This window comes from Canis lupus, chromosome 16 (genome assembly GCF_048164855.1).
Source record: "Canis lupus baileyi chromosome 16, mCanLup2.hap1, whole genome shotgun sequence".
Lineage (NCBI taxonomy): Eukaryota > Metazoa > Chordata > Mammalia > Carnivora > Canidae > Canis > Canis lupus.
This window is the reverse complement of record NC_132853.1, coordinates 8460714-8734989: the sequence shown is the minus strand read 5'-3', so window position 1 is coordinate 8734989 and position 274276 is coordinate 8460714. Positions and strand designations below refer to the sequence as shown.

Sequence of the window (274276 nt, the reverse complement as noted above, 5' to 3'; positions counted from 1 at the left end):
ATGGATTGTTCTTTTTGAGGAAAAAAGCGCACAGATGTTTCTTTTTGCTAAAGCAGTAACACACGTACATACCAAAAGGAAAGGAATCTGCCCATGTTACCAGCTAGAACACATGTGAGCAGGCATGAGAGGGGTGCCTGGCTTGCTTGTACCATATTTTGTTCTAAATATGAGCAGATTCCAGCGCCATCTGCCGAGTTCATACAGAGCTTTGACCCCAACACTGAAAGCCATAACCTGTTTATATGAAGAAGCATTGACCTGGTAAAAGTCTTGAAGGAAGGGGAAGTTTCCTAGAGCTTTCCCAGGCCAGCCTATGCTTCAGATGTTCTCTTTGCAATGAAGCTGCCAGAGAGACACTGCCTTCTTGAGATGTCCAAAAGAATGGGTGGTTCCCACCTGGGTTCTAGTACCACTCAGGCCCTCCCCTCCTACCCCCACCAGGGTTAAAGGAGCTGAGGACAAAGAGGATTTAGTGAAAGGGAAAGAAAGGATAAGACCATGCCATTCAAGGTGTGGTCCAGCACCATGGGGGCTGGTTAAAAACACAGAGCCTCAGGCCCTGCCCCAGACCAACCGAAGAAGATGCTCTGGGGGTGGGGTCCAATAGTCTGATTGTTAACAAGCCTGTGGGGGACTCTGCTATGAGCTCAAGTCTGAGAACCCCTGTTCCAGGAAATGAGCCTACTTTCAGTGCCCAGTCTGGGGAGGTGTGATGAGAGGCAGCGAAAATGAACATGTCCATACAGCCAGTGATTCCAGACTAAATACCGTGGTCGTCACATTCAAGCTGTTCTCGCTCATGAGAAGCACCATTATTTCCTGAACCATTAAGAAAGAAAAGCATGCTGCCAATTAAACCATGGCACAGGCCTTAATGAGAATCCTGTGTGACACATGAGTCGGTCACACCAGCCTTTCATGGCTCTGAAACATCTTTCATCTATTCTAAGGGGGCTGGCAATCTCTGCTGCCTGGAGTTTCATTGTTTAGTGGGGGACAGACGATCCCTGGTAACAGAACAGAACACTGCTTCACTGACTCACAGGTCTCTTCCCTCCTTTGGTCTCATAAGACACTTGTTTGTTGCTTTTTGAGAACATCCAGAATTGAGGACGTAGGATCTGTAACAACAGCTCGTGTCATTGCTGCCCATCTTTTCTAAGACATTTAAATGGCACATGGACCGGCCCCCAGGGGACTGCAGTGTGCATTGTCGTGTGCAGTGATGACAGTATGAACAGGTTGGAGCACGTAGAAATGGCAAGTACGTCATGATACCAGCTGGCTGACAGCACCCATCAGAGATGTGGAAATGGGTAGGTGGGGGGAATGATGAAATTATGGTAACAGTAGATCACCTTGTGAGAAGGCTGTTTGGATTTTTAACTGTTTGAATCCTCCTGATTGCCCCAGATGCAAGAAAGTCCCTGTTGGCACCAGGGGTCTAATCCGTTGCCAACCTCCGCATTCAGGAGAGAGAGCGAGCCGGCCTTGAGTTCAGAGCCTCGGGCAGGCAGGAGTCTCTGCTTAGTGACATTGTTCTCTCCATGGCATGTTTAGTGATCCCTTCCATTCGTGACAAATGGTGCTTTTTTCCCATTCACAGGAAGGCATAAAGTTTCCATTTTAAACAAATGTATTTAGGCAGAAAAGTGGGACCATTAAAGAAAAATATTAAATACCAGCACAGGTGGAGTGTGGCTGTAGCAGAATGTTGGGGGGTATGCACAGCCAGGGCCTGAATTCTGGCCCCCTGCCCACAGTGTCACTGTTCCTTGGTAAAACTCTGTTCCTGTCATAAGGTGAAGGCTGGTCGTGACCATGAGAAGGGGAAGCTGGGAGTGATTATAGATGAAAAAAGATTGGCCATGAGTGGATCATTCACTGTGGCTGGGCATCGCAGCCACATTGTGGGTGATGCATAGATACCATTCTGCTCCCTATGTTTTATGTATTATTTTTCAATATGTTATATACATTTTAAAGTTTTTTTCCCTAAATAAAAGCGGAAGGAAAAACACAAGGGCTGGGCCAGCGAGCCTTGAGCCTTTTCCGTCTCTGGCATTCATGCTCTTCAGTCCTAAGTGCTGAAAGGAAATGTACCAAGGTCTAGAAAGGTGAGCAGGGCTGGAAGGGTGAATGCTTGGTGATTTAAGAGATAGACCTGAGGGAGACTGGCTTTGTGTGTCAACCAGTAAAATCCAGAGAACATGTTGATCCAAAGTCGGCGAAAGTAGAGACTGGAGGTGGGTAGGGACCAGTTCCAGCGTGGCAAATCACGAGGGGAGCTCGGAGCCATGCTGCCCCTGGGAGCAAGGCATTGGGCCCCAGAATTGTCCTTTGGTGCCTCTCACAGAGGGGAACGTGGCCACCACTGGGTACAGCACCCAAATGCTATTTGGCTGTCTGATGTGACCTCTAGGCCAGATCGAGGCATCGTATGTGACTTAATCATTAGCTGGCCAGCTCAGCATCTGCTCTGTGCCAGGCACTGCATCCCAAGGGGGTACATGGCGCTTCCCCTCAGCATCTAGACAAGGAATCAGGACAGGATCTCACACAGCGGTACGCCAGGGGGCTGCATGTCAGACTGACCAGGTCATCGGGCCCTGTGGGCGAAGCCTCCTCTGCAGAGGCAGCGGCCCCGTCCCCGCCCTGCTGAGGTGTGTCACCTGAGAAGTGCTCTTGGCCCAAGCCTGGAAAGCTCTGTGTGGCAGGTGCTTCAGCAGCACCATGCTTACCTGTACTTCCTGCCGGCCAGGCCACGGCTGGTGAGTGCGGCTGTCGTTAGGAAGAGGCAGAGTGTGATGAGGACGTCTGTTCAGGGTTGTCCAGATTTTTTTTCCTGAACTAAATTGGGAAGTGGCCTTTTGGTATCGAGTGATATTTTTCTACTTCACACCCCTGACGAGAGCTGCCGGCACAAAACGATGAACTTTCGGTGTTAATGTGCAGACTTGCCGTTGCGTCCAGGCTGTCAGAGTGTGGGCCTGATGCTAAATCGAGAGCCTCGTCGGGTCACCCTAGGTGGGAAGAGAAGGATTCTCACAAGATCTGGAACCTGGAGAGCTTGACGGGAGGCATCGTCAGGCCATCGAGTCCCTGGGAGAGAGGACAAAGTAGGGTGCCTCCCAGCTGCTGCATCTCCGCTGGCACGATCTCTGTGGAGGGTGATCTTGGTGAACTTTAATTGTCCTGCGTTTGACAGGAAAGGGTAGGCCAATTGCACAGCACCTGCTCAGAGCTTGTTCAAGCCTGCGCGATAATGTGCATCCAGGATAAGTCCTTGTAGTCCATCTGTGTCTGCTGGGGGAATAATTAGGCTTCACTTTCTAGGACAGGCGGGCTTCCTTCCCCCATCTCCGCCATCCTTCACCCGCTCTCATCCCCACCCCAGCTCCTCCAGTTAGTGGGAAAGAACCTCAAAAAAATCACTTTCAAGTTGAATTTTAAATTGCAGGTTGGCTGCTCCCTGTCATTATCTCCCTAGTGCTTGAGGAGATAAACCACAAGGTTCACGAGCATATCCAGGTAAAGCACCACCTCGGCAGCTTTAAGATGATAAGTTACTCAAGAACAGCTCCATCCTGTCTCTGTGCTGATTGAGTTTGAAATTTGCACTGGAGATTGGCTGTCCTCCGGGACCACACGAGCTCTGGCTTGGTGCTGGCTGAGCAGGCGGTCCTGCCAGCAGCGGGCATCGTTGGCACCGTGTTTGCCCAAGCCCCACAGAGACAAACAGTCACTTGTCTCTCCGGAGGGAAGGGAGGAATGAGGGAGGAGGGGGGACAGTGAGAGGGGCCAGCCGTGAGCTGGGGAGCCAGCCTGGGACGCCAGCGAGCCTTGTCAGCCTCTGCGCTGTGGGGCAGGTTGTTACTTAACTGTGCTGCTCCACTTCTCTGATTCCCAGCTCTCATCTCCCTCATCAGCTGGCTTTCTTAATTACTATAGGAGTACATGCGTTCCTTTTATAGAAAATTAGATAATGTGGATGAGCAAAGGAAAAAAAATATCCCTAATTCCCACTAGCAGAAGATCATTACCAGAGCACTTTGCCGCCTTTCTTCCCAGACTCTCCTATGGACATGTTTGTGTGTGTCTTTTTTTTTTTTTTTTTTTTTTGCCAAAACTGTGAGCACACTTTGTACTGTTTTCAAACCTGCTTTTTTTTTTTTTTTTTCCATTTAGCAAAGGCTAAGTTGCTATAGCACAGATGCCCCAAAACACAGTGATGTAAAGAAGGCAGACACTTACTTCTCTTACGCTGCAGAGCTCGGGAGGGGCTGGTTCAGATCAGAGGGCTGCTCGGCTCCATGCAGTGTCTCAAGGATACTGTTCCTGCTCCCCTGCCACCACCTGACCTAGGACATGGTCTGCGTCGTGGAAGCTGGGCCGCGGGCGCCTTTCAGGTTCACTAAAAGGGAAGGACACACAGGAACATGTGCCTGGTGTTCTACGACCCAAACCGAGCACTGGCATATGTTAGGGCCACTTGACTTTTTAGAACTGAGCCGCGTGGCCGACCTGGCTGCCAGGGCCCCTGGGAAATGCATTCCCTAAGTGTGGACAGCTGCGGGTCCAGCAGAAGAGAACAGAGCCTGTTCCGACGGACCGCCAGCAGCCTCTGCAAGCTGGCCCAAACCTGCCCCCACCCACCACCAGAGTGGGCAGCAGTGACCTTGCCCTCGGGGCTTTGCTTTGTTTTGTGTTATGATCTCCCTCTGCTGTGTGGCCACTGTGGTGTAGACAATGAATCCCTCTCTGGGCTTCTTAAGATCTTTACATTGCAATAATTCTGCGTTCCCAGGAGGTTGCAAAGACTTGTGTAGGGAGGTCCCATGTTCCCTTTGCCAGCCGCCCCCTGCCCTCCAGTGTTCATATTTTACCACCGTAGTACAGCAGCCAAACCAAGAAGCTGGTTCATCTAGGCTTTACCAGCTCCGCACATGCTCTGTGTGTCTGTGCATAGCCTTGTGCACTACTACCACTTACACAGCTTTGTGGGACCACTGCCACAGCTAAGACAGCTCCCCACAAGGCCCCCTCATCCTATCTCTCCTCTCCCCCATCCCCATCCCCTGGCAGCCAGCCATCTGCTCCCCATCCCCACGACTGTCTTTTTCACCAGCACCCCACGCCCCGAATCACGCGCAGCGTGTCCTCTCGAGATTGGCTTTTCTCCCTCGGTAGAATTTCCTTGAGGTTCACCCGAGTCTTTACATGTATCAGCAACCCATTCCTCTTAGTTGCTGGGTAGTGTCCCATGCCGTGTATCACCACCCTTGAGCTGTTTATCCACGGGAGGACTTGTGGTAGTTTCCAGCTCGTAGCTCTGAGGAGTGAAGCTGCGGTGAGCACCCATGTGTGTGTTTGTGCAAGACCATCGGCTTCCGTTGCTGTGGGTGCCCAGGACTACAGTTGCTCTTTTTAGTTTTAGAAAGTTTTAAGTTTTAGTTTTAGTTTTAAGTCCTCTTTTTAGTTTTAAAGCAACTGCCAAGCCACTTTCCAGAGGGGCTGTATCCCTTTCCTTCCGGCCAGCAGTCTGCGCAGGATCCAGTTTCTCCACATCTTTACCAGCATTTGGTGTTGTCACTACTTCTTACTTGAACCATTTGAAAGGTGTGAGGCGCTATCTCAGGGTGGCTCATATCTGCATTTCTCTGACAGTTAATGCCGTTAATGATCTCACCACGTGCTGCTTTATTTGCCACGTGTAGCTGATCTCAGGTCAAAGGTTTGTGCGGCTCTTTTGCCCATTTTCCATTTAGATATTCTTTTAATGCTGCATGTGGAGAGCTGTTCATATATTCTAGGTGCAGAACCTTAGTCATGTGATGTGCTCGTATTGTCTCCTGGGCTGTAGCTTGCCTTTTATGCTCTTAATGGGGTCTTTCACAGAGTATATTCCATTTTCATGAGGTCCAGTTTGTCAGATTTATCCTTTATGGATCATGCCTTCCATGTCGAATCTAACCTGTTGGGTTTTAGGCGACCAGTGTTCTGCTGTTAGGAATGTTGCCTCCACTGCCGTCCCCACCGCCTCCTCCTCCTCCTCCTCCTCCTCCTCCTCCTCCTCCTTCTTCTTCTTCTTCTCTCTCTCTCTCTCTTTCTCTCTCTTTCTCTCTCTCCCTCCCCCGGCCCCCGCCCTCCATCTCTCGTCAGGAACCTTAGTTGCCTTCTGTTTCAGCCTGTGCACTGGTTGGACGGTCAGAGTGTCCAAGGCCTGGAGACCTGCCCTCACTCACCCAGCAGGTGAGCGACAGTGCGAGGACCAGAGCCAGACTCCCCTCCGTCTGCGTGTTTTCCCCTCCTCCAAAACTTCGTGGGATAGCACCTGGCCCACCATGTCATGATGAAATAGGTCCTGCTAGAGCACAGATTATACAAGACAGCATTGGCAGCAGTAGCCGTGTTTCTGTAGCTCAGCCAGGGGCCCAGGTAGCTCTGGTGAGGCACCTCTGCTAGGCATGGTCGGAGGCCCGGGGAGCTCTTCCGTCCCTGTCCTGGAAGGCAGGTATCTGCCAGAGGTCGGGTGAGTGGCTGCATGCCAAGTCCTGACACATAAGCAAGTGGGTGTGGGGTCTCTGGAGGAATACGGGGGGCGGGGGGGGCGCTTCCTGGAGGAGATCCCTCCCCACCCAGAGCTCCCGGCCTCGTGGATGTCAAGCCACCCAGAAACCCCACACTGATGGCTGTGCCTCGGGAAGGGGAAAGGGGGACACGGAAGTGTGTTGGATGTGGGAGCCGTTTGCACGGGCAGACGGCCTCCGACCCCCGTGCCCTCAGCGCCTGGCCCTCCAGGCAGCACTCGGCCTGCTCAAGGACTCCAGGGAAGGGTGCCCACGCCCAAGATGGGCGTCCTTACCCATCACCCGGGCCTCAGGCTTGTTGCCACCTTCCTTTGTGAGGGCCCCATCCTAAAACATGGAAGGGGCAGGGCCTTGGGCCCGAGAGGAACAAGCCTCCAGGGCAGAATCCTTTCCCTTCCGAGAGCACCAGCGTGTTCCCACCCCGCAGCCTCTGGCTTGTTCTTCTCAACCCATTCTTCCTCTAGAAAGCCACATGGAGCTTGCACACAGGCTCTCTCTCTTCCCAGTTACTAAACAGGTGCCCATCCACAAAGCACCCAACATAACTGCATTTCCTGGGTCCCTTGCCATCTCCATGGGGCTGTGGAATGTGAGCAGCAGTTGTGGGTCACTTTCAGAGCCAGAAAAAGGCCCGCATGTGCTCCCTCTTCCTTTTCTGAAGTGATATTGGAAACAGCACACAGCAGCAGGACACGATGGAAAGATCCTGAATCCCCGAGGCCCAGCCTGGAGAAGGGCTGCCCAGGTGCACCTCCCAGCCAGGAGCGTCTGCAGGGGCTTCTGTGGGAGAGAAGCAAACTTCCAAACCTTTCATTGTTAAAACACTGAAATTTAGGATTTTTTTTTTTTAATAGCTGGTAGTTTTATTTACCCCCAACATCATCTAAATATACTGGAAACAGGCCACAAATTTTAAAAATCAGATAAATGGCAGAGGTTACTATTTCTACTGCTACTGTATTTATTAGCTTGAGTGCAAATCATCTTTCACTTGGACTAGAAGAAGCCCACATAAAATGTCACCTCAGCCTGGCTGTCTCACTCCTCCAGGAAGAGTCACCCTCTTGGGCAGGCATTCCCTGACCCTTCGCTGTGGAGGTGTGCATGTGCCCATCCCCTCCTGCCCCCTCCCTCAGTTCTCAGAGCACCCCTGGCACTGGACGTGAGCGGCATATCTTGTCATCCGCACCCCCACACGAGTGTGTTGGCAGGGCCCGGCCTAGGTCTATCTCGGGCACTGCTCTGTCCCCTTGCCCAGCATGGGCACGCGGCAGTCTCTGCCAGACTCTGACAAGAGGATTCTGCTCTGCTCTGAAACAGGTGACCGTGGGGCCAGTCACTTGATCGCCCTGAGCCTGGATTCTTCGTCTGGGAATTGCGCCAGTGAATTTGGCTGTGCATAGGAGAAGTCCTACGAATGACCACGCCAGATGTTTATTGTGCACCTACTGGATGCCAGGGATACAGTTACAGGAGAGGGCCAGACGGCCTTATTAGCGAGTCCTTTGCAGGCATAAACACGAATGCTATGGGGAGGTAGTCATCTGCAGGGGGCTGTTCCCTCTCCTGTCATGCCTTTGTGACCCCCTCCCGTCTCTCCTTTTCTAAAGAAAAGACTCAAAGAAGAATCCAGAAGTTTGACAGCTGTGCCATGGGATGGCCTGCCCCCTGCAGACTCTGCAGAGCAGCCTCAGCTGTGCAGAGAGACCATCTCTGAAGCACAAGAGATTTAAGACACCATTTCGAGAGTGCAGGTGTTCTGAAGAGAATGTCAGAATCACAGGCCACCACCCCACTTCCCAATCCTATCTGCATTTCTGCGATCATGCGGCATCTCCCTCCCTTGATTAGAACCGGGTCCCTTTTTTGCCGTGGCCTTTTGATATTTGACTTTGCACTCACTGCCCCTAAAGCTAATAGGCGCTGGCCTTTCATTTCCAAAGGGTAGTTGGTCAAATTAATGATCGCCAAAAGGCCATACTTAATTTGCTGTCCTTCCTGTTTCTTTCCATTAGTTTGCAAACCAGCAAAGTTCAAGAAAACTTAGGAGCATGAAAGAGTAAGAATCTAATTAGGAGGCAGGCAGGTAGTTCTAAACTTTTCCAAAACTTAGAGGCCGCTGCCAACAGAAGGCTGTGAGACTGTGCTAGCAAGAGAAAAACGAGTTCACCGATGGCCGGGTCCTGGCCATGGATCTGACACACGGAGGCCTGGATGGCCTTTACGTGGGTGAGTGGGCGACACCATGGGACTTGTCCTTGGATCTCGTCAAGGGATCATCGGCTGGACCGTCCACACAGGCTCCAGGGTGCCTTGTTCAGTCTAGGGGAGCGGGGAAGGGCTGACAGCACCGGGGATCAAGAGCAGCCTTGCCACTGCCTCCTTTCTCAGAATATAAATACTGATGACCCAAAGCAAGTGGAATACAGTTTATCTAGTTTTCACTTGTCCGGAGTGAAGACGGTTCACTGGCATTGCCAGCTAGGCCACAGAATACTTTGACCCACACCTTGCTGTGGGTCCTCACGAGCCTTGGCCTGATGAGGACTCAGTCCCCCAAGGCCGCCAGGCTCACACCGGCGATGCCATCCTACCACAAGCCATGAGTGTGAGTGGCACCTGCCCCCGTGAGAGCACATGAGTACAGAATCCAGACACTATGGTGGGATCGCCCCTCTTGGGATAAAACAAAACCCTCACTGTGCCTTCAAGGAACTACCCTACCTCCCCACACCCACCCCTACCATCAGTCCGTGTGCTTCCATTAGATTAGCTCCATCAGTCCACCCTCTTTCCACCCCTGCTCCAGGGCAAGGAAATCCTGGCTAGTCTCAGTCCCAGACCCACCCGTCCCCACAAACACCCTTGCGGTGACTGGTTCAGGGATGGCATGCTATCTAACCTAACCGAAGACACACAGTTCCACCTTACTGGGGTGCTAGGAGGAAAGTTGCTGCAAATTTCCACCGAGCTCGAGCAGAGGGAGTTGAGATGGAGCTGGGTCCAGGAGCTGGAGCAGCCTCCTTCTGCCGGAATCCAGGTCACTCCTGTCTAGCTCCAGCCAGGGTGGAGAAGGGGAAGGTGCCTTTTCTTGCAATGGCTGTTGTCAGCGCTTAACATCCTGCCAAGGAGCAAAGAAAAAAATATTTAAAGGGCCCTGATCCATCTTCTGGATCAGGCAATGATGGATGAATTTGGAACTGAAAGGCAGTCAATTCGTAACTGGCAAGAGGAGGCGCCGTGTTAGGGGTCTCTGAGGTATTTACGGAGGATCTTGTATTCCTATCCTGGATTCGATCTTTGCCTGGAGGCCGTTTTTTAATTTGAGATTTTTATTTTATTTTATTTTATTTTATTTTTGCCATCTGGAGAGGCTGGGAATGAGAAACAGTTTTATTTTCAAACCCAGCAAGTTGTGGCTCTTTTACATTTCCGTTCAATTCACTTAAAATTTGAAAACTTTCCTTTTTAGCCCAACCTTCCCTCTCGTATTGAACTGTCAGCAGCCAGAGAAATGAAGCAGCTTCTTCCACCCTGTGCCTACGAGTCTCCTGAGGAGGATATCCTGAGTCCCCGGGGCAGATCCGGGTTTCTGCGCTATCCAGCGGCCCGGCACTCGGGCTTCCCAGCACCACACAGGACACAAGTGCAGTGCCGTGTCCTGCATGGGGTCCCAGAGCAGAAAACCAACATGGGCAGGAAAAGAGGAGAAATCCTATTAAAGTCAACATTGGGATCCCTGGGTGGCGCAGCGGTTTGGCGCCTGCCTTTGGCCCAGGGCGCGATCCTGGAGACCCGGGATCGAATCCCAAGTCGGGCTCCCTGCATGGAGCCTGCTTCTCCCTCTGCCTATGTCTCTGCCTCTCTCTCTCTCTGTGACTATCATAAATAAATAAAAATTTTTTAAAAAGTCAACATTAATTTCTTACTTTTGATAAATGTGGTCATTGCAAGATATTAACATCAGGGAGCTGGGTGAAGGGTAAATGGGTCTACTGTCTTTACAACTCTTCTGTAGATCTAAAACTATTTCCAAATAAAAAGGTCTGGGGGTGCCTGGGTGGCTCATTCTGTTAGGCGTTTGGCTCTTGGTTTTAGCTCAGGTCACGATCTGGAGGTTGTGAGATCAAGCCCCGCATCGGGCTCCACGCTCAGCATAGAGTCTGTTTCAGATTCTTTCCCCCTCTCCCTCTGCCCCTCCCCAACTCATGCTTGCTCGCTCTCTAAATAAATAATAAAATTGTTTTGAAAATAAATCAAAAGGTGTGTGTGTTAACTTACGGCTTAAAATCACAACTACCACGTACTTCGCTCACTGATGTCCAGTGTGGGCAGAACTTGGCGGGGAAGACTCAGCCCTCCTCAGCTCCACAAGGACCAGCTAGGGCTGCCCCTCCAGGGCTTGGAGGAGCTTTCTCCAAGATGGCTCACCTCCATGGCTGCAAATAGACACCAGCCACTGGCTGGGGGCTTTGGGCCTTGGCTCTTCCCCTTGGACCTCTCCATGACTGCTCAGACTTCTTCACAACATGGAGCTGGGTCCTGAGCATTAGCATCCTAAGAAAAACAGGTAGACCCCATATTATCTTTCCCACCGTAGCTTTGGACATTGTATAGCATCACTGTTAGCCAGTCACTGATGACCCAGAGTCAAGGGAGGGGATCCAGCCCCCACTCTGATTAAGAGAGGTGTCAGGAATGTATGACCTTGTTTGAAAACCAGGAGAGGGGCCACCTTTCTCCTTTTGTCCTCACACTGTGGGATATGGAACCTGCCATCTTGGACCATGAAGTGGTCTTGGGAATGGAGGCCACATGTGCAGAGCAAGATAGAACATACTTGGTGTCTGACGGCTCCACAGAGCTCCATGCCAGCCCCATCTGCCCACCGCCAGGCACAGATGAATGAGAGGAGGAAGTGGGTAGGTTAGGCCGCTGTTCCCTTGTCTCTGGCCCTCCCGGCCCAACCCCGTCCTGACGAACACACCGCTGTTCCTGGCTTTCCTGGCCCTTACCACACTGCACATGTTATATTTATCCCAGTGAGTCTTTGATCAGAGTCTGACTCTGTTACCCCAGGAGGTTTTAAGTACATAGTAGGTGTATGTTATGAACCTAAGCTTTTCTTTGGCTTGTTTCGTGGTCAACTGAGAGTTAAGATGATTAATGGAAAATCCCCCACCCCCCCCACCCCCCAGCCACCCGCTCCTGCTCTGGAGCTCAGAACCTTGCAGAGACAGCAAGACTCAAATATTGGGGTGCTGAGGGCAAGCTGGGTTGCTGATGACTTGAATGCGGTCGGGTAAGTTTCTGTTTTCTGTCTAGATAAAGGTTAGCGGTTTTACACTGCGTAGCATGAATAGCATCAGGACTTAAATGTCACCATTTACATGACTAATTCCATGTACTCTTCACACACTGTCATGTTACGTTTTGCCCCTTCCCGGGTGGCTCAACGCTCCCTGAATATATCCCGACTTCAGGATAGGCTAGAGTCCCCTATTTGCCTTCCCAAGAGCCGCACTCCCATTCTTCCTTCTCATGGAGCCCCCAGTTTGAGCCTAGGACAAAGACTGCCTGTCCCAGCTCCTTTATAACAGGGGTGGCCATTGAGATGTGACTCTAGCTACGTGCAACCACTGACAGGTGTTCCTGAGAAGGTGGTGAGAGGAAGGAGGTCGTTTCTGCCCCTTCCTCCTTCCTGCTGGCTGAAGTGTGGATGTGATGGCTGGCACTCAAGCAGCCGTCATGGACCATGAGGTAGAAGCCACAGGCTGGGGGATGGCAGAGCAGCAAGACAGAAGGAGCCGGGCTCTCTGGCAACTCTGACATCCACCCCTGTCTTTGATGAGAAAGACCGGCTACCTCGTTGGTCTGGCTCTTGTGTCACAGCTGAATTCGATCCTAATTTGATACGAGGATATCTGATGGAAGTTGGCTTTTTTAAGCAGTCCTCTGTATGAGCTTGTTTTCCTGTGTCTCTTTCTCACCTTCCCAAGGAGCTAATTGAGAGTTCCAGTTAATCAACTGTTGTTTGTTCTTGTATGTGCTGTGTGTCGCAGGCGCACAGAAGGCCCAGCCCGTGCTGAGAGCTCTCCTCCTCCTGTGTCACGTTGGCTGCCGTCCCCAAGATCATTAACGCCCCGAATCCATCAGCCTCTTTTGAGACCCGCACGATTTCCGTGTCTGCTGGTGTTTAACACTGCTAAAGGTTATTGAATCCATCTTTAGTCAGGAAAAGTGATTTAATGAGCGTGTTTCTGCTTCATGAAGGGAAAGTGGCTGCACGCAAGTGCTCTGAGCTGCAGTCAGCCCTGTGGCTGCCCATCTCCTCCTTGCCGATTTAATTTCTCAGTGAGCGTTGGGCAAATAGAGCAAGCTGCTTTCTCATGCGCTCCTCCCAGCCCCCCGCCCCCCGGCCCCTCATGCATTTTTCATCTCAGCTCCCCACTCCCTGTGCCCTGCGAACAGTATTGATCGGCTGATTAAGCCATCAAGTCACAGCAAACGCCCGGGCCCCCACCCGCCCTCCCCTGCACCGCCTGCCTCTCTTGCACGTTACAACAGGCAGAAGCTTCCACAGCCCACCCACCGACGACCTCTGCATCCCCTGCCCTTATTTTGTGGTGTGGGGATAATGAGCGGATGAACTTACCAGAAAACAGGTCCTCTGCACCTGTCATCTGAATAGAATACTTTGAGGCTTTATTTTTAAGCCAAGCCGCTACACGTCCCCTCTCACGAGGACCCCTGGGAAACTGAACTGCGTGTTGCGTGTCTGCTGCTGTGTAACAAACTGCCCTGGAACTTAGTGGCTGAAGGGAGAAACCTCGAACGTGGCACCGTTTCTGCAGGTCAGGGATTCAGGAGCGTCTTGGCTCAGGGCTTCTGCTCAGTCCCTGGAAATTCCTTCCCCTCAACGTGGCAGATGCGGTCAGTCCCGGAGGGTTTGCTTGGGGCCACGAGCTCTGTCCGGCTCACCCAGGCGCTGCCCTCGCCCTCGGCAGCAGGCGCCTCCGCTGCGCTCTCGCCTCTCCCATGTCCTGCTGGCGCGCAGCAGTCCTGCCCCGGGCGAGGGATCCCAGAGAACACGCAGGACCCCTCACGGTGCGCTTTGTGACCTGGTGTCACCGAGTGCGCCTCGTCCTCCTGGGCTCCTCGTCTCCCAGCCTGGCTGCTCGTTCCCGCCTCGAGCCCTCCCCGCCCTCACCTGCCCCGCCTGCAATGCCCCGGAGCAGAGTCCTGTGGTCCCCGTGGACTGGAGGGCAGGGGCCGTCACCCGTGCACCCGCAGCCCCTCATCCGGGCTGGCTCTGGTGGGTCCATAGTGACCGAGTGGGGGAGCTCTGAGCTCACCTCCTGCTGGACCTCCGGGGCCACCCTGTAAAATCCACCCGTGTGCCCATCTGCTCCGGGTGGAGGAGCAGGAGAGGGAAGCCGGCGCGGTGTGGAGGGACCTGGGCACCAGGACCAGGAGCTTCTTCCTGACTGTGCTCCTCAACTCCCTGGGGAGGCCTAGGGTCTGCTTCGATTCAGAATGGGACAGGGAGGCAGGATGGGTGGGCGGGTGTCCGTGGCTGCACACTCCGAGGGGGACAGGAGGACAGCACGGCACAGCTGCCCGCTTTGCTTCCCTCCCCGAGGTCCCACCCCAAGTCCTGCCAAGGAGGGAGCTCCTTTTCCTGGAAGGAGAGGCGCAGGGGGGTGGGGAGTGTGCACCTGCGCACGCGTACAGCGTTTCACCAGGCCAGCCCTGTGGTTCCGCGTGGCCCACGTTTTCCTAGAGAGAGACACACAGACACAGAAGAGCCTCACCACTGATTTGTCCATAATCAGTAGCTATTTCCCAGGTTCTCACAGGAGCCACCCCCTCCACCCCCCAAGGCGGTTCCCCTAAACCCACATCAGTGGCTGTGCATCACTGCATCTCTGTCTGCAGCTCACTGTCTCTCGAGCCACCCCTGCCGTCCAGTTCATGGTGGCATCACCATGATCATCACCAAGCAGGACCTTTCGTGGCCAGTTTCGGGGTAAATGGGAGGACATAGTGGAACTGACTTAAGCACCGACGCCACCGAGCATAGCTCTCACCAGGCATTTTGCAGCAGAGTGTTTCGACTTCCCGCCCGCGTCCTTTCCCACCATTACTAAATACCAAGAGATATTCTGGTCCGAGTTCCCACTCCAAGGCCTGATTCATGCGGTTGTAGGTGCTGGGGAGTATGAGACTTGTCACCCTGCCACCCGTGAACGTGGATGGGCGGGTGACGCCGGCAGGAGCACCGGGAACGAAGCTGGCATTTGAGCTCAGAACAACTTGGCTCCGCAAACATCACCGGTGCCCCAGCTTAAAGCCCTCGGAAGCCACCCATGTGACCAATGACGTCACCTCCCATTTAAACCACTTCTCTCCCTGGTCTTCTTTCCCTTACCTCCGTTTCTGTGTGTTTCTAACTGCCCTTACGGCACCCGGGCTGAGTCCCCCGCCTTTTTGAGGGCAGGTGCCCCTGAGCACCCCCGGCCCCAACAGAACGTTTTACCTGGTCTTTGGACAGCTCACCCCGTTTGGGGCCCCGGTATTTCATTTCCACCCAATTTTGAATCTATCTACCCTGACATCTGAGTTGGGACGGGCTTAGTCACAGTCGTGATACCGTAGTGATAGTAATAACGTAGTAATAGGCCACCCCAGAGGGCACTGTGGGCAGCCCCGCGGCAGGCTGGCTTCTCTGGAAGCAGGTGACAGCTGAGATGGGATGCGAGACGTTTATCATCCATCAACACTCAGGCTCAGAGAGGTTAAGTCCCTCGCCCAAGGTCACACAGCTCAGGTGCAGTCACGCAGCTTCCGGGCTGCAAGGTGCAAGTTTACAGCTACCACCGCGCTGCCTCACAAGCTGAATAGTGGGATTTTTAAAGATGAAATTGAGGTGAGTGGCCCTCCCCTATCCTAAGAGGCAGACACGGTGCTCCGTCTGATTTCCTGGCTCCCTCCTGGGAGAGTTTTCTAGTTTTCTTCTGGGATTCTGAGTAGCTGAGGTGATGGGCGGAGGCTCTGCAGGAGGGAGAAGGGAGAGGTCACATCAAACCTTGCCACCTTGACTCCCTGGCCCCCTGAGCTTAGTGAGCGGGGAGGAAATAGGTGTTGTGGGTTGCCTAGGAGCCTGAGCTCACCCACCTTGCTCGGGGGAGCCCAACCTGTGAGTCCTAGGTGAACCCTGACCCTTTCACCTGCTCTCCTCCTCTTCCCGCCTCCTGCACCCCACCACCCAGGACAGCCAGTCAGAGGCTGCCACCTGGCTTTGTGTTCTGGGGGAAATGGAGCAAAGGTTCTAAGCCAGGAGCATGTGTGTCTGGGGGCTACAGCTCCAGCCCAGGGTGCCAGTAGCCACAGCCTCCCAGCCGCCCCCCCCCCCCACCCCCGGCTTCAGCTTCTGCCATCCTCTGCTTCCCTGTCGATTCTGGGAGCTTCGGCTGGTGCTCCAGTTCCACCCTTTCCTGTAGAAGATGCCAGAGTCTGTTTAGGCTGTTGCCACCAGGAGCGCTCGCTCTCTGAAAGCAAGAGAGCTGTGACAGTGGCCAGCACCCCTAGGAAGACACTGGACATGTACACCTGCAATGTTTTGGGTTTTTGTTTTTTTTTTAGATTTTATTTATTTATTCATGAGAGACACAAAGAGAGAGGCAGAGACACAGGCAGAGGGAGAAGCAGGTTCCCAGTGGGGAGCCCGATGTGGGGCGCAGGACCCTGAGCCGAAGGCAGACACTCAACCGCTGAGCCACGCAGGCGTCCCACCTGCAATGTTTTATACAAATCAGCTGCTCAAGGTGGTGAGTTCCCTGTCTGGAGAGGCAAGCAAGTGCAAGCCAGAGGAGCAATACCTAGCTTTTGTGCAGGTTCAACAAACACGTCAGATAAAAGTTCGCTGATTGCTAACTGTTCTTGTTTTGTCATTGCTGCTGGCCACAGCTTGTGACAGTAATTTGGTGTCAGTTTAGGGCAAAACACTTGCCTGTTAGCCCAGCCCCATGTTTGGTTTTCCAGGCTGAAATGGAATGTCCTTCATGGGGAAAGAAAAGGGTGTGTTTGTCCTTGACAAAAATCAGCATCATTCTACCCAGGGACGTGGGATGATGCTCACAGGGATGGCTCCGTCCCGAGCCACCTCCAGAGGAGCCCGGCTTTTGAAATGTGTGGATGTTTTGGGTTTTTTTAAGAAGAGAAAGTGGGGGGAAATAGGAAGTGAAATACCAGATCTGTTTTGTCCACCGGATAATCAGTTGTCACAAGAGCTAGAATTTCTCATGAAGCTACTGTGAATGGTTTTCCCCTTTGAGGCCCGCGTGCTTAACAAAACTGCCTTCTCTTTCCCGGCCGTGCGGGGCAGGGGGGCTCCCTGAGGCCCGGGGCAGGGGGGGTGAGGGAAGAGAAGATCCAGAGACACGGGGCCCTGACCTCTCCCACCGCTGGGAAGCACCATCCATGGGGAGCGAGAGGCAGGTGGCAGGTGCCCCGAAGCTGTGCCGGGCCTTCCTCCCCATGCTCAGCTCTGGGCTGGGTGGGCGCCAGACACCCCACTCCGCCGACGCCAGCTTAGGGCCTGCCTGGTCCCCGGAGCCTGAACCTCGGGCTCCCAGGCTCCTTCCTGGCATGTCCTCCACCCCCACCCCAGTGCCCATAGACCTCCCTGAGTCTGAGTCCTTGAGGCCTGGAGCCCAGGGGAGTCATCTGGCTTCCCCTCTGCATCTTCAGGGGAGCCTTCCCCTTGTCCAGAGCCTCACCGTGCACCGACTGATGAGGAAGTGGCCCCGGGTCACAAGCTAAAAAGTAGAGAAGGTGGGGTTCCACCATAGAGACTGTGTGCCCCAAAGCTCTGCTGCTCCTGGCACGGGCCCTTTCCTCAGGATCATCCAGGCCAGGGGCGTCACCAGGCCCTCAGAGCGGAACAGACAGCAGGCTCCAGGGAATTCAGAAGAGGAGCCTCGTGGGATCCCTGGGTGGCTCAGCAGTTGAGAGCCTGCCTTCGGCCCAGGGTGTGATCCTGGAGTCACGGGATCGAGTCTCACATCGGGCTCCCTGCATGGAGCCTGCTTCTCCCTCTGCCTGTGTCTCTGCCTCTCTCTGTGTCTCTCATGAATAAATGAATAAAATCTTTAAAAAAGATAAATTCTTTAAAAAAAAAAAAAAAAGAAGAAGAAGAAGAGGAACCTGAGTGGCAAGGAGGGCTTCCCGGAGGCGACGGCATTTGAAATAAGCATGCAAGGACAGACAGGGTTTGAGCAAGGGAGCTGGGGGTGCAAGCATCTGTGGGAAGCCCGCAGGCTGGTCTGGGAGTGGCCACGGCTGAGTGCCTGGCACACCACCACCTCCCAGCAGGGGCCTAGGTGACCAGGACGGAGAGAAGGCCGGACAGCAAGGAGGCCCCGGGTCTGGTGTCTGGCACCCCTCAGAGTAGGGAAGCGGCACGAACTGGGTGCCTGGGCCCCGGGGTCCCTCCCAGCTCCAGGTCTCTGGGGCAGGCAACCCAGCCTCGTTGGCAAAGCTGTGAGATGTGGAGAGGGTCTGCAGCCTGCATCCCAGGGGTCCAGGGCCCAGAAGTTTCCCCGGGCCCGGGGTGAGAGGAGCGCCCGGACACTGGATAGGCTGTGACTAAGGGGAGAAAGGCTCACTTCTGTACTTAGAGAAGCTGCAGGGCGGGAATCTCGGATCCCTGAGTCACCACCATGCTTTCTCGTTTCTTCAGAGGCTCTGGGAGGGGAGCCATGGCCAGCCGGACAGACGGCAGCTCCTCCAGCCTTTCTGGGGCTCCTTCCCCTCCTTCCAGAAGAGCCTCGGCCCTGGGAGATGATGGGCTCCTCGGGCCTGACACAGCCTTTCTTCTGATAAAGTTTACAGCTAAAAATACCTTCAGTTTTACACACAGCCTCACCCTCCAGAGCTTCCTCGGACAGGCCTGTGGCTGCGCAGACTTTCCTGCCAACGCTGCTCTGCGCTGGGGAGGCCTTGACACCTTCCATCTGCCCCTCAGGCTCCCGCACATCCTTAGGTGGCCAAAGCCTGCTCACGGCTGTGAGGGGGACAGTGAGGTGGTGGCCAACATGAGCCCAGGGGGAGAGGTGAGTCGCCTGGCTCAGGGGCCGGGGAGCTGGGGACAGTGCTCTGGGCCCGGGCAGATGACCCACAGTTCACCTCCCCAGGGGGACGAGAACTCACAATGTTGAAGAATAGACAACAAGCAAAATACCCAAGATGGGATGTGCTGGTCACAGAGGGACTAGAGTGCTAAGAGCAGGCCCTGGGGCACCTGGGTGGCTCCGTCAGTTAAGTGTCCCACTCTTGGTTTCAGCTCAGATCATGATCTTGTGGGTCCTGGGATGGAGGCCCATGTCTGGCTCCATGCTCAACGGGAAGCCTGCTTGAAAGATCCTCTCCCTCTACCGCTTCTCCTTCTCTCTCTCTCTCTCTCTCTCTCTCTCTTTCTCTCTCTCTCCCTCCAATAAATTAATAAATCTAAAAAAAAAAAAAAATAGAGCAAGTCCTGATTCCTCCCCTCCCCACTGGGTGTTGTCGTCCTCACCCTTACCTGGCCCCACAGCGGGCACGGTTACTGCCTCCACTCTTGGGCGTGGCCGTGGCACTGGCTCGGGCAGGGGGATGTTAGTGGATCCCGGGCACCAGCCTGACATGTGCTTGCACAGCGGGGCTTGCCTTTTGAACTCAAGGTGACCCACCTTGGAAAGAGCTGCCCCAGAACGAACACAAACACAGGTAGATCAGACCTGGATCTACCCAGGGTCAGGTCCAGCCGGGGCAACTGGAAGCAGAGTCAGCAGCTGAGCCAGCTCCATCAGACCTTCTGGAACAGATCCCCTGCTGTGCCACATCCCACCTCTCTATCCGTCAGCTCAGGGGAGCTGCTTGGACACCCTATGTCTCACCTGTAATACGGGCCTAATCAGCAGCCCCCGAATTACTTAAGGTAATACCAGCTCCCAGACAAACCCCCAAAGATTCATAACATAACACAATAGAAATGTATTTCCCTGTACATTCGGGTTATCTACTGCTTCATTTTTTTCTTAAGCTACTTTGAAAACTATCTTAAAACAGCAACCATTCTATTTAATCTCACAATTTGGTGGGTGAGAGATTCAGGCAGAGCTTGGCTGCGTGATCTTGTGTTCCATGTGGCTTCGATTGAGATCACTCATGGCATCCTGCCGGTGGCTGAACTTTTCTGGAGGGTTCAAGACAGCTCTACTCGCCAGCCTGGTGCCTCGGCAGGTCTGCCTGGAAGGCTGGTCGCTGCTGGCCCTCTCCCTCTCAGGTAGTCTCTGGGCCTCTCCGTGTGCTCTCAGGGTCTCCCCTTGTAGTCGTATGGCCTCTCTCCATGGGCTCTCCAGCAAGGCGGACACTGCAGAAGATCGTTCAGAGTCCCAAGAGGTTGGAAGGTTAGTGGGCCCAGAAGTGGACAGTATCATTTCCACCGTATTCTATTGGTCGAAGCAGTGACGAGGCCAGTCATGTGAGAGGAGGGCATTTAAATCCCTCCTTTCAGGGGGAGAAGTTCATGGAATCTGTGACCATCTTTAATCTGCCACACTCAGGGGAAGTGCAATCAACGTCCCAGAGGGGCTCTGCTCCACACAGTAACTCAGACACCCAGGCTAAAAGGCACTCTGCCATTTTCTGCGTGTAGCTTCCAAGCTTGTCCTGGTGTCAGCATCCAGCTGGCAGATGCTGGCAAAGAGAAAGCAAGAGTTCCCACACGGTGGTCTGTGAGCCAGCCCTGGAAGTGGCATGGATCACTTCCACACACATTCCACGGGCAGAGCTCAGCATACGGCTTCACCAGACTGCAAGGCAGGCTGGGAAATGTGTCTGGCTATGTGCCAGGAGGAAAGAGAGACAGGCTCGGCCAGGTCACTCATTTCCCTCTTGAAGTACTCGAGGAGTAAATGGCTCAGTACATGGAAGGGGAGGCTGGCACACCGTCAACAGCCCTGCATAGCGCTCCTCCACTCTGCTGAACACAGCTGGACATGTTGGGGCATGCATCGCATCTACATCACTCCATGGTCTACTTGGACGTGTGGTACCTGCCAACACCCCAGCATCTTCAAAGGGAAGCATGTCCTCGCGCATGGACAGCCATGGGTGTCCATACTGCATATGTCACAGCTCCTGCCCTGGCCCCAGCTGAGGGCTGGTCCCTGGCCCATAGAGGGCCCTATGTAGGCAAGAAGCACTGCCTACATAGGCTGGACCAACCAGCCAGAGAGGAGCTGAAAAGATGTGGAGAGAAGGTCATGAGGTGGAGTGTGGGGTGGGAAGGGCCAGGAGCATGCTGGAGTGATGTTGGGACCAGACACGGTGAGAAAGCAGAAACCAAGAACTACAGAGGAAAGCTCTAGAGAAGAAGGTAAAGAAGTGGGCTGGTAGCAGGAGTTCTGACAAGATGCAAAATGAGAAGCAGAAACCAAAAGACAGCTGAGGCATGTTCATGGCAGCTCAAAGACATGAAGACTGTCTCTGAGAAGCTGTCTTCCATCCTGCCCTGGCATGAGCCCCAGAAGATGTCTTGGTCAGGGGTCAGCAAACTTTTTTTTTTTTTTTTCATCAGCAAACTTTCTGTAAAGAGCTGGATTGTCAGTATTTGTAGCTCTGGATGTCTGTCGAAATTGCTCAACTCTGCCAAAAGCAACCATAGGCGACACATAACAAATGAACGTGGCTGTGTACCAATAAAACTTTATGGACACTGAAATTTGTATTTCATAAAATTTTCACATGTCAAGAAATAGTCTTTATCTTTTGATTTCTTTTTATTAATGTAAAAGCATTCTTAGCTCATGGGCTGTACAAAACCAGGCATTGGGCCAAATTTACCCCATGGGTCATAGTTTTTGGATTCCTGCTCTTGGTTCATAAGAGCTGAGGGTGCCATTTTGTTTGGTCACCAACACTCAAATCCCCTTTCTGGGTTAGCGGACAGCTTCCCTTATGAGGCAGAGCCAACCTTCCACCGTCAAAGCCAAACACACAGAGGTGGCCCAGACCCAGTACATTGGCAGCATCCGCCCCGACCTCCACCAGAGACAAGTGGTGAGAAGCAGAGACCTTGCAGAATGGATCCCAGTGATGGGCAGTGACACCGCAAAGCAGGCACGATGGTGCCCAGTGGCAGCAGCAGCGAGGGTCACCCACAGCATCTCACCCCAGCGGCACTGGTGGCATTGTCACTGAACTGGTCCTGCTGGTTTCCATTCACCTGGGCTCTGAGCTATGTCCTCAGGCCCCATCCAGCAAGGCTGTGCGCCCCAGTGCCCTTCTGATGAATCCACGTTTACTTAAATCAACTAGAGGCTACTCCCTTCGCTGATGAACAAGAACCCCAGTGGTGGATAGAATTTCTCGTCATGAAAAAAAAAAAAAAAAAGGAATTTCTCGTCATGGTTTTCTCTGGTGAATTCCCAGGATGGTGAAATGTGCTGTAAAGTTCTTTTCTAACACGTTTTTTTAGAAGTTATCACCTAAAAAAAAAAAAAAAAAAAGAAGTTATCACCTAAACATTACATGGTCATTATTTCAAAAGGCAAGAGATAAAAAACGCCACAGAGAAGACATTAAAGTTCCTCATAATCACAACGCTCAGAAAGAAGCACAATTACTGTTTAGTGCAAACCCTGCAGATTGAGATCCAGATTTTCCTCTTCACTCACCTGCATCTTGTAAGCGTCATGAACTGCTCATAAGCATGTGTTTCTATCTCCTCATAAATAACTGCCTGATGTGCCATCGGATTCATGAAAATCTGGTGTGGCCACCAGTCCTCCACTAGTGGGCATGGGGCTGTTTCTGGGTTCCATTGCCAGAGATGATGCTTGGAAAGGATGATGCCATGGGCTGCCCTGCGCCCTTTCCCCACCAATCAGATGGTGACGTCCTAACCCCCAGGACCTCAGGATGTGCCTATTTGGAAATGGACCTTTAAGGAGGTAATTAAGGTAAAATGAAGTCGTTGGGATGGTGTCCTCATAAGGAGGAGACGGGGACACACACAACACAGTCTGATGAGAGACCATGTGAGGACATGGCAGGAAAGTGGCCGTCTGCAAGCCCAGGAGGGAGGCCTCAGAAGATGCCCACTCTGCTTCCACCTTGATCTCACACCGTGAGAACAGAAATTTCTGTTGTTAAAGCCACACAGACTGTGGTACTTTGTTATGGCAGCCCTAGGAAACAAATACACTGTCCTTTTAACTCCATCTTTGAGTGCATTTAAATTTTTTCCTGAGGCTAGAATCACAAAACAGGGATTACTAAATCAAAGCGTATACATGTTTCAAAGACTGTATTTCGAAATAATGATAGATTCACGGGAACCTGCCGAAAGAGTACAGAGCCTGTGTACTCTTCCCCCAGTGGTGACATCTTATGATTCTAGGGTACAGAATCCAAACCAGGAAATTGGCATCAATACGGAGCTGTTGTGTGGCCCACAGGCTCCATCCAGTCTGGTGGAGGGGAGGGTCCCCCAAAAGCTTTTCCATAGAACGATTCCTCACTCTTTTCGCTTTTGCATGCTATGGCAAATGTTATTTTCTGTTTCATTTCCTTTTCGTTTGTTCCTGGAAGAAGGAAACTGAGCGATTGGTCTTGTTTCTGCAATCTTGCCGAACTCACGAATCCAGGTAGTTCATTGTAGATGCTACTGGAATCTTAACATCTGTGATGATATCATCTATAACGAACAGCAGTTCCCTTCCCTTAGATCCTTAATGCTTCTTTCCTTGCTTATCTCATCAGTCAGGAACGCCAGGATGATGCGGAATGAAAACAATGATAGTGGGAAACCCTTGTTCACTTCCGGTCTTAGCTGGGGGCAGGGAGGCTCCGTAACCTGCTCCCCACTGCGTCGTCTGCCGCAGACTCTCAGTACATATATTTTATCAAGTGAAGGATGTTTCCCCTCCTCTAATTACTCAGAGTTGCCTTTTTCATGGATGGTACTGAGTTCCATCAAATAATTTTTCTGCTTCAGTAGAAATGATCCTACCAATTTCCGTCTGCATTCTATCACGACTGATTTTTGAATGTTAAGCCAACCTTGCATTCCTGAAATAAATCCCACTTGGTTGTAAGATTGTTCTGTTTGCCTTGCGAGTATTTTTGTCAAGTATTTTTATGTCTGTTTTCACGAGGACAGTTGATCCATCACATTCCTTTGTTGTAATGCCCTTACCGGGATTTACCGCGAGGTTATGACAGCCTCATAAAATGGCTTGGGAAGTAACTCTTCTTTCTGCATCCTCCAGGAGATCTTGTGTAAGATTAGGGGGCAGTTATTTCTTTTTAAAACATTAGGTAGAATTCGCCAGTGAAGCCATCTGAAAATATCTCTGTCAGATGGCTTTAATTTTCGATTCAATTTCTTTAATAGGTAAGTATGCTTTTTCTCACTGTGGTTTTGATAAGCTATGTTTTTAGAGTATTTTATTTCCTCTACATTTAATTTTCACATTTCTCGGCACACAGCCATTCCTAATATCTTCTCCAAGGCAGTGTAAATGTGAAACCTCCATATTAGTACCATACATTTCTGTGTGATTACCAGTATTACTCCGTAACACCTCGACCATAGCGCTCGACAACTTATATCTGCGTGCTGTGTGCATGTGTCTTTTCATCACCCACCCCCCTGACCCCCGAGCTGTCACCAGATGGAGCTCACTGACCAGAGAGACACATCACAGGCACTGCTGCCCCTGACACCCCTGAAGTGACCAAAGCAACCTGACTGCTACCGAGTGTCTCAGATCTCTTTGAAATGAAGCTTCCAGATGCCGTTTGCATTGAAATGCTGAAGGGTTCCCCAGGTCCACCCAGCCAGAGAAAGTCATTGATAGATTAGTTTGAATGAAGATTAATCAATAATTTATGCTGATGTTTTTCCTCATGCAGTAGGGAGACCCGTTTTGATGTGATTTGACAGGGTCAGGCACACCTTGGTTTAATTAAACCTGATACAGAAAATTAAAAGAAAAAAAAATGCCCACCAACCCTCTGGCGATTGGTTGTCCAAGATGGACTCAATCAACAATCGATGAAGTGGGATTGAGGAGCAGATGGGGATGTGGAAGGAAAGTCCAGATTCAGCAGATGCCTCTGCGTGGCTGCCCTGATGGAGCACAGCAAATGTAAATACACTTATTGGCATCTCCTCATAACGTGGCCTTTAGGAGGCAGGCTGTTTGCACGCGATGATGGATGGTTTTGCTGGCGGGAGTCTACGCCATGTCTGGAAGCCGGCACTGCAGAGGCCTCTCTTAGAGGACCCCGAATGCTGAGACTCACATCCCCAGAGCAGCCATGGAAAGAAACGAGTAGAAATTAATGGTCGTTGTCTTCCCGACAGACAGGAGACAGTCTCAGGATCTGGTGGAGAATCAGCATGAGGAGGAGACCCTTGGGGAGGACCCTCCACATTTTCTGCCTACACGCCCCACCCCCAGGCTTTCAGCAGGATCTCCCTTCTTTTTGTTATATTCTGTTAGAGAGATCCCGGCCAAATCTCATCCGAACACTTGGGATCTTTCTGAGCTAATGGAACTGCTCTTTCAGTTGTCATTCATAGCCTCCCTGTCCTCTGGACGTGGGTGTAAATCTTTGAGGAGTTAGACCCCAAGTAAACTCAAGTAACTGTCCAACTCAGAATGGTATCTCTGCCCCAGGCCACTGAAGCTTGTTGCTGAGTCAGGCTAGTCACCTAATGTTCCCTCCCAGAGGACAGCCTCTCACTCAGGGGGTCCTCAGTCCCACCCAACAAGTTTGCTGGATGTGGTCAGATAGGTCTCAGAGCCAGCTATAGGTCACAGATAAGTCCTAGGTGACAAATGAGTAGCACACAGACCTGTCTCCGCACCGCTGTGTCCACAGCAAACATTGCTAATCTATCCCTGCATGTTCTCCTGATGTTAGAAGTAGGAAGCCCAAAGCCCAGCCTTCCCTGCCCATGCAAAGTAGATGAAGTTCTAGTTCAAAACTGGACAGGGAGGGGCAAAAGGTGGAGAGAGAGAGAGAGAGAGAGAGAAGGGAGAGAGAGAGAGAAAAGGGAGAGAGAGAGAGAGAAAAGAAACTTCGGACTTCAGCCCAGAAGTCAAAAGGAAAGTTGGATAAGTCAAAAAGAAAGTTAGGAGCAGGGAGGTTTCCATTCAGGCTCACATCTGGGGCTCTAGAGGGAATCACCTCCCAGGCAGCCCTCCGCCACCCCAGAACCCCAGTCAGGGGAACTCAGCAGCAGAGTGAAGCTTTCCCTGACACCTACAGCTCCTCTGAGGCCTGAGTGGATGCAGAGATCCCCACACACCTGGAGGCAGCTAAGAGCCTGCGGGCCACTCTGGGAAGGGGACGAGGATGCTGCAGCAGATGCTGTGGGTCACATGGAGGACATGGGGGAGACACAGGGGGAAAGGAGGGCTGAGCCAACACCAGAGCATCCCAGGGCCCAGGCAGGGGGGACCCACCAGGATGTTACCAACAGTATCGTGCTTGGTCCTGAGGGCTCCTGGGCAGCCACCGCCCAGGCAGAGAGAGACTAAGATGAGGCCACCCTGTGCCTGCAGACCCCTCTCCCCTCAGCCGCCGCCACATCACCTGCACCACAGGCCACCACGCCGGGGAGGAATGGGGGGACGGGGACGGCCTGGGAGTGGGAAGGACCCTTTGCCCAAAGCAACTGTTACATAGTCGGATCCGATTGGGTCTATGACATTGGAGCTCCGGGTTCCCAGGCTCAAAGCAGGCAGAGGACAGGTTTCCTAGTTTCCTTACAGCAAGCAGGCAGGTCAGGGAGGAGGTTCCCCCACCTCCTAGGTGAGCCATTTGGCCTCGCACATGTCCCCAGAGCCCCAGGCTTCCACGCACTCTTCCTCCTCTCCCTGCCCAGCCCCGGACGTTTCTGTGGGGCAGCACCTGGGCAGCACCCGAGGCTGCTCCGGGCCTCCGCCAAGCACAGGCTCATTTATGCTCTCTGAAAGGACTGTCGCTGGAGGCTCCCCCATCCCCCAGCCCAGGGACGGACCGAGACCACTGCTCCCTGGCATGTCGACCCTGAGCTGCGAGACCCAAGGGCTAAACAGCTGGAGCAGCTTCCCCCTGGCTCATGTACCGCCAAGGCCCCCACAGCCGCCTGCCACCTGCCCCTCCCACCACTGGCTTCTTCACCTTTGCTTTTTTTTTTTTTAATTTTACATGGCAACGTACCCATGAGATTTACCATTTTAACGATTTTTAAGCATGCACTCCAGCAGCATTCAGTACCTTCACACTGTTGTGCAAGCTCCCTGCTGCCGTCTCCAGAGCCCTTCGTCGTCCCAAACTGGAACTCAGCCGCTGGCACCCACCACCCTCCTTTCTGTCCCTGGGAATTGGACTGTTCTGGGTAGTTCACATCCAAGGAGCCAGGCAGTGTTTGTCCTTGTGTGTCTGGCTCAGCACACTTCCCTACTTTGGGGACGCCTGGGTAGCTCAGGGGTTGAGCATCTGCCTTTGGCTCAGGGCGTGATCCCGGGGTCTTGGGATGGAGTTCCGCATCGGTCTCCCCACAGGGCGCCTGCTTCTCCCTCTGCCTGTGTCTCTGCTTCTCTCTGTGTGTCTCTCAGGAATAAATAAATATTTTTCAATCGCTGCTTTTGATGCTTTGGGATAAACACCCGAAAGTAGAATTGTTGGGTCCAGTGACAAGTCTCTGTCTATTTTGAGGAGCTGTCGTACTGCGTTCTGCAGCAGCTGCACCTTTTCCCTTCTCACCAGGCACAAGGGCTCCAATGTCTTCACATCCTTGCTAACTCTGGTTATTTTCCGTTTTGTTGTTGTTGTTGTTGTTGTTGTTGTTTTTAATAATAACTTTCCCAGTGGATGTGAGGTTCCTACTATTGCTCTTGATTCTGGAAGCCCTGATTCCTTTCATAGACCCTTCTGTGTCTTCCTGACATTAGCCAGAGTTGTGTTCTGTAAACTGACGGGTCCAGGAGGGAAGCCTGCACGTGCACAGAGCCGTGTGGACGGGGCGGGGGGTGCCGGGGGGGCCCGCTGTCCTGGCACAGGTAGCCCAGCTGTGTGCAGGGCCTGGGCTGGGGAGCGACCGACCGTGTGCTTGCGCGGAGGATGCTCGGCTCTAAAGGAACACAAGGCTGTTCGGAGGATTGGCTTTGTGCTAGGGAAACAACACAGGCCCTGGGGTTTCAAGGTGCTAATTTAGAACTGGTCTAGGGTGTAGGAAGTGAGACTTCTGGGTGATCCACCCATGAGACAATGTCCTGCCTGTACTTCCTTGTTATCAGAGCCCATCTCCCAAATTAGAGTCTAAAAATGCCCAAACATCTGCCTCCCCAGACTTCCCACAGGTAGGCATGGGCAGGTGGCCCAGTTCAGTCATTTGGGACCTGGGGTCTGTCAGAGGCCTCTGGGAAAGTTTTGAACCCTAACAAGAATAGCAGGGAGTTGCAGTTTTCTCTCCTTCCTCATGGACCTTATTGTCGGAAGATGTGACGTTTGGAGCTGTGGCCGCTATCTTGTCACCATGAGGCGAGATCATATCGTCATGCAGGGTAGTGGAAACATAGGACGATGTTAGGTCCTTGCCTGAGCTCCTGAGTCAACCTCAAGTTTCTGGTTATGTGAAAGCAATAAGCCCCTATCCCTAAAGCCACTTTTCACTGACTATTCTATTACTTGTGGCCCAGCGCATTCTATCTGATACCGAGAGGACCACTGAAACAAAGAGTCACATATACAAATGCAAAATTCCAGCTGGGCTGCCTCCAGTGAAGGAGCTGTACGTGGTGCATTTAATAGGAAGTGAAGGCCCAGTCAGAGAGGTCAGGACAGCCTCCCCAAGGAAGTGACACTAAACAGAGGCCCGGATGAAAGCCGGCAGATCTTGGGCACAGGGAGCAGCCCCTGGAAGCATGTTAGAGTCACTTGGGGAGCTTTTAACAGTTACAACATACCTCCCCATTCAAGTTAAATCTGAATTCCCAGAGCTTGGGGATCCAAGTGTGCAGCAGGCCTGAGAACCATGGACCACGGGTCCGGATGGCTGGCGTGCGGGGTGTGCACGAGGGAGAGGCCGAGCACAGCCAGGCAGCCTGGCACGAGGGAAGGTGAGCTCTGAGTCACAAGGACACTCGCTGACCTTCCCCCAGCCGGCCACTCCCTGGCACGGGACCCTGGCAAAGTCACTTCCTCCATCTGGATTTCACATTCTTGATCTGCTCACTGGGGACCACGACATCCCATCCAACCCAAGCCACCCGGAACCTGGGGACTTTGGGCTGCACCCGGGGCCAAGCAGGCAGTGGTTCCTGGAGGTTCCCTTTCAGGGTCCTGAGCCTCTGACCCTGGTGGGCTTTGGGCCCAGCTGTGCCCTGAAAGGCGGAGATCACAGCAGCCACCAGGTAGGACAGCCCTGTCCCTACTGTCCCTGGGGCTGTTCTGTCTCCTGCTGAAGTGGGTTGAACCGTGGCCCCTGAAGATGTGACCACCCAGAATCTTATTTGGAATGAGGGTCTTTGTAGATGCAATTAAGATTAAGATCTTGAGATTGGCTTGAATCGGGGCCGGCCCTAAATCCAAGGACACGCATCCTTATAAAAAGAGAAGAGGGACACTGAAACACAAAGAACAGAATGCCATGTGAGGACAGAGGCAGAGACCAGGGTAACCCGTCTGCACTGCAAGCGATGCTGCGGGTTGCCAGCAGCCACCAGAAGCCAGGAGAGTTGCAAGTGACGGATTCTCCCCCAGAGCCTCCAGGAGCAGCCCCTCTGCCAGCACCCTAGACTCCGGCCTCCCGAACTGAGCAAGAAGACATCTCTGTGGTCCCAAGCCGGGCAGTGTGTGGTCACTTGGCGTGGCAGCCTGGGGACACTCCTGCCACCCTCCCGAGCCTGCCAGACCCCCACCCCCACCCTCCGCCCTCCCTAGTGCTGGGCCCCAACAGAGCAAAGCAGAGCATCTTGGTCCAGGAGCTGGACCACGGCCCCCGGCGGCCCGCTTGCCTGGTGCTGGTGTGGAGGGGAAGCCTGTGCCACGGTGGCTGCAGCCACACCCACCCAAGGTGACCTTCTCATGACAAACCCGACACTGGCATCAATTATTCACGTGGAGCATCTTGGAATGTGCTCAAAACACCCGGGCCCAGGCGTTTTGTTGTCACCCCCTCCCTTGCCTTTAAAGACATTTGTCAAATCCATGCCTGGCAGAGCAACAGAGAGCAGGGTGCCCGGGAGGGGCGGGGGGCGCAGTGCTGGCGGCGGAGGCCCCACGCGGGCCTTGAAAGCTCACGTCTCCTCGCAGAGAGAGCTGTCCGCCGGCCGCCGGGGCCTTTGATTCCTCCCTGACAGGGTGCTGACGGATTGATCTGGCGCCCATACATAATTCATGAGCCCCCGAGCAGCCGTGCATTCTGAGCAGGCTGTTCCTGGGCCAGAGAGAGGACGATTCGGGAGTGGGGTGCGGGAAGCGGGGCCGCCGGCTGTGCTGCGGGTCCCTCTCCTGCTGCAGCCGCAGGAGGCACTTGGTCAGGAGGTGACGAGCTGCAGGGATGCTCCGGGGCTGGGGAGAGAGTCCTCTCGGATGTGACAACCACCTGTTCGTGGTCTGCCGTCCCAGGAGCTAGGGCTGCGGGGTGGGTGCCCACTCCTCCCCCCCTTCCAGGTGGTCTACAGGGCAGGGGGTGCAGCCCCCAGGGGCCCTCAGGACGCAGTCCTGCAGACATCACCAGCTGGGTGACCTTGGGCGGGTCCCTCGGCCTGCCGGAGCCAAGCCCTGTGCCCGTGGAAGCACAATGACAACACGCTGTAGGCAAAAGGCTCTGTCCCCTCACATTGGAGCATGTGGGGCTGTCACTGTTACAGGCGAATCTTCCAGCACACCATGCCCAGCTTCTGTTGCCTCCCTGGGGCTGGGGGCTGGCCCCACTTCCTGGAGAGTGGCCACGGGCGGGCCGTGAGGACCTGGATCGCACATGGACTGGAGATAGACCACGGCCCCACAGACCAGGAACACAGCCGCCAGCAGATGGAGGAAGGCTCTTCCAACGCAGTTTCTCAGAACCCCAGGGATATGGGCCCCGAAGGCAGCAGCAAACTGTCAGACCCAGAGAGGGCTCCCACAGGACTGTACCCGGACCTCCACACAGAGTCTGGCTCAGGACTCCAGGGGGCCAGGAGTCCTCCGGTCCTCTGGATCCTGACCCAGAGGAGGCCCGGGACCGCCGCAGACTATTTTCCAGTTGGAGCATGGCTTGAGGTGTTTTTGCAAAACAATTAGGTTGTTGTCGTTTTCCCAGTATTTCAGTTTGGTTGAGGACATTGATTTTTTTTACCCCTTCATACTATTTATTGTTGATAGATTTTTTTTTTTTGTCAAATTGCAAAAGTAATACTTCTATAAATGTTTATTCTCTTTTTTCTTGCTTTTCTGTATTTAATGTTTTTTTTAGCATGAAAAAAAAGCACTGTATATCTCATGCCAAAAGACGTGGAAGATAGAGAAGCAGTAAGAGATCATGATATCTCACAATCCAGGATGCCTGGGTGTCTCAGTGGTTGAGCATCTGCCTTCGGCTCAGAGCGTGATCCTGGAGTCCTGGGAACAAGTCCCACATTGGGCTCCCTGCAGAGAGCCTGCTTCTCCCTCTGCCTGTGTCTCTACCTCTCTCTCGGTCTCTCATGAATAAATAAATAAAATCTTTACCAAAAAAAAAGATCCCCCACAATCCCTCCCTCTGGTGATGATGGCCACAACTGAGCGTGTTAGTCTGTGCCTTCCTGGAACTGTGTCGACGTGAACACAGACACACCCCTTTTATTGTAATTTTTTTATTGTGGTAAAATATATATAACACAGAGTCTGCCTTTCTGACCATTTTTTAAGTGCCCAGTTCAGTGCCATGAAGTACATTCCACCACCACCATCTACCTCCAGAAGTTTCTCACGTTCCCAAAACTGAAACTCCGTCTCCATTAAATACCGATCCCCATCTCTCTCCCCATAGTCCCTGACAATCACCATCCCACTTTCCGTCTCTATGACTTTGACTACCCCAGTTTCCTCATACAGAATTCGTCCTCACGAGGCATAATGTCCTCCAGGTTCATCCGTGGTATAGCAGGTGTCAGATTCTTCTTCCTTTTCAAGGTTGAAAGAGACATCTTGTGTATGAATTAAAATTACACTGCATGGCACAGACTGCTGTGCACCCACTTCTTTTTTATACCACTTTATTATTTTATTTATTTTTAAAAATATTTTATTTATCCATTTGACAGCATGAAAGAGTACAAGCAGGGGGAGGAGTAGAGGGAGAAGGAGAAGCAGGCTCCCCACTGAGCTGGGAGTCCCACGTGGGGCTCCATCCAGGACCCTGAGGGATCATGGGCTGAGCTGAAGGCAGACACTCAACCAACTGAGCCACCCAGGCGCCCCTTCATACAACTTGAGATTAAAAACATTCTCACCTCAGAAACTGATACTTAGCTTCTTCCAACTGATACATACATTGCACCAGTTATAACCTCCAGAAGCAGCCTTGGATTGGGGTTGGGAGCAGGAGGCCTGGGGCCTCTGTCAGGGACAAGGAGGGGTCCCCAGTACCACCCCTGGGATCAGTGTTTCACTAGAAAGGCTAACAGGACTCAACATATAGCTGTAGCTCAGCAAAAGGATGTGAAGCAAAATCAGCAAAGGGAAGAGGCAATGGGACAAATCCCAGAGGAAGCCAGACATGAGCTTCCAAGAGTTCTCTCCCAATGGAGTCACACAGGACATGCTTCGCTCCCCTGCAGTGTGTTGTGACAACATGTGTAGAGTGATGTCTACCGGGGAAGCTCCTCCTCACAGGCTGGTCACATAGGTACCCTCTGCCTGACACATGCCAAACATCCAGACTCCTCAAAGGAAAGCAGGAGATCAGCAAACCTCGTGGTTTACACAAACAACTTAGGCACAGTGAGCCATTCTTATCAGTTAGGGAGCAGTGGAAGCTGTCCCAAAATCCAAGTTCCCCAGATGTCAGTCCAAGGCCTGCTTTGCAAGCAGGCCTTTCAAAGGAACGCTGCCTCAAGCCTCCTGTGCTAACTCTCTTCTGTATGTACACCATCGAGGCCAAGGATTTTATTTTTGTAAGATTTTATTTATTTATTCATGAGAGACACAGAGAGAGGCAAAGACACAGGCAGAGAGAGAAGCAGGCTCCCTGTGAGGAGCCGGATGCGGAACTCAATCCCAAAACTTCAGGATCACGCCCTGAGCTGAAGGCAGATGCTCAACCACTAAGCCACCCAGGCATCCCAAGGCCCAGGATTTTAAAAGCCGAAGATTAAAAACAAAAATGCAGAACATCTGGCCTCCGAGGGCCTCTCATTCACAGGCCCGCTCAGCTGGGACAGAACAGCTGCATGTTTAAGGCAGGCACGTAGGAGCTAGGATTGGTCATTGTTCTAATCTTGTAAAGTAGCTGTAAGTTTCAGAGTAGGAAGAAGTCTGAGGAAGATGCGCAAGACCTCTATACTGACAACTACAAAACGCTACTGGGGACAAGTTAACAAGGGTCTAAGCAAATAGAGGAATAGACCATCCATTTTCATGGATTGGAAAACGATAATACTGTAAATAGGTTCTTCTCCCCTGAGTAATATCTAACCTCAATGCAATCTCAATCAAAATCCCAGTGGGCTTATTTCTGGTGGAAAATGACAAGCTGATATAAAACATAAATGAAAAGGCAAAGGGCCAAGAAGATCATAAAAACAAAAGGCAAGGTTGGTGGACTCGTGCTACCAGTTATCAGACCCATGATAAAGCCACAGTAATTAGGACACCATAGGATTGGCACAAAGATAGACAAACTGAGCAACGGAGCAGAGAGTTGCCAGAAGCAGAAGCTCCTCCCCGTAACACAGTCAACGGGGCCAGCCTGGACAGAGAGAATGGAAAGGTCCTCTCAAAAACATGCCTCCTCACAAATTACAAAAAAAAAAAAAAAAAAAATCAGATGGATTGCATATCTACATGTGAAAGGCAAAGCAGTACAACATTTAGAGGAGACATCTTTGTGACCTCCAAAGAGGCAAAGGCGTCTTACACAGGGTGCCAAATGTATTCTCACACATGAAAGAAATTAATAAATTAATAGATGGGACTATTGTAAGGATGTCCACTCAACAGAGGTGCCTATGAAGAGAAGGAAAAGGTAATCCACAGAGTAGCACTTATTTGCAAAATAAGGACCTGTACTTAGAACACTCCTACAAACCAGTTAGAAAAAGACAGACATCTTGGGAGAAAAATAGGCCTGAACAGGTACTTCCCAGAGAGGCTAACCAGCTTCCCAAGTGGCCAAGAAGCATGTAACAAGAACTCAACATTGGCCATTAGGGAAATGTGAGGGCAAGCCACAGTGTCGTGCCACTACACTCACCCCACCCCTCAGAAGAGCCAAAATGAAAAAGATGGAGAATACTAAGAGTTGACAAGGATGTGGATCAACTCCAGCCATCACCCACTGCTGGTGGGATGGGGGTGAGAACATGACTGTGGAAGACTGTGTGCCAGTCTCTAACAGTGCTAACCATACACACACCCAATGGCCCAGCAACTCTGCTCCAACCAGAAATGCACAAGCACGCTCAGGAAGAGACGTGCACCAGCATATTCATACTATCCCTGTGTACACCCACCCAGAAACCCAACAACTTGAGGTTGGGTGAAGTGTGGAGTTCCTCGCCAGAGGAATACTATATAGCAATGCGAAGTGCCCATCTGCCACTGCGCATGGCAATGTGGGTGAGTCTCCCAAACACAATGGCGCACATTAGAAACCAGGCATAATGAACAGGTGCTGTATAATTCCACTTACGTGAAGTGCAAAGAGAGACGTGAGGGGCCTTCTGAGTGCTACAATCAAGGAAATGTTCAACTTTTAATGATTGTGGGCACAGCTCCTAGACTCCCAGGGAATCTGCACTTTAATATTTACCAAGGTCAAAATGACTTGGCAAAACCTCAATGCATGGGCTCTATTTCTGCCCTGAGCACACATTGTACATCTGTTTCGTTTAAAAAAATAACCAAAAAAAGGAGCATTCCACACATAAAGATAAGAAAAAGGAAAGAAACTTCCCTGGTCCCCATAAGATTAAAGTCATAGAGCCCTGCATGTCATAGAAACTTAAAGTCTGAAGCTTTCTGAAATGGCCAATGATTTGTAACTTTTTAATGTAAAAAATGTATATAACCCTGCACCAAATGTTCCTTCTCTGGAGCATCTTTTGTGAAGATTGTGTATCCCGGGCAGCTGTCCCAACTTGGGCTCGAATGAAACTCTCTCTCCTTCTTTCAAGGATTCTAAAAGGTTCTAAAACATTCATTCCATTTGCATTGACATGAGGTGCTGATTACATGGGTGTTCGGTTTGTGAAAATTCATACACTCATGGGCACTAATTCATACACTCATGGGCCCCTTTTTTATGTGTGATCTTCTTAAGAGTAAACAAAAATTTGGAGAAAGAAAAGATGGGGCATGGCCCTGGCTTACCATACCCCACCAGGGGCCTTCTTCCTCATGGGGCATTATGACCTCTAACCTCGGTGACCTCAAAGGCGCCTTCATCCTGTCCCGTGAGGCCTCCACTAGAGTGCATTTGTTCTCAACTTCAACCCAAAATCATGCCAATAAGCCAGTCAATACCATGTTGTCTGTGGATCCAAGTCGCATTCTTATTTGCTAAATTATAAAGGTTCTAGCAATTTAAGAAGTCTAAAATCTTCTGATGAGACCCAGCCCCAAGTTCCAGTTCCAAGACCAGGAGTTCAAGAAGTACCATGGGAAGGAATTGGGAGGCCCATGCACATGACTCCCATGGGGTCAATGCCCCAGCTCCCCTCCTGACCAGGGGCTGGCATGGTAGCCTCCACACCCAAAGCCAGGCAGCCTGATGCCACCACGGATGCATCAGAAGCAAAGGCCCCAGAGGCCAGCAGCCCTAACCCCAGCTCTGACTCTCACTGACAGCATGAGCCTCTCTGGGCTTCCATTCCCTCATCTGCAGTGCGGGACTGATAGCATTCTTTGATGGGGTTGTTGCAGAAACTAACTAGAATCACTTAGCACAGAGCCTGGCACAAGGCCAGCCCCTGGCAGGTAGTACCTGGCATCGTTAGTGTCATGATCATCATGGTTGTCTTTCCTACTTTTTTGTCCATTTCCACTTTAGATTTCACCACTATGGATGAGGACCATAGACTCTCCTTTCTTTCCTCAGACCCAGAAGGTAATACAAACTGTTAACCTACAAAATAAAACCACCAGGTACTTTACCATGAAAATGGGTTTATTCGAGAATAGCAGATAATTGCAATTTGGGACATGCAAGCTATGGCAGACCCCAGGCAAGTTCAACAAAGAAAAGAGAGGAATGTTATTTTGTGGAGAAGGAGGAGAATGTTGGGAGGGGCTGTCCTGAACAGAAGGCCACTGGAGAAAAGCAGGAAGGCAGTTCCTCACTGGCCGAGTCGCTAGGGTAGCAGATTCCTTGCAGGAGATGCAACGTCCATCCTCGCTGTTGGGTCTGTAGTTGTGATTCCCTCCTATTTCGGGTGCCTCTGCTGGGGTCTGTGAGTGGTGATTCTTCCTGTAAGTGACTCCGGGTGGCACAGTGCACGGAAGCTCCTCTTTCCAGCATCCTGACTCCATTTTCATGAGCTTTTCCTTTGTTAAATTTCACCAAAAAAGAGTAGAAAACCAATTTCTCAGATGAACAAATTTTAACCAACCTGGTCCACCTAGTAAACTGGGTACAACATGCCGTTTGCTCACTCACTCCTTTCCAGTACGTACCCCATCTACACTCACTATTGCTAGGGCCTGGGTTGCTCCCAGCACCCACCAGTGGGTCACTGAGAAGCACCTCTACAGACTGCATGGAGGAGAATTTATTTCTGCAGCTTTGAGATGCAGAAGCAGCTCAAGGTCATGGGAGCCAAAGGCCGCCAGAGCTTGCATTTCATTTGGCTTTTATGAAAGTGCTGCACTAGATTCCAACAGCTCTCCTATTCACATCCCAGGGGAGTTCTGTGATAATATAGACCAGCTCCAAAGGTGTTCTCTGAAAAGGTTTATTGCAAACTCCAGCATTCTCCCTGTTGTGGGCTCCGTCTAAGATCCAAAGTGCCTAAAGCATTGAGCACTGGGGCATCACTGCAAATGCCCAGTGCACACACCAGCCAGATCCTCACGGTGCCCCGGGTCCCTCTGTGATAACCCTGGACTCAGCTCTAGGACCAATGGGCCTGTAAGGCCCCAGTGAAGTCTGTGGACTTCTCAACTGCTGGGGCAGGAAGGCATCTAGCAACTCAGGACCAGCAGGGCATAGCCAACGAGGCGACGTGTAGCACTCAGGCTACTACTCTCCCACCCACACCCATGGCAGACATTGCTAATCGATCCCAGGACCCTTTCCCACTGAGCTCAAGCATGGCTGCTGAATCCTTAGCACAGGGCTCCCCACCACCAGACAGACTCATGGGAGCCAGCCAGTGGAATGTCTGCCATCCCCAGTTGGTGGGAAGGAACGCTGGTTCTGAGCTGCTCATTCCGTGACCCTGATGTTCCATGGCTGTGTCAGGTCCGTGTCAAAGGTGCAGTCGGAGCCCCTGCCCAGAAAGCACTCAGCCCGGTCCTCCCCAGGTAGGAAGCACTCAGGGCTCAGGGCGCAGTGTTGCTGTTCTCTCAGTCTGCTGAAGGGCAGCCTCGCACCATCCGTGCCACTGAGTCAGCCTACAGCAAAGATCCTAACCCCCACCTGCCCTCCCCGTCCCTCCCCGCCCCCTACATGTCAGGTGCGTGCAGAGGAACGGTCCATCCGCAGGTGCCAACTGGGAGCTTGGGAAGCTGCTCAGACCTGGCTCCCTGTGAAGGGCTGGCTATTCTAGAGATGTAAGATCGCCCACCGCCCCCCATACTCAGTGGGGCCGAGAGAAATCCGTGAAGGCTTCCTGGAGGAGAGGAGGGACATAGCCAGGGGATGGGGGACCATGGTCAGAGGACGATGACAGCGTCATTTCAGTGCTTCTCCCACGGAGGTGATGGCAAATCACAGCAGGAAGTGGCATCGAGGGAGGGGAGAGGAAACACTGGCCATTTCATGGGAACAGATCTGCTCCTTGGCCATGGCAGCAGGTGATGCCACAAGGGGGCACCGCCAGGGCCCCTTCCTCACTCACACTTAATGGCCAGGGTGGAGTTCCCCCTCACCCCCTGTCTCTCCTTCTTTCTTGTCTCCATCCCTGCTGCTGTCCCTCCTCATCTCATTCTGCTCACCCACAGACGTGGGAGATGGGCTGCAGAGACACCTGCTTGGCCAGCTCCGCGCTCACGGTCCCCACTCAGCCCAGGCCCTGCTCAGCCTGCCCCATCCACCTGCAGGCAGTGGCTGGCTCCCTCCCACTGGGTGTCAGCCTGGTGCCCCCCACCCTGCTGCCCCCCAAACTAGGAAGCAGGGGAGCCTGAGCTGGCTTCCCAGTGCCCTCTGCCTGAAAGCATTTGGAAGCTGCCTCTGGGTCAGCGCCAGAAGCTCATGCCCAGACTGGCAGGTTGACCAGGGTCGCCGCTCCTGCAGGAAGGTCCCGGAAAATTCTAGCCCTCCCACAGCCTCAAGTGCTGGCAATCCCAAGAGGCCCCCACCTCCTCTCCCACCCCACCCCCCCGCTGGCCTGCTCCCTGATGCTCTGGGCTTGTCGGCCTCACTGGCCAGGGCCCCAGGAATGCCAGAGTGGCCCTGGGGGGAGGGACACAGCGACCTTGCCCAAGGCCCTCAGCCTCATGGGCCTCCGCTCCATCCGTGCTGAAGGGCGGTCTCGCACCATCCGTGCTGCTGAGTCAGTCTACCGAAAAGATCCTAACCCCGGCCTGCCCTTCCCGGCCCTCCCCGCCCCCTGCCTGTCAGGTGCGCGCAGAGGAACGTCTGGTCCATCTGCAGGTGCCGACCGGGAGCTTGGGAAGCTGCTCAGGCCCGGCTCCCTGTGAAGGGCTGGCTATTCTAGAGATGTAAAGACGGAACCGTGTTCGTTCTGTCTGCCAGTCCAAGGGCAAAAAAAATTATGTATATTTTCCAAGGAACCGGGTTGGTAGGAGCCTGGCCATGCCTGCCCCTCCCCAAGCCGCAAACTGTAGTCCCTCAGCCTTGCTGTTGGGGCGACGAGGGCTGGAGGCTGATGAATTTGCCCAACACGCAGCCAGCTCCTGGGAATGAAAATAGGAACAGCAGCGGTGTGACTAAGGAACAGAGCACTGGCCACGGGCTGGGCGCCGTGCTCAAGGCTGCCGTGCAGAGCCCTCAGCGCACCCCTCTGGGGGGATTAGCGCCAATTATCACCCACCCTTTCTGGAGGAGAACTCAGAGAGGGTGAGAGACTTGTCCAAGGTCACACACCGGAGAGTAGAGGGGCTGGGACTCGGCACCTCATCCGGAGGGCACAGTGGCTTTTGCTCCCCTGCCTCCCTCCAGCTCTGTCCTCACCCAAGCCATTACCTCAACGGGCACAGCAGCCCCTGCCTGAAAGTATCCTGCCACAAATGCCACTCCTGAAATTCCCGTTATCCCTCAATTCCTTGGGCTGGTGGCTTCTCATCAACACTGCCTCCTGCTGGTGAGAACCCTTTCTGTGCCTTCACCAGGCTGTGGCAAGGGGATCAGAGACCTTGCCCCAAGCCTGGAGAGGAGGCTGCTGCTTCTAGAATGTAGGTGATGGTGTTGGATCACCCCAGGGGGACACTCGCACAGTGCAAGGAAACTGTGGGCAGAGAGGAGGAGCCCAGACTCTTTGGGATCCATTTCGTGCCAGGCAGTTTCATGAACATCTCATTGTGCATGGTACGGATTACTGCCCCCACCTTACAGATGAGGAAACTGAGTCTCCGGCAATTGAGGGAGCCTGAGTTTGTGCTGCTGGTAAATGACCCAGCCGAGCAGCTCCTGAGGCCAGGCGAGGGGAGAGGAAGAGCACTGGGGAAGCCCCGGGCAGAGTCCCCAGGGCAGCATCGGCAGCCAGCACCGAGGGAGGACGTGCTGTCCCGCGAGGCGGCCAGTCCCCTCATTTCTCCCGAAGGCTGTGCTGGCTGTGGATGCGGGGTGGCCGGTGGGGGCAATGGCAGCTCCTCTCAGAATCACGGGGCCGAGTGGGGGCGCTGCCCCAGCTTGCCTGCAGCCCACAGCCCTCCAGGTCTCCGCACGGCCCCGCCAGCTCCAACGGCTGTGGGTCAGCCAGAGGAGAGCTGTCCTGCCCCCACCCGGGAGCAAGAGTGAGCGGTGCCCGGGCCTGTAGGACAAGAGACGGCAGGACAACTGGCCCCTTCCTGCTGAGCCCACCCTGTGCTGGGCTCTGAGCCTCAGGCTCCCTGTCCCGTGTCACCTCCTTGCCTCCTCCTACTGCCCTGTACAAGGAAGAGGTGACAACACTTGCCCAGAGATGAGATGTCCACTTACTCAAGGCCACCACTAAGCCAGTCAGTGGCAGAATGGAGATTCGAACCCAGGACTGGGCTAGAAAACCTCTAGACGACTGAATCCCTTGTCAGGAATCCTGACCATTCCAGGTAGCATTGGTTCTGGGCACCTGAGCCTTTGGACTCGTTCTTTCCTTTGAGCAAGGGCTCATGAGCACCTCTATGTGCCAGGCCTCACGCTGGCCCCCAGGGATGAAACGGTGACCGAGTGGGACAGCACTATCCTTCAGGGACTCCTCCAGGCTGGCAGGGCAGATGGTCCCAGGAACGAATGTGCCACCTCAAGCCGGGAGTCGATGAGAACCCAGGACACGGGCCTTGGGCCAGCCGGGGGCTGAGGAAAGGCCGGAAAGGAAGCCCGGGGTTGACGTCTGGTCACCAGGCATCAGAAGAGAGAGGTCAGCAGTCAGGGGGAAGAGGGGAGAGCCCTGGGGCAGAAGGAACCATGAGTGGTGACGGGGGCAGGACACGAGGAGTCGGGAGCCTCAGGCCAGGGCGGCCAGGGTGGCCAGGGGCAGAGGGAGACAGGCTGGGCCTGTCTCCGATCGGTCGAGAACAGTGAGGGTCCTGAGAGCAGTGGCAGGTGTTTGTCCGAGTGGGGGCGTGGGGACAATGTGGTAAGGGCATCGGCTGACAACTGAGTGGTCTGCTGGGGGGTTCCCTGCACAAAAGGCCCCCAAATGGTCCTCTGCCCACTTCCTGTGGACAGCTGTTGTCTCTGTGCCCAGGGGACACGTCTTCCGATGCCTTCCCTGCAGCTGCCCTGCTTGACTGTGGGCAGGACGCACGCCCTTCCGTGTCTCCTCCCTGCTGCCGCAGCTGCATCAGAGCAAAGCACCTGGACTTTGTGGCAGTTCCGCGGACACACTGAGGGGTTTTGCTTGCCCTTTGCTGAAGTCCGGTCTCTGGGTGCCCGCCCCCATGAGCTGTACATCTTCCCACACGGAGAAGGAGGGTACAGCCAGCAGCAAGCATGCCCCTCTGCACCCCCTCTGGCAGCTGACCCAGGCTCTATGAGCCCTGGGGCGCCATCCAGTGCCACCCAGCAGCTGTGGTGTGGGTGCTGTCCCCCTGAGAGCCCTGCCGAGAGGCACCACACACTCCCTGCCCACTGGGCACTTGGGTGTCACTCTGCAGTTATTAATGACATGTGTCAGGCACAGACTTCGGGGGTCAGGGTCCCGACAGAGAGACCTCCAGGCAAAGAAAGGCTCGCCCTACAGTGGCCAAGGGCTGAGACTGCTGCGGGTACTCCCTTCCCGCCCCGAGCACCTTGGGGAAAGACGCCTCCCGTCTGTTCAGCTCATTTCCTCCATCTCCTTGTTGCTTTCCGCCTCCTGTGACTAATTCAGAAGCCATCCAAGCTCCTTGGCTGCAGGATTCTAGATTCATCCTGGAGGCAGGACCCAACCCAGAAGGGCAGTCAAGAGGCCTCTCTTCCACCGAGGGAAAACAGAACATTCACCAAAACTCGTCGTTGAGCAGATTCATACTAAGCTAGTTTGGTGTTTTCAATTGGCCGGGGGCCTAGAATCCGACTGGCAGGGATGGAGCGGACAGATGGGATCCTATATGAAGCTACTGACTCATTCAACTTCGAAAGAGAAGAAAACCTTATTAGTCAATGTTTCAAAGGGCTGTGGCTTCACAGGAAGCTTCTCCGGCCCAGCCAGTTGGGGCGGCCTCCCCGGCTGGCACTGTCAGCTTTGCCTGGTCCTGGTGGGCACCTCCCCGCCGCCACCACCTCCTGTCTCACCCCGCCCCCCCGCCCCCAGCCGCTGCTTCCTCTCCCAGGGCACTGGTCTGCATGCCAGCCTCACGGCCGTGTCCCTGCTCTGAGCTCAGAGTGACCTGTTCTGGGTTGAAATGTCTGCCCCCCTCCCACCCCAGAATTCATATGTTGTCATTCTAACCCCACATACCCCAGAATGTCAGCATATTTGGACACAAGGTCTCGACAGAAGTAACTGAATTACAGTGGGGTCATTAGAGTGGGCCCAATTCAACATGTTGTCCTTCCGAAGAAAGACTTGCACACAGAGGTCCACACAACGAGAAGACAGTGTGAAGAGACGCAAGGAGAAGGGGCCCATGGGGCACCTGGGTGGTTCAGAGGTGAGCGTCTGCCTTCCGCTCAGGTCGTGATCCTGGAGCCCTGGGATCGAGCCCCACATCGGGCTTCCCGCAAGGAGGCTGCTTCTCCCTCTGCCTCTCTCTCTCTCTCTGTGTGTGTCTCCCACAAATAAATAAATAAAATCTTAAACAACAAAAAAAAAAACCCTACATTTAAAAAAATAAGTTAAAAAAAAGGAGAAGGGGCCCATCTGCAAACGCAGAAGATGGGCTGCAGTGGGTCCCCACCATCCTCAGAAGGGGCCAGCCCTGCCAGCACCTGGATCTCAAGCTCTTAGCTGTCAGAACTGAGAGGCGATAAATGTCTGTTGCTCAAGCCACTGGGTTTGTGGTACTTTGTCGCAGCAGCCCCAGCAAACTGTACGCGACCTTACCCCGAGGCTGTTGATGCCCTGGGCTCTGCCACCAGGGTGTTCCAGCAGGTGCCGGGACACTGCCTTCTGCCCAGCCCATCCCAGCCCGATGCTCACCAGGCCTCCGGCCCGCCCTGGTCCCCTCCGTGGTGCCCACTGCCATCCCCTGCTCCATGGATCGCCCTTCTGCGGAGCTGGACGGGTGGTCGGGGCTTGATTTTGTTCAGCACTGTCATCTTCTGAAAGCCCTGGCCAAGGGGCTGGCTGAGCCCGGGAGCACCCCGAGCTTCCCCTCGCCCAGCGTCAGCGCACTTGCTATGTCCTGGGCTCTGTGCACACCATCAGTGATGCCAGGATCAATGGGATGTGTTCCCTGCGGTTACAGAGCTTCCAATAATCCTCTGTATTTGTTTTCAAAGAGTGTGCTTTCAGGAGATCAGTAAGGAAACCATATCACAAGGCAGGTATCACTGCGTGCCGGTGTCCACGGCTCACTGTTGAGTGCCCGCTCCGAGCCACACGTGCCAACCATCCCGTGAGCCTTTCAAGGATCCTTTTAGGGCAGATCATATCACCCCATTTCAGAGATGAGGCGGAAGAGGCTCAGAGGGGGTGTGAGTTTGCAGAGGGTGACGGAGCTGCTAAGTGATCAAGCAGGATGCTGAAGCGGATCCCGAGACCACCACACATGCCGCTGTCTCCAGGCCCAGCCCACATGCTCTGGGGACCAGGAGGTACTCTGCCCAGGCTGGGTGACTCCCTGGGGTCTGGGGCTCTGGGGGTGCCTCTCCCAACCTTTCCCAGACCACACAGTGCTTCTGGGTTTGGCTTTGTTGAAAAAGTTGTGATTTTCCTGCCGCCGGGCACGCAGAACCGTGGCTTCATTTTATGGGGCAGGACGTGGTTTTATGTACTCTGACGGTTTCAAATTTGCTTTCATCTGAGGGTTGGGGGGCTGTGGATCCGTAGCCCTGCCCTTGCTCATACTCCACACTACTCCACACTTGTGCCTGTAGAGTCCCAAGTTCCCAGGGGAGCAGCTGGCTCCTTGCCTCTACAGGACAATGACAGTGAACCACTATGAAAGTAAGAGTCCTCAGGAAGGAGAGAGCTCTGCTTAGGGGGGCTTCCAGTCCAGGCAGGCAGAGGAGCTAGGAAGGTGGGGGCTGGTGAAGGCTTAAGGTAGGCAAGGGCAACCCTCTTCTGACTTCAGCAAAGCTTCTTTAGGGAGAAATGCATTCAGTTTTCCTTCCTATAAGAGAGGAAAAACCAAGGTCCATGGGTCCCAGTGAAAGGTTCTGGGCCAAGTGAGGGGAGGGGATCTCTGGGCCCCCCTTTTTCTCCCCCCACTCCCCCACCTGGCACTGGGAAGCCTCTGTGCCCCCACCTCGCCCAGCCCCTCCTCTCACTGGGTTCCCATTTCCCATCTTGCTCACTGATCCATTCAGGTCAGAGCAGAGGCCAAGCAGAGGGGTCACTGCTAACTATATGCTAATGACAGCAGGGACCAATCAATCTCCCCCTTAATCAGGCAATCAATGTGCACTGCAGGTGTGTCCGATCCTGGCCTGTGACTCAGGGGTGGGGGTGGGAGTGGGGGTGGAGTGGAAAGGAAGAGGAGGGAGGAGGAGAGAGGGGCAGTGCCCAGGCCCTGACCCCGACCCCGACAGACCCCGACCCAACCCGCCAGGTGGGGGCCCTGAGCTCCTCCAGTCCTCCTCTCCTCTCCAGCCCAGAAAGAGCCAGCAGCAAATTGAAATCACTGCTCAGGAAAAGAACCAAGAAGGAAGGAAAAAAGGGAAAAAAAGACAGCATCTTTTTAATCAAGGCTCAGAGCTACAGCCACTAATGAATTCAAGGTTCTCGGAACCCCAGGGCAAGTCTGGGTGGAGAGAAGCCAAAAGACTTCCTCCCTCCCATGCCTCCCGCCCGTGGCTCCCCATCTACAGAGGCGAGGGAGGGGGCGAGCTGGGAGGGAGGGTGTTTAAACCTTCTCCCTGGAGGACCTCAGGTCTCTAGTCCTGCTGCCTTTTAGAAATGGAAGGGCCAGCCAAGGTCACAGCCAGGACAGGGCCTTTTCACCAGAGCTCAGGCCCACTAGAGCTCCTTTCAGGCTCCCCCTCTGCCTCGGTGCAGGAGGGGCTGTTCTTATAAGAGATGCACATGGGCCATTTCCTGGTCCTTCCTCTGAACGGCCCTCCTGTGCCTCCCCTGGAATTATGGTTCTTTACCCCCTGGTTAGGCACTTCCTGTGTGCCAGCTTGAGATACAATAGAGCACTGAATTCTCATAACACCCTAATTGCTGTGATTATGCCCATTTTATAGATGAGAAAACTAAGGCTCCATCAAGATCACAGAACCTGCCAACATTTCAGCGAAGCTGGGAGTGGGAGACACAGCCTCTCTGCCTCCAAACTCTCTTCCAGGGTGCCCCACGGTGGTTCCTGCTTCCAGGTCCTGGTTAGGGCAGCCCCACCACCTCTCCGCTCCCAGGTGCTCTGATGCTGGCCCTATCTCTGCAATTCCTCAGCCCCCATCACTTGCTGCAGCATTTCCCCCCAGTTACAGGTCCAAAGGTGTTTGGATTCAGATCCTGTTTTCAGAGTGTGAAGGCACCAGGTTCTGGCAGTTGGGAATTAGCCCGTTTGTTCCTTACTGGCTGCATTGTTATGAGTAAGCTGTTGCCTGTCTCTGGGCTCAGCAGGTGATGTGTGGCATGACCCGGGTCCTCTCCCCTCACCCTCTGTAAGGCCTTTCCTGTGGCTCATATACCCTCTTCGACAGATGAGTCACCTGAGGCCCAGAGACAGCTAACTTGTTCAGGCCACCTGGCCAACATGGCACAGTGCTTGAGCACATGGCTTTGCCCCCACAGGCCCCACACCCTGCAAACCGTGACAACCCCCTCACCTCCCCTTCATTCTCTTTGCCACCTCCAGAGACATCTGATTGAGAAGCAGGATGAAAGGCTGGTCTGAGCAGGAACAGGGTAAATGATGCTGGTTAAGGAATTCATGGCCTGGGAAGCATATTCCCAGAGCAGCTCGTTTCAGAAGTTCTGCTGTTAAGAGCTCTGTGCAGTGGGAACAGTGGGCAAAAACCAAGGTTCAAGGCCATACCCATGAAGGAGGAAACATGAGCCTCATTGGCTTCCCCATCACGCCTGCCCTCCGCATGGCCCTCCGTCCCACCACATGCATGCGCGCAACCGTGGACAGCCTTGGCAGGGCCCCGGGCACCCAAGCTGGGCAAGATCTCAGCCCTGAAGCTCCAGGTTCTGGAGAAACCCCACCCACGGTGGCTTACATCAGGGGGTGTGGGCTAGGAAGCTGAGGGAGCCCCCGGGAGCTGAGGCCAGGAAACACCCCGGCCTAGAGGGTTGGCGGCAAAGCATTAGACCTGTCAAGATGACAGCTACTGGCCATATTTGAAGTAAAAGTAATAAAATACATTTGAGTCGAACTTAAACTCATTTCAAGTCACTGAAGGGCAATATCCAGTTCCTCCATTGCACTTCAAGGGCTCAGTGGCCACGGGTGAAGAACCAAGGCTGCGGCCGGGAGATTTGCCATCCACCCCAGCAGTCAGGTACAGGCACAGAACCTCAGAAGGTTCGATTGGACAGGTGTCTCTGGAGACATTGGGTTTTCCTTTCCGTAGGTTGAATCTTCCCGTTTCCTCCCTGGTACTCATATGTCAGAATCCCAGGAGAGCAACCACAGGGGGCTCAGTGCAGTCTGCAGATGGGCACTGGGTCGCTTGTGTGGGCAGCTGTGCCCAGGGCACCAAGGTTGTAGGCAGGAGTTTCCTCAGAGGGACATGTTTCCAGGGCCCAGAGCAAGGACAGTAAGAGCCAGAGAGAAGTGACACTGTATAGAAATGCCCCTCCAGGGTGGGAATGTGCCTCTCTGCTGGAGACTTCCTGTCGCCAGCCACCCTCAACTGTAGGGACTGTCATCACATTTTATAGATAAGACTGCTGAAGCTTGGGGAGTGGGGAGTCAAGTAACTTAGCTAGGATTGCACAGCCAGCAATTGACCAACTCTCAGGGTCAAGTTTCCTAAGATGATTATCTTGAGAACAAGGCTTTCTCTCCAAGACCAGCAGGCTGGCACCAGTGAGGGCCGCCCACCAGCTTCCCTCTCTCTACTTCCAGCTCCCCTTATTCCTTTATTGCCCCTTCAGGAGCAAAGGGCACCCACAGGGCTCTGTAAAAGTCACACCCAGATCACTGCTGGGGGTCACCATGAACTCTGGCCTGGAGACAGGCCTGCTTCCTGGGGTGTGCGAGGCTGAGTGAGAAAATGGACTGGCAACCATGGTTCTTTTGATCCCAGAATCATAGCTCCTTGCAGTATATATTCAGGGCAGATCGACTGCAATAGCAAGTAGCCCCCAAATCTGAGTGACTTGACACAATGAAAGTGTCTTTCTTGCTTGTGTCACAGTCCAATGGAGCTTATTGCAAAAGGGGACCAGGCTCCAAGGAGTCATCCAGGGCCCCAGGCTCCCTCCAACTTATGGCTGCACTGTCCCCCAGAGCAGGAGCCATCAGGCTTCCTCTATAAAGGGCTAAATAGTAAATATTTAAGCATTTCAGGCTATACATTGATCACACTCCATGCTGCCATCATGATAAGAATGCAGACATGCACAACAACGGAAACAAGTGGGCATGATCATGTTCCAATAAAACTTTATTTATAAAAATAGATGGAGAGCTAGATTTGGCCTGTGGGCCATAGCCTTCCCACCCTTGCCCTAAAGCCGTGGAGACCCTCACTGGACCCTCTGCATCTGATGAAGAGACCAGGAAAGAGAAAGCTATGGGGCATGATGCAGGAGGTTTTGGGGTGAGGCTGGGAAGTGGCATACCTTGCTCCCACCCATTGGCCAGAACTCAGTGGTATAGCCCCAAGATGAAGCTAGGAAACGTAGGTGTCCTGTGTCCAGGAGAAACACAGGCTAAAAGAAGATTTCAGCAGTTACCTGTTTCCCCACTCCTGCCCCTAGTCCATGATAGCATCACCCCCAGATAGGAGGCTTCCCTCATCAGTCTTTGGAAGTTTTAATAGCTAGAATGATTTTCCTGCATGCCCCTGAAACTGTTCAAGTGTGACCAAGAGGACTGAGAGGGCTGGAGAGAGGGGGCCATCTGAGTCCCCCGACCCCAGGGGAAGCCATCGGCCTCTGTCAGGTAGGATAAAACAATTACTGCAATCTGCTACCCTCGTGTTCAGAAGCTTGCGTCATGGTCAACTCATTCATTCATCAGTTATTATGAGGTATTGGGGGTGTTACCATTGGCAAGATCTGCTTGAACTCTGCCCTCATTCACCCAAAAACCTATGGGTTTTTTGTTTGTTTGTTTGTTTGTTTGTTTGTTTGTTTGTTTGTTAAGCTCTTTTATTACCCATGACATGAACTAGGAGCTGGGTTAAGGGCATCACATACTTCTTAGATTATCTCCCCCAGAGCTCCGGGAGGAAGTCTGTGGTAGATCATAAAGATGAAGCTAAGGTTTTGCCCTCTCCCTGCATCCACAGCTTTTGCCATGCAATTTGGCAGTTCTCCTCCTCTCTCGCCCTGGAATCTCCAAGAGGCTGCCTTTTGCCCAAAGGGATTTTAGTAACTGATGCAAACGGAGCTCCAAAATCTCTCATGTAAGGCGAGGTTGGGGGGCGGTGTTTCTGCACTCTCTCAGGCACTCTGCCATTGTACTCTGAACACACATAGACTAGCCTGACAGAGAATGAAAGCCACATAAGGCAGAGCCAAGTCTCCCAAGCCCCCAGAGCCCCAGACACAAGAGTGAACCCAGCCTAAGCCTGCAAAGCTGCAAGACCTATAGCCTACCAGCTGACTCCATGGGCGTGAGAAATAAGTGCTTATTGCTGTGTGCCACCAAGATTTGGGCGTTGTTTATCATGAAGAATCACTGCAGCAATAGATAACTGATACACTCTCATTCTCTCCATTTTGAAGATGGAAAACTGAGGGTAGGAGATATTATGTAATTTTCTCAACGTTTGACAGTTGGTAAGCGGCCGAGCCTGATTTGCCCCTGTATCTGTCTGCCCTTGCTGCTAGAGCACAAGCTCCATGAAACCCAAGGCTTTTGTTTAAAGGTTTAATAATGGAAAGGAGAAAAAATCAGTGGGAAATATCAGAAAGGGAGACAGAACATGAGAGACTCCTAACTCTGGGAAATGAACTAAGGGTGGGGAAAGGGGAGGTGGGCGGGAGGTGGGGGCACTGAGGGGGGCACTTGATGGGATGGGCACTGGGTGTTATTCTATATTTTGGCAAATTGAACACCAATAAAAATAAATTTACAAAAAAAGTATCAAAAAAATAAAAATAACAATGGGTGTTGAATTAAATAAATAAATAAATAAATAAATAAATAAATAAATAAATAAAATCTCTGCCAAAAAATAAAAATAAAAAAATAAAGATTTAATAATGGCTTGATCCCCTCAACTATAATGGTGTATGGCACACATTAGGTACCAAGATTTGTTCAGTGAGTGAACAAATTCTTCTTTTGAGTAGTAGTGACTGAGAGACCCTTCTTGTTCTCAGGAAACCCATGGAGGCACTGACTCTTCTATAGCAGGGAGGGGAGGAAGCCACCGAACCAGCAATCAAAATCCCTCCATCAACAGGAGCCTGAAATCAAGGTCAACACAGGGATATGCTACTACTCAATCATGCACTTTGTTCTCCAGAAGGCCCAGGGAAACAAGGACAGAATCAAAGTGTAAGGAGAGAAAGTTTCTTTAAAAAGCACAGGGCTTTTAACATGATGACAGCCCCTTTGGGAAAGATGTAGGAAAAAGGGTGTAGGGTGTAACTCAAGGGATAGGCTTGGAGCAGGAAGGTTGCTGCTTGGTACAGGCCAGGATGCAACAAGCTGAGGCCAAGGCAGTGCCCAGAGGGACATCTTGAGGGATGGTGGGGAAGAGAGCCTTGATCAGGCCCCTTTACAAGCATTCTACTCACACCTCTTCACCCCAACCTTGCAACTCCAGGATCTCCCCCAGAGAGCCCTTACCCTGCTCACCATCAGCTCTGAGAGCAGAGGAAGCAACATTTTCTCATTGGCTGGTATTTAACACACACACACACACACACACACACACACACACACACACAAATTGATTTTCACTTATCTTATTTCCCCCATTGTGCACCCACGCTCTAATAACCTTATGAGTTCATCATGTTCCTGCTCCTGTTCCTTGTCAGCATTAATATGTCTCTAATTGAAAATAAAAATGCAGGAGTGCATAGGCATGCATGTGCACCCATCACTACACAAACATACATGCACACACAGAAACCCATCCTTGTGGACTGGCTTGGCTCTCTGGACGGTATGATGTTATCCAATGGCCTGACAAAGCAAAGCAGCCACCAGATAAGGCATGTCTATGGTTCACTGTCTCTTGCAAACTCTAGAGATCCAGCCTCAAAAGCCCTTCTTTTCTCCCTTGGAGTCCACGCAATTTTCAGAATACACCAGCATCTTTCTGAAAGCATAGAAGCTAGTGTCACCTTTTGGTGGGGCCCCCAGAAGAGAAACAGGACTGAGTCCTTTCCTAATTCTTCTTTAAAAGTTTTCATCACAGGCTGACAATGTCAGCTTACATTGCATTTATGCCTGTCTGTTCCAGTACTCATTGTAATGCATGATGCATGGCATGCAGAGGGTGCTCAATAGATGTTTGTGGAAATGAATGTAATTTCTAAAGTGATGAGGATGTTCTTAGAAGCAGGGGGAGGGAGCTTGGGTGGCTCAACAGTTGAGTGCCTGCCTTCAGCTCAGGGTGTGATCCCACGGTCCCAGGATCGAGTCCCACATTGGGATCCCTGCAGGGAGTCTGCTTCTCCCTCCACCTGTGTCTCTGCCTCTGTGTGTGTGTATTGCTCATGGATAAATAGATAATAAATAGATAAAAATCTTAAAAAAAAAAAAGAAGCAGGGGGAAGGCTGCAGTGCTCTCTGCTCTACCCTGGTGAAAAACCTTGCCATCTCTGATTCTTCTAGCACTGATTCTTTCTGAGGTTCAGTTTCATCATAGAAGGCAGCAGAGTTTCAGTGTGTGTTTCAGTTATGGGCCATTGCTATGAATCAGATAGACTGGCAGTTAAGAGCTGGACTCTGAGGCCAGACAGACCTTTGCTTGAACCCTGGCTCTGGCGTATGTATGGCTTCAGGCGGGTTACTCAATCCCACTGAGCCTCCTATTATAAATGGTAATAATAATAGGACCTGCTTCAAAGATTTATTGTGTTCTCAGTGAGATAAAGCATGAAAAGGATCAACGCAGCCCTAGCATGGCATTAGGGCTTGTTCATGGCGGTGGTGCTGCTGCTGCTGTCGGTGCTCATGCAAAGTCCAGGCTTGGCTCTGCTGAACAAATATGAGAAAAAACAAAAGCCAGATCCCCTGAGGGCCCACAGTTGGGTGAGGAGGCAGAGAAAGCTTGTGGAAAACCAGAGAAGCATTTCTGCTAAACTTGGCTCTAAGTTTGGTAGGAGGTCAGAGGAGTGAGACAGGAGAGTGGGCTGAAGTGGTCAAGAGAGGCTTCCTGGAGGAGGAAGTACAGGATTGGGCCTTGAAGCATGTGAGGGGTGGATCAGATGATGAGGTGACGGGAAGGGGGGCAGCTAAAAGGCCTGGGGCTAAAAGGAATGGAATGTGTGCAATGCCTGCATAGAGCTGCTGGAGGAGAGGAAGGGGTATGAGCACAGATCACAGGTCTGGAGAATGTGGTTGGTCTGGCTTTCACCACAAACGTGGAGTCAGATGCACAGTGGATGTGGGAAAGGTGCCCGTGCTTCCCACTGGGGGAGTTATTGCCTGGTGACTGCAATAATGTGAGAACAAAAGTCTCTCCTTCCAGTGTTCTGGCAATGGTTGTGTCGGACCAGAAGCCTTTGTTTGGTGTCACTTCACACTCTCTGCCCCATGTCCACCGCTTCTTTTCTCCCCTGGCTCAGAATCCCTGAAAGAAGGTGGCCAGGATTCACTGCGTGCAGAGGGGAGACAGCTGGCATGGGCGGTTCAGCACCACGGAGAGCGCCCAGGCCGTCAAGCCGCGCCTTGATGCTCAAAGCCCAGTGATTTCCGTGTAACCATTAAAACACTCCTCTCCTCTGGGTACTGCTCTTCTGCTATGCCCACCCTCAGATCTCCATTCCGGCCTTTTTTTTTTTTTTTTTTTTTGGTATCTCATACTTCTTAAAGCCTAATTCTGTCTTCCAAGAGGTCAGCTGATCCATCTGCCTCACTCATCCCATAAGTATTTCCCAGTGTCCTGTCTGTGTAAGGCTCCATGCTGACAAAGTCTCGGCTTATCCGCCAATGGAAGTGCATGTCAGTAAGGGCCTCTCTGGTATCAACCAATGTGCATTTCCCTAAGAGCTCCTGTAGCCCCTGGGTGCCTTTACCAGAGGCACAACTCCAGAGAAGTGAATGTTGGACACCAATCAGAGGACAGTTGCACCGGCCCAGTGCCCCATGAGTTATCAGTTAATGCAAAAACAGCTGCTGTACAGTGTGCACTGTTTTACTGCACCAGCCACTAAGGTAGATGTTGATGCACACAGTTGCATAGAAACTGTATGTCCTCCCTGCAAAGTGGTACCCTGATCAACTACACTTGACAAATGTACCCAGAAAATTGGGGCTGCTCTCCCCATGCCACACACCTGACAAGCGGCAGAGCAGGACCAGACACGAGTTTCTGACTCCAAAGTTCTGCTCATTCCTCTCTTCCCTCTCTATTGGAGTTAACTTCAGATAGTCCTGTTGGGTTGAAATGCCATTCTTCTGGGTCAACAAATGGCTGAATAACAGAAATATCACCTTAATATTTTTCCATTGAGAACACCTCCTCCCCCCCCCCCCCCCCGCCAGCTGTCTGCTTCCTCCCAAAGATTCCAGGCCACTAGATTTGGCCAGCAGGAAACTTCCCTTCTGTGGGCAGCCTGGGTAGAGCTTTTCCTCCAGGGCAACTGTCTGCTCAGAGGTGGCCCCGCTGAAACAGCCAGACTGCATGACCCTTGCAGCAGCTAATGAACACAGGTCACAAAGAGAAAAGCAGCTTTGTGAAATAATCCTTGATCTGGGAGGCTGCCTGGCATGAGCATGCAGCTTCATCAGAACATTTCTGGAGGGGAATTAATCATGAAGCTCAGTGGCATCGCCAGAGGTGGGAAGGGGTGAGGAAGGTGGCAGGGTTTGGGGGTAGGGAGGATACTTCATGTCAGTAATCAACACTGGAAAGAATTCTGTGAATATCAATGGTCTAAACACAGTCTGGAGGCTGGGTGAGGACACCAGAAAGCAGGAAAGGCCAGGCTGAGGGAGAAATGCATGAATGAGAAATCACCTATCAGCCTTTGCAGCTGGAGAAAAGAAGGAGCATGACATTCATTCATTCATCTAGCCTTCTATTCAATCTGTTGTAGTCAGGTCTTCCATGTGCTGGTACCTGTGCTGTGGGCTGGAACTGGCACAGTAGTGACAGGACAGGTGTGGCCCCACCTTCATGGACTTGCAGAGACATTCAGAATCAGGGGTCCTGGACCTATTTCCCGAGTTCCCCCCATTTCCCCTGACCTCTACCATGTCAGATCATTGATACTTATTCAGACTTTGCCACATGCCAGGCACAGTGCTGTGCTCTCCATAAAACCTGACAGGATGTTGTGGAAGTGGACACTACTATTCTGATATTACAGATCTGCAAACAAGGCTCAGAGGGGATACAGAATTCACCCAAGGTGCCAGAGTCAATGGGTAGTGATCTGGGTTTCAAACCCAGACCAGTCTGAGTTCAGAGCTCGCCCTTTTAGCCACTTCTGTTTCTCTAAGAGAACACAACTTGTTAATGCTTTGTCCAGACTCTAATTTCCTCAGCCTTCACATTGCCCCATCCTCACCTCCCCAAGCTCACAGCCCTGATGCACGGTCCTCTCAGCCCTCCTTAATCTTTTGTGTCCTCTCACTTGCTGTGAGGCTGGAGGATAATTAAGCAAAGTGAAAAGATTTAAAGGAAAGCTGAAGGTCTCTGAAGACACCAAAAGGAAACCTCTGAAGGCTAAGGATGTGGGAATGTCTGCCCTGTCTGGACACAGGAAGAGCCTGATCCAGTCCTTGCTCCACACACCTGAAAGTCTCATCAAAAACACCCACATCGAAAGATAAAGACAACCAATAGCTGCTCATTTCCAATTATGATGGATTCTTTGCAGATGGGCTGTGGGTTGAATAGGATCCTCCAAAGTTCGTATCCATCTGGAACCTCAAAATGTAACCTTATTTGGCATAAGGTAGATGTAATTAGGCTAAGCATCTTGAGATGAGAGCATCTCAGACCAGAGTGTGCCCTAAATCCAGTGACAGTGTCTCAAGAGGGACACTGAGAAGAGGAGAAGGTGATGGAGGCTGGAGGCAGAGGCTGGAAGGTTGGCATTACCAGCAGCCATCAGAAGCTGGGAAAGTGGCATGGGATGGATTAGCTCTGAGTCTGTGATGGGAACCAGCCCTGCCAATGCCTTGATTTCAGACCACTGGTCTCCAGAACCGAGAGAGAATAAATTTCTGTTGTTTTAAAACCACTCAGTTTGTGGCAGTTTGTTATGGCAGCCTAAGGAAACTAAGACAATGTCTGAGGCTCCATCCTGATCTAAAGAGTCAAGGACAGTCTCCTTAAGGAAGTGACATTTGATCAGAGACCTGAAGGGTGTATAGGAGTCGGTGGCAGAGTACGTGCCAGGCAGAAAGACCAGCAGGTACAAAGCTCTGAGCCAGGAAGGAAGGCCTGAGGAAGGATCCAGAGGGCTGGTGCTCTGGGCACGGACGAGGTGATGCCGGATGTGTCTGGAGAAGTGCTCAAGGAAACCCCAGTGGAGTTGGGGCTTCTTGCTGAGAGAAGCAGGGTGCTGCTTCAGGCTGGGAGTCCCACAGACTTTAGCACCATGGGATCCGAGCCATGCTGGTCTCTGCCCTGCAGTACAGGAGGTGCTAGCTAAATATTAGTTCATGGGTTCTGGTGTGTGTGTGTGTGTGTGTGTGTGTGTGTGTGTGTGTGTTTGGGGAGTGCAGTTAGCCACCAGTGTGTCTGTAGTGTGCATGCTGCCTCTCAGGACAGTGTGTTGCACATGCTTCCAAGCCCTTCTCCCTGCAGAGAAGTGGGTGGTGATCTGGGTTTCAAACCCAGGCTTCATTTCTCTTTTCCAGACACATAGTCTGGAAGCCCCTTCCCATCCCTGCATGCATCCTGGGTCCTTTGTCCATGTTAGACAACCCCCCAGGTTCCTGTACACCCCCCCCTTCAAATTCCCATCCACCACACTCCTCATGTGAACAGGGGACTTTCTCTCCTTTGGTCATCCTCAGACTGAATTAAAATAGCATTGCCACGGAGCCGTGTCAGAAGTGCCCAAGGAATTCCAAGTCTCCAGTGACTTCATTAGCTCCAGTGCCTTGAGTCATCCGAGCCATGGTGCTTTCTTGTCCTGAGCCCCTCCCCACCGCAGAGGGGTCCTCATTAGCTGGGAAATATGAACCACTTAGTAGTTCCATTAACTTGGCGCTTGCAACATGTTCCATCTCTGCCTTTCTTCCCCCTCTGCCCCTTCACCTGTGGTTCTCTGCCTCTCCACTCATTAGCCAGAGGTGCCTCTGCGTGGTGATTTTCCTCCTCACTCTCCATGTCTCTTCACCTCCTACCCCCTGCACAGTATCAGGATGCCAGCCCAGCCCACCTGGCACCCCAAGTCTCTGGGAATTGCTGAAGTGGGCATCACGTGTGCTGTACACCTGTCTGTCTGCTGTGGCCACCACATGGCATCATGCACTGCTCCTCTTCTGCTGTCCCAGCTCCTGCTCATCTACTTCCCCTGCCCACAAACCTGCCTGGATGCCCCTCAGTGTTGCAGCGTACCCTGGGGAAGCAGCAGGGCTCCTGCCAAGGGGTGGGGGCACCCCTAGGGGCTTCCTGGTCTCCCATCCCCCAGGTTACAAGGTGCTCTCATTGTCCCCTGACCCCACAGCATCATGACTAGGGTGCAGCCTGCAACAGAGGCCACCTACTCACCCCCAGCAGCGCTGCCTCCCACCGCCCTCCCTCTCAGGCACCAAGGGGCACCATCCTTCATTCCCATCATGCCCTGATGCCCCCTTTCCCCAACATCATAGAAGCTTCTCTCTTCTCTCCTAATCCTGAAGCAAAGGCGGCTGGGCATGTGGGTGGGGAGACTCTTGTTATGCCGCCAGCACCCCTGGAAGGACTGCTGGTGTTCACTGAGTGCAGGGGTAGAATCCCGGACAAAGTTAAAGGTCAGAAGGGCAAAGGGTAATCCTGCTGCCTCTGGTCCTGGGGGTCTTCACCGTGGTCCCCACTGGATTGGATTGAACCAGTGGGGGTAAACTGGGTGTTGCCCTCATCCCAGGCCCTCTGCTAGGTGAAGAGAGAGGTTATAAGTAAGCAGGCCAGAGGACACCTGGGTGGCTCAGTGGTTGAGCATCTGCCTTCAGCTCAGGGCATGATCCCAGGGTCCTGGGATCAAGTCCCACATCAGGATCCCCGCATGGAGCCTGCTTCTCCCTCTGCCTGTGTCTCTGCCCCTCTCTGTGTCTCTCATGAATAAATAAATAAAATCTTAAATATATATATATATATATGTAAGTAGGCCAGGATAGGGAAGAGGGATGAATCTGGGGCTCCCGGCTGGAGAACCACTGAGTTCTGCCTCGCAAACCCTGAAGGAGCAGCCACTCGGCACCCCAAGGTGGGGAGAGCTCCCCAGGATGCTCGAGACAGACACACAAGGTCACCACACACCTGCCATGGAACCTGCACGCTGCGTCACTGTGAAGTTTAGCATGATGGAACAGTGGGTCTGGGTCAGAAAGGCCTGGGTTCACAACTTGTTTCTGCTGCTTACAGGCTTGTGATTCAGGCCTTTGGGACCTCAGTTTTGTCATCTGTAAAATGGAGGAGGTAATAATGGCACCTGCCCCACTGCGTTGTCGTAAAGAATGAAACAAGGTGACCCACATTCGGTGCCCACCATACAGTAAGTACCTTGCCAAGGCTCGCTTTGATTGCCGCCATCACAATGGTATATGTGGGAGGTGGAGGTAGACATGTGGAATGGATGTGGATGTTAAGGGGGTTAACTTCCTGACTGGCATTTGAGCTGAGCTCCCGAGGACCTGGAAGTTTCCTTCAGGTGAGAAGAAGCATTTGCATCCCAGGCGCATGGATTAGTTGGGGAGGGTGGGCAAGCCTGTGTGGCCAGGGCTGCGGAGGGACTGAAGTCTGAGGGACACCATTCACAAAGGACCCAGGTGAAGGGCGCCCTCTGGGGTTTTGCAAAAGCAGCCTTGCCTGGGCCGTGCTGGCTGGGCACAGGGAGACCAGCCCCCAACCCACGGAGAGCTGAAGCTGTGTGTGCAGGAAGGAGGTTGGCGAGCCGGGACTGGGAGCTTCCTGGGAGCAGGGGCCCCGGCATCCCTGTAGCCTCCTTGCCTCACCCTGCGAGAGTGGCTGTGCTTCCTGTGTGTTGCTTGTGTCCCTGTGGATCAGGGAAGCAACGAGCAAGCTTGCCCTCCCCTCACTCAGCCCTGGGCTCTGCGAGGCCAATTAAACTGCGTGCTAATCACCTACACAGGGGAGAGCAGAACCAGGGTCAATAGAAGCAAAAATATCTCTGTGCTCCATCGTGGACAGGGGAGCTGTCACCCCAAATCCAGCTCACACACTATTGCCTTCTAGGGTGGGTTTACTTTGCAGAAACACAGGCAGCTGAGCCTCACAGGGGCTAAGCGCCCAGCCTGCCGGCCAACAAATACAGACGGGGGCTCCACTGGACCGGATGTGGGGGGCACAGCCTCGCCTCATGGGGCTCACTTTCAGTTGGGAAGGAAGGCATCAAAAAGTCAGCCAGAAGGTTGACTAGGTTAGAAGGTGATTTGCTCCAAGGAGGGCTTGGGGGCAGGGGGGTCAGGAGTGTGGAGACTTGTAGTGTTGAGGTTCTAGCAAAGCCTCGAAGGGGGCAAGGGAGTGAGGTCCGGGTAAAGGCCGCAGACACAGGAGCAGAGGCTTTCCTGGCCTCATGTGTTGGTGCCTGAGGGCTGCCATAACCAAGTACCACACACGTGGGTTGGCTTGATACAACGGAAAATGATTCCCAGGCCAGGGGGCCAGAGACCCAAATCAAGGCGTGGGCAGGGTCAGTTCCCCCAAGAGGACCTAGAGGATAATCTTCCTGGTTTCTGGTGGCTCCAGACTCTGCAGCCTGTGGACACATCCCTCCGACCTCTTCCATGCCACATGACCCTACTGTGTGTTTCTGTGTCTTTGCTTCTTTGTATAAGCACACCAGTCACTGGGTTTAGGGCCCATCCTGACCCAGTGTGAGCTCTTCTGGGCTAATAACATCCGCAAAGACCCTATTTCCAAATAAAACCACATCCACGAGTTCTTGGGAGTTACGACTTAAACATCTATTTGGGGTGGAGGGGTGACAGTTAACCCACAGAACTTTGGTTTTCTTGAATGTGGCTTCAGCCCAAGACTGGGCTTAGGTAAGCAGGTCACCCTTCAGGTCATGAGTCCATGATGAGGGTAACAAAATCCCCATTCCCAGTGCCCTCTTCCTGGGCCAGGCTCTGTGCTAAGCTGCCCACATGGACTCATAGGGAGTGAAGCAGGGCGTGGGGGTCCCATTTATGCAGTGGCCCTGTTCTTGGACCTATAGAGTTCAGGGGACCCTGGCCTCTTTCCCTGATAACCCCATATCCTGTGAGACCCCTCAGTCAGGGAGAGCCTTGGTCCCAGGAGAGTCCCATGGGCCACAGTGCCAATCATGGAACTCACCTCCTCGGGCTCCTGTTACAGCCACCAGTTTGGATCCCAGGGCACATTTCAGCAAGGTGGGAGAAACAGCCACCCCTGTCACCTGGGCTTGGCAGTCCCAGATTGTGCTGCGAGGAAGCGGCCAGGAGAGCCACTGCCGACCGTGCATGTTATTTCACCAAATCCTCTCATTCACCCCAAGTTAAGCATCAAAGTTACCCCCACTCTGCAGAAGAGGCAGCCAAGGCATCGAGCAGTAGCACCACGCCCCCGTCACACAGCTGTATCGAAGGGACCCAGCTGGGGCCGCTTCCTGCCAGCGCCACCCCCCTAGCCTGGCGCACAGGAGGCAGGCAGTTCACAGAGGCTGTGATTACTATTATTATCAGCCCTGGTTCTCCTTTCTATCTGTATGTGTTTTGGCCTCCTGGCACCATGAGGACGGGGATCTGGATTATTTTTCCCTGACTCCCAGCGCCCAGAAACATTTAGTGCATTCTTAAACATTCTGGGCCCTCGGAAAGGTCTATTATTCCCTACCGTGATTCCACAGGGCAGCCTAGATGAGAGCTCCTTAAGAGCAGGGCCCTGATTCTAACCTCTTCAGTCTCCCAGGATGCCCAAGACGGTCCCGGGTCTGAAGAGCTCGAGCACATTGGCAGGAGTGCGCCTCAGAGCAAGAGACACCAAAGCAGGGGCTGCAGCACCCACTGTCAGGGTCTCTTTTATGAATGGGGCTCGTCTTTGCCCTGCCTGCCTCCCCTGGCAAAGCCAAATGAGCCCAAACCACTGGGCGGCATAGGGGTCCTCCATGTGGGAGGGAGATACCTAAGATGCTCCCTGAGTAACCCCCCACCCCAGGTCAGAGCCTTGAGCTAAGGCCCTCCTGGGTGCTGACCCCACCTCCTGACTATCCACCACTCCCTGCTTCCTGAACCCATCTCGCCCCTGAGCCTGGAATGCCCTCTCCCCAGTCCCTCTCTAGCTCCTGGATAACTCCAAGTCGGGGTTTGTGACTCTGTTCAGCACCCACTGGGGTAGCCAAAGTCCCAAAGGCCGACAACACCAAATGCTGGTGAGAAGGCGGATCAACCAGGACTTGCCTATGTTCTCGAGGGAGTGTAGGATGGAAAGCCACCTGGAGGACTGACTGGCCGTTTTCTATCCGATTCAGCATCCAGCTGCCCTGTGGCCCGTAATTCCACCCCTGGGTCTTTACCCAAGAGACATGAAAATGCATGTTCGCAAAAAGACTTGCTTGGGAATGTCCAGAGCAGCTTTATTTATGGTAGTGTAGATGGGAGCATGAAGCAAGGCCAAATGTCCACCAGCAAGTGAATGTTTAAGCAAACTGCGGCCCATCCTCCTCGTGGGATGCGGCCCTGCCATATAACAAGGAACAAGCCGCCTGGAGGGTTCCAGAGATGGGCTCAGCAAGTGTGCGTGGTTCGTTTAAATGAAATCCTAGAATAAGCAAAAGTGATCTATGTATTTAAAAGTCAGAGCAGCAGAGGAGGGTGATTTGGCTAGAAGAGTTTCCAGCACATTCTGGGTGGTGGTTACATGGGGGTGTAAAACATATCCAAGTGAATATGTGAGGTCTGGCTCTTAATTGCACCTTGAATACACGTCAATTACATATGTGTGTCTGCGTGTGCACACATGTGTATAGACATCCCCCAAACTCCCCCCGCCAGGATCCCCTCCCCATGTCCACCCACACTCACCCCAGCAAAGTCAGGAGCACCCCCCAGCCCTCAGGGTGCCTCTGTGGGTCCTTTACACCCAATGCCCCCCTGAGCCCAGCATCGCTCCTGATGCCTGTGGGGGATCCACCGATTTGCTGAGCAAATGAGGAGATGATCACTGTGTCTTTATTTACAGTTGTAGCTGCAGTCCAGACCCGGGTTTGCATCCACAAACCCTGCCTCTACCTCCTTTTACATCGATCTCCATTAAACCCGTATAGATCCATAAACTCAATTTCTAATGCGTCTGTATCACTAACTCCCTCTGAACCTCGTGAGCTCCTGGGACGGCGTAGGCATGGGTCCCCACAGGCTGACAGATCACCCGCCTCCCCCAGTGCCTGCCCACAAGCTCGTCTGCTCCCTCCCCCCCGAGACCCTCTGCCCCCGCCTTCCTTCTGGTCTGGCTCCCCTTCTCAGCGTGTTCTCTGCTTCTGTTCTGAGAGACCACAGAGGGCTCAGGGATTCCAAGGTCAGGCTCTCTCTCATCTGGACAGAGCTGGGTTTGGTGTCTGGCACTGCTCCACGACCTTGAGCAAGTCATTTCTTCTCTCCAGCCTTGGTTTACTCGTCTGTGAAATGGGATAATATTAACTTCATAGGAATGTCAGGGGGACCCAGTGAGGTTTTGAGTGCAAAGCACTTAGCTGGGTGCTTGAGAGGAACTGGGCAGCCAGGCAGCCCCTTGCATCCCCCAGGATTGTGCAAGTTGAATGGGACTCCAAGCCAAAGACCAAGTGATTCCAGTCCCACCCACCCCTCACCTGGGTGGCCTTCAGTGGCCTTCTTGGCTCAGAGGGTATTTTCAGCTCAGGGGTGCCTGGCTGGCTCAGTCAGAAGAGCATACAACTCTTTTTTTTTTTTTTAAGATTTTATTTATTCATTCATGAGAGACACAAAAAGAGAGAGAGAGACAGAGACCCAGGCAGAGGGAGAAGCAGGCTCCATGCAGGGAGCCCGACGTGGGAATTAATCCCCTGTCTTCAGGATCAGGCCCTTGGGCCAAAGGCAGCACTAAACCGCTGAGCCACCCAGGCTGCCCAGAGCATATGACTCTTGATCTCAGGACTGTGAGTTCAAGCCCCACGCTGGGTGCAGAAATTACTTAAAATAAATAAATAAAAATGTGGGACACCTGGGTGTCTCAGCGGGTGAGCGTCTGCCTTTGGCTCAGGACGTGATCCCGGGGTCCTGGGATCGAGTCCCACCGAGTCCCGGTGCCAGACACCGAAGCCGTTTATCCCTCTACCTGTATCTCTGCTTCTCTCTGTGCCTCTCTTTGTGTCTCTCATGAATAAATAAATAAAATCTCAAAAATAAATAAATAAGTAAATTTTAAATGGCATTTCAGCTCAGACCAAATAGCCCCAGGCTAATTTGAAAATGAGACTCTTGTGGGAATACCAAATGCCAGGGAGGAGCCGCAGGGTGGGCTGACGTCAGCCACAGAGGAGAGGGACGGGTGGGGAGATGTTAGTCAAGTCTAACATGTTTCCAGTTAGAAGATGAATATATTCTGGGGACTCCAGTGTAGGGCGTGGCGGCTATAGATAATGACACTGGGCTATGTACCTGGAAGTTACTGAGAGAGTGAGTCTTAAACCTCCTCACCAAGGCAAAGAAATGGTAGCTCTGCAATGTGATTGAGGCATTTGCGACTCTGTGGAGACCATTTGGCAACATAGAAATTTCTCAGGCCAACAGGCTGTAGACCCTAAACTTACACAATGTTACATGCTAACTGTATCTCAATAAAGCTGAAGGGGAAAAAAAAACATTTTAGTACAAAAAATTGAAAGGACATCATTTTTTTAAATCTTTTTTTTTTAAGATCTTATTTATTTATTCATGAGAGACAGAGAGAGAGAGAGGCAGAGACACAGGCAGAGGGAGAAGCAGGCTCCCTGCAGGGAGCCCGATGTGGGATCTGATCCCAGGAATCTAGGATCATGCCCTGGGCTGAAGGCAGACGCTTAACCACTGAGCCACCCAGGGATCCCAAAAGGACATCATTTTTAATGAAAGGCAATAATTCAAAATTTTAAAAAGCAGTTTACATGTTAAAAAAAAATAAGAAAGAAAGAAAAGCAGATTAGAAATTGCAGAAACCGCCCTGACTGTGGGGGAAAAGGAAGAAAGGAGAACTTTGCAAAAGCATATGGCCAAATGCCAAGTATGAAAATCCTGGCGGATGGATGCAAGCGGTCCACGTGGGACGTGGGGAGGCTCTTCTCTCTTTCCCAGTGGAGATGACAAGCCCTAGGCCACCATCTCTTTACCAGGCCCTCACCCCATGGCCTGGCCCTGGGCACACCCAGGTCTGTCACCTTGGACGGTGGAGGGACAGAGGCAAGATGGGCGTGATGCCCCCCACCCCCAGCCTGAGACCTGGGCTGTTGGCCAGGCTCCGCCCCTTCCTCTGAGCTGTGTGACCTTGAGTAGGTCACTAAACATCTCTGAAATGTTTGTCTGTTTATATCTCAAGTGCCTCTCAAGGGTCCGGCACAAAAGCGATGCTTTATGCAGACGTGGTATAGAATGAAGGACAGTTCTGGCTGGACTGTGTTCTGTGCTGACAGAGAGAATGGAGAAACTGAGGCACAGAGCTGCTTAGGGTTACTCCGGTCATAAGAGGAACACGGAGACACAATGGCAGATTTCATGCCACATGCTCCAGGCAGAATCCCCACTGGCATCTCTATTCTCTCTCCTGTGGACCCATCAAAGCCTTCTCTACATGCAGGTGTGTTTACCTGCCTAATAATCACCCAGAAAATACGTTTTCAAGAGAAATTAGGGGAATACAAAGAAGAGAGAAAATCACCCCAAATCCCAGCACCCCGCACCAACGTGGGGTGAGACGGCAGTGACCCCTCTGGGTGTTTCCAGGCATGTGTTCATACACACCCTTGTGGGTACATTTTCCATGAATAGGATCGAGTGCCACCTTAGCTTCAGGCCAGCACTATCCACACAACAAAAATTGTGCACATCTTTGTACAGCAATGAAACACACCTCCAGGGAAGCCCGGGTGGCTCAGCAGTTTAACATCGCCTTCAGCTCAGGGCCTGATCCTGGAGACCTGGGATCAAGTTCTGCATCGGGCTCCCTGCATGGAGCCTGCTTCTCCCTCTGCCTGTGTCTCTGCCTCTCTCTCTCTCTCTCTCTCTCTCTCTGTCGTGAATAAATGAATAAAATCTTTAAAAAAAAAACCACACCTCCACCATCCTTTTTCCTGGCTGTATAATAGTCCATGGTGCCGACAGATCCTCATTTAATCAGTGTCCAGTTGGGGTAGAGATCAGTCGGTGTTTCTGCAGATACAAATACGGGCAGCAGGTGACACCCTTCTTGGAAACCCCCTGGGTGACAGGTGCTGGCTACTCCCAGGACGGCCTCCTTCCACCATCTGGTGGCTCCAGGCTTAGGAAATCCTTCTCAAAGGGGAGCCCAAATCTGTCTTCCAAGAACCTTCCCCACTGGTACCAGTTCTGCACTTGGGGTGACACAGATTGTCCACCCCTCAGTCCTGGCCACCTGACCCCAAAGCCCACCAGCATTTTCCCAGCCCTTGGCACACTCAGCCATTTGAGGGAAGGCCACCTCCCCCACTTGCCCTGGGAAGCCCCCCAAGTAGGTATGAAGTTTGCATGTTTAGAGGTCAAGAGCCCCAGCTTTAGAGCCAGACAGACCTGGATTCAGATCCCAGCTCCCATCACCTGTCTGAGCCTCACTGTCCTCTTCTGTGAAGTGAGCTTAGTGACAGTACCGACCTCAGGCCACCTCAAGGATTTCCCAGTGCTGTCCGTATAAACCACTGAGGTAAGGACTAGATAAGTGCTAGATGCTGATACTCTGCGCAATGGGGAGTCCCTGTCTGTGAGGATCCTGGAGACAAGCTCAGCGGGGCTGTGGGGCCCCATCAAGACACCCCAGCGCTGCCCGCCCCCCCCCCCCGACCCCACCCCTGGCCATCAAATGCCCAGGACAAACTCATCTCTCGTGGAGGGGAGGACCCCGGCAGCTCAGGGAGGAGGGAGGGCTGCAGATGCGGAGCCAGATCAATACATTATTTAACAGCAAGAATGCAGATGAGGAAAAATTAATGAAGGGGCTCCCTCTGCCCTCGCCCTCCCCAGCCCCCACTCTTCCTTGACTTCGCAATTGCTGACAAATTCTCCAGAAAATATCAAAACAGCCTCCGGCTGGAACCTGCCACAGCGATGCACCGTTATCTATTATTGATGTAAACCTTGACAAGTTCTCTTTTTAAGGAAGGAGAGCAGGGGAGAGAGCTGCTAATCTGTGTTTAAAGGGATAGATTCTCGTATCCCCCTCCCCAGGGCTGCAGCCAGAGGAGCACCTGCAAACTCTAGCCCCCTCCATCCATCCCCTTCCCCTAGCCGTGCAGGGAAGGGAGGCATAAAGACCTGGAGAGCGAAGGTCTGGAGGGGCTGATGCCTCTCACCAACTTCACCCAGATGGTGCCTCAGTTTCCCTTTGTGCACATTTTCCAGGCCAGCAATTACTGGCACATCCTGGGAACAGCAGGGCAGGGCGAGGAGGACGATAGGAAGCCAGAGAGCCTGAGCCTCCGCCTCAGGCAGCGGAGGAGAGGCATGCCTAAGGCAGAGGACCGTCTGCAGCGAACCAACCAACATCTCACCACGCCAGGACCCTAAGATCCGTTCTGCAAAATGGAGTGAGTTCAAAGCTGGGGATTTTAAATTTTTAACGCTGGAAATACCTCAATCATCTAGAAATCACTTGATGAACAGCTTGAGTTATCCAGAATATTGATGGGAAGTTAGAAAATGTTCCGAGAGGAGTCATCTCAAGGTTGCAAAACCCCAGCATCGAAGTGCATGCACTTGACCCACAGGGAAGTCCTCGGGTCCCATTACTCGTGTTCGAGGAGGTTTCTCACCAGCATGAGCTGTTCTTTTCTCTTCTTCTGGCAGGTTTGACACGGTGATACTTGGAAAGGGTGAAGGGGAGGGTAAGTCTTCATCAACAGCACCACTGGGCAGCAGGCAGCCAGACTGGAAGGAGGGTGGATAGCGCGGGATGAGGAGAGGCAAGAAGTGAAAAGGAAGAGCCATCTGGGGCCGTTTAGTGTGGGAGCAAGTGCCCTCGTGGGGCTTCCCATTTGTCAAGAGGCAGACATAAGTCTAACTTGCTTAAATTTAAAACAGTTCTAAAGAGCGCTTCAGGGAAATGGCATCTCCGAGAAATGTGAGATCACACGCTCCTCACTGTGTTCACGGACGGTCACACTGGGCAACGGTCACACTGGGCAGAGATTGAGACTTGAAGCACGTAGCAGCCGGAGGTTACACAGTTGGATGTCTTCAGGGGAGCAGCCGGGCCCTATAAATGAGGGACACGGGAGGGGTGGGGTCAGAGGGGGTGGTGACTGGGACAAACCAGAGACCACCGGCTGAGTCTTGAAAAGGAAGGCGTCCCTGAGCGCCGGCCACCTAGCAGTGGAGGAATTGGGCCCACTTTTCAAAAGAAGACAAATTTTTAATTGAATTTTTAAGATGAGGTTTCCCAATTTGCAAACACGGACAACTAATTTCTAGTTTCTAAGACAGTGTGCAGGCCAGACAGCCTGTCCCTGGGCGGAGCCAGGCCTGAGAGCCTCCGTGGGGAGCCTCTCAGCTGGCTGAGAAAGCACAGGCCCGAGGAGGTTTGCTGACCATGTGGCCGGGGGCCCTGCTTAGTGGCCTTGAAACCCCTGGGTGTCTTTTCTAAATCAAGGGTCTGGGGCACATGATGATAATATCAACTTGGCCTTGCTTGTACTAAGTCCTGCACATGCTGTGGTGTGAGGCCCCCAGGAGAGCCCTGTGCTCTTCTGCTTCTGTCCGGGGTGAGATACGGGCTCAGAGGAGTCCAGCAACTCTGTAGGCTCACACAGCCTACTTTTTTTTTTTAAGATTTTATTTATTTATTCATGAGAGACACAGAGAGAGAGAGAGAGAGAGAGAGAGGCAGAGACACAGGCAGAAGGAGAAGCAGGCTCCATGCAGAGAGCCTGATGCGGGACTCCATCCTGGGACTCCAGGATCACACCCTGGGCTGAAGGCAGGAGCTCAACCACTGAGCCACCCAGAGGTCCCCAGAAGGTTCTTTAGAAAGCACTGACTCCGGGTTGAGGGCAGGCAGGTCACACTGAGGCTAGAGCAGCCCCCGCAGGAAGTCAATCCCTGAAGACCCCTAGGAGCAGCTCAGGAAAAGCTGAGTGGGGAGCTGGCACCCCCAGTCCTGCTGACTCCACACCCGAGGTCGGAATGATCGTTATCCCGGGCAAGGACTTTTAGCAACCGTGTTCCCCCTGTCAACCCTGAGGGGTCACTCCCCAGGAGAGGGGCTGGGAGCTGGAACCCAGTGTTCCCTGTCCCTGTACCCCTCCTGGGCTGAAGGCCTCATAAAGGTCTGGCTCCGTGGCCCCTGTCAGCTCCGAGAGCTCCGGGGGATGGGCAGGGGGCACACGGCTGCCCCTCAGCCCATGCATCAGTCAGTGGGGTACCATTCACTGCTTCCTTCCAGACATATTGATCAAGCCCCGCTCTGGGCCAGGGACCCAGCTGTAAGCCCGGCAGATGGGGCCCGGGGAGAACTGTTGGTTTGGCAGGAGATATAGGTATTCAGCACATAATCATTTAATTGCAGATATGAAAAAGTGCTTTGGGGACATGGAATATTTGAGAAATGAGAGGCCTCAGGTGGTACATTTTCTGGAGAACTTGAAAGAATACTCTAAGAAGGTGGGGGGGGGGGAAGGATAACTGACATCTCTCTGAAACGTACCACCGTCTTTCCCCTGTGGATACACCTGTCAGCGATGTGGCCCAACCTTTGACCTCTGATGTCTCTGGGCCATGAGGTGCTAACCCCATTCTTTTGTTTCAGTTTCTCACCAGTTTTTTGGTTCCACATCTCTTTCCCCTCCACCTGACCACTGGTACTCTTCTCTCGGGGGAAGAGGCCTGGCTCCTAGAGTGGCCCCAACCCCCTGCTCTGCTACACATCTGGGGCTGGTGCCCAGGAGGCTGGGCGAGGACCTCCAGACAAGTCCCTCCAGGCTCAAGTAGAGCAGGGGAGCCCAGGGTCCTGGAAACTAACCAGAGCTGCACTGTTCGAGACCCAAGCCCCAGGTCCCGCAGCTGACGGTGGGCCATGGCCCTAGGCACATCCAGCCCCATCTCTGAGCCCTGGGCTCTCCTCCTGGAAAGGGAGAGAATGGATCAGATACTGTCTGAGGCCCCTTGCTGCTCTGCCTTCCAGGCCCTTCCTTGATTTCTAAAAGGGGTCTCGGGCTTCTCACGCTGCCTTCCTGGACTGGGTTGCTGGCACTCTGGGCGCAGAGCGGATGCCCCACAGGAATACTGGCATGAACAGCCCGCGAGCTGCCGCAGGAAGCACAGGCCTCACTGACGTTCTCAAATGATGCTCGCGGTAGGGCTGGCACCGGCCCCGTGGCCGTGGCCCAAGGCTGCAGGCACCCCGTGGGGATGTGCCATCCTGCCACTCTGTGGGGAACTGCGGATGCTCTGTCCTTGTCCGGGGCCGGGGCAGAGCTGAGGCTGGCGGGGGACTCCCGGGGTGCCTTGGTTGAGTTCCTATGCGGTTTTCATACCCCTGGAGAGTGAGCTGAGTGCGGCGGCCTTTAAAGCTTGCACCGGGGAACCTAACAGCTCTGGGTTCAAGTCCTACTCTCTCACCTGCTAGCCAGCAGCCCCCGGCAGTGACATGACCTATAGACTCCGTTTTTTCATTTGCACGAAGGGGGCGCCCACCACCCAGGGTTATTGTGGGGCTACATGAGATCATCGCACCCACTAGTGTGTTTGGCGTGTATAAGTGCTCAGTAAATAAAGTCTGCCTATTGAAATGATTAAATTGACCAATCAGTCTCCTGGTTTCAAGGTCAGTGCTGAGAACTCACTGACAGCTTTGGGGAAGGCCCTCACCCTTGTGATGTGGGAAGGGTGGCCGTCCCAACGGTCTCCCAGGTCTCTCAGAAGCTCGCATTCTGTGACCTGTGCCAGCTGTTCCTCTCCTGTCCCTTCTCCTTCTGGTACTAGATTGTGGCTTTCTGGAAGGCAGGATAGCCCTGCCCATGCTGCCCAGCAAACAGTGGGTCCCCATCAGGACTGGCGGTCAGAAGTAGGTGGAGCTGCAGGTGGGGAGGTGAGCGTGACTTGGCTGGGACAGGAGAGATGGGCAAGGTCACCATGATGAAGGGGGCACCAGAAGAAAGGTCATCCTTGCCCCTAGGCCAGCGGTCATTCCTCTGAACAATTGGACCCAACTTTCAGATAAGCCAGAAAAGCTCCCTGGATTTAAGAGCTTATGGAGAGTTTAATTAAAGAACCTCATTGTTACTTTTGAAAAAAATTAAAAATCCCTCTGACTTCATTGATTCTCCTTTGAAAGATGTTTGCTCACTCAGGCCTAGAGGGAGGAAGGGGACTCACATAAGGACATGCTTGGGCAAGAGGCCCGGCTGCCTGGATCTGCAGTCTGGTGACCAAGCCCTGCCACTCAAGAGGGGTTCACCTCCTCGAAAGATGACTGTATTCAAAGAGGCCTGGAGATCTTACTGGCCAGTCCCCAGGGCCCAGCTGGCCAGCCTGCCTTCTCCTGCTGTCATTCTGTCTGTCCTCTCTCCCCAGGGGAAGCTGGGGTGGCCACAGTGACATAGCAAACAGTCTGGGCCCTGGGTGAGGAGCCCGGGACAGTGAGCCCTGTCTGCTGCTGGGAGTCTCCTGAGACCTCACAGATGGCCCAGCTGACCTCGGCATGGTGGGAGTGCTGGCCCAGTGAGGCTGGGCTCCCAGACAGCACCACTGCACCCCCAAGTTATAGAGGTATGGGGCAAGGCCGCTACTCCCAGCCCCCTGCCTGACTCTCCCCTTGGCACCCTTTCCACCACTGCCACCTGGGCTGCCCTGGGGCCCCAAGCTCTGGGGTTGGCCATTTGACTCCCTGTGCCTCTGGAGATGGAGCTATCTGTAAGATGAGGGCTTTCATGAAGTCATAGGGAGAGGCCATGGGGCACTTGGGGTGCCAGGGGGGACTTCGCATGTAAAAAGTGGCAACCCTTGGGTATGGGGGGACATTGGAAGATGTGGGGCATCTCTGGGACATCAGGAGCCAAGAAGCAGCCAGACTCTGAACAGGGAAGAATCTATGATCTGGAAACCAGGCCACAGGCCCCTAGCTCCTTCCCTCCCTGAGAAAAATGGCAGCTCATGAACCCCAAATGGACCCAGTGTCCTTTTTTTGGTCCAATCACCTGGGAGAGCAAGTTGAATCAGTCCTTCTTACCGCCTGCCTGGTCCCAATCAGCTGGGGACACAGGCGGAACCCTTGGCTGGGAACCCAACCCTGAGATGAGGGAAATGGGGTTCCCAGAGGCTTTCTTCAAACAGGAAGTCACTCCCAAGGAGTCCCTGACAAGTGGCATCTGTCTGTGGCTGGGGAGTCTGGAAGAATGGGGGAGGGGCATGGCTAGCCCAGTTCAGCACCTTGGACAAGGCATCCGGTTTCTGATTTGGTAAAAGGGCATCATAAACCACCTGCCCTGCAGCCCTGCCTTCCTTTTTTTCTTTTCTTTTCTTTTCTTTTTTTTTTTTTTTTGCATTCTTAAAATTTAAATTCAATTTGCCAACATATAGCAGAACACTCAGTGCTCATCCCATCAAGTGTCCTCAGTGCCTGTCACCCAATCACCCCATCCCTCCACCCACTTCCCCTTCTGCATCCTTTTGTTTCCCAGAGTTAGGAGTCTCTCATGGTTTGTCTCCCTCTCTAATTTCTACCCTGCCTTCCTCTCAGTGTTCCCCGCAGTGAGGCCAGCAAGGGGACACCACATGTCCAGAAGTGGGGCTCCCTCCCTTGGACTCCTTGCCAAGAGCAGGCTATCAGCTGTCTACCCGAGGCAAGGACTGAAGCAGGCCTTCACATACGAAGCTGTTCTAAATATGCAGGTTTAATTTTTATTCAAATATGGTGAGGCCGATGGATGGGAGGCAACTGCGCTGAAAATCTAGTTTGCTATGCTCCCAGATCCCAAGAGGAGGGAGCAGGCCATGGCATGCAGGGCCACACAGGGAAGCACCGGGGTTAGGCAGGAAGCAGAGAGGGTGAGGGAAAAGCATAGGCAGGATGCTTCCTGGTGGTTTCTGTGGGAAAGACAAGGCAAGGCAGGGTAAGCAGGTTTAGGATTGACTAGTTTAAATCATTTCAGTGGGCTACGGGGCACAGGAGGCTATGTGGCTGCCCCCAGTTATCTGGTACTTGGCCCTGGGGTGATGGGCGCAGGTAGATAGTGGCCCAGAGCACAAAAGCCAGATAAGGGAGTCTGAGGGCAGGGACTGGGACTAGGTTTGCATATGAAGGGCATGACTGTGGGCACATCCTTTATTGTCTCCAGGACTTGGCTAACCCCAGGAGGGGCAGTCCCTCTAGGGTCAGCCAGCCCCAAGTAGACAAAGTATCCACAATACATAAAATCAAAAGGCACAATTATATTTTATATCCACAATACAGAAAGTTGGAAGTCTGGACAGAGAAGCCACAGGGCCCAGCTCCAAGACAGCAACTGACCCCTCAGAGGGTCCCATTTGATCCCCTAAAGAAGGGCTGAGGTGCCCTGAGGAAGGATGCTGGCACAGAGCAAGTCAGCGCAGTGTCCATCCCCAAGGCCCACTCCCTCCACCTGACACACTCTCGTTCAGCTTTCAGTCCTGGCCTGTCTTCCCCACCAGAGTGGCCTGGTCTGGCAGTGCCCAGGCCAGTGAGGGGAGCAGAGGCTGGCAAGGGCAGCTGTCTGACATGCTTCATGTAACCCAGCTGGTGGCAACAGGGGCTCAGGAGTCAGACCTGGCTCTGAGACTGAGCTTCATAGCTGGGGCACCTGACATAAATTACCTAATCTCTTTAGACCAGTTTCCCCATTTGCCAAATGGGACTACTGAGAGCACCATCTTCTAGGGGTGTGCTTGGGTGAAGCGAGATGGGACTTGCAAAACTCTTAGCACATGGCTTAGAGGCTGCCCTCAGTAAGAACTAGGTAATAATAGGATCATTTATAGGCCCTTTATGATCTGCCCACTCACCCTCCAGCCTGGACTTTCCATGGCTTCTTCATGCTCTACACTGTCATTTGCCCCCAGACCTTTGCACATGCCGTTCCCTTTGCCCAGGATGCTTCCCTGCTCTGCTTCCCTGACTCCTTCCCTGGCTAACTCCCACTTTAGCTCGGATGTTCTCTCCACCAGGATGTCTTCTCTGCCCCCCACCCCTGGCCTGAAGAAGTGTCCCCTTCAGAGATACCCAGCACACTCTGTCCCCACCCCCAACAGGGTACTCATTGGCCACACTGGATTGTAACCGCCTGCTTTCCCAGTGAATCAGCTAGACTCAGAGGTCCTGCGTTTTTTTCGTTCCCTGTGGCGGCCGCTGCTGGGCTCCTAAAAACAACAGAAAATGTATCCTCTACAGTTCTGAAGCCCAATTGTCAGTCTCACTGGGTCAAAATCAAGGTGTCGGCTGTGCTCCCTCCTCCCTCTAAGGAAGATCTGCTCCCTGCTTCTTCTGGTGCTGGTGACCAGCAGCGGTCCTTGGCTTCTGGTGGACGTCACTCCAGCTTCTCATCCCCTTCTTTGTGCACCCCACATCCCCCTCTGCCTGTCTCATAAAGATACCCATGATGACATCTAGCGCCCACCTGGATGGCTCAGGGTGATCTCCTCATCGTTAAGATCCTTAACATAACCACATCTACAAAGACCCTTTTTCCAAATAAGATGTCATTCAGTCTTTAGCCATATAAGGTAATATTCACAGGCCCCAGGGATTGGGAAGTGGATACAGGTTCTCTCTCACTTTTCAAAAGTTCATGTTACGCCACTTCACTTTTACAAAAATGCCTGTGTTTGCACCTGGTTTCACTAAGTGAAAAAATTCAAAAAGGATTTTTGCTCTTACTAAAAAAAAAAAAAAAGCAAAAAGCAAAATAGCACCCAGCATATATTTTTTAGTGAGCCATTATAGAGGCAACGCACACTCAGCAGCGAGAGTGGCCCCACCGAGCCCCTTCTCCAGGACCTACACTCAGCAGCCCAGCATCAAGCTGCCGTAGCTTTGAACTGCGTCCGTGAGCATCTGTGCTTTATCTCAATTTATTTCATGTATCCATTGCCAAGATATACCTCAAGGTATCAGAAGAGCCTAAGAGATTGTTTTTTGGGTCTGGAAATGCCCACAAAATTTTCCATGTAAATTGATGGTAATTGTTTCTTTACCTTACACCATCGTGGCTTTCGAAAAGTTTCATAGGAACACACCACTTTGAGAGAGCAGAGGAAGCCCGTGTGTCTTTGCAGGGCCCCAGCTTCAGCTGACCACAGGACTCACAGGGCTCAACACATACCTATTGTCCGGCTGGGTTGAGGCCTTGAAGGGCAGGGTGGCAAAGACTTTCCCCTCAGCCAGGCTGGATGGTTCAGGACTCATGGCCTCATAAAACTGGAAAGAGCATTTCATTCAAACCCCACCCCCATTCTCCTCTTCTTTTGAAATGCAGACAGGGACAGGCCCAGGCTGACAAGCTCATTTGTGCCCACCCTACCAGAGAGCAGATTCACAATTTTGCCAGCCAGAGGCGACACAGGCCCTGTCCATCATCCCCCCATGGGTGCCACTGGGTCCCGGCAACAGAGAAGGGGTGAGGAGAGCCTTCCCTGGCCACTCGTACTGGCCTCCTCGCAGCTGCTGGTTTCCGAACCCCACTTTTGTGACTTCACTTTGGAATATTGATTGTATTCCCTGCTGGCCTTCCTTTTGTTACTCAGGTTTTTGTTCAGAAGAGTCCTCCCTGAGGCAGCCTAGGTCACCTTCACATCCCGCCAGCCCTGCCAGAGGGTCTCCTGGCTGCAGAGAAAGGCCGAGAAGAAAGGCAGGACCCTGGGGAGACCCCAGTCGATAGGGGTCTTTCTTCTGGCACAGCAGCAGCCCAGCGGTGGCCCTGGCTTCCAGGCAGAGGTGGGGAGGCGCTCCAATGCCTTGTGAGGCTGTGGCTCTGCAGGCCAAGAGGCAGAAAAAGAGCTGGCCCCTGCAGAGGACCAGAGCTGGGGCAGAGCTCACTGGGCCACAGGAGCTTCGGCCCTGGCCAGGTGGGAGGGGCAGAGCAAGAGCCAGGGTCTGAAGGCCCAGGGCCCTCGGGATAAAGTCAGGCTCCTGCTATGGCAGTTGGCTTCTGGGGCCTCAGGTTATGAGTTCTGGAACCAGGCAGGCCTGGGTGACCTTCTGGGGCAAGCTACTCCACCTCTGGCCTCAGTTACCATGTCTGTAGAATGGGGCTAATAACAGGGCTTTTCTATAGACTACAGGAGAAAGGACTCAAATGATAAGGTACTCAGCTCACTGCAAGATCTACTGTCCCTTGTTACTATGACAATAACATCACCAACTTTGCTGCTCCTCCACGCACACGCTGCACCCTGGCACTGAACTTCCCTCTGCCCCTGGAAACTCTCATGCCCTCCCACTCTTCTGGGCGTATGCACATGCTGTGGAATCCTCTCCCTGATCCCCTTACCCAGCTCAGTGTCACCTGCTCCAGGAAGCTCTCCTGGGTTGGGCGCTCAAGCTTCCTGCCCCACCATGTGGCCCCTGGAGCCGGTGCTTCCTGCAACCCAGCACTTCTCAAGGTGGATTGATTGGTTGTGGTTGGCTGTCTGTCTCTCCCACTGGGCCCTGAGCTCCCCACAGGTGGGAGCATCTGTCTTGTGCGCCCCTGTATCTCTGGCACCAGGTGCCCAAATGAATGACACTGTGGATCACAAATTAATAAGCTTGGCAAAGTGCAGAACAACATCCCAAGTGTCAGGACTGATTATGACCAAGTAAGGGCTGACAAAAGTCCCAGGCGCTTTGAGGTAGGGGGGTTGGAGAGGACAGCCTTGTGCTTGGGGTTTTCAGGGGAAGTTAAGATACTTCCTGAGAGAGTGGATTGTTTCCCACGAGGCTGCATCACCAGCAAACTGGGAGTCAGGTCCCAAGTCCCCCGCCTCTTCCCTCAAGGCTGATGGGCTCCCCTTTGATAAATAGTACAGAGGACTTTTGAGGGAATTCACTGTGATGCTCCAGTAGCATCATGACCCTAGCACAAGGTCTGGCATGGAGCAGGTGATCAATTTTTTAAAAGCAACAAATGTTAATTTTTTTAAAAGACACTGTAAATCAAAAGTATGTTTTACATCTTCTCCTTGAACTTCTTTAGCCGACGACCCCTAATATGCAGTTCATAATTTCTTCCCCCACAACATTATCTTCAAAATAATGCGTTCAATTTATAATTTATTGGGAGGTTTTTTCCCCCTGAAACAGACATCTTCAAGTTTTGATCTAAAGGATACAATCAACAAAATTAATATTTAAACCCAAAAAACTCCAGCTTTGGTGACTGATCTCAGGGATTTGAATTGACAGCAAGACTTTTAGACTTTCTAGGCTTTGCATGAGGCACTGCATTTTATATGAATCTCATGGGCCACGGAGGCCAGGAAAAGTGTCTCCCCCAACGCCCTCACCCCCCAGCCTGAGTGCTCAGCGAGGAAAGGTGCTGTTAGTTATTACTCAGGGATGACAGACATGAGCCAGGACAGTAGTGGGCAGATGGGGAGCTCTGGTCCCTCTCCTGAAGGCTCTCATCACTGAAGAGTCCAGCCTCCTCCCCATGGAGCCACACCAGCCTCAGAAACCTCTCATTGTGTCTTGATCCAGACCCACTAGGCGGAATGTTCCACTCTATCTACAGTTTTGTCCATTTTTTTTTAAAGCATATCCCCATAAAATGGCTGAGGACGGTGCCTGACCCGTGGTCATGCTCAGTAAATGTATGTTGAATGAATGAATGAATGAATGAATGAATGAGTCAAAGTTGACATGCAAGAGGAAGGCTTTTGCCAAGCGTGCCAAAAATGGCAAGTTTTGTTTTATTTATTTTTTATTTATTTATTTTTTTTATTTTTAGGCAAGTTTTGTTTTAAAGTCATCATTACCTCTGGGACACCAGGGTGGTTCAGCCAGTTGAGCATCCGACTCTTGGTTTTGGTTCAGGTTGTGATCTCAGGGTCATGAGATCGAGCCCACATTGGGCTCCATGCTCAGCACAGAGTCTGCTTCTCTCCCTCCTCCTCTGCCTCTTCTCTTGCCCTCTCGCTTTCTAAAATCAATCAATGAATCTTTTAAAAACTAAAAGATAGATAAAGTCATTGTTACCTCTAACACACAATGTATTTCATCTCTTTGGGTTTTCCTACATGTACCTTCAAATGTGTGTATGAAAACTGAGGTTAAAAAAATAAACAGCAACCAAACTGTCCTTCGGTAGATGCATGGATAAACAAACTGTGGTCTGTGGTCCTGTCAATGGAACGTGACTCTGAACTATGGAGCCATGAAAGTTGCACGTGTGTTACTAAGTGAAAGAAGCCAATCTGGGAAGAGTACTTACTATCTGATTCCAACCGTGTGACATTCTGGAAAGACAGCGCTATGCAGACGGTAAAAAAGATTCCTGGTTGCCAGGGGTTAGGGAAGAGGGAGGGATGAATTAGGGCAGTGAGGCTACTCTGGGTGATGTTATAAGGGTGGATTCATGTCACTACACATTTGTCCAGAGCCACGGAATGTACAGCAGCAAGAGTGACCCCTGATGTAAAGTATGGACTCTGGGTGATAATGACGTGTCACTGTAGGTTCGTCAATTGTAACAAATGTACCTACCACTCCAGAGCGGATGTCCACAGTGGGGCAGGCGAGTGTGTGTGTGTGACAGGGTATATGGAAAATCTCCAGACTTTCTGCTCAGTTTGGCTGTGAACCTAAAACCACTCTAAAACAAAACAATTAAATCTGGATTTTTTAAAAAAAACAGTTCTTACTCTTATTTTCTAGCCAAAATTGGAATAAGTGTAGGAACTCTTGCTCCATCTCAACAAACTACCTAAGTCCCCTCACATTTGGGGAAACGTGTGCTCCCCTGCCTGGGGTGCCCTGCAGCTGTCCCCTGTCCCTTTTTTAAAGTGCGGCTCCTTGTTCAAAATATGAAACATTATGGCTTCATCCCAGGTCCATGTGCTGGGTCCCCTCTCCCTTCACAGCACAGATATTGGTCTAAGTGTGATATGTTTGTTTACTTGTTCTTCTAACAGCTTTGTTGAGGAATAATTGACATACACATATTTAAAGTGTTCACTTTCGGGGCACCTGGGTGGCTCAGTTGTTGAGCGTCTGCCTTCAGCTCAGGTCATGATCCCAGGGTCCTGAGATCGAGTCCCATATCAGGCTCCCCGAGTGGAGCCTGCATCTCCCTCTGCCTGTGTCTCTGCCTCTCTCTGTGTGTCTCTCATGAATAAATAAATAAAATCTTTAAAAAAATAAATCAAGTGTTCAGTTTGATAGTTTCTATGCCTGTGAACCCATCGCTATCATCAAGATAGTGAACATACCTGTGATGGGCTGAATTGTGCTCTTCCAAAAATTCATAGGCTGGAGTCCTAACCCCCAAAACCTCAGAAATATGACCAGGTTCAGACACAGGGTCTTTAGAGAAGTGATTCAGTTAACATGAGGTCACTAGAGTGGATCCTAGTCCAACATGAGTGGTGTCTTCATAAAGAGAGGAGCCCAGGAAGTAGACTCATAAGGAGAGGAGCCCAGGACGTAGACTCGTACGTACGGAGGGATGACCGTGTGAAGACTCAGGGAGAAGGGGCCAGCTGTATACCCAGGAAAGGGGTCTCAGGAGGGACCTCTGTCTGTTGTTCAAGCCACCCAGTGGGTGGTGCCGTATTACAATGGTCCAGCAAACAAAGAGGATGCCTCTCATCCCCCCGAAGTTCCCTCTGCCCCTTTGTGGTCCCTCCCAGCCCCCAACATCCCCAGAGAACAACTGACCCGCTTTCTTTCCCAGACTTCTTTTCCTCAGCATCATTATGTTGTGTGTGTCAGTAGCTCAGTCCCTTTTTTTCCTAAGCGCTAATCCAGTGGATTGATCTGCCATAATTTTTAAATTAGTGATAGCCAAAACCTGGGGAAAAAATCCAGATGTCCATGAAGAGATGAATGGATATTTCCCTGTGACTAATTTCTTTTTCCTACTTGGAGCGGACACTGCATGAGAGCAGGCATTTTGTTTATGGCTATACCCACAGCATCCAGGAGCCCATGCCCGGCGCACAGTAGGCCTCAATAAATAGTGACTGCATTAATGATTTAAAGGCTCATTCCATGGAGAGGACGTGGCCTGACCCCTGCAAGCAGGGACACAGGTATGGGGTGCCTGGGTGGCTCAGTGGTTGAGCATCTGCCTTCAGGTCAGGTCATGATCCCGGGGTCCTGAGATCAAGTCCCACATCAGGCTCCCCGCATGGAGAGTATGGAGCTTGAGCCATTGCTGAGTCCCCAGCCACAACCTCATTCTCTAAATGGCAGGCCTATTGCCTCACATCCCCCCTGTCCACCATCATCCCCCACCCTGGGAGGATCTAGTTCTGGATCAGACACAGGATTTACCCCTCTGGGAAGCTTTCCTGGCTGTTCCTGCCTGGGAGAAATTCCCCTTCACTTATGCTTCTAACCCTGTGGTCCAGCTGGTTGGTTGCCCACTTGCTGACCTTCTTATTCATTCAACAAATAGTCACTGGGCACCTGTCATGGGCACTGCGTTGGACACTGGGGCAGACAGACACGGAACTCACAGTAGAGTGGGGAAGCAAAAATCAAACGAATACTATATCAATCCTTCACTTAGATCAGCTATCCTGTGCCAGGAAGGGCCAGGGTCCTGGTGGAGGAACTTAGTTACCTTTGAGGGCTGTCTTAGGGGTGCCCACCTGGTCAAGACAAGGGTTGAAAAGAGACCAAGCGCTGTGGGATGGAGTTGGGGGGCAGGTTTATGTGCATGTGCAGAGGCTTAGGAGAACAAAAGCGTGGCCCGTTGCCATGGTTACGGGAGGGTCTGTGTGGCCTGGGCTCAGCAAAGGAGCACCAGGGAGGCCCAGGGCAAAGATGGGGATTTTGTTCTAAGCCACATCTCTCTCAGTTTATGCTGCAGTCTCAGCCGCACCCGGAACTGAGCCTGTATCTCTTTCTGGCCAGGATTCACTTTTGTGTGTTGGGATCCTTGATTTCCTTCCACTGCCTATGCCCCCAATGCACCCAACACTATGTGGTCCATATTACGCAGATAATGGACATTTCTGGATTGATGGGTTGCTGATGCGGATTGATCAGCTCATTCTTATGCAGGGGAGGGGAGACTTCGTCAGGAAGGGCACTGCATCCTTTGGGGACAGTGGCATCTGAAGAAGTCCCCACAGAGAGAATGAGACTCTCCTTCAGAGCTGGGCTGGTGGAGAGTTGACTCACAGGCAAAGTGGTGTTCCTGGCTACACCACTCTATTCCCAGGGGAATTAGGGGTTATTAAAAATAATCCAATGTGCTGGTGTGTAAATTCACCCTCTTACTTATATACCTTGAGAACTGCTTAAAGTGTAGAATTTATTCCAATAACCTGGGTTTATCCTGCATTCAAAGGAGAGGGTTGGGAGCAGAGGCCAGAAAAGGATAAGGGAAAAAAAATGTATGTCTATATGATGCTCATTTTCCTTTTTGACATGGGAGTATCCCCTTCCTCTCTCACTTGTTCATAACACATCCTGTCCCACCAGACCCCAGTGTCCCATCCCCGCAATACCACACGGTCGCGTCGTTGCTGTGTTCTCTGAGAAATACCACAGCTCTGGGCCAGGGAAGGGATCAATGATGTCACAGGGGGACCGTGTGGGAAACCCCAGAGGGAAAGGTAGGGCTGCCAATCCAGACTTCATAGAAAACCTGGGAACACCAGAACTGGATGTGGGGGTGGGGGATGCCTGAGACTCGAGAAAGGAAGTCTTAGATTGAAAACAATGACAAGAACAAAAAAAGAATTCAGCACCCAATTGGGAAGAGGTAAATTGAACTTACCAGCTAAAAATATAAATAGGTTCAAGAAAGGTTTTCATAAAATATTTAAAACTAAAAGGGATCTCAGGAATTATGTAGTCTAGTGGTTTTAAACATTTGTTTGGTTAATTTTAGCAGCAAACGTCTTTTTTTCAGAATAAAATGCATAAGGCTTATTAAAAGTGCTTTGGCAGGAGTGGGGAGGAGGGCTTGACACCACGGGACCCCACGCCTGCTGCCCTGACCCCCAAGACCAAAAAGCACTGATATTCTTCTACTCCCTTCCACAATAGGGGAAGAAGCAGAGGTTGAGGGGGGTAATGGGAGTCCCTCATGGTGCAGGTGACATCGAACCCCCCAGCATGATGATAGCAGTACAGATGGGGTGACACCATGTGTGCACAGTGCCTCAGGCCTTCCAGGTGGCCACTGAGAGTTGCCCTGCCACTGAGTGGGGGCTCTGTGGCCAGACTGCCTGAAATGGGGTAAGGGAACCTCAACCTGGCTCCTGCAACTTGGACAGGTCAGCTTACCTCTTGGTCTCCTCCTCTGTCCAGTGGGTGTAATGACAGTACCTATGGTGGCAGGTGATGGTATGAAAGAAGGGCTCAGTGCATGTGGAGCAAACCACAGGACACCCAGCACCTGCTCAGGAGCTGAGAGACCTCATGGCGGTTGTCATTCTTCTCACCTTTTCCCTCTTGGCCTTCTCGAGGGGGCAGCTGTGAGGATTATGTAGGAAAGAATGCTTCGGAAGCACAAGCCGGGGTCCAGCCCAATGGAATACAGTTATTACCGTTAGTGTCACCATTGCTAATGCCATTACTAGAACTAAGCCTCCCTGGTGACCCACAAGCTCCCTGGTGACCCACGAGGTGTTGATTGCCATTTTACAGGTGTGGAAACTGAGGCACAGGGGGTTGAATGAGTTTCCTAAAGTCTCAAAGGTAGTGAGTGAAAGAAGCCAAGTGGTCCTTGGACTTCCTCCCCAGGGCTCAGCCTGCCACACCACGGTCTGAGGTGCGGGAACAAGTGGGCTCTGGAGAGTGAGACTAGAGATGGGCGGACCCGTCTGCTCCTGTCCCTGCGCCCTGTGTGGGGCGCGGGTGCTGTCCTGCGGGACTGTGCTGCCCTCTAGTGGCTCCGCACGAAGGCTGCTGGCCAGCAGCCAGGTGGTCGAGAGGGGCGCTCCACGCTGCCCATCTCCTCCTGGAGCTTCGGACTTGTCACCCAGCGCTGTAGGGGAAAGACCACACGAAGGCCCCTGCTCAGGACCAATGTCACTCACTGCCAGAGCAGCCTACAAGAGCTTACTAGATCCTGGGGAGAGGATGTGACTAGAAATCAGACTGGGTCAGGGAGCAACGTAGAACTCTTGTTTAGGTGCCTGTGCTCAGATGTGCAGGTGTGTGTGTGCACCATGTAGTGGCAGCACAAATAAGTGGGAAGGAAAACAGAAAGACAAAATTCCAACACCTACTGTGTCCCTTGTCACCTGCAAATCCAAGCAGCACTGGCATTTAGGGAAATACTGGAACTCCTTCCAGGTGTATATTTTGCAGCTGCCTGCATCAGCCTCACACGTTCTAAAAGCCAAGAGGCAGGTGGGAGTATAAATTGATACAACCACTTAGGGGGATGTTTGGAAGTAGCTACAGTAGCCGATAAGCACGTACCCTAAGCCCCAGCAATTTCCATTCCTCTGTGTGCACCCGGGAAGCCAGAGACACACACACTTGTGTCCACTGCAAGACAGGCACGAAGATGTTTGCTCACAATGGCTTTAGTGGTAAAAGCCCAAACCTGGAAACAACCCACCGGTCTGCCACAGCACAATGGAGGAGCAAGTTGTGGCCATCCTATGCCTTTCAGGTGGCGAGCTCATACAGCAGTGAAGAACTACGTGCAAAGCATAAGTGAATCTCACAGACACAATGTTGAGCTTTCCATTTCTATGAAGTTCAAAACCAGACTATATGTGAATCTTGGTGGTAGAGGTCAAAATAGTGGTTTTCCTGGGGGTGGGGGGAGGCGCCGGGGGGACAGGGAACAAGAGAAATAAGAAGAGACATAAGGGGGGAAAAAAGAAGAGACATAAGGGGACCTTGGGGGGGGGTGTTCACTGAAAATGCTCTAGATTACAGGATGGTTGGCTGTGTAGGTGTGCATATATGGACCATTTCATCGAGTGTGTATACTTAAGATTACTCTGCTTTATTGTTTGCCTGTTAAACCTTAAAAGCAATCTAGAAATAAAATGAAGCCAAGAGACAGAAAGGAACAAGAGGGATGGCAGGCTTGTTGGTCTCTAGTGGAGCAGCACAGAGTCGTGGTGACAGGGATTCTGAGGGCAGGTGGACCTGGGGATCGCCATGGGGCCTCACCCAAATCATCTCAAAGAGATGGTCCCAAGTGTCCTGACCTTTATTTGTTGTTTCCAAAACCCCAGAAGATTCTCTGAGATGTCTTCTTTTCTTGAAATATACTTAGCTGAGTTCCTAGTTCAGAGCTGTAGGATAGGATTGGGGTTTCTTTGCTTGCACCCCCATCTCTGTTCCCCCTTTTTTGCTTATCTGTGTTTCTACATTTCTTTCTACGGTGAAAGCATTCTAGATTTTTGTAATATGAAAAAGAGCAATAAAAGCTATTTTAATTACAGAAAAAAAGCTGTGAGTGCAGATTCTGGTTTGTGGATTTTGCAGAAAGGCACATTTGGTAGCAAAGGCAGACCCTAAGAGTATGACAGTCATGTGGGGAAGAGGTGGGGACTTCGAGCCTTTTGTCCAGAACTGCCCCTGTCTGCTTCATCTGTCTAAAAGGCAGCAGCCTTTTTTATTAATGCAAAGGTAAAACTATAGCATGACTTCATGAATCACTGGGTTTTGGCATTCTTCAAGTGCTTACTCAACCAAGTGACTTTCTCTCCTTGGCTTTATAACAAGTTAGAAGGCTCAGAGCATCTTCGGTGACAGTGGCTTCGATGGCCGTGGATTAGAGTCAGGATCTCTGTCTTCTGGTCCTAGCCCTTCCCTTGACCACATGGTACTCTGCAAATCACCTCCCTTATTTTGGCTTCCCTTTATCTGGTCTTTTTGCAAAGGCATTGAACTAGAGTATAAATATTTTCTCCCCGTTTCATGCAAGTGGTCACTATCATTATACTGATTTGACATTTAAGGGCACTGGTTTAAGAGCACTTAAATAATTGACCAAGACCATCCAACCCATAAGTGACAACATAAGGAGTCAGTGGCCATAACTGGTTCTCTGCCACCAAGCTGACACTCCCTCTGGTGTTGACTATAGAGGTTCTCTTATTCTGACTTTCTGGGTGTGGTAGATGGGGGAAAATTAATTTTTTCCCCTCTAGGAAATGAGAGATTATATAGTTTATTTTTCAGAGCAACAAAACTGAGGATAGAAAAGGTTTCAAGAAAGCTTCTCAGGTAAAGATTAAAGGAAATGTCAGCAAAACTAGGATTGGTTGATCTTTTTTAAGTATAAAGTATTGTCTTTTTTGTTAAAAAAAAAAAAAGCAGTCTATGTGATGAATCGATGTATATGCCTCTCAGGAGTTTGGTAAACTAGGGAAAGTGTGCCTTTGTTTCTCATTCTGACACCCCGGATTGTATGTAATATAGAGGTTAAATTTATCCAGGATTTATTGGCTACAGCCTGGCTACTAAGAAAGAATTAGTCTTTCTTAATTTAATTTTTTTTTTATTTATTTATGATAGGCACACAGTGAGAGAGAGAGAGAGGCAGAGACACAGGCAGAGGGAGAAGCAGGCTCCATGCACCGGGAGCCCGACGTGGGACTCGATCCCGGATCTCCAGGATCGCACCCCGGGCCAAAGGCAGGCGCTAAACCGCTGCGCCACCCAGGGATCCCGTCTTTCTTAATTTAAAGCATGGATTAGGGGATCCCTGGGTGGCTCAGTGGTTTGGCGCCTGCCTTTGGCCCAGGGAGCGATCCTGGAGTCCCGGGATCGAGTCCCGCATCGGGCTCCTGGCATGGAGCCTGCTTCTCCCTCCGCCTGTGTCTCTGCCTCTCTCTCTCTCTTTCTCTCTCTCTCGTCTATCATAAATAAATAAATCTTTAAAAAAAAATAAAAATAAAAATAAAACATGGATTAGTGAGGAGAGGAAGGGATCGTTAGAGCCAGAGGATGAACCTGCCAGGGAACGTGTGAATTGATACACTCTGTCTAGAGGACAATATGGCAACATGTATCAACATTTCACAAATGCACATTCCCTGACCCAGAAATGTCACTTCTGGCAAAGATATATACGCAAGAATGCTCACAATAACCAGGCTTGTAATGATGACAATTAGAAATAATGTAAACCCCAAGAAATGGAATTGGCCCAATAAAATATGGCACATCCACCCAGTGAAATACAGCGCAGCTTTCATAAACAAAGATGTGGGAACTGGTAACAGTGGTTGCTCCCAGGGAAGGTGGAAACCTACTTTTCACAGGTCTAAATATTTTAGTGATTTAAAAAAAAAAGTTTTATTTTGAGATCACCATAGACTCACATGCAATTGTAAGAAAAAATACAAAGGGATACTCGGTACCCTCCACCCAGTGGTAACATCTTGCAAAACTATATTGTTTTGCAACATCTCAACCACAATATTGACATTGACACAGTCAAGATACAGAACATTCCTGTTGCCACAACTATGAGTTATTCGTTCATTTGTTAATGCTGAGTGTAGAGAATATGGTGTATATTCTAGATACCATTTATCAGATATGTGGTTTGTGAATATTTGCTCATCAGTCTGTAGCTTATCTTTTCAATCTCTGAAAAGAGCCTTTAGAGCCAAGTATTTTTCTTCCTATTTCTTCCAAAAGTTATATACTTTCACGTTTCACATTTAAATCTGATCTACCGTGAGCTCATTTTTGTGTAAGATATGAGACTTACGGTGATGTTCATATTTTTGCCTGTGGATAACCAGTTGCTCCAGGACCTTTTGTTAAAGAAGCTACCTTTCCTTCACTGAATTCTTTCTGCGCTTTTTCTGACAGCGCGGATATTTTGTCAAATATCAGTTGGGCATACTTGCGGGGATCTGTCTCTAGGTTCTCTATTCATATGTATTATCTATCAAAGTTCAACTTTAAAACTGCATTGATTATATAATTCCATACTTATTAATATGGGGAAGTGTCCATAATACATGGAGTAGGAAAAAATCTACGCAGTAGAATCTAACTTTTTGCAAAACTTATTTAAAAGAATGTACATTTGTTGGGGCACCTGTGTGGCTGGGTCAATTGAGCACCTGGCTTCGGCTTGGGTCATGATCCTGAGGTCCTGGATCAAGCCCTGCATTTGGGCTCCCTGCTCAGGGGGGAGCCTGCTTCTCCCTCTCCTCCCCACTGGTGTTCTCTCTCGCTATCTCTGTCTCTCTCTGAAATAAATAAATAAAATCTTTTTTTAAAAAAATAAAGAATGGGGATCCCTGGGTGGCGCAGCGGTTTGGCGCCTGCCTTTGGCCCAGGGCGCGATCCTGGAGACCCGGGATCGAATCCCACGTCGGGCTCCCTGCATGGAGCCTGCTTCTCCCTCTGCCTGTGTCTCTGCCTCTCTCTCTCTCTCTCTCTGTGACTATCATAAATAAATAAAAATTAAAAAAAATAAAGAATGTACATTTGTGCATGTGCATGAGATCAATTCATAGGAAAGACCCTGAAATAGTGTTTTCTGAACTGTGTTCCTGGTCTTCCTCTGTAGGGCTTAGGGGGAGACTTAGTTAAACAAAGTTGAGTTTGGCACCTTTACCCTGCTGATGAACTACGATCTTTGGGAAGCAAAATGCAGCTCTCCCCAGGGACTTTTGACTATGGAATCCCCCCATCTTCCCCTGCAGGCTCCTGTTCAAAGTGTTTTCCTTTGGGAAACTGATCTGAAAGGCTCTCTGACAGAATATTAACAGTGGTTATCACAGAATTGTGGGATTTAGGGTGGTTTTCCTTTTTCCTTTTTCTTCTAACTTCCATTAGCTTAAAAAAAATTTTTTTGCAACAAATAGGTGTTGATTTTATAAATGAAAAAGGTAATAAAGATGTTTGGGGGGTGAGGGAGGACAACCAGGTGCCAGAGGACTAGAATGGAGAGGCAGATAGGAGCCAGAATCAGGAAAGAAACCCAGGCTGGCAACAGCCCATGGAGAGCGCTGCCAGTTCACCGACAGGAGGGAGGGAGAGGAGGATGAGGACCAGAATCCCCATGGGCCTCAACAGTGCTGCCTGATGATGGTGAATGTCGTCCTGCTTCACACTCCCAGTGTGTCCTTGGGAAGACCTTGCAGTGCAGACAGGGGAGGAGCAGAGGCTGCTGGGAAGAGCAGGTCCTGATGCCACCCACGTGGGGGTGGGGGGAGACAGAATGAAGGCATGTGGAAGGCTGAGGGCTGTTACATCTCTGAGACTTTGTAGAATACTATTTTGATTAAGTAAGCATGGAGAAGAGACTCCTGCTAATTATATCCACAGACAATTCTTTTTTCAATTTTTCATTTATTTATTTATACCCTGCCTTGTTCTGGGGAGGAAAAAAAAAACCCGATTAAGAATGGCTCACAGAGTTCATAAAATAAGACAAGATAGCAGAAAATTAAACGCAGATGGAAGAGAGGAGAGCGAGGATGGGTGCCAAGTAGAGCCAGCAACAGGCTTATTCTTGGCTCACTCCTCATTATCGAGATGAAAAAGATGGCCCGTGGAATTCCTTACATGAGCTGGGGAGCCCAGGGACCACCACTCGACCAGGCCCAAGCCTGTAAGATGTATCCATTGTGTGGATATGCACTTGATGTTGATACTTCAAACCTGCCTCTGTTTTTTTTTGTTCTGTTTTGTTTTTGTTTTTTTTTCTGCCTCTGGTTTTTATTGGTGACTCTCAGGTTGTAGAATCACTGTGAGGCCAGAGCTGAGATTTGGTACATAATCTGGCATTGAGGTACATATGGCTTGAAGACCAGGGTTCTCTCAGGAGGAGAGTTTGGAAAGGGATAAAGCCAATTCTCAAGGTGACTTTCCCTCACACCCATTAAAATGGCTGTTATAAAAAAAACAAAAAAACAAAAAACAGAAAATAACCAGTGTTGGCCAAGATGTGGAGACATTGGAAGCCCTGTGCACTGCAGATAGGAAAGCAAACCGGTCCAGCAGCTGTGGAAGACAGTGTGGTGGCTCCTCAGACAAGTGCCAATAGAATCACTGTATGACTCAGCAATTCCACTTCTGGGTTTACAGGTCTTTCTCAACTTATGATGGGGTCATGTCCTAATAAACACATCATAAGTTGAAAATATTGTAAGTTGAAAATGCATGTAATGCACCTAATCTACGAAACATGTGGCTTAGCTTGGCCCGTCTTAAACATGCTCTTTACATTTACAATAGCCTACAGTTGGGCAAAATCATCTAACATAGAGCCAATTTTATAATAAAATGTTGAATATTTCATGTAATTTATTGAAAAATGTATTGAAGATGAAAAGCAGGATGATTGTATGGGTGGTTATCCCCCATACATTGTAAGAATGGTTATCAGTGTTTTTAGCTGTTTACTCTCATGATTGTGGGGCCCAGAATCACTGTGAGAGTATCGTACTGCAGGTCACTAGCCCAGGAAGAGATCGAAATTCAAAATCAAAGCATGGTTTTCTACTGAATGAGCACTGCTTTCACCAAAAAACAAAACAAAACAAAAACAAAGGGGATCCCTGGGTGGCGCAGCGGTTTGACGCCTGCCTTTGGCCCAGGGCGCGATCCTGGAGACCCGGGATCGAGTCCCACGTCGGGCTCCCGGTGCATGGAGCCTGCTTCTCCCTCTGCCTATGTCTCTGCCTCTCTCTCTCTCTCTCTCTCTCCCTCTGTGACTATCATAAATAAATAAAAATTTAAAAAAATAAAAAAAAACAAAAACCAGTAAGTCAAACCATCATAAGTAAGGGACTATCCATATAGCCCCAAAGAATCAAAAACAGAGTCTTGGAGAGATATTTGTATAGCCATGTTCATAGCAGCACTATTCACAGTATCCAAAAAGTGGAAGTAACCAAGTCTCCATCAAAGAATGAAAGGATAAGCAAAATGGGAGATACACACAGGCACACACCCTAGAATGTTATCCAATCTTTAAAAAGAGGGAAATTAGAGCATCTGGGTGGCTCAGTCAGTTAAGCATCTGCCTTCAGCGCAGGTCATGATCTCAGGGTGCTGGGGTGGAGCCCCTTGTTGGGCTCCCTGCTTAGCAGGGAGTCTGCTTCTCCCTCTCCCTCTGACCCTCCCCCACTGCTCGTGCTCTCATTCTCTCTAGCCCTCTCTTTTTCTCAAATGAATAAATAAAAAATATTTTTTTAAAAAAAGGAGGGAGGGAAATTTCTGACACCTGCTCTAACGTGGATGAACCTTGAGGACATTTTGCTGAGTGAAATAAGCCAGACACAAAAGGGCAGGTATTATATGATTTTGTGGACATGAGGCGCCTGGGGAAGTCAAATTCATAGAGATGGAATGTAGACTGCTAGGTGCCAGGGGCTGGGGGGAAGATGAAAATAAAAGTTTCAGGTTTTTTTTTTTTTAAGATTTTATTTATTTGTTCATGAGAGACACACACACACACAGAGGCAGAGACACAGGCGGAGGGAGAAGCAGGCCCCATGCAGGGAGCCCCTGCGGCTTGATCCCGGGGCTCCAGGATCACACCCTGAGCTGAAGGTGGCGCTAAACCTCTGAGCCACCAGGGCTGCCCAAGTTTTCAGTTTTCAAAACTGAAAACAAAGTTTCAGTTTTGCAAAATGAAAGAGTTCTGGAGAAGGATGGCTGTGGTGGCTGCACAGCAGCGTGAATTTGCTTAGTGTCCCCTAACTGTATGCTTAACAGTGGTTAAGATGGTACATTTTTTTGTCCTGGTGTATTTTACCACAAGTTTAAAGTTGAAAAGATAGAGGAATAACTTGACTTCCAAAAGGAAGCTGTGTGCTGGGAAATGTGGGACCGTCTGCTGTCTGGGTACGAGACAGAGAGCATGGGGGCCCGAGAGGGCAGGTGGTCAGTAGACTCCCTAAAACAGGGGTATCCCAGGAGATAATTTTGTGCTAGCAAGTCCCCCTGCTGTTTTGGCCAGCTACAAAGAATCAAGATCTCCCAGAACCAAAGAACTCCTGCCCCAGAGAAACACCTTGCAGCCATAGTGATTGTTGGTTTACCCAGCAAGTATTCATTGAGCACCTGCCATGTGCCAGGCCATGTGCACAATGCAGATATACATGAGACATCTCCCTGTGGATCTGAGATGCGTGCCACAAAAGAAAACAAGAAATTATAAAGTTGAGATAGGGCCAAGAAATACACACCTGTACGATTCTCTTATATAACATTCCAGAAAAGGAACACCTTACCTGGATGGCTCAGTTGATTAAGCGTCTGACTCTTGGTTTTGGCTCAGGTCATTATACTAGGGTTGTGAGATCGAGCCCTGCCTGTATCTGGCTCTGCTCAGCTTAGAGTCTGCTTGTCCCTTTTCCTCTGCTTCTCTCTCTCATAAATAAAATCTTAAAAAAAAAAAAAATTCCAGAAAATGCAGAGGAATCTAGATCAAACGGAAGCAGAACTGTGGTTTCCTGGGGCTGATGGTGGATGAACAAACCCACTGCCAAGGACACGAGGAAACCTTTGGAAGTGATGGAAATATTCTATATCTTGATTGTTGGTGGTGATTTCATGGGTGTGTACATCTGTCAAAACTCATCACATTGTGTGCTTTACAGAGATATGGTTTACTGTGCATAAATTCATTTTGTTTGATAAGCTATTGTTTGGTCTGAGTGACCAGCTACAAGGTGGTGGATTTCTCAGAGGTCACATTTCGAGTAAAACCTGAGGGATGAGAAGGGCCATCTGGACAAGGATGGAAGTAGGAGAGGATGAGGGAAGAGTGTCCTCGGCAGAGGGAACAGAATGTGCTAAGGTCTGGTGACAGCAGGAGAGCCCATAACGTCAGGAAAGCCCAAGTGGCTGAGGACGCCCAGAAGGTCCCGTGCACACCTGGTGGTTTGGTGAAGGAGAGCAGACTGGAGATGAGAGCAGGTGGTTCTGCTTTGTCCCGAGGTTGATGGGGGGCATCTGGAGACTGACACCATCATGTTAGCACCAAGAAGACCTCTCTGGCCACAATATAGAGAAGAAATTGTGAGGAGGGCTGGCATGTAGGGCTCACCAGGGAGGGCACTATTGGAACAATGCAGGCTGGAGGTGATGGAGGCCTGGGTGAGGAACAGGAGAGTGGTGATGGGGTCGAGGGGAGGGGAAGGCCTTGGGGCATTCGTAATTGAGTGAATGGGCCTGAAAGAGAGCAAAGGCAAGGTGGATACCCAGACTTCTAAACTGGGCAAACTGTGGCTCGAAGTGGTATTTTCTTAGTGGAAAATCCTGGAGGGTTTGAAGCAGGGTTAGGGTCTGAAATGCCAGGTCCAAGTTTGGACATTCTCAATCTGAGCTGCCTACGAGACAGCCAAAGGGAGATGTCCACCAGCCACGGGGTACGGACCTTGGGAGATGCTGGGCTGAAGGCGCCAGGAGGCAGACAGGCAGACAGATAGGATTAGAACCGTGGTGGCTCCGGCCCACCAACTTCCCAAGGAGGCTCACAACCTCATCCTCCAGCCTCAGGGTCCTTTGGAGTGATCGTGCCAGCTCCCCCGAGAGGTGCTGTCCATGTCCCACCCCCTCATAACTTCGGTTTCCAGGCTCTCAGGCCAGCTGCCATGTTCGTAGGGCATCTTCCAGAAGGTCCTATGCTTCGAGAAACCCAAGCCATGTGGAGAAGCTCTGGAGAATGGGAGGCCACCTGGAAACAGAGAAGAAGTTACGGCAAAAAGAGAAGGGCCGAGGAGCACTGAGGCACCAACACATGCCTGAAAAAGCCAACTTGCTAGTGGATCCTCTAGCTCCATCCCAGCCGAGGCTGTGAGGACCAGACACTGGTTGCCCAGGAGAACTCTTCCTGGCCCACAAAAGCTGCACAGATTTAAGCCACTAAGTTTGAAGGTAGCTTGCTATTCAGTAATGTAGATCGTGTCAGTGGGCTCATTTCGGGAAGCAGGTGGATGGATGGAGGGTCCACACTTGGCCGGAGAATAATGCCCAAGGCAGCAGGGTAGCATTTTGAGGTACGAGCAGTCCACAACATTGCCTCTTCTTCATCCTTACTCCACTCTCTCCTTCCCAATGCCGGGAACCCAGCTAGCATAGCCCTCCTGGCCTCTCTACCCATGTAACCCTGGGAAGGAGCAGATGCTTGAGCTCCCTAGTGGGTTTGGAAGGAGAAAGTGGGTACATGTGACTATGCCCTTTCCTCCTTCTTCCTCAGGAAGCACAGGCTGTGCTCTGACCCCACACCAAGCTTTACAGAGGTGGTCCCGAAGCTCCCCCAACCTCCTCTCTCTGGAACTCTGTCTTGTAAACTCTGGCTGCTTTGGACTTCCTGAACTCATAGCTCTGTCTCCTTGACTCAGGGAGCCCACCATGCTCTGCCTAGGGTACCCCCTCCCTGCACTGCAGCCTGGAAACTATCTCCAGGCATTATTATGCTGGGGCATTTGTAAGACTCAGCTCATTTGTATCCAACCCTCAAGGAGCACTGTCCTTTCTTCCTTCCTTCACTGTTTAACCTTGATCACCTTATGAAGTAGGTACTCACCCCTATTTATTATTCCCATTTTACAGATGGCAGCATCAATATAAGGCAGGCACTAGTATTACCCCCATTTCATAGATGAGTAAACTGAGGCCCAGAGAGGTTGAGTGACTTGTACAAGGTTGCTTGGCAAACAGCAGGACCAGAACTTGGACCTGGTTCTTTCTTTCTCCAAAGATCCTAAATACTACATATACTCCATTACGTCTCCAAATGTGTGCCATATTCAAATAGAATTGTTCCAGATCTTTCTCCACTGCCCAGGTTATTGTGCTTCTGAGTCCTTATCTAGAATTATAGGAAATAAGATCCTGCCCTCCAGGAATACTAGCATGAATGCACACAAGATATACCAACCTTGATATTTATTGCAGTTTATAAGTTTTAAGCATTGGAAACAAACCTAAGTGCCCATCAAGAAGGAAATTATTAAATACATTTGATACATCCATATAATTGAATGTTGTACAACTAATGTTAAAAGTATCAGGTTAGGGACGCCTGGTGGCTCAGCGGTTGAGCGTGAGCATCTGCCTTCGGCCCAGGGCGTGATCCTGGAGTCCTGGGATCGAGTCCCACATCAGGCTCCCTGCATGGAGCCTGCTTCTCCCTCTGCCTGTGTCTCTGCCTCTCTCTCTCTCTCTGTGTCTCTCATGAATAAATAAATAAATAATCTTTAAATTTATTTTTTAAAGTAAAGTATCAGATTGAAGCAGGCACCTGGGTGGCTCAGTAGATTAGACGTCTGACTCTTGATTTCAGCTCAGGTCATGATCTCAGAGTTGTGAGATTGAGCCCCGCATCTGGTTCCATGCCAGATGTGGAGCCTACTTTTTTTTTTTTTTAAAGTATCTGATCGATTCATATGTATTGGCATGAAAGGTATTCAATATATCTATATGTATGTAATTTAATGAAAAATTCAAGTCACAGACTATATGGCACATATAGTAGGTTTACTGCTGGGGCAAATTCAGTTCAGTTTGGCTCATTCTGGCTCATGTCACAATCTTACATCCTACGCAGGTCCAGGGGCAGGTGCAACGCTGTGCTGCCGGCAGCCATTCAGGGACCCTGACTCCTTTCATTGTGAACATCACGACAGCAGAAAGAAAGAACAGAGGATCAGGTGTGGGAGATTTTTATGGGCCAGGCATGGCAGAGGTGATCATTATTTCCACCACCTTCCATTGTCTGGAGCTTGTACATGAGGCTACTCCTAGCTGCAAGGGGAGGCTGGGAGAGCTCGTGTAGCTGTGTGCCCCCAGCAGATGGGCTTGGGGAGCATTTAGCCAGCCTCTGTTATGCAAACTGATATGGACCACACATAAACCCATTCGTGTAAAAAACCAGAAGCATGTACACGGATGTATTTTTAAAAGGGAAAAGTCTGGAAGGATATACGTTAAAACTGTTGTATCTCTTGAGGGAAGGGAGACTTTTGCTTGTATTTTGTTATTTTTTTTAAACGATGTCACATTATGCCTGAGCCCACACCTGAGAGTTTCTGTGATTAACACTTAAAGACTTGTAAAATGATAGTACATTGCTTTTTTTAAATGACTTTAGGCCAGTTGACCACGAGGTGTTTGAGTGGTTAAGGCAACAGACTGCTAAATGGTTTTAGGCCAATTGAGTTTAGGAATTTAAATGTTCACTAGGGGGCAGGAGAGATGTGCCTGTGCCTGGACTGTTTGCTAATAGCTGTTTACTACATTTCTTGCACAATTTCCTCATTCAACAGGCCATCTGTAACATTTACCAAATTGTTTAAGGAAATGACAGCAGCCAGGCCTCACACTGGCAAGCTTCAGCTGTGGGCTCAACTATCTCATTTTAACCTGATTCTCAAGGCTGTGGTTACCTTATGTGTCCTTAGAGAAAACGCATCTGTTTCATACCAGCTTCTGAGCACTCAGAGCAAGGATCCTGTTAACTGGCCCGAATCCCCACTGGCAAGAGAAAAGGCCAAACGTACCACGAAGCCAATCTGTTGCCTGCTGTGCTGGGGTCAGTCTGGGAGAAGCCACATTTAGATTGTGGAGTGATGTTCAGACATCTGTCCCCGCCTTTTTGAAGATGTCTGTGGACATTTCCCCAGTTCCCTGAGCTCTGACACCAGATCAGGATTAAGCTATTTGCAGGCTTGGGGCATGAGGGAATGTGGGGCCCTGGTGCTCACATGAACAAATAATGAGAAAATCTCAATGAAAACAAAATCACTAATGCCTTTAGAGTTACTAAAATGTTTGTCTCCCCCATTTGCACTTTCCTAGTGCTCCAAATTGACATGAATACTCCCATAACCAGACAGCATGGTGGGCATCCTCTGCTAGAACGTTCATCATAGCCAGTCCCATGGGAGAGCTGGCTGGGACCTGAGAGTCCCCCTACTCCCAGCTCCCTTGAAGCTTCTAAAGACCAGAGCCCCGTCTTGTTCATCTTTGTTTTCCTCATGAGGCCCAGTGCACTGAGGACATACACACTACAGGGATGGAATGAGATGGGATGGCATGGGATGGGATGGCATGGATGGCATGGCATGGGATTGCATAGGACAGCATGGCATCAGGATGAAAAGGGATGGAATGGGATGACATGGCATAGGATGGGATGGCATTAATGGATGGGAAAGATGACATGACATAGGGTGGCCTGGCATGAATAGGAAGGATAGAATGGGATGGCATGGCATCAGATGGGAGGGGAAAAACAGTACGGCATGGGGTGGGATGGAAAGGAAGGGAACAAAGAGCACCATGTAAAATACTGTGGGGCATGTACAGATAAGCTGAGTTAGGGAGGTTGTAGCACAAGAGTGAAAACATGAGTTGGAGCAGGCTGACCACTTACTAGGAATGGATCTTCGTGTTACCCACTCAGCCAAGGGGGGGTTGATAGTCACCGTAGAGGACAGAGAACTTGACCCACAAAGGTAGACCCTAGCAGGTGTGTTTGTACTGTAGAACCTCACCAGCCTGCCCATCCTGATTGGACCCCAACTGGAGCCAGTTCTGGTCTGTGGGCTGAGGTGGGAGTGGAGGGGACAGGGAAGTGGGTGGATAAGTGACAGGGGCTGCTGCTCAGGGGCTGCCGCTCAGGGGCTGCTGAGGGTTGGCACTTCAGTCCTACCCCTGAGACACCCCTGTGCTTTTCAATAAATTCTTCTGTTTGCCAAGCCATTATTAAATCGGTATCTGTAACATGTGACCCAAGACTCTCCGATCTAGACGCCTGCCCACCCGGGATTGCTGTGAGGATGGAGGCGGTGCCTGAGCCCACACCTGCCACAGGCAGCCCTTGCTACCATCACTGCTACTGTCATGCACTCTGCCTCCTGCTTTGATCTGCAGGCAAACTGCAGTGAAGCGATCATCTCCATCCTCAGGGAACTGTTTGTAGCTGGGGAGTCCGGGCACACACCTGTGAACTCATTGCCGACTGTCCAAGCTGAGCCCTGGAGCCAGCAGCCCCACTTTCCCCATTTTCTGCCTTCATCTCCGTTTTCTGATTCCTCTTGTCCTAATAGCCTAAGATGGTCTGCAATCGCCCAGGCGAGAATGTGAACCTTTCGGAAAGGGCTCCGCCTCAGATAGGCTAACCCAGCAGCCTCCTGGCCACCTGCCTAGCCATCCCTCCCCCTGTGGAGCCCGAGAGCTCTGCAGCGGTCAACTAGCTTGTCCCTCCTGGAATGTTGGGAGAAGGCCATGCGAACACTCATGCGGAGGTTAGCCGATCTCCTTCTATCTGCTGGAGTTGGTGCCACAGCAGATGAGCCAGCTCTAGTCCCTGTGCTAATAATGTATTTCATTTTCTATGTCTTATGTTTTGACACCTTAAAAACCTGCTGGCCTGGGAGAGACTGTCTTCCCAGGGCTGGCCAGTTCTCAGAGATGGGAAAGGGGGCACGCCTTTTAGCGCCTCTGACGCCCCAACCCAGGATATCCCCTGCCCTAAATCATCCCAGGGCCAGGCAACTGGAGTACCCCCCAACCCCCACACCATTTCCCAGAGCCTGTTGAGATTATTCCCACTAGTCAACCCTAAACTGTTTGCTCTTCCCTGCTGTGCCTTTCCAGAAGAAAGCCCAGTAAAGTCTCTGGCCTAAGCTTTCCCCCTCCCTGTTGCTTCTGCCCCCCCCCCCCGACCCCCCAGACTACCCAGGTGCTCCACACATGGCCCTACCAGGGATGGGGTGCCCCTCCTCCTGGGAAACACAAATAATACATTGCCAACAGCATTGGCCTCCCCTTTTTGCCCCTCCCCAAGTCACCTCTGTGAATTAAAATCCCAATGGGTAGAGCTACCTGGGTGGCTCAGCGGTTGAGCATCTGTCTTTGGCCCAGGTCGTGATCCTGGGGTCCTGGGATCGAGTTCCACATCGGGCTCCCTGTAGAGAACCTGCTTCTCCCTCTGCCTGTGTCTCTGCCTCTCTCTGTGTCTCTCATGAATAAATAAATAAAATCTTTAAAAAATAAAATAAAATCCCATGGGTACAAATGAGCCGACCCCTGCCTGTGTGGACTCATGCTGTCCTGAAGGCAACAGACATTAAACAGATCCAAGACACTAGAGCACCCCAGAGAGGTTGCAGCGTATGGGAGAGAAATGGGATGCCGAGAGCCTCTCAGCCATCTGAGATGGCGAGATGGTCATCTGTGGGCTTTGGCCCATCAGTGTGCCTCCCCCCAGTGCCGCTTTGCGCATCCATCCTCCCCCTCACCCAGATGCTAGTCCTATAGCATCCAGTAAAAGCTTTCCTGCACTTGCTGCTGTTTACTGGCCTGGCTAATTTATATATTCTACTCCTCCCCTGTGGTAACTGGCCCAAGATAGGCTTGCGACCCAGACTAGGCTAATGAGCCTGCTGGTTGGTGCCCAATTGGGCCGTGTGTGGAGAGACACTACTGGGGAAGAGAGCCAACCCAGGGATGCAATGCTGTGGTTTCAGAGCCTCGAGGTGGCTGTGTTGGTCCTGGCTGTATCCCTGATTTGCTAGTTTTGATGTCCAACAAACTCCCTTTTGCTCCAAGCAAGCTGAGCAGGGTTTCCAACCCCGAAATCAAGCTTCCTGGCCAGTATAGGGAGCTGGCCCCTTTGGAGGACGGCAGGAAGGGTCCCCCGTAGAAGTGGCAGATCGAGAAGTGAAAGATGACTAGGAAGCAGCTGGGTGGAGAGGAGAGAGAGAACATGGCACATAGGACGGGCAGCATGAGGGAAGGGTCCCAGGTGGGAGAAACAGGGCTTCAGGAATTTATTTGCTTCGTTAGCCTGTGTGTGTTGTTATGGTTACGCACACTTTTGATGAATAACCCTTGTTAAGTAAGATCTATCCATAAAGTAATCTATTGTCTGAAAATTCCTTGCCATTTGATATATCATGAGTCATTAAATATATTTGGTTTTGCTCTCATGAACCTCTGACTGGGCCTATTTATTTATTCAGTCTAATTTTCTATTTTGCACCTAGGATTTTGGACCTAAAATCCTGGCCTGACTCAGCTCGGAAGCCTAGAAGGCTTGGAGCAGCTTTGGGAGTGTCAGGGAGGTGGGTGTAGGGCCAAGGGCCAGTTTTGCCTGGCGATGCAGCTGCCAAGGGAGCTGAGTGGTGCCACTCCGGCTCAGAGCAGCCATTCATCAGCTCAAAAAGAGAAATGAATTTGTCAATCTTTGGCTTCGCCTTTGACCCCCCAGAGGGCTGGAGCTGACAAGTCTAGAAATGTGGCTGCCATCAGTTGCAGAATCAGTAAACCCACCAGAGTATGCAGGGAGATGGAAATAGGAACCTCTTACAATGTCATCCACCTCTTCCTTCTCCCTGCACCTCTCCCAAATCCTGTTCCTATCACCAGATTATTTAATTTACCCATGTGGGGGTGTGTGTGTGTGGGGGGGTGGCGGTGGCAGGGAACAGGAGGGAAAACTAGCTGAGTTGGTTTTGTGTTATTTCTTTGCATTCCAGCTCCGGCCAGGACAGCGAGCAGGAGGAAGGAGATTTTTCCACATACGAACATCCTTTGTGAGGCTAAAATGTGTTACTATGATGTATACCTGCATTATATGAGTTAACTTTGACTCCCCAAGTTGGAATTCTTTGGAGGAAAGAATCAATCATGCATGTTTTCACAGGACACAGCACCCAACACAATGCCTAGCCCTAGGAGGAGTCCTGATTCTTGAATCAATGACTTTTACTTAACTAGTCACCATTCCAGAAACGGTCCACACCTGAGCTCCCCAGATGGGGCGAGGCATATAAAGTCCCCATCTGCAGATCAAATGAGTAGAGCAGGCAGGGGTCAGTTATCCTAATGGGTTGGGCCCAAGCCTTGGCATGAAAGAGGCTTTGGGGACACTGAGCCCTGGGTGGGGTCCGGCCCAGACCTGGCCAGGTGGCTCCTGCCCTCAGCGCGTGCTGAGTGTCAGATGGGGGAGAGCAGGGGAGGTCAGGTAAGTCCAGGAGTGGGAGCCCCTGGGATAGCAGGGAGCACGGAGTCTGCAGTGGGTCCAGCCTAGGCCTGGCCAGGTGAGGGGCCGGGACCCAGGTGATGGACCTGGCGGGGCCTGTGGGCCAGCACGGGGCTCTGAGTCCCGGATGGGGTCGATCATGGCTCCGGGCATGAAGGTTAGAGTTTTGGAAAGAGGCAGTGTGTCCCGCTTCGGGGGGCGGTGGTGGGGGTGGGGGGGGGGTGGGGGTGCCGAGCTCTGGACAAGGGAGGTCACTGGGCTCTGGGTTGGGGGTGTCAGTCCCTGGCCCGGGCTTGGAGGCTCCACCGCAGTAGGGAGAGCTGTGTCTCCGGCGGGAGGGTCGGGACAGGCTCCCAGCCACGAAGAAGGTGCCGAGACCTGGTTGGGGGCGTCATTCCCTGGCTGTGGCGGGGAGATTCTGGCGGGCGGAGGCCCCTGAGTCCTGCGCGATGGGCGCAGCGGGTGGGCGGGGAGCGCGGCGCCTCGGGTCCCGCGGGCACCGCGCGGTGGGTCTGCGGCCGCGGTGTGGAGCGGGTCCCGTGGGGGCGCGGGCGCGGGTGGGTCGGTCGCCCGGGCCTGGACGCTCCGGGCCGGCAGGGGGCGCTGCGTGCCACGCCGGGGCGGGCTCCGCGCGGCTCCGGGCCGGCAGGGGGCGCTGGGCTGGGGGCGGCGCGGCGGGCGCCCGGCAGGGGGCGCTCTGGGCGCGGCGGAGGCGGCCGGGGCGGGCGGCGGCGGCGGCGGCGGCGGTGGCGGCGGCGGCCGGGAGCTCGCGGGGCCGGGCCAGCGGCGGCGGCGGGGGCAGCGGAGGAGGCGGAGCGGCGGCGGCGGCGGCGGCGGCGGCGGCCCCGGGGGCGGGGGGCGGGGGGCGGGAGCGCCGCCGGCCGAGCGCACAGGCCGCGGCCCGCGGAGCCCGCCATGCCGGCGCGGGAGTGAGGCGCGGCGGGCCAGGGCCGAGGAGCGGCGGCGGGGCCCGGCCCCAGGAGCGGCGGCCTCGGCCTCCGGCGCAGCCCGGAAATGTCCGGCCGGCTGGAGAAAGCAGGTGAGCGCGGGCGGGCGGCGGCGGGCGGGGCGGGCCTGCGCGGCGGGGGAGCCTCCGCCCAGGCCTGGGGCCGCCGCCCGCCGCCCTCGGCGCTCCGGGCCGGGATGCGGGGCGGGTCCGCGCTGTCCCCGCCGCCGAGCCCCCCCCCCCCGCCGGGCCCGGGAGCCCGTGGCTCGCGCCGAGGACGAGCCGCCGCCTTTGTGTGCGCCCGGGACCCTTGCGGCCGGCGCGGGGCAGGAGCGAGCCGGGTGCGGGGCGGCCCAGGCGCGGGGCGCGGGCGGGCGGGCAGGCGGGCAGGGGCGCTGTCGGAGCCCGCGGGGCTGGGCGCCGCGACTGGGGCTCGGGGCTGGGGCCGGGGCCGGGGCTCGGGGCCGGGGCCTGCGGGCGTCCGGGCGGCGGCGGCGGCGGCGTAGGCGGACCGGGCGGGCCAGCCCCGGAGCCCGGCGGACGCGGGGCGCTGCAGGAAGGACGTCCTGCGACCTTGGCCGAGGGTCTCCGCGCCCCGGGCCGCCCGCGGCGCCTCCCCGGAGTGCTCAGGACGCCCTGGCGGCTCCGCGGGACGGAGGGCTTGGCCCCGGGGCCCCGGGAGCGCGGCGGCCCGGCCGGGAGCCCGGCTCCCTTCCTGGCGGGCAGGGCCGGGCTGCAGCGCCGCGTCTCGGGCACGTTTCTCGGGTCCGGTCGGGCACGCCCGGTGGCCGCGGGCTGCTTTGCTTCTCCGCCCACGTGCCAGCCCAGAAGCACCTCGGGTCAGTTCGGCAGCGTTGCTCAGGAGCTCGGTGAACGGTGCCTCAGAACGGTGGGCGCTCCAGGGGAAGCGGGATTGAAGGTGTGACGTTAATGGGATTTTCTCCGATTGCAAAGATGCGTTCATTGTCAAAAACGTGGAAGTGGCGGAAGAGTGAAAAGCGAGCCAAAAAGCACCTGTGAGCATCCCAGGAGCCGCCTCCTGAAGCTCAGGCCGCTCCGATGAGGTGAACCGTCGTTCCTGTTCTCTGTCCTTCAGCACGGAGGCCTAAGGCCAGCTCACTCCGGCGGAGGTTCTCCCAGCACAGACTGGCCTCCGGCACCGCCTTCTGCCGGGGGCTGCAGCAGATGCAGAAACCTCTAAGTGCCCGCTCCAGAGAAGCCTGCCCGAGGCAGGGAGAGCCGACCTAGCATAACACCCCACCCGCAGGCCACCTGAAACACAGGGCAGCGGGAGGTGGAGTCCAGGCTTGGGCACCCGGGAAAGGGGGGCTTCACTGGTGAGGCCGTTGGGGACGGGACACCCTTTGTGCTAGGCTCCGTGGAGAGGGTAAGACGGGGTGGGGGGTCGGGGGCAGAGTGGAAGGGGCTGAGCAGGGGGCTGTGGGGCACTCAAGAGGCAAAGCAGGAGAGTTCTGAGGTTGGCAAGAAGACCAGGGCTGGCACTTCATGTGGAGCCAGCAAGAACTCCATCCTTGTGGTATTAGGCCTTTGGCTGTGATTCACGCACAGTCGTCAGGGGAGATGAGGACACTCCTGGAATGACAGGTACATCTTCCTGGTGGTTTCTGCTGATCATTGTAGGTGGACTTCCCTTTGCACTTCGACGAGATTTCTGTTGGTGTTTTCTAAACCTCCTACTCTTATAAGCCACCAGCAGCGTTTCATTGAAAAGAAAGGTCCGTGGGGGAAGTGGGGACCCCGGTTAGCAAGCAAACAGTCTCTGGTAGTTACGGAGCCTGATTGTAGTAAGCAATCATTGTCCGCCTCTGGGGGAGATCTTTTTGAGACTGTCCCTCCCGCTGCTCTAGAGGGTACTGACTTACTCATTCAGCAGAGCCTGGCTGTGGGAGGGGTCCTGCGCATCGCCTTCCTCTGAGACCCTACCGTTTCTTGGGGATGCAGAAAGGCAAGCCTCAGTTCGTGCTGTCCCTGGTCGTCTCTGCTCCAGGCCCCATGTGGGATCAAGACAGTCTGGGTTCCAGAGGGTGGCAGAGGGTCAGCTTCTTGGATGGTTCGGGGCCTGTCCAGTGAGGCTTGGTGGAGGAGGGTTGACATTGAAGGACCCAGGAAGAAGGCTAGGGCGAAGGCTGATGGGTCAGGGAGCTCCCTGGGGTGAGCTTGTGGGTAGGCCTGGCAAAGAGAAGAGGTTCTTCCCAAGAGCTAAAAGGGACAAGGGAGGGTTCTTCCCAAGCTCTGGACAAGGGAGGACACTGGACTCTGGGTTGGGGATGTCAGTTTTGAAAGGCCACACTGGCAGGAGATGTGTAGCTGCTCCAAGGCCACTTTGGGGGAACCAGTGATCTTGGTTCTGGTCGTGCACACAGGCATGATGCGTCTCATTTTGTTCAGTGCTTCCTTCCAGCAAGCATGTCATGTGCGGACGGTTGATGCTCCCTGATGTTTCTGGAGCTTAAATGCCTCTTCTGCCTGTGAACAGAGGTAACTGGCTGGTGGCTCTGGGCTGGTTTCAGTCCATAGACATGTTGTGTTTGATCCATACACATTGTTGAAAAAAGAACTAGCGGCCAGTATTTAAAAATCAGGAAATCACTCACATATCTCAGCTTTCTGGTTCTCCTGAGTGAAGAGGTAGCTCTAAGGCCTTGTTTCGTTCGTACAAGGCAGCATGGACGGGGGCCCCACCACTCCTGCTGCCAGCCACTGCTCTGATTCCTGTTTCCCACTTGGGCTGTTGACATTTGAGTCTGTGGCCCCTTCCTTGGAGAAACCATTTGTGTTTGTTTGCTTTTCATCTGGACTTTGAAATCTTTGCCCCATTCCTTCATTGATTCATTCCTCGGTCCCTCCATTCGGCACTGATTTTGTGTAGGCTCCGTCAGGCTCCACACGAGGCTCTGGAGATGCAGCGCTAGACTCAGTAGACATCGCAGTGTATAGCCCAGGCACTGGCTCTGGCAGTGTGGGGAGCACGGGGGAGCTCAGGAAGGGTCACATCAGGCTTGTAGGGGTGGGTGTTGGGGAGCCAGTTCTGTGAGGATTTGAGATTTAGAGTGAGACTCGGGTGAGTTGAGTTAGCAGGGTGCAACAGAGGGATGGGAAAGAAGGTGGCTTCAGTTACGCCGTGTTCATCAGAGTCTCTCTTGCTCATTCGTGCCTTCATTCCTTCACCAGATAGTTGATCCAGCATCTCCTAGGGGCCTGGACCTCTTCTGGTCCTTGGAATACAACAGAGATCCCTGCCTCCTGGGCCTTACCTTCTCACCAGGAAAGATAATCAAAGTAGATACGTGATATGAAGATGTAAATTATGCAGGTGTTTGTTTTTTTAATTCTCTTTCCCTGGTCTGTGTTCCCAGCAGAGCAGTCCGTCTAGGAGTTTTATCACTCATCAACACCCTTGGCCAGCCCTGTAGGCTCCCTGTGACCCTGAGCTGTTCACTGGGGCTGACATGGTGGCAGGATGACTAGACCAGTGCACCGCCAGAGGACAAAATAACTTTGGCATCTCAGATTTAAGTGTACATTTTACAGATGTGTGAAGAGTCTTTGATTAGAAAGAAAATTGTACACCGACTGTATTCACAGTAACTTTCTGTCATTACATATTTTTAGAACAGAGGAAAGATGCAAGTACTGTCACATGAGGCTGTAGACTTTTGGCTTGGTAAAGAGTTCTTGTCGATCAGCAGTCACTGTATTTTTATCAATTTTAAAGCTTCTTTCAAATTTTACACTTCCTTTCCCCCCCACAATTAACAGTCTTTGTGGTCAAAATGAATCCAGTCAACAAATACAACATTTTTTATGGCACCTGGTAGTCCTTCATTCACTCACACCTGCAACACTCAATTGAGTCCCTCCTTGTTGGCAAACACCGTGACACCTCACAGTGGCAGAGTCCGCAGAAGGCTGGCCCTTCCAGGGTCACAGTCCAAAAGTAACATCAAAACAGTCTTGAACATCCCTGCAGTGTCCTGTGGTTTTGAGAATGCAGTGAGGGACCCAGTCATCTCACTCCGTTCTCAGGACTGGCCCTGGGCGGGGGACGGGGCGGGAGTAGTGGGTTATTTTGCACCTGAGGGCAACTAAGATCCTGGGAAGCTTGGTCACTTTTGTGGGGGCGGGGGGACTATAGCCCCATTGCGGTACAGTGGGGAACCGACCCCAGTGGTCCCCAGCCGCCTTTCTGCCTTCACAGAGCACTGCTTAGAGAGTCTCCATGGTGCTTGGGACATAGTAGCTTTCCATCTTAATTCCTGTTGATGTTTCGTTTCTTTTCTGATCTTACCAAAGGCAGGAGGGGGACCTCAGTTAAATTAAGGTAGGCCCAGGGCAGTCTTTAGGCTGCATATGAGACTAATGATACCAATAACATTAGCAGTCCTATCAGGAGAGAACTAGTATGAATGCGGGCTATGTTTCACAAAATTAGCCACAGCAACCCCAAAGGTTTCCTGGTCTCCTGAGCAGCTGTTGGCAGAGGTGGTTTGAATGGGATTCCTTGTAGCCGACAGACCTGATAGGAGGCCTATAAAGATGAGTCATGTATGAGCTTGCAGAAAAATCATTTCCCAAATTAGCCCGGATTGCAGAATGCCTTGAGCATGGGGCTGGGTCTTACCTCAGGCCAGCTGGATGTGTTCCCCGTTGCCATAATAAGATGACGCACTGGGACGAGCAGCGGGCCCAGTAGCATCGCCAGCTACCCCGCCCGTGGAGCAGCCGACTGGGTGACTGGGCGCCACGCTGCTGGGACAGGTGTTCCTCTGATCCGTCACCCACCTTGCCCTAAAGGCTCTTTTATGATTAAAAAAACAAAACCCATAGTTTGTGAGTTATTAAGGGATCTGTCATCGTAGTTTCTGGCTCTTTGTTTTAAGCCATTTGACTAAAAATTGGAGGCCTGTCATTGTGACCTTGGGGAGTCCTTTCCCTTTTCTGGGTCTCATTTTCTCCATCAGTGCTCTGAAGGGTCAGGATTCTGAAATTAGTGCTTTCCTGTTTTGTTTGAAAGCAGCAGGTCCTTTTCTATTTTTTTTTTTTAAAGATTTTATTTATTTATTAGAGAAAGAGAGAGAGAGGCAGAGACACAAGCAGAGGGAGAAGCAGGCTCCATGCGGGAGCCGGATGTGAGATCCTGGGTCTCCAGGATCACGCCCTGGGCTGAAGGCGGCGCTAAACTGCTAAGCCACCAGGGCGGCCCAGCAGGTCCTTTTCTAAACCTAAGGGGGCCATTAGATAATGGGTAATGGGAGCCACTTTGAGGACAGTGAATCTTTCGTGCTCAGCTGTGCCGCCAAGGATCCTTCTTGGGTCCTCCACCAAACAGTGTGAAAACCCACTTCCTAGCTGTGCTCAGCCTCCTCTACCAAAACCAGCTAGCTCTGGTCTCCGAGTGTCTTCTCTTCCTCCAGCAGATAATGAATCCCATGGGAAAGCCCCAAATAAACACTTGGGTAGAATGGTATTGTTTAGCTCATTCAGAAACCAGAGCCTTGCTTTCCTTCCTGAAAGTTAAAAATCAACAAATACAGTCTTGACTAGAGCATTAGCTTCTTGAGGGAGTGTGCCCGTCTGGTCCCCCCACGGGCTTGCCTTTGCTGCAACTAGAATGTAGAATGTTGCTTGAAGAATGAATGGATTTAGTTGATATAATCATAGAATGAATTTAGGTCTCTGATTCCAAGTCTCAGAATTATTATTATTTTTAAATATTTTCCTTTTAAGTAAACTCTACATCCACTGTGGGGCTTGAACTTACGACTCTGAGATCAAGACTCTCACACTCCACTGACTGAGCCAGCAAGGCTCCCCAAAATACCTTTAAATGGAGCTTCTGGGTTTTGAGTTGCCAGTTAGAATGTTTCTTGGTGACTTAGTAAGACCTATAATCTGATCAGGATCTGCAGATAGTTGGGGGTTTGTGTTAACCATGTACATTGATGGCTATTTTAGTTCAGTTTCCTGAGTGCTTTGGTGAGCTTTTTCCTCATCTCATAGTGAGGCTGAGATCAAAGTCCCAAAACACTCAATTGAGAAAGCTCTACAACACAATGAGAGACTGAGCCATACTCAACTCTGATACTGTGATGGTCAGGCAGCTGCCGACCGGTCTGTGCGGGTCTGTGGGACGCAGAGGGACAGAGTCCTCTCAGACAGTACTCGTGCGCATTAAACAGTTGTGACTCTGCCTTTCATTTACAGACCACTGGCATACGCCAGTTGTTCTGCTCAGCCTGCTGCCCACAACCAGGTCACGATGAGTCCCTGTACCTACTTATTTTTGTCAGTTGGCCTCTGAGTGTTATTTAGGACACGCTGCCTGCACCATCAGCTCTGTTTATGGTACATGCTCCCTGAGGGGGGTAGGAGAGCTGTGGACTGGTGGGGTTTTCCTGGCTCCCCCTTTCTTCTTTGTCAAAGGCCTTAGGCAGAATCTCTCATGTCATATCCTCCTCCTCTGTGGGCAGAGATGCAGTGGAGAGATTTACCTACTGGATTGAAAGTCTGCTATCTGATGGTCACTGTTCCTCTTCATCCCCACCTTTTTCTTCCAGGCTGTGGTTCTGAAGATTGATGATGGTTCTCTGAACCAGTCCCGACTGCAGTCCAGACTGTGTCTTTTTAAAATACTGTTACTGGCCCTCAACAGCTTTGACCCTCTGTTCTCATTAGTTCCTTAAAGGTGATCTTTCTCCTTGTTTTTCACTGGCTTGCTGGCACCACACAGTCATTTTACTGCAAATTAAGTTTTGTCATCAGCAAACTCTGCCCCACTTTTAAAGCATGGAAGAAATGGAGTTGTCAAGCACAGGGTGGCTTGTGGTGCTTCCCAGGGTGGGAGACAAGAGGGCGGAGTTCAGGCATTCGGTTTCTAGCTTTTCAAAAATTTGTGCCATCAGTGTGGACTTGACAGATGTGGCTCCCAGCCGCATGCCAAACTGTTGAGAATGGCAGCCCGCCCATGGCCTCCTTGAGCAGGCCTGTGATGCTGGCAGCCTTTGGGAGAAGGTAGATGTGGATGTAGAATGAAAAGAGAGACAGCGGAAGTCCAGTGCAATGGAATGGATCTGAACTGCCACTTAGTTGGCCCAAAACAAGCAAACAAAAAACCTCCAAAACTTCTGTTTGGAAACAATGGTTCTATTTATTTGCTGGTTATGGATAATCACATGTGCCTCTCCTTCACACAACTGCTTGTGAATAAATAGATGGATGATTGTGCATAGGTCATGGATCTGGCTACTCTTGGCTCCTCCTCTCAATAATAAGTGCAAATAATAACAGCAGCTAACTTTCATTGAGCACTTACCACTGGTACATTACCCGTACCAGTCTCTGTGCTGCATGCTTTACACACGTGGTCTCATTTAATCCTTACAGAGGAACTTCTCTTTCTGCAGAGGACAAAACTGAGACACAGAGCTTTTCTTTTGTGCCTAGGATCCTGAGATCCAGAATAGCTGAGATTTGCCCATGGTCGTGTGCTCAGTGGGGGCCAAATTGCAACCTCAGCCCATATGACTACTTCCCATTTATCTGTATTTTTGTTGGCTGTGATGACATGATTCTCTTGACTGTTGTGATTTGGGTAGATATGAGCCTCCACATTTCCAGGGACCCCGCTGCCACTGAGGCAGCCGCTAGTCACTAGCTGCTAGACACTAAAAGTGCCACTAGGTAATGCTGATGGGGATGTTGGAGGAGACATTGGACCTGGCTCTCCTGGTCGCTCCAGCTCATGAGGAGGGACCAGGAAGGCCTGCTTCATGCTGGGTGACCTGGGGCAAATGACTTAATCTTTCTGAGCTTCTGGCACCTCTGTTGTAACCCAGTGGAGTGGACAAAACCCATCTCAGGACCCTTTCTTAATGCTAATTCTTTGTGAGCCTAGTCTGCAGTATAAAGTGGGGGGGAGTTAGATGTATTGAGTTGTTTCGTTGGTTTTTAATGACACTGATACTGCGGGGCACTTAACTATCGTCACAGTAAAACTTACATAATCCTTTATAACTTTCAAAACACTTCTGTAGACATGAGGTGTTTTGCTGTTGTTTTGGGTTTTGTTCTTTAGTTATGATAAAATATTGGAGTCATATGGCATTTTTAATCTCTGTTGAAGAGGACAACAGCTCACAGTTGCTGGGTATTTCCTGTGTGCTAGGCACTGCTAGGAGCTTTACCTTTAGATAGTGGATGATTTGATTAGTTTTGTTCTTGTAAAGAGAGCAAAATGACAGGTATTGTGCACATTTGGCAGTTGAAAAAAGGGAGGGGACATGGTGAGAAGTGACTAGATGAGGTCACGCGCTGAGTGGGAGGCAGAGCGCTTCTCTTCCCCTCCTCCTCTGCTTGTGTTCCCCAGATCCAGAGTCTAGTGCTGGTCCTCTACAGAGCCACCAGGAGGCTGGCCTGAAGCCACCCTCAGTGTCTTTTCTTTGGCATCCCCTGGGGCTTTCCAGCCCCTCTGAGGGCCCTGAAGATGTGTCCATATCTCTCTACAGGGTTTTGAAGTAGCTTCTGGTTTCTCAGAGGTGACTAAAAAAGTGAATTTGCTAAAAATATTGTATGAGAATCTGCTTTGGATGTGAACAATGCAGAGAGGTCCTTACTTGAAATAGCTCCATCCGCCCACCTCCCCACCCACCTACCATCCGCCCATCTATGTGTTAGTGGCTGAGTACTCCCTGAGTGCCAGTTGTCTGCCAGGGCAGGGAAGGGTACTGAGAAGAAGATCAAAGGCATCTGTACCCTTAGGGAGTTGACAGTCTGGCCACCACCTGTGCTATGTGCAGGAGACTTTTGACTTAGGCTTTCATACTCTCAGTGTTCATCCATGTTGGAAGCAGCCTGAGCCCAGCCTGGAGGTCAGGAGACCCGCCTCATGGGCCCCAGCTCTGCATGCAAGCACCAGATCTGTGCACCTCTGAGCCCTCAGGCTCCCCATCTGCGAAATGAGAGGCTGGACTCAGGAACAGTGATGGAGGCATGGGCCTCCAAGTCCTACAGCTGTGGATTGGCATCCAGCTCTCCCATAGGATGGTTGTGGGATCTTGGATGAATTGCTTTGCCTGTGTAAGTCTCTGTTCTATTATCTGTAAAATGGACAAAATCATAACCAGGCCTACCTTATGGTCTTGAGGAAAGATTAAATGAGATGATGTACATAAAGCGTATTAGCAGAGTCTTGACACATTAAGTGCTCATAAACATTAGCTTTTGTTCTTCCCTAATATCCTCTTCTGCTCTAAAATGACAGTTTCTTAAAAAAAAATCATATGTAGGTGAAATTCAGACCTCTGTGCTCATGGAAGATGGGGAGCAGGCTATTGAGGTATTTCCTTCCAGCGTGTGTGTGTGTGTGTGTCTCTCTCTCTCTCTCTCTCTCTTTACATTTGAGAAAGCTGAATTCCAGGGAATAGATTTTTGTAACTAATAAACCTCCAAAAAGATCATTTATAGGGGGAATAGAAGGCATTTCATTTCAGCTACACATGGCCCTAGCACATGTGGGTAGGTTGATGATAGTCCTGATTATATTCTTTTTAAAGTCTATGTGGAAGGAATAGGCCCATCTTCATGGGTAGCAGCTTATCTCAGAGTCACACTGTATCTTTGCTTCCTCCCAAGTTTCTCCTTGCAGGGGTGACTCTCAGGACTCATTAAACCATCTTTGTTCAGCTCTGAAGGTGAAAGGACCCAGTATGGTGTTTTTGTCTTGTGACAGTTAAAATGCCACAAGCTGTTTGAGGTCCTCTTGTACAAGTCACTTACAAATCGTGTTGAACGCCATGAACAGGTGATTTCATACCCTGATTTTTCTTCCTTGATAATTTTTCACAATTAGGATAAATTGAGAAATCCTGACGTATTGTTCTGAGTCTCCCCTCACCTGCGTCCCCCTAGGCTCTTGTGACAGGTGAAAGGAAATGTGTACAGTGTCCTTGCAGGTTTGTCACTGCAGCTCACTCAGCACAGGGCTCTTTGCAGAGAGCCCAGAGACCAATCAACCCTTTTCACTTTCTTTAATCACTGGGTCCTGAAGCTACAGAACCTCTCACTTAATTAGCATAACCACACTAATTTGTGCTCCTGCCTCAGCTTGTCAAGAGTGCCTTACAAATATTAATTCACTGAGCTCATCAGAAAACCAAAGGCACAGATCAAAAGCATGCTTTCCTGCATGATCTATCCTTGTTTTTTCTGTTCACTGGGAGCTGTCTCTATTAATTACCCTAAATGTGCAGGGTTGTAGACTGCAGTTTTTATATTTGACCAAGATAGGAATTGGGCTAAGTACCTGGACCGCATTTCAGCCCTGTTTCCTAGCTCTGGCTTGGTAGGTGAGGAAATTGTGTGGACTAAAATCACCATGGGGGACATACCACTGGGACTGCTTGGAACTGAGGCATCTTTGAGCGATGGAGAGAACTGGCCTGAGTGTCTGGCACTGGCACTGCCAGAGGCCCGCTGTGCCCTGTGGGGCAAGCCACAATCCCTCCCTGGACCTTGGAACTAGAGTTAACAATTCCTGAATTTTTTGAGATCATTAAGTCCTACTAAGTATCTGGTGGAAGCACTGTAGACCCTGTCCCCAGGGAGAAAGATTCATTTTATGTGTTGTGGACATGGTTCTGCCCGCTCTAAATTCCTTCTACTGTAGGAGAAATAATAATTAGCAAACACTCCACATCTCGAAAAGTTTGAATGGAATCTCACGTATCCGAAATAATCAGGACTTAGTTTCTCCTAGTTCAGTCAGACCTGGGTTCAGATGTAATAATTACACATTCCTGGAGTTTTGTGAGGGTTCCACGAGATGATGCATGTAAGTCAGCATAATGTTTATGTGGATAAAAGGAGAAATTCTTTTGCAGGGCACCTGGGTAGCTCAGTGGTTGAGCATCTGCCTTTGGCCCCGGTCATGATTTTGGGGTCTTGGGATTGAGTCCCACATTGGGCTCCCCACAGGAAACCTGCTTCTCCCTCTGCCTGTGTCTCTGCCTCTCTCTGTGTCTCTCATGAATGAATAAATATTAAAAAACAAACAAACAAACCCTCTTTTGCCTTCTGCATGAACATTTTTTTTTTTTTAATTTACATGCAGTAAAACTGACCTTCTTTTGGGTGTACAATTCTCTGAATTTTACCTCATCTCTAGATCTGTGTAACCACCATGACAGCCTTGCTGTCTCTTTGGTTCCATCTTGCTGTCTTTTTGTGGTTAGACCCTTCCCCTACCCCTGACATCCAGCAGCCATTGATCTGTTCCCCATCCCTGTAGTTTCGCCTTTCCCAGAACATCACCGAGTATGTAACTTTGGAGATGGGCTTCTTTTACTCAACATAGTGGCTTTGAGATTCATGAAGTTGTTTTTATCAGTATTTTACTCTTTTTTATCGCCGAGTAGTATTCCATTGTATACACATAGTCCATGTTTATCTACTTAAAATTTGACCTTGGTTAACAACTAGATCTGTTTTCTGGAAATAGATAAAGATGGCATTTGATTAACAAAAATCAGGCAACCCAATTAAAAAACTTGAGTAGACATCTCCAAAGAAGACACGCAAATGGCTAATAAGAACATAAAAAGATGCTCAGCATCATCAATCATTAGGGAAATGTAGATCAAAACCACAAATACCACCTCATGCCCATTAACATGGCTGCTTTCAAAAGGGAAAAAAAAAAACAGGAAATAAAACAAGTATTGATGAGGATGTATAGAAACTAGAGCTGTTGGCACAGGCTGCCATCCTTCTACACGCACAGCTCTGGAGGCATACCTCTGACCCTGGCTCTAGGGCTTGCTGAGACCCCTTCTCCCTCAGTTCCAAGGTCCTTGGCACTCTAGTTTTTGCCCTTCATGTGGCATAGTGGCCACAGAGATGACATACAGAGATTGCCTGGGCAGGGAAAGGCCCAGAGACTTCATGGAGAAGAAGTTGGGACCCAGTTACCACCAAAAACCTGGTGAACCCATCCCAGCTGAGGGGACCAGTCATTGAGGAAAGAAGCAGATGGCTTCTTCTAGGTTGTTCCATCCATGGGAGCAGTTCCTCATTACCTAGAATAGAGTTGATATAGGACATCTCTGTGTATAACTCCAGATCCTCTCAGGCTCACCTGTCATTTAATCCAGCCATTGCTGCCCAGATCAGTTCTGCATAGGCACCAGCCAACTGCACATGGGTGTCACATGGCCCCTTTCCAGGGCTTCTCTTTAATGCTGCAGTGTGGGAGACTATAGAAATCTACTTGGCATGTACAACCGGGAAGTGCCAGGGACTTAAAACTTTTTGAGGCAAACTGACCGGTAAAGATGAGAACCAGTGGACAACTGCTTTTTCTTTCATCATCAGATCAACAGTCTGAAGACAGAGTAACTGAAACTTTGTCTTCAACTTCTCAGAAGGTCTGTGGGATTAAGAAAAGATTTTTTTTTTTTTGAGTGAAGCCCAATGGGGTGAGGGCCTTGAACTCAGGACCCTGAGATCAAGACCTGAGCTGGGATCAAGAGTCAGATGCTTGGGACACCTGCGTGGCTCAGCAGTTGGACGCCTGGATTTGGCTCAAGTCGTGATCCCGGGATCTGGGATCGAGTCCTGCATTGGGCTCCTGTGGGAGGTCTGCTTCTCCCTCTGCTATGTCTCTGCCTCTCTCTCTCTCTGTCTCTCTCATGAATAAATAAATAAATCTTAAAAAAAAAAAAAAGATGCTTAACCGACTGAGCCCCCTGGGCACCCCAGTCTCAGATCTTTGATCATGCCTCCTTGTGCTTGCCCGTGCCTCATTCCTGCCCTCTGAGGTCACACTCTTCCACTCCTCAGTAGTGTTTGCACATTAAAAAAAGAAATTGGAACCATTGTGCACTATTGGTGGGAATGTAAAATGGTACAGTTGCTATGGAAAACAGTATGGCAGTTCCTCAAAAAAATTAAAAACAGAATTACCATAAGATATAGCAGTTCTTCAGAGTATGTAACCAAAAGAAATAAAAGCAAGATCTCAAAAAAATATTTGTATACCCAGGTTCATAGCAGCATTGTTCACAATAGCCCAAAGGTAGAAGCAACTCAAGTGTCTAATGATGGATGAATAAATAAAGTGTGGTGTATACACACAGTGGAACATTATCCAATCTTAAAAAGGAATGAAATTCTGACACATGCTTCATCATGGATGAACCTTGAGGACATTATGGTCAGATGAAATATGCCAGTGACAAAAGGACAAATACTGTAGGATTTCCACTAGTGCAAGATACCTAAAGGTAGTCCAAATCATAGAAACAGGAAGAGAGTAGAATGGTGGTTGCAGGGGCTGAGGGAAGGGAGAATGGGGAATTATTGGCTAACAATTTTTAAATTCAGTTTTATAAAACAAAATAATTATGTGGCTGGATGGTAGTGATAGTATGTAACAGTGTAAATGTACTTAATACAGTTGAACCATGCACTTGAAAATGCTTAAGATGATAAATTTTACATTACATATGTTTTACCACAATTTATAAAAAATTACTATGGTTAACATATTCTTCAGCATTTATTTACATAACCATTTAATCTTAAATATCTTTATAAGTTATATTAAAATGTTAAAAGCCACTATGGAAAATGACAGGTATATTACTGGGCAACAGTGCTCATGGTAAAAATGACCTCGGTTTAATCCATTGTGTCTTGAGCTGGGAAGAACTAGAGCTAGTCTGTAAACACTTGTGGGACACCATACTTTGGGATTCCCTAAGTGCAGTGTGACTCCTCTAACTGGGCATATCCCTTGAGGAGACCTGTGTGATTATGAGATTTGGTTCCTATGGGGTAGGTAGCTTTTAAGCCAGGATGGTTCCTGTACCTACCAACCATGGATCTTGTTGCCTTGGACCTGAGCCTCTCAGCTATGCCAGGCTCCTTCAAGGACAGCTCACAGAGGGTACTCTCCAGTGCTGTCCCCTGGCAGCCTGTTGTTCCCACCCTGTATTTATCTGAATAGACCAGTGCCAAGGGCGGCCCGTGGAAGCCCAGGGAGCCTGAACGTGTGGTTGAGCCCCAGAGCCTGGTGGGTGTTGTAGACTGGCACATGGTGAGTGCTTAGTGCATGTCAGCTCTTAATAAAGACTCTCACGCTCCCCCGTGGCTTCCATCTGAGACTGCCTAGATACCATTGTTGGCACGTACTATGAGTTGACAACACAGATGGCGTTTACTCCAGCACCATTTGGCAGGATTCCAGGCTATCGGCCCCATTCATGAGACGGTATCACTGACCTGGTGGGGAGGGAAAGATAATCTATAGAGAAGCAAGGTCAAGTCTTTCTCCAAGAATTTTAAGGCCAGGCAGACTCTGTTAGATGAAATCGTGCCTCCATTTGGAGTTGCCACCTCGAGATTGCCATGACAGGGTCTCTGGTCCCATGGGTATCATTAACATGTCTCTGTGAATCTGGGATGATAGGCAGTTACTGTGTTGTTTTGATACTATGGCACCAACACATGTAAGACATATTATTGACTTAACACTTTTCAGGAAACAAAAAAATACATTGGCAAGATAGATTATAAAAGAGCATACCCTGATTTCAAAAGTTAAATCATAAAGAAATATACTATCTTAGATTCAGGGAAATACAATGTGAAACATTGACTAATTTTTTTAGCTGGTTTCTTGAGCACCTACTGTCTACAGTTCATGGCAGTAGATGCTGGGGACATGGTGGTACATAAGTCAAGGCCCCTATTCTCATGGTGCTCACTGCAACTGGTTCAGCCTCTCCTCTCCAAGTAACACCTAGCCTTTGATTGAAGAGTCAGACTCTGGAGCTTATAAATGTAGCTCTATTCTAGTCTCACAGTTAGGTGTCTGGACACCAGAGGAAAATTACTTTGAGGATCACTGTGTTCATGTAGACTGTGACAGATGGGGTGATGATCATGCATTCCGGCTTACACCTGCTGTCCTGGCATAGTTATTAATAGCATCCTCCCTATCACTCTCAAGAGTGTCCTGGTTTGGATGGGAAAACACTGAGGGAGGCATCATTTACAACTGCTGAGTTCCACATTTGTGTTGGAGAGGGTCTTGGTTTGCAGTGAGAGAACTATTTCAAAACTAGGGTCTGTTCCAACACAGGATCAAGCCCAGAGAAGCCACAGGAGGGTCAGCTGAATTTGGTTTGGGTCCCATTCTCCCTGTGGGCATCTGCCACTTCGTATGTTCCAGTCACTCAACTCATGGGAGCATCAAAATCTGGGATAGTTTGGTTTTTAAAATGATAAACATGTACATAAAACAATCAGAATGTGTTTTCCTTATGAAAATTAGGTTAACCAGATCTTAAATTAATATTCTTTGGAATGGGTAGAAAGGATGTTAGTGTTTTTGTCAAGCCTTACAAGGAAAGTTGGAAAAATAATTATATAGCAACCCCAGTCTAGGTTAAGTTGGACTGGGATTTTGTTTTCCGTGTTGCTATAGAAAGGAGTATGGGGATTGAACTTTGGTAAGAAATTTCATTTTTATTTAAGTGATATATTTGATATTTATTGAAGACAGCTGGTAAGACAGGAAGCTTTGTGTTTACGATAAATTGGTAGCTTGCTGCCTGTTATGGTAGCAAGTATTGATGACAAGATCCTCTACAGCCGATGGTCCCTGTCCTGAGGACCTGTGAGTCTCCCAAAATGCTGCCCACCTTTTGTAGTGGGTCTCAGACTTCAGCACCTGAAGGTGCTGGGCTCTAGCCCCCAGTTTCTGATTCACTAGGGCTGAGGTTGGCCTGAGAATTGGCATTTCTAACAAGGTCCCCAATGATAATGCTGCCAGGAGGGTGGATGAGTGGGGGACACCCTCAAATCACTGCTTACGGTCAAGTATGGAGAGGATGGAAGGGGTCTCAGGAATTTGACCTAAAATGTTGTCCTTAGAATATAGAGGAGTGAGGATATAAGATAGAATTTCTATGCATTGATGCCGGGAGCTCTGCTACACACCTATTTAACCATCTTGAGAGCACTGCTGGTAGGTAGTGCCCCACTTTATAGATGAAAAGATGAGGCCCAGAAAGGCTTATGAGATTTGCCCAGCCGGCACATGGGAGAGCTAGGCTGAAACTGCTGCTCGCTGCTCAGTACTGAAACCCTCATGAAATGAGTAAATGTCAAAGGCATCACAGAGTGAAGATGATTCCAGTAATAGAAGCACGAGTGAACAGTGAGAGAGTGACTGTGTTGACACCACTTCTACTTGGCAGTCCATGCTTTTGTCTGTAGTAATAGGTAAAAAGCAGTGGTCTAATTAGCTCTGACAAGATGGCCAGAAGATTGACAGTTAATGAAGAAATTCTTTGATGAATCTCACAGTAAATGTATATTGTGCCTCAGAATATTAGCTAATTAATTAGGTTGATGTATTAGCCATCATTAGCGAGACATTTTAAAACTACACATCTGGAACTTGAAGACCAAGTGCAAAAATTTAGATGATATTTAAAGTCACCCAGCATTCACTTTAGGGCTTGAAACATGTGGTGGTGAATGTTTCCAAGCTGCTCCTGAGTTGTCTTACTGTATACAGGTGTCCTGGTAACATAAAGACACGCCCATCTCAGCCCTATTCTGGAGCACCTCTTTCAAACTCCTAGGGCTGAGTCCTCATTTCTTCCTCAGCAGTCCTAGCCTCATGTCTTTTTATTATTATTATTATTATTTTATTCATGAGAGACAGAGAGAGAGAGGCAGAGACATAGGCAGAGGGAGAAGCAGGCTCCCCTTAGAGAGCTAGATGGGGGACTCGATCCCTGAACTCCAGGATCATGCCCTGAGCAGAAAGCAGAGCTTAACTGCTGAGTCATCCAGGCGTCCCTAGCCTCATGTCTTTAAGTGCCATCTAAATCCTGATGATTTCCAGAATCTCTATTTCCAGCCCCAAACTCTCCTCTAAACTACAGACTGCCCACTTACTATCCCCTCAGATGTCTCTAGGATTCGGAGGTAACGCTCATAGACCAGAGCTCGTTGTTCTCCACTTCGCCCCTTGCCTAACTGGCTCCTTCTGGGGTGCCCATGACAGTAAATAATGCCATTTTTGACCTAGTTGTTTAGGCTCGGAAATCCTGGAGTCATCCCTGACGACTCTCCCAACCCATGTCCCATGCTCTGTCAGTCCTATGGGCTTGCTTTCGATGTACCTGCCTCCTCTCTGCCACTTACTCCACGCCACCGCTGTCTCTCCTGGACTGCAGAGGCCCCTCCTAACTGGCATCTTGGTTTCCACTCCTGCCTCACAATCATCCAATCTTTATTAAACTGCCAGAGTGTTTGTTAGATCAAATTAGGTCTGTTCACAGTTGCCAAATAGCTTCTTCTCAGGTTGTGTGGTCAGTCCACGGTCCTTACCAGGGCCTGTGGCCTCCTATGCTCTGGCCCCCGAGCACGCTTTTGAGCTTTTCCTTCAAGTGTTCCTGGAATATACCAAGTATATTTCTGCCTCTGGGCCTTTGCACTCACTGTTCCCTCTACTTAGACTTTATTTCCCCTGGTAGTGTGGTGTGCCTCCCGGGAGCCCGTGGTCAGCAGCCGCATCCAAATTCTGCATCTGTCATTCGCTGGCTGTGTGCCTTGGAGAGTTGCTCACCCCTCCTCCTCTTAAAATCCATTTTCTCATAGAAGTGGCCAGTGTTTGGGTTGTTGTGTGCTCCTGATGGGAAGCACTTAGATCTTAAGTGCCAGGGAACCCTGGTCTGCCCTTCTGTATGTGTTTCTGCCCTGACTCCTTCTGGCTCTTGTTTGTATGTCAGTCACAGGGGCCTCTCCAGCCATGGTCCCCTCAGGCCAGCCTTTTCTTTTACTTTCCTTTTAATGGAGCATTTGTTAGCTGCATTTTGCAATCTTTTCCCTTATTAGGAGGTAAGGTCTTGTCAGGTGCCATTTCCCCAGATCCCAGAGGGTGCCTGGTGTAGAGCTGAAGCTCACTGATTTTTGTTGAATGAGTGGTTTTAAAGGCCCATGTTGGGTGTGGGCTCAGCCTCTTACTAGAGGGGTGTGCTTCTCAGAGGGCTCGGAGAGCCTAACTAGGGGTGACTCTTCTCGTGCCCATCCGGCTCAGCGTAGAGGCTGTGGTGAGTCATTTACTTAGTCACCTAAGTTGGGTGACTCTGTCTCTGGAAGGCAGGAGCTGTAGAGGGACGAGGGCCGGCAGAAGGGGCGGGAGCCTTTTTGCAGTGAGGGCTTTGCCTCTTCTGCCACTGTCATGGCCCAAGCAAAGCAGGGGTCGTGGGACCCCATTATGGTTGCCCACCGAGAGTCTGCTGGATGTTGACTATTAGGTTTCCATTGCTTAGCTGGAGAGGAAGGAGGTGAGGCACAGTGCCGGCCAGCAGGAGTGGATTTGGGCATGGAATTGAGTCCTGGGCCAAAGTCAAGGCCCCAGAGTGGGGAATGTGGGAGACAAAGTTGGGGAAGGTAGTTTGGGGGCGAGACTTCACAGGGCCTCGAATGCCAGTCCAGGCACTTGAGAATTCCTCCCATAGGTATTCTGGGAAGCATGAAAAGTTTAAGAAGTGTTCTTCACACATATTTAAACTTTTCCTGAGTATTTTTCAAATATCATGAAATAAGTGGCAGAGAGGCAAATTACTATTGCTTACTTAAAAGAATAGTTTCTGTTTCAGTTCCCGGTGGAATTCTACAATTAGGGGTGTGGGCTTTCTCCCTTTCATGTCCTATGGGCTAGATTTTATTCCTGGTGCAGTCCTGACTTTGAAGAGCAACAAATGAGCAGCTTCTCGAGAAGGCTGGCTGCTGGGTTAGCAGTGAGGGGCCTGCTGGGACAGCCCTTTCTGTAGTGACCCAGCCTGCTCGCTGAGGTCTTCAGAACCCAGAAGCCGTCTCATGGAGATGCCTGCAACCGGAGGCTTTGACCCCCTGTGTTTTGCAGGTAGGTTAGACCCCAAGAAAGATGGAGTGGCCGACTTTACAGTTCATTTCTGTGGAGTGTGACTTCTAAGCCTCCCCAACAGAAACAAAGCAGCCTTGTTTTGGATACAGTATCAATATTCAGTGAGGTTTAGTACTGTTGTTGTTGACACACCCCTGCCAGAAATAAGGCAGTGGTAGATGTGGAAAAACACCAGACAAAGAGTCTGTGATTTGAGTTCTCTGCCTGTCTGTGAAACCTTGGGGAAATGTCTCCCTCTGTGGATCTCAGTTTCCTTATTTTGGAATGAGAGAGTTGGACTGGCTCTGTGGTTCTTAACCTTTGGAATTCTCTCCCTCTTTTTTTTTTATTTTTATTTTTTGAGAAACAGAAAGAGCATGAGCAGGGGTAAGGGCAGAGGGAAAGCGAGAGACAATCCCAAGCAGACTCCCTACTGATCACAGAGCCAGACGTGGGCCTCCGTCTCAGGATTCTGATATCATGACCTAAACTGCAACCAAGAGTTGTCTGCTTAACCGACTTCACCACCCAGGCACCCTTTAACCTTTGCATCTCTTTGAGACTTTGATGAAATCTGTGGACTTCTCTTCCCCAAAACTGAACCTTTGTGGTTTGGCCAACACTTTAGGAGCCCCCCTGAAGCTCATGAGATGACCTATAAGGTCCTGCCCCAGCTGACCCCCACTTTACCTACCCCCTATTCATGTACCTCCACCTACGGCAGGGCCTTGCACATGCTTCCCTGCACACAAAATGCCCTTCACCCCTTGGCTTGGTCAACTCTTGCTCATCCTTTGAGTCTCACCCTTCCCTGACCTCCCAGATTAGATTAGGTTGCCCTGCTAGACATGCTTCACTTACCTTGAACTCAGCACTGATCATACTGGTAACTAAGTGAACGCTAGCACATGTCATCTGGCTCTCCCTAAGCTCAGTGTTGGTATTTATTGGGTAAATCCCTGAAGTTCCTCCGGCTGTGACATTCAGTGACATTCTGCGAATATGTGAGTGTGTCTTAAGAAAATACCAGTCTGTGCTTCCTGTGACACACAGCACAAGATGTGCCTTTGCCTTGGATGATTTCCTCTAGGACTGGGCAGGGAAGTCACTTCAAAGCGGGGCCTAGAGGGCTCAGAAGACTGGCTCCCAGACTTTCTGCCTTCGTGTTCTGCAGGGCCGGACCTCCAGGCTGGTCATTCCTCTTTGTTTATGTCCTGCACTGAGCTGGAACTCCCACTTGGAACCTTCCCACAGTGCTTGGCGCTTCCTCATATTGTTGTATTTTTCTCCAGAGGGGAAGTGACCAACATTAGACTTTCCTCCTAGCAGACAAAGTCCATACGCAAAGCCTTATGTCAGCTCTTGGGCACCTGCTTCTGTCTCCTTGCCTCTTGGGGGAGGTGAACGTGCACATTATAGCAATCACTTACCTTTCCCTGTTATTTCTCTCTTAATTTCCCTTAAGAAGTGATCAGTGCCTTCAGGACCCCCTGCCTCAGGTTCCTTCTGAATCCTGTATGTCTGGTAGGGAGGGGAGGATTCTCTGTAAAATGTCTCATTCAGAACCTCAGTTTCTGACTTCTTACGGTATTACCTTCCTGGTTTAGGTCACTTTCCATAATTGAAATGTTACTCTGATGGTACAAATGTTATAAGTGAAATTTTATTTGCACTAAAGGAATGAGGAATTTACCAGAATTTTGCGACGGATCTCACCCTGATATGGGGAGAAAAAAACCCTTGCGAGGGTAAATAATTTCTCTTTAACATATCTAAAGCTGGATGTTTACAGTTAATAAAATAATAAAAACAGCAAGAGTCCCTCTTCATTAAGAGTATCTGCCACCTGCCAGGCACTTCCTTAAACAGCATGGTTAACCTTTAAACTGTCCTATGAAGTAGGCAGCATGATTGTACACATTTTACATAAGTGAAAAAGATCAGGTCCAGGGAGGTTAAGTTCTTGTTGCAGAGCTACCCACCTGGGAAGTGCCCACAGATTCGGATCAGGCCAGCTTCCCTCCAGGGCCAGCACCTTTCCCGATCTCCTGCCTTCTCCAGTCGTGAGGAAATGGGTAGTGGCTTTTCTAGCCAAGAGTAAAGATGGAGCTAGATCTAGCTGTTTCACCAGCTATGTAGCCTTGATCCCCTCCTGGCTTCATCTCTAAAATAGAGGAGAAGTTTGGTGGACCCTCCCCTTCTGTGAGCGATTTGGGCTTTTGGTAGTGATACCTCAAGGGGTAACTGATAACATGTGGCCAAGTAGGTGTGATTCTAAGCAGTTCATACATCCATGTCATCCTTGAGGCATTAGTGCAAAAAATGGAACCACATCATATCAGCAGTGCAGTGAGTGTTCTACTGGTACCATTTCATTGTTGATTCATCTCGACTGTTAGAGTCCCATGTTGCCTCCCTAATGTGTGGACTGAAGATGGGTCACAAGTACATTTATACAGTGCTTTCATAAGAAAATGCATTTTGATTTTTTTTTTTTTTTAGATTTTAGATTTAAAGATTTTATTTGTTTATTCATGAGAGACACAGAGAAAGGCAGAGACACCGGCAGAGGGAGAAGCAGGCTCCATGCAGGGAGCCTGATGTGGGACTTGATCCCGGGACTCCAGGATCCCGGGACTCCAGGATCATGCCCTGGGCCGAAGGCAGGTGCTAAACCGCTGAGCCAACCAGGGATCCCCAGAAAATGCATTTCGAGACAGAAACAGCTGATTTATTGATGAACCTTACAAATAAACTAGAAATTTCTTTGAGAGAACAGCTTTGAAATGAGGACCCTATGGTTCAGCTGCTTCTCCAGGAATCCCCAAATGATTCAAATGTAAACTTTCTAGAGGTATGTAAAGATAAATAGAATAGCCTGTTCTTAAGAATATCTCACTAAATCTCAAGCTTGGAAAATGTTTCTCACGGCACATCCCGAATTGGTCCGTTTTTAACTTTCAGCTTTTTGGCCACCCAGTTTGCCACTCCTCCCCCAAGGAAAGGCAGCATTGAAAGTGTTTGGAAGTGCAGTTCACTCTGAGGCCGCTGCTGTGCCGATGAGTAATAGAGTGTCAAAGGAAGGCCAAGGAAGAGCTTCCTAATATAGATGGACTGATGGGGGACGGAGACCCACCCGTGGGGCGATAACAAGTCTTTTCTTCTGGCTTCCTCCTTGGAAGCAAAGGGAGTTTGAAAGGCAGGAGGCAAGGACTGCTCTGAACAGAATTTCAGATTTTTCTTGGAAGGGTTTGCCAGGGCTTGCGAGGTGATTGGGATGTTGGAGAGATGAAGTCCCTTTCAGCCGGCACCTTGGTCCTTACTCCCTGTTCAGCAAAGACCTCTAGGCTTGGGAGGACCCTGTGAGCTTCTGGCTTTAGAATGGGCAATGCTGCTGAGAAACAGAAGCCCCGGAAGCGAAGCCGTCTGTGCCCCTGGAAGCAAGGTAAGCAGGCCCTGGGCTTTGTCTCCAGGAGAAAGGAGGCAGCCTTGCATTAGGATATTTTGGCTCCGCACCAAAGCTGGAACTGCTTGGCAAACACCTTCCACACCACAAAGGCTCTGTAGGTCAACATATTTTAAAGAAAATTAACAGCTCTCCTGATGATTAAAGTGATCTGTATCTCAGTGTGCTATCATAGCCTGGCTGAGAATGAAGTGCAGCTCCAGGTTTGTGCTCACTGCAGCATGTATCTGCCAATCGAAAATTCTAAGCTTTAAGAAATATCCCAAATAAAAATCTTGATAGCCAGGAGCTTGAATCTTTTGTAACAGTTTGGTGAGAGAATGTTATTAATAGCTTTAAATATATATCGTTCTTCTTCCGAAGAATTCAAAGTACATTCTGTTGGAAATCTTAGGTTAACCTGTCCTAGATGCCCATGATACTGGCCAGCATTGACTGACCATACTCGATGTCTCTTAAAGGGTTTGTGTTAGTGTCAGTCTTGAGGAGGAGGAAGCCAGTGAGACCACAAGCACTGCCATGGCACACCTGAAACTGGGGACCCATTTAGCCATGTCCCAGGGCAACTTAGTTTTCCAGTGTACTGAGCTGCTTTTTTCACGGTCATTAACCCTGCAGCCCAGCCGTAGGCCTTTGGGACTTCAGGTCTTGGCTTTTACCTCCACTTGCCACAGAAAGCAGAGCTAGCACTTGACCAGCAGCAAGACAGTTTGAATGCACCTGTATATATATATATGGATATGTGTTTATGTGGAAAATGTAACCTGGAAGAAATCTATGGAAATGCTAACAATAGTTGTCCTCTGTGGTCAGGTTATGGGTAACTTGTTCTTTTTAAAAGGGAAAAGTAGGTAGGCTGCTTATTTCATGTCAAGTTCCTGTCCCTCTGTCAGTCATCCTTTGTCTGACATGCTACGATGAAAAAAGTAATCACTAGTGGTCTTTGGGTCCTGGTTTGAACAAAACAGTGAGAAAGACATTTGGGGGACCATTCAGGAAGTTTGATATGAACTGGGTAATAGATGATATCTGGGGACTATTGCTGATTTTATTTTGTATAATGATGGTAATGAGTCATGCAGGAGAATGTCCTTTTGGATAGTCATGCTAAAGTATTTAGGGGTGAAGCATTATACTGTCTATAATTTTATTCCAAAGTGGTTCAGGTGAATGAGTGCATATATACATACAGAGAAGCAAAATAGTATAAATTTGACAAGTGTCAGAATCCAGGTAATTGGGGCACCTGGGTGTCGCAGTCAGTTTAAGCATCTGCCTTTGGCTCAGGTCATGATCCCAGTGTCCCAGGATAGAGCCCACATCTGGCTCTCTGCTCAGCAGGGAGCTTGCTTCTCCGTCTGCCCCTCACCCCACTCATGTGTGCTTTCTCTTTCTCTCACTCAAATAAATAATAAATAAAATATTAAAAAAAAAAAGAATCCAGGTAATGGTTCTGTGAGGCTTGTTATACTTTCTTTAATGTATTTTTACTAACCAGGAGGGGACACCATTACAAAAATGGTTGCTGGTTGCATCACAGTACAGTATCCTTCAGAAGAATGAATCTCAGCAGACATGGTTATTTACTGAGGTGGGTCAGGATCCAGGACTTACTCAGTGCTACATGGGTTGATCTCTCTAGCCACTAACAAGAAAATCATCATAAAAATCCAGTAATTCAAAAGCACTACTTTTATAACAGGAATTTAATATATTTACTTTCAGATAATCTCTGGTGTTTTTGTTTTGTTTTGTTTTTTAGAAAAATGTATAAAAGTTCTTGAAATTAACCATTGGAAGCAGCCTGGTTTACAGGCAAAATTAAAGCCAGCCTCTGTGTTTTATTTTACAGTTTGTGTTCAGTAGTTTCAATAAGAGGAGCTGTGGGAGTGTGGTGAGTAATAGCAGGCATTGCAAGGTTCACTGTGAGTTGGGGTAAAAGAAAGAGCAGCTCCCTGCCCTGATTTCTGAGTCTGCATGGGTCCCGTTGACCAGGAGTACATTTTGGCCAGTGTTGAGATTTGTTTATGCAGTTTAGACCCTGGGATAGGGGTTTGTTTCCCTGACCCCGAATCCAGGGAACCCCTGCTAAGGATCTGCAGTAGCAAGGGTGTGGAGCAGTCCTTCACAGTTTATCTGTTTGGCTGCGTCTTTAAGGGTTGTTGATGTTTTAGAAATGGGATTTTAGAGCAATATTTAGGAACCAGATTTTGTGAATCCCAGACACCCCTCTGACCCTGATCTGAGTATATTTTCCATAGTCTACACTCAACATCTCAGTGGATGACTGATGACTCCATGCTCCAAAGCAGAACAACAGGGTGTCAGGGTCTGCTTTTGGGCCAAGTGAATGGGAAACACATCTTTATGTGCATTTGGTACAAACAGCTCAGGCTGCTCCTGACTTCTCCGTCCTGTCTGTTGCCCTGTAGTGGCAGGGGCTCCTGGGAATACAGACTTTTAACCAGAGCCAGACATTTGTGATTAGGAAGGTCAAGCCCAGAATACATTTCAAAAGCAAATTTAAAGGAAATCCTTATTTGCCCTTTAAGTCATTTACATTTCTGTTTCCAGGTTGTACGCCTGGAAAGTTGAAAAATTAAAGTGACAGAAAGCTAGTTCAAGAAACATAAATCTTACCACCTCTGCCAGCTGTCACCCTGAAGAGCATTTTATATATACCTGTCTCTTGAATGATTTTAAACAGTGTGCAATGCCCACCTTTTGAGGGGACTGACTTTTATACTCTCTGACTCTTATTCTTGATTTTCTGATGGCTCTCAGAACCCAAGACATAAGTAGAAAACAGTATAGCTCTTTTTGGGTTTTACAATACAGAGTGTTTGCAGTGGTTAATAAATGTGATTCATTTGTAATACCGTAGTGAGTTATATAGCAGGCCCCTCATGCCAAAAAAAAAAAAAAAAAAAGGTATGGGAGGTAGGATAAGGCAGTGGCTTCCAGTGTGATCCTGGGATTTCCAGCCAGCCAGGGCTCTGCCTCACATTTGCCGTCTGACCTTGAACATGCGGGTTTTGTAATCCCAGATCTCCTCATTCCCTCACTGCCCTCACCTCCCACAGCTTCTCCAAATGACTGTGTCTTCCTGTGTGATTTCCTTATAGCCCTCACCACAGGTATTTTTTTATTGATCTGTTTATACACTATTTGATTGTAAACTGCCTGAGGGCTGTCTGTTGGGATCATTGTTCTATCTTCCACACTGGTGCAGAGCCTGTTGCTTGTTAATTGGTGCCCTCCAGGAGTGTACTTGGTGACAAAAATCCCGTGCTCCCTGGCTGGCTGTGTTACCATGGGTATAAGTGAGGAACAAACGGCAGAGCTTGGTTCCTGGTGCATAGTAGGTGCTCAGTAAATGCTAGCTACCAAAGCTGGCTGGTATGTGGTGGTTATGTGGATCTGGAAGTGTTGATTCTTTGCCTTTCTCTGCTCAAAGTGCAGACTTTGGGGTTGAAAATAGGTACATCTTCCTCTATTCCACAGCAATTCTGAATTTACAAAGAGTTCAATCTATCGATAATTATTCACATTGCAAAAGATTGCTTTACAAAAAGCGCTGAAATCATAGTGAACACTTAGTTGCTGATTCATTGACCCAGGTACCTGGTGAAACCTTCCATTTAGAGCTAAATTGAACTCTGAAATACGTCTGCCCTCTCAGAAGAAAAAAAAACAAAAACAAACTCTGCCCTCTCAGAAGACTCATTCATTCGTTCTTTTTGAGAATTAATTTGAAGGGTTGCTTGCAGTGGTCATTTTGGCTCTTGGGAGCGTAACCAGGGTAGAAGTTTCCTGGGGGATTAAAAATTGCAGCAGTAATTGCAAATTGAATTGTTATCTCCTTCAGAAATCCCAGCAGCTTGGGGCCATACCAGCCTGGTAGATGGAAATGTTGATGATTTGCATGTTTGTACACAGTTGGGCTTGAGCTGAGCGAATGAAATTAACACCCTCGGTGGAAGAGCTGAGGGTGAGAAGTGTCTTTTCCTGGGCCTGGGGGAAAGGAGATTGGCTGGCAGGGGGTGGGGGTAGGGAGTCCAGGATGGATTTGCATTAATTCCGCATGTTCCTTGGTCCCTCTGCGGTAGAGGCAAAGAGCATTGTTTGGATTCCAGTGAGCAGTGGTGTTGAGACTTGCTACGGCAAGCTAGGTAGTGAAGAAGCATCCGGGGCCGCTGGTAATTTATTTTGATGGCTTTTCTGGCCAAAGCTGAAGCCGGCCCACCTCCCACCATTCATTTTCTGGTCTTTATTCCATTGCTTTGGGGCCACAGTGGTGTCTGGTATGAGCGTCTCAGCCAGTACACCAGAATGTGCGAGGACTGGGTGCTGCACTGGGGCCACCCAGCTCAGTGCCTTCTAGCTGAGTGAGGCGAGCCATGTGACTTCATGTTTCCGAGCCTGTTTCTTGGTCTCTACATGAGATTAATAAGAACGTCTGTGTCAAAGGGCTATTGAGAGATGATCCGTGTTCCAGCCCTCAGTGGAGAGCAAGCACTGGATGTATGATAGTAATTCTTACTACTATACATCCATGAATGTGGGTCAGGGGCCTGGCTCTATTCCACCCCCAGCTAGCCATGAGAATTTGCCTAATTCTGCCTGTTTCCTTCTCTCAGTTGTAAGAGGTTACATGTCAGGTGATCACAGAGGTGCTTGTGAGGTCTGTGAGTCAGTGACCATCTGCACTGGCCACTGCTGTTCCTGTCTGCAAGCTCTCTGGGTGTTCAGCATCTGGAGAAGTCATCAGTTGTGCTGGCATTGTGGGCAAGGGGGTTTTTTATGGCGTTGAATTTCTTTAGAAATGTTTATTGCCAAACCCAACATAATTGAGCTACTCTTGATTTTTTTTTTTTTAAGATTTTATTTATTTATCCATGAGAGACACACAGAGAGAGAGGCAGAGACATAGGCAGAGGGAGAAGCAGGCTTCATGCAGGGAGCCTGACGTGGGACTCGATCCCGGGTCTCCAGGATCATGCCCTGGGCTGAAAGCAGGCACTAAACCTCTGAGCCACCCAGGCATCCTGAACTATTCCTTATTAACTAGAATATTAAACTAATCAGGATAGTTCATTTTCCTGTTTTGAGTAACCGTAGTGTTGCGATGTATTTTTTCATAATGACATTGTGATTAGGAGTATGGACTCTGGAGCCTGGATACCAAGGCTGAATCCTTGCTCCTCCACTTGCTAGTTGGCTGATCATGGGTGAGTTAGTTAATTTCTAGACCTCAGTTTTTTCATCTGTAAATAGTACCCGTAAAATGCTTAGAACAGCCCCTGGTACATAGTATGTATCCCGTGTTTATTATTGGTTTTATTTTTGGGTTAAATACAGAAGAATTACATTTTATTTTAATTGAAAAGATGTTACTTTATTGAAGATTGTAAAAAATGGACAGATGCAAAGAAGAAAATGCATGTTGAGCATCTAAATCTAAAGGGCCTGAAACATAGTGAGTGAGCAGAACAATTAGCTGTTACAATTAATCTTTTCCAGAGCTGCTGCACATGAATGCGTGTTTTTCAGAATTGCGATCATGTGCAAATCATTTTTTTATTTCATGCTTCTGTGTGGTCTTCATAGCTACTGAAATGACTGTAACGTTTCCATTATGTTAATATTCCATAACTTACTAAGCATTTACCTGCTGCTGACTTTTGAAATTATTTCCCCTTTTTGCTGTTACAATAAGTAGCTTCATTCATATATATATTTGTGATTCTGTTGGATAATTTCCTTAGGATAAAACTGCAGTGTAAAATTCCCAAGCCAAGAATGTAGGAATAACTTTAAGGCTCTAAGGAATGTATCTGTCAGTATTTTCATGAGTGATCAGTTTATCTGTTACCCAAAAGCACCTCAGCATTGAGTATTATCATTTTGAAATTGTTTCTCTTGTAAAACTTATATTTACTAATGCTATAGTGATGAGTTACAATATGGCATGGGGCTCAGAGATGAGCATGGGAAGTTCAAAATCCATTATCAGTGTTAAGAATCTGGTTTTGTTTTAAGATTCTGTCTTTTTTTTTTTAATTTTTATTTATTTATGATAGTCACAAACAGAGAGAGAGAAAGAGAGAGAGAGGCAGAGACATAGGCAGAGGGAGAAGCAGGCTCCATGCACCGGGAGCCCGATGTGGGATTTGATCCCGGGTCTCCAGGATCGCGCCCTGGGTCAAAGGCAGGCGCCAAACCGCTGCGCCACCCAGGGATCCAAGATTATGTCTTCTAATAGTCCTTTGCATGGGACTTGACTCAACCTCTTTCAAGTGTTGAGTTTCATAGAAAAGAGGCATGAGGTTTTATTTAGGGATAGCCATTTCCCATCACAACTTTTTGTCTTCTGCCTCCCAGGGAGCAGTGAGTATTAAATAATTCAATTTCCTCATGTGGTGGGACAGAGTGAGCCCACAAGAGTTGTTAACATTGTTAGTGTAATGATTACCGTTAGGCAGTGTGACTAATGACCCAGCTCGTCTTCATCTTAGCTTCTGTAGGGCTTGCTTGGTACCATTTTCTCCAACTGCCTGCATGATGGGCCACCAACTCAGTTGTTAAAATCAGCATACTGCTATTAAATGACATGCTGCCAAGGTGGTTTGAATCAACAAATGCAGGCATCGGAGTGTTGGAGTAAATGTAGTGGACGAAGGTGATGTCTAAATCTGTTCATCGGCAAGGCTCTAAGCCATGCTTGCGTGTGACCATAAATAGAGTGGGTGAAAAAGAGTTTTGGAAGCAGTTTATTTACCATGCTAATAGAATCACAGGTGCCTTGAGCTAAAAGAGAATGATAAAAAAAAGTTTCTAAAATGATTCCCTAGTTTTAACCAATGAAGAAATCGAGATTTAGAGAAATGAGGTAACTTGTCTGAAGTCCTGTGGCTAGTTTGTGGCTTAGCATCCCCTATGTTAGGATAGTAACATAGCAGTGGTGTAATAAGGGCATCTTGTAATAAAGATACAAGACAGCACAACATATCCTGTACATTATGACAATATATTCTACATTCATGTTATATGTTTTCATGCTATAGAATATAATAATATATTCAATTAATTGTGTATATGACACATTGTATACTGTATCATACATGTGGTATACAATATGATACAATCACATATACAATTATAATACAGTAGTAATATGTTGGGATATAATGTTACAATAATGGTGATGGCTTCCTGTGTGCCAGGTGTGGTACTAAAAGATCTGTATAGAGGGATCCCTGGGTGGCGCAGCGGTTTGGCGCCTGCCTTTGGCTCAGGGCGTGATCCTGGAGACCCGGGATCGAATCCCACATCGGGCTCCTGGTGCATGGAGCCTGCTTCTCCCTCTGCCTGTGTCTCTGCCTCTCTCTCTCTCTGTGACTATCATAAATAAATAAAAATTAAAAAAAAAAAAGATCTGTATAGAGAATGGACTTCCATAAATCGATTTTTTTTGTTAGATCAGATGTAGGAAATGGAAACATAAGTGTGAGGAATTTTTCTCGTGAGAAGTATGGGGTGTTGTTTTGGGTGCGGTAAGAAAAGGGAAGGAAACTTGGCTTTGTCATCAGATATTTCCAAATTTAGAACAATATCCCTTAGCCTTTGGCTTTAGGGTATGCATCACTTTGGGAACATGCATACAATACATTTCCGTGTCTGACTACTTTTCCAGCTGTGGAGAGGCTGTCACTATTACCTTAGATCATAGCAATGGCCAATGGCCACTTTATATCCAATTACATTTTGGCAAGTGGTTATAGGGCACTTGATTTCAGGAGTCACTTCATGGTGAAGTACCAGATGACTATTTCTGGAGACTTTGTGGACTGCAGCCAAAGGGGGTCATCTAGGTCAGGGACAGTTCAGCTTCGTAAAGGGCCAGCCAGTGACTTTTGTAGATCTTGCAGGGCCAAGAGGCAAAATCAAGATGATTATGTAGGTACTTAAATAACTAGCTAAAATGAAACCATCTCAAGGTGTGGAAACCATTCTTTACTTCTCAGACCATAAACAAGCAACCTGCATCAACAACCAGGAGGCTAGTGGGTTTCAGGCTACAGGTAGAAGTTTGCCAGCCCCTGATCTCTGGGGTCTTTTCTGGTCTGGGTGCCCTCTGCTGTCATTGTTATTCTGGAGCTCTGAAACAGGTCATTCATCAGTTACCCAAAAAATTCTTTAAATTTTTAGGCCAGAAGAAGACTTACATATCACCTTCTAGCTGCCTCATACAATCAGGATTACTTAGCAGAGCCTTTTGGCTTCTAGTCTTCTACACACACATTTCGGTCTTTATTGATAAAAATAGTCCTTCTCATCACTACAGGGATGAGAAGATAGATGACAGAGGTTTAAAGAACCTGGTGCTATTGAATATAGACGCCTTAAGTAGTCTTCCTTTACTGTTAAATGGGACACTATACTAAAAAAAAGCCCTCCCATTTTCTATAGTCATTCATTGATTGATGGGTGTTCGTCCACTCAACATATATTTATTGAGTGGGGCCTGTGTCAGGCACTGTTTTAGACAAAGGGAATGCCTGATGAAAAAACAAGGCCTCACTGCCCTCTGGATTTTATAGTGTATATATAAACAAGTAAAATATACAGTCTGTTTGCTGACAGGCATTGTATAGAGAAGGCAGGGAAGGGGATAGGAAGTCCAGGGCTGGAGGAGTGGTGGTCAGTTTAGGAAGATGGAGCGGGGAGGGGTACTCAGCAGTGAAGAGTGGGAACTGCAGCTAAGGAGAAAAACTCTAGGAGAAAGAGTAGCAGGTGCAGAGGGCATGAGGGAACCCAGGCCTGTTGAGGAAGATCATAGGCCAGCACGGCTGGAGTATTGGAAAGAGTGATACGAGATGAGGTCAAGGAGTAGCAAATCACGTGGGGTCTGGGAGGTGATTGCAAGGAGCTTGAATAGAGAGCCAGTGGGTTTTGCACAGGGCCTGAGCATTCTGCCAGTTATAAACACAAGAGTGCCAGTGGAGCAGATGGAGTTTGGGGGTGGAGACCAGGAGTTGGGGTTTAGAACAGTTTGAGATGTTCAGTTGAGTTTGAGTTGTCTTTTAGAGACCTAGAAGTAGATGGTCATTAAGAAGTCCAGTGTAAGAATCTGGAGTTTAGAAAAGCCTAGGCTTTAAGTCTTTGACATAAAGATGTTGTTTAAAGACTGGGTGAGATAACCAAGGAAGTGAGTGAGAGAAGAGACTGGAGAGCCCTGGAGCATTCCAGCATTAGGAGGGTGAGGAGATGAGAAAGACCCTCCCATAATGTAGGAGAAAACCCTGGAGCCTGTGGTGCCCCAGGAGCCAGAGGCAGGAAGTGTGATAAGGAGAAGGGAACCAGGGGGACAGGATCATGCTGATTGAAGTCAAATCACATAAGGACTGAGACTTGACCATAGTGGTCACTGGAAATGTTGACATGAGGTTTCTTTTTTTTTTTTTTTTTTAAAGATTTTATTTATTTATTTATTCATGAGACACACAGAGAGAGGCAGAGACATAGACAGAGAGAGAAGCAGGCTCCATGCAGGGAGCCCGATGTGGGACTTGATCCTGGGACTCCAGAATCACACTCTGGGCTGAAGGCAGATGCTTTACCACTGAGCCACCCAGGCGTCCCATGACATGAGGTTTCATTGCATTGTTGGGAGTGAGGAAGTTTGGAAGAGAATGGACTGAGCATGGCCAATTCTTTGAGGGATTTGCTGCAAGGGAAAGCCAAAGGAGCCAAGGCAAGGTGGTAGTTGTTGAATGTAGTAGGGCCAGGGGAAAGTTTTTTTTTTTTTTTTTTTTTTTTAAGGAATTTATTTATTTGAAAGAGAGAGCAGGGGGAGGTACAGAGGGAAAGGGAAAAGCAGGCTCTTCGCTGAGTGGGGAGCGCAATGTAGGACTCAATCTCAGAACCCCGGGATCATGACCTGAGCTGAAGGCAGACTGCTTAACTGACTGAGCCACCCAGGTACCCCCCCAAGGGAAAGCTTTTTAAAAAGGGAATAATAATGGCATAATTGAATGCCGGTGGGAAAGACCCAGTAGAGACGGAAAGTCTGATGGACTGGGAGAATTGTTAGACCAGAGAGAAGTCACAGTTGCCATGGCAACTTCCTAATAGAGCACTGCTCCTGCAGGTGGTCGGCACTACCACGTCACCCTGGTGTTTAGTGAGTAAAAACAACAACTGGTTATTTTATTTTATTTTTTCAAAGATTTTATATTATTTTATTTTTATTTTTTTTAATTTATGATAGTCACAGAGAGAGAGAGAGAGAGAGAGAGGCAGAGACATAGGCAGAGGGAGAAGCAGGCTCCATGCACCGGGAGCCCGATGTGGGACTCGATCCTGGGTCTCCAGGATCGCGCCCTGGGCCAAAGGCAGGCGCCAAACCGCTGCGCCACCCAGGGATCCCTCAAAGATTTTATTTTATTTACTCATGAGAAATACAGAGAGAGAGAGAGAGAGGCAGAGACACAGACAGGGAGAAGCAGGCTCCCCCAGGACTCCAGGATCAGGCCCTGGGCTGCAGGCGGTGCTAAACTGCTGTGCCACCGGGGCTGCCCAACAACTGGTTATTTAGTTCATGCTTCTGCAGATGGCAGTTGAGGCTGGGGTCCTTGTGTGTCTGTGGTCAGCTGCTGGGAGGGCTCATTCCTGGGCCTCTGGCAGGCTAGCCCCCATCACTCACCTGGCATCCAGCAGGTTTCCTATGAGTGAGGTATGCAAGGCCTCCTTCTTGAGGCCCAGGCTTAGAACCAGCAGTGTCACCATCAGCTCATGTCACTGGTGGAAGCAAGTCCTAAGGCCAGTCCAGATTCAAAGGAGAAGGGAGAGGGACCCCACCTCTTGATGGGAGGTGCCCGAAGTCATCTTGGAAAGAGGTGTGTGTGGGGGGACACTTTGGCCATTGTTTGCAAACTGCCCCCTCTAGCTGTCTATGCATCTGATCCTCACAGGATTCCTTCGTCGTGGGTGGTATTCTTTTCACCTAACAGATGGGGAAATGGCTTTGGTAACTTGTTCGAGATCACACAGCTACCAAGTGGTGAGTGGTGGCGAGTGGTGAGTGGCGGTGTTGGGACCCAAACCTTTGTCCTTGGTCTCTGATGGCAAAGCCCCTTTCTTCCTTGTTCTACCTTCCTGACAGTGTTGGTTTACAAGAGTGGACTGGAGCATCATGTCTTCTCTTCGCTTGTTTGGCAAGGGAATATTTTTGTCAATGATTATTATCTCAGAACGGACTGGGGGAGGTGACTATCATGTGTGATTTATGTGTTTACTGTCTGGAGATGAGACACCTTTATTTATTAGAATCCCATTGAGGACACAGTGCTGTGTGTAATTAAGTCTTTTGTTGACAGAAATTCACGTCTCCACTCAGCTGGACCTTCAGTGCCCTTTGACAGTGTCTCCTCTTGTCTGTGGTTCGCTGACCCTCCTGTTCCTCATAAAAGCCCATCCAGAGAGTCACCATTGTCGACTAGGCCTCTTGCAAACCCCCTTTGCCTCCAGGCCTTCTGACTTTATGTCTTCCTTTATCCCTGACTCCTTCTGCCCTTGATGGCGTGCCCCCTGCCACTAGCTCAGGGTTAGCCCCTGTGCCCAGGTCCTCCTCCCTCCAGAACATGTCATAATCAACATGTCTCTCTCAACCAGCTGGACTTCAAGTTCTCCAAGAGCAGATGCCAAAAAGCAGAACAAATAGCCTTGGCATCAGAGAACTTTGGCGCTGCCCCTGGTTGTGTAGCTTTGGGTGAGTCATGTTCCCTCAGGTTCATGAATCTGAGAACAGACCACTCAAAATGGGCTCTGCTCATGTCACATAAGGAAACCCTTGGTCTAGAGCACAGTTCTGTGCGCAGTGGCTTCGTGCGTATCCTGGGTCCCGGCCCTGTGTGTGTCTGACAGCCCTGCAGTTTGCTGCAGCCCTCATCACACCAGTGTCAGAACTCTGGGCTACATGGCTAGCGCAGCTACCCTCCACCTAGTGCACTGGGAGAGCAATTGGAGAGAAGGCTGGTCTGGGTGCTGATCCTATAGTCTCAGAAAAGATGGTAACTTTTTATTTTATTTTATTTTATTTTATTTTATTTATTTATTTATTTATTTATTTATTTATTTATTTATTTTTGGTATTTGGTTTGAAAGCAAAAACCACAGTGAAAATATTTTTTAAAAGCTCTCTTTGGAAAGAGGGAGCAGATATGTGAGTCATTAGATGAAATCCAGCATCTCAGGTCTCTCTAACCTTGCTTATGGGGAGCCTTGGGAACTTTGCCCTTCTTTAAAGCCCCTGGTTAGGATCCTGTGGAGCTGAGAGGGAGGAGGGCTTCTCTCCATCTACTGTGCTTTCTGCAAGCTCGTGCAGGAGCGTGGGATTCCAGATGCAGAGTTGGTCTTTATTCTTGTATACTTGGCTATAAGAGTGAATAGTCCTATTTATCATGTAACCTTGGGGAAATTAAATTACTTAATTTCTGTCAGCTTCGATTTGCTTGTCTGTAAAAGGAAGGCAACTAACAACACCTTTCTGACAGAGTGTGAGGAGGAGTGAATAAGGGAGCATTTGGCATAGAGCTGGCCCTCAGTACATCTCAGCTGTGACTGTAACTATTATATAAGGGTCACATGTTGTTTATGTTGTAAATCATTTGTTAAAGATGTTTCATACTTCCATGATTACTCTCTACTTTCAAGATGTATCCTTCTGTTTCTTACTCATTTATTCATTCACTGAGTTTGTGTTTATTAAGCACCTACTATGGGCGGGGTACTGTGGATTATTTTCTTCCTGCTGAGGTTCGTTTCTTAGTAGTTGACATTATAATGCTCAGAGCTATGGTTTGCTATGCACCTATGTCAGTAGAATGGTTTACCCAGGGGTCAGTTTCTAAAATCAGGGCATAAGGGGAGGATTGTGTATAGACAAAAATCACCCTGAAACCCCTTAAATCTGTAATACATCAATGGGTCATCAAACTTTTCCTATACAAAAAAAAAAAAAAACTTTTCCTATACAGAGCCATATACTAAAAATTGGCTTTGCAGGCTGCATATGGTCTCTGTTACATATTCTTCCTTTTCTGAGCATTCCATAAACAAGCCTTGTCTACGTGAACAGCCTGTGGTGAGCAGCCTCCAAGACAGCCCAGTGTTCCCTGCCTCTTGATATCTGCAAGCCCAGATGTAGCCCCCTCCCGTTTTGTCCAAGGTTGATCTTGTAATGGTGTGACAACTGCAGAAGCGATGCATGGTTGGGGTTTCTGACTGTGGGTGGGTTCTGCCTCCTTGCCACCTTAGATCCCCTGCTCCAGGGAGGGAGAGGCAGATGCCAGATGGAGAAGAGAGGCCCCTGCTAACAGCACGGGTGGGGGTGGGGGTGGGGGAGTGAGCTTGGAAATGGCTTCTCTGGCCCTGGCCAAGCGTCAGGTGATGCAGCCCTGGCCAAGACCTGAGCCGGGACCCCTGGCTCATTGAAGTCATCCTGTCTGTGGGTGATTATAAAATCCTCAGCAGTGAAAGGGGAACACTTAGGAATTCTAAAGAATGCCTTCCTGCCTGCAAAGGTCAATCAGTTCCTCTAATACTAAGTATCTATACCTTAACCATGTCACCAAATCTGCGTATGGATAGGATTAGTTATGTTACCTGAGAGTAAGATGCACTTTGTAAGTAAGATGTAGGGCAGACATTGAAGAATATCACGCAAGATCCCCAGCTCCCACCAAGGTCAATACTGGGGGCTAACCCTCTAGTTTGAGCTGACATACTCCCAGGCCTTTCTACACTTTCGCTGGTGCTCATTGTGGCACTGCGCTATACCATCCACCAGCACACTCGTCATGGAAAGCTTGTGCTCCCCCAGTGAAGGGCTCCAGATGGCCTTGCTCTTTTTCTGATTCACCCAGAGGACCTTCTGTACTTAATGACTCTTCCCTGGGCAGCTGGCTGTTGACCTATGTCGTGTGGCCTGCTTTGGAAATATGAGCTGGGCCAATTGGTTCTGGCTCAGGAATTTGATCCAGGAGTTAGACTGCGTCATCACTGGTGGGCATGTGAGCTAAAGAGGCTTACGGAATCGGAAGCAGGCAGCCGTGTTATACTCCCAAATTATGAGGGAGTAGTGGTTCAGAAGAAGTGTCTCGTGCATGTATGTAGCAGATGCTGATTTGAGCCCTCGCTGTGTGCTGGGCATTGTTTCAGTCTCCTAGGTTACCAGCCTCCATCCTCGTGGAACTCAGGTTCCCAGCAGGGGGAAGTGGACAGTGGATAATACATAGTATACATTAGAGGGTTACAAAGAATGTGAGGAGGGGCAAGTGCCATAGGAAGTGGAATGAGGGCCATCGGGAGTTCCCAGGCCTGAGGGGTTCGATTGCAGGGTTAACTAGGGCACACAGGGCGGCCTTGTTGGGCAAGGGAGATGTGTGTCATGTCTTGGAGGAGGAGAGGGCATTGACCAAGTAGACACCTGAGGGACCAGCCTCTCAGGCAGGGAGATTAGATAGGTGTGTTCAAGGAATAGCAGGAAGCTGGTAGGACTGGAACAGACAACAACAGCATATCAGGCCTGGAGGACCGTTGTAAAGGCTTTGACTTTAATGTGAGAGAAGCAAGGAGCTGTTGTTGCAGAGTTGGGAGCTGAGCAGTGAGATAATTTGACTTAGGCTTTCCTGAGATCCCTATCTTAGGAATCCCCAATCTGCAAGGGAAGAAAGGGGAGCCAGGGCAGAGGCAGGGAGCCCTGCTGGCTGCAAGTGCAGTAATCCAGGCCTGTGCAGTGCAAGTGGTGGAAAGTGGTTGGATCTGAACATATTTTGAAGACTAGAGCCAAAGGAGTCTCTTACTGCTTGGGTGAGGGTTGTTAGGAGAAAGAGAGGAGTCAAGGACGACCTCAGGATTTTGGCCTGAGCAGCTAAGTAAGGATGGAGTTGCCATCAGTTCATTAGGGAAGGCCAGTGGAGGAAGATGGGAGGTCAGTTAAAAAGTGCCTTCTAGATATCCGAGGGAAGATACTGACTGCACGGCTAGGCATAGAAGTCTTGAAAGGAGGAAGATCTGGACTAGAGGTATAATTTAGGAGTCTTGGCATAAAGATTGTATTTAAAACTATAGGAGCGAGGGAGCTCCCTAAGGGAGTGAGAGCCTCAGTGGAGAATGAGGCAGGTGCAGAGAAGCAGGGAGCAGCAAGAGATGAGGAATGCTGGTTCTCAGGGCTGCCCGTCTCCTCCATTCTTGGCCTTCCAGACAGCTGCATGTTTAGCTGTCTTTGGATTTTTTTTTTTATTTTTATTTATTATTTATGATAGTCACACACAGAGAGAGAGAGAGAGGCAGAGACACAGGCAGAGGGAGAAGCAGGCTCCATGCACCGGGAGCCCGACGTGGGATTCGATCCCGGGTCTCCAGGATCGTGCCCTGTGCCAAAGGCAGGTGCCAAACTGCTGCGCCACCCAGGGATCCCAGCTGTCTTTGGATTTACAAGAGTCTTCTTGTGTTCTTATTTATCACAAACCTTCCTTTTTGAACTTGAACATGTTCAGTGGGTTTCTGTTCCTTGCTGCTGAAGAGCCATGGCTAAAATGGTGATATCAGTCCCCATTTACAGGTAGTAAACAGGTTTGGAGGTAAGCTTATTCAAAGTTATCCCACGTGGCCTTGCTGAAACTGGTATCCACCCCCTTCTGGCTCCAAAGCTTGTGCCAAGTGTACTGGGATCTCATTGTTCCTGAGCCATGGGTCACTGTTGTGTGGTGTATGTTGTTTAGTGTCATCTGAATGGTTTAAAGTGTCTCATGGAGCCTGAGAGATTGTGACTTGAGCTTGAAATCTCAGGAGTCCCATTGTAATGAAAGGAATTGAAGCACTGAATGGTTAGTTCATTGAATAATTTCTTTCTTTCTTCCTTTCTTCCTTTCTTCCCTTTCTTTCCTTTTTCATTCATGAGAGATATATATAGAGAGAGGCAGAGACACAGGCAGAAGGAGAAGCAGGCTCCATGCAGGGAGCCCGACGTGGGACTCCATCCTGGGTCTCCAGGATCACACTCTGGGCTGAAGGTGGCACTAAACTGCTGGGCCACTGGGGCTGCCCATTGACTAATTTCTTTTTTTCATTTTCTATCAGCAACTATTACAACACCTGCTCTGTGTCAGATACTATTAAGCACAAATGTTTCCAAACCTGAGTTCCTCATCTGAACCACAGAACACAGAATTGTTTGAGTGACTGTTTTCTCAGATCTTCCAGGGATGGTATACAGCTGGTGTCATTGTAGATACAGGGGGGAGAATTATCATTACATCCAGAAGATGCCTTATGGTCTTAGGCTTCATTCTCTCTTGTTAACTGTCCTTAGTTGAGAAAGGCAGAAACCCAACAGCCTCCCAGGTTGGTTCATAATTACAGACCAGTAGCTACTATGGAAGGTCAGAGTTGAGATCTGCAGAGTTAAGTCGAAGTGAACCAGGTGAAGTGAGGTGGACGTGTGTGTGTGTGTGTGTGTGTGTGTGTGTGTGTGTGTATGTGGTTGGGGGAGGGGGAGGACACTGTCTAGATGAAGAAACCATGCGTAAAGGTCCTGAGGCAAAGGGGTGTGGGGGAGGTGCACTCGGTGGAAGGTGATGTGGAGCCTTTGTTGACAAAAAGCCATCAAATGTTTTAGGTGATGTATGTGTGTTTGTAAAAGATTGAGAATGGAGATCAGATTTGTGCTCTGACAAGATTACCCCAACTTCAGTGGGAGAATGCTCTGAAGCAGCAAGACAGGACTTGGCGGCTGAGTGAGCCATCCTAGCAGATGATGCCATGTGAACGGGGTGGTGGCAGTGGACAGATTGACTGGTATTTGGAGGGTGAATGGACAGAACTTGCTAACGATGGGATCTGAAGGATAACAGGATGTGAAGTGGGTCAGGGATGACAGCCAGATTTTTGGCTTGTGTTAATGGGTGGTCACCATCCACTGAGATCAGAAGGCTGGGAGGAAACACATTTGTTATTTATTTGGTTTAAATAAATAACAGTGAATTATGGTTCCTTTAGGGCTTTTTCTATTTTTGTTAACCACAGGAACAACTCTTAGTTGCAGGTGTTTGCAAGTTAGTTCTCCTTGAAGTTCTTAACTTGTGAGATGTGAAGGGGCTGTTAAAGGGAGTGACTTGCAGGGATAGTGCTCCAAGCCCATCTTGAGAAGTCCTCCCTTTGCCTGGCATGACATCTCCGGTGCAGCTCCTCTACCGAGCTCTGCCCAGGGAGATAGCGGTGCATATCCTGACCTTCAGAAGGGGTAAGAGTCTTGGCTATGGCTCATTTTTATTTCTTTTCATGGGCAATTGGGCTCCTAATGAGAATGTTTTCCATTAGAAGGTCCCAGGAAGTCTCCATTCATGAGTGACTCACATGATTTATCGGAAGAACTGCTATGTCGAGCGTGCTTCTCTGGAGAACTAACATTTGCTACAGGCAACCACCAGGGTGTTGCCATCCAGTGATTGGGACCCATGATGGAGTATCAAGATTGACAAGTTGGTTTTTCTATCTATATGAAAACTAACTACTACTTTTAAGTCATGTGGGTGGAGACCTCTTGGATGAATGACCCGAAGAGAAACTGGGCACGCTCTGAGTTCTAAAAAGCATCACTAGAAACTGGTTGTATAAATAGGCTGATAGCTTTCCATGTATCTTCTTTGCTTCTTCCAGTTGAGAAAAAGTAGAGGAGACCATTTTACACTTTATTCTTGAGAAATTTTTTAAAAATGAAATCTAAGGGAAACTTACTCAACTGAGAACAGGCATGAGGGGAGGGTGAAGAGAATTCCCTGCGGAGGTTACTTGATTGGCCACTACAGAATTGATTATTAATTGAATCCATCACTTGGGCTTGTCTTCTCAAATTTTCCAGTCTTGTTGTGAAGCCAGTGGCTATACGTTTGATTTAACATGTTAAACCAAATGCAACTGAGTAAATGAAGATCTAGTTGGCTTTTATTGAGCATTAATGAGTAGCATCCCATCTAGCAAATAGAAAGGAGCTCAGAGGAGCTGTTTAAAATGGAAGGCTTTTATGGGCAGGAGTAGGGTGGGACAAGGAAACTATTAGTAAAAGAAAAGAAAATTGTTTCAGGCATTGGTCACCTTCCTTTGGGGGAAGGGTGGTCTGTCATGCAGATTACCTTTCCAGGGCTGATCAGGAAATTCCTGATTGAGTAGTTAATGGTCACATTCCTGATGTTGCATCCTGGTTTGCCATCATGGGGGCTAGTGACTCCATTTGGGGCCTGTTTTTGTTTCTCTCTTTTTTTAAAAAAATAAACATAACTAATCTGTTAGTAATTTTATTACTTTTATATGGTTTTGAACCTCAGCACTTGAAATGTTTGGTTTCTTCTGTATCTTCCTTTTAACCAGAGGCCCCCCCCCCCCCCCGCCATAGTTTAAATAATTACAGTGTGCCTGAGCAGTTACATTTAAGTGCCAAGAATCAAGAGTTCCTGGGGGCTGAGAAAGCATGTGATGGGACCAAATCTTTCCCTTCATTCAGCAAATATTAATGAGGACTTTCTATGTATCTAGCACTATGCTGGGCTCTTGGGGATACAACGGTGAGCAAAATAGACATAGTCATGCCTCTCATTGCCCAGTGGAAGAGAGGCCATCAGCCTAACCAGCAGTACAGTGGGGTGGCCACAGGATCTCTGACTTAGTTACCTAGTCCAGGAATGTTTCCAAAAGGAAACTGTTGCTTAAGCAGAAGGAGTAGAACATATTCTAGATGGTCTGCATGGCGACTTTACCTTGATTCCAGGGCTGGTCTGGCAGCTCTTTGTATCGATGCCCAGTTGTATAGTGGAGTTGTACTTGATAGAAGCAGAAGGGTTGGGTTTGAATAAAAGTACACAAGGCCATAATTTTGTATAGTCACAATTACCCTTGAAAATCCCAGTTGAAGACTAACAAGGTCATCAGGTATCTTTCAAAATTAAAATAGGATGCTATTTCTTTAGGGCAGTGGTCAGCACCCCTTACCCCCTTCATTAGGGCCAAATCCACTTGGCTCCCTAATTTTGTAAATAAAGTTTATTGGAACACAGCCACATTCATGTGTTTACAAATCATCTGAGCTGCTTTCCCACTAAAATGGCAGAGTTGAGTAGTTTAACAAAGACTGTATTCCCACAAAGCTGAAAATATTTACTCTCCTGCCCTTTAAAGAAAATGTTTGCTGATTCTAACATTGAGCAAATGTAGGAATTCATTTTATATTTAGGCAACATGTTCTAAAAATAAAATTATTATCTTTATTTTTTTTAAGATTTTATTTATTTATTCATGGGAGACACAGAGAGAGAGAGGCAGAGACAAAGGCAGAGGGAGAAGCAGGCTCCATGCGGGGAGCCCGACGTGGGACTTGATCCCTGGTCTCCAGGATCAGGCCCTGGGCTGAAGGTGGCACTAAACCGCTGAGCCACCAGGGCTGCCCAAAACGGTTATCTTTAAACACCAGAGTCCTGCTAGTGAGGTGAGATGTTCACACCACAGAAGGCAAGAAGGAACCAAGGAACCAGTCACACGGCACCTCTCCTGCCTTCCTGTCACCTGGGGTCATATGCTTATTAACTGAAGAGAGAGTGATTTGCCTAAAATATTTATCCTTCTCCTCTCCCTTTCTTTCTGTCTTGCTGTTTTTTCAAGAGCACATCATTGGGTTGATCTGACATCAATGGAATCCATCATATAACTCTTTGTACTTCAAATGTGGTGGGCTGGTGAAGAAAAGAACAGCAGACTTGCAGGTGATGTGATTCTACAACCAAGAAGCTAAAAATGACATCAGAGTGATTTCAGTAGAGAAAAATGGTAAAGAACAAGAACCTAAAACAGTGTCCTGCAGCTCTCCACACTGTGTTCATATTATACTGGTGATGCAGTCTCAAAAAAACCATTGTCTATATGTTTTTTTTTTTTTTTTAAAGATTTTATCTATTTATTCATGAGAGACACATAGATCCATAGGCAGAGGGAGAAGCAGGCTCCATGCAGGAAGCCTGGTGTGGGACTTGATTCTGGGACTCCAGGATCACGCCCTAAGCTAAAGGCAGACACTCAACCGCTGAGCCACCCAGGTGTCCCTGTCCATATGTTCAACCAGTATGGTTAATCTCACTGTCTGGAAGATTTTAGTTTTATTTGCATTAGTTTATAAATGGGATTTGTGGGTTTTTTATATATATATATTTTAATTTTTATATATATATATTTTTATAAGTGTGATTTGATTTGCTAGTTGTAAAGAAACTATAATCATGTGGCAGACAGACTTTCAGATGGCTTCATCATTGCTGTCTCCTCATGTTCACACCTTTGTTTAATCCTTGAGTGTGGATAGACCTATGAATAGGTCCAACCAATAGAATATGGCAAAGGTACGGGCTGTCACTCCCCTGATTACGTTTTGTTATATGAAACTCTGGCTAGCAGACATACTCTGGAGACATTGTCCCTTGGAGAAGTAAGAGGCTCCATGTCGCAAGTTGCTGAGGGCAGCCTCTAGCCTCCAAATAGCAATAAGCCAGAGCCCTTAACCTTATAGCTGCAAGGAAATTAATTCTGCCAGCTACCTGAGGGAGCTTGTACACAGTCCCTTCCCTAGGTAAGCCCCCATGTGAAACCTCAGCCCTGCCATCATCTTGACTGCAGCCTTGCAGAGGACCCATCCAAATGCACATCATCAGACCTGGAGCCATAGAAAGAGTGACATGATAAATGTACATGGTTTTTGTTATACAGCAATAGAAAACTAATACAAAGCATGAAGAGTTTATTGTTACTGGTTCATATTGAACATTATAAAAATCCAAGCTAATTCCAGGAATTTGCAGTCAGTTTGCCCTCCTCCCCCTTGAAAGTTGTCCTTAAATTATTGGGTCACTTGACCAAATTGGAATATGAATGGTAGCTTAGATAAAAGTATTGTAATGACGTTAAATTTAGTGATGTTGACAACTGCACTGCAGTGATATAAAAGAATATCCGTATTCGCAGGAAGTATTCATTGAAGAATTGAAGGGAACACCATGGTATGTGTGAAACTTACTCTTACACGGTTCAGAAAAAAACCATATATGTATTGTATGTCTGCGTATGTGTAGTGGTTAACCCCCTGCTTTTTAAAAATCAGAGAACGTCTAGAAAGTTTTTCCTTTTTTTTTTAAAAGATTTTATTTATTCATAACAGACACACACACACAGAGGCAGAGACACAGGCAGAGAGAGAAGCAGGCTCCCTGAAGGGATCCCCATGTGGGACTCCATCCCAGGACAGGGATCATGCCCTGAGCTGAAGGCAGACAGTCAACCGCTGAGCCACCCAGGCATCCCTAGAAAGTTTTTCCTCATAGGGTAGAGCATTTTTTGCCTTTTGCTTTTACTTTTCCTCTGTCGACCTCCTGAAGCGGAATGGGCTGCTAAAAATATCACTTGGTATTTGTTATTTTGTGCTGTGGCAGAAGAGGTTAGCAGATGCAGGACCATCAAGTGCTGTGGTTACTTACGTAAAAAAAAGCTTAATTCTCAGGTAAACGTTTTCTCCTTCACTATGCACAACAGCCCATTGTTGTTGGTGCCATAGTTTGTCTCCATTTGCTAGTGAAGGTGTTAAGCTAATTGGCCATTTTTTTCAGAGCTGGTTAGTACTGGAGCCAGGCCGGACTGCAAGTCCCACCCACAGTCCTGTCCCTGACTGGTTACCACACAACTTCACCCCAACAGTGCCGTTCCCACTCGGATAAAATGGCCCTCAGGAAGAGGCCGGCCTACAGCCAGGACACCGAGCCCACACCAGTCCGCCTTCCCAGGGGAACTCTGGTCACGGCCCTGGCAAGCCCATAGTGCTTCCTTGTCCCTGTGTTGTCTCGCCGGTGGATCCACCGCTGGCTCCTACAGTGGTTTCTGTGACAGCGACAAGGGATGGCTGACGAGATGCTGCTGAGAGGTGCCCTGTTGATGCCTGGTCTATGCCATGGTGGGAGAGGTGGATGCCCCGCACCAGCCCGCCCAGCGTTCTACGCAGCGCACATGGGGGACGGGGCCTGGCCTTGTGCTCCCAACGTTAGCCCCAGATGCCCCCCCACTCCCCGCTCCCTTCTCATCCCCCTCGAGCTCCTATTTTGGGCCTTCTTTACTGGAGCTTCGAAGGGCAGCCGTCCTTCCAGCCGTACGTGGGGGCCATACGGACGGTGGCATTCTTACTCTCCCTCTTCTGCCCGTGACGCTCCTTCAGGCTGAAGAATTTCTGACCTTGTGATTTGTCCGGAGCCTGCCGATCTGTTTTGTCTATCCACTGCCCTTCTAGAGAGAGCTTCCTTGTCCAGTTTTCCCCATAAGCTGGGTAAATGGTACAGCCACCCCTACAGCCTCGCTGTGTCATCTTGCCTGCCTGACTGAGTGCTGAGCTCCTTGAAGAAAGGTTCTCTGAGGAGGAAGTGGGTTCCTGGTTCTCCTGCCCCACCTTCCCCAGCTGTGGGCGCTGGCCTCCAGGGGAGCTGCCTTCCGCACCCTGAGGGTCTGCCAGTACCCGGAGTGTGCTCCATCCTGTGGGCACAGACCATGTCAGGACATAGTCATTTGTGCTTTAACCACACTGAGTTGAGGCCCCGGAATCCAGTGTCAATGTGACTGACTTCTCACTTCTGCCAGAAATAGGTGGGGAAAACCTCTGTATCCATTAGTTCTTTAGGGCTGTTTCTGTATTAATTCGGGGCTGTTGAACACAAAAGACAGGGCTGTATTAATAATTGAGATTCCCTGAGAAATGTATTCACTAGTGAAAGTGTTAAGCTAATTGGTTAGCTTGGGCTATTGATTTTTTAAATAAGAACAGATGTTAAATGGCTGCTTAAAGAACATTGCAGGTAGGGTAAAACCAAGATTGAAGACCCAATTCACAGTGTTACTTTCCTCCCTGAAAGTTCTTTTGGAATGTCATACCAGGAAAAGTGTCCCTCATCTGTTGAGCTCATATTTTCTTTGAATGGTCAGATTAACCACTCTTGTTTACCTTTTTACCTTCACTACTAGGAAACTCAGAGCCAATCAGCAGGGGGTCTGTTGTAATAAATCTTGTGTTCCAAGCTTCTGATTCTGTTCTCTTTTAAACACTCTTATTTGTTTGTGGTTAGTGTTGCCTAAAGAAATACATACAGTTAGGGAGAGAATTGCTTTGTCATTTTGTGCATTAGTTCTGTGGTTTGCTTTGACCCCGCTTTTGGGTAGAAGCAGCTGTGTGTTATGCCCGTTATCAGGTGTACATTCTGACCAATGTAGACAAGAGCTGGGTAAGAACTCTGATGTCTGCTTCTACTCAGAGGAGTCCAATTCCATGGTACTGAAGTATCAACTGAAGACAATTTCCTTCTGACCAAGACTGACTCTGGGACTGGCACAGATCAGAGACAACTCCACAGTGTGTGTTCCCGACGAACACCAACAGCTGGGCCACCTCTTTGCTTCCTGGCCATGCTTCCTTTGCCCTCCATGGTCACTGGACAGAAGGGAGAAGAGGAAAATTCTTGGCAGATGCTTTTAGCAGGACCCCTAGGCGTGACAGAGGAAGCTAATTTTTGTTCCATTTTTAACGTGAAGGTGGTTTGGCTGCGTCTTTCCTCTTAGGGTAGAGCATTTTAGCTTTTGTTTTTGCTTTTGCATTTCCTGTGTATACCTCCCAAAGCAAAATGGGCTGCTAAAAATGTCACTTAGTTTTTTATTTTGTGCCTAGAATAACATTCAAGACTTGTGAACACTGTGAGTCACTAAAATAGTTTTAGGAGAAAAGAAATGTTATCTGTGTTAGTCTCTAGTTCCTTCTAGAAATTTTCCAGTGGATTTTGTAGGCTTATTTAATTGGACATACTTAATTTCTTTCATCAGTAGCCACATAATAACATTTGCTGGCACCTTGCATCTCTCCCTGTATGCTGAACAATTTATCTTTATAAATACTGTAAGTTTTGTAGGAAGACCATGGTTAAAGAAGAAAGAAACTGGAAAACAAGCCGTGTTTACGTCCATCATCATTCGAGCTGACACATGTACCTGTCACAAAGTGGGCTTGGGCTTGTGCCCCACATGTCCCCAGTGTCTGGCACATTGTAGACACTCTGTCAGTACTTGTTAGATAAATGAAGTCAGTACAGTACAGGCAGGGAAAGGTTAAAGAAGGAGGATTTTTTTTTTTTTTAAGATTTTATTTACTTATTTGAGAGGGGAAGAGAGAGAGAGCACAAGAGCAGGGAGGGTGAAGAAGCAGACTCCCCACTAAGCAGGGAGCCCGAAATCACGACCTGAGTCGAAGGCAGATGCTTAACCAACTGAGCCATCCAGGCACCCCAAGGATGATTTCATGAAACAAAGTAAATAGGGAAATCAGCTAGGCCAGTATAGGTCTCAGACTTTGTGTCAAAATCACCTTGAGGCCTGGTTAAAGCAGTTTGCTGGGCCCCACCCCCAAAGTTTCTGATCCAGTGGGTATGACTTGGGGCCCAAGAGATTCTGTTTCTAACCATTTCATAGGTGAGACTGCTATTGGTTCAGGGCCACTCTTCTGAGGACCATTGATCTAGGCTTACTGCCCTTCTTTTCCAGATGAGAAAAGAGACTTAGAGAAATTGTGCTTTGCCTAACTGACCAAACTAATTAGTGGCACGACCTACACTAAAAACCAGCCTCTCACTTCCTAACTTCCAGGAGAGAGAATTGTATTCTGATGTCCCTAAAATGGCAAACTGCTAAGGCAACCACATGCCCTAGTTCCTTTCTTGGGATTTAGTTCCAGGTAACTGACAATTTTGGGATGGGACAAGAGGTATTGTTCCAGGTATTAGTTAATTCTATAGATGTGCCCTATACCAGCTGCACATTTGTGACCAGATGACATCCACCACCCATCAAAAGGAAGTGGTTCGTTTGGAAACCGATTAAAGCTCTCTCATTGTTGCCAGTTGTGTTCCTGAAGTCTCTTGCCCAGCTTAGAGATTTTAGCCCAGCTCTCGTGCTTGGTCAGCTGTGGATGGGACACAGTACCTCAAGGGGAAGTCAGCCACCTACATGGGTGATTTCCCTGCAGCACTGAGGTTGGGGTGGGAGGTGCACTCTCAACAGATCCCTGGACTTCTGAGGCTCGTTTACTCTTGGCTCTTCTCTCTTTCCTCTGAGTGAGATGCTAAGAATCTCTGATGGGCAGGCAGTCTTGGAGCAGAAGCTGTTCAGTCTGGGTAGAGGAGGTTATTGTAGGCATTTCTTGCTCATGCTTTTCTTTCATTTCCCATCCATCATGTGTACTGTACTCTAGAGCCACCCTCCCAGCACCTTCCACTCTTACAGACGTGCTCACTGGTGACACTGAAGGAAGACACTTTAATGTCATGAGGAAGAGAGTGAGCTTGTAGTCCCAGTGAGTGGAGTCTGAGCGCAGGCTGTTTCCCAGACACGGTATAACTCTGGGCCTGGTTTTTTTCTCTGAGCCTTAGGTTCTTCATCGTGAAATGGCATTGAAATACTGTCCTCCTGTCAGGGCTGGCAGAGTAAGTACTCAATAAATTGTGGGCTATTTTAAGGAGAACATGGTGTGAGGGGTGCCTGGGTGGCTCAGTAGGTTAAACGACTGCCTTCAGCTCAGGTCATGGGCTCCCTGCTCAGCGGGGAGCCTGCTTCTCCCTCTCCCTCTGCTTCTCCCCACCACTCTTGCTCTCTTTTTTCCTCTCTCTCTCTCTCTCTCTCTCTCTCAAGTAAGATCTTTAAAACAAAACAAAAAAAGAACATGGTGTGGAATAGATTGCATTATAGGCAATACTTGACCAACACTTGCCTTAAATTGCTCTTTACTCTTACTTCCTGTGGCCTCTGTCAGTATAAGGACCGTGCCTGCACATTTGGATTTTGCCTTGTGACAATTTGCTATTAAGACAAGGTTGGGGGGAGTTCATTTTGTCTCAACATCACTAGCACATTGGTAAATGATCTTTTTGAAAAGAAGATGACCTTACAGTGTCTGCTTTCTCAAAACCCTGTAGATAGGGTGTTTAGATTTCTGAATTAACTCTCATAGCCAGTGAAGAACAGTGGGCATCGAACTCTGTGCTCTATCACCCATATAGAACGTACTTCCCAGCACCACTGGGGAAGCCATCAGGCTCCTGGATCCAGCAGGACTTACTTGCCTGACCCAGCTGGCCCTGTTCCCTCTCCTCACTCCCTCCCTCTGCCGTATTGACCAGGTCTTCTGATTCACCTTGATCCTGCTGACCCAGGGCCTTCCAAACATGTTTTTCCCTCTGCCAGAAACACTCTTCCTCAGTCCACCCTCTCTCCCCCTGCCCCTCATACACACTCTAAAGAAAATGAAAATCTGGCCAACTGCTGCAAGTATTTCAGGCTTCAGTTTAAAGCAGTTTCTTTGTGGGGTTGAGTGTGGGTGCCCACATGAAAGATGCCTTTACAGTACCCTTGCCTGCCTTGCTCCCCACCCTCTCATCAGTGTCCCTGGTGGCCTCTGGGGGCATCCAGACCACGTTCCAAACATTCACTGCTTGCTCTCCAGTTGGGTAAGGGGGCCTCAGCCCACTTTTGTAGCCATCATCACACTTGTGCTGTGTTTCAGGTCTCTTCCCTGTTCCTCCTAAGCATTGGTGTCATGTCTGCCTGACTGTGCTATATCCTGGGCACCAAGTGTTCAGGGCTTGAAAAATGCACGAGGCTGTATTACCTCATACAGTCATCCTCCACTGGTTCCTTTCTGTACAAAAAAGAGAGAGGGAATGTGACAGGATTTTCCTTGGCACACACCCAGCTCAGACTGGACTTTGTGTATAGGGAGCCTTCTTCACATGGGGCCGTGTGGAGGCCATCCTAACCTGAGCAGGTGGGGCAGTACCAGGAGACCCTGAGATTCACCAGACTGGATGTCATCAAAGGGCTCACACTTCCCCAAGCTCTACCATGCCTGAGCTGGAAGAGTTATTGTAGAATAATATTGTTATTGAATAAGAGTTATTGTAGAATAATATTGTTATTGAATAAGAGTTATTGTAGAATAATATTATTGTGGAAGAGTCACATCGCTGCCATGTGCCACTCATGGCTACAGCCCTAGAAGGGGAAAATCACATAGGAGAAAACATTTGTCTTAAACTAAGTGTGGAGCTCTAGATTTCTTTGTAGCTTGGGGAACAGCCTGAGTAGGGGCCTCTCATACTTGGGGGAATTGGCTCAAGGTCAGCTGTATAGCACAGAGGTATAAGCTCAGTTTTACCAGGCTGCCTTTTTTGGGTAAGAGATCAGAATTTTAAGGCCAAGCAGTGTTCCAGTAGGTCAGACAAAAGAGGCTACTGATTTGAGCATTTCAGAACTGGCCGGGCCATGGATGGGTTTGGGTTTACCGCCCACAGAAACGAGTGTTGAAGACAAAGTGGCCAGCCTGTTTGAAGCAGCCAGGCTTCAACTGAGGTTCAGGACACATCGTTCTGTGCTAATATTTTTGTTTTGATGAAAAATTTAAAAATACTACTCAGCCTCCATCACAAAGAATATAAAAATATTATTATAAAGAAACTAAATATATTTCAATCCCTGCTTTGTGGTGATACTCACTTTGTAAAGAGAGTTGGAACCAAAAGTACTTTAAAAGGTGACCTTCAAAAATGTGCCCAACTTTCTACAGAGGGTAGATTATAGATTCAATCCACTGGTTTTCATGCATTTTTCAAACGTATCCACTAGCTTTTTTGGAAGCTGCATATTTTTATTACTAAGGTGTGCTTAGTTCTGAGGACATTGTGGCTGACAGAACAAAAACTGTCTTTAGGAATTTTAAGTCAGGGTGAGTACAAGACAGGCCCAGGCTCCTGGAAGAAAATGAAGTGACATGTTTTTCTCCATGGTCACTTGGTAGCTCTTAGAAATTCTTGGTTGAACACCATGGGACCTTCCCCTGCCGTTCCTTCTTCCTAAGGAATGGTTTCACAGACCCCACACAGACCATGTAATAGGAACCTGTGCTTGGGCCTGCCGGGTCCTCAGCAGATTCCTTTCCTTCCTCGTTGGCTTTGTTTTCCTATCTATCTGAATGAAAATTCAGGGTTTCCATCTTAAATATAAAAATGTGGTTATCAACTTAGAATGCATTCTAAGGACTTTAAATATACTTATGTTTTCCACTAAGAAAACCATTAATTCATGAGTTGGGGTCACCATAGAATAGGGGACCCAACCTTCTAAGCAGAGTTCAGGCCAGTGCCCTAGCAGCATGGTAGCTTTTCACCCAACCCCAATCTTGGACACTGACACCTCAGCCCCTCCCCTTTTAGCATCTGCATATTTAGTCCAGGTTTGCTTTCTGAGAGAGAGAGATGCACAAGCCGGGGGTTGAGGGGCAAAGGGAGAGGGAGAGAAAGAATCTTAACCAGACTTCACACCCAGCACAGAGCCTGACCTATGACCCTGAGATCATGACCTAAGCTGAAATCAAGAGTCAGACGCTTAACCCACTGAGCCACCCAGGTGCTCCAGGTTTGCTTTCTTCTGATTGCAAATGTGGACGTATATAGTTGTTTTGTATATGCTTATGACAGACACCTTGCCTTTGATCCACATATCTACCCTCGTGAGAGTCACTACCTTAGAGAAATGAGAACAAAAACCATTTTTTTCCAGCACAAAGTAGATACTAAACAACTATTGCAGCCAGATGCACAGCCATACTTGCAGCCAAGTATGGCATACAGCAAAAGGAAGAGCAATGATTGATCACTTTTGTCCACCATTTCTGGGTGAAATTTGTTGTCTGAAGCACTCGTGCACACAGTAGGTCTTCAGGAAATATTAACTGGCTTACTTATGCTCTGAGCCTTGTAACAAAGAGACGTGTTTCAGCCAAATGTTCTTCCCTGGGGAGGCTGGGACTAGTAGTCACACCTTCCCCTCAAGCTCCATGACTGTGCTAGACCTGTTCTAGGCACAGTGTTCACATATCCATCTCCCTATCAGAAGGAGCTTGTCCCAAGGAATGTTTTGATGTGAGATTTGAACTTCCCTGTCAGAGTCAAAGAATATACCTGCCTGTCACTTTGTGTGTGCACTTGGCTCTGCTGAGCTTACAGAGCCTCCCTATCTCCCACTCAAGATTTGGGATTTCTTAACAGTTTATCTCTTTCCCCCAGACCTTTGTTTCCTTGAAGGACTAGTTAAAGCCCAGATTCCTGGGCCTCACCCCTAGAGATCTTAAATCATTAGGTCTGGCTTGGGAGTTGGGGTGGAGACCTGATATCCTAACCAGCTCCAAGTTGTGTAGATGCTGCTGTTAATGACCCAGACCCTCCACTCCCCTTCACTCTCAATTGGGGGGAGGATTAAGACACTATTTGGTCATAGAATTAATTCATAGGATTACAAAATGAAATAGAATTTAAGTCTTTTAGATTTTTGATATGCTTTGTGTACTTGATCACAGTATTTCTTACTGTGGTTTGTGGTCAAAAAAGGCTGGAAAGCTACCAATCGCCACCACCTTAGAAATGGCCCACCTGCCGGTGCTGCACCTGTGTATGATCCTTAGTTCCAGACCCAGAGTAGGAGGCTCAACCAGTGTCCTGGACTCCGGGAGAGGACTGGATTTATGGTCTTAATTGCCCCTGCAGAACCCTTAAGCTACAGCAGCTCCTCATCATCCTAGTGAGGAGGACTTACAGTGTTCTCACTAGGACATTGAATGTCCTAGTTAGAAAGTCCTCCATCTGACTCTCCCCAAGGAGAAGGGCCTTCAGTGTTTCAGATTGGTTGTAATGGAAATAAATGTCATGAAATGATATTTAGTCTTACTGCCTTGGTGCCCTCTGATCGCTTCTATTCAGTTTCCTGTTTTAATTCACGGAATTGGTTTGGGTACCTGCTAATGGGGTCATGACTTGGGAGTAAATGTGAGCAGAAGGAATAGAGCACATGTCTCCCCATGCATGCAGCCAGTGCCCTTTCTGCTAGGCTCACTCAGTTCTGTCTCTCAGAGATGCCTCTTACCCAAGGCAACTCCGTCTCTTCACATTTGTCATGGTCATATCCCATTAGTGTCTGCTCGGCTTGCAGCCCTAGGGCTTTCTTCATGAACTTTTTGTGTATCTTCCAGGAAGTAAACCCTTTATTTTTAAAGCATTTGTCTTGCTATGCTAGGTGTTGGAGCTCTGGGTATATGGCATTACTTCTCTGTTAGCTTATAAACTGTGTGAAGGCAAGAGCCTACATTCCTGTTCCAGGGCCAGATGGGGCCATGGCCAGGTCTTTGGTGACCCCAGAGCCCAGCATGTGTCCAGTGGAAGGGGCTCAGCCAAGTTGTGCTTCGTTGGGTCGGTGGCCATGGGGCCCCAGTTAGATTTCTAACCTTGTTGCACCAGGAAAGCCCATTCTAATTCCAAGCAGCTGACTTTGAAAAGACCAGTCTCTGCCTCCTTCTGTTTCTCCCATGTGGCTTGTGCTTGTTCTTCCTCCTTGGCGTGCTGACACGGAGGCCGCTGCCTCTGGAAAGATTTGGTCCTTTACAGAGAACTTCAATTCTAGGGGTACATAAAGGATACAGCTGCTCAGAGAGAACAAGGGAAAGAGAACAAGATTCCTTCTTGAAAAATGCAGTGTGTCCTGCTTTGAGGATTCTAGAATGAAGCAACTGGATTTTTCCTAAAGGCACTTTTTGGAATGGAGAGTGCTTTTGGAGGGTTCTGAACAAGAGAGAGACTTTGGAGAGAGTTAAAGGAATATTATTTGACTGAGTCTAAGACCTAGGAAGGGAGATGATGGCCAAGCACCCAAGGACTGTCTTTTAAAAACATGTACTGTGATCCCATTTTGTTATTAATCCCAGACTGTAAAGGTATAAATTCGTGAGAACTGGGAGGCCTTTTTGACTTTGGAAAGTCCTTTTCTAATGCTTCCTAGCCAAATGACAATTCTATCCATCACTCAAATACAATTCTCCCATTGTTTTTGGAGTTGTTTAAAAATAGCATCTTGAGGGCAGCCCGGGTAGCTCAGTAGTTTAGCGCAGACTTCAGCCCAGGGTGTGATCCTGGAGACGGGGGTATCAAGTCCCACATCAGGCTCCCTGCATGGAGCTTGCTTCTCCCTCTGCCTGTGTCTGTGCCTTTCTCTCTCTGTGCTTCTCATGAATAAATAAATAAAATCTTTAAAAAGAATAAAATAAAAACAGCATCTTGGGTTCCATCTATAATCCTACCTCCCAAGGTGAGAGAGCTGGTACTATACCTTTGGCCTCTCCGCCTTAGGCTAAGAGACTGCCTGAGATTTCACCACTAGGAGTGTTTTTAGCCTGGGAGCTAGCACAGTGAGAAGGTCTTTGATCTGCTGCTGCTGCTGCTGTGAGGGAGCCACCTTGGTTTTGGACTTTTCCAGAAGGGTATGATTCACTTTTATAAGCAGTGCTGGCCTGAAAGTCTTGTCTTCTGCTCTTGTGGTGACTTGCTTGCCTGGGGATCAAAGTTGTGAACATATCTAATAAACAACATATTTGCTAAGCTTTCATTTTGGAAAGAGGAAGGGGAATCTATGCCGAGATGCACCATCTAAGTTGGAGGCTGGGGGGAGGGACAAGGTAGTGGTGCACACAGCCAAACAGAGTCCTCTGTCGGTGCTGGTTTGTAAGAAGTGGAACACTGACCCAGAGACAATAAGACTATTCATTCGGGACAAAAGAATGAATGAGTCCTCCTTCCCCCTGAGCCCGTATTCTGCTTTGTTTGAACTGTCTTTAGGGTCCTTACTTACATCTCTCTGCCACGTGAGGAGACTGGGGCTGGTGTGTAAGCTACACTGGGTTCATATCCAGAGTCTCTCACCTCTCAACCTGTTTCCCTACCTTGGTGGGTCACTGTGAGGATTAAATGAAAAAGGCTCATGAGGTGCCCAGAGATGAGCCCCAGACACTCACAGTGTAGGACGGGTCCCAGCCATTGCTATGTGGTTACTCAGGACCTAATGCCTTCTGTACACGGGACTGAAGCATTTGACTGGAGATGAATTGGTTTGGATGTCAGGCTTTAAGCCAATGAAATTCTGGCTTTGACTAAACAGCACAACTTCAGATTTTAGTCGTAGAATTTTGAAGGCCCTCAGAGCCTCTGGTGGGTGATGAGACTGCCTGTGGCTCTAAGTATTTCACAGAGAATTGCTGGCTGTCACCAGTACTGGAGCGGGCTCTTTTTTTCTGGCCCTCTATGTGTGTTTACTTATGACTCTGAAGTTGTCTCATGAGGAGGAGAAATGTCTGGGAGGTTGGATGATACTTTTTCAGCCATTACTGAGGGAGGAGCCCTAGACTGGCCTGGTACAGGATCCCTGGGCCCTAGCCTGGGGGCACATCCAGTCCCAGGGCCTCCTCTTCCTCTGTAGGAGACTACAGAGGAGACTACTGTCTGAGGCTGACTCAGGATCCTTTCAAATTCTCACACCACATGGAAGCTGAGAGCCCTACCACTCACTTGGCCCCTCCCCGGGGTGCTACCTTAGCCATTACTCTGGAGAGATTGGAATTGGTCAACACTTGATTCTGAACGTATAGAGCAGAGTGGGATTGCTTCTTTTTTTCCCCCGTATATGTCTGGACCATCATACACAATAAATATTTCTGCCAGAGTAGGTGCCCTGGCTACAAACATGTTTGAGAACCAGGAACAGAGGGCCAGGGTCTACGGAGAAACACTCATCGAAGAACAGCTGAGAAAGACCTTTTGTTCATTTTGTTCTAGAGAAAAATTCACTGCCTCTGGTTGGGTGAGAATAAAGGCCACCTCTCTTTCACCCCCACCCCTTACTGCCCTCAACCCATGTGCCTGGGAAGCCAGAAGTATGCCTTTGAAGAAGTGGTCATTTTCAGATCCCTCTATGGTGCTCAGAGACTTTTGTGGCCTTTTCCACACCAGCACCTGCTTGCTGACTCTGATGCTTTTTGTTGGTCCCCACGTGAAATGCCTGCAGTCTGGAGCTGTTCTTGTAAGCCCAGCTCCTTCCTCCTCCCCTGAGGAGTAGGCTGGGTTTTCTTTCGGGGAGGTCCTGGGCCACAGAGCACTTCCACAGGCCCCTAGAGCTGTCCTCCTTCCAACAGGGCTGTGAGCAACCAAAAAGCCTTTGCTGGGCCAATCTCCATCCTGAGACTCCTCACTCTGTGTCCTGATGGAGGACTTTCCCAGTTCTCCCCCATGGGGTTAGGAGCTGCATAGAGAGAGGAACCATGTCTTGCTTCTTTCTTGACCCTAACAATTTGTAGATGTTTGGCGTGTAAAGATGTGTGGAATGAATGAATGAGTGAGGGCATGTGGTTGCCCCACGGTGCCTGCTCTGTTATCAGATGCTGCCTGTTTCCCCAGGTGATAGGGGTGGGGAAGGACTTTCTAGGTGACCCTTGTCCCTTCACTTCCTTCGCTGACCAGTGAGTGCCTTCCAGAGTGCTGGGGCTTGTGGCTCTCCTCTCTTTCCCTTGTTGCAGGGAAATAAATAAACGTGTGCTTGCTGTCAGGTGAAAATGTTTTTCCTCTAGAAGTCCAGAAGGTAGTCTGACAAATAATGGGTTCTCGGGGTTCCTGGGCAGGGCCAAGTGTAGCCGAGGCTGACAGAGCCCCTGTGTGCCAAAGCCTCCACTGTCCCTAAGCGCCTGTGACCTGTCATCGTGGCCTGGCCCCAAATAAACAGGCCTTCCTACCCCCAACTCGGGCTGCTTTGCTGGTGACATGGTGCTAAAAAATATGCCCTGAGGCCCTTGAGGAGCATTGTTTGAATTCTAAACTGGCACCAGTCCTGACGTGCAAGTTCCTCTGAGGGACAGAGGCTGCTCCAAACAACTCCACCTAAGGGACAAAGGTCAGGGTGGACTCCATTTCCTATTGTAGCCAGGATCCTGAATGATGTGGTGTGTTGTGGCCCTGCTTACTTTCTGCCCAGGGCAGTGGTAATGTTTACTCAGAATAAACTTATCCCACTTTGTTGCATTCCTTCCCCATCTCTTCTCTCTCTCTCTCCTCTAGAAATAAAACTCTGGACAAAGTGACTAATTCGCATCTTCTGGATGTGTATGAAGTCTGTGACTTTGAGAATCTCTAGACCATTTCCAAACAGTGATGGGAGTAGGCCACCCTGGGGCGTGTTGACCTTGAATTGTTCACAGCACATGTCAGGGCTCCTTGCCTTGTCTGTGGTGTGTGTGTCTGTGATTTATGGGTTGGGGGGCGGTACTAGGGCCTTGGTTTCCTCATGTGTCAAATGGTAATTAAAACACTTTCCTTCCAGTAGTAGTGTGAAGATAGGGGCAACCTAGAGCTCCTCACACAGTCCCTGACTTATAATGGGATGTTTAAAATGGGAGCTGCTGATCTAGCCATTTGATTAGACTCCAGGAGAGAAGCAGCTCTCAACCCTGGAGGCTCCCCTTTCATCTCTTCTTGGGATATCTGTCTGATACTTGATGAATATTTGATAAAAGGAGTAAGTCTTGGGGAAAACTCTTTATGTGGATTTATTCAGAGCCCTCTCTGACAGTTGTATGAGAGGGGTTGTGGACCTCTGAAGGGCTTTGCTTTTCACTCTGAGTGAGAAGAGATGCCACAGGAGGGTTTTGAGCAGAGGGGCAATGTAACAGGATTTAACCTTTTACAAGGATCACTCCAGTTAGTGGGTTGAAAAGACTACAGAAAGGCAAGGAGCAGGGGACTCTTGGACGTATGGTAGTGGTTTAGGCACAAAGTGACTATGGCTTAGATCAGGGTGTAAATGGTACAGGTGGTTACGGTGGTGAGATTCTGAATATACTGTTAAGGTGGGATTCACAGAATATGCTGAAGCATCAGATGGTAGATGTAAGCAGAACAGAGTCAAGAATTTTGACCTGAGCTACTGGAAGGGTGAAGTTTCATGTCTACCAAGACGTAGTGGCAGCAGGTTTGAGAGGGAGAATCAGGAATACAGGTTTGTGCTGTCTGTCTGGTCTAGACATCCAGGGCAGTGACCAGGAGCTTGTGTGTAGAAAGAGACCACTCAACAAATAAGCAGCGAGCACCTCTTCTTTGTCTGTACATCTGTGGTTCTCATCTAGTTTCTCGGCTTCCTATGTCATCTCTGTGCTACCAATGCCCACATGTATACCTCAAGCCTCATCTGCCTCCTTAACACAGACTCATTGATGGAACTGCCTAATTCAAGTTCCTGTGGATATCTGCAGAGGAAGGTTCCTCAGTCCCAATCTATACAGGGCCTGGCACAGATGAGATGCTCAAGTATTTGTTGAGCATGAATATTGTTTATTTCATAGACTAACCTTATGAATAGGTATTGTTGTTAACACTATACAAAAATCCATCGATTCAGTCTTGGTTAAAAACAAAAGAAATTATAAGATACACATGTGTTTACATTAAGTTCTTTAAATTTTCCATACAATAAGGGAAAGGAGATTAGAAAACACTTATTTACTAGTGATTTAAGATCATAAAGATACTTATATAGGTTCTTTTATTATTTTTACAAAGATGAAATTAAAACTTCCAAAGATATCCACAGATTTTTCCTGAGATATATTCAGTGGCAAGTTATTTGAGAAGACACTCATTCTGGACTATTCATGGTTAAATACATTTGTATGTTTCACGGACTAGGATTTCCTTGAATTGTAAGTGCTCTGTTAATCTGACCCATGTGAAAATTATGTGGACTCTTTTAGAACTTAAGGCCTTTGTGTCTACTTTATTCCAACTTTTTATTGATGTATACCATGAATCAGAAAAAATATATCTGGCTTTAAGTATGTAATTTGGAGGATTTTCACAAATTGAACACCAGAGTGTAATTAGCTCCAATCAAGAAATAGACTGGGGGGCTCCTAGGTGGCTCAGTCATTAAACATCTGACTCTTGCTTTCAGCACAGGTCAGGATCTCAGTGTTTTTGGATCGAGCCCTGCGTTGGGTTCCATGCTCAGCCCAGTCTGCCTGAGATTCTCTCTCCCTCTGCCCCTCCCCATGCACACGCACCTGCTCTCTCTAAAATAAATAAATCTTTAAAAAACAAAAGAAATAGACCATAGCTCACTCCCTCCTGTGCCTTGCAGCATACTCCCCCCACCCCAAGTGTAACTGCTATCTTAACTGCTGAAATCATAGATTAATGTTGCTTGTTTTTGTATTTGTATAAATGGAATCATATCAAATGTACTTCTGTGTGTGTGCCTTCTTTCTAGATTTGTAAGATTCATCCATATTTTTTATGTGTAGGTGTAGGTTGTTACTGTGTGGCATGCCACATGTGCAGGTGTCTCAGTGTACCCATTCTGTCAGCGGGCATTTGGGTGGTGCTGCTTTGAATATTCTGTATATGTGCTGCCAAAGCAAGCACTGCTTTGAATATTCTGGTACTTCTTGTGATTTCATGTGGGCATTTCTCCAGGGTACACACCTGGAGTGGGATTACCAGGCCCCCAGGGAAACATGTGTTAGCTGTCTGGATTCATCCCTTCCACAGTGGCAGGTGGACCCTGCCCATTGCTTTTCATCCTTGTCAACCTTAGTGTTTCCTATTTTTTCTTTTTATCCATTCAAGTATGTAATGGTATCACTTTATGGATTTTAATTGATTATTTCATGATGACTTTTGGAGTCGAGTACCTTGTCATCTGTTTACTGGCCATTTGGATATCCTCTTTTGTGAGGTGTCCATCCAATCCCAAATCTATTTTTAATCATTACCAGTTATGCAAAGAGATCCAAAATGGTGGCTCTATCAGATTTAAGCCCAAATCCAAGCTGAAGCTTGGTTTCCTCTATAGGTCATAGGCCTAGCCCCACTCTTGCACCCTACCCCTTCTGCCTCCATCCTGAGCCTCACTCTTTGGTTCAGTCCCTGTTGGTCTACATCCAACTTAGGCATCTGCATAGTATCTCACCTTTGACCTAACAATGCCATTTCTAGGGGCCTATCTCATTATACAGGTGCCTAGAAAGTTAGGCATGAGAGTATTCATCAATTCAGCATTGTTTGAAGAGCAAAAGTTAAAAACCATCAGCCAGGAGACTGGTTAAATAGGTTTCAGTGGAACATTTATTCAGCCATTAACTCTGCTCCTGTGAAAAAATGCCCACAACATATTGTTAAGTTGAAAAGTATTTCAGCTGTGCCATATGAGGGATTTTTCATTTTCTATGTTATGTATTTTTGCAGCGCTTGGATTTTTATAACAAGGTTGTTCTGCTTGTTATAACTCTACAGCTCAGAGTTACCCAGAGATTGCCTGAACACATGGATGATACGAACGGACTTTCATGTCAGAAGAGGCTTGGGTGTTGCAAAACTCCCAAGTAGTATTTTCCCTCTGTTTTAACATGAATAGTTCTATATTAAGTAAGACAGAGGATCTTTTCATATGGCAATTGTTGGAAAAAATGAAACATCAGGTTGCTTTCCGTTCGACTGGGCTGTGGTTATTTTTAGCTAAGTGTTGGCAGAGGTCTGGTGATGTTATCAAGTAACCATAATGGCCTCCATTTATTGAGCATTTGCTATATATCACGTCCTCAGCTAAATGCTTGACACACAGGATCATGTTTAATCCTGAGGTTATGCTTTTCTGTAGGTGAGGAACTTGTAACTCAGAGAGGTTACAGAGTTTGCCTGTGTATACGCCTGAGCTTGGGTTAGAACAGAGACTGCCTGACTCCAAAGCCCACGTGCTGCCTGCTGTGCCCACAACCCACTCAGCCTGAACTCTTGTCTTTATCTTTGCATTAGTCTTTAAAATTTTAAATAAGTAACACACTGAAGTCTTAGGTTTATTTTTTTAAGATTATATTTATTCATGAGAAACACAGAGAGGCAGAGATATAGGCAGAGGGAGAAGCAGGCTCCCTGTGGGGAGCCTGATGTGGGACTGGATCCCAGGGCCCTGGGATCATGACCTGAGCCAAAGACAAACGCTCAACCACTAAGCCCCCCAGATGCCCCTGAAATCTTAGGTTTAGGAAAGTTCTTCCTGGCTCAGCTGGTAGAGCATGTGACTCTTGATTGTGAGTTCAAGCCCCAAGTTGAGAGTAGAGATTGCTTAAATAAAAAAACAAACAAACAAACAAACAAAAAACCTTAAGTTTTAAAAGAAGAAGCTACTTCTCCACTCTAGTTGTCCTTTTTACATATTTGGGAAAGGGGGGGGTAGTGTGGATTGGGCAGGTAGCTTCGGATGAAACTTGTATAAGTGGACAAATGGAGATCCTTCCCAATTGTGCCACAATTCTGTGCCCAGTACACTGGAGGTAACAAGAAATTGACACCACAGTGTTTCTTAGGATTGGCTGCAGTAATTTTGGAACTGCCTCAAAGTGTTATCCACCATGACGCAGACATTGTGGTCCCTTGTCTGGCTGATATTTAGAGACTGCCCTTATCCAGAGCAGAATTAAGCCCTGACAGAAACCACTGCTAAGTTGGGATCCCAGCTGCTGCTACCAGTGACATTTGAAAGGCCAGTTGATATGTACATTTGTCAGCACCAGGCAGAGACCTTTGTTGGGCTTGACTGAAGGGCAAATTGAAAATCTAAGAATGAAATATTGGTACCTGGCAGACTACTCGGGAAAAAATCGGTGTGACTTTTGGGGCTTGGGAGGTTTTGTTGAGATTTGATTCTGTGAGCAGGCTATATGCCTCTCTTCCAGCCTGTCCTTCCTCTGACATTCATCTGATAGGTGGATCTGCATCCTACAGTGGTTGCCCAAGAAAGTGTCTGCTCTTAGTAACATCATGGCCATTTATACAGAAATTGTGAAGCTATGTAAGCCACCCTTCCTCTGGAAGAAATGACTAGCAGATTAGTCACTGAGAGTTCCTGACCATCCATGGTATAAATGCCATAATGAGCAGTGGTCTGAGGCTTTGATTTCTTAAGTTCTATCAATGACTTTTGAAGTTGCTCTCACAGATTTGATAGATTACAATAAAATAGCAGTTTATGGCATTCCCTTGTTATGTGAAGGAGGGTTTTTGTTTCCTTTGGTCAGGTTTGGCCATAAAGGTAGTGTAGCAGTCTGATAATCCCAGGTGTTGGTGGAGATAATGGAGCAACTGGGACCTTAATAATGGATTTGCAAAGTGGCACAGTCATTTTGGAAAATCATTTGGCAAAAGCCATAAAATTAAATCTGGTACATACTGTATAGTTAGACAGTTCTATTCATAGGAAGCTCTTGCATGTGTTCCAGGAGACATATATGAGAATGTTCATAGCAGCGTTGTTTATAGAAGCTGGAAACAGCCCAGTGTCCACTGAAAGTGAAAGCTCTTATATATACTTCAGCACGGTTAGGCATCAGACCTACCACTGAGTGAAAAAGCAGGAATGTAAGAAAATTTACAATATATTTCCATTTATGTAAAGTTCACAAAGCTGTCAGTTAAACTATACTTATAGATATAAATTGTCACAAAAAGTAAGAGATGATAAGCACAAAAATCAGAATCATGGGGACTGCCTGGGTGGCTCAGTTGGTTGAGCGACGAGCTCTTGGTTTGGGCTCAGGTCATGACCTCAGGGTCATGGCATAGAGCCCTGTGTTGTGCTCCATGCTTATTACGGTGGAGTCTGCTTGGGACACTCTCTCCCTCTCCCTCAGCCCCTCCCCCCTGCTCGCTCGTGCTCTCTCTTTCTCTCAAGTGAATAAATAAATCTTTAAAAAATAATCAGAATCACGGTTATCCGTTATTGAGAAGAGAGATATGATCACAAACAGGGAATGTGGTGGCATCAGTGGACTTGATAACTTTCTGTTTCTAGAGCTGTGTTGTCCGATGTGGCAGCCACCAGCCACATTTCAAGTACTCAGTAGATGCAAGGGCTATCATGCAGGATGGTGCAGATACAGAATATTTCCATCATTGCCGGAAAAGTCTATTTGGTAGGCTAAGTTGGTGGATACGTGCATTTAATTCTAAGTCATGTGTGTGTGTGGAATTTTTCAAAAATTTGCTTTAATTTTAGTACTAGAAAATCTCTAAAAACATACAAAATCTGAAGTGTAACTTTCTAAGTGAAAAGCCAGGAAATAACAAGGGAGTGGTTGATAAAGCTCCCTGAGACTCCAATAATAGTGTGGGAGCATCTCTTTGGCATTGGCCTCCACTCCAGATGATTGATACACTTGAGGGACTTGAGAATAGGGGCAGGAAGTGTGTGTGTGTGCCAGAGCGTGTCTGATGCTGTTGGCAAGATCACCCCACCAGAGATGCCACCTGTCGCTTCCTTCCGCACTGCTTTCACTGGTCATTATAGTACTTGATCAGCACTCAGAAGCATAGTTTGAGTAATGTTTCAAGTCACCTGAAATCTGTTGTCAACCCATTGTTTCAAGGAAAAGATGACAAGCAGCCTCCAAGTCCAAATGTGTTCTAGTTTGTGCTGTCTTCTATTTCCAGAGTTGAGGAGGTTCATTACCACTACAAAGAATCTGCTTTCTCCACTTGATTTAACACATTGTGTGCTAAAGGTAGCTGTTTTTAGTCTATTAAATACTCCCAGGAGAGAGATTGATTGGTAGATGCAATTCTTTCTTTAAATGCTGATAGGATTCCCAGCTGTGCCCCAAAACAGACTAGAATTTCAGACCGAGGTAGGTAGGGTGCTATAATACACTTCCTGCCTTCAGTTTGCTTCGTTGGCCCTTGGATCAATGATCAGTACTGGCTCTGCAAGTGCAGGAACCTGAGAGTATTTGGGGGGCCCTCCATGCCTTCCTTGCACACCCCAGTTCCACCCTAGTCATGATGGCAGAGGTGTGAATCTGGCCTGTCAGTACAGCACCTCAGGGTAGCAGACAGGCAAAAGCGGAAGTTGGCTCACCCAGCCCAGGTCTCTAGAGGTCTTTGGCCACCAAACAAACCATGCATCCTGCCTAGACTTCCCCATTTGCATCTGCTTTTCTGGCCCTACTTTCAGTCTTAGTTGCTCAGGGTGGAAGTTGCACGGATTAGTACATCTCTCTAACATCCCTTCGGGCTTGGAAACCTGCCTGGTCAGTACTGTGACTGTAAGGATCCTGAGGCAGGCAGCAGTACAGACAGGTAGGGTAGAAGAGCCAGATGGAGACTTCTGGTCTGTGCTAGGGGAAAGGAGGATGGCATTTGTAAGGCCCTCAGTTTCTTAGGCTCATCAGTTAAAAATTCAGTGCTGCACCATAGCCTAGTTCAGATCTGTAAGCAGATAGGAGCTGAGAATTCAGTTTGATCAACCCTGCGACCCATCCAACTTATGTAGTTGGGTTAGTGCCCTGTGCAGAAGCACTGTGTGCCCAGCCCTTGGATAAGAACCTCAGTGCACTAGCCACAGGCAGCACCTCATTTCTTCTTTATCACATCTCACGAACGGCCATCTCACGAACGTTATCAATCCCTTTGAAGTATTTTAACCCAAACAGTCTGACTACAGAGCTCAACCTTTCACCACCATATGTATTAGACTGGTCACATCATTTTGAAGTATGAAGAAGAAAGTATAAACTGTATAGGGGACCTACCCTGCTTGGGTGGGGAAGAAGAGGCAAAGTAGAGGAGAGGTAGAGAAACTGTGCCGTGCCAGTTCACCTGCTTTGAATCCCAGGGATGCCTGGTATATAAGGACAGGTGCTGAGAGCCCCTCCTCACCCTGCATTGAGCTGTTCCATATGAGGAGAGAGGTGCACCAGCTCCCTGCAGATTTCTATACACTGTTGGGTCCAAGGAGGGCTTCCTGCCAGCAGACAAACAGCTACAAAATCATGTTTGGTTTGATTCTGCATGTGAGCAAAGGTCAGGCTCTGGCTTTTCTCTTTGGTCCAGAGTGCAGTGGGCTTCTAGGAAGTTTGCAAAGAGCAGATAGATTATCTGAAGTTGCCAGCTACCTAGAAGGCCTTTGATGCAGGAATTGAACCTTGTCCCAATGAAGCCACATGCAGTAATAATAGACACAGTGACAGGCCTGTAGCACAGGGTGCTATGTCGTTTATTTAGAAGAGTGTTTTAGTAGTAAATAGGTAGAAAAATTGAAGGGGGGGGTTGCTTTGTAGTTTTAAAACTACAGTTTTTTTCTTTTTCCATTGCATAGGGTCATGTTCTGTTCCCTAATTTTCAACCACTTTCAGGTATTTTCTGTGAATTTCATATAGTATCAAAAAAAAGCAGTCCTTTTTGTGGAGTATTTTCTGATTGGTTAATTTGTTCATTTGTTGAATGAATGTTTACTAAGCATCTTCTGTGGGCCAGGTACCCTGTTAGCATTGGGGATGTAGGCATGAACAGGGCAGGTATGGTCCTCACTGAGTCTGCATTCTTGTGAGGAGACAAGCACATTAATTAATTACTTGATAAGATCATTTCCAGCACTGAAAAACACTGAGGTAAATGGTGAGATGAAGGAAGTCTTCAGTGGGTTTTTGCTTTTCACATATACAATTGACTCATTTAAAGTGTAGAATGCTGTGTGTGTGTGTTTAGAATTCACTGGATTTTGGTGCAACCATCACCAGATTCTAATTTTAGAATATTTATTTCTCCCCACCAAAAGAAATCTCATATTCATTAGCAAGCCCTCTCTCTCCTTCCCTCTCCCATTCCCTTATTCTTAGCCACTAATCTACCTTCCATCCCTATTAATTTGCCTGTTCTGGACATTTCAAAAAATTGGAAGATACAATAAATGGTCTTTTGTGACTGGCTTCTTTCACTTAGCATTATATAATCAAGATTCATCCATGTTGTAGCAGGTGACAGGATTTCTTTTTCTTTTTCTTTTTTTATTGTCAGGCAATATTCTGTTGTATGCTTATGCCACATTTTATTTATCCATTTATGGACATTTGAGTTATTTCTACCTATTGATTTGTATGAATAATGCTGCTGTGAACTTTTGTGTACGAATCATATGGATACATGTTTTCATTTCTCTTGGGTATATGACTAGGAATAGAATTGCTGGGTCATCTGGTAACCCATATAGGAGGGTTCCAGTTCCCCAACCATCACCAATACTTTGTTATTACATGTCTTTTTTTTATTATATCTAGTGGGTTTTAAGAGAAACTTAAGTTGGTTTTGGCATTTCCCTGATGATTAATGATGTTGAACATCTTTTCTTATCTTTATTGCTCTTTTGTTTATCTTATTTGGAGAAATGTCTATTGAAGTCCCCTGGTCATTTTTAATTGGATTATTTGTCTCCTGTTGAGTTTTAAGAGTTGTTTATATTTTCTGTATGCAGATCCTTATCAGGTATATGACTTGCAAATATTTTCTCCCATTCTATAGTTTGTCTTTTCACTTTCTTGGTGGTATCATTTGTAGCACAAACATTTTAATTGACATATAGTATCATATTAGTTTTAGGTGTACAGCATAATGATTTGATATTTGTATGTATGGCAAAATGATCACCACAATAAGTTTAGTTGAAAGTTTTACATTTTGATGAAGTCCAGGTCATCTGATTTTTCTTTTGTCACTTGGATTTTTGCATCCTAAGAAACCATTACCAAACCCAAGATCACACAAATTGTATCCCTGTGTTTTATTCTAAAAGTTTATAGTTTATAAATAAACTGTTCAATAGTTAATAGTTTTAGCTATTACATTCAGATCTTTGATCCATTAATTTTTGTATATGATGTGAGATAAGGGTCCAGATTCATTCTTGTTCTTTTATGTATGAAATATCCACAGTCATTGCCAGCACCATTTGTTGAAAAGAGCATTTATTCATCCATTGAATGGCCTGACACCCTTTTAAGAATTGATTGGCCTTAGGGATGCCTGGGTGGCTCAGTGGCTGAGCATCTGCCTTTGGCTCAGGGTGTGATCCTGGGGTTCCAGGATCAAGTCCCACATCAGGCTCCCTGCATGGAGCCTGCATCTCCTTCCGCCTGTGTCTGCCTCTATCTCTCATGAATAAATAAATAAAATCTTTAAAAAAATGTTTTAGAGTTTTTAGTGTATGTCTTGCACTTGTGTTAATTATATGCCTCAGTATTTTATTCTTTTTGATGATATTATCAATGGAAGCTTTTTTTGTTTTGTTTTGTTTTTATTGACATATAGTTGACATACAGTGTTATACTAGTTTCAGGTGTACAACATAGTGATACACTTGTGAGCACAGCATAGCATGTAGAGATGCTGTGCTCACAAGTATAGTTATCATCCATCACCATAAAACACTATTACAATATCATTGACTATATTCCCTATGCTATACTTTTAATTCCAACAACTCAGTCATTCCATAACTGGAAGCCTGTGTCTCCCTCTCTTTTTACCCCATTTTGTCCATCTTCCTATCCCCCTTCCCTCTGGCAACCATCATCAGTTCCCTGTAGTGTAAATGGAAGCTATTATTATTATTATTTATTTTTTCTAGAGAGAGAAGGAGAGGGAGAGAGAGAATCTTAAGCAGACTCTGTGCTGAGCGCAGAACCTAACATGGGGCTCGATCTCACGACCCTGGGAGTCATGACCTGAGCCAAAATCAAGAGTTGGACATTTAACCAACTGAGCATCCAGATGCCCCTAAATGGAAGCTTCTTAAAATGTTGTTTTGGAGCATTCATTTGTACTATATAGAAATCCAACAAACTTTTTTTTTTCTTTTTTTTTTTAGAAACAAGTGAAAAATTAGGTTTATTTATTTATTTTTTAAAAAGATTTTATTTACTTATTCATGAGAGACACAGAGAGACATAGGCAGAGGGAGAAACAGGCTCCCTATGGGGTGCCCAATGCAAGACTTGATCCCAGGACCCTGGGATCACACCCTGAGCCAAAGGTAGAAGCTCAACCACTGAGCCACCCAGGTGCCCCTGACTTTATGATTTTTAACTACCTTAAATACCTTGAAGTAAGTAGAATCACACGTTATTTGTCTTTCTGTGGCTGGCTTGTTTTGCTCAGTATAATGTCTTGAAGATTCATTCATCCAACAAACTTTTGTATATTGACTTTGTATCCTGTGACTTTATTGAATTGGTTTATTAGTGCTAATAGTTTTTTAGTGGATTGCTTGGGATTTTCCATATATAAGGTCATCTACAAATTGAGTTTTATGTCTCCCTTCCCAAGCTAGATGGCTTTTGTTAGGGTACTGGAGTACAATATCGAATAGGAATGGCAAGAATGGACACCCAGGGCTTGTTCCTGATCTTGAAGAGAAACCATCCAGTCTTTCACTGTGTTCCAGAAGATTTTGAACTCCTTAGTGCTATTTCAGTCTCCAGTGCCAACTCTGAGGCCTTGCCCATGACACTTATTGCTATTCCCTAAACTAACAAAAATCAGAAGGTTGATTCAAAAGAGCCTTTCTTTCCAGTTCATTCATCCTACACTTCTGTGATTCTACTTTAATATTCTTTCTTCTTAGTTCCCTTAGACTTTGGTTAGCTCACCATACAAACTCCATGGAAGACACTGGAAATATTTGCGAGTTCTTTTTCCATAGCTATTTTGACTGCCTTTGACTTCCACAATTCTGAACAACCTAATTTACATGGAAATTGCAGAAATTAAATTGTGTGAGCAGAAGTGTTTCAATAGATCGGTCTTTCCTTTCCTTTGTAACTCTAAACAGCCAGGGAAGATTTGTTTAGGGATGATGCTTGTCTCCACAAAAGGTCAGTGGAGCACAGCTCCTTCCTACCCTGCTTCTAACCATTAGTACCCTCTTTGTTTTCAGATTCTCAGCGTTCTCACCTCTCTTCCTTCACCATGAAGCTGAAGGACAAATTCCACTCACCCAAAATCAAGAGAACGCCATCAAAGAAGGGAAAACCAGCTGAAGTTTCTGTGAAAAATCCGGAGAAGCCTGTGAGCAAAGTAAGCCAACTCTCTCTAGGTGTTCCTCCTGGCCTTCGCCTACTTCGAGCATTATGAGTTTGTGCTGTTCTTAAGTTCATTCCCTGGGGATTCAGCTTTCAGTGCAGAACACCTACTCCATAGCATTCCATGCTTCCAGGCAGGGGCCTTCAGCGTCCTTGTAAAATATGAGCCTTTAGGATGGTGAGTGTTTCTCCTGTTAATCAGAGTCGAGTTCATTCAGCAAGAGCAGTTCCCCTTTTCCAGATGTGTTACCCTCTGGGCATTTAAAACAGCTCAGCGCACCATGTACACCCCACAATGCTGCCTCCCTGCCCCAGACAGCCCCATGTTGCCCTGGCACGCACACACTTAGAGGGAGGTTTGTGACATCCAGAACATCCTTCATTTGGCTTTAGGGCCCATGCTCTGAGACATGCCAAATCCTTGAAGCCCGGCCAAGGATGTCCTCAAACACGAGTAACCTCCGCAGGACCAGTCAAGTCAGATATGTCGAAACAGCGGTAGATGTTCACCAACCCCTCCCTTCAGCCTCAAACGGCCATTTCAAGCTCTGTAGGAATCCAGGTTTCCTCTCTTCCAGGAGGCAACAGACAGATTTCTACCAGAGGGCTACCCTCTCCCCTTGGATCTGGAGCAGCAGGCAGTAGAATTTATGTCCACCAGTGCTGTGGCTTCCAGGTCTCAGAGGCAGAAGGTCAGTGTGATGCTAAGAACAATTGGGTTTGCCTTGCCTTCTACTGCAGAATCCTGGGCCATGGTTTTGGGGATGGAAAGAAAAATCTATTGCAATATCCATGTGTTCAAGTGGGTGGTGACTATGGGCTTCACTGTTCAGGAAATAGTTCAGGGGCCTTGGGTAAAAATTAAGAGTTTATCCAAGCCCCTGTGGTCTTTGGAGGGAGCTCAGCACTCCATGATGAAAGCTTGGGGGTCCTTTCCAGGGTTGGTTTGGGTGTGCTACTTGGGTCCAATGCGTTCTGGGGGAAATGGGTGAGTCTCGTCTCTCAAGACCAGCTCTTCTTTCCTTGAGTTACTAAGATGACCTGAATAGTTAGGACAGGGAGGGGCATCTGCAGTAAAAGGTGCTGTGTTAGATGTCTAGCAAGCCTATGTGGTGAGAGCACACAGAACCAAGTACTCAGAACCAAGCACTCTCAGAGCCAGGGATACCTTTTGTGCCACTAACATTTATCCAGTCTTTTCCTCACCCCATGCTCAGTGCTTTATGCTTTTACTCTCTTACTGAACACTCATAATAGTCCTGAGAGATGGAAACTTATTTTGCAGAAGTGGAAGCTGAGGCTGTAGAGATAGGAAGCATTGGCCACCGTCACCCAGGAAAGGTAGTGATGGCCTGATTTGAGCTCAGGCCATCTGACATGCAAGTTAAAACCCTCGGGATGCTATGTTTCCTCTTTATGAAAGCCAGAATTTATTTTTTGAATGTCCCACAAATCCAAATGTTAACTCTCACACTAAACATAAAAGGAAAATTAACTTTAACAATGTAAAATAAAAATAAACCTTGTAGAGAAATATAATCCTAATGTTCCAGTGATTGTCCACAGCATAGTGGGTAGTAGAACTGTTGTCACAACCATCAATTAAACGTCACTGGCAAACACTGACCCGTTATATAAACACATAATTCTTGAATTTTGCAGCGTACCTATATTTTTGTTTTTATTTTAACTAGCAAAATATCTTAAAATTCTAGTTAAAAGTGGAGAACATTAAAGTTCGAAGTCCAGAAGTCTTTTGTCAAATAACCCTGTTTCCTGCCTCATCCATTAGCAAAAGGAGGCTGAAGAGGAAGAGTAAAATGTTCAGTGTTTGCCAGATTGATGAAATTCTGCACTGCAGAGGAGGAAGAAAGTAGGAGATTTGGTGTGCACCATAGAGATTTTTCTGGTTTAGTCTGTTCAGCAGCTTCTTGGAACTGAGTTTGGTCAAACAAACAAAAACCCCAAGCAGAGCATCCATGGTCATGTAGCGCTAGTGCAGCCAGCCCAGAATAAAATGACTTAGAACAACCGTGTCTCCTAGTCAACTCTGATAAGAGACTGTTTGGGCCACTCGGTTCTTGGAATTTTCCCCCTTCCTTCATTACTCCAAGAGAGGTCATGGGGGAACATTCATTGTGAAAGTGTCTTTCACTCGTGTGCATTCCTGCAAATGCCAGGGGACATTGGCAATGTCTGGAGACACTTTTGGTTGTCACCACTAGAAAGGTGAAGCAGATGCTTCTGGATCTGGTGGGTAGAAGCCGGTGATGCTGGTAAACATCCTACACAGGACAGCCCTCCTCACAACAGAGAATTCTCCACCCCAAAATGTCAGTAGTGCAAAGACTGAGAACTGTTGTGTAGCAGGGAACTGAGGGTATCGCCTTGGCCCAGGGAAGAATGTTACTCTGGTTTGGTTACCCTTTAAGAAGGGCTGAATTACCCTTTAAGAAGGGCTGAATTACTCTGCTCTGCCCCAAGTCAGCTGTCCAAAATGACCTGGGTACAAACCTGTTGTTTAGTAGAAGCTCACAAGCAGACCTGGAAGTATTGGGGAATCTGCCAACATGTGAGAACTTAGAAGATGCTGTTGGAGAAATCTGAAGATACATTTATCATTTGCTGTCATTATTATTTTTTTTTAAGATTTATTTATTTATGATAGACATAGAGAGAGAGAGGGGCAGAGACACAGGAGGAGGGAGAAGCAGGCTCCGTGCCGGGAGCCTGACATGGGACTCGATCCCCGGACTCCAGGATCGCGCCCTGGGCCAAAGGCAGGCACCAAACCGCTGAGCCACCCAGGGATCCCCATTTGCTGTCATTATTAATTACTAATTAGCTCTTACTTCTTAGAGAATATTTCCATATATGTTCTCATTTTAATCCCAATTTATATGTATGGCATTCCCTGTTTATTTTTTTAATATTTTTTTTAAGATTCTATTCATTCGTGAGAGGCACAGAGAGAGAGAGAGAGAGAGAGAAGAGAGAGGCAGAGACATAGGCAGAGGGAGAAGCAGGCTCCATGCTGGGAACCCGACATGGGACTCAATCCCAGGTCTCCAGGATCGCACCCTGGGCTGAAGGCGGTGCTAAACCACTGAGCCACCCGGGCTGCCCTTATCTTTATTTATTTTTAAGTAGGTTCCACACCCAACATGGGGCTTGAATTCATGATCCTTATATCACAAGTCATATGCCCTACTGACTGAGCCAGCTGGGTGCCCCAGCATTCCCTATTTAAATATGTGGGAAATTGCAGCTCAGTCGATAGAAGCATAGATTTAGATTCATCTACAGTTTACTGAGGGACTCTTCTTTGCCCAGGCCCTGTCCTAGGTGATTTCACATCCTGTCTTATTTACTCATCATAACTGCATGCACAAGCTTTTATTATTCCTAATATACAGAGTTTGGGCTCTGGCCCAAGTTTCCTTGATCAAAATCTGGTTTTATTTTAGATTACCCAGATTAGGTATTATCCTCCCCATTTTGCAGATGAGGAGCCTGAGGCTAGTGGTTCCCCAGCCCAGCAGTGGCTTCGGGTCTCGGCCTCCCCCAGCACCACTACCCTTTTCAGGTGTGTGGCCTGATGGTGGCGTCACCCTCACAGTGGGAAGGGATGCCCCGGTTGAGACAGGCACCTGCCTCAGAGATGGTGCAACTGGGAGCCTCCAGCAGAACCAAGTTTTTGGGTTCCCAATTCTAGCACGTGCTCTGTCTAGGTGTCTCTCTGTAAACTCTTCTGACTGCTGGCTGCATTTTGCAAGAAGCCCAGAGTTGAACAGCCATAGATAGCTGTTCAGGAGCAGAGGTGCTGTGAATGGATAGTGCTCAGAGGCCATTGATTCTGGAAGTGTAATTTGCTAGACAGTTAATGGATAAAACCTGATGCTGCTAAGTTGATGGTTCCTTTAGTAGGAGCCCTGGGCAGCCTGGCTCTTCAGTGGCACATTTGATCTCTCTGCAAATGACAGGAAGATTCTTTTTGCTCAGAAGTGCCTTCCTTCCCCTTTTGGGTGCCTCTCATCTCCACGTCAGCCCCTTTCTCCCTAGCAAACCTGATGACACATTTTCTTATAATGTTTCCCGCTTCCTCCCCATCTTTCGTCATCCCTGGCTCCAAACACGTCCTGATGTGCTGAGATGGCAGGGCTGTGGTCAGGGACCCTCTAGCCAGACTGGCCAGCTGGGGTTTCATCACATTGATGTCTAAGTATAAATCCTTCATAGTCACGTTCTCTCTGGCCCTGGCAGGTAATGACAAAGCAGAGAGCTCTTGTCCATGAGGTGGGAAACAAGAGCCTGGCCTCTTGGAAACACAGTAAATAAACACGTCTAGTCGTGAAAAAAAGAAAAAAGGTGAGAGTAAAGAGGCCAGTGATGGGGGCAGGGAAGGGTTCCCCCTCTTAAAGAATTTCATCTTTGAGGTCTACAGACCACCTTTGGCGAAGTACCCCTTTGAGAGAAAGTGAATCAGGTCTTTGGAAGTTGACTGACCAAAGAATCTATTTACTTCATGATCCCATTTATATATCTGTCTTTTGATATTCCTACACATTAAATGCCTCCAGTGTAGAACGTTTTAACTAAACCTTCCCCATTGTTTAAGAAGAAAAGAGCTAGTATTCTGAATCATCATCACTTATCTATCATTTATTTATAGATTATTGTTTAAATCAGCTTTTTCTAGAAACATTTTTCTTGTCTTTGGTTGCTTTTATTTATATATTCACTGCACCCCAAAGAGCCCACAGGTGGCAGTTTTCCTCCTATACAGCGATGATAATTTGCAGTGGACATGTGATCAGTTCTACTTGGGTGGGGTATCCGTTTTTGGATTTAACCATTTTATAGATCGTCCTTGATCTCCCTTCCCTACCAGCCAGTTGGGACCTGGGTCAATGATATTAGAGCCAATAGAGAGGGAGGTTGGGGAAAGGAACCAAGGGTGGGGGCAGTGTGTGGCCACTGACTGGATTCGAGGTATCCTGTAGTCAAGGAGAAAAAATTTGGGCATGGGAATTTGCATACTGGTAAGTTCAGGACTCTGAACTCTGTATTTTATTTTTGTCCTAGCTGGGCTTTCTTCAGGAACAGGGACTGTGAATGCTGTTAGCATTTGCTACACGAGTAGTGATTGAATCATTGCCCCCTGCTCTGGCTTCTTCACCTTTTCACCCCAGAGCCATCCCCCCTTTCAAACCCTGGGTTTTCTAGACCCTTTGAGAGAGCCATGACATTTCATTGGGTGGGGACTACATCTTTGTGTTGAATGTGGGAATCTCATGAGGAGTCCTGGGAGAATGGGTTTTGGACATAAATGCCTCTGACTGTCTCACCTTGGGATTTCTTGATTTGATTTACTGGATAGATAAGCACCATGGGACCTAACTGTTAGTTCTGTAAGCTTCCTATAGCCATCAGCAAATTAGTCCTCCCTATGCCTAATGAGATTAGTGGTGTTAGAGGAGTGTGGTTAGAGGAGGAGAAGCAATTTTCAGAACCTCAGGCCACATCAGACTCTGAACGAGGAAGGGAATTCAGGAGTATCTAAATGAACTGTCTTGGTCCAGGCTCCCTCCTCCTTCCTTCAAGACTAGCCTCTCTCCTGACTGCAGACCTTAGAAAGTAACTTGGCTTTGTCTCTGCAATAAGAAGCCTTTACTGTTTGCATCGATCTCAAGCTAGAAATCATACTTTATTTTTCCAAAACAGCTCCCGTTAATCTTTCTCCTCCCTCCTTATGCTCAACATCTCCTTTCAGAACCTGAGCTGGCTGGAAGAGAAGGAGAAGGAAGTTGTTAGTGCCTTGCGCTACTTTAAGACTATCGTGGACAAGATGGCTATTGATAAGAAGGTACTGGAGATGCTGCCAGGGTCAGCCAGCAAGGTGCTGGAGGCCATCTTACCCCTGGTGCAGAGCGATCCTCGAATTCAACACAGGTGAGTTGCCCTGAACTCGTTGGCCGTGTCAGAGCAAGAGAGGCCTCTGAGTGTCTTGGTTTGGGAGCATTTCAAAATATGGGCTTCTGGGAATAGAGAAGAGCTCTGGGAGGGAAAAGAGCCCTCTCCCTGCCTTTCGCAGCTATGAATGGATGTTCTCCCAAGGTTGATGTCATTGCTCATGAAGCCTTGACACCGATGGAGATCTCTGCCCTTGCTAGGGCTGTAGCCACAGAAGTCTGTGGTTGTTTCTTGGCCTTAGGTCATCGGCAGTAATCAGATTGATTTGGATACATTTCTAGTCCCCTTCCTTACCCATGGCATATAGAGACATTAAGCCCTATTAACACCTAGCCTGGTAGAGACCTTGACTGCGTAGCTGATTAGGCCAAAAGAGGTAAAGAAGAATCCCATTAGAGCATGGATTCATGAAACATTTAACTGTGGCAAGCCAGGCTGTCCCAGACAGTGCCCAGAGTCACTGGAAGCCAGGTATGTGGAGTGGAAGATTGCTTTTGTTGCTGGAGTGCACTTTTCCCTTGAAGGTTGGGAGCAACTTGCCCCCATTTCTGTTGTTAAGTCAGAAAGGAAAGGAATATTAAATGTAATCTTAAGTGAGAGCCTAGCAGGCACTTTTTTCTTTGAGAGGCTGTCAGATGCCTACTGGCTTGGTTTTTCTGGTACCTGCTCAGGATAAACGCATCTCTGTTTTCAGGTCCTTGAGGTAGTTTAATGTTCATACAGCCCTGTGAGACTGAGCTTTTATGAACCGCTTTCAGAACTTGGCAGCGAAGTGCATGGTTTTCTTCTTCTAGGAGATAGTGCAAACAGTGTCTTTATTTCTAAGAAGCTCTTTGCCCTGGGCCTTCTGCCCTGGAGTCTCAGCTGAACCTTGTGGATTGTACTCTTTGAGTCAGTTGGTCATGGAGGATAAAACATTGGTATGGCTTTGCCCCGCTACAGTCTTCACTTCTCTAGGCTGTGCTCCTGGCCCAGAGGAGGAGCCTGAGAGTCCTGTTGTGCCCTACCTAGGTGTCACACACTGAGTGATTTGTGTGCTGGTCTCCAGACCGAGGACTGTCTCTCTCTAGTAGTTAACTTCGTGCCAGCTCATAGAAGGGCCCAGTGCTGTTCTTCTTTGAGGGGATGTGCCCGACGGTATACTAGGGTCAGATGTGTGGATGGCTTTTGATGCACTGTTCTCCTGCACCTCTACTTGTGTGATGGTCTCTACCACGGAAGAGTTAGGACCTAGTGGAAAAAATCAACTTCCCCATGTGTGATAAGGCACTAATTTTATGGTACCAAGTGGCAGCTCTGTTGGGATTTAAGGGAGAGAGTTAGAGGAGAGCTCCATGGTCCAGTTAAACTTCCTGGAGCAGGAGCTGCTGGAGCAGGGCCTGAAGGAAAGGTGAGAATTGGACTGGCCATTGGGGCAGGGGAGGGAACAGGAAAGCAAAGGGCTGGCAGGGCATGGGATGCTCCTGGAGGGCGGGGACACAGCAATCATGCCAGGAGAGTGTGACCACTTTGGGGCATTGACCGAGGGACAGTGGGGAGTCGGAGCTGTGCCCCGCCAGCCTCAGGTCAGGTGCTGAGCCTCCCTAGGAGAGTCCAGCGAACAGTGCATGTGTGTGGCTGCTGGGACTGTTGTTCCTGGAGCGTTAGCCCGCAGCTGTGCCTGGGAGGTTCCTTTCTAGCTGCGCCAACACTGGAGGAATGGATCAGCGATAGGACAGTGGTTTGGGGGCATTTTTGGTGTATGGTGATGTTTTATAGCTATTTTGTAGTTGACAAAAATGATTTCATGTCTAGAGCATTTTCCTAGAGAGAACCAAACACCTGGATGTGACTGTAAGCAGCAATGACTCTCTTTTTTCTGGTAGTTCTTTGGCTGATACCACTTCCAGGACTTTTCTTCCTGAAATTCTTGCAAGGTCAACTGATAGTATTTTTCTTGGTCGCCCTGACAGCTCTTCCTTGAAGTTTCCTCTTCGATCCCTTCTGTCATCTCGTTCCTCCAGTGCAGTTTATAAGCTGGAAAAGTGTCTTCCTGTCTTCTGTGCAGAGCTTTCTCTGCGTGGTGTGTCCTAGCTGATGGGCTTTTGGTCGCCCTACCCTAGGGAGCTGGGACAGTGGTGGGCTGGCTTTGGAACAAGCGGCTGCATTGCTGAGTGTAAGCAGTGTTGGAAGGCACAGAACACCCAGAGACGGTTGAGAACAGAATCCATGCTTGCCTTCAGTACTGATGGCTTCCCTCCATTTCAGAAACTGACCAGCCACTAGTCCTGTGGATATTTTCACATCCAGAACCCTCCTTCCTTTTAATGCCTTAGCCCCTGACACAGGAATCTTCTGCTCCCAAGCTAATTCTGTGAAGCGTGGCCACAGTTGCCAGATTCCGTCAAGTGCCCTCAGGGAAGCGTTAACCATCCGGTGCAAGTAGAATTTAAGTAGTAGGGAAAAGCATCTCCCCACCTCCTTTTCAGCTAATCCTTGCTCATAGCTCAACAGGGTGATTGGCACTTTGGTGGAATCCCTCACGGGCACTCTGGCAGAAGGCAGCCAGTCCTTGTTCACTGAGGCCTCCCCTGGTCCCACCTGGAGGGAAAAGGCGGGGTTGCTTGGGGGAGTTGCTAGTGGTGCATTTCCAGCACCTCCAGTCCAGCCTCCAGGGAAGACTGAGGTCCTGTCTCCCTCCAGCAACCCTCCTTCCCAAGGGAGTGGGTCCAACACCCAATACTTATCACTCCTGTCGCTCTCTGAGGCAGCCAAACCCTGGCTCTCCCAGGGCCCCTTTGGTAAATTGTTCTTGTTTCTAATGGGACTCAAGGCATTGCTTTCATTCTTTGACTGTTCTTTTCTCCTGTTGGAACATGCACAGAGTGGAATGACTGGCTGAATGGAAATTGTAGATGTCCTGGAAAAACTTTTTCCTCCTTACCTGATTTTGAAGAACTTCTCACTAGAGCATTGTTTGGTTCAGATTTTTTATTTTAAATAGCTTTGTTTTTAGATCTTTTTTTTTTTTCTTAAGATTTTATTTATTTGAGAGAGAGAGACCGTATGCACAAGTAGGGGGAACAGGAGTGGGAGAATCAAGGCTCCCCGCTGAGCAGGGAGCCCCACACGAAGCTCGATCCCAGGACGCTGGAATTATGACCTGAACCACCCAGGCACCCTTTTAGAACTTGTTTTAATCATATCTTACAATATTCTACTTTTTTCTCAAAATTCTATCTTTGGCCCCTAAATGTCTACCTCACTTTTTTTCTCTACCCACTTTTTTTTTCAGTGGAGGAAGGAGCATCCCCCAACTTTTCCATATTTTTGCTCTTCCTCTCTTATAATGTATAATATTTAAAATGGAAAAATTATCTCTAGTTATTCAAAACTGTGTAGGAGATCTAAAAAGTCTACATTTGGGCCTCCCCTCTCTGATCATTGAGGTGTCCAGAAGTTGCTGGGCCTTCCGCTCTGTGTGGGCATCCCAGTGTACAATGGGCACCTCCCCCTCTCCCCCCACCAAGCCACAGGCCTCCTCTCCTCTCATCTGTCGTCTTGCCATGCTTTTGAAATGGAGTACTGCTCTGGCATGTCTGCCATGGAGATGGTGCAGAGGATGATGAAGCTGAGCCCATGGTAGAAGGAATTCTAGTGAGTTACAGATCTGTTGGAGCTTATGTTTAGAGGCTGTTTCAGTAAAGGATCCTGCTTGCTAAAATCTGCAAACCTGTTGGCTCCTTGTGATACATTTAACATGTTCGTCTGATCAAAATAAGAAGTGTATGGTGCTTTAACTAATGATTAGCAGCGAGGAGGAGGGGAAATTAGGACACTCCTTAACAGAGGCCAGAATCTTGCAAGGGAGGGGTGAAGTTTGAAGAAGTATATAAACTATAGCGATGGAATTTTTATATTTGGGAAATGAAAAAAGATTTTATGACACACTCAAATATAAAGCTCTGTACAGCATTTGTTGGATATAAGGGCATAGGTTCAGGGGGTGGGGACAGTTTGTTATCAAAAAGGAGGTGTGGCTCTTAGAAAAATTGAGAAACGTGCCCCCATCACCAAGAAACTGGTTCTGTATTAAACAGTTCTGTGTTAAACAGTCACCGTTTAACGTTCCTAACAAACTCTTCTCTTCCTCCAGCTCAGCCCTCTCCTCCTGCTATAGCCGAGTGTACCAAAGTCTTGCCAACCTCATCCGTTGGTCTGACCAAGTGATGCTGGAAGGTGTGAACTCAGAAGATAAAGAGACGGTGACAACGGTGAAGGGGGTCATCAAGGCGGTACTGGATGGAGTGAAGGTAGGCTGCAGGCGCTAGGCCTCCCTGCTGAACATCTGTCACATGAGACCTTTCTCCCAAACTGAATGCATTAAAAAACTGAATGCATTAAAACAACTGTCTTCCAGTATCTCTGGTGGGGGTGTCCTGCTCTGTCCCATAGCCATTTACTTCTCTCTGCTACAAATGGCTCTTACAGCAATAGAAACCTTTGGAGTGCATATCTCCATAGCTGGAAAAGCTGCCAGAAGCAATCAACATTTATTGAGCATGTATTAAATCTTCAGTAAGTCTTTACATTACAGCTCTGGCTCTGCGTGCTTGCCAGCTAGACAAAATGCAGAGGAAATTGGTTTTGCATTGACTTTTAGCAAAACTCTCAGCAAGACAGATGCTATCTTTTCATGTTCTAAGAACTTCTGGGATTCTTGGTAGAAAAGCAGGATTGAGATGAGTAAGAAGTGAAACTGTCTGGATTTGAAATCCTTGATGCGATCTGTGACTTTACTAGCCAGGGAAGTTGGAAACAGCACAGTGGGAAATTATGAATCATAGTTAAGGTAAGAGGTGAAAGCCATAGAGGGCCTGAAATTGGGGTCCACAAGACAAACTGTAATTGAGACAGTAAGTCCTAGTGGGTGAGGAGCGAGGCAGAATGTAAGCATGAAGTGGATGAGGGTCTTTGGATCAGGATTAGGGCTGTGAGCAGTGGGAAAGAAAGTAGAGACCTGCTGTTTCATGAGGCCATATTATATAGTGGAAAGAGAGAGGACTTAGCCTTGGACTCGGCTGGGTTTGAATCCCAAGTTCACTACTTACTAGTTTGTGAACTTGAGCAATTTACTCAAAGGCTCTGTACCCTAATTAACTCATCTGTAAAATGGGTATAATAATTGTGCCATATACCCTAGGGTTGTGGAAAGTATTAAATTAATTACTACATATAAAGCTTTTATTTATTTATTTATTTATTTATTTTCATATAAACCTTTTAGAACAATGCCTGGCACATACTAAGCATTCAGACTTTAGCTGCTTTTTTTTTTTTTTTTTTTTTTTTAACTAATTGTGTGGTGCTAGGTGTGTGCTTTAGAAGCTAATCTCTTGGCTTGAGGGAATTAAAAAAAACAAAAAGCTGTGTCATCCTCCTTCCTACACTCCTCAGTCCAAAACTATAGCTGAGGTATTTTAAAGAATTCCTTCTCTACTCATCCATGCTGGCAGATTCCTACAAGCTGCCTCCTTAGATTGACATCCCCCAGAAGTTCTGAGGGAAGGCTAAGAAAGCATTGCTTAACGTTATGAATTGCTCTAGAATGAATTGTGTTGATTGGGGAAGTCTTTGTGGCTCCCTGCTTGCAGCACCATGTAAGTAGCCGCCGTGTCTGCTGGAGCCATCACGGAGTTCATTTAGAGGGAGGCTTGGCTGGGTGGCACCAAGTGCCACCTCTGATGGCTCCAGGTTTTCTTTGTTCCCCAGAGTGTATTAAGTCCTAAGCCATCTGTTTTGGCCAGTGAGACTTAAGCCTTGAGTGGCTGTCGTGCAAGACCTTGTCACTTCCCAGATTTTGGAGTGGTCATACACATTATCCCATTTGATCTTCCCTGCAGCTCTTCGAGGTTAACAGGGCAGAATGAGACGTGACCTGAGTCACACTTCATCAGCAGAGTGTGTAGAGTCCTGGCTCACTCACCCCTGACTCTTCCTGTCCAGGCTTCTGGAAATGCTGTTATTGAAAATTGTTATTTTGCAGGTGACATTGTTCAGGTTTCCTTCTGCCAAATTATATTGAGATGTTCGAAACAAGTTAGAATGCCCAAAACAGGGCCAGCCTGGGTGGCCCAGCAGTTTAGCGCCACCTTCAGCCCAGGACCTGATCCTGGAGTCCCGGAATCAAGTCCCACATCGGGCTCCCCGCATGAAGCCTGCTTCTCCCTCTGCCTGTGTCTCTGCCTCTTTCTCTCTCTCGCTCTCTCTCTCTCTCTCTCTCTCTGTGTATGTCTCTCATGAATAAATAAATAAAATCATTGAAAAAAAAAAAAGAATGCCCAAAACAGATGAGATGGAGTTTCTATGTATAGAGCTTTGTCACGTTCCCAAGTCAGTTTCCATTATGGAATCATTAAAGTGCCAGAGTATCTGTTAAAAGCAATGTCTAAAGGAAACATTTCTCTGATTTTTCAAATTGACCAGTGAGAGAGAGAGAGAGGGAGAGAGAGAAGCTGACAGATTATGAACCCATCAGTGTCTGGAAACAAGTAACTTTTCCGCAATTGTTTTTAAAATACTTCACCTAGAATGAAGACTCTCTAGGTGATGAGCTCTGTGAATGCAGTTCCATTTCATTTACTCAAGAAGCATTTATTGAGAACTGCCTATGTGCCAGGCAGTGTGATGGCGTTGGGAATGTTGTGATAAAGCTGGCATAGTCCCTGACCTGATACAGCTTAGAATCTAAAGAGGGAAAAGGATGACAGAGTTTGTAATCTCTAATTATAACTCGGATGAGTGTTACAAGAAAAATGGCACATGGTCTTGTCTGTTTGGGTGACCTTCCTTTTTCAGGGTGGTCAGAGACTCTTCTCTGAGGGAGAGACAGGCTAAAGCCAGAGAGGTGTGCAGGAGTTGGCCTGTTCCTGAGAGCTTGTAATAGTTGGAATCAGTCCAGACACTGTAGGTTGGTGCATGTCCTTGGGGCCTTATAGTAACAGTAGCTAACATCTATTCCCTCCTCATGCTCATAACAACTCTGAATGTGATGTGATTGCCCTCTCAGTTATGGGAAGAGACTCCAGCAGATGGTGGTCAGTAGCAAGGTCTTACCTCACCCCTGAGCCTGCTGGACCCCAGGCCCTGTGCCCTCCCCATCACCCTCAGCTGCCTCCCATGAGAGGGGCCAACTATGCTCCTGCTCCCCACGCCAGCTGGCCTCCAGCTTCTCTCCCTGTCCCCATCAGGCTTAGGTCACCTTATGAGCCTGTGTCCTACTGCTGTGAGAGCCTCATTTGGCTGGGAGGGAGGGGACCGTGCAGATATAAAATAGATTTGTTAGGGTGTCGTCATCCCACTTGTAGGAGAAATGCTGGCACATTCCTTTAAACTGAGTCACCGTCTTTCAAGTAACTCACTCAATTGTTAAATGGAATTCTTTTTTTGAAAGGTTGAAGAAGCATTTTAAAACAGGATTACTTTGTTTATTACCATTTATTATTTAAAGCCCTGCATAAATGTCATTTGTTAGCTCTGTAACCTTCGGCAAGTTACTTCTGTGAGTTTCAAGTAGGTTTTAAAATATTTACCCTGAAGAACTGAAGAAAGATTAAGTAAGGTGATGTATATGAAGTACCTGGCAAGTGCTGGGTGCCCAGTAAACTGGGTAAGTACTGTTAACCATAGAAATGCTAATACCCAGGAAGACTCAGCTCGCATTTACCAATTCTTGACAGTGGCTGTGGCTCTTCTCCACGCATCACGTCAAAAGACAGACCTGTTATTATCTGATCTGGCCCAGGCAGGTGCTCTGCTCATAGGGCCCAAGGCTCAGAGAGTATGATGACTCCTCAAGGAAAGAATGTGAAGGCCCTAACACCTGGCTGTTGGGAGCAGGTGACCTGGGTTGTCCTTTTGAAACCAGCACCCCAGCTCTCCCTATCTGTGCCATCTAAATGTCAGCTTCTCTTCTCAGATGCACAGTCTCTTACTTACCTCCCTGGCTCTGCTTCGCCCTCTTTGCAGACTTCCCAGGGATGTTGGTTCTCAGAGCCTCTTCCCCTGACCTCTAGCCCCCCAACCCCCACCCCACACTATTCACACTCACACTTTTATTTTGTTAACCTTCTCAGGGTTCCTGGGCTCAGTCCATTAAGTGTCTACTTTTGGCTCAGGTCATGATCCCAGGGTCCTAGGATCAAGCCCCACATCAGGCTCCTTACTCAGTGGGGAACCTGCTTATCCCTCTCCCTCTGCTCCTCCCCCCTGCTTGTGCTCTCTCTCTCTCTCAAATAAATAAACAAAATCTTAAAAAACAAAAAAACTTCTCATGCTCACAGCCTTGGAGGAAAATTTAGAATACCTGCAGTTCTGTCATTTAACCATCACCACCCAAAATTGGACTTGGTACCATGCCAGACTCCCCTCATATATGTTAACCAAAAAAATAAAACAGCCAGTTATTGTGCCAGCAGAATGGGTTTATTCAGGAATAGCAGAGAATTACAATTTGGGACATGCAAGCCATAGCAAAACCACAGACAAGTCCAACAAAGAAAGGAGAGCATTATTTTATGGAGAAGGAAGAAGACGTTGGGAGGGACTGTTCTGAACAGAAGGCCACTGGAGAAAAGCAAGAGCTCAGGGCGAGGGTGGTTCCTTACTGGCAGAGTTGCTGAGGTAGCAGATTCCTCGTAGGAGATGCAGCATCTGTTGGATCTGTAGTCATGATTCCCTCCTGTTACGGGTGCCTCTGCTGTTGGGTCTGTAGTCATGATTCCCTCCTGTTATGGGTGCCTCTGCTGGGGTCTGTGAGTGATGATTCTTCCTGGAATTGATAACAGTGGTGTGGTTCCCCTTTCTAGCCTCCTAGCTCCACATTAGTGAGGTTTCCCTTTATCAGTTTCACTTATAACAGGAATATTTTGAAAGAAATATTTTTCTGACTGTATCAGTTAGGATTAGCTTTGGCTGCAAGACAATCCAAAATAATACTGGTTTTTAAAAGATAAAACTTTATTTCTCCATTGGGTACAAGAAGTTAACAGATGGGCAGTCTGAGGCTAATGATGTTTTCACACAATGGTCAGGCATGTGATCTTCTCCTCCCTTGCTTTCCTGCCATCCTTAACATATGGATTCCACCTCCTGGTCCTGAGTGATTGCTTGGTCTCCATCCGTCGTGTCTACATTCCAGCCAGCGAGGAGAGGAGAGAGTAAGAAGATGTGCCTTCTCCATTTAAGGATGCCTCCTCAAAGGCCTCACAAAATTCACTCACATTTTATCGACCAGAACTTGGTCACATGCCCAGCTGAAATTTTGTCAATAAGGTAGAACATGTAGTATGGGCAACAAGCTGTCCCTGGCACACTGACATCTCAAATGAGCCATCTCTTTTATTCCTCATTCAGCTGCTTTTTAAAATCTTTGATGAAAAATGTCAAACGTTTGCAAGAAGAAAACAGTATCATGAAGCCTCATCAACATAGCTTCCACAGTTGTCCTCACTGCTGGTCATGCTTCTTTTCCTTTAGTACCTCTTCGGACTCCCCTGGATCATCAGAAGTAAATCCCAGACATCTGTCCTTGTTTTTGTTTTTTTTTTTGTGTGTGTGTGTGTGTGTGTGTGTGTGTGTGTATGTGTGTGTGTGTGTGTGTGTGTTTTTAAGATTTTATATATTTATTCATGAGAGAGAGAGAGGCAGAGACACAGGCAGAGGGAGAAGCAGGCTCCATGCAGGGAGCCCGACATGGGACTCCATCATGCCCTGGGCTGAAGGCAACGCTAAACTGCTGAGCCACCTGGGCCGCTCTGGCTGCTCGACATCTGTCCTTTGATCTGTAAATGCCCTAGTGCATAGCTCTAGGACAAAGCAGGCTTTTTCTGTGAAAGTCCAGGTAGCAACTATTTGAAACCTCTTAGGCTACATGTGATTTCTGCCACATATTGGTCTCTGTTGCATATTCTTGTTGTTTGATTAGTATAATTTTTTTAAAGGAATCTATTTGAGAGAGAGAGAGAAAGCGAGCATGAGCAGGGGGGTAGGGATGAGGGAGCAGAGGGAGAGGGCCGGAAACAGACTCCCTGTCCAGTGCAGAGCCTCATGTAGGGGCTTGATCCAGGACTCTGAGATCATGACCTGAGCAGAAATCAAAAGCCCGACACTTAACCAACCAAGCCACCCAGGTGCCCCCTTAACAAAGCATTCTTACCCTGAGGGCCTTACAGACAGCAGACCCTGGGCTGGACCTGGCCTACATGCAGGGTGTGATTTTCTACATTATTCATTAATATGTACCTAATGTTCCCTTTTCTCTGTGTTTTTGTCCTTACAACTTACTTGTTTTTTCAGAAGGGATTACCACTGCTGAAAGTCTCCCACATTCTGGATTTTGCTGATTGCATCTGTGCAGTATTGTTTAGCATGTTCCTCTGTCCCTTGAATTTCCTGTAAAACCAGAGACTGAATCAGATGCAGGTTTTCATATTTTGAATACTTCCTAGGTGCTACCCTGCACCTTCATCAAGAGGCATCTTTCCATTTTTGATGTTAGTAGTCACTGATGATTATTGCATAGGTCTATTCATTACTTAGCTGGGATACACTTAAATGGCTAACTTCCTATGTCAATTTATGGTTATCCTGAGTTATAATTCTCGGAGAAAAGACAGGATCAGTGCTTCATTCCTTCCCTTATTGACCAGTTATTGAAATAATGTTTGCTGGCATCCTTTAATGTGATCAGTGAATTGAGCTTTTTTCTGATAGTATTTTGAACTCATGGATGGAGCCATGCCAGCCAGGCTCTAGTACACTCAGGTTGTCACTCTTACTCATGCCCAGACCCCATCTTGGGCCACTGACAACTTCTTCAGGCTATTTCCTGAGTTCATTGTGACATGACCCTAGAGGTCTTTGATAGTTTTCTTACTTTATAGTATGAAAAGATAATTCCAAGCTCATCTGATACTTATTTTGTTTAGGTGTGGTGGTGGCAGTGGTGGTAAACAGCTTTATTGAGATACAATTCCCATACCGTAGATTTCACTCACTTACCCTATACCATATAGTGATTTTATTTATTTTTTTAGTGATTTTATTTTTAATATATCCACAGATTATACCGACACCACTGTCAATTTTTGAACATTTTCATCACCTCAGGAAGTAACCTCATATCCTTTATGTTTTTCCCATACCTCCTCTCCATGTCTTTCCATCCCCCCAGCCTTAGGCAGATACTGATCTACTTGCTGTCTCTATAGATTTGCCTGTTCTGGACATTTCACATAAATGGAATCATATACTCTGTGGCCTTTTGTGACCAGCTCCTGTTGTCAGCATAATGGCTTCTGAGTTATCCATGTTAGAGCATGTATCAGTACATGCTTTTCTTTTTATTGCCAAATAATATTCCATCATGTGGATATACCACATACTGTTTTTTCATGGACATTTGGACGTCTGAGTTGTTTCTACCTTTTGGCAGTTACGAGTCATGCTGCCATGAGCCCTCCTGTACATGTTTTTATGTGGACGTATATTTTCCTGGGAGTGCAGTTCCTGGGTCATACAGTAACTCTACGTTTGATCTTGTATTTTCTAAAGCAGCTGCATCATCTTATGTCCCCATCAGCAGTGCCTGTGGGTTCCAGCTGCCCCAGCTTCTCCACATCCTCACTGCTCCCACTTTTCACTTTAATACAGCCGTCTCAGTGGGCATGCAGTGGGATCTCATGGTGGTTTTGATCTGCACTTCCCTGAGAGCTAGTGATGTCAAGTCTCTTTTCATGTACTTATTGACTGTTTATATATCTCTTTGGAGAAATATCTGTTTGAATCCTTTGCCTAGTTTTTAATTGAGTTGTCTTTTTATTTTTGAGTTCTAAGTCCTCTTATCCATTTTTTTACCACAGAACTAGAACCAGCCATTCCTTGAAGGAGCCCTGATTCCCTTTGCTGGTAAATGGCATTTAGATACCATACCGAGGGGCCACATTCTCATTGCTACTGTTTGGTCATACAAAACACATCTGGAGTTTTTACTAGTACTTCCAACTCACATTCAAGACCACCAGGGTTTTCACTTAACCTCATCAAACTCATGTCTTAATTTTCTTCCTCCCACACTGAATTTGAGGTCTCCTCTGGCTGCCTTGTCTTTAGACCCTTTGAGGAATGCCAGGCAGTGCCCTGAGGCTGGACCAAACCTCTGGGAGCTGGCTTCAGGAGTCACTCACCACCCAGCCCGCTTGTGCACCTGGCATGCTGAGTATTGCCTATTCTTGGCTGCACGGGAGGAGGAGGACACTTGCTCTGCTCTGTTGCTGCCTCATACCCCTCATGCTTTAGATGTGAGTAGGAAGGTCCCTATTTGTCACCCCTGTGATTTCACTCTGCTGCCTCAGTACAGGAAGGTCCCCAGTGGCAGCCCACAGTCAGTGTTAGTGAAGAACCTGTCTGCAAACAGCTGATCGTTAGAGGTGCTGTGTCGTAGCCCCTCTTGCAGTCCCAGAATGTGACAGGGGGTCGAGTGAGGCAGGAGCAGGCACGGCAGGCTGATGGCTATGGAACAGGAGACTTTTCCGTCACGGTGTATGAGCCCCTGGAGGGCATCAGCCGCAGTGTGGTGTCCTCATGGTGGGGACAGCATGGCAGTGAGCCTTATGATGTGAGTGTTGCCCACAGACACACCCATAAGGAGCTCTTCCTCCTGCAGCCCACGTCTTCTGTGTCAGGCAGGAACTTCGTCTCGGTGCCAAGGAGAAGACGGGAGCAGATGGGGCTGTCTCTCCCTTACTCGAGTGCCATGGCTTGTATTCTGAATTGTTGAAGGTCACTTAAGATGGAAACAGCTCTGTGAGCATTTTCAGGATGAATAAGTATGATGCACTTAGAAAGATACGTTTCCAAATACCTTTTGGCTTTTGAAAACTGCTCATCAGTGAACTGGTAGCTGTCTGGTTTGCAATTGCCAGCTGTGCACACACAGTCTGGTACTGTCTCTCTGGGTCTTTTCAAACCCGTGCCTCAGGAGGATTCAGTATCTGACATCCCTCAGAAATTCTGCCTTTAGTAGGAGGAGCTGGGCACTTGCCACATTATAAATGGTCCGCTTTGAATGAGATGAGGGTTGTTGGCACACTGTGTGCCAGGTATGTGCACCTTCTTAGGATTCTCATCTGTCTTAGGGTTCTCATCCAGAAGGTGGAGGGGGTGGTAAAGCTGCCTGCCCCCTTTACACCCGCTACAAACCAAGGCCAGCACACCATGGAAGGGAGAGTTACTGCAGTCGTGTCATTGTTTTGGAATTCAACATACACTCGCACATATGTGCCTGCCATTCCGTGACTCTTGTGCCATTGCTCAGTAGTTGAGTTCACACAGCTGCCTCCCCAGAAAGATGACATTCTAATTATAATTGCTCGTGAATCAATGAAGAATTAGTGGAATTTTTCTCGTACGTCAGCAGATCCAAGTATGCAGGCCTCTATTCTTTCACCCTGTATGTAGAAAAGAGTGAGCATGGATGTGCGGCTTCCAGGACACCCTGGTCTGGCCCTCTGACCCCTCTGATACTGTGATGCTCTTCCCCTACAGCCTCTGACGGGCTTCTTCTCCCCTCCCACTGTGTGCTGTTTCTCCTCATCATGTCATCTGTCTCTTATTTTTCTGTCATGTCCTATCTGTAATCACCAGCTAGGCAGCTAGTCTTTAACTATCTGTGAGATATTATTTGACTTTATGTTGTGGTAACACATTGTGGTAACAGGAACATATGAACATTCTCCTTTCTTCCTCTAGTACTTGGCTCTCAGAGGTCTTCTCCATAATTCTCTAGGAATAGGCATTGGCTGTCATGGGGTGGGGTGGTGCTGATTCCAGCTGTACTGTGTATCCCTTTGGTTGTATTTTTTTAATTAGCATCTCAGAAGTAATGTTCATTGTAGAAAGTGTACAAAATGCAAAGAAACAAAAAACAAGAAAATAAGTGGTGTTTTATAGGCATACTTTTCTTCTAGAAATGTATTCTTGGTTCTGTTTTATTTCCAAAACATACTGTATACACACACATACACATGCGTGCGCATGCGCCAATGTGCCACCTGAGGCTGTGTTTCCACTTAACATTGTATTGTGTTGTCTTTCCATGCTGTCATATATTCTCGTGAGTTTGTTTTTTATTGGCAATGTAATGGTCTGTTTGGCTCTATCATAATTTACATAATCAGTTCCTAGCATTAACTGTTGAATTATTGAGTATCAAGTAGTCTGATATTATCTATTACATATAATGCCGTGATGACCATCCTTTGTGGCTTATTTTTTGCATACCTCTATGACATTCTCTATGACATAAAAAGACATATTAAATTTGGACACATACTTACAAATTATCCTCTAAAAAGGCTGTTGAAAGCATTACTCTCACCCACCGTGTCTGGAAGGTTCAGTCTCATCACCATCAAAGCTGGAGTCTCTGATGATTACTGAGCACTGGTGTGTACATTTGTGAGTTTCCTCTCTCATATTAGTTTTGGTATGTTCAGCCTTTTCCTCATTTTTGTGTTTCCGAAAGAATCCTTGCTCTAGGGAGGATATTAACTCTGCCTTAGCACATACGTTGCGATTCCTGCGTGTGGCATTTTGAGTGTGAAGAGCCTTTGCAGTCTGATTTAGGGACATGTTGCTGTTGCCCTCTTACACCCATTGCTGCCTCCTCTGTAACTTCAGAAATAGATACTCATGCTGGAAGCTCCACCACCACCTGCAACACCAGTAGGTCTTACCCAGATGTCCATCAACAGGAGAATGGATAAAGAAGTGGAGGTTTATCCATGGCTGGGAATACAACTCAGCAATGAAAAGGAACCAGCTAACCAGCTACTTGTGCCCTGCTGAGCAAAAGAAGATGAACAGAATAGTGACAGAGTAGGGCTGCAAACGTTAGGGAAAGTGAGGTGGGGCTCGTAATGGGTGCAGATTCTTCTGTAGACAATGCGAAGTCATAAAAGCAGCTGTGCTGGTGGTAGCTCATTTCTGTGAGCAAAAAAACCATCAGGTTGTCTGCAGTCAGTCAGTGGCTGAATTTATGGCCTGTGAATCAGATATCCATATAGCTCTTCAGAGAAAGATGGACGCAGATAAGGACATACTGCAATGGTCCCATTTCTATCAAGTTCTAGGCAAAAGTAATCTAAGAAATAGAAGTGAAACGGTACTGGGGTGGGGCAGATGGACCAGAGAGAGCAGCGGAAATGCTCAATGTTCTGAGTGGTGCATACATGGGGATTTGTGATCATAAGAACCCATCAAACTGGGGTAAAATGCATTCTAATTGCGGGGAGGAGGGGCGTGGGGACAAGTAGGTCCTGATCTTTTTTTTTTTTTTTCTATTTTAAAAAATGTTTTTTCCAAAGTCCTGTCTCTGCTGGGTGATATACCATTAACTTTCTGTCCCTTGACAAAGATGCCAACCAGTCATCTCTGTATACCAGCTGCTACCACACCCAGCACCAGCTCGCTTTGGGAAACCACCTTCCCCTCACCAGAGGTTTGCTCATTAACATAGGCAGCATCCTGTATAATGCAATGGCTTTTAAGAACTAAAGAGTAGTTCTTGCCCCCCACAAGCTGACTGGGAATCAGATCCACTGGACTTTTAATTTCTGTACTAAACTTAGTCATTTTGAGACCATGGGGTTTGTCATTTCCCCCTTCCAAGAGGAAGTGCCATTATGCATTTGAAACTTCTCTACATGTTACGAAGGTATTTTTGGAGGTTAGGGGACATTTTGGAGAGTCATGCAGATTATCTAAGTCAAATAATACTGCATTTCTGGCGGGTGGGAAATCTGTAGGCACAAAAGACTAAGTACTGGAGGACAAACGAGTGACCTGCCTTGTGGTAAATACCAAGCAGCAAGGAGCTTTCTTAGCACCTCATGCTTCTCTCTTGTATGGGGTCTAGGAGCTGGTCAGACTTACCATCGAGAAACAGGGGCATCCATCTCCAACCAGCCCAGTGAAACCCAGTTCCCCAGCCTGCAAACCGGACGGGTGAGTTCTGACTAAACCCTCCAGTCACTGTGGTCACCTTGGGTCTACACTTAAGAAAGAATGGGAGCTAAAGTAGGTAGGCTATTTTGAGGCATGTATTCCTTTTCAGTGACTTGTGGGTGAGCACCTGTATTACTGTAAAATGTGTACAGCTCAAACACGTTTTGAAGTAGTGCCCGTTCTCAAGGTTAACTTATAGTCAGTGGGGCTCTTTCTCCGGATACCATGTGAGTGTGCACGTGACCACACCTGTACTTTTCCAGAGCAGCTTCCTTTCATGATTGGAAAGAACTTTGAAGGCCTGGGTTTTGGGGATTTGGCTTGAGAGCTTTTAGCTTTGTCAAGAAAATAAACTGAGGGCAATGTGGACAGTTTTTAAGGCCTTGCAACAAGTACTACTACAAGCCCCTAGAAAAAATATAAAACATAAATTTGGAGCCTTTGGAGAGCCTTTAGACCATGGAGTCTGAGGCTTCCTCTTACAGACAAGGAAACTGAGATGCAGTCAGGAGGACTTGGCCAGGCTCCTGCTGTGTGTTGGTGATCCACCCAGACTCAAAACCCATCTCTGCTGTGGAGCTCCAGACACAGTGTCTAGGGCTCCTGCCCCTCGGCCCGGTGCCCCCCATTATTTCCATGCTCGGGTCCCATTGCACCCTGCCCAGGACCTCTGTGTGCTCTGTAACCTTCTGTAATCCAAGTTCTTCTCCTTCTCCAGCCAGTCTGAGCTCCCCCTGACAGATCGCGAGGTGGAGATTCTCAACAAGACAACTGGCATGTCCCAGTCGGCCGAGCTACTCCCAGACTCAACAGATGAGGAGGTTGCGCCCCCTAAGCCCCCCTTACCTGGCATTCGGGTGGTTGATAACAGGTAATTGTTTTTCTTGCACCTTCTTCTACTTATGATATAATCTAATGAAAGAATAGGTAGATGAACAAAATGAAGACAGTGCCATTAGGTCAAGAACTTGGAACCAGCCCTTTGCTCTTTGGAAGCCTTAGAATCTTGATCTTTCTTGGGAAGGGCATCTGTGGAGGATGTGAGCCCAGCCCCAGTACCTTCCCTTGCTACACACTCCAAGAACTCCCCTTGGAGTGCCTTATAGTCTCAGTATAATTTATTATAAAAGGATAAGAAAGGATTTTTCTGATTTTTGGTTTTTTGGCATTGATAGGATTTATTTGGGCAGTGATGGTGTGGGACAAGAGTTGAAAGTGTGAAAAGTAGGTGTAATGTGTCTGATAATGAAAGAATCCCACATTCTATACCCTAATGTCTTTTTAAAGAGTTTTTGGGTTATTCGGTTTGATAGAATTTCTTGGTCTGTTTCAGTCCTCCACCAGCATTGCCACCGAAGAAAAGACAGTCAGCTCCATCCCCGACCCGAGTGGCTGTTGTTGCCCCCATGAGTCGAGCCACCAGTGGCTCCAGTTTGCCTGTTGGAATTAATAGGCAGGTAATGTAGCCCCATCTGGCAAGGCAGAGGAAGGCTTTGGGTTTGGGAACTTTAATCCTGAAGCTAAAAGAAACCCAGTGGTCTTCAGCTCCTAGCACTGAGAGGATCATTCCTTCTCTTGACAGGACTACAGGACCTGGTAGAAATTCCCACATGGCCGGGGAGGGGGGGGGGGAGGAATGGAGAGACTGGAGCTGAGGAGTGTCTCCTGAGGACATCTGAGCCTGGCCCCAGGGCCCTCGCTTGCCACACAGTCCCAGCACTCGTAAAAGCTTCTTTCTCAGAAGTCACAGACATGGGTTTTTATTGCTTACATCAAAGACAGGCTTTCCAACCGGGTTTCTGAGTTTGGCAGTCTCCTTCCCTAAGTAAACGTACTGATTTCTCTCCCCTGGACTCTGCCACCATTTCTCAGAAGTGACTTGGGCTTTTTATTTTTCCACATGAGGATTTTGATGTGGACTGTTACACACAGAGGCGACTCTCAGGAGGCAGCCACTCATACGGCGGAGAGTCGCCCCGTCTGTCCCCCTGCAGCAGCATAGGCAAGCTCAGCAAGTCAGATGAGCAGCTGTCCTCTCTGGACAGGGACAGCGGCCAGTGCTCCCGGAACACAAGCTGTGAAACACTAGGTGAGTCCCAGGCATCTTGGTCATTCCTCCTGTTTCATCATCTTTTGGTGGCTGCTCTGGGGTCACACGGCCCTAGCCAAGTCGTTCAGAACCTGTTTTCTCATCTGCAGAGTGAGGGTACCAATATCTACCTCTCTCAAGGAGGTTGAAAGTTTGGATGAAATCACATAGGAAATCCTCAGATGGTAGCCATTATTATGGTTAATCTGTCAGTGTACCATCTGACTCCCTTTGCCAGCATTAAGAACCATCTGTTCAGAGCTGTAGATGAAGGGGGAGAGTCCTTGACGACTTTTGACAGAGGGTGAAGTCAAGTGACCAGCACATGCTGACCTCCTGGTTGGTGCAGAGCATGTGCCGTGGGGGCCGGAGGAAAGTCTAAAAGGCACTTGGCAGGAGATTTCAAGAGCGTTAAACTGCTCATGTCCCATGAGCTGGACATTTCACTTTGAGAATTTATTGTAACATGATCAGAGATTTATAGCAAGATTTCTATCCAAGGACATTAATCTCAGCATCACTGGGAGTACTGGTAAACTGGAAGCTAACGACTCAGCGGTAGGAAATCTGATGAGTTGTCATATATCCACTTGGTAGAATAAATATGTAGCTCTGAAAAATCAGTGACAATACACTAGATAAAATCTAAGACCATGGACATCGCAGTTTCTCAGTTGGATTTAAAAAACAAAAAATCCTAGGGGGGAAAAAAGACTTTTAAAGAAATCCATCAAAATGTAAACAGAGGGCAGCCCGGGTGGCTCAGCAGTTTAGCACCGCCTTCAGCCCAGGGCATGATCCTGGAGACCCAGGTTTGGATCCCATGTCAGGCTCCCTGTGTGGAGCCTGCTTCTCCCTCTGCCTGTGTCTCTGCCTCTCTCTGTCTCTCTCTGTGCCTCTCATGAATAAATAAATAAAATCTTTTTTTTTTTTTTTAAAGTAAACAGATACTTAAATTACGGGACTGTGGATGATTTTTATTTTCCTGATATGGGTTTTTTTGGCCATATTTTCTACAGTGGTCACACATATTTCTTTTCTTTAAAATAAGAAATTAGGAAAATACAAAGAACAGGGTAGCAAACAGCCATTTTCCCACCTGCTTTTACTTTTTCAGAGGGAGAAGAATGGGCAATATAAAATAAAGCATATAGATGAGATGGGAATTATGTTTGCATTGCACACGAATAAAAGGGATTAGGAAGAGCAGAGAGTTGGATGATTTCTTTCTGCAGGGCCTTGTGGCTAATGGGTATGTTTCTCTTGTTGTGAACACAGATCATTATGATCCTGACTACGAATTCCTTCAGCAAGACCTCTCTAATGCAGACCAGATACCTCAGCAAGTGGCCTGTAACCTTAGCCCATTGCCAGAGTCTTTGGGAGAGTCTGGGTCTCCATTTCTTGGCCATCCTTTCCAGTTGCCTCCAGCGCCTGGCAGCTGTCCCCAGCCAGAGGGGCCCTTGGCCCCAGGACAGCAGATAGACATGCCACCTGCTCTCCCTGAGAAGAAGCGCAGGAGTGCGGCCTCCCAGACCACGGACAGCTCTGGCTGCAGGATGTCCTACGAGCGGCACCCCTCACAATATGACAATATCTCGGAAGATGACCTGCAGAACCCAGCCTCGGTCCCGTCCATCCCCTTCACGCCCTTTGCTGCTATTCTCCCCTTTCAGCAAGGAGGGTCCTCAGCCTCTGTCGAATTTGTGGGTGATTTCACTGTTCCTGAATCAACAACGGGTGACCCAGAAAAACCACCTCCTCTACCAGAGAAGAAAAACAAACACAGTAAGCTTTTGTCGAGCTGTTGTCAGGAAGCATACTTTGTAACCTAAAATGGTATTGTGTTTTATCTGAGCGTTAGGCCAGAATCAAACCAGTGGCCTCGTAATTTCATAAAAGATGGGGCCCTTGGTACATGGACACTTCAGGAGCTTTGTTTTGTCAGTACTGGTGATGGTTTTTAGAGCCTGATAAGCCGGCCTCTCTTTATGGCCTCTTAGATCTTAGGCCAGGCCTCCACAGAGTCCGAGTGTTTGGCCAGAACACACAGCAACAAAGAGAAATGAATGTCACAGCTTCAGGACAGCATAACAGTAACATCCGGGTAAAGCAGGATGGACGTTTGAATTTAATTAGAACTTACTGCGCCCACAGAGGGGTTTTCTGAATATCCCTGACAGCGTGTGGGGTTAGAACTCTCTTTAGAGAGTTCCCTGCCCCCGCCCCCCCATCCCCATTGCAGACATGAAATGTCACTAATGACTTAGAATCTGAGGAGGCCTGGTTGGAGCTGCTGAGGATATTTCTTAGGCCAGATATATATATATATATTTTTTTTTTAGGCCAGATATTTTTAATATATGATGTTATTAGGGCCGGGGAAGGGAGACTGAAATTTTAGATTTTTGTAGTTGGAATATTTTCCAACTGTAAATTGGCCATCAAATTCCTAAGTAGAGTCCTACAGGAGATTGTTTTTCTGCTAAACTGCTCCCCGTTGCCAGTCTCTTCCTGCTCTGCCCTGTCCCCGGCTCCACTAGCACAATTCTGTTCCGTCTTTCTTGGACATACTGGCCATCACCATTTGGATGTGTGTGTAGTCATCTGGGCCATACAGCCCCAGGGCTCCCTGGCCACAGTTGAAGCGTCCGGCAGAACACTTCTGTCGACTAGAATCGACTCTCCATTCCATATTCCCAAATGAGACCATCCAGTTGGCTCCAGCTAGATTGGGGCCCACCCTCAAAGACAGGGAGAGTGGTTAAAGGCAGCAAGGGGTAGCCCCAGGGGCAGCTGGGTGGGCCTTGTCCCCCAGCGGGAGGGAGAGGTGGCTCTGTAAGTCCACAAGGCTGAGGTCATTCCCCCCTGTCCTTCGCTCGTGAGAAACCAGGGCACTACTAGAGGGATGGCCTGCAGCAGTGCCAGGGCATTTCCCTCTGTGCCTCTGCACAGACATGTGCAAGTGTCTAGAGAGCTGTTGGCCTTTCCCTTCCACCCGCCTTACCTGGACTTGAGCAGCGTGCCACTCTGGGCTCACACCCTTTCCTCTCCTTTCCTTGAAATTCTCTGAACCCAGAACGCAGGGTAGAATTGCATCCATGCAAACTGCAGCAGATGTGTGGTGTTACTGGGCTGTGGACTAGGGGCCTCACCTCAGGTTCTAGAGTAGGCACAGGCCATGGCCCTCATGCAGAGCTGTAGAGAGGAGGAGGGGAGCCATCCACTGTTCCCTTTCCAACAGCCTCAAGTCTCCGGTGGCTGAAAATATTTTCTATTAATTTAGACATCTATTTTTAGACTTTATCTCTTCCATCGGTGTCTGGAGCACTTTTGTCTGAAAACCTTGAAAAATTACTAATAGCTTAAGATGTGGTGCGCCCTGGGTGAAAGCTTCACACACCACCATATTTAGTCTTTATACCCTGGCCCCAGGCAGTGATATTAGCACGGTTTATAGATGAAGAAACTGGAGTGTAAAGGAATAAGCCTTGCCAGAATCAGCTGGCAAGTGGGTGGCAGATCTGGGCTTCAGAGCAGTCCTGTGTTTTCCCAGCACAGTGCACTGCCTCCCACACTAAGGAGGAAGGGATCTGGCCCTCCTTTGTGGAACCTGTATGGGTTTCAGTAGTGACCCCCAGGCAGTAGGGAGTCTTTTTCTGTCCCCCGTGAAAGGACCCCCAAACTTGAGGCCTGGGCCTCATCTCCAGTCCACTTTTCACTCCCCAAGGGGACCCTTTGGGAGTTCTAGTCTCTGCCCTGGTGGAAAACTTGCAGAGTTGCACTGAGAGAAAGGAGGGAGATAATCATAATTCCTTATAATTGGCTAATGCTGGACAAAGCTCATACATCCACGGTCCTGATAGCATAAAGTGTCCTTCTTTGGGTCGTACTGACATCCTGAGGGCCCTCAGCCCCTCTTGCTGAGGGTGGACCTTGTGCCCAGCAAGGTTCCTAATCACTGTGCACAGTCCTGGATGCCTGCTGGAGCGCCAGCCTGCCGAGCATTCCCAGTGATGCAGGCTGCTCACTTCTTTGAACTCCTGTGCCAGCTGCCTTTGAAACAGACCCAGTCTTCCTTATTTCTCAAAGGTTGTGAACCTCACTGCTGTGTCTGTGCTCAGTTAGCAGGTCTCTGCAAGGACTTCCACATCTGGAAGGTCCGTTCTTATTGAAGCTTCCCGTTTCAGCAGGCAGAAGCTTGCATTCAGTCTTTTTTAGGGAGCACTGGTAGGCATTTGGGATCCCCTTCAGAGGCTTGCATCTTCTCTAGAATCTCATGGTGTTGAGGGTGCAGCATGGAAGAAGAACATCATGGTGAGCTACACTTCCCTTCTGGCAGCAGTGCCCTCATGAGCAGGACTGCCTTTACCTACCTGCCTTTTAGGGCCAAGCTCTGCTCAGTGCTCAGTGCTTGGGGAGCAAAGACATTCTTATTAATTCTTTTAAATAAAGAAGATGACTTTGAACCTCTTCCTTCAGTGAAGGGCACCAGAAAGCCATCCCTGGAGAAAGGCATTTCCTCTCTAGCTTGACCACAGTTGAGGGTCTCTAGTTAATCCCCCAACTTTGAAGCTATGTGAAAATACAGAACAAAGCCCTGCAAAATTGTCGTGGCTACTTTTTATTAATATCCAACAGGTGCTCATAGCACTTGCAACATGACCCAGGAGGATAGCACCCAATCTTGGATGATGCCTTTGACCTCTGCCATCCATGACTGCCACACACACACCTAAGTTCCTTTGCTTCCAAACCTGGGACCTTCTTTCTTCCCAGCTCCCGTTGTCACTAGCTCCCCCGTGATGCGTGTGTAGCTCTGTAAGTAAACTGATCAGCCCTCGTTCCTAACTCACCAGTCAGGGAGGCATAACAGCATTTTCCCTTCAAACATGGGCATGTTGGCATGCACAGGGAATTCCCTAGCTCTTGGGAGCTTCCTCCAGCACCAAGAGAACGAGAAAGGTGGTACTGCATTTCAGGCCAGCCTCGACCTAGATTTTGCTGTGCGAAGTGTTGAGTGCAGGTTCTAGTCCCACACAGAAATGGGGTCTGGAGAAGGCCTACTCACACCCAGCCGCCCAGCCTCACAAGGGTGCCCAAGGGCCAGACACCATCAGCAAGTTGCTGCTCTCCCCAAACCTGTGCAGTCTACAGAAGGGCGTGGCTCTGGAGTTGGGGCTCCAGTCAGTAACCCCAAAAGTCAGGAGTAAGGTGCACGCTGAGGGCTCCACGCCTGCCTCAGGAAAGGGCGCCTGCAAGGATGGGTCCCTGAGAAGTCATGCCTCCCCAGGTAGGGGAGGCCCCCGCTGACATCTGCTGCTGGGGTTTCCGGCTGTGATGCTGCATGGCTCAGGCAGGGAGCCTGCCCCTGGGCAGCCACACAGCTCCAGGCAGTTCGACCGTGAGGAGGCAGCGAAGCATCAGATGGCAGGTGGCAAGGGCTGGGGTTTCTGAAAGGATGTGTAGGGAGGACAGGGTGCACATGTTTGAATTCAAGCACGCCTTTCCTCGCTGTCTGTCTCTCCCCTGAGGATGTTCTAGAGCCTCTCAGCTGGAAGGAAGAAATGGAATTTAGTAGCTGTTACTTCTTGTTCACCCAGTGGGTGCTCTTCGAGACCCACCCAGGGCTGTCACCTGGTTTAGCAATTCACTCAATAGGAACAGATGATGTGTGTTTCATTCACTCATTCTCTCTACAAATATCTATGGACACCTGCTGCATGTCAGGTACTGGGCATGGCCCCTGCCCCCAGGAGCTTCAGCTCTCCAGTGATCAGCAGTAAATCCTGTGGCATCTGGTTTGAAAATAGATCCTGAATCAAATCATCCTCATCACCTCCACCCACAGCACGATCTGTCACCTAAACAACCACAGTGGCCCCAGAGTTGTCTTCTCGAGACAAAGCAGCTCCAGGCAGGCCCGGAGGGGAGCCCTTCATGGGTTCCCGATGGCCTGGCAGCAAGCCCACCTCCTTGCCCTGTTCCCTCAGCCTCTCATGACCTCCCAGGCTATCGCCTCACTCCTTCCAGTCTTCCGTTGCCGTGTTCTGCTCACCTGGTGGGCCCTGGCCCGGCCTTAGCCGTGGTGTAGGAGGTCTCTTGTAGCTTATCCGTATTCTGGAGAAACACCCCCAACTAGCTCACTTCACTGTTTCCTGACTCCTGGAGGTGGTGAGCCTCACGTAGGCAGAGGACTTGCTTGCTGGCCCCTGTGTAATCCCAGCACCTGTGCCAAGGGTTTCATAAAATCATACACGTGGGACAATCCCACAGGTGGCTCATTGTAGGAGGGGCTGAGAGGACACCGTGGAGGGATAAGGAAGGGCTGCTGGTCAGATGGCTGGTGAGGAGCCTCTGGGGAGGCTGAACCACAAGGGTGGGCAGAGCCTGCTCAGCAAGCCTGGTCGGATGAGGGGAGCAGGGGAAGAGCATGTGTACACACCCCTGACCGTTCCAGGCAGGGGAGGAAGACCACAAGCCAGGCGCCTGGGATCAGAGAAACAGGCAGTGGTGCCGAGCCTCTGCTGCGACCAGGGGTGCCAGGAAACCCCCAAGGCTTTTCAGCAGCAGGGGGCGTATGCTTTTTAAAAAACAGACTATTTTTAAAGCGGTTAAAGACTATTTCTTAGAATGGTTTTAGGTTCACAGCAACATTGAGCGGAAAGTACAGGGAGTTCCCACATGTCCCGGCCTCCCCCACTGTCACCTCTCTGCCAGAATACTGTATGTTAGTCACCCAGCCTGCACGGGTGTGTCACCATCTGCCAGAGCCAGAGTTTATGCAGGGCTCGCTCTTGCTGTGTGTGCAGAGGTTTGGGCCTGTGGGCAATGTTGTAGTCCTGCAGTGGTGTCTATGGGGACCTCTGTGGGCCTGGCCGCGCCTGGGGAGCAGGGAGGGGCCTGCTCATGGAGGGTGGCCATGTCCCCCACAGTCACCCTCCCCAGTAACGCTGGGGCCACCCCACCCCCACCCCCTCTCTGTGTTGCAGTGCTGGCCTACATGCAGCTGCTGGAGGACTACTCGGAGCCACAGCCGTCCATGTTCTACCAGACGCCACAGAACGAGCACATCTACCAGCAGAAGAACAAGCTCCTCATGGAGGTGTACGGCTTCAACGACTCATTCAGCACCGAAGCCCCGCAGGAGCTGGCACCGCCCCCCGCCCTGCCTCCCAAGCAGCGGCAGCTGGTAAGCCACCCTCTGCCCTGCCCCACTGCCGCCGTGACCCTCCGCTTCCGCCAGCCCCAGGCAGCCGTGGACCACACCGCTTCCCACGCGGGCGCTTTCATTTCCTCCTGACAAGCTTCCCCATCTCCCCACCCTGGGGGTGGTGGCGCCTTTCTCTTCCAGAGCAGGCCCCCATGCAGCTGGGCCTGGCTTGTACTCAGAATGTTTGCTTTCTCTGCTGACAGTCTCTTGTATTTTTCCTCTCTTCTTTGGCTCCAGTATAGACCTCCCAGAAAGGAGGGACTCAATCAAGGCACAGGGCATGGTCTGTGTACGGCCATCTGTGGACTTGATTTACATAATGGCCCAACTACATAGAGTGACTTACACCCCACCCTGGCCAGGGATGGCCCCGTGGAAACAAGCTCTATTGAAGCACGATGGCCTCAAACAGAACCATTCTGTATTCCCTACATGGTGCCCTACCTCCTTTAAAAACACTCCTGTGTGAGGATTCCCTGTAGGTAATGAAGCCCAAGTCAGGGCAGGCTGTCCTGCATGGGCCATGTATGAGATTCTAGGACCAGGTAGGGGTGCAGATCAGGTGGGCCTGCTGCACACCTCAACTCTGATCCTACTGCTCCCAGTTTGCCAGCCGGGCAGACTTCGGTCAGGTGGTAGGATCCAAACATCTCATCTGGCCCTGCTTCCCAGGAAGAGTACACCTCAGAAAGGGATCCTTGACCTATTCAGAGCTGCATGTGCTATTTTGCTCCTCGGCTGGCCAGCCTGGTAATGTTTTCCCCACAGAGAGGACCACCCATCTTCCATCCTTCGTGAGCGGATGCAAAGGTGCTGCCCTGCCTTTTCTGGGAAGCACCTGCCAACTGGACAGCCAGCACTCTGGGTTACTCCTTGAGCCCCCAGTCCGCCCCCAGGGTCCCTGAACCTTCCTGCATGTGGTGAGCTCAGGGACTGACTAAGCAGGGCCTGGAGTTGGCAGTTGTGGGTTCCAGGCCTGCCACTAATTAGCCATGTCTCATGACTTGCACTCAGGGCCTCAGTTCTTCAGCCACCCTGCCCGCCACATAAACACCTGAATATGCCCCAGTGTGGGTCTAAATGGCTCAGAAAGTGTTTCAAAAAGGGATCTTTACCATGGAAATAGAAATGCCTGCCCCAGGGTGCCCTAACTTAAAATGTTTGGTCTAACAGCTAAACTGGATTTTGTTGAGATCTGCAACACTCTCAGACCCTCCTGCCAGTGCCCACAGGTCTTCATCGGTCATCCTGGGGCATCTCCTCTGCTCCATGGAGCCCATAGGCTTCACACAGATCCCTAGGGAGCACTCTTGGCCTTGGAGCCTGTGCAGGAGAGCCACTGGGCAGTCCCCATGCTGGCAGGGCAGGAGTGAGGGGCCTAGGAGTAGAGCAGACATCCTGCCGAACGCCTCCCTGTGGAAGCACTGGGGCTTTGGTTTGGTTTCACATGATCCTTCCCGCAGCCTCTCACCCCCATGTTAAGTGAACTGAGGCTGAGAAAGGCAGAGAGACTTAATTGGAGCCCACCCACCACTGAAAGTAGAAGATGAGGGACCACACCCAGCTGACTGAAGCCCAGGCACTGCTGTGACGTGCCCTGTGCCTCCACCTGGCAAAATAGTAGTAGTAATTGTGCCTGTTAGCCCCTGTATAGTGTGGGAGGGACAGTTCCAAGTGCTTTACACACACACTGTCCCCATTTTACAAATGAAGACCCTGAGCCACAGAGACCTTTAAATAATACCCAAAGCCAAATAGGTCCCAGATGGTGAGGCTCAGGGTCAAAGCCAGGAGGTCTGGCTCCAGGAGCGTCCTCTGCGGAAGCATGAATAACTGCACGGTCCACTCCCCACCAAGGAAGAACTTGAGGCCCTAAGTCAATGGAAGAGCCAGACTGGGAGCCAGGCCCTCAGGGTTCTGAGCCTGTTTGGCCTCTTCACCTTACCACCATTGGACACAACTTGTGTGAAAGTTAGCTTTTTAAATCCACCACAAGGAGATGAAGCAGGGCACGCTCTTGTCCAGGTACACCTTGGCAGGCATCTTTGATTCCTGAGTTGAGCCAAGAAGTCATCCCTCTCCAGAATGTCCCAGCAGAGTTAGGTAGCAGCCTGCGGAGCCTCATGTGTACCTATCTGACTGTTCTCTGCTTTTTTCCCTCCTTCCCTGTCTTCTCTCTCATCCCTTCTGTCCAGCAGGCCTCCTATGCTGCTTCTTCCTTCTCCTCTGTCTCCTACTGTGTCCAGCAAACTAAAGTGGCCTTCACCCCCGAGGACGGCAGTGCCACTCAGGGCATCAGTGTGTCCGTCTCTAACTCCTTTCTCAGCCGGCATGGCAACTTGCCTGTGCCCTCGGTGAGTCACTCCCTACTGTTCTTTGCTTGGAAACATGAGTGCCATCTTTCATTTATCACTGTGCCTCCTGTCACCTGTCCTGCCACCCAGCCCTGGCTCTGTCCTCACAGACCCTGTACCCAACGGGAAAGGGCATGTGTGGTTGGTTCTCTGTGGCCCAAGGACTGTGTGAAGTTTTGGATGGGGCAGGTTGGGGGTAGGGATGGGGAAACATTAGCAGCCACACTCATAGCATTACCACTCAGGCATAAACTGGCAGAAATGTCTTGGCCTTTTTATTCTGATCTCCCGTTGAGCTCTGGGTCAGCCCTATAAGTGTTTTGTATTTAGAAAGAAGTATTCCTCCTATGGGCACCAGGGCCAGGGAGAGCACTTTAGCAGGGCATGACGGAGTCTAAGTCTGAGGGATGTGTTGGTTAACCTTTCCTGTGTAGCAAACCACTCCAAAACTCAGCGACTAAGAACAACAGTACCCGTTTGTCACTGCTTAGGACACAGGTTGGTAGGGTGACTGCCCGTCTGATTTTGGCTGGCCTCACTAACATCTCTGGAACCTCAGTGGGGACAGCAGGCCGATTTGGCCGTGATCTTCATGACCCTCCAGCCTCCATGAAGCTAGCCTGGGCTTGCTCCTGTGGCAGCTGGCGAGATGCCAGGGGAACTGATGGGAGGATGCGAGGTATCTTCAGGCCTAGGCTCAGAACTGACACACTGTGCCTTCCTAACATTCTCTCCATTGAGTCATAGGGCCTGTCTGGGATTCCTGGAGTAGGGAGCTAGACTCCACCTCTTGGGGGGACAGGGCTGCTGCTCAATCACCTTGCCGAGGGACATGGCTATGGGAGGGAAATGGGTGCAGCCTTTTCTGTAAAGTTTACTTCTGAAACTTATAGGACAGTAACCATTTGGGAGGCACAGTGCTGCTCTGTTGCCTTTCGTTGGAATCTGCATCTGTCAGGGATCCTAAACAGCTACCATTCTTCCTTTAATCTGCTGGGACTGAGCAGCAGGACAAGAGCTTGGATGGGGCCGTCTTTGGGTTCTACTTAAAATCAGTTTTGCCTTTGGGTAATTTACTTATCCCTCCTGGCCTCCGTTTCTTTCCTTTGAGATTATACTTATCTCCTACTTTGTGATTGTGGAGATTAAGTAAAATCATAAAGGAAAGCTGATTATTATAGCTCTTGCTCTTAGAGTTCTGGGTTCTAGTCTCGGCTCTGTCCTTGTTCTGCACATGACAGCTCGGACAAATGGCTTCACCTACCTGGACTTCCTTTACCCTCTACAACCTGGTGACTGGTTGACCTAGTGACTCTTAGAGACCTAGCCAAGCTCAGGTTCCCAGTGTGGTCTTGTCTGGTTTCCATCTTTGGGAACCATCCGTCCAGAGCCCAGGCTAAGATGGTCCTGCCTGCTGTGAGGGATGTGTTGTTCCTTTGGGGGCTAGAGCCTAACTTTTTAGAGCCCTCAGGAATCCTGTGTTTGCTATAGAAAGGCTAAATACCCCTCCCTCCCCACCCCCAGCCCCTGGCACACAGACACCCTCTGTTTCCTCAGCAGGCACTTCTGGCAAGCTCCTTTCACAAATCGTGCAAAACTTGGCCTTTATACAATCTCGCTCTTGACTGTTTTTTCCCCCTCTATGAACAGAAAGTAAGTGTGAGTTATCCTAAGAAAGTGTCTACAACGTCCCTTTTAAACAGTTTGAGGGCTGTCCGTGAGCTGAACTGTTTGCTACAGAGTTGATGAAAGTTTTGAGGGCATTTCATTTAAGTTTGCGCATGAACGTGTCATGATTTTCATCCCTTGGGGGACAGGCGAGTCTCAAGACACCATGCTTTGGAAAGACCGCTTTCTCCATACCAATTCCACAGTGCAGCCCAAGGGAGTGAGCATCTAAAGGTGCTTTATATTTTAAAAGGAAAGTCCCCGAGCCTCCAGAGCTGTTGGTAATGGCTTGAATGTTTGGAACATTTGACATCTGATACGCTGAAACTCCAGAGAAGTGGTTTAGTGCAATGCCAACATATTCTTCATGTGTTCTCTGCTTACATTCTGAGGTGAACCCCAGATGGAGGGCTTTGGATTTCTCTCAGAGCGGCCCTTTATTCCTGAATCTCCTCATTCCTGGGCCTTTGTCATCCTTCCAACATGGAATCCTGAAAGGTGCCCCTTAGGAATACAGCAGTTGTCAAATCTGAAGACCCCTGACTCTGTCAACAACCTGTTACTTCTGCCGGGGAGAATTCTAACCATTAAAAACCTCTTGGGATATCTGGGTGGCTCAGTTGGTGAAGCATCAGCCTACTCTCAATTTTATCTTAGGTCATGATCCTCAGGATCATGAGCTTGAGCTCAGGTCGGGCTCTGTGCTGGGCATGGAACCTGCTTAAGATTCTCCCTCCCTTTCCCCCGCCCTCCACTCATGGGTGCACTTCCACACGCGTGCTCTCTTTCTCTCCCTCTCAGACTCTCTCAAAGAAAAAGAAAGGAAAGAAAACCTCTTGAATTAGAATGGGAAAGCTGCATTGACAAAGCTTAATTGAAGTAGGGGCTCAGGGGTACCTGGTGGCTCAATGGGTTAATCCTCTGCCTTCAGCTCAGGTCATGATCTCAGGGTCCTAGGATGGAGCCCCCCCACGTCAGGCTCTGCTGAGCGGGGAACCTACTTCCCCTCTCCCTCTGCCTGCTGCTCTGCCTACTCGTGCTCTCTCTTTGTCAAATAAATAAATGAAGTAGGCACCCAAAGAGCACCTTGTTCACTCTTCCTATGTTCCAGGTTGAGTTTAATGTTTAATGAGTTTAACCCCCTGCACAGGGGTTCTCTTTGTGCAGGTCAAGCAGCAGGAAGGATCTGGAGCAACTCATGGCCCCCTCATCTTCAAGAAGCACTTTGGTAGGCAGACTACAACGAGCATCCAAGAGGCTCACACTGAGGCAGGGTATGAGTAAGGCCTGGAGAGTCACGGGCCATCAGTGGAAACCCCTGGGCTGTGGAGCCAGGGCAAAATCAGGCAGAGCATCATGGGGAAGGTGGCATTTGAGCTGTGGCCTGAAGGACAATTAGGATTTCAGGGAGATGAGGGATAAAGGGCAGGGAGAACAAGTCCAAGGTGTTCCACACAAAAGGACCTACCTGGAGGATGGGGACCAGAAAGCCTAATGTGCGTTTAGGAAGGTGACCTCAAGTGTTAAGGTTATGGGGGAGCTGGCTGAAGAGTGGTGCCTGTAGCCGGCCTTCCGTGTGTCCTCAGGGTTAGTACACCTTAACTGAAATGGGCTGCTTCCCCAGCTGCTCCCTCCTGATCATGGTCCCTAGAGGTCAAGCCAGGGGATGCCCACTCTCGCAGCACCTTCCACTGCATCTGCTCAGCTCTCTCATCCCACAGAAGTGCTGGCTCACAGTCCACAGACTTCCTGTCCTGCCCAGCTCGTGCTGCATACCTAGGAAACTGGAACATCTGTGCAGACAGGCATCCAGACCTGATGTGGGGTCTCTGGGGACATTACTCCTAGTTTGGTAGAAGAAGGTGTTTAGGGACATGAGGATTGAGTGAGAGGTGGGAGAGATGCAGAGAACCACGCACAGCCTCCCCGAGGTCCAGGCAGGCCAGGCCCCACTTCCTGTTCTGATTCCACTGGGCCTTGGCAATGTGCCTGGCCCGTGGAGGTGCCAGAAGGTGTTTCAGTGATGTGCCTTCCTACAGATGGCTCTCTGATGTGACACTAGGGTCCTCCGCTTCTGTCCTCAGACTCTCTCTTGGTCACTGGTAGCCCAGGGCTACCTACCGTGTTCTTACTGCTGCCCCACCACATGGCTGCACGCCTTCCACCTCCACTCCAGGTCTGAGTCCAGCTCTAAGTCTCCACTCTGCACTGAGTTCCCCTGTGCTGTCTCTCCTTTCCCTGGCCCTTCTCTGGCTTGTCCTGGTTCTGGTTTTGAACACTGGTCTTGTGACTCTAAAAAGAATCTTAAAAGTTGGATGGGGTCTACACTCAACATTACCCTTGACCAAAGTATTGAGAATCTCTCAGTAACCATTAGGGTGGCGAGTGCCCTTCAGGAATTGAAATATTGATGTCGGAGAAATCCCTTTCCTCCGCGCCTTCTGGTGCCTACCTTCTTTGCTGACTGCAAGGTCACTGAGAGGTCTATTCAGATGCTAGGAATCTGTTGAAATACTTCTTTACCATCTTAGTTTCCAGAGTGATTCTGAATAAGTAAAACTTCTTTGAGAAGAACTTGAGAAATATCCATAATAACTGTCCTTTGTTTAGAAAAAAATCTTTAGGACAGCCCCGGTGGCTTAGCGGTTTTGTGCCGCCTTCCACCCAGGGCACGATCCTGGAGTCCCAGGATCGAGTCCCGCATCAGGCTCCCTGCATGGAGCCTGCTTCTCCCTCTGCCTGTGTCTCTGCCTCTCTCTCTCTCTCTCTCTCTCTCTCTCTGTCTCTAATAAATAAATTAAAAATCTTAAAAAAAAAATCTTTAGGGTAAGAAAGTCAAGTATGTATCATCTTGAAAACTTCAGTGACAAAGGGCAGGGGGTGGGTCCATAGAGCCACAGCTGTCCCGTTCTGGGCAGATGGTGATTCTCTACGTGTCCCTGGGTCTACGTGTAGACCTTCGTGCTCAACCCCTTTCTTGGGGGCCTTACCACAGAGTATAGTCTGCAGTTGTGAGTGCAGGCATCTCCTTAGACTCGGCTCCCTGGGATTAGGAATTAGATCCCACATGCCTAACGGGTACCAGCCAAACCCCTCTGCTCCAATTCTTATTATTTCTTTTTTTAAAAGATTCATTTATTTACTTGATAGAGAACATGTGTGCAAGTCAGGGGAAAGGGAGAGGGAGAGAGAGAATCTCAAACAGACTCCTTGCCCAGTGCAGAGCCCAACATGGGGCTTGAGCCCATGACCCTGAGATCATGACCTGAACCAAAATCAAGAGTTGGACTCTTAACTGACCAGCCCCCCGGACACCCCATGTCCTTGTTATTTCCATGAATGTTTCCACTGAGTTGCCCAAGCAAGATATGAGGTATCCTCTTCCCTCCCCGCTACCACATACACAGCCCCTTTACATGTGGCACGCATACCAACTCACTGAGCCCTGCCACACATCCTAGCATGTGCCCTGAGCTGGTCTTCTCCAGCCCTATTACCAGTGGCTCCCCTACTCCCCACCCCCGGCACAGCCTCTGTGGCCTCTCTCCTGTCTTCCTGCCACCATGTCCCTTTCTCAGCCCTGGTCAGACTCCAGTGTCCCCTCAGCATTGCAGAGCCTTCTGCACCTTCGCCAGCTTCTGCCCACCTGTCCCCATGCGCGTGCCCTGCATACCCCCCACTTTCTCCTGGCACTGACCTCTCGGCCCTCCCACACACACTTGCTCTGTCTTCTCTCCCCCCTTCCTGAGGTCCACTGTGTTTTTCCTTACTTGCTCTATGGACCTGAGCACGCCATCCCCACATGAGTAGGCCTCCATTTCCTCTTCAGCAATGGGAGCTTCGAATTGTCCTGGGGAGAAGGGCAAGGCACACGTAGAGCATATAATGTAGTATAAAGCACACAGCCAGTGTTCAGTAAAGAGGGAGGCATTATAAAAATACTTATTATCACACTGGGAAATTGTTTTTTGCTTTGTAATGTTCAAGTTCTTTTTTCTCAAGGTCATAACCCTCCGAGGGTAAGGACTGGGCTTATTATGTGCTTGTGGACTCAGTATGTAGCTCAGGGCCAAGCCGGCAAGTGGCAGGTGCTCTGTGATGCCGGACCACTGGGGAGGGTCTTACTTCAGCCAAAAGCAGTGAGCAGTGACCGAGGAGGCATCTAGCTCTCTTCTTCCACCCACCACCACATCCATCTTTCCCAGCATGCCCACATTCCATTACAACAGCATGCTGCTGACTCATCCACTTCCATGCATCAGACACACTGGTCCCAGGCTGTGGCTGAAAACCCGACCTCTTCCTCATTTTCCTTCTCTGCTAACCCATAAGGTGCTGGCTGCTGGTTCTCTGGCTTGAGACCAGAGCTTAGGGACCCTTGGGCTTGGAGACTTGCAGAAGGAAGCAGCCACTGTGACTCAGCCATTTCTGCCCCTCATTTTGAAGATTTCTTGCTGCTTTTTTGGTGATGCTCATGGCATTTTGGATGGTCAGTGCTCTTGGATTAGCCACAGACCTAGGAATTAGCTTACAGCCCCTTGCTGCAGGCATGCTTCTGACTCTATCCATGACAGTCTAGCTGGTCTGGTACCACAAGGACCCCCTTGGTCCTTGTGATGGTCATATGGTGACATCGTAGACTGAGGGTGCTGTCCACACGCTGGCCTGTACCTTCACATTTCAGGCTGCTTATCTACTATGAAGGACCCTTCCTCACTGCTCTGTGATGGAGTGCTTATTCCACTCTAGAGATGGGGAAACTGGAATAGAGAGGCTGAACCGTTTCATGTATTCAGAGGCTTAACTTAGAGCTCAGGTTAGCATCCAGAGCTTCACTGTGAAAAATAGTGTTCAGGGCAACCCGGGTGGCTCAGCAGTTTAGCGCCTGTTCTTTGGCCCAGAGCATGATCCTGGAGACCCGGGATCAAGTCCCACGTTGGGCTCCCTGCATGGAGCCTGCTTCACCCTCTGTGTGTTCCTGCCTGCCTGCATCTCTCTCTCTCTCTCTCTCTCTCTCTCTCATGAATAAATAAATAAAATCTTTAATAAAAAAAAAAGAAAGAAAAATAGTGTTCAGGTGATGTTTATGAACTGCTGAATTGCCAGTAAATAGCGGAGACCTGGCAAGGCAACGTGAAAAAGAAAAGCCCGTACCTAGAGTGGTCATCAAGAGGAGGGTTTTCGTCCTTTGTGTTCTGACACATTACAGAGCTACAGGCTCTAAATAGAGTTCTAAGAATAAGTGTAAATTAGAGTCCCTGGCATGCTGTTTAAATCCAAACAATAAAAATAGTTCAGTCAGATTTCTAGAACTGAATTCAAATCATTTTTGAATCTGTACTAAATCTTTCCATAAGAGTTGATGCTTTTAAGGTCAATATTTAGTGAGAATACAGAGCATGCTAAAATGTTTGGGAGGTTTTTGCAAGAATATTATTAGCCATGAATCCATTAGCCAAAATCTAGTGTTTTCAAGGAAGATCTTGTTATTCAAGTTGCAAAAATATGTCACATGAGAAGAAATGCTATACATTTCCACTTTTACCTATCCTACTACCTAAAACTCCCAACCAGAACATTTTTGGTTTGTTTGGGTTTTCCTTTTTTTTACATCATTTGTTGTAAAATACTAATTAGAATTTTCAGATGGTTTTTAAAAATAGATTCCACAAGAAATTTATTCAAAAAGAGGATATTTTTTGGATCCAGTGTGGTGCTGATATTGCCTTTCTTTGATAAAATGAATACTGTCCTATCCCTCATCCAACAGGGCCAACAGAAGTGCCTCTCCTGGCCAGAAGCAAAGACAGATCTAAGGTGCAGGTGTTGGTAGCAGAGACCTCAGAATCTGCCACTGGGCTTTGGAAACTTACCCTTTTGACATTATGTAAACCACAGTTGTTATAAATGAACACAAAGGCACCAAAGAAGGAAGTTGCTTCCAGATGTAAGGTAGACTCCAAGAAAGGTTTTGGTAAATAAGTAGTTGACTGGGACCAGGAAGGAGAGAGGAGACAAGCATCTAGCAGACTTCCCCTCAGGGTGCCACAGGGAGTAGAGAGGAATGTTATCAAGGGTCCTTCCTGGTGACTTTCCATCCCTTAAGAGCCAAAGCAGGCGTGCTTCCCTCCAAGAGATCCGTCCCGTAGAGATGGTGAAGGGTGTTGTGCAGTGGCTGAAAGCTTGACTTCCTTCCAAGAGAAATAACGTAGCCCGGTGTTGTGTTGACACTCACAGTCTCTGGTTTAAAGGAAGTGTGAGCCCAGGACCAGTGCTGAGCTGTGGTTCCCAGTGAGTCTCCGTATGGGAAGGAAGCCCAAACCACACTAGAGCAGCAGCTGCCCTGGGGTGTGTTTTCTCACAAATGATGGAGACGAATGTAAGCCTGAAAACCAGCAGTCCAATAGCTTATCTGTGTTGGTAAGCAGCATCCAGAAACACTGAAGTCATAAGCCTTGCTGGAGCCAAGAGTATGCAGTAATGACCAATCTCTGGCAACTTCTGTGCTTCCCAGACACTTTACGACAGTAAGTCCATTCACTCAAATGATTGCCTCTACCCATAATTGGGAGGGCTGAAAGTTCCTCAAAGCTCGGAGCACCAGTCACTGCAGCTGCAGAGCCAGCGGAGTCATTGGCCTGTGGCTCTGGCCCTTGGCTGCTGGCACACTCTCTGCCTCCCCTGGCACCCTCATTCTTCCTGACAGTTACAGGAATTAAGTGGAATGTCTGTTACAGTGAGGAACCAGAATTTTGCATTTAAAGGTCTCTCTCCCTGCTTTCTTGCCAGCACAGACCGCATCCCTAGTCATTTTTCATGCCAAGACTATAATGGAGATAAACTGTCTTTGAAAATTGATGCCTGGCCAGCTTTGAGTGTCTTTGTGTTCTAGCATGTGTGTGGCCACCCATCAACCTACAGGGTCGTCAGCCATCGTTTCTCCACCTGGAAGACTCAGGGCGGTTCATTCACGTGTCTGTTTTGAATAGAGCAGGCTACCAGTTTGTGCATCTCTTGTGAGGGCAGATGTCTCTGCATCCCTGGCTTGTATATAAGCCTTGGCTCGCTGCCTTTGCTTGCTGGTCATCACAAAACACTTAGCCAAGGAGATCTCCCAGCCAGGTAGTAGGCTGTATCCTGCCGATCCATAGGATTACATGTTTGGGGCCTGTCACACACCCAGAATGTTCACTGAGTGGGAAATCCCCTGTGCCTCTCTTAGGAGCCAAGCTGTGTTACAAGGTGTGTGGCCAGCCTGTTTCTTTATCTTTGTGATAAGAATCGTAACAGCCCTTCATGTAGATTAAATGAGAGGATTCGTGCAAACCCTTAGCTCCTCATCTGACCAGTAGGCATCACCACCATCGCTAGATGGTCGTTGCTGGCTCTATGATTGATGTGTGTGTGATCAAGGCTGACATTGGGAGCCAGGCAGCCCTTCCTGCTTTCCTTTCCGGGGACTTGCTCTGGCACTGCTAGATCTTCTACAGAAATCTGCAATCTCCCAGCCAGGCAGCTCCCCTCATGGTATAAAATCCTCAGCCCAAACAGTCACTCTGGCTATAAATAAAAATCCCTGCCACAGAGAGAGCAGCAGCTTTCTCTTAGAAGCAAAGCCAGGCACCAGCCAGGTCCTAGAATAAACTCCAGGCGGTGATGAAGTGGTGTTTCTGCTCAGTGGCCAGCCTGCCTTGCTTCCTGCCCATATGAACAAATGTGGTCTTAAAGGGCCTGGAAATACTCCTCTGGGATATCTATAGAGACCCGCCTTATTGACAGTGGTGTGACAATGAGCCCCAGTGTGGCCCTCCCCTCTGGAGTTGCAGGAGGGGCACTGAGGGTGCTTTGTGGCGGTTAGAGAGCGGTGCCTTACATCTCCCCACCCCCTCAAAGGTATTTTTCAAGCTTGGCTCTTGTCCCAGCAGGACTGCATAGCTGGAATACCAGAGCTGCTCACTGGCTGGAGCTGCTGAGGGAGGGAAGGGCAGGCCCGACTGGGAGGCTTTGTCCTAGAGATGCAAGCCTCCTTGCTTTCTCCATGGTGGCTGCCCCTCCTCTGCATTGCACATCCTTGGGGCATCCATCCTTGGGGTGTCTGGAGCCTGTCTCCTGACCCCGGTCTCCCGCCGCGGCAGAGTTGGGGGGGAAGCTAGTCTGTTCGGCTTCCACACTTAGAACCCAGACACTGCTGCGAGGCACTTCGTTAGAATACTAGAGTCGCTTCCTTTCTAGTCTTCATTCAGTAAAAATGTAGTAGACCCCGCTAAACACCTCAGCTCTGTTGCTTATAGCGGTTCCCAGACTGGTACTTTGGAGGGCGAGGGAGGAGAGCAGACAGTCTTGTCACCCGCCAGCACTGCACTCAGGACTCCCAGAGCATCACCTCAGTAAATCTGCACAGAGATCCTCTGAGAGAAGTGCTGTTGTTTTCATCCCCATTTCATTTATTCCTTTTTTTATTCATGTATAATTAACATACATTATTCCATGTTTTCATCCCTGTTTTAAAGACTAAGAAACCAGGGTGCCTGGCTGGCTCAGTTGGAGGAGTGTGCAACTCTTGATCTCAAGGTCGTGAGTTCGAGCCCCATGCTGGGTGTAGAGATGACTTAAATAAATAAAGACAAAGGAATTTTGGTTATGTACCCAAGGTCACAAGAGTAGAAAGAGATGGCCCAGAGCCCCATCTGTGTGACCTGGTGAGTGTGTCCTTGGCAGTCACCCTTGTACCATCTCCTGGAAAGAGCACCTGTGGTGTGTGGGAGTCTGCCACCCTGAACTTGTCAAATCAAAGCTTGTTGAGAAGGTGCTATCAGACCTGATACATCTTGTGATCACACAGGAACCGCTTATAAAGATATATCAGGTGCTCAGTTACTGCTGTGCTAAGTGAATTTACATCTGGGTGGGGGGTGGTCAGTGAGTGTCAGGACTCCTGAAAGAACTGGCATATGTCTCCGTCTGTTCAAGCTGCTCTAACACAGTTCTGCAGACTAGGTGGTTTATACACAACATGGTTCTAGAGGCTGTAGGTACAGCTGGTGCCCCCTTCCGGTCACAGACTTCTTGTATTCTCACATGGTGAAAGGGCAAGGCATCTCTCTGGATCCTTGTTTATATGGCACTAATCACATTTATGAGAGGTCTTAGGAGTCCCCCAGAGGTCCCTACCTTCTAATACCATTATCTATGGGGTTAGAATTTCAGCATATTAATTTGGGAGCCACAAACATTGAGCAGCAATATTGAACATTGATCTTAAACTAGCTGAATTCACGTGCAAGGGAAAGGCATCTATCAGCAGATCTCATGGCAACGCCTGCCCTTGGAGATGTGCAGACAACAGATCTGAGAACCTGGCTCCTGTCCTCACGACTGAAGCCATTTCCTGAGATGGCAACGTGGGCTTCTCTCAGGGTGGCCTCCTAGGACTGGATCCTACTATCTGTCCACTGTCCAGTGCATTCCCACACTGTCTTCTGTAGCCTTTCCCAGCCAGTGATAGAGGCTCACTATGGCAGAGCGTTCACCAGGGATGAAATAGAGAGTCCCAAAAGCCAAACACTTTACCCCACTGCCATCCCCAGAAAGGCCTATGGTAAATCCCCCAGGCCTGGGTGGTTCCTGGAGTCAGTGAAACGTAGCACTGTGGATGCTCGGGCACAGCATGAGAGCCTCAGAGCTGGAGGTCCCCTCATCCAGCTTGTTTAGAAAGAAGGATGGGCATGGAGCTTCTTACCAGGAAGCTAAATCCTCAGTATCTGTCGCTCAGAGCACGGATGGCATTTCCCACTGATTCTTTGACCACGTACAGGCTTGGTCCTGATTCTGGGAGTTAGATGGGGAAATAGAATGTGTAAGAGTGAGTAGGCACCATGGCCACGTGTCCTGAGTCTGATGTAAACCAGCTGCGTGAGAAAGGCACTGGGGCCCTGAGTTGTGGCCACTCTCAGTCCAGGGTATGGTGTAGCTTTGCCAAACCACTTAAGGATATGAGTGTCTTTAATCTCCTGTTTAAAATTTCATTTCTTCCTCCTTTTCCTTGTCTATGGGTTGTGAAAATCCAGTGGAAAAGGCAGAGAACATTTGAATGAGCAGTGTGCACATTTGTGTTGCACTTGGCTCTTGTCAGATGCTGGCATCAGTAGCACGCAAGTAACCCTAACAAGGACTCTGGATACAGACCCTTTCACGTGCCCCTATTCCATTATCCCGTGACAGCATCAGGTTGTTGGACCCTTTGTGGGACGTGGTGACGTCCTCAGGTTCTGAGCCTGGTGGCCCCTCCCACAGCAGAGCCCAGGCCTGGACCGTGCTCAGTGACACTAAGAAGCTGCGAGTGTTCACTGTGCCCCCTCAGCCTGGCTTCAGATTTCTCTGAAATCTCTAGGGTAGTTGATACCACCCTAGAAGCATTGCAAGACCCTTTCATTTTTTTTTTCAAAAAAAAAAAAAGATTGTGTAAGAAGGGACATGAACTCATCGAAGTTTTTAGCATTTTGATAGCACAGTCCTTCCAGCCATTTCATTTTAAGGCCTAACCCTTCCCTTTGAGAAACATTTCAGGTGGGTTACAGTATTTGAAAGGCTCCAGTGTTTGATTTTTAAGAGAGACAACCAAAAAGATTCAAAATGAGTGAATAGGACCCAGGTGTCCACACACATGGAATTTAGCCACAAGGTTCCTGAAGGGACAGAGGCCCAGCTTGGGTTCTGTGGGTTCAGTTCTCTAACAGCAGAGAGTGGGACCACCTGTACGGCACATGGGGCTTGCTCTTCTTTGGGGGTGCCCACATCCCACTGTTGGGGTGTGGAAGGTGGCACTGGTCGGTCCTCGTGCCTGGGTCAGAGAACCTCAGCTAGAGGGTCATAGGGGTTGGTTTGGCCTGATCGGTGGTCGGTGGTCCTCATTAGAATTACTGTGAGCAGGCTGCACCGCTCAGCCGAGTTAATCTAATGACTTTTTCTTTTGTCTGTTTTCTTCTTTCCATCTTCCTGTTTTTGTGTTTGTCCTCCGCTTTGATTCTGTAGTATAAATCTGTGTTTAGGTCCTACTCCCAGGATTTCGTGCCTCACAACCACGCTTCCGTTCAGCCTTTCCTTCCGCCTACCTCCTCTGCCTCTCCACACTTCCCAACTGTCCACCAGTCTCAGAGCTCTGACTTAACGGTGCCAACCGTAGCCAGTCTGCCTCCCAGCACCGTGGACGGGCCTCTCTCGTCTTCTCAGGAGAGCAGCTTTCACGGGAACACTGTCTGCCTTCCTTCCGAAACCTCTTTCACTGACTCGCCCCAGACGCCTTTGGTGAGAACTCAGCGCCCCCCACCCCCACCCCCTGTTCACTCGAGGCTGCCCGTGAGAAGGCGGTATGGCTGCTCAGGAGTTGCCCCCCACCCCCCCACCCCCCACCTTCACCCCTGATAGCAGCGAGGCTAGATCCAGGTCCCGGAGGGTCACAAGGTGCAATAGTCACCTATCTGTTTCCAGAACAGAAATGGAGCCTTCCATACAAAGTTCCCATCAGATGAGGAATCTGATTTTCCAGAGACGGGTTAGTGACTATTTAGGGATGGTCATCGTAAGCACGAGACAGAAAATGCTCCTGGTTTTTTGTTGGGTTGTGTGTCGTTACGGAGAGCTACCAACACCTTTGGAAGACAGATGCAGACAGAGAACTCTGACAGCGGTCAGAGGTGGTTGCCTCTGTAGTTGTGTGGTGCTGATGGAGGACCTGCCTGCCTGTGCTCTTACATCCATGGAGCACTTCATCCAGGCACAGGGCTGCTACCTCACAGGTGGGGATGGACACGGGACAATGGGGCAGAGTGAGTGTGACCCAGTGGGGCAGCTGGGGGCAGGTGGGCACGGCAGCGTGTTGACCTGTATTGTGTTGCCTCTCTCCTCTCCCTCGTTGACCCTGGGTTCCCACCGCAGGCCCCTCTGTGACAGCGCAGAGAGGGGTGTGTCTCCTCAAGGGCAGTTTGAATGGCCCTCGACCTCTTTGTAGAAGAGCCAGCAGGAAACTTGCATCCTCTAAAACGCAGGGGCAGGAGGTGGCAAAAGTGGTAGCGGTCTCTGGCCTGGGAGAAGCCTCCCAAGGAGCACTGAGTGCCCCCTGCTGCCTTCTTTCCCTCCTCCCAAAAGGAGTGTCCAGGTCAGGGCCTGCCCATAGGCTGCTCTCTCTGAGCAATGCCGGCTGACGAGGGGGCCTTTCACATGTGCATTTCCTCTCATCCTGTCTCCCCCAGAGTGAAAGCACCAGCGAGGAGGCTGGTGAGGGTGAATACGTCAATCTATATTCCTCTGGCCAGAGCAGCAGGGAGCTGGCTCACTGTGGAGGAGTAAGTAACCTCAAGGCTGCCTCGTGCATGTGGCCTGGCCTGGAAGGGTTGGGTCCTGCTTCTGCCTGGCTGAGCCTCCCGGTCACTAGCAGGCTGGGGCCCCACAGCCTCACTGAGAACCAGCATGGCCTGGTGGGGAGAGGATGTAGCTCCTGGTGGAGATCCTCCCTCTGCTTTCGCTGCGTGTGGCACTCTTCAGGCCTGGCCAGATGAGTCTTCTGGAAATCTGTAGAGGCCACACATCAGTTGCTCTCCAGGATTTCTTTCTATCCCATCTTCTAGTGTTGAGGTCCATCTTCTGTCCCCTACCCAGAAGGCGGGAGCCTTCTCTCCTACAACACCAAGCCTCCTGAGCCTTCGCCCCCGCCTCCACCTGCAGCACGCTCCTTGACCCCCACCCCAGGAACAGTTTTTGAGGAAGCTGGGTGGGTCTGGCAGGAAGCTCCTGCCGTGTTAATATACATCCCTCCTGAGAGAGCGTAGAGAACCACCTGATGTGCCCACCCTTGGTCAGCTCCTGTCCTGCTTGATATAGCCTTTCTGCTGAGCAGTCAGCTTGCCAGGTTTTGCTGCAGCAAAACGTGAGCAAGTTCAAAAGCTTCAAGAATGAGTCCCTTGAGAGGTGCCATGAGGACTCGAGTCCTCCCTGGTGATCAGCTCACAGGGCCCAGCCCATTAACAGAATGGTCACTCCTGGTGAGATGGCCCCCCCAGCAACATCTGCATGGGATCTTAGATGTCCACACAAGGCAAGGCCCATTTTAGTTAGCAAGTTAGAGAACATGTGGAGATTTCACTCTGGTGGGATTCCACCCTGTCTGTGGAAGCAATTTCTCCCCTAGTGTTCCCTCCTCACCTGTCCCCTCTGGTGACCTGTGTCCCCACATCGTCCATTTTAGTCTCCACAAAGTGAAGCCCGTGGCTCTCCTCCTCCACCCATGACCACACTCGGTGCCACCTTTACCTCAGAGCACTATCCACGAGGATGATCTGTGTATTCATGCCACCTTGGTCTCTGTTGCGGCCTCAGGGGCAGACCAGGGATGCCAGATAGCTGTGTTGTCACTGAGTAAGGTGGGCCCAGATTCCTAGGGCCGGGCCACTGGAGGAGAGGGGGTTGTACTCATGCGCTCGAGCAGCTAGACTCGGAACCGTAACTGAGAGGCAGTTGAGCATGGCAGTCGTGAGGACTTGGTTTAACTAGGAAGTCAGCAAGGGTTTGCCGCATACTGGCAGGGCCCAGTGGTTAAGGACACAGGTTTTGGAGGCAAACGACCCTGGATTTGAATGCAGGCTGCAGCCTTCTAACCGTGTGGTCTGGGGCAGGGCCTTTCATTGTTCCCAGCCTGAGTCTGTGTATGAGTGGGCACAGTGACACCAGTGAATGGACAGGGTCTGGGTAAAGGCCAGGTGAGAAGAAGGACGAAGCTCTTAGCGCAGCACCTGGCTGAGCTTGGCTGAGCTTGGCCGAGTAGCAGCAACGGTCACCGTTCTTTCTTCCAGAAGGTGCTCCAGATGACTTCATCCAGGTTGGCAGCTGACATAGGTCCTAACTAGGGGCACCTTCCACCGTCCACGAGGGCAAGATGCTAGTCCAAAGAGGGCCTTGCACCTGCTGTGTAACTAACCGCATTCACAGTTACCTCGTTTACCTCTCAGATTGCTCCATAGGAACTTGAGCTCCGAGGCCACTTCAGGCAGGAATGCTGGGAAGCAGATCCCTCAACTTGGGGCACCTATCACAAATCCAGCACTGACTTCTCTTTGCAGGAGTCACCAGCTATGAAAGATGGACATCCCAGAGACCCCTCATCGGTCAGCAGCACACCTGGGAAGGAGAGCAGAGACAGCGACAGGTAGGAAGTGGGCAGGTGGAGCAGGTTCCCTGAAAGCTGCAAGCCCACCCGGAGTCTGCTTCTCCTTCTGCCTCTCCCCCTGCTTGTGCTCCCTCTCTCACACTCTATCTCCCTCAAATAAATAAAAATCTAAAAAAAAGAAGAGTTGAACACTTAACTGACTAAGCCCTCTGCCCATCAGCATGCCAGGCTGCAGAGCTTTAGGTGTGCCTCCTCTCTCTCTTCTTTCTTCTGAGTCTCAGAATTATAAGTACTCAGGGAGAAAACATGGCAAGGACAGAAATGTGTGAGCAAACCCAAAAAATCACTAATAATCCCACCCTTAACACTATTGGTTCTAGCATGCCGTCTGCTGTTATTTCCTGATTGTGTGCTCAGATATTACCTACTTTAAAAATTACCCATGACAGTGTTTTCTTTTTCCAACCCCAGGCCAACCGTCCTCGGCCTCTTCTAAGTTCAAGTGCACTAAGGGGGTGTAAAAGACTCCCCCCAAAAGAACAGCTTTTTATTGTGAGTTTCTAGATGTGGTGTGTATATTGTGTTGTCAGACCACTTGAAAGTAAGTTACAGATGTGACACTCAGCCCCTAAATACTTCAGTGTGCCTCATAAAATGTTTTAATTTTTTTTAAGACTTATTTATTGGGGCACCTGAGTGGTGTAATCGGTTGGGTGTCTGCCTTTGCCTCAGGTCATGATCCCAGTGTCCCAGGATTGAGCCTCTTGTTGGGCTTCCTGCTCAGTGGGGAATTTGCTTCTCCCTCTCCCTCTGCTCCTCCTCCCCCCCCCCCCCCGCCCCAATTCATGCTTTCACCTGTACTTGGTCTGTCTCAAATAAATGAAATCTTGGGGGGAAAATTTATTTGAGAGACAGAGCGTGTGCATGTGGTGGGGGGATGGGGAGCAAAGGGAGAGAAAAATCACAAGCAGATTCACCACCCAGGACAGAGTCTGACATGGGGCTCAATCTCACAACCCAGAGATCATGACCTGAGCCAAAATCAAGAGTCAGACGCTTAGGGGCACCTGGATGGCTCAGTTGGTTAAGTGTCTACCTTTGGCTCAGGTTGTGATCCCGGGGTTCCCTGCTCAGCAGGGAGTCTGCTTCTCCTGCCTCTCCCCCTGCTTGTGCTCTCTCCCTCACACTCTCTCTCCCTCAAATAAATAAATAAAAATCTAAAAAAAAAAAAAAAAAAAAAAAGAGTTGAACACTTAACTGACTAAGCCACCCAGGTACCCTCTCCAAAAATATTTATTTTTATTTATTTTTATTTTTTTTTATTTTTTTAAGATTTTATTTATTTATTCATAGAGACAGAGAGAGAAAGAGGCAGAGACACAGGCAGAGGGAGAAGCAGGCATCATACAGAGAGCCTGACATGGGACTCAATCCAGAGTCTCCAGGATCACGCCCTGGGCTGCAGGTGGCGCTAAACCGCTGCGCCACTGGGACTGCCCTCCAAAAATATTTTAAAAGCCTACTGGATTACAATACCATTATCATACCTAAGGAAATTTATAATAATTCCCTCATATCATCTGATATGCAAATCATCCTCCACTTCCCCACTTCTCCCTCAAGTTAACGTGTGTAGCTTATTTTTTGGGAACCCAGATCAGTCAGGAGTCAGCACATTTAACTATCTTTTTAACTCTTTTTAACGTTTTTGAGTATTGGCACCAGTCAAACCTAACCAGGTTTAGAAATATGTAGTAAATTTCTCCACGTGCAGGACCTGCAGATCCGCTCTGCCATCAGCAGCTTCATTTTGGCATCATCTTCTTAGTGAGATGTTCTGCAAGTTCAAGCTTTTCTTCCCTCTCTAGGCCAAGGTTCAGCTACCTCTGGGGTTCTGGGCACAGAGCTAGGCAGTTCCCACTTGTTAAACCTAAGCATAAATTGTGGAAGAGGTAGTAAAAATAAAATAGCAAGAGGCAGGAGAAACCATGGAAAGCCTATAGGGGCCTGCTGAGAAGAGCTGTCCGCCCAGCCCGTGGCCACTCTTTGGTGCTGTCCCCCTACCTAGCATCTGCGTGATCTGTCTGCCCAAGCTAAGATCTCCCCAGCTATTAAGAGATGGTGGGTGTTGTAGTTTAACACCTAGTAGCAAACAGTGTCTGTGCCAGGCAACAGGAGCTCACAGGTTCTGCCTCCAGCTGCTTTGAACCCAAGGACTCCATTTTTCAGAGTTGCAGATGGCCCTCGTGAGAAAAAGCAGAAGAGTAAGCACATTGACAGCTTAGAAACAATTACAAAAATGTTGTCCTCCCTCCACGAAGGCCAGTTCGCAGACTGGACACCGAAGGGACACATAGCAGATGATTCTTCCCAGGACTGTGTGTGGTTTTGCTCTGGGCCATCCTCGTCTTGCTGAAAACACAAATTTTTATGTCTCAGATACCTAGGGTTAAAGTGTGGCCTGTGACCAGAAGGCCAGTCTTTGTGCCTCACAGGATCCCTGGTGAAAAACATCAGAATGAAACGGGAATAAGGAAGAAAATGCTGGGGGGAAGCAAGGTGCCTATAGACCCAGGATCTGTCTGTGCCCGGAATGCCCCTCACCACCCTGCATTCCCCCTCTGATGGCAGTTCTCTCCTCTCCCCCTTCATTAGCAAACTCTTGCTCAGGGCTATGGGTCTCAGCTTGTCCATCCTGCCGCAGGGGCCTGCTGCCCTTCAGACTGGCTGGGTCTTTCTGCTCCTTTTAATGTCACTCTCTCCTGCTCAACCCAGCACCCCAAGGACAAGGGCCAGTCTGCCTGGTTCCTGCTTCTCAGTGCCACAGAAAGGTGGCCCTTAGAAAAGACTTGAGGAATGGTATTAATAGCCATGCGAACTCTCTCCCAACCCACTTGCCCTTTTGCTGTCCTGTCCTTGGGTGCCGACTGTGCATAGAGTGACTAATACCATCACTTATTTAAATAGCTCAATGGAACCTTCTTGGCCTCCTTTTCTTTTTCTTTTTTCTTTCTTTTTTAACAAAGTAGGCTCCACCATGGAGCCCAGTGGCAGAACTTGAACTCATAACCCTGAGATCAGGAACTAAACTGAGACCAAGTGTCAGATGCCTAGCCAACTGAGCCACCAATCTCCATCCCTTCCGTTTACAGGCAGAGCATCCACAGAGAGCAGAAGTGTCCCAAGGTCACACAGCTCATCAGTAGCAGTGCTGGAAATCCAGTCTGCATCCTAGCTTCCGGCCCCCTGTGCTGGAGGGTGGGAAGTGGCATGAGCTTCACATTGTAGCTGCAGTTCTGTGAGGACTTGCTCAGAAGTGATTGTACCTCAGTAGCCCTCATGCAGAGGGCTGTACTATCTCAGCCCCCTGGTGTCCCAGCCCCTGGGGCCTGTTGGACACTCGTGACACAAACTACTTCTCTCTAGGGCCTCAAGGTCACCAGATGGTTCAGAGTTGGCTCGGTTGGAGGAGGAAGTGGATGAGCTGTCCCTCATTGACCACAATGAAATTATGGCAAGGCTGACACTCAAGCAGGAGGTGAGTACAGGCCTTGTGCAGTCTGTCCATAAAGAGGGTAAGGGGGCTTTGAGGAGAGTATAACCTTGAGGTATCTCAGATAGGACCCAAGTGGCACCACTACCTCAGGTGGCCACCCCACACTTTGTGGGCTTTGCACACAGCATTTATCCTGGCCCCATGCTTGGGCCACTGGGGGTGCTCGAGGATACTGGGCAAATAGATGGACTTTTGGAAAAAGTGTACTGTCCCTTTCCCTGACACTTTTAGAGAGTAATCTCGGGCAAGTCACCTAACATCTCTAAACCCCAGACGACAGGACTCTGGAGGAGATTGTAACAGTGAACCCTGTGTAGTGTGCTCAGCACAGAGCTCATTCGCATAAGCTGTTTCACATTATTATTGACAGAATAACCCACTGCAATTTCAGTGGGAGGCACAGGCTGATTAAGAAATCCCAGGCCTGGCCACTGCAGCCACCTCTGCCCTGTGCCTTGTCAGGAGGGCCTTGTGACAATTCTGGAAACACAGAGGAACATCTTCATGTGATAGCCTTGAGCCACTCCTAGGGAAGTGACTGTGTTTCTGGACTCCAGCCTCAGGGCAGCACGCACACACACAGATGCACAGACAAGCATGCGCAATGCTGGGCTGTGCCGAGCGGAACAAGCCTGGTAGGGGCACTGAGGCAGCCGGCTTCTCTGCAGAGAGAAGTGATGTTTCATGACCCTTAACCAGGAATTCCTTCTGAAAAATTGGGTCATGGGCATAGCTGCCTTCACCCTTAGCTGGAAATCCAAGACATTTTAGGACTTTGGAATCTAAGGGTGAAAACAATGATGCCCTAGAGATGCCTAGAGAGGCAGGTACACCTCCAAAATTAAGGGTCGTGAACCCATGGGGGCTTGCAGGGTTTATTTCCTTCAGGATCAGAGGCAGGGGGTGTGGGGCTCTCAGGCAGGCCTAGGCTGTGCTGCCTGGGCTCCCATTCCTGGCTCTGCCGACAGCTCTCTCTGACTCTGGGCAGGTTTATGAGTTAAAGCCTCTCTGCCCACATGAAAGTAAAACTTATTCCTTAATTGGCAGAGGGCAGCCAGTATTATGTAGGCAACGTTAAACGTGTTTGTGACGCTTTACACTCCTCTAAGGCCTCCCTGTGGCAGAATTTGTGACATTTTGACAAGTGACTTCTTCCACCTGGGGAAACAGATAGAAATTTAGGGCGGCTTGCTGCAGTTTTAGGAACATGAGTGCACTTGGAAATAGGCCTGCTACCTCTACAGTCTTCTTAGGAATGGCTGGTGGCAGTCATGCCTGCCTCCCTGTGGGATTCCACCGTACCTAGCACAAGAACTTCCGTCCTCACCTCTCTGCCCCCTGGGTTGGTGAAGAGAGAGAGAGATTTAATGGTGTCATTGTCCCTCAACTTGACTGTGACCCAGTGCAACATGCCCTGGTGTGTGGGCAGCTCTCAGAAGAGTTCTGGTGTCTTGTCTGCTGAACACGGAGTGGTGGGCGGGCTGGATGGTCACACCTCTGCACTCAGCCACACTCCTCCTGGGTGAGGAAGAGCAGAAGGAAACAGGACCTGGGGTCTCCACAGGGCAGCGATTTGATCATCTCATCCCTGCCTAGGACTTCCTGATTTGACTGTCTCACGGCCAAATTCTGCTGCATGCCCTCCTTTGCTTTGTTGTTGCAGGGTGATGATGGGCCAGACGTCCGTGGAGGGTCTGGAGATATCCTACTGGTGCACGCTACTGAGACAGACAGGAAAGGTGCGGCAGCGCTCTATGCAGTGACCCTGGTCTCTGTCACAGCTCTCAGGGTGGGCTGGCCCCACAGCCCTGCCAGCCCTGGGGATCAGAACCTGGGCCTGGTACTCCAGAACTGTACAGAGAGCCCACCCTGGGGATGAAACCAGCCCTCTCAGTGTGAGTCCTCCATGGGTGAAGGGTAATGATGACCCCAAGGACCCTCAGGGCCAGCAGAGGGTGAGTTTCAAGTGCAGAGCTTGGCCAACAATATTAACATTATGAGAACACATAGGTAGCTGTTTCTACTTTTCCTGATGTTTGACGCATTATGTTATTCCAGATACTAGACAGGATTTCACTCATGGCCTCCACAAGGAGACCCTGGCATGTGTTCTGTCCAGAAGCCTTAGTCTTAAAGCAGGGGTGGCACTGTCATAGGATGGGGTTCTGACCCTCAGCACAAGGCCACCCCATTCAGCATACTGATCCATTGAAATGGCTAGAAAAGCAGGGGATCTACTGTTGGGTGGACTCTGTGCCAGCAAAAGAACAGTCATTCCACATCTTGTTCCGGCAGGGAGAGGGAAAGAAGATGCCGTGACTTTGACCTCTGTCAGGAAGGGGAAAGGGCGCTGCAGGGCCCACACTTGGCCCCCCCTTCACTCCTTTTCTTTCTATATCTTTGAAAGTTACTGAAAGGCGATGTGACAACAGTATTAAAGCCAGTTATGTAAAGAATTAAAACATCCCAATCCTGAAACCCTAACCCACCAATTTTATTTTTATATATGACCATTTCCCTCTTTTTACAGCAGATTTCCCAAAATATGTTAAATTATGAAAATAGTACAGAAATGGTCACATTGCAGAGAATTTGAAAAATAGACCAGCTGTTTGAAGAGGTCCCCAGTGGTCAGGGAGGTGCACAAAGCTGACATGAGGCAGTGTGCCACACGGGCCTAGTCAGGAAACAGTCATTGTGCTTTTCTGCAGCAGACCATCCTCCACACCTGCCTGGGCACTAGCCTCAGCTGGACAAGAGGGACAGTTTCAATTTTATCCAAAGGGCTGAAGTGGGAGCTGGCTCCTGTCCTCAGCTTTGAGCAGCAAGCTCTGCTGCTCCCACCGGGCCAGAAGGAACCCCGTGGGCAGGGCAGTCAAGAGCCTTCTCATTGGCCAGCAGTGCCCAGGAAAGGAGGCACTGCCACCAGCTGAAGACTCCCAGCTGGCCCCACCCTTCCATGGCACCTGAGTGCCCACTTGTGTGTGCCAACAGCATGCCAAGCTCTGCCCCTCCAGCCTTAGCCTAGATCTCTTAATATATGGAAGTTCCCAGGGTTTTTGTTCCTGGGCCCTGCCATCTAAAGTATTACCTATAATTTAGCTTCAAAATTCTGCTGAGGAGTTTGAATTATTTTCTCTGTGCCCATGATTAAGATTCTGAATCATCAGAGTCTTAGGACAGACAAGCAGCTCTTGACATGTGGTCAAGGATGGCAAATGTGTGAGGCAGGCATCACTAATCAGTTGTTCTTGACTCCAGATTTGGTGTTGTACTGTGAGGCCTTCTTGACCACCTACAGGACATTCATCACCCCAGAGGAGCTCATCAAGAAGCTGCAGTACAGATATCCTTTCCTGTGGCCCCCAACCCTGGCCCCACACCTCACACCTCTCACGGCACAGAGCGTTGGGAGCCAGCCAGGAGAGAGGGCCTTTTGTGCACGCTCACACAGGGAACTAGGAGGCTATGGTTGGTGCTCAGCCCTGCTCCATTGTGCCCCAGCTTTGTTACCTCAGGCCAGGCTTTATCTTCGAGCCTCGTTCCTTGTCTAAGGGCTGAGTGAGATGACATGAAGTGCTGGATCATGGGTGTGCTGTCTGACAGCAGTTGTGGTCACTTAGGAGTTCTGAGAAGGAGGTAGAAAGAATCGACACATCCCAAGATGGAGGGAACACAAAGACCCCGGCAGAGACCCAGGTCACCAGCATCTGTAGCTTGCTAGCTGAACCCCAGGCCATCGAGGTGATGAGTCCCAAGTGTGTGGGGCTTAAGGGAGTCAAGACTCAACAGCCTCAGGGAAGGCCATAGCCACTCCGCCTGGTGGCAGATGCAGCAGTGGACAAAAAGACCACATCCAGACCCAATTTGCTCCTACCCTTAAACTGTACAGCCCCACAGGCTCACCCTTTCAAGGATGACTCTGTGCAGTAGCAGTTAAGGAAGACCCCAGGCCCTAGGACCCACTGTCATGGACTTCCTCTCAAACTTGCCCCTCCTGTGGAGGCTAACCTGAGCAGCTGCTCTAAACAGTGGGCCAGCCCCTGGCCCCCTGTTCCAGGCCACCTCCTCCATTACAGCCCGTAACTGCCATCTACTGGACAGCTGTTGTGCCTGGGGCAGGAAGTCTGAGTCCTCCAGGCTGTCTCCCTTTTCTGTGTGCCCTGAGGCTCGGCCTCTTGCATCCTCTGACCCTCTGTCGCTCCTTTCACTGTCCCCATGCCCCAGCCCTAGAGAACCTCGTCCCTCAGAATTGAAGTGGACAGTCCCCACTGCAAAGACACATTCCCTACAGCCTCACATCACATGTTCAGCTGCTCACAGGCCTGGCTCTGCAGGTGATAGTAACTCTCATGTGCATGATGCAAAGCCCGTGCACATGAAGGCTCACTCAGCTATAAAACCACTTGATATCTCATTACCATGTTATATATGCCTTTATATTACTGCCTATTTCATGATCCAGGAAACAGGCTCAGAGAGAGTAAGTGACCAGCAGTTTGGTGGGAGAGTGGCCACCCTGTGCGCACAGCACACACTCCTGAGCTCAAGTTCCCAGCACCCACTCTCTGCAGCAGGCTCTGGGGACAGTCCTTGGTGTGAGGGTCCTTCATGAGCACCCAGAGATCCCTGGAGAGCAGGAAGGACAAACCAGAGCAGGGTCTGGAGAGTCAATGGTGATCACAAGAGGATGGCAAGAATCTATGCCCTCTGGGCAGAGACCACGACCTTGGAGAAGAGCTGGAGGTGGCCAGGTGTGTGGCTGCTGAGGGGTGGGGGCATCTGAAGCCACCCAGAGACTCTGGGAGGGAACTTACGGCAAGAGTGCCGGAAGCACCTCCCCCAGAGACCAGGGGCTTTAGGGCATGTGGTTTTTAACCACCTTTTTCCACCTGAGCCTCAGCCAGGCAGCCTGTGGCATTTCAGTAAGTCCCACAGGAAGCTTTGGTGGGAACTGACAGAAAGGCAGGGCCTTGGGGCACAGGGGAAGTGGTCCTGCAGGCATGGCTGCGGGGGAGGGTGTCTCACTCCCAGGGCTTCTGCACATCACGAGCACCCGGTAACTGGCAGTGGGGAGAAGGTCGCCCTCCCCTCCCATCACCCCATCCCTGCCCACATGAGAATAGCTTTCCCTAACCTACGCTTCACGTACGAGAAGTTCTCTCCCTTCGCTGACACCTTCAAGAAGCGCGTCAGCAAGAACACGTTCTTCGTGCTGGTGCGAGTGGTGGATGAGCTCTGGTGAGTGCTTCTGCCCACGAGGTGGCAGGGGGCCTCAGGCACCCCACTGGGGCTGCAGGCTTCCCTGCTGAGATTGGGGCATCCTGGCTCATTCCATCTGCTTCTCCTGGGCCGGGTATCCGCAGAGATCCCTGCAGCTCTGGATCCAGCTTGCTCCTGCCCACCTGAACAAGACCATTGGAGAGAATGATCCAGCCACGAGCCATGCCGGTCTCCTCGTGGAGGCCATCCCTCACACACCAGTAGCCATGGCAGCCCCCTCCTGCTCTCCTCAGCTCCGTTCACCCAGCCCCCCGGCCCTGACTCAGCACCCACTATTACCATTCACTTAACAAGTGCGCATCCAGCCAGTCCCTCTCCTAGGTCTGGAGAGCCAGGATGAAGGAAACCACAGGCCCCCTCCTTCAAGGCATTTCCCTTCTGAGGGGAGGCCGGCCTCAGCCCCGGAAGGCACAGCTGTGAGACCGGCATTTACAGAAAGCCTTGTGCGGAGGGAAGTCAGGAGGGTCCTGCGGGCAGCTGGTCAAAGGGGCCAGGGGCTTCCCCCGGGGCAGGATTTGAATGGGGTTGTCTTGGTAGCCCAGGCCCTAAGGTGTGCCCTGGTGCTTGTCCAGTGCCAGTGAGCACTTGCTGAGAGCACGGCAGTTACGTGTCACTAGTGGGACTACTCCCAGAGCTTCCAAGGATACAGGCAGCCGTCCAGACACCTTTTCTTGCTCTCTTCCTTTAAGAGGTCTCCTAGCCCTGCTGGTCCCTGCCATGTGACCCTCGGGTATTCTAAGGTGGATTCTGGGCCCAGTGGCGGCAGTCCTCTTCCTGTGCTGTGTCCCTGGCCCTCACTGTGTGGCCCTTGCTCCTCTAGCCTAGTGGAGTTGACAGAAGAGATCTTGAAGCTGCTCATGGAACTGGTCTTTCGCTTGGTGTGCAACGGGGAGCTCAGCCTGGCCCGCGTGCTCCGGAAGAACATCCTGGACAAGGTGGACCAGAAGAAGCTGCTCAGGTGTGCCAACTCCGACCAGCCCCTGGCAGCCAGGGGGGTAGCTGCCAGGTGAGCCACCAGCTGCCCCCCCCCACCCTGTGGCTTCTCCAGCCCACCCCTGGCAGGAGTTGTGCCTGGTAGCTACCTCTCCACTCCGTTTCCCCTAGTGTCCCTCCCCAGTCCTGGTCCCGCCAGGCTCTACAATGAGGTGTCTTATGGACAGCCCAATGAGTTCCCCAGGGGCTGGGCCTCTTCTCCAGGGTCATGATGTGTGATTATAAATAAATAAATAAATAAATAATAAATAAATAAATAAATAAATAAATAAATAAAGCTTTGCACAGTGGCAGTATTGAAGCCAATGAGGTTTATCTGAGGCTCAATTATTGCTAATTGAATTAAAAAAAAAAAAAAAAAAAAAAACACTTTTTACCAGGAAGTGAGGAGGCAAGGCCAGGGGTTGGTGGAGGGGGTCACTTACTGAGACAGGCAAATACATTCTGGGCTGTGGTCAGCTCTGGTCTTCCCAGCACTAACATGGCAGCTGTGAATTCTTGGCCAGCCCCCCATGCCATCCTGAGCATTCCTAAGAACCTGTATATGGGCTCTAGTCTGTTGCTAGTCCTCTAGCCACACATGCTGACACATCACTTGCTTGTCATCGAGTGTTTGAGCCTTCATCTCTGTGGTACCATCTCTATTGCCACTGGGCCCCGGCAGTGGGGTCAGGCTGCATTCTCTGGCAGCACAGTTGTCCAGGGGAGCCACAGGACCCACCCAGCAGAGGTACCATGGTCACCAGCAGGAGTGTGGTCTCGTCCTGCCCTGCCATTGATCAGCTCTGAAGCTGCCATCCTCCTGCTGTGAAGCAAGGCTTGGGGCAGCTGCTCCCTCTGGCGCCAGCTTCTGAGGCTGCAGAAAGGCAGTCAGCCAGCTCCTGCCGTCCCTGTCCCGACTGCTCATCTCATTCCTCTGTCTTCCAGGCCAGGGACTTTGCATGACTTTCACAGCCATGAAATAGCCGAGCAGCTGACACTGCTGGATGCTGAGCTCTTTTATAAAATAGAGGTATGGCATTAAGTGGGGCTCGGGAGAAGGCTGTCCTTTGCCCCTGGTGAACAGCTGCTTCTTTTCCCTAAGGAGGAGAAACTGCCCATCGCAGGGCAGCCAGAGGGCCCCAGCTCCATCCAATCTATTTCCTTTTTCAGATTCCTGAGGTTTTGCTTTGGGCAAAAGAACAGAATGAGGAGAAAAGCCCCAACTTGACCCAGTTCACGGAGCACTTCAACAACATGTCGTACTGGTAAGAAGGAGTGGCTGTGCAAAGCCCCAGTTCTCTATCGTAGCACATCTGGCTGGGTTCCCATGCTCTCCTTCACAGAGCACTCCGGTGGCAAAGGGGAGATGCCATTTTCATTCCTCCCAGCTCCTTCCAGGGCCCTGGGCATTACTTGGGAACTGCAGGCAGCAGAGAACACGCTGGACGGGCTGCCGCCTAGAGGGCTAGTTGAGGAGTCTGAGACCAGGAGGAGTGCCAGGATCGATTAGTAGTGTCTGCCATAGATGGCAGCAGAGGCAGGGGTGTTGACTGTGCCATCCTGCACTGATCACAGCTCCCCCACACACCAGGCAGCCTCAGGGCTGAACATCACCTGCTCTCTGCCTAAAAGAGTACATTCTGTTAATACTTTAATTAGGCCTGAATCCTTAAAGAAAAATGAAGCCTAAAGGCATGTTTATACTATAATATGAAACAGAATAGTTAGCTTTTCAAGATGGGACTTAAAGGTGCCCACAGTCTCTCAGCATGAACCAAGGATAGTCAGAGCATAGCAGCTACACAGCCCCACACTGTGCCCAACCCCACCCTACACCCAGTTCACTACTGCTACTAACGTCTAACATTTTTTAAATGCTTCAAGGACTGTTTGTTGAAGGGAACTTGGGTCATCTCCCTCTTTGCTGGCTTTTCTCCCCACTGCATGAAGTGCTCTGCTCCTCAGCAAGTGAGCTTGACCGTAGCAAGCTACCATAGGACACAATGGCGTGTAGGGCAGACGGAAACTGCACACAGCCCTAGCCCAGCCTCCAACCCAGCCCCCTGCTGGGCACACCCCCCCACTCAGAGCCATGGTCCTCGGGGTGTGCTAAGGGCAGGTGCCCCTCAGTGGAGCCAAAGACAAAGCAGAAGCAGCACTCCCTCTGAGTGGACTGGCAATGGCTCCAGCCCACAGTGAGGTCCTCGTGCAAGGCTGGCTTCTTAGTTGCTGCTCTGGTTCTCAAGATGGCTTCCTAACCCACAGGCTCACTCACCTCCTGAGCTAGTCCTGAGGCCATGGGACCTCTTGGCCTGTCCCTGGGATTGCTTTGAGCTCCCCAAGAGCAGAGGCAAGGGCTGTACTTGGCACCTGGAAGCCGTGGGCATGCAGTGCAGGTGTCCACATCCCTCTCCACCGGGACCCCTTAGGTCAACTCAGCAATCTTTTCCCCTTTGGTTCATGCAGGGTCCGGTCAATAATCATGTTACAAGAAAAAGCCCAGGACAGGGAGCGACTGCTACTGAAGTTCATCAAGATCATGAAGGTAGGGGGATCCCTGGGTGGCTCAGCAGTTTAGCACCTGTTTTCAGCCCAGACCCTGATCCTGGAGTCCTGGGATCAAGTCCCACCTCGGGCTCCCTGCATGGAGCCTGCTTCTCCTTCTGCCTATGTCTCTGCCTCTCTCTCTCTCTCTCTCTCTCTCTCTCTCTGGGTCTCTCATGAATAAATAAATATTAAAAAAAAAAAAAGATCATGAAGGTAAACCATGGATGCCCTCCCCAGAGTCTGCTCCTTCAGGCCCTGCTCAGAGACCCCAGGCCTACCTCACGGCCTCCTCACCTCTCTCTGTAGCACTTACGGAAGCTGAACAACTTTAACTCCTACCTGGCCATCCTCTCGGCACTGGACTCAGCTCCCATCCGCAGGCTAGAGTGGCAGAAGCAGACCTCGGAGGTGAGTGGCTGGGAGGGAGGAGGCGGGAGGCCCACCTGGCCCCTGGCAAGCCAGCTGTTGGGGAAGGTACTCAGATTTCTGCTCTGTGGCCAGCCACCCCCACATTGGTTGCTGTAGCTCATCTCCCATCTCTGGGCCCGGAGGGACTTCATGGTTGGTGCTGGGGTCATCCACTCATAGGGTCCTCCCACCTGGGCTTCAGGCCTGTACCTGGGTCCCTGCTCACTGGTGCCTTCCTTCCTTGCACCCATGCTTCTGCAGGGGCTGCTCTGGGCTAAGGGCTGCATTAGTCCTTGGGGACATGCTTTGAACAGGCCAGACCTGTTAGATGATTTCTTTAGGCTAACTGCCAAAGGGGAAAGGATGGGGTGGTCTGCCCATTCTAGGGTCAGGGAGATCCCCTGAGGAAGCATCAATCCACCAAGACCCACACAGGAAGTATTTCCTGGGAAGGAAGGGAATTCCTGTCAGAGGCAACAGAAGAATATATAGACTGGCTCCCTCAAGCAGCAGGACAGACGCCGGCGTGGCCATGTCACTGGCGGGGAGACCCGCTCTGGACCATGAGGGCCTTGGGGTGGCCTGGAGAAGTACCTTGAGAAAAGAGGCAAAGCTCTCATGGGGGTTGGGTGTCCGCTGGGCCACCCAGGTGTTATCTCAAGGGCTGACATGAAGGGACAGTTGTAAGACTGTTGTATGGAGAAGTGTGGGACATTCACTGTGGCTGCCGCAGAAGCACCGGGGAGGTCCTGAGGAGATGACACACCAGGGTGAGAGGCAGCTAACGGGGATGGGCAAACAGAGAATGGGACTGGCCAGAACCCCACATTGCATGCAGAAGGGAGCAGTGGCACCTCGCTGAGATCCCCTACCATGCCTAGATAGCTATGTCTTGAGTGTGATGGGGAGCCAAGGCAGACTTGGAGCCAGGCTGGCACCCTGCAGGAGGCCAAGCTCCAGCCCCGGTACCCACGGTGGGCATGAGGTGCTCAGAGCTGTGGTTCTGCAGCACGCACAAGCAGTCCTGGGGGCTGTTTCTCCATAGAAGGCGTGGTCTCTCAGGCAGGGCCCAGGGCTATCTCTGGGGTGCTGGGTGAGGGCTTGGTCAGTGAGGAGGCTGGAACTGGTGCCCCAGCACCATCCCGGCCCTCACACACTGTCCCTGCTGCCCAGGGCCTGGCCGAGTACTGTACACTGATCGACAGCTCGTCCTCCTTCCGCGCCTACCGGGCCGCCCTGTCCGAGGTGGAGCCGCCCTGCATCCCATACCTGTAAGTAGAGACCCCACTCCAGCCCACATAGACCAGCCCCCCGGGGGCTCTGGGCAAGACGTGTGTGTAGATAGAGAAACCCTCCCTTGTAGATTTCCAGCTTAGACAGTTCTATTTTTAAACTGTGTAATGAGGAGTGTGTTTTACTTCTAAACAGAAAGGAAGGGTCCGGTGAAAATGGTCCTGCTCTCCCATCTCCCAGTCCCACATCTGTTTCCTTCCCTCCTCCGCCAGGAGGGCGATTTCTCTCCCCCCTCCCTGGCCCCGAACCCTAGGGGTCCTCAGCTTGGCTGTACCTTACAGTGAGCTGAGGGCCCTACCACCAGTCACCCAGGAGCCCTGAGAGTGTTTCCCCACGTGTGAGCCATGGAATGGAGGAAATGGGTTTGGGGAAAACAACCTTAGTCACATAGCAAGGAAATAGTGGACAGGGTCAAAACTACACAGGTCTGTTACCAGAGCCCTTAATAAGCTGGCAGATAATTGAGAATCTCCATAAAGGGGTAGAAGACTCTGCAGTGGCCCAGTGGGGGCTGCCTTTAAGTCCCCTGCCTTTCTGCCCTTACTGCTTCCCCCTCAAGGGTAGACAGCTGGGCTCCTGAGTGTGTCATCTGTGCCCCGTCACTCACCCTATGGCTTCACATCCTCTTTAGTGAGAAGCACCTGTAACAAAGAGAAGATCCCCCCATGCCTCCCTCCCAAGTTTTGGGGTTTTTTGTTTTTTTTTTGTTGTTCATTTATTAATTTTACAAGGCTCTCATAGCAGAGCTGGCTTTCCCAGGGACCCACAGTTTCTAGGTCAGGAGTTCACACTGGAAGAGACCAACAGATGCCAGATGTGCTTTCTGAAGCAGTAACTGGACTTCTCCATCCTCCCAGGGGGCTTATCCTGCAGGACCTCACCTTTGTTCACCTGGGAAACCCAGACTATATTGACGGGAAGGTGAATTTTTCCAAACGGTGGCAGCAGTTCAACATTCTGGACAGCATGCGGTGTTTCCAACAAGCGTGAGTATTGCCACCTGTGGGGCAGGGCTGGGGCCACACCGGAGCCCTCAGCACCTGGCCCCCAAGCAGAGAGAGGGGAGGTGATGAAGGAGTGAGGGGGGCATGGCAGAGGAATGGGGTCTGCACCCCGAGATGGTGGCCAGCCTAGCCTGTTCTCTGCACACTACATACTGGGAGCCTGCAGGACATGGGCCTGCGAGATGGGGTCTTCCTGGGGCAGCATGTAGAAGGGCACCCAGAATGCTGCAGCAAGCCCTCCCCCTATGAGGAGCCCCACTGTCCAGGGTCTGCTCTGGTAGCTGGGATGATGCACGTGGCCCCTCGGGGAGGCTTCTGGCCCCTGCTGGCCCTGACTGGAGGCCCCCCCCCCCAGGCACTATGATATCCGAAGAAACGATGACATCATAAACTTCTTCAATGACTTCAGTGACCACCTGGCGGAGGAGGCTCTGTGGGAACTCTCTCTGAAAATCAAACCTAGGAACATAACAAGGAGAAAAACAGACCGAGAGGAGAAGACCTAGAAGCAGGTGCCACGAGCGAGGAGAACGCTCAAGAGAGGCTCTGAGACCGGGAGGGACTTTGGACCTGTCCCCGGGTGGGCTGCACGGGTGCCGGCCCCAGGGCCCAGCCCACCCTCCACTGTGCTGGGCAGGAGCCCCAGCAGCTTCCTGCTTCCCTCCTCCGTGGGAGCGGACGCCAGGCCCGCAGCGGAGCCAGCAGGCAGGTCTTGTTCCTGATTTGTGAACCCGTGGTTTGGTTTTGGTTTTGGTTTCTGCTTTCACTTCTGTATTCCCCTCTCCCTTCTGCCTGGGAGCAGCACAGGGCAGTCAGCAGACCATGGAACGGTGGGACTCTTCACCCCTTCTTAAGTTCCAGGGTCCTGGGTCTGTTGAAATGACAAGTGAGTGGAAGACCCTCAAAAGGTCAGCGGGGGCTGTACTCCTGGTGACTTCGAACGAAAGGGACTTTCAGTGGAGTGGGCAGAAAGCAGAGAAGACCCAGGGAGGCTCCATTAGCTTTCCCTGCCCTGCCCTGCTTTTTAAAATGCAAGATGGTGTGAGCTTTGGTTGGGGCCAGAAAGGTTCAGCCGGTAGCCTTTCAGTAGCCCTGGAGCCGGTGCTCCAAACTGCCCTCTCCCTGTCCCTTCGTCTCCCTGACCACCTGTCGCTCTGGGGAGCTGGGAAGAAGATGGAGCAAGGGAGGACTTCGGTTTATGAGCTGGGGCCAAGAGCTCCTGGGTGAGTTATGTTGGAGAGTGGAGGGGCACTTCTGTCCTGGGGAAGGCCAGCGGCCCCTCCTCCATCACTTCCTGTGTGCCTTAAACTCCAGCTTCTGTCCCCCTGCCCCATGGGCTCCCCTCCTACCTTGCTCCATCCCGCTGGAGCCAGGAACTGCTCTTCAGGCCTCTCCACCAGTGCTGTGGGCTCTGCCCAGGGGAGGATGGGATGTCCCCAAGGGGGCTAGGGTCGACGTGGCTATGGAGGGGGCCACGGCTCCTACCCCAGGGCAGGCTTGCTCTCTCCATCCTCTTCACTGGAAACCATGCTCGCTGGAAAGGTGGACAGTCAGAGGCAGGTTTGCCTGGAAGTCCCCTCCAGGCTGCTGCCCACCCCCTGCCCCATGGGTCCTGGTTTGTGTGACAGTGCTCACTTCTGGACAAATGCCAGGATCCAGCTTCTTAACCATGTCACTCTGAGACCTTCATAGGTTTTGAGCGGCTTTCTTCACTCTTGTTTTGGGGTCTTGTACATAGAGGGGAGAAGATCCGTGAAAGGCCAGCGATGCCCCCTCCGGCAGCAATCTGGCTGTAGCAGGCCGAATGTGTCACTTTCTTATTTAAAGCGTGTGGTCGAGGTTCTTCAGCAGTGCTGGGGTCGGCTTGGTGCCCACTTTGAGTCCCCTCACTGCCGTCTTGTCCTGTCTTGCCTCGCGCCTGACCCAGTTCTGCTGGATGCTGCTTTGTGTGTGGGGGCTGCTGGGGCGCCAATACTAAAGTGGAGTTTCTGCCTCACACACCTGTAAGCAGGTGGATGTAGGAGTAGAGGGGCCTTTACCTGCCCTCCCCTCTCCTCTGGGAGCCCTGCCAGGTGGAAGGAGGCAGTGCCGGGGGGTGGGGGGGGGTAAGGGAACAAGGGGCTGGTGTGTCAGGGTGGCCTCTGGGTGAGAACCACAGGGGCCGTATGTGTTTAACTTATTGGCTGACAGGCTTCCCATCCTCCGCCTCCTTAGGACACCGTCCAGGTTCTGGGATTGCCCAACCCTGTGCCAGCACTGCAGTGTGGCTGTGATCCATCTGTCTTGGGGATCAGGACAGGGTATTACCTGCAGATGGGGCTGGAGCCAGGGAAAGGGCAGGCACATGCCAGGTCAGAACGAACCCAACTTTTCAGAAGCACCTCCCTTTCCCCCACACCTCCCCCGTGTTACATTGTAATATATATATATTCCCACTAACCTGGCTGATAGTGGCATCTTCCTGCAGACATTTCAAACCTGTAACTTTTATATGAAAGGAAAATAAACACCAATGAAAGCTGCGTCCAAGTGACAATCGGAGCTGCCCCCCTAACAGGCGGGGCTCTGGCACACTTAGGGTGCAGGTCGTGTATCCCAGTTCCCACACCCGAGTGCTACTGTTGGGGGAGTTTGGGAAGGGTGGACAGAGGCCACCAGCCTGTCTAGAATTTTCCTTCCTCAGTCTTGTGCTCCGTAAGTCAATTACTGCGCTAATCCTCTACTGCCCCCTAGCATCCATTTCTAGGGTGGCATTTGGGGTCACAGAGGTACTTAGAGCTACTTTTCAAAGCCCCTAAAGCATGTCTGAAGATACACCTCTAAGATTCCATCCCCATACCACCCCAAGGCAGCATGCACAGGCTTGGAAACAGCCCAATGGGTTCTAATCTTTTCTCTGTCTGATATGGGCTATGGCTCCTCCACTCATGATGAGCCGATGGACTTAATCCCAGCCTGTGTGTCATCCCCTTTTGCCATCCTGCCCATCTCCCAGTGTCTGAGAGGTAGGGCCATCAGCTGCTGAGTCCTCTACTAGCTGCCTCTACCAAGAACCAGCCTGGTGTGGCCCTCAGCTCCCTGCAGGTGACTGGAGGTCACAGGCCAGGTACAGACATCTGAACTGAGCTTGCCAACCAGAACCACAGGGCATGGCTGCTACCACCCACCCTGGCTAAATGCCTGGGTTCCACTGCCACCTTCAGAGGGGACTAGGAATCTGCATACTTAACCCAGCAAAACTCAGGATGCTCAGGTGACCTGTGAATGACCCTTCTCTCGCCCCCACCCCCCCCCACCCCATTCAGATCTCAGCCATTGGGTGGTACAGGGTCAGTCTTCTCCGGGTGTGATGACCCCCCACCCCATTCCCTCCAGCAGAGTGAGAGGCAAACCCTACACATTCATTTAAACCATCACCCATTCATCAATTTGTTTTGTTCACTAGGGGTACATGATTTAGGAACCTGGTCAGGGAGGGTTTGGGTCATTCTGGTCCTGCATTTGCCAGGACATACTGGAGGGCCTTCACCCTAGGCTACTAAGGGCTCTGGTCCTGGTTCTGCAGCTGATATGCGAAGTGACCTTACGTAAGCGGCCCCCTCTCTGCGTCCTGGTGTTCCAGGGGCTAGGAGAGAGATAACAACAGCTTCTACCTCATAGGTCTGAGGCGGCTCAGTGAGTTAATCCCTGGTACAGGGTCAGGCAGGCCTCTGCCAGTGTCATCATTTACACGTGTGCCACACACACAGAGATCCTGGGTCCTTAGCATTCTGTAGGCCAGTTTACGTCATTCAGCCCTCTTAACTGAAAATCCCCACCAGTGAACTATTCCAGCCATGCTAAATGCTACCGAGAGGAGGTACTTGACATTAAAGAAATTAAGTCTGATTTGAAATCCACTCCTAGACATTTCAAGTCCAGACAGGCTTACCAGCAATTCATGCCAAACAAGTAGCTTTAGTCTTACATGCTTGCCCCTGAGAACAGAAGAGGAAACACCTCTTGACTCGTCTGGAGTGAAATACAGTCTTGACATCAAACCCAGATAAGAGTAAGGAAAATTGTAGGCAAATATTTGTGTAAAACTTCTAAAATAATCTTAGCAACCTCAAACCAGCAGTGTATAAAAATCAGTACTCCCTAAACAAGCTGGGTTTACCCTCAAATGCAAGGATGGACTATCAGTATGCTGGTGAATGTACTAGACACCTTATTCGGGTGCCGCCATCTGGTGCACCTCTCCTTCCTGGGCACCGGAGAGACTCTGCTTCCCAGCCCCCCTGCAGGCAGGTCCATGAGGTCTGAGGGGCCACATACATGTCACTGGGGCTGGGAACTCAGCATGTGTGCCACCCTTCTGCTCACTCTTTCCCCACCGTGACACACTTAGATTCCAGATGTTGAAGTGGCAGAGTTCCAAGTGGAGAGAAACCAGACTGAGACCACCCCAACTGCCCCATACTAGACTTTACATGAATAAAAAATGAACTTGTGCTAACTAACCTACTGAGACTTGACGGTTTATAAATTTTCACATGGCCTAGCTGCTCCTGAATGTACCATATTAACAAAGGAACAACACCATAAAATCACCTCAGTAGTCAGGTCTTTGTTAGAAATGCAACACCCTAATTTTTGTTTAAAACTCTTAGATAGAAATTAAGAACTTCCTTAACCTGATAAAAGTTACTTTACAAAATCCTATGCAGATGTTATACTTAATGTTAAAATACTCAGAGCATTTCCTTTAAAAACAAGAACAAGTTAAGGATCCTACTATCACTTGATTCATTGTGCCGGAGATCCTAGCCAATGCTGCAGGAAAAGAAAAATAACAAGATTACCAAGAAAATTTACCAGGCTGCCTGGCTGCCACAGTAGAGCATGCAACTCTTCATCTCAGGGTCATGTGTTCAAGCCTCAAGTTGGGCATAGAGCCAACTTAAAAAAATTATAAAATTTAGGGGCTCCTGGGTGGCTCAGTCAGGTAAGCATTCAACTCTTGATTTCAGCTCAGATCATAATCTCAGGGTTGTAGGACTGAGACCCTCACTGGGCTCTGTGCTGGGCATGGAGCCTGCTTGGGATTCTCATTCTCATTCTCTCTCTCTCTCTCTCTCTCTCTCCCTCTCCCTCTCCCTCCCTCCCCCCCCCCCTTTGTGCACTCTCTTAAAAAGAAAATAAAAGAATCTTCCAAGGTAGTTAGTTGTACAGTCTGATAAAAAATTGAATATGTTCCTAGTCAACAATTAAAAACCAATTCTTGAAGACTCATTTATGCTAGCATCACAAGTCTTAAGTGAGACCTTTGTCCTCCAAAAAAGAGGATATAGCAATAGTAAATACTTTTGTACCCAACATAGGAACACCTTTATACACAGCAAATATTAATAGACCTAAAAAGGGACAAGAACAGCAATAGAAGAATACAGGATTTAAGTACATCACTCACATCAATGGATACATAATCCAACAGAAAATCAATCAGGAACCATCAGACTTAAAGGACATATTAGACTAGATGGACTTAACAGAACGTTCCATCCAAAAGCAACAGAATACACATTCTCAAACATATGGAACATTCTCCATGGTACATAAAATATTAAGCCACAAAATAGTCTTAATGGATTTAAGAATACTGAAATCCTATCAAGCATCTTCTCCAGCCAGAATGGTATGTGGAGAGTAAATAACATGCTACTCAACAACCAATGGGTCAAGGGAGAAATCAGAAAATACCTTAAATGAAAATGGAAACACAATGTACCAAACATGGGGTGCAGCAAAAGCAGTTCAAAGAGGGAAAGTGATAGGAAAAAAACTAAAATAAACAACTTGCCTTTAACCTCAAAGAACTAGGAAAAGAGCAAATGAAGCCCAAAGTTAGAAGAAGAAAGGAAATCCCAAAGATCAGAAAGAGACGAAAAGACAATAGAAAAGATCAATGAAACTAAGAGCTAGTCTTTTTTTTTTCTTTAGAGCTAGTTCTTTTAAAAAGATAAAACTGACAAGCCTTTAGTTAGATTCCCTGAGAGAATACTCAATCAGAAATGAAAAATGTTACAGGGAAACGCCTGGGTGGCTCAGCAGTTTAGCGCCTGCCTTCAGCCCAGGGCGTGATCCCGGAGTTCCAGGATCGAGTCCCACATCAGGCTCCCTGCACGGAGCCTGCTTCTCCCTCTGCCTGTGTCTCTGCCTCTCTCTCTCTCTCTCATGAATAAATAAAATCTCTTAAAAAAAAAAAAAAAAAGAAAAGAATGTTACAGCTAAAAAGGGGGAGGGAAGGGGCACCTGACTGGCTCAGTTGATAGAGCATGGGACTCTTCAGGGTCATGAGTTCAAGCCCCATGTTGGGTGTTCGAGCTTATTTAAAAAGAAAAAAAGTTGATGTTACAATGGATACCACAAATACAAAGGATCATAAAGAGACTATTATGAACAATTATATTCCAACAATTTGACAACCTAGAAGAGCTCAATCAATTCCTAAAAACATACAACCTACCAAGAGAATCATGAAGATTTAGAAAGTGAACAGACCAACTACTAGTAAGGAGATGGAGTCAGTTCACCAAACGCCTTCCAACAAACAAAAGTCCAGAACCAGACGGCTCCACTGGTGAGTCCTACCAGTCAGAGAACTAACAGTCCTCCTCAAATGCTTCCCAAAATAGAAGCGGAGGGAACACTTCCACACTCATTTTACAAGGCCAGCATTACCCAGATACCAAAACCAGGTGAGGATGCCACAAGAAAAAAATCCCAGGCCAGTCAGTGGCCCTGATTCACACAGATGCAAACATCCTCAATAAAATGGCAGCAAACCAAATTCAACAGTACATTAAAAGGATCACACACCAGGACCTGAGTGGAATGGGATTCCAGGGATGGTTCAAACTTACACACAGAAAACCCAATATGATACACTCACTACATTAACAAAATGAAGGGGGAAAAAATCATAGGATCATCTCAATAGGTGCAGAAAAAGTATTGACAAAAGTCAATATCCATTTAGGATAAAAACCCAACCAACAAAATGGGTATAGAGGAAACACACTTCAACATAAGGAGGGCCACGATAGATGCCAAGCCCACAGCTAGCATCATACTCACTTCTGAAAAGCTGGAAGCTTTTCCTCCAAGAACAAGAACAAATTGAGGATGCCCACTCCCGTCACTTTAATTCAACATAATTCTGGAAGTCCTAGCCACAGCAGTCAGGCAACAACAACAAAAATAGAAGGCATCCACATTGAAAAGGAAAAAAATAAAGGGTCATTATTTGCAGATGACATGATATAATAACTAGAAAACCCTAAAAGTTCTGCCAAAAAAACTTAGAACTAATGAATGAGTTGACTGAAGTTGCAGGATACAAAATAAATACACAAAATCTGTTGCATATCTGTCCACTAATAATTATCAGAAAGAGACATTAAGAAAATAACACATTTACAGTTGCATCAAAAAGAAAATACCTAAAATTAAATTTAACCAAGGTGAAAGACCTGTACTCTGAAAATGAGAAGACATTAATAAAAGAAATTGAAGACACAAATAAATGAAAAGCTACCCTATGCTTGTCAGTGGGAAGAACACTGTTAAAATATCCATACTACCCAAAGCAATGCACAGACTCAGTGCAGTCTGTATGGAACCACAAAAGACCCTGTATAGCCAAAGCAATCTTGAGAAAGAACAAAGCATCGCACTCCCTGATTTCACACTATATCACAAAGAGATTGCAATTTAAAAAACAAAACACATATATCAATGAAACCGAGAACCCAGAATAATCCCACGTATATATGGTCAATTAATTTATAGCGGAGGAGCCAATATCAGACAGTGGAGAAATCAGAGTCTCTTTAATTAATAGTGTTGGGAAAACTGAAGAGCCACATGCAAAAGAATGAAACTGGAGCAGGGTACTTGGGTGGCTCAGTCAGCTAAACATCGGACTATTGATCTCCACTCAGGTCTTGATCTCAAGGTCATGAGTTCAAGCCCCATGTTGGGCTCCACACTGGGTGTGGAGATTACTTTTTAAAAAGTTTACACTAGGCCACTTTCTTACACCATACACAAAAATTCACTCAAAATGGATTAAAGACGAATTAAAGACCTGAAACCATAACACTTCTAGAGGAAAACATAGGCAGAAAGCTCCTTGACATCAGTCTTGACTATGAATTTTTGGATTTAACACCAAAAGCAAAAGCAACAAAAGTAAAAACAAATGAGATTACATAGTCAAACTCAAAAACCTACACAGCAAAAGAAACCATCAACAAAATGAAGAGCCAACATACTGAATGAGAGAAAATATTTGCAAATCATATGTGATGAGGGGCTATTATCCAAACTACATAAAGCACTCTACAACTTCATAGCAAAAAACAATCTGATGGGGAAAAAAAATGGGCAGAGGAGCTGAATAGACATTTTTCTAAAAACTCACAAATGGCCAACAGGTGCATGAGAAGATGCTCAACATCACTCATCATCAGGGAAATGCAAATCAAAACACCTGTTAGGTGGGATGCCTGGGTGGCTCAGTGGTTGAGCGTCTGCCTTTGGCTCAGGGTGTGATCCTGAAGACCTGGGATCGAGTCCCGCATCGGGCTCCCTGCATGGAGCCTGCTTCTCCCTCTGTCTCTGCCTCTCTCTCTGTGTCTCTCATGAATAAATAAATTTTAAAAATCTTTAAAAAAAAAAAAAACACCTGTTAGGATGGCTAGCATGAAAAAGAAGAAATAACGAGTGTTTGTGAGGATGTGAGAAAAAGGAATCCTTGTGCTCAGCTGGGAATGTAAACCAGTGCAACCACTGTGGAAAACAGTATGGAGGTTCCCAAAAATATGAAAAGTAGGGGCAGCCCTGGTGGCCCAGTGGTTTGAGCGCCGCCTTCAGCCCGGGGCCTGATCCTAGAGACCCAGGATCAAGTCCCATGTTGGGCTCCCTGTATGGAGCCTGCTTCTCCCTCTGCCTGTGTCTCTGCCTCTTTCTCTCATCTCTATGTATTCTCATGAATAAATAAATAAAATCTTTAAAAAAAAACAAAAAATATATGAAAAGTAGAAGTATCATATGAGCCAGTGATTCCTCTCATGGATATTTATCCAAAGATGACAAAGGCACTAGTTCAAACATGCACTGCATGTTCTGGTGGTTGCCAGAGGCAGGGAATGGCAGGCAGGCGAAATGGGTGAATCAGAGGGTCAAAAGGTGCAGAACCTCTGATTATAAGTCATGGGGATATAATGTACAGCATGGTGACCATAATCAACACTGTATCACATATTTGAAAGTTGCGAACAGGGTAGGTCTTAAAAGTCATCATCACAAGAAAAAAAGCTTGTAACTACATATAGTGACAGATGTTCACTAGACTTAATATGGAGATCATTTTTGCAGGATATACAAATATTGAATCCTTACCTGTACACCTGAAATATGGTGCTGTATGTCAGTTATACCTCAGTATATAAATTAAAAATGATGTTTTTATTTTAAAAGACTTTAATAAGTTGAGAGATACACATCTTTTGTGGGTAGGAAGATAAGCTTTCTTAAAGGTGTCAGTTATTCCCTAGTTTCAAATATACATTTGAAAGTATTCCAGAGGGGACACCTGGGTGGCTCAGCAGTTGAGCATCTGCCTTTGGCCCAGGGCGTGATCCCAGGATGCTGGAATCGAGTCCCACATCGGGCTCCTTGTGGGGAGCCTGTTTCTCCATCTGCCTGTGTCTTTGCCTCTCTCTCTCTCTGTGTGTCTCTCATGAATAAATAAAATCTTTAAAAAAAAAAAAAAGAAAGAAAGAAAGTATTCCAGAGAAATTCCAAAAGATGTCATATGGTCCTTAACAAGTTTATTCTAAAAATGTGTAAGAATTTCTACTTCTGGCAGCGGCAGATTTGGTAATTCAGACCAGCCCTCCTGCTAGGAAAGCTGTACAAAATAGTTTTAATCACTGCCTGAATTCATTAGAAAGCCAGCAGATAAATGAATTATTGGGCCTGGATTCAGCAGGAGACAAACCCAGAGAGGTAAGCCTGACATTTGGAGCTACATAGTAAAGGCACCTGCCAATTCCAGAAGGTAGCTGAGAAGCTCTGTAGCACATCTGACCGGGAATTTAGGGGCACCTGGGAGGCTCGATCAGTGAAGTGTCTGCCTTTGTCCCAGGGTCCTGGGATTGAGCCCCATGTCAGACTCCCTGCTCAGTGGGGAGCCTGCTTCTCCCTTTCCCTCTGCTTGTGCTCTAAATAAATAAATAAAACCTTAAAAAAAAAAAGATAAAATAAGGGACGCCTGGATGGCTAGGCAGTTGAGCATCTGCCTTCAGCTCAGGTTGTGATCCCGGGGTCCGGGAATCGAGTCCCATATCTGGCTTCTCCAGCTGCCTCTGTCTCTGCCTCTTTCTCTCTCTCTCTTATGAGTAAATAAAATAATAAATTAATTTAAAAAGATAAGAGAGTCCAGAACTCACCATGCCTTGAATTGAGAACCCAAAGAAGCACCCTCCAGGTATAAAGGAGACTATGAGTATACTGGCCCTCATGGGGACTGAGCCCACTTCAAATCATCTCAGTCCCTGAAAGTGCACTGCTGTCATCCCAGGCACCTGCCAGAAGCAAATACAAAGCCTCACCAGAGGAGATTAACATCATCCTAGGCTTCAAATTATTTTTTTTTAGTTTTTCATATATGATAAAAAATAACCAGGAAAGCAAGAAGACAAGCAGCACAAACAGAAAAAGGCCCACAGCAGGGCATCTGGTGGCTCAATCAGTTGAGCATCCGACTCTTAGTTTCGGCTCAGGTCATGATCTCAGGATGCTGGGATCAAGCCCCACATCAGGCTCGGTGCTCAGAGCAGAGTCTGCTTAAGATTTTCCCCCCCTCCCCCTCTGCTCTTCCTCCCACCATGCTCACACTCTCTCTCTCTCTGTAAAATAAATAAAAATAAAGATATAAAATCTTCTTAAAAAAAAAAAAAAGACCCACAGGGGCTGGGATTTTGCAAGCAGTGTCTACTCTGTTCTAGGAGTAAGACAAGATTGAGAATTTGGGTGAATAATTGGAAAATATAAACAGAGGACAAGTAGAAATTCCAGAACCAAAACAGCCAATAAGAATTCAGCGAACATGTTTAACAGAATTAATGAGCTGGAGACAGGAAGAGCTACAGGGAGAATGAAGCACCAAGAGAGGAAAGGACAGACACCACAGGTCAGAAGAGACCTGGGCATGCCAAGTCTAAGTGTGACAATCCAGAAACCAATATTGCACTGTATGTTAACTACCAAACATTTAAGAAAAATTTATGAAAAATAAAATGTTTAAAATACCAAAGTGTAGGCCAGCCCCGGTGGCGTAGCGGTTTAGCGCCGCCTGCAGCCCAGGGCATGATCCTGGAGACCCTGGATCGAGTCCCACGTCAGGCTCCCTGCATGGAGGCTGCTTCTCCCTCTGCCTGTGTCTCTGCCTCTCTCTCTCTCTGTCTCTATGAATAAATAAATAAAATATTTAAAAAATAATAAAATAAAATAAAATACCAAAGTGTAACTGGAGCACCAAAAGAAAAGGAAGGATAGAGCAGAGACCATGTCCAGAGCTCCATTATTTGTAACAGCCCCACATGGAAAAGATCCAAATGTCCACCAACTCATAAAAGGATGAACAAATGTGTTGTTTCCATATAATGGAGCCCTATTTAATAAGAAATGACCTGCCATGCTACAGTGTGGATGAACCTCAAAAATATGGATGTGAAACACTGCATATTCCATACTTTTATATGAAGTGTACAGAAAAAGTGCATTTAGAGATGAAAGCCAATTGGTGGGCACCTGGGAGTGCAACAGAGAGACTGCAAATGGGCATGAGGCATCTTCGGAGAGATGGAATTTTTAAGAACTGGATCATATTGATGGTAACTTCACTAAATAGAACTGTGCACTCAAAATGAGTTTTAGGATCTGTAAATTATAGCTCAGTAAAGCTATTTAAAAAAAAAAAACCCTCCAAAACTGATCATACCAGTTAGCAATTTGCTGCTTCTCATGCCCAGGTCTACTCTTTACTTGCATTTCCCCTTTGCGGTGTTTTGTCAGTGAAGAGCCCTAGAGGGACATGGCAGGAGGGAGGGGGTGTGGCTGTGATGCCCGTTTCAGTCTTGCTCTGGCCATGTGGCTGTAGGAGGCACGTGTGGAGAGCCCTCCAGTGGCATTCTGCCCAGCCATGCACCCATCCCCTACAGTCTCAGCAAGCTTACAGCTTGACCCTGGCCTGATAACCATCTCACTGTGGCCCCCCCAGATGTGGATGTGCACACTTCAGGACTTGTGCCACCCTGCTGGCAAGTAGGTTCCCAACTCCTCATGCATGCTCACCTACCAGCGTTGGATTGTCTGTACCTCTAAGGGCTCCATCCTGCTCATCCAGCTCTGACCCAGCTCTGGTCTGGGCAACACAGTGAGTTTCTTTACAACCACACCATCTCCAGTGACTTCTGAATCCCAACCCTTGGAAACTTGGCCTGATGACCATCTCATGTTTGCTTTCTTTAGGTATTTTCCTTCAGCCCTAGGGTAACTTTATCATTCTCTTTATACCTTCATAGTTCTCTCCTGTCATGGTTAACAATTATTCATATTAATCTTTCTCTGTTCAAATTACTCCATTGTTTATGTCTCCTGATTGGTTGGTCCTTGACTTAAAAAAAAAAAAAAAAAAAAAAAGCAAGCCCTAGATTCAAGAAACCTTATGCCAAGCAGCATAATTTAAAAAAATATATATCTAAGCACAGCATGGTTAAACTTCTGAAAACCAAAGGCAAAAAGAACATCTTTAAGCAGACAGAGAAGCAAAAAAAAGGCACATTATCTTCAAAAGTACAACAATTAGGCTCAACAGAAGCAAGGAGACAGAAGTCAATGGGAATGAGATCTTCAAGTTCTGAAAGAAAACGACCAATAACCAAAATTCTGTATCCACTCAAAATCTTCCAAGAGTGCAGATGAAAATCAGGATATTGTCAGCCAGAAACAGAATTCGTCCTCAGACCTACGCAAAACAAACAAACAACCTAAAATCATGTTTTTAGGCAGAAGGAAAATAATCCCAAATGGAAGGTCTAACATGTAAGAAGGAATAAACAAAACACAGCCAATAAGCGGATAAACCTAAATGAGCATCAACTATTTGAAACAAAAATGAGGGCAGCCCCGGTGGCGCAGCGGTTTAGCGCTGCCTGCAGCCCAGGGCGTGATCCTGGAGACCCGGGATCGAGTCCCACGTCGGGCTTCCTGCATGGAGCCCACTTCTCCCTCTGCCTCTCTCTCTCTCTCTCTCTGAATGAATAAATAAGTAAATCTTTAAAAAAATAATTAAAACAAAAATGATTATCTTGTCTTAGGGGTTTAAAAATAGAGAATCAACATACCTAACAACGGTATGGGATTCAGGAAGGTGATGCATGGAGGTATTCTTGAATTAGTTCTTGAATTGTCTAGAAAGAAGATACAAGTCCTAAGAACATTTGGCTTTGAGAAGGGAACACAAGCTATAATCTCTAGAGAACCACTCAAATTGTGAAAGGATGTCTAACTGCCAAGCTAATAGGAAGAAATGGAGTAACAACAGCTGATCTGGAAGGAGGCAGAAAAGGAGAGTATGAAACATAGCACAGGTGGAACCAGGAGAAAGCAAATAGGGTGGTGCGATTCAAACTCAAAAACACTTTTTTTTTTAAGTAGGCTCCCCACCCAGCATGGAGCCCAACATGGGGCTTGAACTTGGGACCCTGAGATTAAGACTTGAGCTAAGATCTAGAGTCAGATGCTTAACCGACTGAGACACCCAGGTGCTCCCCAAACACATTTTTTTAAAGGATTTATTTATTTGAGAAAGAGAGACAGCATTTATATACAAGCCAGGGGGGAGGGCAGGAGAGGATCTTCAAGCAGACTCCCCACTGAGTGTGTGTGCTCAATCCATGACTCATGAGATCATGACCTGAGCTGAAACCAAGAATTGGACGCTTACCCAACTGAGCCACCCAAACACACCAAACAAATTTTTTGTTGCGCCTGAGTGGCTCAGTCGGTTAAGTATCTATCTGACTCTTGGTTTCAGCTCAGGTCTTGATCTCACAATCACAGGATCAAGCTCCATGTTAGGCTCCACGTTCAGTGTGGAGTCTGCTTCAGATTCATTTTCCCTCTCCCTCTGCCCCTCCTTGCACGTGTGCTCTCTTTCTTTAAAATAAATAAATACGGCGCAGCCCCAGAGGCGCATGTAAGTCTAACATGTAAGAAGGAATAAACAAAACACAGCCAATAAGCGGATAAACCTAAATGAGCATCAACTATTTAAACAAAAATGAGGGCAGCCCCAGTGGTGCAGTGGTTTAGCGCCACCTGCAGCCCAGGGCGTGATCCTGGAGACCCGGGATCGAGTCCCACGTCGGGCTCCCCGCATGGTGCCTGCTTCTCCCTCTGCCTGTGTCTCTGCCTCTCTCTCTCTCTCTCTCTCTCTCTCTCTCTGTGTCCCTATGAATAAATAAATAAAAATCTTTAAAATAAATAAATACGGGTGGCTCAGCAGTTTAGCGCCACCTTTAGCCCAGGGCGTGATCTTGGAGACAGGGGATTGAGTCTCATGTCAGGCTTCCTGTGTGGAGCCTGCTTGTGTCTCTGCCTCTCTGTCTCTGTGTCTCTCATGAATAAATAAATATTTTTAAAAAAAGAGAGAAAATAAATAAATAAAATCATTAAATAAACTAAACAGGAGCACCCGGCTGGCTCAGTCAGTGGAGCATGTGACTCTTGATCAAAGCCCCACGTTGGGTGTAGACATGACTTTAAAAAAGAAAATTAAAAAAAAAAAACCTAAATGGACTAAATTCTCCATCAGACTATATTTTTTAAATGTACATGCCATTAACAAGATGTATTTATCTTAAATGTAAAGGTACGGGGAGATTGAAAGTAAAAATTGGAAAAAATACAGTCTACAAATACAGCCCCCGACAAAAGTTAGCATAGCTGCTATAAATAGCAGAAGTAGTAGACTTTAAGGCAAAAGGTATTGCTAGTTATAAAGACACACTTGAGAATATATGAAGTACATTCAACCAAAAGATTTAATGTTTAAATCTATATGCATCTAATTACATAGTCTCAAAATATCTAAAGCAAAAGCCAACAGAACATGATGAAACAGACAAATCCATGATCCTGCTGGGAGGTTACACATACGGTTCTGGGGGACATGTAAGAAATGACTATAATCTTACACAACGTTTCCTAAAAAAAGAAGAAAATGAGAAACATTTCCAAACTCTTGTGATGAGGCCAAGAAAACTCTAATACCAAAACCATAACAAGGATGAAATCACAGACCATTTCACTCATGAACACAGATGCTAAACTCCTAAACAAAACAACTAACTGAATCTAGTAATACATAAAAAAGGATAATACATCATGATCAAGATGGGTTTATTCCAGGAGTGAGAAGTCACTTTAATATTTGAAAATCAATACTGACTCACCACAAAATAAATCATAATTTTCTCAGAGGATACATGAAAGTAATTTAGTAAAACTCAATATGCATGCACAATTTTTTTTAACTCTTAGCAAACTAGTAATAGAAGGGTAGTTCCTTAATCTGAAAAAGCCTATTTTTTTTTAAAGACATACTGTTGAAAGCCTGCCCTCTGAGACTAGGAGAAAGGTAAGGCTGCCACTGTGGGCACCTCTTTCCAGGATTGTTCTTGGAGTCCAAGCTAGCGCAGGAAGCAAACACACACACACACACACACACCTGGTAAAGGTTAAGAAGGAAGACAACTCATTACATGTAAATAATACTGTGTAAGTAGAAAATTCAACAGAACCTACCAATAAACTATCAGAATTAGTAAGTAAATATAGAAAGATTGCTAGATAAAAAGTCAGCAATCAAGAATCAATTGTATTACTATATACTAACAAGTAACAAAAGATGTTAAATGACATTTATAATAGCGTCAAATCAAATACCCAGGGATATGAACAAAATATGTACAATATTTCTACACAGAAAACTACAAAATCAAGGGGAAAAAAATTAAGACCTAAAAAAATAAGGAAATTCACCATTTTTGTTGGGAAACTGTAAAGATACCAATTGTTCCCAAATTAATCCATAGGTTTAAAGCAATCATAGTCAAAATCCCAATCTTTATTTTGGTGAAAACTGACGAGTTAATTCCAAAATTCACTATAAATACAAATGATTTTAAATGGCCAACCCCTTTTAAAGATAGCGGAAAGGCTTGACCTTCCCAATACCAAGACTTACTGTCACGCCACGGTAATGAAGTGTGACACTGAAACAAAAATAGACAAATGGACCTCTGGAGTCTAGTCCAGGTAGGTGAGAGATCCAGGTGTGAAAATACACCACCAGTAAAACTTCTAGATCTAGAAGACAATATAAGAGAGTATCTTCATAACCTCGGAATAGGGGAATTTTTCTTAAGCCACAAAAAAGCATTATCCATAAAGGAAAAGATAAATTTGTGTATATTACAACTGAGCACTTCTTTTTATCAGATGACCCCACAGAGAGTGAAAAGGGAGACTACAGGACCCATTGCCAGAGTCCATAAAGAACTCCTCTAGCTTGATATGAAGGCAGGCCAGCATAAAAATGGGCACAAGTCTTGCACAGGCGCAACATAAAAAGATGTCATCTTGCACATTATAAAAATCATTCGTCATCAGAGAGACGCAAAGTAAAGCCACAGTGAAACACCATTACAGTCTCACTCCCAGCAGTGCTTAAACTAAAAACACTGACAAATCCGGGGGTTGAGGACATGGAGCATCTACTGCCTTCCTCCACTGCTGGGGGGAATGCAGAAGGATACAGCCCCTTGAGGGTGCAGGTTGGCAGCATCCCCTTGCACTTTTTAACAGATCCCCAGGGGCCTCAGGAAAGCCTTTCTTTACCAGGCTCAGGTCAGACACCTCAAGGCCGTGCTAGAGCAACTAAGAAAATATACGTATTTTAACATCTCTGAAGTTGTGATGCACCTGGATCCATTTTCCCTCGGTTCACTCAACATTTCAGACTTGACCAGTGCCCTCTCTTTCGTGGCACTTTGGCTTAGTTGGTAACTACGCTGTCTGCTATATGCCTCCCACGCTGGACTGGAAGCTTCAGGAAAACAGACTGTCGTCCTTCCCTGCTGCAACCCCTAAAACTGGAATTGCCAGGTCAAAAGGCACGCACATTTTTCAGTTACTTTTAATTACACGACTCACGAACACATCTCTATTCTAAAGTGCAGCAATATATTGCACAAACCCTCCCCGTCCCGCTCCCTCCTTGAGGGCAGCCACTGTCAGCAGTTTAGAATATATCCTTCTAGACTGTTCTTTGCATGTACATGCATGTGAATACATGGTACGCGTATTATTCAGAGAGGCCAACTGTCTACTTGCCACAAATACTGTGGCAGCGCACGCACCAGCAATAAATGAGAGGGTCTGTGTTGCGTCCCTTGCCAAATCTGGATGTATTCTATCAGTTTTTCTCCAATCTGGTAATAGAAGCCACCGGATGGTTCAGATCTATATTCCCCGGATATACTGTCTTTTGGGGTGGTTTTCCAGATACAAGTATCCTCCTCTCCATCCCGCCCCAGCACCCTGAGTTACAGACCTCCCCCTACTCCTTCCTCTGTCACCAGTGGAGGGCTATTTTACAGTGAGCTCTTTAACCCATCCGGAATTTATTTTTACATGCAATTATAAAGAGAATTCTTTTTTCCAACCAGATAACCAACTCTGCGTATTATGATCCTTCCTTGATTCTCCCAACTTAAATGCCATTTTGATCAGATATTCACTTCCTATGCACACTCAGAATGTTTTCTGAACTTTCTATTACTTTTCACTGATCTGTCTTTGGGGCAGAGCCTTGATTATTGTAGCTTTATGGTAAGTTTTAGCACCAGGGACCAAAATTCCCCCTCATTAAACTTAAAAAATTTTTATTAGCAATTTTTGCACATTTTCCTTCCACATTAATTTTTTTCCTTCCACATTAATTTTAAAAACGCTTTTTGCCATAGTTTAAAAAGTTCCTATAAGGAAACCATGTTCCTTGTGGGAACTTAATTAAATCTCTATGTAAGAAGGCTGAATATCTTTACATTACACATATTCCTATCCAGATATTTAGTCCAGTTGTTCGTTTTAGTCTTTTGGTATTTTTAAAAATCATTCTTCATTTGGTTCTCCATCTTTCTTGTTCAATTTATTCCTAGATTTTGCTGTTTTTATCACTATTGTGTGTGGAATTTTCTATTTTTTTCTACTTTTAGCTGATTATTGCTGTTGGCTATTTGTAGATTTTATATCCGACCATTTTACTAAGTTCTCTTATTCTGATTTATTCTAATTTTTTTTCATTGACTCTTAGATATGAATCTTAGCTAGAGAATCATTGTTTCTTCTAGTTTTTATACTACAAATTTCACTTTGCTATTTTTTACATTAGCTAGAAGCTCACTGGGGGGATCCACCAGCTTTATCCTGGTTATAATGACTTTTAATGGTTTTAATAATTTTCCACTTAACGTGGCATTTGCTCTCGGTGCCTCTTTCAGCTTCAGTATCGCTGAGAGCTCATTAGAAATGCAGAATCTAAAAAAAAAAAAAAATGCAGACTCTGAGGTCCTACTGACTGAACCAGAATCTGCATGTTAACAAGATCTGCCTGGTATTTCCCACATAAAGTTCAAGGAACACTGGTCTAGGTGATTTCTTTCTATCCCGATTTTGAGTTTAGTAAGAAAAGCTGTGGCTGCTGAATTCTACCAAACTTTTTGGCATCTATTGATCCCTAAAAATTGGATTCCTCCTTAGTGGCTGCCGTGCATTCTAGTGTCTGATACCCTAATTCTGGGCCAGCCCTGCACCCTACAGCAGGAGGCCACCTTTCAACCCCCCAAGCATTGTCCTCACCACTTACTTCCCCATCCATGTCTCGGGCTCCCCAAAGCATCTCCAGGTTGAGACGGGTATTCTCCGCTTGAGGTGCCAGGGCTGTGAGCAGCACACAGTGGGTGCTCAGAAGTCACTTGATTTAACTCGATCTGTCATCCTTGTACGGCTGAGCTGACAGGGGAGCCGGGGGCGGACTTCCTCCTCTCCATGCAGATGGCTTTTTATCTTGTTGAGTCACAGACCTCTTTGAGAACCTGGACACCTTCCCAGGAAAACAGCCATTAATGGCTTTCCCTCCCTGCTGGTTGGGAAGCTCCTGGCTGTCCTTAAGCCCATGGTAAGACCCTTGCTCCCTGCTCTCCCAAAACCTTTGGCTGTAGGACATCCTACAGAAATCCCCACCAGCAGTACCCAGCTGGTACTGGGTATTCTGAGGCTTCACCACAAGCCAGGCGTTGTGCTGAACACCCACGGGGGCTCCACTGAGTCTACCCACAACTCAAGAGGGCAGATGGTACTGCCAACCCATTTTACAGATTGGGAAAACCAATTTCCTCAAGAAACCAGAAACTCCTTGATGGCAAGGTCTGATGTTTTGTGGCTGGGGCCTGGACCAGCTAGAATGTCACTGCTGATTACGAGGCCTGGCTGGGAAGCTGCAGGGGCCTCCACGCCCTGTCCCCTAAGCCCCTTGCACCTCTGCAGACAGTTCTGAATCTGGTTAAAATGGACCACAGCTGACTGGACCAGGGTGCCAGGTGGGACTCGGGGACATTCACACGTAACTCTATAGGCCATCCAGCAGTCTCTAGGGTGACCCAAGTGCTCTCTAGTCTGGGTGGCCCTCACCACACAGGACCAAGCTGACCCTCCTTTGGTGGGCAATAAAGTTAGGGACAGAAGGAGCAAGCAGATGACAGGGAGGAGGAGGGGGGCAGAGCTGAAAGGCTACTGACAGAAGGAGGAAGTAGAGGGCAGGGAGGAGGGGAGAGAAACTTCTGGTAAAACAGCCCCATGAGAAGTGGGTCACATCTCAGAGGGGCCACACAACATGAGCAGCAAACAGACCCTGGCCAGACCTGCCTTCATGCAAACAGCATCTCGGGGGGGGGCAGCCTCAGGAGCCCCCAGAGCCCAGCTGGGGACCGATGTGCCACTCGCACTGAAAGTGAACCAGAAGTAGCGACATGAAGCCCTGCCCAAGGGGTTGCTTTTTGTTTATTGACCAGACACAGTGGCCTTGGTTTCTGGACATAGAGTCAGCATGAGAGCGCCTGTCTCCTGGGACGGGGCAGGGGTCCAGAATGATCGGCCAGGAGCTACCAAGGAGAGAAGACGCCACTCAACTCCTCCACAGGGAAGAAGAAACACCAGCAGCTTTGCCCTACAATCACCAGGCAGGTAGAGGAGACTGGAGTTTGCAAGGTCCTTCCAGATGGCTCCAAGGACAAAGGGAGCTCTGGTCCCTTTGATGGTCTCCCGGGTGTAAGGTAAAGGCAAGGGCTACGGAGCCCAGCCAGCACAGTCCCAGAAAGAGTTTAGGGGGATGCACAGAGGCCCAGGAGCTCTGGTGTGCCCCCATCCCACAATGAGCCTGGGCTCTGGGGCCAGTTCAGGTGAGGACGCTGCCTGAGGCCACCTGTAGCGGCGGAGGCCTAGCTATGGGTGTGTCAAGGGTGACAAATCCCACCTTCTTCTGGCCCTGGGTTCCCTCTGTAGGCAACAGATAGCCACCAGCAGGGATCAAAGTCCACAGAAACAGTCTGTCCAGGTTGGGTGTCCTTGTGCGTCCTGGCATCCCCAAAGGAGCCAGCAGCTCTCAGGGGAGGTAGAGTGCCACCACCACATAGATGACCCAGCTGGTGGACACAAAGACCCCGAAGAGCAGACTGAAGAGCACGAGTGAGCGGGCCTTCCGGGAAGCCTCCTCAGCCTGGGCCAGGTCCCCCCGGCTCAGGGCAGCACGGGTCTGCAACGAGACGGAGGCAGGGAGTGGACATGGAGCTCCCCCAACTCCCACACACCACCAACAGCGCTGGGGCCCGGTGCACAGCCTGGAATGCTGGCACCCTGAGATGCTCAGGACCTGCCCGGGGCCACCATGTATGAAGGAGGCCACGACTGCCAGCTCTGGGGCACCTGCCTTGGGCCTGGCACAGAACCATGCCCTTGGCCTCACCTACAGCCCTCACAACAATCCTGAGACTGGGGTCCCTGTTGCCCCCACTTTGCAGATAAGGAAACAAAGGCCCAGTTAAGGGCCCCACCCAGGGCCCCACAGCTAGGGGTGGAGCCAGAACTCAGAGGCAGGCAGGCAGTGGCCTCCAGACTCCCACCTCTGTCTGAGCAGTCGTGAGAGCTGCCTTCTCCACAGCATCCCGGCTTTATGATGGAGGAGCCTGACCAGTGCGGGGAAGTCAGGGCCACAGCCAGGTCTGCTTTGGGTGGAAGCCCCCAGGGGCCTGCCTACTCTGTTTATTGGGATGTCTTCACAGTGGCATCACTTGGTCCCCAGGGACCAACCCCATGCCTGGGAATGGTCAGGAATATCAGGAGGAAGGAAGGAAGCTATGCAGGGGATGGATGGATGGATGGACGGACGGACAGATAGGGGTGGATAGACAAGGAAAGATGGATGGGTGAGTTATTAGATAATAGAGGGGTGGAAGAGTGGATGGACAGATGGAGGGATGAAAGGAGGCTCGGGAGGTAGTCAGTGGATGGACGGTGGGTAGACAGGTGAGCAGCTAGATGGCTAGAAGGAATGCGTGCACGGACAGTCTCTACCCCATTAAACACAAGCCCCCACTGAGGCAGGCGGTTCCTTGGGCCTTATCAATCATTCACACCTTTGTTGTAAATTGGTTTAGCCAAATGTTCCGGAGTAGATCTCCAGTGGTACGGAGCAGACAGGAGAGGGGAGGAGTGGCCATCCAAGAGGCTCCACGGACAACTGAGCACTGATGCCCCAGTTCCTGGCACCCTCCTGAGATCCCCAGGGGCTGGGACAGGGCCTCTGTGGCCCCCCACCTACCTCGTGGGAGTAGACGATCGCGATGAGCCCCGTGAGCAGGCAGCAGAAGAGGGTCACCAGCACGGACTCCATCATGTAGTCCTTGGGCAGGGGCCTGTGCTCCACCGTGGTGGGGGCTGGCATGCCAGCCACGGGGCTGTTGTACTGCGGGGACAGAGGTCACCACACTGCGGTGAGGACGCAGCCAACCAGGGCCATGGAAGGGTCCCTCTGTCCACTCCCCCACACCTGGCTCCCACCCAGTGAGGCTGTGGGTCACTGAGCGGTCAGGTCGGGGCCCCCCTTCAGCCCTCTTGCTGTGCCCCCCACCTGTCACCAGCCCCTAGGGGTCTTCTCACTTCTGGCCTCTACAAACTGCTCATCTCCATATCTCCCTGCCCTGACTGGGCTCCCATGGGGTGAGGGGGCCTCTAAGCTCTTCCCCACAAGCACCCAGGGGCCTTTCAGTGTTTCTAAAAATCTAATCAAGTCATCTCCCACCCAAAGGCCCTGAGGCCCTCACCATGGGCCTCCACCCTCCTATCCCGCCCTCCTAAGCTGACCCCCACTACCCCCAGGCCTGTGCCCAGAGCGCCCCTCCTCCTCTTCACCTGAAGGCTCCTCCTCATCCCTCAGAACTCAGCTCAAATGCCCCCACCTCTGGGAAGCCTTCCAGGCTTGCCCTCTCCCCAGACTGTGGAATCCTTTCCCTCTCCTCATCTGGGCCCCGCAGCCCAGCTTGTGGTCACCTTTCATCATGTGTGCCAAGCTCTCCCCGGGGCAGGGCGGCAGTGGCGAGGGGGGGCAGCGAGGGGGGCCGCGTGGGAAGTGGGCGTGGCGCAGGGGGGCCCCACTCACCACCGGGAAGGGTGTGAAGAGCGGCGGCGCGGCAGGTGCTGGGTACAGGGGCGCGGCGGGCGGCGGCGGGTACAGGGCCTGGGCCGAGGGCCCGGGCTGGAAGAGGACGGGCCCCTGCGGGAAGGGCGGGTAGAGCAGGTGCACGGCCTTGGGGTCGGGCGGCGCGTAGGGCGGGGGCTCGCCCACGAAGCCGATGTTGGGCACCCCGCCAGCTGCCGCCTTGGGCCCCTGCGGGGCCTCGCCCGTAGCCTGGGTCTGGGGAGCCGACGAGGCCGCGGCCTCGGCCTGGGCATCTGCCGGCGGGTCCTCGGGGGCCGGGGAGCTGCCCCCATCCGCGGCCGCTTCCTCGCTGGGTCCTCGGTCCTCATCCAGGAGCTGCGGGCGCCGCGGGAGCTGCGGGAGCTGCGGGAGCGCAGGGCTCCGGGGGTCCTCGGGGGATGCGGGGCCGCCGCCTCCTTTTGCGTCTGCTCCTGGGAAGACAGGCCAGGTGCCGTGAGCCCCAAGCACCACGGACCCAGTGGGACCCCTCCCCGCCCCCAAATCACAGCCCCTCCAGGGAGAAAGTCCCAACACCGCTGCCAGCCCCCACTCTTCCCAGGGGGAGGCTGCACTCAGGTCTCTCCCCACGGGGTGTTGGAAGAATCTACCCAAAGTATAGGGGTAGGAGGGGAAAACAGGTGCCGAGGGGAAGGTGCTTGCTGGCAGTCATGCAGCCAAAGCATCCCCGGGCTGGGACGGAACACAGGCCTGACCTTGGGCCCAAGGCTGCCACTGGGGAGCAGTCCTGCCCCCCCACCCCCCCGCCCTGTCGCTGGTAGACTGGACAGGGAAGGGAGTGTCCAGGGCAGCCCCTGAGAGCCGATCTGAGGAGATGATCTGAGCCAAACAGACTCCTGGCTTGGGAGGCAGGGAAGATGGGGTGCTCCAGAGTAGCCGGACCCTGGCTAACGGACTGACCTCAAAGAACCAGGAGGTCACCAAGGGCCAAATGCCAGCTGAGGCACAGAGGGGACAGAAGCCCGAATGGGGGTGGGGAAGAGGCAGAGAGCAGAGCAGTAGGTGGGGAAAAGCCCACTAGCAGTGGAAACTGAGAGCTCAGAGGCCCTCGATTGCCTGGCTGCCCATCAGCACCCCTGGGATAAACTCCTGTGGAAACCATAAAGGGAAAGCTCACTAAGGTGGCAGCAGGATGCCAGATGGGAGAACTGCTCACCCCCCACGTCAATTCCAGGAAGAACTGTTAGTTACAGACCCCAGCAGGCGCACCTGCAACAGAAGAGGAAGAGGACTACAGACCCAGCAGTGAGGGTGGATGTTGCATCTCCTACGAGGAATCCGCCCTGAGCTCCTGCTTTTCTCCAGTGGCCTTCGGTTCAGGACAGCCCTTCCCAACATCTCTTCCTTCTCCACAAAATAACACTCCTCTCCTTCCTTTGTTGGATTTGCCTGGGGTTTGCCGTAGCTTGCATTTCCCAAATTGCAATTGTCTGCTATTCCCGAACAAACCCACATGTGCTGGCAAAATAACGGACTTCTATTTTTTAGGGTGTCTCTCCAGAGGTACCCAAACAGGTTCTTCAAGTCTTGAAGGGACCCTGCACCTCCCGAGAGCACCCTGGCCAGCTGAGTACCCTTAAGTATCAGGAAGGGCCTGTAAGAGAAACCCTGGTAGGTATACAAGGCCCCACAGTAGGGTGGGTGGCCCAGGGCCTGGCTTTAGAGGTTTATTTCCCAAATGTCCTTAAAGGTCACAGGAGGCAGAGAGAGAAGCAGAACAGCTGGAGCAGCAACAGTTCAGGAGAGGTGGTAGGAGCCCTGCTGACATAGCCCACCGGTCCCAGGAGGCCTTGGAGGGACTGAGTTAGAGGCCAGGGATCCTCAGAGAAGGGATCCCCAACAGCAAGGAGTGCTGAACTCCTGAGAACTCCCCACCCACCCACTCCCAGCAGCCAGGGTGTCACTCACAGGCCTGCAGTGGGGTTCATGCCTCCATACCCTCACCCATGGCCACCTGCTATCTCCGTACTCCCTGAATCTGGACGGGACACGTGACATGCTTTGGCCAACAGAATGCCAATAAACATCTCCCAGGGGTGCCTGGGTGGCTCAGTCAGTTCAGTGTCTGACTCTTGATTTCGGCTCAGGTCATGATCTCAGGGGTCCCCCAGCTCATTAGCCCTGCCACCTGTCCACTTGGTGCAGCCCCCCCTCTTCCTCAGTCCCTCCTGAGCTTCCAGCGTAAGGGGGCCAGTTTTGGATCATGCCAGAGCGGCTCCCAAGGAGCAAACAAACCAGCACCTAGAAAGGAAGGAGCTGCAGAGGGGATCCCCTACTTGTGTGTGTGAATCGGGGTGACCAATATATCTGTTTTCCCAGGGCTCACATTTGCTACTAAAACTCTCATATCCTGGGAAAACCCTTAGTCTCAGATAAACCAGGGTGATTAGTCACCCCAGACTGCATCCACACAGATCTTGGACTCTCCCCCTCCAAGCTGCATGTGTAGGTGACAGACCTAGACCAGCATAAGGGACAACCAAACCGGACCACCAAACCAGCCAGGAAGCAACTAACCAAAGGCAATAAGTACACACCTATCAATAATTAACCTAAATGTCAACGGGGGGTGGGGGGCACTGGCGGGCTCAGGTGGTTAAGCCTCTGCCTTAGTCTTGGGTCATGGTCCTGGGGTTGAGCCTCATGTTGGGCTTCACACTCAGTGAAGAACCTATTTCTCCCTCTCCCTCTGCCCTCTACCTCAAAGCTCATGTGCTCTCACTCTCTCATTTCCTCTCGAATGAATAAAAAAATAAAATCTTAAAAAAATAATTAACTTAAATGTCAATGGCATAAATTCTCCAGTCAAAATACACTGAGAACCTGAAAGGGGAAAAAAAAGACCCATTTATATACTGCCTACAAGAGACTTGCTTAAGATGGACACACACAGGCTGAAACTGGGATGGAAAAAGGTATTCCGTGCAAATGCAGACCCCCAAAAAGCTGGTGTAGCTGTATTTATATAAAAGTAAACTTTAAAACAAAAACTGTGGGGCTCCAGGGAGGCTCCGTCAGTTAAGTGCCTGACTCTTGGTTGCGGTTCAGGTCATGATCTCGGGGTCCTGGGATTGAGCCTCACATTAGGCTCCATGCTAGGCATGGAGTCTACTTGAGATTCTCATTCTCTCTCTCTCTCTCTCTCATTCTCTCTCTCCCCTGCCCCCCCTCGCTTTTCCCCAATAAACACACACTCTCTCACACTCTCTAAAAATAATTAATCAACATAAAGACTACAATAAGAGACAAAGAAGGGTATTACATAATGATACAGAGATCTGACCCAAGGATATAGCAATTATGCTCCCAACACAGGAGCACCTAAATATACAAGCAAATATCAACAGACCAAAAGGATGAAACAGACAGCAATATCACAACAGTTATGGAACTTCAGTACTCACATACACCAGTGGATAGATCATCCAGAGAGAAAATTAATATGGAAACATGAGCCTTCAACACGTCAGGCCAGATGGACTTAGATCTACACAGAACATTCCACCCAAACCCAGCAGAATACATACTACTCCCAAGTGCACAAGGCACATTCACCAGTATAGAACATATGTTAGGCCACAAACAAGTCTCAATAAATCCAAGACTGAAATCTTACCAAAGATCTTCTCGAACCACGGTGGTACAAAAATAGAAACTGCAACTGCAAGGAAAAAACTGGAAAATTCACAAAAACGTGGACAATCAACAACCTGCTGCTGAACAACCAGTGAATCAAAGATGAAATCAAAAGGCAAATTTAAAAATACCTCATGACAAGTGAATATGGAAATACAACGTCCCAAACTTCAGGGATGCAGCAAAAGCAGTTCTAGGAGAGAATTTTGAGGTAATAAATGCCTCAATAATTAAAAAAAAAAAAAAAAAAGAAAAGAAAGAAAAAAAAACAAGAAAAATCTCTAATTAACCACCTGACTTTACACTTTAGGAAATTAGGAGAAAAGATGAAGAAATGAAGCCCAAAGTTAGGAGAAGGAAGGATATAACAAAGATGAGAGCAGAAATAAGTAGACTAGGGACTAAAAAAACAAAAGATCAATGAAACTAAGAGCTAGTTCTTTGAAAAGATAAAACTGACAAACGTACAGCTAGACTCACAAAAGGAAAAAGAACTCAAAATCAAAAACAAAAGACATTACAAAGATACCACAGAAACACAAAGGATTGTAAAGAGACCATGAACGCCAACAATTTGACAACCTAGAAGAGCTCAATCAATTCCTAAAAACATACAACCTACCAAGACAATCATGAGGATCTAGAAAGTGAACAGACCAAGTACTAGTAAGGAGATGGAGTCAGTTCACCAAACGCCTTCCAACAAACAAAAGTCCAGAACCAGACGGCTCCACTGGTGAGTCCTACCAGTCAGAGAACTAACAGTCCTCCTCAAATGCTTCCCAAAATAGAAGCGGAGGGAACACTTCCACACTCATTTTACAAGGCCAGCATTACCCAGATACCAAAACCAGGTGAGGATGCCACAAGAAAAAAATCCCAGGCCAGTCAGTGGCCCTGATTCACACAGATGCAAACATCCTCAATAAAATGGCAGCAAACCAAATTCAACAGTACATTAAAAGGATCACACACCAGGACCTGAGTGGAATGGGATTCCAGGGATGGTTCAAACTTACACACAGAAAACCCAATATGATACACTCACTACATTAACAAAATGAAGGGGGAAAAAATCATAGGATCATCTCAATAGGTGCAGAAAAAGTATTGACAAAAGTCAATATCCATTTAGGATAAAAACCCAACCAACAAAATGGGTATAGAGGAAACACACTTCAACATAAGGAGGGCCACGATAGATGCCAAGCCCACAGCTAGCATCATACTCACTTCTGAAAAGCTGGAAGCTTTTCCTCCAAGAACAAGAACAAATTGAGGATGCCCACTCCCGTCACTTTAATTCAACATAATTCTGGAAGTCCTAGCCACAGCAGTCAGGCAACAACAACAACAACAACAACAAAAATAGAAGGCATCCACATTGAAAAGGAAGAAATTAAAGGGTCATTATTTGCAGATGACATGATATAATAACTAGAAAACCCTAAAAGTTCTGCCAAAAAAACTTAGAACTAATGAATGAATTGACTGAAGTTGCAGGATACAAAATCAATACACAAAATCTGTTGCATTTCTGTCCACTGATAATGAATTATCAGAGTCACTAAGAAAATAACACATTTAGGGGCACCTGGCTGGCTCAGTTGGTGGAGAATGTGACTCTTGATCTCGGGGTTCTAGGTTCAAGCCCCACTTTGGGTGTAGAGATTACTTATAAATAAAATCTTAAAAAAGAAAAAAAAGAAAGGGACACTTGGGTGGCTCAGTGGTTGAGTGTCTGCCTTTGACTCAGAGCATGATCCTGGAGTCCTAGGATCGAGTCCCGCATTGGGCTCCCTGCATGGAGCCTGCTTCTCCCTCTGCCTGTGCCTCTGCCTCTCTCTCTGTGTCTCTCATGAATAAATAAATAAAATCTTTAAAAATAAATAAATAAAAATTGAAAGCAAGCAAGCAACTCATTTGCAATTGCATCAAAAAGAATAAAATACCAGGAGTACATGGGTGGCTCAGACAGTTAAGAGTCTACCTTCGGCTCAGGTAGTGATCCCAGGGTCCTAGGGTGAAGCCCCACATCAGGCTCCCTGCTCAACTAGGGGTCTGCTTCTCCCTCTACCCTTCCCCCCTGCTTGGATCTCTCTCTTTCTCTCGGTCAAATGAATAAATAAAAAAATTTTTAAAGGACTAAAATAACTCCCCTTGAAAAGAATAAAATATCTAGGAATAAATGTATCCTTTTTTAAAAATAAACTCTACCCTCAACGTGGGGCTCAAAGTCGCGATCCCAAGATCAAGAGTTGCATGCTCCACTAACTGATCCAGCGTGGTGCCCCAAGGAATAAATTTTTTTAAGGGGGCAGGGACAGAGGGAGAAGGAACAAGAGAATCTTAAGCAGACTCCAGGTCCAGCTTGGGGCTTGATTTCACAACCCTGAGATCATGAACCTGAGCAAACTCAAGAGTCTCACACTTAACCGACTGAGCCCCCAGGCAGTCCCCCTCCCAGGAATAAATTTAACCATGAAGGTAAAAGACCTGTACACCAAAAATAAAATGACATTAGTGAAAGAAAATGAAGACAAATAAATAGAAAGACATCCCCATGCTCATGGATTGGAAGAATTAATACTGTTGAAATGTTCATACCACCCAAAGCAATGTACAGATTCAGTGCAATCCTTATCAAAACCCCAATGGCATTTTCTAGAGAAATGATGCTAAAATCTGTACAGAACCACAAAAGACCCTGAATAGCCAAAGCAATCTCAAGAGAAAGCAAAGCTCGCGGCATCACACGCCCTTGGCAGAGATTTTAATCTAAAAATGTCTAAAAGACACACAGGAAATAACAGGTGTTGGCGAGGATGCGGAAAAAGGGGAATGCTCTTCCGATGCTAGTGGGGATGCACACTGGTGCAGCCACTCTGGAAAACAGTATGGAGGTTCCTCAGAAAGTTAAAAGTAGAGCTACCCTATGATCTAGCAATTGCACCATTAGGTATTTACCCAAAGGATACAAAACTACAGATGTGAAGGGGGACCTGCACCCCCCAATGTTTAGAGCAGCAATGTCCACAACAGCCAAACTATGAAAAGAGCCCCGATGTCCATGACTGATGAATGGATAAAGAAGAGGTGGTCTAGGGGCACCTGGATGACTCAGTCATTAAGAGTCTGGGGATCCCTGGGTGGTGCAGCGGTTTGGCGCCTGCCTTTGGCCCAGGGCGCGATCCTGGAGACCCAGGATCGAATCCCACGTCGGGCTCCCGGTGCATGGAGCCTGCTTCTCCCTCTGCCTGTGTCTCTGCCTCTCTCTCTCTCTCTCTCTCTATCATAAATTAAAAAATTGAAAAAATAAAAAAAAATTAAAAGAGTCTGCCTTCGGCTCAGGTCATGCCAGGGTTCTGGGATGGAGACTCTCACTGGGCTCCCTGCTCAGCTGGGGATCTGCTTCTCCTTCTCGCTTTGCTCATCCTCTCTCTTGGTCTCTCTCTCTCCCAAATAAATAAAATCTTAAAAAAAAAAAAAAAAAAGGAAGGGGCACCTGGGTGGCTCAGTAGTTGAGCGTCTGCCTTCGGCTTGGGTTGTGATCCCAGGGTCCTGGAATCGAGCTCTCAGGGAGCCTGCTTCTCTCGCTGCCTGTGTCTCTGTCTCTCTGTGTGTCTATCGTGAATAAATAAATATATAAAATCTTAAAATTAAAAAAATAAAAAAAATTAAAAATATATGTGATGGAATATTACTCAGCCATCAAAAACAAAATCTTGCCATTTGCAACAACATGGATGGAACTAGAAGGTATTATGCTAAGCAAAATAAGCCAGTCAGAGAAAGACAAATACCATATGATTTCACTCATGTGTGAATTTAGGAAACAAAACAGATGAATATATGAGAGGAAAAAAAAGAGAAACAAACTGTAAGAGACTCTTGACTAGAGGAGCCTGGATGGCTCAGTCAGTTAAGTGTTTGACTCTTGGCTTTGACTCAGGTGATGATCTCAGGGTTGTGAGCCCCACATCAGGCTTCGTGCTCAGTGTGGAGTTGGTTTGGGATTTCCTCTCTCTTTCTCTGCCCCTCCCCCTGCTCACATGCTCTCTCTCTCTCTCTCTCAAACAAGTAAACTAAAAAAAAAACAAAAACAAAAAAAAAACAAAGAAACAAAAACAGGACTGCTGGAGAGGAGGTGGACAGGGCAATGGGTTAAATTGGTGATGGGGATTAAGGAGGGGCCTTGTGATGAGCCCTGGGTGTTGTATGTAAGTGATGCATCACTGAATTCTACTCCTGAAACCAATATGACCCTATGTGTTAACTAACTAGAATTTAAATGTAATTTTGGAAAAAACAAAAACAAAAAAAACAGACACCTGGGTCAATGAAACAGAGAGCCTAGAAATAAAGCCATACATATATGGTCACTAAACTTATGGCAGAGAAGCCAAGAATGTACAACAGAGAAATGAGTCTCCTTAATAAACAGTGGGGAAAACCAAACAGCCACATGCAAAAGAATGAAACTGGACCACTTTCTTCCACCACACACAAAAATTAACTCAAAATGGATTAAAGACTTGAACGTAAGGCCTGAAACCATAACATTTCTAGAGAAAAACATAGGCAGAAAGCTCCCTGACATCAGTCTTGGCTATGATTTTTTTTAGATTTAACAACAAAAGTGAAATGAAAGCAACAAAATAAGTGGGACCACATCAAACTAAAAGGCTTCAGCACAGCAAAAGAGACTGTGCACAAAATGAAAAGGCAACGTGCTGGATGGGAAAACAGTGCTTGCTTCGGCAGCACGTATACAGAATGGGAGAATGTATTTGCAAATCACGTGTCTGATGAGGGGTTAATATCCAAAATCTGCAAAGAATTCATCCAACTTAATAGCAAAAAACAAAACAAAACAAAACCATACAATCCAACTAAAACATAGATAGGAGATCTGAATAGACATTTCTCCAAAGCAGACATCCAGAAGGCCAACAGGGGCATGGCAAGATGCTCAGCATCCCTCATCATCAGGGAGATGCAAATCAAGAGTGCAATAAGATGCCCCCCATACTGGTTAGGATGGCTAGCATGAAAAAGAAGAAATAACAAGTGTTGGTGGGGATGTGGAGAAAAAGGAACCCTTGTGCACCAAGGGTGGAAATGCAAACTGGGGCAGCCACTAGGAAACAGTAGAGCCTCCTGAAAGAATTAAAAATAGAACTACCAAGGGGCGCTGGGGTGGCTCAGTCGGTTGAACGTCCAACTCTAGGTTTCGGCTCAGGTCTCGATCTCCAGGTTGGGAGATCCAGCCCCGTGTCTGGCTCCGGACTCAGCGTGGAGCCTGCTTAAGACAGCTTCTCCCTCCCTCTTTGCCTCTCCCCTCGTGCTCTCACTCTCTCTCTCAAATAAATAAATCTTAAAAAAAAAAAAAAAAAAACCACCATGTGATCCAGCATGCCACTTCTAGGTATTTATCCAAATAAATCGAAAACACTCATTCAAAAAGATATGTGTGCCCCCATATTCACCGCAGCATTATGTATAACAGCCAAGACACGGAGACAACCTAAGTGTCCACCAGCAGATGACCAGGTGGCGACACACACACACACACACACACACACAATGGAACATTATTCAGCCATAAAAAGAATGAAATCTTGCCATTTTCAACAACATGAATGGACCTTAAGGGGTATATGCTAAGTGAAATAAGTAGTTAGAGAAAGACAAATATCAAGTGATCTCACTTCTATGTGGAGTCTAAAAAAAAAAAAAACGCCCATGATCACAGAGAACAGACTGGTTGCAGTTGCCTGGAGCAGAGGATGGGCACATGGGCGAAATGGAGAAAGAGTGTCAAAAAGTATGAATCTCCAGTTACGCGATAAAGTCATGGGGACGTGACACGCAGCACGGTGACCGCTGTTAATACTGTGTCATGTATCTGAAATAGCCAGGAGACAGGATCTTAAAAGTTCCCCTAAGAAAAAACTTTTGTACTAGGTATGGTGATGGATGCTACGCCGAGGTCCCATGGTGGTTGGTAGGCAACATAGGGGAAAACCGAGTGCACGCACACTGCACGCCTGACACCAACACGATGGTACGTCAGTTATACATCAATACAACACGGAGGGGAGGGAAGGAAGGGAAGAAAAGATGGAAAAATAAAGAAAGAGGGGTGCCTGGGTGGCTCAGTCAGTTAGGAGCCCGACTTTTGGTTTCAGCTCAGGTCCTGATCTTAGGGTCGTGGGATCGAGTCCTGTGTTGGCTCCACGCTCAGAGGGGAGTCTGCTTGAAGATTCTCCCTCTCCCTCTGCCCCTCCCCCTGCTTGCACTCTCTCCCCCACCCAATAAATAAATAAATAAATATTTTAACAAGAAAGAAAACAGGACCACAGTTGGAAGCATCACAACAGAACTGGTGATCTGAAGGCAACAGAGGATCGCCTGCTAGAACGCCACAAATCAACATACCCGGGAATTAGAACGAGGCTAAGAATCTACACAATCTAATACTCACGATGACTGGGATACGAGATGAGACAATTTGCTACACAAAGAACCAGGGCGATGTGCCCAGTCCTATGGGGAAAAAAATGGATCAGCAGAGGCCCCCCAAGAGGACCTACGTGCGGGAATCACCGGAAAGGTAGCCATCAGCACACACTCCAAGAGGTAAAGAGAAATGCACTTGAAATAGTTCTCAACAGAGAATTAGAAATGATTTTTTAAAAAAGGAACCAAATGGAAATTTTCAACTGATGCATATAATGTCTGAAATTAAAAATTCATTGGTTGGCTTCAATTACAGAATGGAGGTGACGGGGGGGGGGGTGGCAGGGGGGAGACCAAATCTCTGAATGTGCAGAACAGAGAGAAGAAAAGGAAAGGTGGAAAAAGGAAAAACAAAACAAAACAAAACAAAACCTCAGTGACCTGTGTGGTAACACGAGAAGGTCTAAAAAGATAGGTCAGGGAAGTCCCAGGAGAGATCTGGGGGAAAAAAACTATATTTGAAGCACTAAAGGCGCCACACACCACAAAGTTGGTGAAAAACAAATCTACAGATTCATAAAACTTGGAAAATCCAAAGTGGGGACTCTGAAGGGGGAAACTATGCTTAAATTCTTAGAACCAATAATAGCAATGAAGTCTTGAAAACAGAGAAGAAAATAAGAGACCTCGATTTACGGGGCAACGATGATTTGGATTTCCATAACACTCAGTAGACAGCCGTCAGGAGACCAGAGGCCAGGATCTCACAGTGCCAACCCAGAAACAGAGACCTTAAGAAAACATGCTTGAGGAATTAAGGTATGTATTAGTCTTCTAGCATATTCTTTAAAAAAAAAAAAAAAAGATGTATGAGAGAGAGGCAGAGACACAGGCAGAGGGAGAAACAGGCTCCACGCAGGGAGCCCGACGCAGGACTCGATCCCAGGTCTCCAGGATCATGCCCCGGGCTGAAGGCGGCGCTAAACCGCTGAGCCACCTGGGCTGCCCTCTTCTAGCATATTCTAACGAAGTAACCACACACACAGTAGCTTAAAACCACCCATTTACCTCACACCCATTATCATCACTATGAGTGGAAAAAAAAACCTAAGCAAAACAAAAAACCAGAGACAAGGATGAAGAGAAATTGGGACGTCATGCATCACTGGTCGGAAAGTCAAATGGTGCAGCCACTGTGGAAAACATACAGCAGTTCCTCAAAAAAAGTAAAAAAGATAATTTCTAGGTGATCCCATAATTCCACTTCTGGGTATATATATGTCCCCAAAGGATTGAAAGTAGGGGCTCCAAGAGGTATGTGACCTCCCGAGTTTGTAGAAGCAGCATCCACGACAGCTAGAAGGAGGAAGCAACCCAAGGGCTCTACTGATGGATGAGCCGAGAACAGCCGGGCTGTCGCCACACGACGGGATATGACTCAGCCTGAGAAAGGAAGGCGATCCTGACACGCTCTGTGATGTGGAGTACCTGTGAGGACATGATGCTGAGTGACATAAGGTGGTCGTGCAAAAAGACAAGTACTCTGTGAGTCCATCGACACGAGGTCCCTGGAGTCATCAAACTCAGAGGCCCCAGGAGCTGGGGTGGGGGGCACAGGGAGTAATTGTTTAATGGGGACAGAGTTTCGGTTTGGGAAGATGAAAAGTGTTCTGCAGATGGATGTTGCTGATGGTTGCACTAGAAGGTAAATGCACTGGGGCGCCTGGGTGGCTCAGGCGGTGAAGTGTCTGACTTCGGCTCAGGTCATGATCCTGGGGTCCTGGGATCGAGCCCCACATCGGGCTCCCTGCTCAGTAGGGAGCTTGCTTCTCCTTTTATTATATGTATTTTAAAAAGATGAATGCATTGAACATAACTTTCCAAATGATACATTTTATGTATATTTTACCACAGTTTTTTATTTTTAAGATTTTCTTTCTTTATTTGACAGAGAGAGAGCACAAGCATGGGGAGGGGCAGAAAGGGGGAGAAGCAGACTCCTCGCTGAGGAGGGAGCCAATAAAAATCACAGACTGCAAAAGAAGGAGTAAAACTCTCCTTGTTTGCAGATCTACTTGTTACACGGAGAATCCAGGAAATCCACACTGATTCCTAAAGCGAATAAATGGATTTAATATGGTCAAAGGTCACAAGGTTAATAATATACAGAATCAATTATGTTCTTATGCACCAGTAGCAAATAACTGGAAAACAAAATTAAAACTAAAATCCAACTCACAGGGCAGCCTGGGTGGCTCAGCGGTTTAGTGCCTGCCTTCAGCCCACGGCGTGATCCTGGAGTCCCGGGATCGAGTCCCACATCAGGCTCCCTGCATGGAGCCTGCTTCTCCCTCTGCCTGTGTCTCTGTCTTTCTCTCTCTGTGTGTCTCTCATGAATAAATAAATAAAATCTTTAAAATAAAATAAAATAAAATAAAATAAAATAAAATAAAATAAAATAAAATAAAATAAAATAAAATAAAATAAAATAAAATCCAACTCACAGTAGCACCAACACAACTGTAAGATAACTGGGGATAAGTTGAACCAATGAATTCCAAAACATCTACATTGAAAATTATAAAGCACTGCTGAGAAATTTAAGTCTCAAACAGAAAGATATATACCATGTTCATCGTTTGGAACACTCAAACTGTTAGGATAACAATTTTTCCCACATTCATCTATAGATTCATCGCAATCCTATTCAAAATTCTAGGGCAGCCCCGGTGGTGCAGCGGTTTGGCGCCGCCTGCAGCCAGGGGCGTGATCCTGGAGACTGGGAATCGAGTCCCACATCAGGCTCCCTGCATGGAGCCTGCTTCTCCCTCTGCCTGTGTCTCTGCCTCTCTCTCTAGCTGTGTCTCTATGAATAAATAAATTTTAAAAAATTCTAGCAGGCTTTTTAAAAAAAAAGATTTTATTTATTTTGGGGCGGGGGAGAAGAAGAGAGAATCCCAAGTGGACTCTGCACCAAGTGTGGAGCCTGACACAGGGCTCCATCCCACGACCCCGAGACCATGACCCAAGCTGAAACCCAGAGTCGCTGCTCAACCAACAGAGTCACCCATGCACCTCATATACAGCAGGCTTTTTTAAAATATAGAAAGTGACAAGATCATTATAAAATTGTTATGAAAATATAAAGCACCTAGAATCACCAAAACAATTTTCAAAAGGACAAAAAAATTAGAAGAATCTATCTGATTTCAAGACTTACTATAAATCCAGGGTAAACCAGACAGTTCATCACTAATGAAATGACGGACACATACATCGTGGAGCATTAAAACATGAGAGTGCAGAAACAGACACACACATATTTGCTCAGTTGAGTTTTGTGAGGTTTCCAAGGCAATTCAGTGAAGAAGGAAAGTCTTTTTAATAACTGGTATAGGGTGAACCGACTAGCTGCATGGAGAAAAGTGAATATTGACTTTTCCTCACAACATCCACAGAAGTTAACTCCAAAGGGATCATAAACCTGAATGTCATCCTCAAACTATAAAACTCCCAGGATAAACATGGAAGACCCGTGGGATCTTAGGATGGATAAAGATTTCTTATATATGACACCGAAAGCATGAATCATACAAGAAAAAAAATCTGTAAAATTTCAAAATCAAAAAAGACAAAAACACTTTGCCCCTTCAAAAGACATTTCTAGGGACCCTGGATGGCTCAGTGGTTGAGTGTCTGCCTTTGGCTCAGGGCGTGATCCTGGGGTCCTGGGATCGAGTCCTGTATCAGGCTTCCCTCAGGGAGCCTGCTTCTCCCTCTGCCTGTGTCTCTGCCTCTCTCTCTGGGTCTCTCATAAATAAAATCTTAAAAAAAAAAAAAAAAAAAAAAAAAAACAACCCTGAAAGACAACCTATGGAGTAGGAAAAGATATGTGCAAATGATATAACCAATAAAGGATTTGTATCTGAGGGCAGCCCCAGTGGCACAGCGGTTTAGCGCTGCCTGCAGCCCAGGGTGTGATCCTGGAGACCCTGGATCTAGTCCCACGTTAGGCTCCCTGCATGGAGCCTGCTTCTCCCTCTGCCTGTGTCTCTGCCTCTCTTTCCCTGCATCTCTATGAATGAATAAATTAAAATCTTTTTTTAAAAAAAGGATTTGTATCTGAAATGTGTCAAGAATTTATACAACTCAACACCAAAAAAAAAAAAAAATCCAAACCACAAATAATCTGATGATTTACATCTTCTGCCCATTTTCAGATGTTTCTCCGAAGACATATGGACGACCAACAGACACATGAACTGATGCTCATCATCACTGACCATCAGGGAAATCCAAATCAAATCCATGAGGTATCATCTCACACCAGTCAGAATGGCTAAAACCAACACAAGAAAAAGTGTTGGCAAAAGACATGGAGAAAAAGACTCTCCGAGCGCTGTTGGCGGAAATGCAAACTGGTACAGCCGCCGTGGAAGACGGTGTGGTGGCTCCTCAAACAAGTACAAAGAGGGGCACCTGAGTGGCTCAGTTGGTTAAGCCTCTGACTCTTGATCTCAGCTCAGGTCTTGATCTTACGGTCATGAGTTCAAGTCCCCTGTTCAAGCTCCCCCTCCCAGCATGGAGCCTACTTAAATAAAATTTTTTAAAAAATTTTAAAAAAAAGGTAAAAACAGCACTACCTATGATCCAGGAATTCCGCTACTGGGTATTTACCAAAGAATACAAAAACACTAATTCAGAGGGGTACACACACCCCTATGTTTACCGCAGCATTATTTACAATAGCCAAACCATGGAAGCAGCCCAAGCGTCCATCAGTAGACAAATGGATAAAGAAAAGGGGGTAAAGAGAGAGAATGGAATGTTACTCAGCCATGAAAAGGATGAAATTTTGCCATTTGCAGTGACATGGATGGATCTAGAGAGTGTAATGCTAAGGGAAATAAGTCAGAGAAAGACAAATATCCTATGATTTCACTCAGATGTGGAATTTAAGCAACAAAAGAAATGAACAAAGAAGGGGAAAGAGAGAGAGAGGAGACAAACCAAAAGCCAAGCCGTACTGTTAACTCTAGAGAACAGATGGTTAGTGGGGGAAGGTGGGGGGTGAGACAGGTGATGGGGATTAGGACACGTACCTCGATGAGCACTAGTTATGGAATTGTTGAATCACTAAACTGTACGCCTGGCACTAGTACGACACTCCATTAACTACACTAGGATTTTTTTTAAGGCCGGCATTAAAAGAGAAAATCATCACTAAGGACATACAAAGCCCCAAGTCACGGAATGGGAGAAAATATTCATGACACATGGATCAAACAGAGGAGTTGTGTCAACGATGCCTAACACTCTCACGGCTCAGTAAGTCAAATGTCCCAACGAGAACATGGGTGGTTGATTTGCGAACACTTCACCAAAGAGGATACTGAAAGGATCGATAAGCACATCCAAAGATGCTTGACGTCATTAGTTACCAGCAACGCCATCAAAATTAGAAATGCCAACTCAGGGATCCCTGGGTGGTGCAGCGGTTTAGCGCCTGCCTTTGGCCCAGGGCGCGATCCTGGAGACCCGGGATCGAATCCCACTTCGGGCTCCCGGTGCATGGAGCCTGCTTCTCCCTCTGCCTATGTCTCTGCCTCTCTTTCTCTCTCTCTCTGTGTGACTATCATAAATAAATTAAAAAACTTAAAAAAAAAACTTAAAAAAAAAAAAGAAATGCCAACTCAAACCAGGAGGCATCACTACACACCCATTAGAACAGCTGGAATTCTCCACTAACGGAGAACCTGACCCGCTGTGGTGCGTGTGTAAAACACCTGCCGCTCTCAGACACTGCGAGTGGGAAAGGAAAGCAGTGCAACCGCTTTGGGAAACACTTCAAATTTTCCTTTAAAAGTTAAGCACGGGGGCACCCCAGCTGGTTAAGCGTCTGCCTTCGGCTCAGGTCATGATCCCAGGGTCCCCAGATCGAGCCCCACATCGGGCTCCCTGCTTGGCAGGGAGTCTGCTTCACCCTCGGCCTCTCTCTCACTCCCTCAAGTAAATAAGTAAAACCTTTAAAAACAAATAAATAGGGATCCCCGGGTGGCTCAGCAGTTGAGTGTCTGCCTCCGGCCCAGGGCCTGATCTTGGAGACCCAGGATCGAGTCCCACATCGGGCTCCCTGCATGGAGCTTGCATCTCCCTCTGCCTGTGTCTCAGCCTTTCTCTCTCTCTCTCTCTCTCTCTCTCTGTCTCATGAATAAATAAATAAAATCTTTTAAAAACAAACAAATAAAAGCTAAGCATACACCTGCCATAGGATCCAGCTATTTCACTCCCGGGTATTTACCAAGAGAAATAGAAAATGTGACTCGGTGGAGAATTGTTCACAAATATCTGTAGCAGGTGGGGAAACCTGTGCACCTGTTGTGTGAAGCCGCTCAGTTTGGGCTGGTTCGTTACACAGCCAAGCAGACTGACACGGGGGCTGCTTTCCCAGCCGGGGCCCAGGTGTGGGGAGGGGTGGGAGTGAGCCTGGGGAGCGGGGAGGAGCAGGCACAGGGCAAAGGGAGAGGTGACAGTGGCTGGAGCAGAAGGCAGGGGTGTGCGCGCGGCCAGGCCCAGCAGGACTGACGGGCCACAGGGCCGCCAGCAGGTAGAGCACCGTCGGAGGGCCCGGCACCCACAGCCCCCTCATCTCCTCCGGGCTGGTTCCATCAGGAGCTGGAGCTCAGGGCCCAGGCCACCAGGGCCGCTTCATCTCCCTGTGCCTCAGTCTCCTCGTCCTTGCGGTGAGGATTGCGCCTCAAAGTGCTCACCCCCACCAACTCCTGCTGCCTGAGGCTGGGAGGAGACCCCGGGAGGAGGAAGACCCCAGCCAGCCCCCCAGCCCTGTAGAGGCCTCCAGCTATGCTCCGGGGCCTTCCAGGGCCCCAACCTCACCACCCCCCAAGGCCTGGGGTTCTTGGATAAGCAAGTCTACGGGCAGAGACACCACTGGGGGGAAGGGGGAGTCGTGTCCGCTGTCTACAGGGGAGGCTTCCTCTAGCCCAGAGCCACTGGAGCCCCAAATCCCATTGTGTGTCTGTGGTGCCCGCAGATGCCCGGCCAGCCAGCGCTTCAACCCCACAGGCCTCTGGTGAGCGCCCCCTGCCCACCGGGGTCCGAGGCTCGAACAATTCTGTGCACAAGCCCCCGGAAGAGACGGCGATTTCAGCAGGCTCAGGCACCCGGGGGCTGCCGAGGAAGCTTTGCAGGCACCCGGCCAAGTGCTTGCATCGCCCTGAACCGCGGACGGGGGACACCGGGACATCAGGTGCCGCCGGCGCAGGCCGACAGTCCCTGCGCACGATCGCGCAGCGGGCGCCACGTCCGGCTGCGCCACCTGAGGCCCCTGACAAACCCCACAAGCCTCGGGTGCCTCATCTGTGAAATGGGAAGAGCAACGGTCACTTCAAAAATAATGACCGTGAACTCGCGGCCCTCTCTGTCCTAGCATCGTGGGTCGTGGTCAGGTGCGCCCAGCTGGCCACGGGCCCCTGCACAGGTGCGGGGAGGGAGGCGGGAGGCGGGCGCAGGTCCGGGGCGCCAGGTGCAGGTGCGCTGCGGAGGCCGGTCCCTGGCGGAGGCCGGTCCCAGGCGGAGGCCGGTCCCAGGCGGAGGCCGGCCCGCCGCTGCCCCAGTTATCACAGCAGACGCCGCAGCTTCCCGGGCCCCGCCGGGGCGAATGCCTGGCCCGATGGCGCGGAGATAGCGCTGCTGAGTAAATAAATTTGCTGGCGGAGCTGCTGGGCCCGCGGCCTCGAGTTCTCGGGTTCTCGACACCCGAGCCTCCGCGGACATTCCAGCCGCGGGGCGGGGGAGGCGGGAGCAGGGGCGGGGACGGGGGGGGGGGGGCCGGGCGCATCCCCCACCCGGGGCTCCGGGCCCCCGCCGCCGTCCTGGGGCCCCCGGGGCCAGGGCTCAGTCCTGCGCAGGGGGGACGGGGGAGCCGTTGGAGCCCCCGGAAGGAGCCTCTCCGCTCAGTCCCCGCACCCCGTCGCGCCGCGCCTCCCTCCCCGGGCCCCTCTCCGTCCCAGCCCGCCCCCCACTCCCCACCCCGGCCCGGCCAGGCCCCTGCCCTCACCCTCGCCCGCTTCGGCGTGGCCGGAGGGGCGGACAGTCCCCAGGGGAGGGACGGGGCGTGGGGGACCCCGGGGGGAATGCGCCCCAACTGGCCTGCGCGGGGCACCTCGCCGCCCCTCCCCCGCCCCTCCCGCAGGGCGCGGCCGGCGTTGCCGGGACTCCCACAGCATCCTCCGGTGTGCCCGGTCCCGGAGCGGGGGTCCCCGGGAGGAGCCGCCGCTGGCCGTGGCGCGGGGACCCCGGGAGCGCTCACCTGCGTCCATGGCGCACGCCTCCCGCCGCCGTCGGGCCGGGCTCGCCTGGGGCCGCGGGCTCGGCTTTCCCGGACGCGGCTGCGCGGCGGGTTAATGATTGACCGCCCGGGGCCACCTGCGGCCGGCGCGCAGCGGGGAGGCGGGGAGGGGCCGGGGGACCCCGCGCGGGGGGGGCCGGGACCCAGGGCGCCCGGGGACCGCGGCTGCCCAGCCCGCCTGCCCGTTTCCCGCCGCCAGAAATGCCAGAGAGAAGGGTTTCGCGGGCCACGTCCTGAGTTTGAAACCGCGAGTGTGCGTGTCCGCGGCCGGCGGCCGCCACCGCCCGGGGTCCGTGGCGCACGAGGAAGGCTCCGCCCGCGGCCCACGCGCTTCGCGGCTTCCCGCTGAGCCTCCGGGAGGAAGGGCCCGCGGAGGTGGGTCGGGCAGGAAGCCTGGGGGGTGCCCGCCACGGGGGTGCATCCTTCGAAGGGGATTTAAAGACCGTGAAAGTGACTAGCAGTTGCCCTGCTTTTCATCACGACTGGCATTCCCAAGGCCATCAAATATATTCAAGATTTTTTTTTTTCAGGATTTTAATAAATTTGCGTTAGGGGCACCTGGGTGGCTCTGGTTGAGCGGCTGCCTTCAGCTCAGGTCGTGATCCCGGGGTCCTGGAATCGAGTCCGCATGGGGCTCCCTGCATGGAGCCTGCTTCTCCCTCTGCCTGTGTCTCTGCCTCTCTCTCTGTCTCATGAGTAAATAAACTAAATCTTAAAAAAAAAAAAAAAAAAAAAAAAAAAAAGGTCTTCGTTTTTATTGTGCTAAAAGGTAATGGACAAGCTAAGGCAAAAAATTTAAAAAAAAAGTAGCAATGTGCCAAATGATTCTAGCACATTTAAAAAAAAAAAAAACACTTTGTTTGACAGAGGGAGAGCACACAAGGGGAAGGGCAGAGGGAGGGGGAGAAGAAGGGGCCCTGCTGAGCAGGGAGCCCCGTGCGGGCTGATCCCAGGACCCTGAGGGGAATAGAAAATCACCATGAGAACAGCCCAGTGATCATTGCCACAGGCCAGACCCACCAACAGATGCTAAGCTGAGCAGGTGAAAGTTGTTTAAGCAGAAACTCTATCTGGATGGTCTCGAAGTGCCTCCTTCAGAATACTTTCCAGTACAAAGAAGGACAGTAAGTTTACAGTGGAAACCCTAGCAGATGTCCCTGTAGCCAGGGGATGGAGATTAGCATCACTAGTGACACCTGAGGCCCTCACGTGCCCCGGTGTGAGGCCTGCTCAGCGGAGGTTCCCTCCCAAGGACACAAACTCCATCACACCAAGAGAAAGGCTCAGGGGCACCCGGCTGGCTCAGTCGGTGGTATGTGACTCCTGATCTTGGGTTGTGGGTTCGAGCCCCACATCGGGTGTAGAGATGACTTAATTTTTTTTTTAATCTCTTAAGAAAACCTCAGACAAATCCATCAGAGGGGCATTCTACAAAGCATTTTCACGTCTTCACTTTCTTTGCACAGCAAGAATT

The 274276-nt window shown here is 49.0% G+C and overlaps 2 protein-coding genes, 3 long non-coding RNA genes and 1 pseudogene across 22 annotated transcripts; 2 read left to right on the top strand and 4 right to left on the bottom strand.

Annotated features, from left to right (window-relative positions):
* Positions 1 to 64543: 64543 nt before the first annotated feature.
* LOC140607418 (uncharacterized) lies at positions 64544 to 80246 on the bottom strand. 2 transcript variants are annotated; one of them, XR_012009450.1, is made up of 3 exons: positions 79852 to 80246; positions 72734 to 72828; positions 64544 to 65655 (listed from the first exon to the last, which is right to left on the bottom strand). It is a non-coding gene; the product is annotated as an uncharacterized lncRNA (long non-coding RNA). The 2 variants fall into 2 exon arrangements; XR_012009449.1 differs by lacking the exon at positions 64544 to 65655 and adding an exon at positions 70323 to 70481.
* An 18155-nt stretch (positions 80247 to 98401) lies between these two features.
* On the top strand, positions 98402 to 233910 carry RAPGEF1 (Rap guanine nucleotide exchange factor 1). Of its 15 annotated transcripts, none has more exons than XM_072778415.1 (27): positions 98402 to 98552; positions 166679 to 166818; positions 167402 to 167515; positions 172597 to 172775; positions 176932 to 177088; positions 188752 to 188840; positions 189559 to 189711; positions 190174 to 190297; positions 190746 to 190929; positions 192208 to 192717; positions 197922 to 198121; positions 200338 to 200496; positions 213196 to 213468; positions 214413 to 214505; positions 216276 to 216361; positions 219749 to 219860; positions 221542 to 221617; positions 223140 to 223224; positions 225027 to 225119; positions 225982 to 226167; positions 227082 to 227166; positions 227307 to 227401; positions 228603 to 228681; positions 228990 to 229091; positions 230265 to 230362; positions 231242 to 231370; positions 231744 to 233910. In XM_072778415.1, exons 1-27 carry the CDS (start codon positions 98528 to 98530, stop codon positions 231892 to 231894), a joined length of 3777 nt encoding a protein of 1258 aa, XP_072634516.1. In that variant the 5' UTR covers positions 98402 to 98527; the 3' UTR covers positions 231895 to 233910. The 15 variants fall into 15 exon arrangements, with proteins under 15 accessions (XP_072634516.1, XP_072634520.1, XP_072634518.1 ...); XM_072778419.1 differs by lacking the exon at positions 98402 to 98552 and adding an exon at positions 99313 to 99523; XM_072778417.1 differs by lacking the exon at positions 98402 to 98552 and adding an exon at positions 100043 to 100064.
* On the bottom strand, positions 192884 to 213480 carry LOC140605897 (uncharacterized). The gene is made up of 4 exons (XR_012008413.1): positions 211904 to 213480; positions 205935 to 206014; positions 196988 to 197158; positions 192884 to 196483 (listed from the first exon to the last, which is right to left on the bottom strand). It is a non-coding gene; the product is annotated as an uncharacterized lncRNA (long non-coding RNA).
* On the bottom strand, positions 217615 to 231909 carry LOC140605896 (uncharacterized). 3 transcript variants are annotated; one of them, XR_012008412.1, is made up of 6 exons: positions 231266 to 231909; positions 230992 to 231025; positions 225016 to 229145; positions 223392 to 223506; positions 221206 to 221396; positions 217615 to 218252 (listed from the first exon to the last, which is right to left on the bottom strand). It is a non-coding gene; the product is annotated as an uncharacterized lncRNA (long non-coding RNA). The 3 variants fall into 3 exon arrangements; XR_012008411.1 differs by lacking the exon at positions 230992 to 231025 and having other exon boundaries at positions 225016 to 225283; positions 225441 to 229145; XR_012008410.1 differs by lacking the exon at positions 230992 to 231025.
* LOC140607705 (U4 spliceosomal RNA) lies at positions 226431 to 226510 on the top strand (annotated as a pseudogene).
* Positions 233911 to 246528: 12618 nt separating the features above from the next.
* PRRT1B (proline rich transmembrane protein 1B) lies at positions 246529 to 272842 on the bottom strand. Its single transcript, XM_072778428.1, has 4 exons — positions 272764 to 272842; positions 254280 to 254749; positions 253443 to 253586; positions 246529 to 252377 (listed from the first exon to the last, which is right to left on the bottom strand). Exons 1-4 carry the CDS (start codon positions 272771 to 272773, stop codon positions 252228 to 252230), a joined length of 774 nt encoding a protein of 257 aa, XP_072634529.1. The 5' UTR covers positions 272774 to 272842; the 3' UTR covers positions 246529 to 252227.
* Positions 272843 to 274276: the final 1434 nt, after the last annotated feature.

What these genes read in the sequence shown, in the direction of transcription:
- RAPGEF1 (XM_072778412.1), top strand. Translation starts at nt 120,805, where the DNA reads ATGGGCAATGCTGCTGAGAAACAGAAGCCCCGGAAGCGAAGCCGTCTG. An exon ending in CCAGGTCTCAGAGGCAGAAG is followed by an intron (nt 167,516 to 172,596) that starts GTCAGTGTGATG and finishes ATCTCCTTTCAG; the next exon opens with AACCTGAGCTGGCTGGAAGA. An exon ending in GGCAGAAGCAGACCTCGGAG is followed by an intron (nt 229,092 to 230,264) that starts GTGAGTGGCTGG and finishes CCTGCTGCCCAG; the next exon opens with GGCCTGGCCGAGTACTGTAC.
- PRRT1B (XM_072778428.1), bottom strand. An exon ending in TCTTCACACCCTTCCCGGTG is followed by an intron (nt 253,587 to 254,279) that starts GTGAGTGGGGCC and finishes CTGTCCCCGCAG; the next exon opens with TACAACAGCCCCGTGGCTGG. An exon ending in CGATCGTCTACTCCCACGAG is followed by an intron (nt 252,378 to 253,442) that starts GTAGGTGGGGGG and finishes GTCTCGTTGCAG; the next exon opens with ACCCGTGCTGCCCTGAGCCG.